The 238,006-nt window shown below is 60.0% G+C and overlaps 2 protein-coding genes and 1 long non-coding RNA gene across 11 annotated transcripts; 1 reads left to right on the top strand and 2 right to left on the bottom strand.

Moving 5' to 3' along the window:
- Window positions 1–11,466: 11,466 nt before the first annotated feature.
- ATG16L2 (autophagy related 16 like 2) lies at window positions 11,467–39,132 on the bottom strand. Of its 4 annotated transcripts, none has more exons than XM_090030887.1 (18): window positions 38,732–39,132; window positions 29,168–29,243; window positions 25,023–25,131; window positions 24,447–24,517; window positions 19,682–19,933; window positions 19,418–19,483; window positions 18,879–18,974; window positions 17,495–17,557; window positions 17,202–17,310; window positions 16,317–16,422; window positions 15,940–16,010; window positions 15,472–15,543; window positions 15,032–15,152; window positions 14,212–14,317; window positions 13,171–13,320; window positions 12,834–12,881; window positions 12,513–12,614; window positions 11,467–12,215 (listed from the first exon to the last, which is right to left on the bottom strand). In XM_090030887.1, exons 1-18 carry the CDS (start codon window positions 38,982–38,984, stop codon window positions 12,149–12,151), a joined length of 1,938 nt encoding a protein of 645 aa, XP_089887013.1. In that variant the 5' UTR covers window positions 38,985–39,132; the 3' UTR covers window positions 11,467–12,148. The 4 variants fall into 4 exon arrangements, with proteins under 4 accessions (XP_089887013.1, XP_089887012.1, XP_089887015.1 ...); XM_090030886.1 differs by having other exon boundaries at window positions 11,467–12,159; XM_090030889.1 differs by lacking the exon at window positions 38,732–39,132 and adding an exon at window positions 38,396–38,675 and having other exon boundaries at window positions 11,467–12,159.
- Window positions 39,133–61,323: 22,191 nt separating this feature from the next.
- PDE2A (phosphodiesterase 2A) lies at window positions 61,324–195,953 on the bottom strand. 6 transcript variants are annotated; one of them, XM_090030880.1, is made up of 31 exons: window positions 195,704–195,953; window positions 145,702–145,759; window positions 109,425–109,514; window positions 103,711–103,799; window positions 87,438–87,547; window positions 86,705–86,760; window positions 84,528–84,587; window positions 83,199–83,358; window positions 83,041–83,093; window positions 82,622–82,696; window positions 81,891–81,932; window positions 80,640–80,708; window positions 80,151–80,281; window positions 78,897–79,008; window positions 76,664–76,703; window positions 76,083–76,146; window positions 75,027–75,105; window positions 74,733–74,910; window positions 74,307–74,419; window positions 74,100–74,177; window positions 73,675–73,797; window positions 72,978–73,048; window positions 70,722–70,844; window positions 70,041–70,128; window positions 69,312–69,359; window positions 68,956–69,030; window positions 68,283–68,382; window positions 67,724–67,836; window positions 66,618–66,656; window positions 65,779–65,885; window positions 61,324–65,356 (listed from the first exon to the last, which is right to left on the bottom strand). In XM_090030880.1, the coding sequence occupies exons 1-31, from the start codon at window positions 195,769–195,771 to the stop codon at window positions 65,143–65,145; spliced, it is 2,826 nt and encodes a 941-aa protein (XP_089887006.1). In that variant the 5' UTR covers window positions 195,772–195,953; the 3' UTR covers window positions 61,324–65,142. The 6 variants fall into 6 exon arrangements, with proteins under 6 accessions (XP_089887006.1, XP_089887007.1, XP_089887008.1 ...); XM_090030881.1 differs by having other exon boundaries at window positions 195,713–195,953; XM_090030882.1 differs by lacking the exon at window positions 195,704–195,953 and having other exon boundaries at window positions 145,702–145,846.
- Window positions 101,967–108,198, top strand: LOC149875499 (uncharacterized). Its single transcript, XR_016439678.1, has 3 exons — window positions 101,967–102,143; window positions 102,803–102,980; window positions 108,069–108,198. It is a non-coding gene; the product is annotated as an uncharacterized LOC149875499 (long non-coding RNA).
- Window positions 195,954–238,006: the final 42,053 nt, after the last annotated feature.

Here is a 238,006-nt window from a genome sequence, read left to right as displayed (position 1 = left end):
TAGGAGGGCAGCAGGCCGCCTCAGCTGCCCGGATTTGCACCTGGCTGGGGGAGTGGAGCCCAGCTGGGTTTCACTTCCCTGTTCTCAGGCTCTCGCCGGCATGTCCCACGGCCGATTGCCCGTGGCCTGCACCACCCAACCCCACCGAGGCCCCGGGGGCTCATCCCCAGAGCCCCTTCCATGGGACAGCTCTGGCCCATGCACTAATAGAGCCTCTCACACTGGTCCTCCCTGCTCCTCGGGTCTCCTTCTGCAGACAATTGCCTGCGACAGACGCCCCGGGGAGGATGCACTCCTTTGGCCACTCCCCAGACCAGCACCATCCTTCCCCCACATCCAAGCAGAGGCACATGCATCACCTGCGCTGTGCAATGGGGAAAGCAGGAGACAGCCCCAGCCCCTGCATACAGGCTCCCAACTCACCAGGTCACGTGGACCCGTGAAGACATGTTGTGGGGGTGCTTAGGGTCACCTCTCCTCCTATGTGGGCTATTGACATTACGCCCTGAGCCATGCCTGGCTTCTCACAGTTATTTATACTGGTCCCTTTGCTCCGCTTATTAGCACGCAGCGTCAAAAAGGAAACTCTCTCCAAAAATAGACACCCCTCCCCACAGGGCAGATGTCCTCCATTCACTGCCCAATGCTCTCAGCTGCCGGCGGTGCGAAACCCTGGAGGGGACAGAAGTGCGTCGTAGCGGGTCAGATGGCTGCTCTGTGGGTCCCTGGTCCAGCTGCGCGTGGGGGCAAGGCAGCGGGCCCTGGTCTGAACCCGCTCCTACTGCATTTGCCCCGAGATCACGCCAAGCAGTGGCACGGCTGGCAAGAGCTCCAGGTTTTCATGAGGGTTTGAGCCCGTCAAACATGAGCTGCCCCGAGGGACCGTGATGCTTTGCACTGGACGGCACCGGTGCACGGAGGCACAGGCCCTGCGGCGAGGAGCCCCTGCCACGGCTGCATCTTCCCATGATGGAGAGAAAGGGGATGGAGGAGCTGGCACAGTCTGCAGGGGATGCCCCAGCAGGGCACGATCCCAAGCTAAGCCGACACCAGGCACCTCTCTGGTCAGGGTCTTAACCCCCCTCACCATCAGGAGGAGGATGATTCCTCTCCTCCTCCACCCCGAAACTAGGAACCTGCTCATAAACAGACACACGAACCCCTCAGTTGGGCCCTGCATCAAAGAGGGGCTGGGCAAGATGCAGGGATACTACAGTAAGATGGTCGAAGACGAGGAAGGAAATGGCAGATATCACAGGGAAGAGAAAGGACCACCACTGGAGAGCGCGACGGCAGCAACGATGATGACGACGGTGAACGAAAGGACCGGGGACACTGGTAGGAGACCGGAAGGGAGCGGCGAGGGGCAGGAAGGGGGGCACCGAGGCCGTCTTTTGCATGATTGTGATGGTAAAGGTGATGGCGATGGGCACGCGGGACTGCGGGTGGGCGCGTGTGACGCCATTATTGTGACGGGAAGGAGAACGGTGTGACTGTAAAGGTGTGTGTTGGACTGTCAAGTGAACCAGACCAGTCATGAGACAGGTTGATAGAGGTATAGATATCTATATCTATAGCTAGCTAGAATTATTATTTTATTTTTATTTTTTGCAAAAAAAAAAAAAAGTGATGGGGCAATTGCTCCGGGGCTTTCCCTCTAGTTTGAGCCTTCAGCCCTTTGGCCAGGGCCAAGTGAGACTAGGGGGCATCTGAACTCCAAAGTCTCTAGGTCCAGAGCTTGCGTGTAGGATGCCTACCATGGATTTGGGAGTACCTGAAGCCCCAGGTTGAAGAGTCTGGGAAGGAGGAGACTTGCTGGCAGTAGCACCACACAGACTGGAATGATTGAGCTCTGCTCAGTCAAAATTTGGCACTTAATTGGCTATATATATATCTATATATATAAAAGACACCTGCTAGATATCAGGACCCCTCCCTTGGTTCCCAGGGGTCCTAGTTTTGGGGTGCCACCCCCAGGCGAACAAGAGCTCCCCCAGCCGTTTGGGGTGGGGATCGGTCGGGCATTTCCCCGGCGAGCCGCGGCAGGGCAGGCGGCTGCAAGTCACTTGGGGGGAGAGCAGACCCTAGGCAAGGGGAGACACCTTTCTTTGGGCATGGAGTAAGACAGGGAGAGGGAGGCTCCCACAGGCCTTCTGCACCGCTCACCTGCTCGGGAGAGCTCAGCCTGGAGGTACGAGGGAGCCACGGCGTCCCCAAAGGGTGTCTTGCCCCAGGCCAGCCACCGCGGCGACTGTATGGACTTGGAGTAACTGGGGACAGGGCAGGAGGCAGAGAGATGAAGCAGCCTTGGGCAGACACTGGACTCCAGTGACTGGAGAGCTGTGAAGAGACCAGGACCTGGGAACATGCGGCAAAACCCTGCTAGCTTGGCAGGGGACCCCGAGAGGTGCCCGAGACAGGAGGCTAGCAGGGAAGGCCAGGGATGCAGGCAGATCACTGCCCATTTTCCAAGCCCTGATCCCCAAATGCTTTCTCCACAATGCAAAAGTCCACCCCGCCGGCTTTAGGAGGGCTGAACGCAGCCCTCAGGAAGACCATGCAGAAGGGTCCAAGCTCAGTCAAACCCGTGGCCGGGAGAAGCAAAGCACAGGAGAAGCGCGGACCGTCCCAGGAGGCAAAAACACCAGGCCCAAGGCGGGGGTGGACACACCAGATGGGACTGGGGGCCGTGAGCCTTAGAGCCACCCTCCCAGTGCCTCCCGGGCCCTTGCACAGCAAGCTGGGGCTGCCAGCTCTCTGGCACCTTAGATGACCGTGGGGGTGGTAGTCTAACCCTCTGCTTTGCTGGGACTCATCATGTCACCCCGGGTGCCTTCACTACACTGCAGCCTCTGCCCCCCCCTCAGCACCCCTGCCGCTGCCAGTGGGGACCAGTGCTGCACCCGGGGGGAATGGCTCTGCACCGGGCCATGAACACTGGCACATGCTAGCTGGGCGCTAATACCCCACAGCTCAGCTGATCCCCAAACCCAGGCCAAGGACAGGAGAGAGCAAGCCCTTTCCCCCTGCTCCTGTCCATCATCCTCATATCCTGTGCCCTTCGCTGCGAGTGGAGGGGAAGGGCTGAAGGCTGGCCCCCCGGGGTGGTGGGCAGAGACCATGAGTAGCCTCTCGTACACGGGCCATAGGGCTTTTTCATCAGCCTTGCAGGAGGAGGAAGAGGGGTTTATGGCAGCAGCAGGGGCAGCTGGGAAGCTCAGCCCTGGGGGTCTTGCATGCACAGAGCTCTCCTCTGTTTGCAGACAGGCCGAGGGGGTGGGGGTGGGGGGGAGCAGCTAGCCAGGTCTCCCAGGAGGGGCAGAGGCAGGGCCAGGCCCTGGGAGACTACAGCACATGCTGGCTGGGGTTATGTCACCAAGTGCAAGCCGTGCCTCATGCTCACACAGCCAGGCCACATCATGGGGCTGCATCGCCATTGCTACGCTGGTCTGGGGAAGCTGGTCAAGAGCTGGGGCCATTCAGAAGCAACCCACATGGTAGGGGTGGTGGGGGCAAGGAGCTGGCGAGAGTCATCTTTATACCAGAAAAAGGCTTTGCACGCAATTTGGAGCCACCAGTTTTCACACACACAAGGCAGCAGCATCAAAGCATCAGTGCCCTCCTCCTCCTCCTCACTCCCTGGGTCTGGAAATCCTACTGTCTGGCTTGTAACAGAGGCCAACTAACTCAAGCAGAGCCTGGCACTGGGCAGAGGAACAGTGGAGACGAAGGTGCCTCTACATCCACCATGGAGAGCCGGGCTGGAGCGCACAGGATGACGTTCAGTGCCGACAAATGCAAGGTGCTGCACCTTGGGGAGAAGAATAAAAAATGCAGACACAAGAGGGGTGACCCCAGGCTGGATGGCAGCACTGCAGGGAGGGATCTGGGCATCTTGGTAGATCACAGACCCAGTAGGAGGCTGCGGCATGTTGCAGCGGCACAAAAGGCAAAAGCAGTTTTGGGAGGCATCCGAGGCATCAGGTGCAAGGCACAGGAGGTGACAATGCCTCTCTACTTCGTTAGGCCACATCTAGAGCAGTTTTGAGTCCTGCATTTTAAAAAGGCCATGGAGAAGCTAGAGAGGGTCCAGAGGTGGGCGACAAAGATGACCAAGGGCTAGGAAGGCAAGTCAGAGAGGAGAGGCTGCAGGAGCCGAGCATGCGCCGCCTGCAGAAAAGGCGCTTAAGAGGGGACACGACAGCGGTCTTGAAATACAGAGAGCTGGCATAAGGAGGGAGACACCTGCTCTCTCTCGCTGCAGGAAGGAAGACAAGGACCAACGACTTGAAGCTGCACCAAAGCAGGTTCAGGCTGGAGCTCAGGAAAAAGCTTCTTCGCTGTCCGAGCGGGGAGACAGCGGGACGCACAGCAGGCACGGGACAGGGTGGGCCCTTCAAGGCGAGGTTGCGCACCCACGGGTGGGCGGCGATCTAGGCGTAGCGCCATGTCCATGTCCCGTTGCAGGGACTTCACAGACTTCTGGGCTTTGCTGGGTTTCACTGGGTGCTGGCTGCAGTCCAGGCTGGGATTTGCTAGGACTTAAACCCAGAGCGTCCTGGCTGGAGGGCCAGACTGATGCTACGTTTCGGGTCGGGAAGGAAGGAATTTCCGCCCCGCCCCAGTAACAGACTGGTGCAGACTGGAGGGGGCGGGAGGGCAGGGTTGCCTACCTCTGAAGTGGGGGCACAGCTTCTGCCTGGGGATCTCTCCAGCATCGATTGATACCTTTTGCAGCAGCAGGACGTCGCCCGCTGCAGTCCCCCTGCAGCAGTGGGGCGCGATGCCTGGTGCGGTGGCAGGGGCAACTGGGGTTTTGCTCAGAGGTTGGACAATGGGTTTGCCTGGGCTGATCCTGCCTCCGGCAGGGGTTGGGCTGGCTGCGATCTCTGCAGGTCCCTGCCAGCCCCACGTCTCCGTGATCCTATGACTCTATAGGACTCTACCCAGCACAAGAGGGGCCTGGCGCTTGAATCCTAGTCTGCATCATTACCAAGCTGGGAGGGTTTCTTCCTGCAGGAATAGCTCCAGCAGATAATACTTGCACACCCAGATGAGCAAGAACTTGGGGGGAAGAGATAGATAGATAGATAGATAGATCGATCAATCTTTTCCTGCATGGCCCCACTGTGCCCTTGCATTGCATATATAATACAGATATAAAGTGCAATGCAAATTTATGAAGAATGGCTGAATTGGAAAGCTGAAAATAACCCCCGGATTTGGCACATCTGGTCTTGGGGTTTTGGTTTGCGTGTGTGAACACGAGGGACGGACACAGGCGCGTCTTGGAGCCTGCGCTAATAGTGACGCTGGGCAGCGAGAAGCAGCGCTGCAGAGGGCAGTTCAGGCGGGGAGAGTCAGCAATAGCCCCGTGGGGCTGTAGACACTGCCTCTGTTATGGTGTTTGCTGGCCAGATGCCGCTCAAGGGAATAGGGAGCCTTTCACTGCCTACCGGGAAGACACCAGCGTGTCCAGGACAGCATCTCATCTCCGAGCCCCAGCAGGCTGCAGAGAGGGGAAAGCTTCCTGTCCTAACACACGGCTCTTACCCTGAAGGGACCCATCTCCATCAGTGTCCGGACTGGCACGTGAGAGCGCACCGACAGGCACATGAAGCCACATTGCCAACTCCTCAAAACATGCAAAATTCATGAGCGTGGCTTTAAATAAAAATCACAAGCCCAGACATAAAAGTGCTTCTCCTTTGCTTTCATGAGCCATCCGGGGGGCACACCCCTGCACGTCTGTGCCACCCTGCGAGCAAACAAACCGTGCATTTCTTCCCACCCCAAAGGGAGGAAAAAAACCCCACAACAACAACCCACCGATCCCCCACCCGAGCACACGCCCATGAGGAGCGCCCATGACGGCGAACCCCGGTGCTTTGATGGCGCCTGTCGAGGATGCGGCAACGCGGCCGAAAAACAGTCACAACAGGAAGCGGGTTCGAAATCTCAGCTCTTTTACCTTGGAAACTTCAACAGCTGCCTTTCTTATGAAAATCGTGGCAACCATGTCGTTCTCAAGGTAATTGTCTGTTCCCAGCACCTCGGCAGAGCCGATAAGAAAAAAAAAAAAGAAAAAAAGAAGAAAAAAAGTGAAGCTTGCCATTAGAAAGAAAGCCCGTCAGGCCTCCGAGCAAGGCACGCTAGCGTAGGTAGGTGTACGGGCAGGGAGCCCGAGACCTTGAATTGCTGCGGCTCCAAGCATCCGAGGGGGGCATCGCTTTTCTTTGCTGCGGCGATGGTGAAACAAAACAGCGCAAGACTGGAGATGACTCACTGCCAAGCGGGAGGGTGGGGGAAGGAAAGGAGACCAGTCCCTGGTGCGCCGTAGCCGCAGCAGGCGGGTAGCAGCGCGGGCCGTGGAGGGGGTGGCACGGGGAGAGGCCTGCAGCCACGGAGGACGGCGGCACGGCTGGGCAGGTGGGCCTGTGTTTTGAGCTCCCGGCTGCCCCCGGGGCGGTCCAGCACGCGCGGGGCCAGGTGCTGCAGCGATGCGCGAGGGGCAGAGGGTGGCATGATGCTGGTTGCAGGCCCCCCGCCGCAGCGCGCCGAGACCCCCAGGGCCACACGTCAGCGAGCGAGGGACAGGGAAGGGCACGCATCTTGACCTAGTGCATTGGCACGCGTGAGCTGAGACCCGTTTCGACTTGGGAGCAGCTGAGCTGCCCTCTGACCTGCAGCTTTGCTCGCTAACCCCACCTCCAGCAGCGCGCCGCCCCGTCCCCTCTGGGCACTGCTCATGGGCTTCATCCACACCGGGGCAGGGGAACATCTGGGCAGAGCCGGGGGGGTCTGCATCACACATCGGGAAGAGGGACGGAGGTGCTAGATGGGGCAGCAAACCAGCTGGCTCGACCACCCCAAACCCCTGCATGATGGAGATCTGAGCCCATCATGCATGGGGCGCCGAGGAGAGCCAGGTGTGATCAAAGCCTGGACCCAGGACCTCTCGCACCAAAACCCAGGCAGCCACTGCCCCCGCGGACCACAGCCAAGTCCACGGCACGTGGAAGATGCAGCTACCCCACACAGGGACTGGGGAAAGAGAAGAGGGATTGCGGTGTTAGCTCCCTTCCCCATGAAGGACTGGCCCAGAGTCGGACAGAAAGCAGGACAAATTTGCACCCGACAGACTAACTACATCAGATGACAGAGCGAGCACGAGCCAGCTCAAGTCGCTGGACGCCGTGAAAGGACACGCGCGGCTCTCCCAGTCCTACCGGCCAGGCCTAACCAAGGGTCAACACACCAGGCTAGCAGGGGAGAAGCCCCTGGGCGGTCCAAGGCCCCGCAGCCGGCCGCCAAGACGGGCGCGATTCCTAGCTTGCAAATGCAGTCACCAGGCCAGGGAGCAGAGGGAAAGCCCTGCTATTCGGCAGCTGTAGGTGCCGTCTCCTTGGGGAGCCCTGGAACAGGAGCAGGCCTCGGGCTTGTGCTTTAGGAAAGAGGGGCGAGGACGAGGGAGCCTGGCTCCCTCCCCGCCTGTACCCAGCCTCCCTCCAACAGCCACGAGCAGCTCAGCTACGAGCATTTCCACATCAGACCTAATGAAGCCATCGCGTCTCCTGGTGACGGTCACCAGCGCCAGCCCGTCTGGCCAAGCAGCAGCCGGCGCTGGGCCCAGCAAGCCAGACCGGCCTCCCCGCGGAGCGCTAACGGGTACCGCGGGCAGCTGGCACGGAGCAAGCGGCGCGGCTCTGTGCTCAGCGAAGGCAAAAGGCATCTCTGGGCTTGCATTGCCAGTGCCAGACCCCATCCTGGGCTTGCACTGCCTGTCCATGGCCAGTGCCAGACCCCATCCCGACCTAGGTGTCGGCGGCCTTTGCTGGAGGCTCCTGGAAGCACCAGCAAGGGGCAGGTGAGCAGCGGTGTTTTCCTGGACCACCCTGGGCCAGCTCTCCGGGGCACTGGGCACCTGCCCCCCATGCCCCCTGCCCTGGGGATCCATGCCTCCACCCCTGCCCTCCTCCTCAGGCCGCTTTACACCTCTCCCAGTGCAGAGGCGGCCCGGGTGCCGCGTCCTTCCCATCCCGCTCGGGGCAGAGGCCAGGTCCCAGAAGGGCCCCACTGACCTGGGCAAGAGATGGGCGGTTGCTTGTAGGATCCCCAAGGCCACGACCCAGGTGAAGACCCCGCCTCACCTGCCCCTGAAGGCAGAGACGTGGAAGCAGGCATTGGCGAGCCGTCCTGTGGCTGTTTTGTGGCCATTGCCACCCGGCTGCAGAAGGGCTCGGCCACGGGCTTGCCCAAGGGAGCTGGCGCCAGGGCCAGGCATCGAATCCACGGCTCCACGCACACTAGCGGCGGCCACAGGCTGTTCTGGTGCGGATGCATGGCACACACACGCACACAGGGAGGGCAAGGGGTGCTGTGCAGGCCAAACCCCGCAGCTTGCAACGCTGCGACCCCTTCCAGGCTCAGACGATGCTGCTCGAGTCCCATCCAGCCTGGAACGAAGGCCTCTCCCTGGCCTCACCACTGCAGGCTCCTTGCTGCCCAGCTCAGGGGGGAAGCTGCTACCAGCAGCAAAAAGAGAAATAAAGGCAAGAGCACATCTCCATTTTATACAGTGCTCACCCGGCCAGGTGTCCGCACGCCGGTTGCTCGTTAGGAGCAATCAAGGACATGGGGTAGAGGGGGCTTTCCCTGCCTGCCCTCAGGACAAGCCCAGGTGATGCCGCTAGAAGGCACCGGCACGTGTGGCCGAGTCGGTCGCTGGGTCCCAGGAGCAGGGCTGAGTCTGCTGGAGACCTTGCTAGGGCAGGGAAAGGCATTTCCTTCCTACCTACAGCTCCCAAGGGGCTGGTGCCGCCGAGACGGGACAGGCCACGGGGCTCCTGGTTCCCCTCTCCCTTCGGTGCCCGCGGGCGGCTGTAGCCAGGGCATCAAGCTGCGCTTGCTCTGAGCGTGGAGGGGGAAGGTGCTTTTGGTGGGGAGCTCTCCCACAGAGGCCTTTCTGCGCTGAGCCCCACGCCTGGCTTGGGCTGCCCTGCTGCGTGCCACGCGAGCGTGCTGAACCTGCACGTGCGCGTCTGAAGCTGCTGCCTGCTGCCCGCTTTCCCACGCTCGCGGCTAGAGCCCTTTATTTAGGATATGCCCTAGACGAACACTGCGCTCTTGCTCTGCCACCGGCCGGCTCGCGTGCTGAGGCTCCAAGGCCAAGGTGGCGTCCGGCCCGCGGTCGCACCCAGCAGCTGCGGGGAAGGGAGCGGACGCTGGAGAAGCGGAAGCAGGAGCTGCCTTGCACCTGCAGGGTCCTTTGGTGGTGGAGATGCAAGAGCCGCTGATTCCCAGCTGATGCCTGGGAATGGACCAGGCAGACGTCATGAGGAGCCTGCATCACCTCCAGGAGACAGGGAGAGGCGCCCAAATCCCCTGGGCTGTCTCGGAAATCCCAGAGTGGGTCTGTTAGGAGATGACGGCACCCAATCCACCGTCTCGGCTTCAGCCGCATCCTGGCGGCGATGACCCCCTCTGCAGCCATCGCGCCAGGTGCTTTAGCACCGCGCTGGGAGCCGGCTTCCCGTGGACCCCCGGGCCACGATCCCTCGTGTGTGGAGTTCAGGGCACCCGTGAATGCGACGCTTGTGGCTGACGCCCCCGAAATGGCTTCCCCTGCCCCTCCGCACTGAAAGGCCTCCAGCGCCGGGCAGCGGGGAGCAGATTTCATACCTGGGCCAGCTCACCTGGCTGCTCGCAGCCCTTGGCCCTCAAAGGATTCAGCGTCACGAGGGCATTTTGTAGCGCAGTCCTCCAACGCCTTCCCATCATCCCCCCGCACAGGACAGACGCGTTCTCCCATCCTTGCCTCCGAATCCCGGAGTGGTCCAACGCAAACCCCGCAGACACCCACATGCGTGCGAACATGCACGTATGCACGTGCGTGCAGGGCCACGCGGGGGCCATGCTCTTCCCTGGGCTCAGGACTGTGCACTGCCCACCCTTAGCTGTGGGATGAAGCTGCGTGGTTGTGGCACGGGGCTGCTTCCACCCCCCCAAAGGTTGCAGAAGGGCCTGGCTTGACTTGCCCTGCCTGCCTTGCTCAGCCAGCTCCCATGCGCACCGGTCCCAAGGCTCAGGCGGCATGAGAGGGGAACTGAGGCAACATCTGTCCACACCCACCTGGGGCAGCTGTTTTCTCCTGGCCGGCCAGCCCCTCCCAGGGGCAGGCAGAGCAGCTGCGTGTCCAGCTGTTGGGGAGTCCTCGACACCCCTTCTTGCCGCGTTGAGGGTGGGCCCCCGATCCCGAGGGTGGGCCCCCCGATCCCAGAAGCAGTTCAGTGATTAGCACGGGAGACAAGGCAGAGGGCGAGGGACACGCCCAGGGAAAAACAGTGCTCGCAGGTCGTGACTCAGTTTCCCTGCTCTCCACTCTGAGAGCCAAAGGGTTTTCTCTCAGGGAAATGGGCGCGACTACAGAAATCCAAGGCTGGACTGAGTCTGGAACTTGCCTCCACCACAAGGACGGATTCAGGGAAGCCCGAGTCCCAATAACCTGGCGTTTCATAGCATCAAAGAGAGAAAAGTAGGCCTGGAAGGGACCTCGAGAGGTCATCTGGTCCAGCCACAGTTTGGAGGAACTTGCTGCCTTGTCACTCCCTGGGTAAAACCAAAGCCTTGCAGGGGGTTTCACCCACCGGACACCAACACCGTGTGGGAACAGTGCCAAGGGGCACCCTCACTTCCCAGAGCTGCCCCCCACCCCGCCCTGAAGGAGCCACTGGGGCGCTGGATCAAGTCAGGCCATGAGCGGAGCAGAGGCTGATGGGCTGAGCCCCACCCCGCGATGCCAACACGGGCTCAACGACCATCTCTCCAAGGACCTCCCTGACCAGGGGCAATGGGGCTGCCGAGTGCAGACAGGCAGAGCAAGGCTGGGCATGCACACGCCGGGAGTCAGCATGCAATGCCAGCAGCTGGAAGAGGGGCAGGGAGGTCATGGCCAGGCCCAGCTCTCAGGGCCGTGGCTTTCCCAGCTCTGGGCACCTTCAAGGCCAAGCCAGAGCCTGCCTGGGAGCCTGGGCGGGAGAGGGCAAAAGCCCCAGGCATGGGCAGAGCAGGAGCTCAGGCTGCGTCACCCCACGGTACCTGCTGCCAGGCCAGGAAGGGACCGGGGAGCCAATGGCCACAACGCCCAGGCTGTAGATGGAGGTAGGGGTCTCAAATCTCCAGAGCAGCTGCAGCCCAAAGCATCCTCCCACGTGCAGCTGACTTGAGGCCACAGCAGGGGAAGGTGGTGCCCACCCGAGTCCTGGGTCGAGTGGGTCTGACCCTCTCTGTGCCCCTACCCCTTCCCTGGCCAACAGCCTCCTGGGCTCCTGCAGTGCCAACCAGCGCACAAAGCCTCAGAGCGAGCAGCACCACGACAATGCAGCTGCCTCTGGGGTGGGATGCGGCAGTGCAAAAAGCATTGTGGGAACGGCACGGCCTGGACGGAGACCGCAGAGGCATCCAGGCCATGTTTCCAAGCTGTATTGGTCAGTGGCAAGAACACAACAGTCCCCTGCGGGGGCACACTGAGGCACACGCGTGTGCAGGCTAGCACAGGGTCTGGATAGCAAGCGTCTGTGTCCACACATGGGGCTCCCAGACCAGTGCCAGGGGAGCTGCCCTGCCCTCCCCTGGGCCGGGGGTTTCGGGATCTCGGAGCCGGCTGGAGGTGGAAGTCGGAGGTCAGCAAGACTTCACATTGAGTCAAGTCCCAGCGCTCCCCTCAGGGCCAACTTGTCCCCTCCGTGCTAAGGGCTCAGTGCCAGCTGTGCCCTCTCCAGCCACCGCAGCGTGCCAGGAGCAGGAGGCAGAGCGGGTTTGGGCTCCGGGTCTGTCCTGCAGCCCCTCAGCTCCTGCCAAGCCCCCACCTGCCTCTAAGAGAAAGGTGCCTGCTTTGGGCAGACCGCATGGGCGCTGGGCATCGTGGGGGCTGGCGGGGCCGAGCAGCATGTGGGTGGCAGGTGCCCTAGCCCCGGCCTTTCAGTCTCTGTCTCTTTGCTGCATCTGCGGATTGGGCTGCAGCCAGGGAGCCGTCAGCTGCGCGCGGCGGGCGGTGGAGGGTGGGCTAGAGGCTATTTCCAGAGCACCACCTTCTTCCCCTGGCCCACGCTCACGACGTGCTGGCCTAAGAAGGACCAGGCCACAGCATTCACGGAGGCCCTGCGGAAAGCACAAAGGAGGGAGGTGCGGGAGGAGACTGCTGCCTCATGGGGAAACTGAGGCACAGGAGACGGAGGCATAACGCTATGGTGGCCTGGAGCAGGAATTAAGGGACCGTGCGGGTCTGTTCACCCCCAGCCAATACTGATCCCCGATGAGGCAGTGACGGCTGCTGCAGCGGCCCCAGGATGTGCAGCTCCCTGCACCACGCCCTGGTGGGCACAGCCCACGTGCTGCCCTGCACACTGCCCAGCAGCTAGGGCACCACTTGCCCCCCCACCCGGCTCCAGCCCACCCCAAAAGAACTCACCGGGGGTGCTACCCCCCCCCGGACAGCCCCTGCAGCCCCTCACCCATGCAACCCTGGCAGGCTTGTCACCAGCTTCCCGTTCTCCAGGCTCCACAAATAGAGGGCCCCGTCCGAGGAGCCCGCCAGGATGTAGTTCTTATCGGGGCTGGGGGAGAGAGAAGAGAGCGGGGAAGGGCAGATGGGGTAGAAGACACCTGACAGGGGCTGGCGGGGGTCACCCGGCTCCAGCACGGGGCTGGGCTGGTGGGGCCCGAGCGGCTGAGGCACAGCGGCACCCGGCACCTGCCCACCCCCCAGCAGCTGGGCACGGGGTCAAGGCAATGTCCCCCCCGCAGGACCATCGCACGCTGCCCCCGGGGCTCACCTGAATATCGCCTTCGTCCAGTCGGATCCGCACCTGAAGCCGTCAGCACTGTGAACACAGGGAGACCCAGGTGAAGGGGACGGGGCAGAGGTCTGACATTGTCTTGGGGACCCCCATGCAGGGCAGGAGGGGCCGGGGTGCAGGAGAAGGTGCCAGGAGAGCTCCCGGCTGCCGGCCTCCAGCACAGCCCAGCCTCAGCACCACGGCTGGGGGCAGCCCAACGCAGCCGGGACGGGAGGGACCAGGCCAGGGGCTGGCAGGGGAGCAGGAGCCCCCAGAGCCTGGCTTGCACGGGGGGAGGGACAGACCGCCTCTGCCCCCCCTGCAAGGCGCCCACCTGAAGACCTGCCGGACATTGTTCATCTTGAGGTCGATGACTTTGAGCGTGTTGTCGCGGGAGCAGCTCAGCAGGTGCATCTGGTCCTGGCTGATGTGCAGGGAGGTCACCTTCCCCTCCACCGGGATCACCTCGGTGCACCGTGGGCCCCTGGGGTGGCAAAAGGGAGGCGTTACGCAGAGGCAGCAGTGCAAAGCAGGTCCCAGCCTCCCTGCCCAGCCTTGGGCCTGGTGGTCTTACACGGAGCCACCTCCTAAGATCCACAAAGCCTCCTCGCTCTACACCCTCCCTCGGGTCCAGCCAGGAGCCGCGGTGCCCGATAGGAGCAAACGGCATGGACAGGGGCCAAGAAGCTGGACAGGAGCCAGCAGTGCGCCCTTGGTGCCAAGAAGGCGACCGGCATCCAGGGCTGCATCGGGAGGAGCGGTGCCAGCACATGGAGGCAGTGAGTCTTCCCCCTGTTCAGCACTGGGGAGGCCACATCTGGAGTCCCATGTCCAGCTGTGTGCCCCCACTACAGAGGGGATGTGGACACATTGGAGAGAGTCCAGAGGAGGGCAATGAAAATCGTTCGGGGGCTGGGGGGCATGACTGGTGAGGAGAGGCTGAGGGAAGTGGGCTGACTGAGTCTGCAGAAGAGAAGACTGAGGATTGAATAGGAGCCTTCACCTCCCTGCAGGGGGGCTGCAAAGAGGATGGGGCTGGGCTGGTCTCAGTGGGGGCAGATGACAGGACAAGGAGCAATGGGCTCAAGCTGCAGCAAGGGAAGTTGAGGTGAGGTATCAAGTATATTTTTTTCACTACAAGCATAGCAAAGTGCTGGAACGGGTTACCCAGAGAGGTTGTGGACTTTCCATCCTTGGAGGTGTTTAAGACCCTTCTAGACAAAGCTTTGGCTGGGATGATGCAGTTGGGGCTGATCCTGACACTGACTCCCTCTGCGGCCCATGAGCTGTCGCCGCACTGTGCCTCAGTTTCCCCAAGCGTTTCATTCAGCAAGGGGCCCAGCTATCCAGCCAGCCCTGGGTGGAGGGGAGTCACCTGCTGTCCCAGAAGCGGATCTTCTTGTCGTGGTGCCCGCTGACGATGATGTTCTCACAGCACACCACGTCGTTGCAGTAGGAGCACACGTCGATGGTGCGGCAGCCTGCAGGAGCAGTGCCGCTATGAGTGCCGTACTGGGCCGTACCGGTTTGGCTCGGCATGGCAGGGCCCTGGCAGAGGCCAGACACTTGCAGGGCATGCTCTTTACTCAGAGAGACTGCCTGGCACTCGTGTCTCCGGGGGTCTGACAGGGCTGCTGTGGCCACCTGCCTCTGCAGCAGCCTATTCCTTCCCCTACGACAGCCCCCATGGGGCATCGAACCACTGGGCTGGGCCAGGGGATGCCATGGGCAGCTCAGAGATCTGCTAGGGACGTACCGGACTGCCTGTGCATCCCTGTCTGGGATAGAGGGGTGAGGAGCCGGGTCATGTGGGGGCTGCTGTGATGCAGCACCAGGGTGACCGGAGCCATGTGCAGACCCCCCCCCCAACCAGATGTACTGGGGGACCACAGAAGGGGCATGGACAAAAGGGGGAAAACTGTGGTAGCACTGGCACTGCCATGCCACCATGGCACAGGCTTGCAAGTCTGGACACTGGTGCCACAGGCCCGGGCAAGGCACTTCCCTGCAGCGTGCCTCAGTTTCCCCAAGCAGGCAGTCACAGTGCCTGAGGGAGGAAGCCCTGGTACTGGGGCATGGCTGTCACTCCCTGAGCTGCGGGCACCCCGTGGACTGCCCTGTGGTGGATGGTGCTGGCAGCAGCCATGGTTGGTGACAGGCTGGCATGGGGGAGGTTGCGCAGCTGGCACACTTACAGGCCCCTTTGGCCAGGTCCCACTCCTTCACGGTCCGGTCTCGGCTGCCCGTCACCGCCTGGTAGCGCGTGCAGCGGAATTTGGCAGCCGTCACCTTGTCGGCATGGCCCGTCAGCGTCTCCTGCAAGCACAGCGCCCGGGGCTGGTCACGGGACCCCCCCTCCTATCACCCCAGAAAGCAACCCACCCTGCCCAAGACCTGCAGCCCTGCTGTCTGCACACAGCTTTGCGCACATTGAAACTCCCTGTCACTCCCCGCAGCCAATGCAGCACATGGTGGCTGGCACACGGCATGGCCCGTTGGGCACACATTCTCCCCGCCCGTTACCCCTCTCACTCCCTTCTGCTCCCCTAGAAGAGACAGGGATGAAGCAGTCCCTAGCCTAGCCCCTTGACCAGGCAGCCGCGGCTCAGCAAGACCTCCCCGAACGGGCACTCACTCTGGATTTGCAGTCCTCAATCTTCCACAGCTGCACTGCTTTGTTGTAGGACGCCGCCAGGATCTGGCAGCCCTGGAGGAGAAGGGTGAAGGGGTGAGCAGAGGGGTCCGTGGCGGAGCGTGCCAAGCCAGCGCTCTCTCGGCAGGGCCTAAGGTCCCCGAGCGAGGGGCTCCAGCTGTGTCTCACGGCTCAGCACCACTGGAAAGTCACGGCAGGCCTGGCCCCGGGACCACTGGCATTTCTGAGGGCTGCCCTTGCCATTGGCCGTCACGCAGATGCCAGGGGTGTCAGGTCGCTGCACCCTGCACGGGAGCCGGGGAAGGGAAGCAAGTGCCTGCCACGCTGAGCACCCCGGGCACAGCTGACTGCTGCCATCTGCCGTCCATGCTCAGCACACGCTCCCCCCGCACCAGGGCCACGCGGGCTGCAGGGGCCTGTGTGCTCCCCCCTGCCCGGCCCTGCACTCACCATGGGGTCGAACTCGATGCTGGTGATGCTGCCGTTGGCACCTTCCAGGGTCCGCACACTTTCCAGCTGCCCTGAGACCAGACAGACACTGCGGTGAGCCCCGCTCCACTCAGTGTCTCAGAGAAGCAGCAGGCCCCCAAAGGCAGGGGCAACTTCGTGCCTCGGTTTTACCTCTCTGAGGTTATGGAGGAGCGCTGCTGCCAGGAGAGGAGCTTCCCAGGGTTGGAAATTTTGGGAAGGGGGAAGATACCAGAGAAGCAGGGAGGCACCCAGCATGGAGCATGGCTCCAATTGGGAGGAGAAGTGAGCTTGCCAACACCCTCCGCTGACGCTTTAACCCTCTGGTGCCCCGCGGGGCCAGGCACGGGCCGGCTCACCTCCCACCACGTTCCAGAGCTTGATGAGCTTGTCGGTGCCCCCCGTGGCCAGCATGGTGGAGTTGGGGCAAAACTTGACGGCATTGACCTCTGAGAGGTGCGCTTCCTGTGGGGAGAGGGGGGAACGGGAGGATGAAAAATGCAGCAAGGGCGATGCTTCTGCACGGGGATTAGTGCGGTTGAGGCAAGGGGACCCATGAGTCTACCTCTGGGCACTGGCCCATAAATGGCCCTCACTCATGGCCCCTTTTTTGGCAGCCTCAGGTGGGATATCCCAGGCTTAGAGCCTCAGCGTGTGGCGGCTATTACCAAAAGTTCAGTAATGACAACCGAGATGGGGACTACTTGATGTGGGACACAGAGGGGACCCTGGCCTCAAAGCACTCGCTGCCTGAACGGGCAAGACAGGCAGCAGGAGTAGGATAAGCACAACACTCGTCGCTGGGGACATGCCCAGGGACACCAAGGTGAGCTGTGGCAGAGCCAGGCAGCAAAGCCACATCTCCTGAGTCCCCCGTCCAGTGCCACAAACACATGGCTTCCTTTCCTCTCCGTGCAACACCATGCCCTGCACACATCCTGCTGCTCCATGCACTGACAGTCCCCCCGTGCCCCTCCTAGAGCATGCATATGGGCATGGGCAGCACGGGTGGATGGAAAGAGGGGGCTGTGAGAGAAGTGGAGGGGAGGCTAGCCAGCTGTCCTGATCCATCAGCCGAGAGCCTGCGTGCTGCCCGGGCAGGCGGGAAACTCGCTGCTGGAGAGGGGCACAGAATCAGCCCCAGTTGGGAACATGCATCCGGGCAGGGGTTGGGGGCAAGGAAGAGGCTGCCCTGGGCCCGGCAGGGAAGGGGCTGGAGGTGCGGTGCTCTAGGGAGCTCTTACCTGGATGTCACTGATGCAGGATGGCAAGCAGGCCACGACCCAGGTGGGCACGTGGCAGTAGCTGGCCTCCAAGCGGCTGCTGACCGAGTTCCCGCGCTTTAGCCTGTAACTAAGGAGGGCAGGGCTGGCTGCCAGCACGAGCAGACCACCCCGCCAGGGGCACCAGGCTCCACACATTTAATAATGACAGATCACGCCCTGACGGAGGACAGTGGGGGGAGGGTGACAGAGGGGCCCCTCCGACCCGCCGCATCAGACAGGCCCCCGTGACACTAGACACACACTGGACTTACTCAAACAACCCCCTGAACACATCCACACAGCGGGCGATTGTCATGGAGGTGGCTGAGGATGATCTAAATTAGATGCCAAACAGAAAAGAAGGCAATGGATGAGAACGGTATGGATGGGAATGGGCGGGGGCGGCGGGAAGGACAGCGGAAAGGGTCCTTCCTGACCACCAGCGATGAATGCCGTGTCAAACAGAAGCCAGAGGGCAGGAGGTGTGACCAATGGGAGGGTAAGCATGAAACAGCAGCCAGCATTTGCACTAGTGATGGCACTTCCAGCCTCCAGACACACAACCCTGGTACCCACGGAGGCAGAGGGAAGCAAAGTGACTCCCCCAAGGCCACAGAGCAGGTCAGTGTCAGAATCAGAAGTCCTGAGTCTTGGTGCTGGGCGTTAATCACCCTCCTCCAGGAAGGGCCTGAGCCCCTGAGCAGGACACGCTGCTCGTGCCAAGTGCTGCCAATGCCATCCTCAGACAGAGCCTGGCAGCCAGAGGTTGCTTTGGGTTTGGCAAGATCCAGGCTGGTTTGGATTTGACTGAGGTTGACTAGCCCGTCTCTAGGCCACCAAGGTCAAACCATGGAAGCAGTGAGCAAGCACAGAGGACGGGATGGAATTGACTCACAGCCACCCCCGCGGCCTCACATGCCCCTGACTCAGCCAGGCAAGCCGGCGATGGAGAGGTCAATGCGGTCGCGGTCGTCTGGTTTCTAAAGGGACTGTGGAGTTTTCTCTACCACCTGCAAGCCCTCGAGCTGTGATCACCACCTAACTCATTTCCACACAAGCCCCTCAGAGCTGTGACTCCTTGCAGGCCCAGGACTCGTACAGCTTTCCCCCCAGCTTCCTCGCAGCTAGTCTGCAGTGGTCCTAGGTCCTCGTGGAGGAAAAGCCTGCAAGAGCCGGTATTGTGTGCAGCACGTGCGTGTGCACGGGCTCAATCCCCTGTAGTCTTCAAGTCTCGGAAGAGAAGCTGGAGACAGGCTTTTCTTTGTGGCTGCAGAGTACAGGACTCAAGCTGCAGCAGGGTAAACTGAGGCTGGAGATGAGGGGCGACTTTCTGACTCTGAGGCTGGGCAAGCACTGGAACAGGAGCTGGGGCATCTCCTTCCTTGCAAGGTTTCAAGACCTGGGATGGTTTAGCCAGGGCTGGGCCTGCCTTGAGCAGATGTGATCTCCCGAGGTCCCTTCCAGCCCAACTTTGCAATGATCCTATGACCCTAATCCCTCCTGTCCGGGGCTTATCCCATCTCCTCTGCTGCCCTGGGCAGCCTGTCCCCTTGCCTCTCTGCTCTACGAGGAGGGAAGTGTCTCCGGAGCTGTTATCCGACTCCGCTTTGCTGGAGTCCCCATCGCCTCACCTAGGAGCCGGCAGCACCTCCCTACCTAAATGGTCTCTTCCCTGGCTTCTCGCAGTCTTCCGGCTTGGTGAAATCCTGGCTGGGCCCCTTCCCCTTGGCTGGCTTCACCTCTTCTGGGCCACTGCAGGGAGAAGCAGGCAGCATGTTAGCCTAGGGCCAGGGCTTCTCTGATGGCTGGTTTGCAGAGCAGGCGAGCACCTCGAGAAAAGTACACCCCGAGAGCGGAGACCATCCCACCATGGGAGCTTCTTCCACCCATCTGGGCTCTTGTCGCCCTCCCAAATGTAGCCAGCAGCTACAAAGCAGCAGGGCCCAGAACAGGAGCTGGTTGCAGCTGCCAGGCACCACCCAGACACACCACCTGCACACGGGGAGCTGTGGCTCACCACTGACCTGGGCACGCCTGCCTTTGCTGAGTCTCACTGTCCTGGATCCAGGCAGCCATGCCCATCCCTGTCTCATGTGCCAGGGCCGCCCCGCCAGCTTGCCCCTTGCTCCATGCTCAGCACAGCAGCTTGACCACCCACCAGTGGTGCAAGGGGTCTGGGGCTCCCACTGACTCACATGTCAATGCTGGTGGTCTCATTTGTCACCTTCTTCAGCTGCCTGGACAGCTCGGCATGCTTTGCCCTGCAAGGGGAGGATGGGAAGTCACGGCGGTGTCCCCGAGTCCCAAACTGAGGATAGATAAGACCCTCGGCTTCCCATCTACACCGGGGATGCTGCTATTGCTGATGCTGGTGGAGCTGCACCCGCGCCATGGCCAGGACGGGAGCAAGGCTCCCTCCACTGAGCCCGGGGCAGTGAGGGATCTTGCCCGTGACCCACCGTTTGCTCCTCTCGTTCTGGTAGTTCTTGTACTCGGCGGCCTCGGCCTTCTTCCGCAGCAGGCTCTCGGTCAGCTCCTGGCTCCTCTCGACCTCCTTGCGCAGCTCGCGCTCCTGGCACCGGTAGCGGTCTCGCAGCCTGTCGTACTCCAGCTTCATGGCCGAGTTGCCCCGGCCCAGGCTCTTCATCTGCCCCCGCAGCTCCTGATGCTGATCCTCCAGCTTCGACACCTGGCCCTGCAGAGAGGCAAGCCTGGGAGGAGACACGGAGGGACAGCTTGATGGCATAGTTTCATAGATGTTAGGGTTGGAAGGGACCTCAGTAGATAATCAAGTCCGACCCCTTGCACAGGCAGGAAAGAGTGCTGGGTTCAGACACCCATCCAACCTCCTCTTGAAGACTCCCAGGCTAGGGGAGAGCACCACCTCCCTTGGGAGCCCATTCCAGACCTTGGCCACTCGAACTGTGAAGAAGTTCCTCCTAATGTCTGGTCTAAATCTGCTCTCTGCTAGCTTATGGCCATTATTTCTTGTGACCCCCAGGGGTGCCTTGGTGAGCAGAACCTCACCAATTCCCTTCTGCGCCCCCATGATGAATTTATCGGCAGCCACAAGGTCGCCTCTCACCCTTCTCTCGCGGAGGCTGAAGAGGTCCAGGTGCCCTAGTCTCTCCTCATAGGGCTTGGCCTGCAAGCCCTTATCCATACAAGTGGCCCTTCTCTGGATCCTCTCCAGGTTATCTGCATCCCTCTTGAAGTGCGGCGCCCAAAACTGGACGCAGTACTCCAGCTGTGGTCTGACCAGCGCCCAATAGAGGGGAAGTATCACCTCCCTGGTTCGGTTTGTCAGGCATCTGCTGATGCACAAGGAAGTGCCGTTAGCTTTGCTGATGACTTCGTCACACTGACGACTCGTGTTCATCCTGGAGTCCGCTGGGACTCCGAGATCCCTTTCCACTTCCGTGCTGCCGAGCAGGTCATTTCCTAGGCAGTAGCTGTGCTGGACATTTCTCCTCCCTAGATGCAGTGCTTTGCATTTCTCCTTGTTAAATCGCATCCTGTTGTTTTCTGCCCATTTGTCCAACCTGTCCAGGTCTGCCTGTAGTTGTTCCCTGCCCTCCGGTGTGTCCACTTCTCCCCAGAGTTTTGTATCATCCGCCAACTTGGACAGAGTACACTTCACTCCCTCGTCCAAGTCACTTCACTCCCTGTCCAACTCATTAAAGAGTATCAGTCCAAGGACCGAGCCCTGTGGGACCCCGCTGCCCGCGTCCTTCCAGGTCAACACCGACCCGTCCTCCACCACTCTCTGGGTACGACCTTCGAGCCAATTTGCCACCCACTGGACTGTGTAATCATTCAAGTCACAGCCTCTTAATTTGTTCACCAGTATGGGGTGGGATACTGTATTGAAGGCCTTCCTGAAGTCTACGTAAATGATGTCAACCCCTACTCCTGTGTCCAGGTATTTTATAACCTGGTCATAAAAAGAGACTAGATTAGTCAGGCATGATCTACCTGCTATGAACCCGTGCTGGTTTCCCCTCAGCATAAGTTTTCCTGCTGGGCGCTCCCATATGTGAGCCTTAATAATCTTTTCAAAGACTTTACCAAGGATGGAGGTGAGACTGACTGGCCTATAGTTACCTGGATCCTCCTTCCTCCCCTTCTTGAAAATAGGGACCACGCTGGCCCTTTTCCAGTCCTCCAGGACCTGGCCCGTGCGCCACGAGTGCTCAAATATTCTTGCCAGTGGCTGTGCAATGACATCAGCCAGCTCCGTCAGCGCCCTCAGATGGAGATCATCTGGGCCTGCCGACTTAAACACATCCAGTCCTTCCAAGTGACTCTGCACCATCTCAGGGTCAACGCTTGGTAGTCTGGTGCCCTACTGTTGTCTCTCTACAATCCCATTGTGAGACTTGTCTTGCCCCTTGTTTAGGAAGACTGAGGTAAAGAACTCATTGGGGAGTTCAGCCTTGTCCCCCCTGTCTGTCACCAATTGCTTTTGCCCGTTCAGTAGTGGTCCTATACCGCCCTGGGCCTTCCTTTTACTCCCTGTATAGCTGAAAAACAATTTTTTGTTATCCTTAACTTGGGGTGCCATCCTCAGCTCCATGGCAGCTTTGGCCTTTCTAAAGGCCTCCCTACAACTGCGAGCTGAGGAGGTATACTCCTCTTTAGTAATCTCTCCCTGTTTCCACTGCTTATATGCCCCTCTTTTTGTCCTTAGGCTGCTCTGGATTTCGCTGGGCAGCCAAGGAAGCCTCTTGGCACCTTTCCCCCGCATCAGGATCATCTCCCTCTGTGCCCAAAGGACCGCTTCCCTGAGGCACAGCCACTCTTCCTGGGCTCCCATCTCGCCAAATCTCCTACTCCACAGCGCATCGTTGACTAAACGCCTGAGCTCGCTGAAGTCAGCGCTTCCACCCTGCTAGTTACCTTTCCCACGCTGCGCCTTATGGTGAATTCTGTGACTCGGTGGTCACTGTCCCCCAGGTGACCACGCACCTGTACGTCCCTGCTGCAGAGCACTGAGGTGCCCCGCGCCTGAGCACAGGGACGGCTCGAGAGAGACCCCTGGCAGTGCGGAGGGGGAGGCGCAGCTGCCCGTCACCAGGGCAGCACAGGCAACCAGCGAAACCTGCTGACAGGAAGGGGCGGGGCTTAGCCCTTCTTAAGCCCAGGCAGGAAGCCAGGAGGGCAGTTCCCCTCTGGCAGCCAAGGAGGGGGGAGCTTGGCCAGTGCGGACAAGGATCGACTGCATGAGCATCCACTGGTTTGTTGCCATGGGCTGGAGTATTTTTCCTGGTGGGGATCAAATGTTTGACCGGACGGTTTAGTTTTACGTTATAGCCCAGGGGCTTTGTGTTTACTGTTTTACTGGAGGACCAGGTGAGGCTATTAGGGGTTGGAGGAGGCCTCATAGGGGCTCCACGGTAAATTTCATAGACATTCGGGCTGGAAGGGACCTCGCGAGATCATCAAGTCCAGCCTCCCGCCTAAAGGGCAGGAAGTCAGCTGGGGTCATAGGACCCCAGCAAGATAAGCATCCAATTTACTCTTGAAGGTGTTCAATGTAGGTGCTTGAACTACCTCCGCTGGCAGACTGTTCCAGACCTCGGGGGCTCTGACAGTAAAGAAATTCTTCCTTATGTCCAGCCTGAAACGGTTTTGCAGGAGTTTGTGACCGTTCGACCTCATCATCCCTCGGGGCGCTCTGGTGAACAAACGTTCCCCCAGATCCTGGTGGTCACCCCTGATAAACTTACAGGTGGCCATCAGATTACCCCTGAGCCTGCGCTTTTCCAGGCTAAAGAGTCCCGTGGCTCTCAGCCTGTCATCGTAAGGTCTGTTTTCCTGACCTCTGATCATGCGCGTGGCTCTCCTCTGGACTCTCTCAAGCTTCTCCACATCCTTTTTGAATTGTGGAGCCCAAAACTGGACGCAGTACTCCAGCTGCGGCCTCACCAAGGCCGAGTACAAGGGGAGTGGGAACCCCGGTGCCAGAAAGGGCACAACATTCACGGGTGCATCGACCCCAGCCCCAGTGCAGGTGAGATTGTGAGGGACGCCCCAGTGCGGGCGAGAGTCCGGCGCTGGAGAGGGCGCAGCATCTTGGGGGTGCATTGGCCCCATCCCTGGAGCGAGGGGGGGGCAGCAAGGAGCCCCAGGAGTGAAGGGGAGGGCCAAGACATAACAGGGCCCAGGTCCAACCAAATCAGCACCATCAGCGAGGCTTGGGCTGTGGTGTAGGGGAGAACAGGAGCCGCAGGTAGCACCCCGTCACTGGGGCACATAAAATGGGCAGCCTCCCGCTGATTACAACAATCTATTAATCGAATAAGATCAAGGCGTGGCAGGAGAGTAAGTAGGCAGTTGGCCCATTACAGGAGGGTGAAGCCACTCCCAGAAAGGCTCCGATAGCAATACTTGTCACAGTCCCCTACCATGTCATCCCCCATTGCCAATACCAGGTCCAGGAAGGCATTCCCCCTAGTGGGACTGTGTACCTCCGGCGTCAGGTGGAGGTCCTGCACACAGAATAGGAACCTGCGTGAACGGTGGGAATTTCCTGTCTGCATCTCCCAGCAGGTGTCAGGGTAGTTTAGGTCCCCCATGACTACCGTCTCCCTAGTCTTTATGGTCTCCGGACCATGTAGCCAGACAGTGTTCATGGCTGTTTAAGGGCCCAAGCAGGGTGGGAGATGGGTTCCCTTGGGTACATCACAAGATAGAAGTAGTGTCACACTGAAGGGCTACTTGCAGCTCCACCCATGGTCATGCATCCCCCACTGGTGCAGCCCATGGGGTGTTCAGCCCCTGTCCCCTTAGCCTTGGTTTAGGGATGTCAGAGCATCCAGCCTGGACCATCCTCTCCAGTTGCTCCCACGATCCCATTCTCCCTGAATGAGTCCAGTCCTTTCTGTGCCAGACTCCTCCTGCAGCAAGGAGTTCCACCAGTTAACATCGGGCTGCGTAAAAAAGCACTGACTTGGGTTTGCTTCGAACCTGCCTCCAGCAAATTCCAGCAAGTGCCCTCTCTATCACTCCCCAGCCTTCTCATCTCCAAGCCAAAGAGCCCAAGCCTTGTCGGTCTCTGCTGGGATGGCAGGATGATACCCCCTGATCATCAAGAGGTGGAACAGGACCCGCGCCCCCAGTAGATGAGGCTGTTTGCGTAACGGCAGGGGCGCGAGGATGACAGGGAGCACTGCAGGCAGCGGTGGTCACTCAGCGCCGTCCAGCGGGTCTGGCCACTCATACCTGGTTCTCTGCGCCTCCAGCTCGGTCTCCTTGGCCTTGAGGATCGTGTTCAGCTCGATGTGATGCGCCACCTGCAAAGCAGACAGAGGCCTCTCAGCTCGCCGACAGGCTCGCGGAGCTGCCAGGCGGGGAAATGTGCATGATGTACTGGGCCTGGTATGCTCTTTGAAACCTATTTCCCAGCCAACCTGATCTCCAAGCTATGGGCACCAGCTAGAAAGGCTGGGAAGGGCTTTGAGGGGCAAGGTTTTTTCCAGAGCCCTCTGCAAGGCAAGCTCGGCTCTTGTGTTAGCAGTGCTAGCAGCAGCACCTCTGTGTGCAAGGCACTGTACAAACACGAGGCAGACCCCAAACCGCTGACACACGGCCCTATGTTACAAACTTCTGCTATGGGGGGCTATGACTCCCTGCAACGGCCCAGCCAGACCCCTGTATGGACGCAGGGAGCTGGGGGAGCTCCAGGATCCCCCCTGGCAGAGCTACCCCTGTGCTGCAGCCCCCCGTCCTGAGCCACTGCCACTGCACTAGCTGCCTCCAGGGTGCAGCTGTGGTTTTAGCATCTTTTTTTAAACTCACAAAATCGCTTAAGTCTTTCAGCTTCATGATCTGCTGTTGGTACTTGATCTTGGTGGTCTGCAGCACTACCACGGGGTCCAGCACAGGGCTGGGGGGCTCCCAGGAGGACCTGCAAGCAAAGCAGAGGTTCAGAAATAGTTTCATAGTTTCTAGGGTCGGAAGGGACCTGAGTATATCATTTAGTCCGACCCCCTGCCATGGCAGGAAACAATACTGGGGTCAAACAACCCCAGCAAGATGTTCATCTAACCTCCTCTTAAAAACCCCCAGGGTAGGAGCCAGCACCCCTTCTCTTGGACGTTGGTTCCAGACCCTAGCCGCCCTGACCGTGACATCGCGCCTTCTGATATCTAGCCTAAACCTTCCCTCTGTCAGCTTGTGACCGTTATTCCTGGTCACTCCTGGCGGTGCTCGGGGGAACAGGGACTCCCCCAGTGCCTGCTGGTCCCCCCTGACTAGTTTGTAACAGGCCACTAGATCCCCCTCGGCCTTCTCTTGTGGAGGCTGAACAGGTTCAGGTCCCGTCGCCTCTCCTCGTAGGGCCTGCCCTGCTGCCCCCTGATCATGCGAGTGGCCTCCTCTGGACCCTCTCCATGTTGTCCACATCCCTCCTGAAGTGCAGTGCCCAGAACTGGACGCAGTACTCCAGCTGCGGCCTGACCAGTGCCACATAGAGGGGGAGGATCACCTCCCTGGACCTGCTCGAGATGCGTCTGTGGATGCAGGACAAGGTGCGGTTGGCCTTCCTGACCGCGTCCCCACACTGCCAGCCCATGTTCATCTTGGAGTCAACGATGACTCCAAGATCCTTTTCCGCCTCCGTGCTGACAAGAGGGGAGTTCCCCAACCTGTAGGTATGGTGGTGGTTGTTCCTCGCCAGGTGTGTCACTTTGCACTTGTCTGTGTTGTATCCCATCCTGTTCTCATCTGCCCACCCCTGTAACCTGTCTAGGTCTGATTGTAGCCTGTTGCTTCCTTCTAGCGTGCCCACATCCCCCCACATCTTAGTGTCATCAGCAAATTTGAGCAGGGTGCTATTTACCCCCCGTCCAAGTCACTGATGAAGATGTTGAACAGTGTGGGCCCGAGGACCGAGCCCTGGGGGATCCCACTGCCCACATCCTTCCAGGCTGAGAAGGACCCATCCACTACCACCCTCTGGGTGCAGCCCACCAGCCAGTTGGCGACCCATTTGACTGTGTGGGTGTCGACACCACAGCCCCCCAGTTTCTTAATGAGAACAGGGTGAGAGACAGTGTCAAAAGCCTTCCGGAAGTCCAGGAAGACGATGTCCACTCCTCCCCCTGCGGCTAAGGATTTGGTGACCTGGTTGTAGAAGGCCACTGGGTTGGTCTGACAGGACCTGCCACTGATGAACCCGTGCTGGTTGCCCCTAAGCATGCAGTCCCCCGCTGGCCCCTCCTGGATGTGTGCCAGCATAATTTTCTCGAACAGCTTGCCTAGGATGGAGGGAAGACTAACTGGCCTATAGTTTCCTGGGTCCTCCTTCCTCCCCTTTTTGAAGATTGGAACCATGTTGGCCCTCTTCCAGTCCTCTGAGCCCAGGAGACCATCGCCTCTGGGCCAAACCACAGGCAGCCAGTGACAGGGGGAGCCTCACCAAACTGTTCGCTCTGGGCATTTCCAAGGCAGGGCTGTAATGGCAGGGGCAGCTCTCAGAGCCTGAGCTCCCACAGCCCTGCAGCTTTTCTAGCACTAGACCACAATGCAGCACAAGCTCTGCCACCCTTAAAGCTAGGAGTCCCTCTCTGCTGCAAAAAGGACTTTAACTGCTCCAAAATCTACTGGCTTCCTTGGATTGCCTTGAAAGACTGGGACACGAAGCAGGAGGTACAGTCGCTGGAGTGGATTAATGGACCATTGAAAGGATGACCCCAGGGTGGCGGGACTGGCCACTTGTGGGGCCAAGGGATGCACCATGGACCAGGCAAAATCACCCTGGCACATGTTCTGCATTTTGCCCACCATGATCTAAGCACAGCAATGCCTGTGCACTACTGCAGGGATTTCCTGGGTTTCTGGGCTCTGCTGGTTCTTGCAAGGGGGGTTTTGCAGCCCAGGCTGAGGATGGGCACTGGGCTGTGCCGATGCTCTTGCTGGGACCACCTGGCTGCAGGAGCTTGCCCCCCCCACTCATATTCAGACTGATGCTACATTTGGGGTCAGGAAGGGGTTTTTCTCCATGCTTAGACTGGTACAGCCTAGAGGGGGGGGTTTGCCTTCCTCTGTAGTGGGGACATGGCTTCTCCCTGGCATCTTTCGAGCATATGCTAACGCCCTTTTACAGCAGCAGGACATTGGCAGCTGTGGTCCCCCCGCTTTCCCGGTGGCAGGTTCAAGTGCAATGTCTCATATTGTGTCATAGTTGATGGCAGTTTTCCTGGGAAGTTGCACAATGGATTTGCGTGGGATGGCTTAGACCAGGCTGGTCCTGCATCAGGCAGGACTGGATAAGGCATGACCTATGTCACCCTGTCTCTCACCCTGTCCTCATCAAAAAGCTGGGAGACTGTGGTGTCGATGCCCACACGGTCAAATGGGTCGCCAACTGGTTGGAGGGCCGCACCCAGAGGGTGGTGGTGGATGGGTCCTTCTCGACCTGGAAGGACGTGGGCAGTGGGGTTCCGCAGGGCTCAGTCCTCGGGCCTGCACTGTTCAACATCTTCATCAGTGACTTGGATGACGGGGTAGAAAGCACCCTGTTCAAGTTTGCTGATGACACTAAGATGTGGGGGGATGTGGGTGCACTAGAAGGGTGCAATAGGCTACAAGCTGACCTTGACAGGTTGCAACGGTGGGCGGATGAGAATAGGATGGGGTTTAACACTGATAAGTGCAAGGTGTTGCACATGGGGAGGAAGAACCGGCACCACACTTACAGGTTGGGGAACTCCCCTCTTGCCAGCACGGAGACGGAAAAGGATCTTGGAGTCGTCATTGACTCCACGATGAACATGGGCCGGCAGTGTGGGGAGGCAGTCAAGAAGGCCAACCGTACCCTGTCATGCATCCACAGATGCATCTCGAGCAGGGCCAGGGAGGTGATCCTCCCCCTCTATGCGGCACTGGTCAGGCCGCAGCTGGAGTACTGCGTCCAGTTCTGGGCGCCACACTTCAAGAGGGACGTGGACGATATGGAAAGAGTTCAGAGGAGGGCCACTCGTATGATCAAGGGTCAGCAGGGCAGGCCTTATGAGGAGAGGCTACGGGACCTGAACCTGTTTAGCCTCCACAAGAGAAGGCTAAGGGGGGACCTTGTGGCCTGCTACAAACTGGTCAGGGGGGATCAGCAGGTATTGGGGGAGTCCCTGTTCCCCCGTGCGCTGCCAGGAGTGACCAGGAATAACGGTCACAAGCTGGCGGAGGGTAAGTTTAGATTAGATATTAGGAGGCGCTACTTCACAGTCAGGGTGGCTAGGGCCTGGAACCAGCTTCCAGGGGAAGTGGTGCAGGCTCCTAGCCTGGGGATTTTTAAAAGGAAGTTAGATGAGCACCTTGCCGGGGTCATCTGACCCCGGTGCTCTTTCCTGCCAAGGCAGGGGGTCGGACTAGATGATCTACCTAGGTCCCTTCCGACTCTAGCTACTATGAAACTATGAAACTATGCAGGTCCCTTCCAGTCCCACTCCTCTACGATTGCTCTATGGTTTAGGGAGCTTGATCTTTGCCTACAGTAAATGCAGTAAAAGTATCCACTGGGCATACGTAGTGTTGCCGGGCTCCCATGCAGCGTGGCAAAGGGTGGCAGAATGAGGGTTTCCTGTGCATGAGGTGCCCGACACACGTGTGCAGGTGACTCTGGGGCAAGCATCGCAGCACGGCACACCCTGCCCAGGCCCCTGGCTCCGGGGACCGGGCAGCTCTTTCCGCTCTTACTCAGCTGGGAGCCGGGCGTGACTCAATGCATTTGTGTTGCCAGAGAAGAACAGGCTGATTATACAACCCTCCCCTCTGCCAGGCCAGGCACGGCCACGGCTAGTCAGAGCCAGCCGTGCCAGGGAAAAGGCTGCCTATTCTTCCCTGTCCCCTTCCCTGGAAAACAGCATCCCTATTCTGGAGGGCGGGAGCCTTCTCAGGCTGCCATATGTGCACAGGCCGGGGGAGCTTGGGCGCATCCTGCTTACCAAGGGCTGAGTCCCGTCCGGAGATCCAGAGCCTGGGCTTGCACCAGCAGGTTGGACTTTTCCAGCAGCTTGTTATCTGCAGGGAAAGATGCGGTCAGAAGAGGCTTGGAGGCATCTCATGCAAAAGGGGACACCGGGACCGGGACCGTTCAGCTGATCCCCTCTCTGAAGGTGGCATGGAGTGGGTTGCATTCAGTGTTACCCCCTTCTGCTCACAACTGACCAAAGCACACCACTATACACTGGTTTCTCCACCCGTACGGCAGGGCAACAAGCCTTGGGGTTCTCTAAACCCCAAGGGTTAAACCCACATCTGCAACCCACCATGAGGGGCCTGCCTGAGCCAGCAGTGAGGGTGACTGCTAGTGGGACGCATCCCTGCTGGACTTGGGAAGGAGGGTGCATGGGGCTCAGTGGGTGGGAAACTCCCGGACCAAAGCTGACTGGGTCTGTCTGACCGAGAGTGGTCTGTCCGATCAAGAAGAAGTGGTATTAAGAGGAGAAGTTACCAGCTGCTTTGCCTGCCAAATGCTTCCCAGGCTCTTCTCTAATAAATGATTTTCAACAGCAGTGGTTGCTTGGCCTAGGTGATGGGGTCTCTGTACCTGCCCGTGATCGGCTGTAACCATTAAGCACTGCAGGGACAGGCCCATGAGAGCACCTGGGGTGGTCTTGGTCCCATCCAAATGGCCATGACTGACCTCCGCAGGCAGCCAGGACCCCATGTACCCTGTGCAGATGCCCCATCCAGGCCCTCTGCCCCCAGCACACAAGCTGTGCCCTTTTCCCAGGGGTGGGGCTGTGGCAGTGCTGGAGGACACATGCAAGCAAGCCCCAGGGGAGATTTGAGGGTGAAGAGCAGCTTTCACAACCCCCAGTGTGAGCCTGCCGCACGGGGCCACCATAGAGCCAGGCTGGGAAAAATGCTCCGTCCCCTCACGCAGGCACTTCTTCGTGTCCTGAGCAGAGGGAAAGGGGAAGCCTGGCTGGCTCTGAGCCACGACCTGCCTGACAGGCTCCCCAGGGCAGAAGGGGTGAGGACCGGGCCAGAGGATGCTCCAGGAGAGGGCACGTTGCACCGGCTACCAGAGGATCTTGCAAAGAAAGCCTGGAGATCAGTGGCAGGAATGCACCTTGGCCTCCAAAAGCAGGGCGCACACAACAACCACCACAGCCGTGCTTAGCATCATTCATCAGCAGATCCACAAGCACCTTTGCAAGAGGGTCAGTGTTATCCAAGGCACGCATGATCAAGTGACATGACCAAGACCACAGAGAGTCAGTGGCAGAGCTAGAAACTGTTGCTGTGTTTCCTGAGCCCACCGCCCAGCATGGCATAGTGCAGCATTGCTGAAACGGCCCACAGGAGCAGCTGGATGGGATCGGGGGCATTCCCACCTCTCTGAAGTCTCAACTGGCGCATGGGAGACTGGAGCTGGGCCCCTCTCCTGCCCCCTCTGATGCTGCCAGGTGAGGGGGCAGGCTGGGCAGAGCGAGGCGGTGGCTGCTGTCTGTCTTCGGTGCCGGTATAAGGCCCTTGGGACAGGACCTGACACCTGCCAACCTTTCAGCTACCTCTCCCAGCAGACGGGGAGAATAAGGCAGAAGCCATACCAGCAGCGAGCGTAGGTCCCCAGCATTGGGGGGCTGCTCTAACCACTGGGCTATCCTCTCTCCTCTGCATCCCAGCAACCCCTGCTAGTAGAGGACTTATGAGTACACATATTAGAGCAGCCCCAAGGAGAAGACCTGGCCCCCGGATCGGAAAGCTATGGCTGGTCCCCCATGGAGGATGACTGAGGACGTGGCCTAGAGCCCATGGAGGAAACTGGACTGAACAGCCAATAGGCCGGAGCTGCTCTGTGCTTGGGTCCAGAGTTCAGGGAGACGCAGTGGCACCCGCCAACGAGCAGCCACAGCACCCTCGAGGCCCTGGCGCCACTGAGAGCACTTCTCTGTCTGTGCTAGTGCAGGGCTGGGGTCTGGGGCACCAGTGCTCCCCGGGACACCGACCCAGCTTCCCTCCACGGTGCCATGGTCCAGAGCAGCCTGCAGGGAGCTGCTGCTTCCCCTAACCCCTGCTCACCACCAGTTCCCTTTTCAGTGTTTACTCTCCTCTTCCCTATTGCTGCAAGCTCAGCCTGGCTGCCACCCAAATTTACTGGAAGGAGCATGACCAGGGAGGAAGGGCGGGACGGAGGGAGCTTGGCTGTTCCCTTGGTGCGGGCTGGGGGCTGACGGGCTGGGCAGCAGCTCTGCAGAAAAGGACCTGGGGGGACAAGGAACAAGAAACTGAATAGGAGCCAGCAGTGTGCCCTTGTTGGCTACTGGCATCCTGGGCTTCACTGGCAGGAGCAGTGCCAGCGACCGGGGGCAGTGATTCTTCCCCTCCATTCAGCACTGGGGAGGCCACATCTGGAGTCCTGTGTCCAGCTGTGGGCCCTCCACTACAGAAGGGATGTGGACACATTGGAGAGAGTCACTGTCACTGCATTATGCCACTGCTGGTGCCCATCCGCTGGAGCCATAGTGCAGACAGCACACCGATGCCCCTAGCATCGCATCACCTTCACCTGCTTGGGCAGCAAAACAGGCATCAATCCTGGAGGCACCTGCTCTTCCCCTGGTCTCCTTGAAGAAACCATGCCTTCGCCTCATTAGTGTGCTAGTTATCATGCCCCACACCAGAAGCAGCTGCATTTCTGTGGTGTTGCAAGTACAGAGAACTCGCAAGGTTTCCTCCAGGGGAAACTTCCCAATGCAAAAACAGGACTGCCTGCCAACGCAGTGCATCCCAAGCCCTCCCAACCCTCCTGGTACCTAAGGGAATAGACGGTGGTACCATGGAGGCACACAGCCCTGCCTGCCCTGTGGCTCCTGCCTGAGCTTGTAACCACTGCCGGGTTGTATCCACACACAATGTGGTTCTAGCAACCCCTTATCTTGCCCTCTGGCCCTTACCATGGTGTCCAGGCACCTTGAGATGCTAATATTGTGCTGCCCTGGTTGCTAGACATCTCTGCCCCTACCAAAGACACAGCCAGGGACATGATTTCATCTGCTGGTGGGCAAAGCTCAGAGCAGCCCCTCATGGAAGGCGCTGATCCACCTGCTGCTGATGCCACCCCCTGCTGAGGGTCCTTCGCAGTGCCCCCAGCCCCAGGCCACCCCTGGGAGCTGGTAGGTGCACGCGCACCAGCACATGGACCCAGGGTGATATTTTTTGTGCTGCTGGCTGCCACTCTGTTGCAGGCTGGTAGGATGGGACCAAGCAGGGCTGAGGATACATGGCCCTCCGGCCTGACACATCCACATCCAGAAACTTGGAGGTGGAGGTCAGTGATGCTCCCCACTCGGGATAGCTGACCCATGGGGGAAAGGGTTAAGCCTGGGCGCCATGCTTAGCAAGCACCTGCAGCTGGAGCCAGGTTTGCAGGGCAGGCCTCCCTCTCCCCAGCTGAGTTAGCTCCAGGACCAGGGGCCCAGAGCAGTGAAGACAGGCCTCCCTTACCCCGCAGCTATAGAAAACACTCCTTGCCTGCAGGGCAAGTGAAGGCTGGGCTGAACCTGATGATGAAGCTAATGAGCTAAAACAGTTGTAATCCAGTCTCCTCCCAGCTGTCACAGGGCTCTGACCCAATCCACTTACAGCCTAATTTCCCTTAAACCACAGGGATGCCAAAGCACATGCCAGGGGCCCACAACCCTACAAGACAGACCCCCCTTCCTTAAGCAGGATGCCGCCACCGCTGCTCACACAGGAAGGGTACAAGAGCACAGACCCCCTCCAGGCCTGTTCTCCCACGTCCTGACACTCACGCCGTTCATAGCATCCTATCGTCGTAGAAGGCAAGGCCTGGAAGGGACCTCAGGAGGTCATATCTAGTCCACACCCCTGCTCAGACAGGCGTCTCATCCCAATCAAGCCTTTGTCGACCCGGGTCTCAAAAATCTCCAAGGATAGAGACTCCACCACCTTTCCAGGGAGAAAGCTTTTCCTAATATCCAACCTCAGCTTTCCTTGCTGCAGCTTGAGCCTATTGCTCCTTGTCCTGTCACCTGCCCCCGCTGAGACCAGCCCAGCTCCGTCCTTTTGCAAACCCCTGCAGGGAGCTGAAGTCTGCTATTCAATCCCCCTCAGTCTTCTCTTCCCCGCACCAAATCAGCTCAGTTCCTGCAGCCTCTGCTGCTACGATGCAACTCCCCGTGAAGGCTGGCCCGGCTCTTGAGCCACCTGCCAACAGCTGTTGTTTCCGGACCCATGCACCCAGCCCGTTTCTCTTGGACCTATTTGAAAAGCTGCAGTCAAAACCCAGGTTTCTTTTTTTTTTTTTTTTTTTTTTTTAAATCTCTACAGAGCAGAGGTAGGGCACAAGGTCCTGGCCTCAGCCTCAGCTGGGGGGCCTGGGACGGGGTGGGCAGCCGTGCTCCGGAGTGGCTGGAGAGTTGTGGCAGAGCAGGAAGAAAGGGCAGCCTGACAAGATGACTCACTACGGCATCTTGTTGCACAAAGGCCCGCACACTGGGTTTATTTCTGGCTCAGTAAATAGGAGGAAGCGGCAAAACACCAAAACAAAAGGCTCTCAGCTCCCTGCCCCTTATGGACCTAGCCACTTCAATGCTTCGGGGATATGTGGATCCACGTGCTTGCAGCTCCTCTGAAACACAGGGGTGGTCACCCACCGGCAGCCTGGTCAGCAGCAAGCGGGGGGATCTACCCCGTACTCAGAGAAGAAATGGGGTGAGAACCCGGATCCACAAGAAGACCCCGCTTTCTAGAGCTCATGGCGAGCACCCTGCACAGGACACTTGCTGCCGCTGTCCCCGGAGCAGGGAGAGCTCAGAGACCGCTCAGGGGACTTGAGCTGGGGTCAGCACAGCCAGAGGTTTCCGATGCAAGACCCGGAGCCCCAAACCAGCCGCGCAGAGTTTCTGCCCCACTGCATGGTCGTGCGCACCAACCACGCATGTGAGCTCCCTGGTTGCCGCAGTGGCAAGAGGAACCAAGCTCAGCCTCCTGCAGTGGCCCGGGGAAGGATGTGGTGCCCAGCAGCAGGAGGGAGGGTATGGGAAAGGTCACTCCAGGTGGTAAAAGGGCCCCAAGGTGCAGAGATGGGGACTGCCACAATGGAGGGGACCTCCCACTACCCCATGGCTTCATCCGTACCCACCGCCCTTCTGCTGAGGGGTATCAGCAGCGTAACACTGATGTGGTTTTGTTTCCCCAGTGTTACTGCCTCGCGGTAATACTAGGACAATACTGCCCTGTACTGGAGAGCCGCCCCCCATCCCCAGCACCAATGTCCCTTGCCAGCCCCTCCACCAGTGTCCCCTCCCAGCAGCCTCATGCCCTGAAGCCCAGGCCAAGGGCCTTGTTCTTGCTGCACCAAAAGGGACCCATGGGGCAAAGGCAAATTACCCCCAGAGCTTACTGCAAACCTCCAGCCTCACAGTCCCCACCCATGCTGAACTGCATAGGACGAGTCTGCCCTGCGCGGGAGTGCCGGATACAGCTAGAATTAAAGATCCCAAAAGACGGCACCCCAGTGACGCCAAGATGTAAATATAACCTCATTATCCTGATGCCGCAACGAATGCAATTAGCTCGCTCTAGGTGGCAGAGAGAAAACGGGATTCCTGGCAAACCCGGAGGGAGACAGCGGGAACCCTGTCACCCTCCCATTTCTGCTAGGCTATCCAAGAGCTGTCTATATTCACCCTCGATGCATCTCCCAGGCCTGCCTGGCTTACTGCTACAATGTGCCTACCTCTGGGGTGGAACGGGCAGCTGTATCCTATGTAACTCCCCTGCCTCGCTGGGAAAGGCACCCTGCTGAGACGTGTGCGCAGTTACCGCGTTGCCCTCATGTTGGGATTGCTTTTACAGAATTACTAGCAAATAAATGAGAGGCTCTAGGAAGTGAGACATGTTGGCTTGATCAGCTGTAGTTGCAAGGGTGCCCTGCAGCATCTCTGATCAAAGAGAGCCGGTGCCTTTCAAGTGGCTGCTCGCGCTCTCTCTCGGGCCTGGGGAACGGCACATTTTGACATGGTAGGGGGATCAAAGAGCAGACGGCTGTGTGCACATCTACTAGGGGTTGTTCCTTGCATGCAAGTGTACAGAGGGGGATGGCATGGAGCCTCTCGCCTCTGTGCCAGCTGATCCCATGGAAGTCAAGTGGATGGTAGCTTTAAGCTGCCCCCATCAGCAGCTGGCTCCACGGCATGAGTTGGTGGTCTCTGCCCTGATCCTAAAGTGATCGCTGCATACAAAAGGGCCAGGGACTGAACAGAGCATGGGGCCCATCCTAGCCTCTCCTCCACCCATCAGGGAAGGCATATGCCAGCCCTATACCATCCCTATCCACACATGCCCTCGCCTCACCATCTCAGTCAAGCCCCTTGTGCTCTCTTCCTTGCTCCCCTGCTTCACGCACCCTTCAAAGGCCCCTTGCTGTCCTCCTTTGAACTGTTCCCTCTCCTCTGCCCTGGTGTCTAAATAAGCCGTGTCTACACGTGCATTTACACCAGCTCAAAGTTACTGCGCAGTAAGTGGGAATAGGCCAGCATCTACACATGCAGGTGTTAAAGCGCACTGTGTGTGGACTGACTCGGGACTAAAGTTAGTCCCGAGTCAGTCCACCCACACAGTGCTACTGCGCAGGAAGGTGTCTACATGTGCATCACTGGCGCAGTAACTCATCGGGTGTAAATTTGACACCTGCATCCTGCAACAAGCACTCAGAGGTGAGGGCGTCATGCAGGTACCAAATTTAACCCCAAGTCAGTCACCATCTTTACTGCGCGGTATGGGTGTGCATGTGTAGACGCACACCCGTACCGCACGGTAATTCTGTGCTGACAGTGAAGCAGCCACGGCTGCCAGCCGACCCACACCCCTTCATCGCTTGCACCTACTCCCCCTCTGCACCCCCCGTACCCAGATTCAGCCCTCAAGTTTTCTAGGGCCGGGTCCCACTTTCTGTCCTGGGCAACAAGCCCAGCAGGGGCCTGCTCCATGACAAAGGCTGCTCGGGGCTAACACAAGGAAGGGAGGAAGAGCAGCAGGTGCGCAGAGCCCTGTGTCGAAACAGATCTTGTAGTCCTCCAGGAGGTTTTCCAGCAGAACTCACCCCGTAACAAACCCCAGGGTTACATGGTTTAATACAAGCGCTCACGCAGACCGGCGAGGTTATGAATGGCGCATTAGTGACGCCATGAGCTGGCATGAAGAGCATCTAATTTTAGGGCAGGAACACAAAGCGTGCTACTCTGGGTCCCCGTTGCCACTGCAGCTGAAAGCGTGTTAGCAGCAAACACAGAAACATGCTCCGGGCTGTGCTTAACAAGGTTACACCAGAGAAATGAGCCTGCCTGTCTACACCGATCAGCAAGCTATTAATTGTCCCTGCCAGCAACAGCTTGGTAAGAACACGGTCCCAGCTGCTGTGCTTTTCACTCGAATATAACGTCCCCCGCCTTGAGCACTGAGGAGCGCGTCGCCCCAGACACTGCAGCCGCTCCCCGGTGCGTGCCCCGTCAAGTGCAAGGTGCCAGGCTGAAGATTTAGAGGTGCACAGATTGAGAAACTGTGACCAGAGGGATGTGGCTGCCACAATCATCCGTGGCATGTGTGCTCCTCAAGAGTGATGCGTGGCAAGACTGAAGCTTGTGAGAGTTTTTTTTGGCCATCCTCACAACGCTCCTGGGAGAGGGGCGCTGGAAAGGGGCGCAGGAGCAAACGGCTAGGCAGGACTGAGCAGAGACCCCCTGGATTCAATGGACCCTTTGAGGGGCAAAACCACCCGAGCCGGCACAGAGGAGTCTTTCCAAGGCAAGACAGTCAGGAGCCCAGGCTGGAGGTCCCGAAGCTGCGCATCCTCATAGGAAAGAAAAGCCCAGCACCACAGACAGAAGGACACGCTGTGCGATCGCAGGTGGCAGCAGGGACCAGTGCACTGCAAAGCAATAGGTAACAACACTCCTGCCCCTAAATCCTGGGTCGGTTCCAGAGATAAACCCAAGCAATACAGCGCAATAGGAAGACGGGTAAAAGGTGACTCTCCGAGGCTCATAACGCGGGCAGCAAAGTGCCACTAGAAGTGGAAGCGCGTTCCTGGAGGCCGATAATGGACCAAAGGTCAGCTCATGCACAGGTGTGCGTGGCTGCGTGTTTGCGCCGCCTGGAAGGATTTTCATTGCCTTTGGAGCACAGGGATCGCAGCAGCCAAATGGCTCAGCTAGTCCTGGACCCGCCAGGGTCAGCGTGCAGACCGAAACAGGCCACGCCACGCACCGGGAGCGACCTGCGGAAGCCACCAGCAGGGCCAGCCGATCCTGATTTAGAAAGACACAAGGATGAGGGACACGGCCCGCAAGACTTCCCGTGTGCCCACTGCAGATACCCGCGGGTTCGGCACAGCTGGTTTTGCGGGCGAAACAAGCTTCTGGAAGCGCATCCCAGGGCCCTGCCCAGAAAGGGCAGAAAGCAAAAGAGGAAGCAAGTGTTTGCTTGTCTCGTGCCAGAAACTCTGCAAGGAGAAAGGTTGCGTTCTCCAGCGCCCCTTCCTTCGGGCCGCTGACGCCAAACCTCACCTCGCTCGCGGACGGGTGGAGACCGCGAACGCCTTGGGTTTTCTTCACATGGAGCGTTTTGTTTTAGAGTTGGCGTGACACGAGACGAAGCCTCAGGAGAGTGGACGAATGGCTCTAAGGCACTTTGGGGGAAAGGTGACGCAAAAATAGACAGCCCTTTTCTTAAGTAAGAGGAATTTTCTTACTAGGAGGGTAGAAAAACACCAGGCCCCCAGAGAGGTGGTGCAGTCTCCAACCCCGGAGATTTTTAAGACCCAGGCAGAGAAAGCCATGGCTGGGATGATGCAGTCGGGCCGGTCCTGCCTGCGACTTCCTGACGTCCCTTCCCCCCCTCGTTGTCCCTGGTGCTGGGACGCTGCGCGGCGGGAAGGGGGATCTAGCCCGAGCCGCCTAACCCGGGTACGGCGCTGTGCCAGCCTTAGCCTGCCACCAAATCCAAGAGACGAATTCTTAAAAAAGGATACGGCCGGAGAGAAAGCCGGGCTGCGCGCAGGCCGCAAGCCGAGGCCCCGGCCCCGGGGGTCAGGCCCCGGCGGGCGGCGGTGTGAGGGCCCGGCCCCCCCGCAGGAACCCCGCGGCGGGCGGCGGCGGGAGCGCCCCGACAGCCCGGGCGCCGCGCCGGCACTCACTCACAGGCCTCCAGCAGGTCCGCGAAGCCGGCCCGCTGCCGCCGGTCGCGGAGCCGCAGCTGCCTCACGACGTGGCCCTTCCAGGCGCCGGGCGCGGGCTCCGCCATGGCCGCCGCGGGCGCCCCGTGACGTCAGCGCCGCCCGCGGCACCCCGCCGAGCCCCGAGCGCGCACGCGCACCCGGCGGCGCAGGCTCGGGTGCCTGCCGCGGCACCGGGGCGGGGGGCGCGAGCCCGGGCAGCAGCTCTGCAGAAACGGGCCGGGGCTGGGCTGGATGCGACCCCCTGAGCTCCCTCCCCGCCTCGTTTTCCGTGAGTCAGCGATCAAAGCCAGAGACACACCGTGGCAGCCTGGAGGGACCGCCACGGCTCGCCTGGCCCGCTCAGGCCCGGGCGTCCCGGCTCCGGGGCGGAGACGAGGGGCAGCGCGCGTGGCAGGTGCTGCCGGGACGCTCCCCGCGGGGGGAGAGTCTGTTCCGTGACGCCGGGTGAGCGGTGTGCCGCCACGCGCACGGGGGCCGCGTAGGTCCTCCCGGCCGACCCCCGCCGCGGCAGCAGAAAGCCTGGGCTCCGATGGCGCCGGCCAGGGAGGCATCCAGCCCGCTCTCAAAGCCCCCAGCCAGGAGCCAGCACCACCGCCCTCGGAAGCTGCCGCCAGGCCCAGCCGCCCTGCCCGGGAGGGCGTTCCTGCGGATGTCTCACCTAAACCTCCCCTCCAACAGCTTGCGGCCGCTATTACTCGTTAGGCCGGGGGTGCTCGGGAAACAAGGTCTCTCCCAAAGCCTGCTGGTCCCCCCAGTGAGTTTATAGACGGTCACCAGGTCCCCCTCGGCCTTCGCTTGTGGAGGCAGAACAGGTTCAGGTCCCGCAGTCTCTCAGTGTAGGGCCTGCCCTGCTGTCCCCGGATCACGCGGGTGGCCTCCTCTGGACCCTCCATGCTGTCCACGTCCCCCCTGAAGTGCGGCGCCCAGACCTGGACACAGTCCTCCAGCTGCAGCCTGACCACTGTCATATAGAGGGGGAGGATCACCTCCCTGGCCCTGCTCGAGATGCACCTGTGGATGCACGACAAGGTGCGGTTAGCCCTGCCAACCATGGCCTCGCACTGTCGGCCCATGTTCATCTTGGAGTCAGTAATGGCTCCCAGATCCCTTTCTGCCTCCGTGCTCTCAAGAAAGGAGTTTCCCATCCTATAAGTGTGCTGCTGGTTACTACTGCCCACGTGCAGCACCCTGCACTTGTCACTGTTGAAACGCATCCTGTTTTTGCTAGCCCACCCCTGTAGCCCATCCAGGTCTTGCTACAGTTTTTCCCTCCCTACTAGCGTGCTCACCTCACCCCAAATCCTGGTATCATCAGCAAATTTAAACAGGTTGCTTTTCACCCCGTCATCCAAATCGCTGATATAGAGATTGAACAGCACGGGCCCAAGGACCGAGCCCTGGGGGACTCCGCTGCCCACTTCTCCCCAGGTCAAATACGACCCATCCGCCACCACCCTCTGAGTGCGACCCTTCAGCCAATCTGCAAGCCATCTGACTGTGTAGGCATCAATGCCACAGTCGCCTAGTTTTTTAATGAGGATGGGATGGGAGACGGTGTCAAAGGCCTTGCTGAAGTCCAGAAAGACTACGTCCACGGCGACACCTGCATCCAATGCCTTTGTGACCTGATCATGAAAGGCAATCAGGTTGGTCTGACACAACCCACCCCTAATGAAACCGTGCTGGTTGCCCTTGAGCATCATCCCTGAAGCCGGCCCATCGCAGATGTGCTCCTTTCATGATCTTCTCAAAGAGTTTCCCTAGGATTGAGGTAAGACTGACGGGCCTATAGTTGCCCAGGTCCTCTCTCTTCCCCTTTTTTAAAGATGGGGACCACATTAGCTATCTTCCAATCATCCGGCACCTGGCCTGAGCACCACGAGTGCTCGTAAAGCCGTGCCAAGGGCCCTGCAATAACCCCTGCTAGCTCCCTCAACACCCTGGGGTGGAGAGCATCCGGACCCGCTGACTTGAACACGTCCAGCCCCCACAGAAGCTCTCTAACCCCGTCCTCCCCAACCTCAGGTCTGGAAGCATTCCCCTCGAGTCCGTCTTGCATCACGGTGGGGGAGTCCCGGTCCCTGCCCAAGAAAACGGAGGTGAAGAATTGGTTAAAGACGTCTGCTTTCTCCTCTGACACAACCACCAGATTGCCCAGAGGATCTTGCAGGGGCCCCACATTTCCCGGTGCTTTCTTCATCCTCCCTACATATTTGAAAAAGGACTTTTTATTATCTTTGATTTTGGATGCTAGTCCTAGCTCTGTGTCCGCCTTAGCTTTCCTGACAGCCCCCCTACAGGCCCGAGCAGAGGAGGTATACTCCTCTTTGGAGATAGCACACCCCTTCCACCGGGTGTACGCCGCCTTTTTGGCAATCAGGCATTCCCGGACACCCTTGGTGAGCCAGGGGGGCTTTCGGGCACTCCTGCCCCCCTTGCTTCTTGTTGGGATGGACTCCCCTGGGTCCTGAGTGTTGTTTCCTTAAGGAACGACCACTCACCCTGGACACTGAGCTCCCCTGCCCTCGGGAACCCCAGCGCCTCTCCCTCTAGTCTCCTCAACTCGTTGAAGTCGGCCCTCTTGAAGTCTAGGGCTACCGTCTTGCTGCAGGCCCTTGACACCCTGCGCTGGATGGTGAACTCCAGCAAGCGATGATCGCTATCCCCCAGGTGTTCAAGGACCTGGAGGCCCCTCACCAGTTATCGTGGCTACAAGGGTCTGGGTTGGACAGGGCGGATCCTGGCTTGGGCGGGGGTCTCAGTCGATGGCCTCTGGAGGTCCCTCCCAGCCCTGCTTGCCCGTGACGGCAACACAGAAAACACAGCCCCTGTTCAGGGGCGAAAGCTCAGGACGGCTCGTTGTCCGTCTGATGAACAGCCAGCCCCGCTCGGTGCAGCTTGGCCTTGGCAGGTAGAGACACCAGCCGTTTGCCACGCTCCCCTAGGTCTCTGTGTGGGACACATCTGCCAACCCCTGGATTTAGCCTGCTGTGCCCCATCTCATGCCAGCTCTGCCCTCTCTATATGGCTGCTCTGTGGCAGAAAGCCACCTTGGTTTCTCCCCAAAATCTCTGCCCTGTGACAATGTGAGTAATCTCTGTGCTGTGACCACTTGTTTAGGACGGGCCCAGCAGAGGAGACGCACCTTGCCCTCTCTCTTTAGGTGACCTGAGCTGGCTGCAGTCCTGAGGGAGGGGGAACCTGCTCCCTCTGCCTAGGGGACTGGCATCACCTACCTGGGGGAGGGGCATCTACCTGGTGGGCTGGAGTCTGCCCGGCAACTAGTGATGTATTTCAGATTGGTTGGCCGACAGCCAACCAGAGCTGGCCTCCACTGGACCAGGTGAATGAGGTCACAGGGGATATATAAGTTAGGACTGCCCAGGAGGAGGGGGCAGCAGCCATGCGGTGTGGAGAAGCCATGCGGGGGACTCAGAGGAGCTTGACCATCTGCTGGCTCTCTCCCCCATAACCCATGAACAAGGAACTGCCTGACTCTAGAGGGGATTTCACCGGCCTCTGGATGATGCTTGTGAGTAAGCTACTCAAGATCTGGGTAGATATCTAGCTGGCAGTAACTCAGATGCGTGATCAAAAGGCTACCTCAGCCCCACTGTTTGCTCTTTAGGATTTCTAGGATATTACTCAATCTTGTACCCTATTTTCATCCTACCCCTGTAACCAATAAAGTTCTTCTTTGTGACCGGTGTGGGAGACTTCTTGAAGGGTGGGTCTAAATTATGCCTAAGAGACCCCTTAGGTCTGCGGACTAAGGGAGACTTTGCTTTTTGCCCCTGGACTTGGGGAAGTGCCCCAAGTGCCTGTACCGGGTTGAGTACTTGTCGGACTATTAGGCCTGTGTTTCCCCGAGGACACAGGGCCGAGACAGTCCTTTCTCGGGGTGGTGGCAGCCACGTTACCCCCAGGCTAGCAAGTGTGCTCCAGGAAGGGGGTTGGCCGGACATGAGGCACTCCTATGGAGGCATTCAGAGCCTGGCAGGTGGCCGGGCACAGGGGGGTGGGCGGCTCAACGCAGGAGCGCCCCCTACTGGCCCGCCACATGCTCATTTCAAATGGTTTCGTTTGCCAGGTTTACGCACCTGCCCTTGCTCTCTCTGTCTCACGAGTGCGCTCTGACATCTTACATTTGTCCTCAAGGCTTTCAGTTGCTGTTTTCCTGCCCCCTTTAGCTCACTAGTGCAATTTTTTTTCTTTCTTTCTGAGTTATCCAGTGGTTAGGAGGCCCCTTTCTCCCATGCTGCTTTTCAGCACCATCACTTACTGTAGTTTAGCCTAATTAACAGCCTAGTGCAACCCAAACTCCTACATCGATAAGGCTGCAGGTGCTGCCTGCTGGGTAGGAGCCCCACTGAGACTCGTCCTGCTCAGGCCCAGGCAGGTGGGCTGGCCATCCGCAGGGGTTCAGCGGGGTCCCAAAGCACCTTTCCCAGCTGCTTTTTTTTATCCTTGAGAAGCTGGCACCTAGCGGGCATCAGGGCACCTTGCAGCTGGCTGGGTTTTGATCTTCCTAAGGGAAACATTGCTCCTGGCTTTCCGGGGTTGGCTCTTTTTATCACGGGAGAGTCGCTTTCATGGTGCTATCATTGCTCCGCATGAATGCCTGGTCTAAATGTACTGCATGATTAACCAGTTAATTGGGCAATCGTTACTTTGCACTTGTGGTTAGTCCGACTTTGCTGCCCTAAAAGGATTGCACAATTCACCTGTTAATTGTGTAGTATGTGTAATGTGTAACAGTGGCTGCAGTTACAACATCCCTATGCAGCTGTTGTTTCTGGGGGGTTTGTACCACCCTGTAAGCTCTGCTTATTGAGGTCTGCAGGCCAGGCCTGATAATTTTAGCCCTCTTATTAAATTAACATATTAGGAGCAACTAGGGTGCCTCGCTGGGCCAGCATACATGACCACCGAGCCCAGCACAGTGTATCTCACCAGGGCCAAGTACTTAGGCCTCCAGACCGATCTGTCCCCTGCCCCTTTCTACCGTCAGCTCCCAGCATTCAGCCCCTGAGACATCCTAATGTAGAGGTCGCACCCCTAAGCATCACATTGAATACCCCCCACCACGAAAACCCGGTGTTAACTTGTCTGGTCCCCTCCTGAACTCACTCAGCCTCACCAGCATCCTGTGGCAACAAGTTCCCCAAACTAATTACATTTTCACAACTTCCTTCTGCTGGTTGCACACCTGCATCCTAATCAATCCTGTGTGTTTCCCCTAGCTCTTCTGTTGTGCAAACAAGTACATAATAACCCCCCATTTACTGTCTCCGCTCCCTTCGTGCTTCTGCAGACTTCTGCCATATCCCCACATGCCTACATAGCCATTGAGCCTTGCACAGAAGCCTCTCCAACCTGGCTACTCTTCTCCGTACCTTTTCTCCCTCTACTATATCCTTTTGGAGGTCAGGGGATCAGAGTGGCACACGGCGTGGCCATCTTTTGAAGACACAGTTCTTACAAGGGTTCATCGCATGAACTGTTGCTTGAACTAGAGAGCTGCTGATAGCCCCCCTCCAGCTGGGCACCGGCTCTCACGCTTGCACATTGGTAGGGTTTAAAGCCAAAAGATGCCATCCACTCTGATTTCTTGGCTCTTGTTCTGCACTGAACTTGGGTTTAATTAAACCCGAACTTCCAGCCATCAAAATCACCTTCTTGGGCAGTGTATCCCGACAGCGAATTGCCCTCCCCGTGCCTTATTTTCCATTTGAAAAAAAATAATTTCAACTTCCAGCCACTGGCCTTTATTCTGCCTTTCTGCACAACATCAGAAACCTATTTCATCCCCAGTATTTTTTTTTCTTCTCAGGGATGGTACTTAGGCACCAAAATCAATTCTCCTGTTTTCTTTTGATCGGGGAAACACACTTTCTAATTCTCACGCAAAGGCATTTTCTCAAGCCCTTGAATAATGTTTGCAGCTCTTTTCTACTCTTGGTCCAACTTTTAAACATCCTTCCTAATATCCGAACTCAACTTCCCTTGCTGCACCTTGAGCCCATTGCTTCTTGTCCTGTCATCTGCCCCCACTGAGACCAGCCCAGCTCCATCCTCTTTGCAACCCCCTGCAGGGAGGTGACAGCTGCTATTCAATCCCCCTCGGTCTTCTCTTCTACAAACTAAATAAGACCAGTTCCCTCAGCCTCTCCTCGCCAGTCCTGTCCCCCCGTTAGGCCCTGAAACATTTTTATTGCCCTCTGCTAGACTTTCTCCAATGTGTCCCCATCCTTTGTGTATCGGGGGGCCCACAGCTGGACACAGGACTCCAGATGTGGCCTCATCGGTGCTGAATAGAGGGGAAGAATCACTTCCCCTGATCTGCTGGCACCGCTCCTACCAATGCAGCCCAGGATGCCGGTCGCCGTCTTGGCACCGAGGGCGCACTGCTGGTTCCTGTTCATCCCCTTGTCCCCTGTCCTCCCAGGCCCTTTTCTGCAGAGCTGCTGCCCAGCCCGTCACCTCCAACCTGCGCCGGTGCCTGGGATTGCTCCACCCGAAGTGCAGGACTTTTCACTTCTCCTCACTGGACCCATGAGATTTCTTTTGATCCAATCCTCCAATTTGTGGAGGTCTCTCTGAATCTTAGCTCCAACTCCTTCCCCAGAAGATATTAAATAAACAACTACGTTCCTGCTATCATAAAGCTGTTGTGTCTAAGTGATCAAATAGGCACAGCGGCTGAGTGTCCAACAGCAATATTAATTTGACTGCTTTGCAGATATGTTTTCTGCTCCTCTGTATTTTATGTTCCAGTTATTAATCACCGCAGTAGCCGAGGGCATGCCACAAAATCAATAGCAACAGCCACCTCTCCAGTGGGCGGCCAGGAATATCAGCGGACTGTAGTTCACTGGTTCAAGCGCATGGTTTAATCTTGCACTGGGTATACATGTGTGACTGCTGCCCTTCATCGAATAAGAATAAAAAATGTGATGGAGGGTGCTGGAGAGGAACAGGTAGAGCTCCAGGCAAACGAGCTAGAGATTTCATAGGAGGCTGAGCTGAGTCCTATCCCTCCTCTTGTTGTGAAGTTACCAGCGGCTGCCGTGTACAGCTCCTCAGCCACCGGGGCATCCTAGAAAGCCATCCATTTGTCACCCTGATTTTGCTCTCAGATGTGAGCAGAACCAATGGGCTAGATGTGCAATGCAGCTATTCTGGACATTTCAGTATTTTGCATTTCATCGGAAGCCCATTTCTTCAGCCCGGCATTTCATCTTGAATTGCGTGCGTGTGTCTTGAAAGCACCTGTCCCCTTTCCTGGCTTATGGTTCCTCCAGAAGTTCACCGACTCATTTCAGCTCAGTGAAACGGCTCTGCAACATGTGTTTTTAACCACCAAACAATTTCCTGCTTGCTTTTTTTGGCCTGGGATTTAGCAGGTGGGTGTCACATCATACCCTGTGCCTCCGCCCCATCTCCTTCTGTGGTTAGGAGGTGCCACCTTGTGTTGACAGCTCTGAGTCTGGGGAGGGAAGTGAAAGACTCAAATCCAGCTCGGGCACCCATGCTGCAAAGAGGAATTAGAGCCTTTTTGCTTTTCTTTTGCACCATCGGCAGTAGGGAGAAAGCTAAGTGGAAGTCAGGTCTACCAAGTGGATACGCCCTCCTTCAATGTTTCAAAGAGTCCCTGCCCCAAGCAGAGAGGTCCTATAAGGAGAAGAGAATTAAGAGCAAAGCAGTAGAGGGCCTTCAATCACATTGGAGACAGAGTTACACCTTAAAACATGGATTTTAAGTCACTTATGGGTCCCCATCAGCTCCTCCTTCCTGCTCGCAGAAGTAGCAACCAGGATCTCTTTCCAACCATGCACGATTCAGGGAGTCTTAGTCATGGGAAGCAAAAGTTGTCACGATGCTCTCAGGAGTCCTGCAATACGTGAGATTTCCCTTGCAGCCTCAGCTCTAGGAGTGATGTGATCACATAATGATCTCAGCTTTTCTTTATTTTTCCCCCCTGCTTGTCCTCGTGTTTGTGGGTTAAAGCCTGAGAGAGGCAATGGCATAGCCTAAAAAGGCCTCCCAACAACCTGCAGATGAACAGGAAGGCTCTTACTGTATTACTGGTTTTTAAACCTTGTGACTTTTGAGCAAGCATCAAATATGCACCATGCAAGCACCATGCATCAAATGTGAATCCCTGCTGCCCGGTCCACAGGCCACCCAAAACCGATTTGTTTGGGCTGGTCGAAGATAGCATCCATGTATGTAATATATTAAGGCAAGTTGTTTTAATGCAGGGATCTTGACCTGAATTATCCAGGGCTGGGGGAAAGGAACAGTGTCATCACCCCTATTTTAGAGATGAGGCCAAGAGAGAATTGTCTACAGTAGGAAAATGCATCAAGGTTCATTATCTTGATGGTACCAGCTACATGGAGGCAGATACCACCTAAAGAAAGGGCCACATTGAGATGGGCTGCACGAAAGAGGCTGCCCTCAATGCATTTTAGATCAAACCAGGGGTTTAGGGCCATGTTGCCACATCTGCCACTTAAATGTGGAGAAGGAGAGATGGAGGGTAGAATAGGAGGGTTGGAAGGGACCACAGGAGGTCACATCTAGTCCAAACCCAGGGGCGTGGCTGGACACGTGATTTTCAGGACTGAGGACTGATCCCAATCGCGTCATTCTTTTCCAAGGGAACAATGCAAAGGTGACCTGCAGGGTTCCCCTCGAGGGGTGCCAAGGGGCTCCCCCTCACCAGGGAGTTCAACCCTATGCCCCTGGAAGCCCAGCACATTTGCTGCCTTGCCCCACAGGTTCCCGACCCAGAGCTACCAGAGGGGACAAGGCTGAACTCCTCAACGAGTTCTTCGCCTCAGTGTTCCTCAGCGAGAGGCACGACAAGTCTCTCCCTGGGAGTGTAGGGAGGCAGCAGCAAGGCACCAGACTGCCATGCGTGGACCCTGAGGTGGTGCAGGGTCACGTGGAAGAACTGGATGCCTTTAAGTCGGCAGGCCCGGATGAGCTCCATCCGAGGGTACTGAAGGCACTGGCCGACATCATTGCAGAGCCACTGGCGGGAATATTTGAACGCTCGTGGCGCACGGGTCAAGTCCCGGAGGACTGGAAAAGGGCCAATGTGGTTCCCATTTTCAAGAAGGGGAGGAAGGAGGACCCGGGCAACTATAGGCCAGTTAGTCTCACCTCCATCCTTGGCAAAGTCTTTGAAAAAATTATCAAGGCTCACATTTGTGAGAGCCCGGCAGGGCAAGTTATGCTGAGGGGAAACCAGCATGGGTTCGTGGCAGGCAGATCGTGCCTGACCAATCTAGTCTCTTTTTATGACCAGGTTACAAAACGCCTCGACGCAGGAGGAGGGGTGGATGTCGTATACTTGGACTTCAGGAAGGCCTTTGATACGGTATCCCACCCCATACTGGTGAACAAGTTAAGGGGCTGTGACTTGGATGACTGCACAGTCCGGTGGGTGGAGAATTGGCTGGAGGGTCACAGCCAGAGAGTCGTGGTGGATGAGTCGGTTTCGACCTGGAAGGGTGTGGGCAGTGGGGTCCCGCAGGGCTCGGTCCTTGGACCGATACTCTTTAATGTCTTCATCAGCGACTTGGATGAGGGAGTGAAATGTACTCTGTCCAAGTTTGCAGATGACACTAAGCTATGGGGCGAAGTGGACACGCTGGAGGGCAGGGAGCAGCTGCAAGCAGACCTGGACAGGTTAGACAAGTGGGCAGAAAGCAACAGAATGCAGTTCAACAAGGAGAAATGCAAAGTGCTGCATCTAGGGAGGAAAAATGTCCAGCACACCTACAGCCTAGGAAATGACCTGCTGGGTGGCACGGAAGTGGAAAGGGATCTTGGAGTCCTAGTGGACTCCAAGATGAACATGAGTCGGCAGTGTGACGAAACCATCAGAAAAGCCAATGGCACTTTATCGTGCATCAGCAGATGCATGACAAATAGGTCCAAGGAGGTGATACTTCCCCTCTATCGGGTGCTGGTCAGACCGCAGCTGGAGTACTGCGTGCAATTCTGGGCGCCGCACTTCACGAAGGATGCGGATAACCTGGAGAGGGTCCAGAGAAGGGCCACTCATATGGTTAAGGGCCTGCAGGCCAAGCCCTACGAGGAGAGACTAGAGAAACTGGACCTTTTCAGCCTCCGCAAGAGAAGGTTGAGAGGCGACCTGGTGGCTGCCTATAAGTTCATCAGGGGGGCACAGAAGGGAATTGGTGAGTATTTATTCACCAAGGCCCCCCCGGGGGTTACAAGAAATAATGGCCGCAAGCTAGAAGAGAGCAGATTTAGATTGGATATTAGGAGGAACTTCTTCACAGTTCGAGTGGCCAAGGTCTGGAACGGGCTCCCAAGGGAGGTGGTGCTCTCCCCTACCCTGGGGGTGTTCAAGCGAAGGTTAGATGTGTATCTAGCTGGGGTAATGTAGGCCCAGCACTCTTTCCTGCTTATGCAGGGGGTCGGACTCGATCTATTGAGGTCCCTTCCGACCCTAGCATCTATGAATCTATGAATCTACCCTTGTTCTGATGAGGATTATGGTGAGCTACAAACCAGCCACAAAGTTGTTTTGCATTATATGTGGCTTTGTGGCTGGTTTGCATGCATTCAATGGTGCCATAAATTGGCCGACCATTTGGCATGTTGCTATTTCTATAACAACTGACGTATTAATTGTGCCACACATGTAACATCTGCCAGGAGCTTCGTGCATCCTCTGTGATGTTGGCCTTTGGTAGAGTAGCAGGCAATCAGCATGGCTGGAAAATCGCCTGCAGGCATCTTAACCTGTGCAAAGGACCATATCTGGCTTGAGTGACTTGCCCAAGGTCACATAGAGAGTCATTAGCAGAGCATGAGAGGGAACCCAGGAGTCCTGAATGCAAATCTGTTTCCACTCAACTACTTTTGTGCCAAGAAGCAATATTCCCACAGTCCTCCAAAGCCTCTGCCACAGATGCAGGGTCCAGTGCAGTGGCTGCTATTAACCCCTTCTGTGCCCTAGTCTATGCATTTCCAAGCTGCACATCTTTGCCACAGCACCGTTTGTCTTGCAATGGCCCAATCCTCAATAAAGACAGAAACACTCATTTGTCATTCCCAAAGCTGGCAGAAATCCCTAGCGTATTATAATCCAGATTCGTGTTGACAGATGTAACTGCAGGGATGGAGAGGGGATTAATGAAGCTGTTCTCTGGGCTCAGCTGCTCCCAAACGCCCTTTTCAATACTAATTTTTGTTACTTTTCCTCCTCCTAATGCTGCAGGATGTAATTTCATTTGCGGTGCAGATCAGTCATCTTCACAACAAGCCAAAAAAACTACCCGGGGAGAAAATATCTGCCGAGCGCGAACCAGAAGTGGGGTAGAACGGAGCAATTTTTCACGGGCAAAGGCAAAGCAATCATAATTTCTCCAGTCAATTACATTTACTTTGCAAAATAAACATCTGCTGAGCGTTGAATGGGAATGTTGTTAATAAAGAGGAAAGTCGTTTAGACGCATTGCCAGAGATAATAAGTCTCCAGGTGGCAGGCGGACACCGGGGACCCAGATTTCAGTTACATTTGGAAGTGGTCGTTTTTCATTCTTTGCTTTTTCTACCCGAGCTACTTTCCCCTTCATTTATCACAAAGAACAGCACGGGTCCATGCAACAGGTACGATTGATCAGAGGCCAAGTGGAAGGAAGATGGCAATTCATCTTGTTCTGGGAGGCCTGTTTCTGTGTTACCGTTGCCAGGGCGTAGCTGCATGGGGATGTTAAATTGGATTCCCTTTAATTAGCTGGCTGTAAAGTGCCATCTACCTACACGCAGCTTGGGTCTTTTTGAAGGGAATGATTTAGCGTCTCCTGCCCCGCGCTGCTTCACGCGGGGGTGACCTTGGTGGTTGCACCTTCCATTGCTGCAGGATCATCTGTAGCAGCTGTCATCTCTCTATTTAAAATCTGCTGGGCAGCCAGATGTGCCCCTTTTTTGAGACCGGGGAGCAGTGAAGTCCTATGAGCATTAGATTCCCTATGTCTGAAGAAGGGGCCTTGTGCCCAAAGGCTTGCAAAGAGATTTTTTTTACAACTACTTAGTCGGTCTGATAAAAGATATCACCTCTACCCAAAGACGCTTGCCTTCCTATGAGCCTTAGAGCGGCGGTGGTTCCCTCTGGGCCTCTGTGTGGCCTGTGGTAGGGTTTCTGTTCAGTCCCCTCTGCAGTGAGAATAAATGAAGAATACAGGGCACTGCAAGGCCTGGCCTCGGGGCCAGACAAAGCCAAGCACCTGAGGACAAGGGACCACAGCAGGATCATGCTCCCGCGACCTGCCCGAGCTATGAGGAACTGAACCCTATTTTTGACCCCCTCCATCGTCCTCAAGGAAGATGTAGTAGAAAACTTTCAGACAACATGGCAAGTGCCCCACTGATTTCTCTCTTGCCCCCTCCTTTTCCCAGATTGGACCAGCAGGAGATGGATCTGAGCTGCCAAGGTATGCATGACCCGAAAATCCCATGCAGACAGTTATACTGAAACTGCTGTGGATGACAGCTTGGCCAGCCTCTTGGAAATGCTGCTGGGGATTACTCTGCCTATCAGTATTATGGGCTGCATCACCGTACAACGGCACGGGAGGGTTTTGAGATTGTTTTCCAGGTACTGGCTGACTGCCCCCAGGCCGGGCAGCGAGGGACCCTCTCTTGGTCTATTGGGCAATTAGCACTGTCCCACCCCCTCCATCGTGCTCAACTTTCTGTGAGACATTACAATACCCTGGAGAAACACCCCTTCTTGTTGATCAAGTGTGATGTCTGGGGCGGTGGGAAGAGAAGAGACACATGAATCCCGTGGAAACCCTAGGACAGGTTGGGGATCCTATCTACCCAAAGCACTCAGTAACCTCCCATGCACTGCACGATCCTCTGAAGAGCCTCAAATACTCCTTGTCATCCTGAAGTGTTGCTGCCACCGCGGGCCATCCCAGGTCAGCATCACCGCCCTGCCCCAGCAGTCAGTGCTAGGCACTGACCTCTGGCCAACATGTATTAAATGCATCCAATATGGAAAATACCCTGAAGTCCAAACTGAAATAGCTTGTTACTATAAAACAAAGACAGGACTTGCAATAAAGGTATACCCTAGAGAGCAAAGCCACAGGGGACTTCTTGTGCTGTATCTTCAGACCCCCCATTTTGGAGGTGCACAACTCACTTATGCAATCCTACCAGTTTCTAGTAGAAGTGCCTGGGTTTTTCCTATGCTGCTTTAATGGGGTTTGACCCACGCTTAGTTTTAACTGTGATTTCCCCCAAAAAAGAAAGACTTTGACTCCTGCAATCAAAGCCTTTATTTTGAATGGCAGTGTGGGCCCCAATCTGGTATCACGTTAAAGTCAGAGGTGGGTTATGTTCTCTGGCCTGGCTTAGCATAAAGGGAGTGCATTGTGGACACCACTTAGCTCAAAGGCAAGGGAGGCCTCAAGACCCAGAGCTATATAGAGATGTGAACACTAACACAATACACATACTATTAAGCAAAGGAAAGATGCACGACTGGCATTAAAGACAGACCCCGTAGCAACCTGGTTGACTCAGCCCGGGAGTGACATTGCCCTGAGTGGGGCTGTACCAGGTCAATGCTCTGCAGAAGTAGCTGCTTGATTTCATCCTCCAGCAGTAGCCAAATTGCCCTGGCATGATGCCTGCAAAACTGTGGGCCCAAATCCACCCGCTTATGTGACTGCCAAGGCACGTGCATCCTCCTATTTGCTCTACTGATTGCTGCAAGGCCAAGGCTCACTGAATCATAGAGGATGAGAGTTGGGAAGAGACCTCAGGTGGTCACATCTAGTCTACCCCCCTGCTCAAAGCAGGACCAGCCCCAACTACATCATCCCAGCCAGGGCTTTGTCGAGCCGGGTCTAAAAAACCTCCAAGGATGGAGACTGCACCACCCCTCTGGGAAGCCTGTTCCAGCGCTTCACCGTCCTCCTAGTGAGAAAGTTTTTCCTAATATCCAACCTCAACTTCCCTTGCTGCAGCTTGAGCCCATTGCTCCTTGTCCTGTCATCGGCCCCCACTGAGAACAGCCCAGCTCCGTCCTCTTTGCAGCCCCCCTGCAGGGAGTTAAAGGCTGCTGTCAAATCCCCCCTCGGTCTTCTCTTCTGCAGTCCAGGTCCTTCAGCCGCTCCTCACATGGCATGTAGCCCAGCCCCTGAAACATTTTCATTGTCCTCCTCTGGACTCTCCACATCCTTTCTGTCATGGGGGCCCACAGCTGGACACAGGACTCCAGATGTGGCCTCTCCAGTGCTGCATAGAGGAGAAGAATCACTGCCCTTCATCTGCTGGCAACTCTCCTCTGATGCAGCCCAGGACGCCAGCCGCCTTCTTGGCACCAAGGGCGCACTGCTGGCTCCTGTTCAGCTTCTTGTCCCCAGTCCCCCCAGGTCCTTTTCTGCAGAGCTGCTGCTTAACCAGTAGGTCCCCAGCCTGCACCAGTGCAATAGCAGCACCACATAACAGCGTCCGTCACGGGGCCTGACAGTTCAGGCAGGAGTCTGTTACTTTGATCCCCAAAGGCGTGATGCCTGTAGGTCCCGGTAGACACTTCACACCACCATGAGAGAGCAGCTGTGGAGCTGAGCAATGGAAAGCTGCAGCGTGGGATATCTGCCCAGAATGCAAAGCCATGAAGCAGAGACTGCTACAGATACAAAAATCAGCAAGGAAAATCCCCTGAGCTGGCACAGTCGATGCAGGCGGGCACATGACAGTACTACAGAACTCATTCACTGCACTCGGACAAGGCGTTCCTGATTCCCATCCCCATGGGGACATGCCCCAAAGCCCAGCACCTCTGCACAGAGAAATGCAAAGGGGCAGAAGCAGGTTCTGTGATGCTGCAGCAAGCTCTGGAGACCGAAGTCTCGCAGGACACGGGCTGGTATTTTCACTTGCAGTCACTAGAGGGTAGAAGTGACCTGATTAACAGCACAGAGATGCTATTTCTGTTTTCTAGGTTGCAGCAGAGTATTAATGCCACTCCACCTGCCCGAACCAAGCCAGTGGACAAGTCTCTTACAGGTGGAAAAGCCCAGGCAAAAAGCTGTTCCTTCCCAAAGCTATCAGTTGCTGCAGGACAACACAGTTCAGGAGAATAATTTCATAGATTTCATAGACATTAGGGCTGGAAGGGACCTCAGAGGATCATTGAGTCCAGCCCCCCGCCCCAGGGGCAGGAAGTCAGCAGGGATCACAGGATCCCAGCAAGATAAGCATCCAAATGGGGCTTGAAGGCGTTCAAAGTGGGTGTTTGAACCGCCTCCGCCAGCCGTCTGTTCCAGACCTTGGGGGCTCGGACAGCGAAGAAGTTCTCTCTTATGTCCAGCCTGAATTGGTCCTGGTGGAGTTTGTGACCATTCGACCTAGTCATCCCTTGGGGCGCTCTGGTGAATGCACATTCCCCCAGGTCCTGGTGGTCACCCCTGATAAACTTATAGGTGGCCACCAGATCACCCCTGAGCCTGCGCTTTTCCAGGCTAAAGAGCCCCATGGCTCTCAGCCCGTCATCGTAAGATCTGTTTTCCTGACCTCTGATCATGCGCGTGGCTCTCCTCTGGACTCTCTCAAGCTTCTCCGCATCCTTTTTGAATTGTGGAGCCCAAAACTGGACGCAGTACTCCAGCTGCAGCCTCACCAAGGCCGAGTACAAGGGGAGAATGACGTCCCAGGATTTGCTCGAGAAGCATCTATGGATGCAAGCCAGCGTTTTGGTCACTTTACTAGCTGCAGCATCACATTGCAGGCTCATGTTCATCTTGTGGTCAATGATGACCCCCAAGTCTCTTTCTTCTGTAGCACTAGCCAGCGTAGCACTGCCGAGCCTAGAAGGATGCTGCAGGTTTTTCCTCCCAAGGTGGAGAACCTGGCATTTTTCGGTGTTAAACACCATCAGGTTCTCGTCCGCCCATTACTGAGCCTGTCCAGGTCAGCCTGGATCACCCGCCTGTCCTCAGGTGTGGATGCTTTGCCCCAGAGTTTGATGTTGTCAGTGAACTTGTCCAGTCCACTCCTGACTCCAATGTCCACATCATTGATGAAGATGTTGAACAGTGTAGACCCTAAGACAGAGCCTTGAGGGACCCCACTGGTCACAGCACATCAAGACGATTGGCTCCCATCAACCACCACCCTCTGGGTCCTACCACGGGGCCAACTCCCCAGCCAGCGGATCGTGGTGAGGTTGAGGCCACAGGTAGCCAGCTTAACCAAGAGGTGATCGTGGGATACCAGATCAATTCTTTTTTAAAGTCAAGATATACAACATCGATCTCTTCCCCCTTGTCCAGGAGATAGGTCACCTGGTCATAAAAGGAAATGAGATTGGTCAGGCAAGACCTACCGGCAACAAACCCATGCTGGGTATCCCTCAGGATATTGCCATCAGCCAGTCCATTAAGGATGGCCTCCTTGATAATCTTTTCCAAGACCTTCCCCAGGATTGAGGTCAGGCTGATGGGCCTGTACTTTGCTGGGTCTAATTTCCTCCCTTTCTTGAAGATCGGCACCACATTGGCCCTCTTGCAATCATCGGGCACTTCACCAGCGCGCCAGGAGCTCTTGAAGACCCGTGCCAGGGGCTGGGCTATGATGCTCGCCAGCTCCCCGAGTACCCTGGGTGTAACCCATCAGAGCCGGCTGACTTGGAGGTGTCCAGCCTGTCGAAGTGTTCCTTCACCAGTTCAGCTTCGGTGGAGGGCAGGGGTCTCCCCTTCAGAACCGCAAGGCTACAAAAGCCTGGAAATGCCTACGTCAAGTTTCCCATAAAGTTCAAGTTTCCCAACCTCCAGCCCGCACTGCAAAGTCTATTTGCTGCTCCAGGCTTTTTGCAAGGGAGAGGAAGGAGTAGATGGGTAGAGACGGGACACAGCTCTGGTTCTCACCATGTTGTGTGCCGGGACCTATAAAGGGTGCAAGGGTTGGGCAGTGGTCCATCTTGCCACTCAGAGGTTTGAGGGCCCAGAGCTTTGACTGCTTTCCCACTCCCATAGATTGGAATGAAAAATAGGGGCTGTTCACATGATTTTTAGCATTAAACAGTGAATTCAGTGTCACAAAGACCTTGACTGCCAGAGAGTCCTCTTACACGTTCTCAGCTATGGGCTGTACAGATGGCTCTTCCTCTCCGACATCATTAGCAAATGCAAAGATATGGCTCTTCCTCAAGTAACTGCTGGTAGCTTGGATTTCCTAAGAGGAGATCGATATAATGGAATAAGTTCGGAGCTGAGCAATGGGCTGTAAAATACTTAATCTCATCTCATTCAATTTGGGCACTGCTATAGTATGAAGATATTCATCCGTCATCATTACATCTGTAATAGGAAGCCAGCCTGGAGAACTGGCAAGAACTTCTTCAGCCAAGCAGAGCAAGGAGCAAAATCACGTTGTAGGGGCCGTCCTGTTTGCTTTCGAACAGGGCGTGATGGGATAATTGTTCTCTTGGTTTTCTTTCGCTCCCTTGAAAAGGGGAGATAAGTTACACCCATGATGTAAAAGCTCCTATCTGGATTGCGCTGCATGCCTCAGGGAGGCAGTGTTTTTCCCAAGGAAATTTGTAACCAAAATCATAGTTCAATCCAAACAGTGATAACTGAATATGGGATTTAATGCCATGCATCTGAAAACAACCCTTGGTCACAAGGCCTCAGCCACTATTTAATCAGGTTTTGGAGCATCACTCCTTGGCGCTGAAGGGTTTGGCTGTGTGTGTTCCCCGGATGCCCTCTGAACCCCCAGCATTTTCCTTCTCCTGTAGAAGTCACCCCCGTTCGGATCCTCACAGCCCAGCACAGATCTGCCAAAGCATCACCCGCTTTGGCATTCGTATTAAAGCAGTTGCAATGAGCATCGCCTCTATGTAATGGAAGCTTTTGCTGTGTTTCAATGAGGCTTTTTAACTGGCCTGTCGTCTATCGCTCACTGCCACACACAGCTGCTGGCTCTGCCCACGAGGACATTAGGGAGATTACATTTGGATGGAGCATTGCATTAATAGCCTGGGTCCAGTGTTTGTACAATGGAGTGCGCTTCCTCCGCTCCCCTCCCTCATACATCAGGAACAGCCCCATGACCCTTCTGTATATAAAGAGGGGGATTTTGTAGCCCCCTCCACTTTATGTAACATGGAAGTTAACCCCAGATAGTTTCTTATCCCTACCAGTGAAACTGGGAATAACTTGGCTATAACATTTTAAATGACTTAGTGTACGCCCCTTTCCTCCGGGAAACTGAAAACTGGTTCCGCTCCACATACTCAGGTACTGAAGATGCTTTTATAGAGTGATTTTATTTTATATGGGGAGCTATAAAAGTTTATGAAATGCCATACAAATGACAGAGGGACAAAGGCCTGGGTAGGGTGTGACTTTTCCAGGAAACTTTTGGGCACGGTTCCTTCTTATTGCCCAGAGCTTCCGGCTCAGACTGCAGGGACGTGAACCTCATTGGGTTTAAGACGGAGCTGTGTAAGTTCCTGAAGGGGATAATACACTGTGCAGGTGGTGGGATCCAGCCATGCTGATTGCCTGCTGGTGACCAGAGGTCAGCAGAACTAGAGATGCCCAACATCACAGAGGATGCATGAAGCCCCTGGCAGATGTTACATGTGTGGGGCAATTCATATTGTGCTATCAATAGCAACGTGCCAAAGGTCGGCCAATTTATGGCACCATTGAATGAATGCAAACCAGCCACAAAGCCACATATAATGCAAAACAACTTTTTGGCTGATTTGTAGCTCACCATAATCCTCATCAGAACAAGGGTAGCTCTGGGTCTGGATCCTGTGGGGCAAGGCAGCAAATGTGCTGGGCTTCCAGGGGCATAGGGTTGAACCTGGAGGTCACTTTTGCATTGTTCCCTTGGAAAAGAATGACACGACTGGGATCAGTCCCCAGTCCTGAAAAGCACATGTCCAGCCATGCCCTGGTGGTATCCTCAAGCAGGACATGCAATTCCTGGGATCAGGGTTCAGGGAAGTTGAGGTTGTATCATAGGAAAAAGTCTCTCATGAGGAGGATAGTGAAGCACTGGAGAAGGCTGCCCAGGGAGGTGGTGGAGTCTCCATTCTTGGAGGTTTTGAAGACTTGAGTAGACAAAGTTTTGCTTTGGGATGATGTAGTTGGGGCCGGTCCTGCTTTGAGCAGGGGGTTGGATGAGATGTGACCTCCTGAGGTCCCGTCCAACTCTCATTTTCTATCACCCTATGATCACCTTCCCCACCCATCCCAGTCTATCATCTTTCTGATTCAGATTACAAGCCCTCTGAGGTAAGGCCTCATTTTCTTATCTGCCTGCAATGCGGTATTCATGCCTATGTTGCCAGCTACGTAATTACACAGAGAAAACCACCTCCCCAACCATCCTTGCATTTGCACAGCCAAGCACTCGAGTCTTCAGAAGTGCCAGAATGAAGGTTGCCTGAGCTGTTGTGATTTCCCCCCTGCCAGGTACACACGCTTTACGATACAATCTTTAATTACATGATCCCATCCTATTTGTTTCCAAAGGTGCTGCTGCCTCTGTCAGTGCAAAGGAAGGCCGGAGCTTAATGAATGAGCAGCTCTTCAATATTACATTTTATCCTCATTGTTCACCGCAGCTCTAGGTCCTATTTACTGCCTACCATTCAAACCCTCTTCTCAAGACAGAATGATTAATTTCCTCCCAGACTGTTCTTTGGCTTGCACTGGGTCCTTTGCAAATGGTGATTCAATTGTTCTCATGTCGTCCCTGTGAGGGGCAGGGGGACTGCTATTGCTCTATGAAAGGGACTGAGGAAAAGCCAATCCACTTATTTCAGGTGCCCAGTTTGAGATGGCAAGGACCTGGCTTTTCAGTATCCTGTAGCCCTGAGAGTGCCGAGAGATTTGCGGGTCCCAACTCTAACTCGTGGCGCTTCATAGAAAGAACCATGAGTTATAGCAAGTCTCAGCCCAAAGCTCCCCACTCCCTTCTCCCTCTTCCCCTCCTACAGACAGCACTGGAGCTGGGGTGGAGCTGGGGTGGGGGTGGCTAGAAGAGAGAAGCTCCAAAGTGGCTCCAAAGTGGAGCTTGATTTCCCCCCTCCGAACCCAACAGCGAACATCTGTTTAGGCAGAGCGGCTGTTGTAACTCATGGCGCTTTCTGTGCAGTGCCAAGAGTTGGAGCCCTTCGACTCTCCAGGGGAGAGCTTGGGGGCCTGAACCATGACACTCACCTTTCCATTTCTGCAGCCTCCTGCCTCATTCTCTATCTATGCTCTGATTTCTGCATCCAGTAACATTTGGCTGTGATTAATGGGGGAGGGGGAGGAGGTCACATCGCTCGGGCCTCTGAAACACGTTCATCGCCATGTTATCCTGGCGGGGCCCAGCATCCAGGATGTCTCCTGCTGGTGCCCTCCAGGGGAAGGCAAACATCATTCTTAAGTTGCTGGTGGAGAGCTCTCCTCTCTGCCTTCCTCCGATGTGCATTTGGGGTGGGGGGAGCAGTGCAGAGAGTAGCAAAATGGAGGGTGGGAGGGAGGTGTGTGAAGGGACAGGGCAGGAACTCCCTTTTCAAGTCCTTGCCCCTCCTGGGGCTAGAGAAGGGACACATCTCTCTCCTTCCATATTTGGTGTGCAGGTAATACAAGAAGGGAAGGCCATATGGATGGCTCCATAAGACAGTCTCCCTGCTGCCCTGGTCATCCCAGGAGCCCTCTGCCCCAGCCCAGTTGAACATGCATGACCACAACTGCCTGCAACGTTCGTGGTGTCTCTCCAGCACTCATGCATCTGTCCAGCTGCCGGAAATGTTTTGCATAAGCCACCCTAGGACAGCGTTTGCCTTTGATCACAGCTGCAGCACTTCCTATTTTCTATGCCGAAGGCTGTAGTTCCCTGGTAGCTAGCCCAGCAGGCAACCCTGCAGCCCTCAGGACAGATGGCATTGGGTCTTCAGTGCACTGGGGTACCAGAGCAGAGACCCAAATGGCACCAGGGCCTGCAACCTTTGTGCAGGCACTGGGAGAGCCCCACAGTATGGGCATTAAAGAAGGTTTCTTTTGAGCTCAAGGGCTTTCTCTCCCTCTCTTGTGCAAGCTGCCACACACAAGACAGCTGTTGCTTTCCAGCCTGGCTGCATTGCAGTGCTGCTCACAAAGCAGTTTAGGGTGAAATGTGGTTGGACTTGCCAGTGTGTCTGTGCTATGGATGGATTCATGTAGGGGTGTTCATCTGCCTGTCCTAGAGATGCACATAGAGGTGTACATCTGTCTGTCCTAGAGGTGCACGTAGGGGTGCACATCTGTCTGTCCTAGAGGTGCACGTAGGGATGCTCATTTGCCTGTCCTAGAGGTACACGTAGGGGTGCACATCTGTCTGTCCTAGAGGTGCATGTAGGGATGCTCATTTGCCTGTCCTAGAGGTACACGTAGGGGTGCATGTCTCTGTCCTAGAGGTACATGTAGGGGTGAATGTCTCTGTCCTAGAGGTGCATGTAGGGGTGCACATCTGTCTGTGCTAGGCATAAAGAAGCAGAGCTGGAAGGGACTTAAAGAAGTCATGTCTAGTCCGAGTCCTGCCTGAAGCAGGATCAGCCCTGTCCAAACCAGCGCAGACAAATCCATAATCTAAATGATTTGTAAAACTACTGTCATCCCTGACACAGCACCAGCTATCACACTCCACCTGCCACAGGTAAACCAAGTGGACTGCGGCAGCTAAAGTCTTACTGCTGCAAAGGCTGTCAATAGCTGCTCGAGAGATCCCAGGTAGAGGCTGTGCCCCACTACAGGGGAAGGCAACCCTCCCACCCCCACCCAGTCTGTACCAATCTGACTGGGGGAACATAAATAGCTTCAGCACAAGCTGCTTCACACCATGCTTAAGGCTGAGGGGAGGGATAGACCTGACCCCTTCAACACTCCCAGGCCTCCCCAGGAGACCTGAAGGAGAACTGCCCTTCACGGCAGGGAGCACCTGTGCCACGCAGTCCAGCTCCTCTGCTTTGCACCAGCATGCACTGCTGGACTCGCTGCCCCGTGGCTGTCCCGCAGGCCCAGATTTAAGGAGAGGACCGCCGGCCGGGACGGTTTGGACAGGGTTAGCTCTGCCTGGAGCAGGAGGTTGGACGAGACGACTCCCTCGGGGCTCGGGCAGCCCTGCTGCTGCGTGGTTGTGCAGGGAGAAGTGCCATGCCGGTGGTTGCTAAGCTCCTAATGGACTAAATTGGTTTGCTGTAATTGATAGGCGTGCTGGAATCTGCTGTGTTATTTGCCACCGGAGAGGCCGACACATGCAAGTCCGGGAGCTGCCTTGGAAACAGGAATGAAGCCAAGGTTTGGGTCTCAGAGACCTGGTCAGTGGGGGTGTCTACACGAGATGCTTTCTGCGCATTAGCTTAAAAACGCTGGGTGTCACAGCACAAACCAGGCTAATAGCCAGCTGCGCAGTTTTATTAGACTAACGCAGAGGAAGCGTCGCTAAATAGCCACGTGCCGCTGCCACTGTGCGGGAACCCTAGGCACTGTGCATTTAGTTAGTGCTTTATTTACTAAATGCACGGTATCTACGGTGCGTTAATCAACATGTGACGTACAGGAGGCAGACTTTTCACCCCCCTGGCACTGAAGGCTGCCCTACAAATGTCCCAATGTACCTTGACGGAGCAGGAAAATTGTATCCGCCGCTCCCCACGCCTGGGTGCTCTTTTGAAGTATCCCATCTGGGGAATAAAACCTCCTCCTGCTTAGCAGCACATTAAAATAGGAGGGCCTGTGCCACCCCAGGCGAGCACCCAGACCACTCCCCTCAACCCCAACGCCCCCCTTCTTCCCATTCAAAACCAGCCAAGCCGCGAGCAGAGGGTTTGGTGTATGAAATTTATTAGGAAAAAAAAAAATTCCTCATTTGTTTCCCCTTCACGATTTCAGGGGGAACAAGGAAACCCCAGAACAACCGATGTCATCAGAAGAGAAGACAGGAAAGCTGGAAAAGAGTTCACACGCATCCACGCACGCTGGGCCACCGAACCCCTACGAACCAGCCGCGCTTTACAGTATCTACAGGTGGCTCTGCACAGAGGAGAGAGCCCGGGAGAGAAGTAACACACGCACACAGACACACCCACGTTAAAACCAGCAAGGGGTGGGGGGCGAAACACGGGGACGGGGCCACGGTTCAGAAACGCCCACGGCACAGCTTGGTTTCGCTTGCCTTCCCGAAGCCCCCGCGGGGCTGGTAGCATCTCTGGACCGTGGGCAAGACGGTGTCCGATGACCCCCTCCCCCCTCCACTCCTGTCCGCCCGGTCGAGCTGGTGGGGTGTCGGGGACAGGCTTTTGCAGCTTGCTGACATCTCTGGCTTTGATTTGAGGGAGGAAAGGGAGGGGGTAGGGAGGAGAGAGCCAGGCTGCAGGAAAAGCACGCTTGTGTGTGTGTGTGCAAGCTGGGAGCGCTTGAGTTTGCTACGGCTGGGTCTCGCTCTCCCTATTTTAGTACATCTCTCCAGGGGAGTTGCACTGGGGAGGGGGGTTTGACCCCACCAATCATTTTCTTTTCCACCATGTCACCCAGGACCAAGGCAGGACCCTGAGACCCCAGCCCCCAAGCATGACACACACAGCAAGCTTTGTTCTTCTTGCAGAGGGAGCTGGAGGACTGATAAATAATACCACGCGCACTTACACTGGCTATATTACACCATTGTGGTTAGAAACTAGTATAAGCTCTTCCAGGTAAAACAGAGCTGATCACAATCAGAGAAAGCTTTGTTATCAGGACAGGGCTTTTTGGCCTTCCGGGTCACGTCGCCGGTGGGGCGCCCTCCGCTTTCTTCGCCGGCCGGCCCTCAGCAAATATTTACAATTGCCCTCAGAAGGCTTTTGGTAGAGACAAAAAAGAGGCATTCTCACACACGAAGCTATTGAGGAGCTAGGCAGGGTCCTATGGAGTATTTCATACAAAGCATCTTCCTAAAGGCAACTGAGAATAGGTAAGGCAAATGACTACACGGTTGCAGTTAGTGTCTGATCTCCAGAGTCCCCCACTGCTCTCCACGCACATCGGAGCACGCGACAGATACTCAGAGAAACAGACAATATTTTTTTTCTCTTTAAAAAAAAAAGCCAAGAGGAAAACCTCTAGGTAGCCCGAGCCCGGGAGGAGTCACGTGGGAAGCCGGCGTTCGCTAGGTGCAGGCTGCAATGGGTCACTGAACAACCCACAGCCCTGCACGGACTCCGCTCAGGACGGCTCCGCTCCCAGGCTGGAGACAGAGCTCTGCCCGGCCTGCCCGGGAAACTACAGCCCTTTCTATCCAAGTCGAGGTTCAAGCCTTGCAGCCTTTCCTGGGACACGGGGGAGCAGAAACCGTTCGCAGACAGGGACGCTGAGGCACAAAGAGACTTCCAGTGACGTGCCCAAGGCCATGCAGCGTGCCAGTGGCAGTGCCAGCAAAAGCATCCCCACCTCAGGCCGCCTGCCGGCGAACCCCTTCTCCTGGCCCAAAGCACGGCACCGGGATGCAAACCTGCGGTATGGGGTGCAGGAAGCCGAGGCCCAATGCTACCTGAAAGGCCCCTCTGCCCAGTACGTTTGGGACTGAGCCTTCCCCATGTCTCTGCACTGGAAATTCAAGCCGTGTTGGGCTACCCAAACATGCCAGCTCCTAGCTATCCCCCTGCCCCGGCCTCTCGGATGCTGATTTCTGCAGCGGGCTACACCTGGCTCAGCAGCACGCTCCCCGGGGCTGCATCCGGATCCCCCAGACAAAAATATATGGATGTTTAGCTTCGTATTAGCCCTCGCGGCCCGGGTCCCGCTCTCCCTGCCGCCCGGCGGAGCGGCTCACATCCGCGGATGCGTCAAATGTCTTTGGTTGCTATCGGCCCTTGTTCCCAGAGGCAGGATTTCCATGGATCACGGGAGCCACGTTCACAAGCCGTGAGCAGGTGAACGCGGGCGGGATTGTCACAACGCCAGGCCGGGCTCAAAAGGCTTACGGCTGCTTTGATCGGACGTGGGGGAACCGTACGGTGGGCTAACGCCAGGCCTTAAGCCTCCGAAGCTGGGTTGCAATGGGACTCAGTAATGCCCTGCTGTGCACGGGGCAGAGGAGCAGCAGAAGGTCAATGCCTCTATTCCTGGCTTCCTTGCAATGGTCTGAAACCCGGGAAACGCTCTTTGGAGCCACGTCTACCTCCGCTTTGCAGTGCGGGCGGGGTGACACGAGGCAAGCAGCTTCTGCTAAAGGCAAGGGCCCGTGAGCTGCTCTGCTTTGTGAGGATGGGATGTGGCCTGCTGGGCATCGGACAGACCAGCAGCCAAGGGATGCCCTGGTCTGAGCGAGTTCACGGCCGGCGCATCGCGGGGGCACCCACTTTGGGGAGCTGCTTGGGCTGGATTCCCAAGTAAAGGAGCCGAGAGAAAGCTGGGTGAAAGCAGGGGAGCAGCTCTCTGCGCTGAATTGCTTTGCTTTCATGGCAAGGTCCCTGTCCCACCCCCTTCTCTCTGCTCTTCCCTTTCCGCCGAGATTTCCTCCTCTCTGCCTCCCGCCCCCTCCCCTGGGGAGCAGCCGAAGCTCCCCGAAACTGCCTCTCAAGGTAGCACCAACCCCTCCGACCTGAGTTCAAAGAGCAGGGGAACGGGACTGGAAACGGTGACTTCAGCCCTTTAAAAGCTCCGCTCTCCCCCAGGGACCGGCCCCTGGGGAGGACACGCGATTTCCCTGCCGCAGGAGAAGACATAAAGGGCCCGGTGGAGTGTACGGCTCCAGGAGCCCGTAGGCCATGAGTGGGGTGTACGCGCCGGAGCTGCAGGACTTGGCCATCACGGAGCAGGATGCTGCTGGCAGGGGAACGGCAGCCGCAGGAGCGGGGCAGAGCTCGAAGACGCCCTTTGCACGGGGAACCCGAAGCCGAAGCCTAACCCTAACCCCACCTCCCCACGAGGGGTGCATCTGTGGAGCAGGAGCATGTGATGGCTGTCAGGACTCCTGCTCCTCCTCTCCTGGGTGCAGCTGTGCCCTTGGCCGCCTGCCTCCGGGTGCTCCGGCTAGGGGGGCTCCCCAAAGCCGGCAGGAGGAGTTTGGGGCTCCGGAGGCTCAGCGAACAGGACCTAGCTTTGGGGCGACCCTACGAGCTCTGCCCCTCCCAGGCCTCCGCGCCGCCGTCCTCCAAGCGGGCTGTAGGAAGATGGCTATGGCAGGGAGCTCCCCTCTTGCACCCTCAAAAGCCCCAGCCCGAACCCCTGCCAAACCCACGGACGTGGCCCGCGCTTCCCTAGCCCCCCGTGTCCCTTGACGGTGTGAAGCCGCGTCTGGAAACCCCGTGCTCAGAGCAGCCTCAAGCCCACCGAAAGCCCCTCGCCGCTCGCACGTGACATACCGGGCTCGCGGAGCCGTCCCCAGCGCGGCGCGGGAGGTAGGGCTTGATTCAATATACAGCGAAAGGAGTCCAAAGAACAGCCACCCAGAATACAAAAGAGAGCAAGTGGGTGAGAGACCTGAATAGTAACCCCTGATGTGAGTCGGCCCCCCGGGGGGTGAAGCCTGGCGCTCGGGCGCCCGCCGTGTCGAGACCTCCCGGTATAAATAAGAGCCACGAATCCACCTCCCGGGGCCAGGGAAGGAAGGGCTCAGGCGTCGCATGGTTTGGCCCCCCGCCGCCCTGCCCCTCCGTGCACGGGGTGGCCCTCATTCGGCCCCCTCCCCGTCCAGGCAGCCGTTCATCCTGCCGCTGTCCTCGCCCAGGCCCTGCAGGTCGTACTCCTCGTCCAGGAAGTCCAGCGAGTTGTTGCTGGGCAGCCCCCGGATGGTGAACTTGTGAGACACCTTGGTCCACTGCTCCCGGTTGCTGGCTACCCTCTCGTACAGCTCGGTGGCCCTCGGGAACAGGTCTCGGAGCAGCCTGCGGGGCAAGGGGAGGGGCTGGGCTCGGTGATCTTCCGAGGTCCCTTCCAGCCCTAATGGCTATGAAATCTATGAACCACGGGCCCTTTGGGGGGTCTCGGCTACTTCCCTCCACCCCCGCGAGCCCTGTAGAGTTGTGCCCTTGCACCACGGGATGTTAACCCGCGGAGCCCCTTGCTCCGGGGGAAGCCGTATTGTGAGGAGAGCTAATGGGAGAGGCCGTCTGCCCGGTGCAGGATGGTCCCTACTATGTTACTGTCCCATCTAGGGCTTCCCCAGGCAGGGACAGAGCTGGGATGCTCTGGTGTGGATGCCGCAAGCCTCTGACTATGAGCAGGCCAGGCAGTGGGCACACATCTGCCGGGCCATACCCTGGGCCATCTGTGCACTCTGGGTGGGATTCCCGCACCCCGGACTCACTTGTAGATGGGCATGGCTATGTGCTCCATGAAGCTGATCTGCAGCTCAGGGATGTAGGCCTTCTCCCGGTCCATCATCTCCATGGGGCGGTTGCCCATGGCTTTCTCCTGCAGGGAACCAGGGGTGGGAGCAGTGAGTTCCTCCCGCCCCGTCGCCCTCCCCTCTCCTCCTCGCCGTACCGGGACCGCAAGTGCCAGGCTGTCTCCACACCGCCCGCTGAGCACTGGTGACTGGCGCCACGTCAGCCTGGCCTGGCTGTGAGCAACGTCCCCGGGCGACTGCACTCTGCCAAAGGGCAGACCCCATGGGATGGTCTAGGACAGGGGTAGGCAACCCCCAGCATGGGTGCCAGCGTGTGGCACGCGAAGGCATTTTGCTCGGCACGTGCACCATGGGGCAGACGCCAGGGAAGAGGCCAGGGCTGCACTGGCACAACAAGGATCGGGCCCCTTGCAGCTCCCTTGCCGTCTGCTCCTGGCACGCCAACATCTTACAACCTGAGCTTGCAGGTGTTTTTGGCACTCTTTCCAAAAAACGTTACCGACCCCTGCACTAGGATGCTGCCCCGGCCAGCCGTGGCTATTGCAGGAGGCACGGTGGGAAGGCGCTGGAGGACTGCCAGCCCTCCACCCCTCTCCCCTACGTCCCTGCAGGCCGAGCTGGTGGACGCCAGCTCAAGGGCGACAGATGGAGGGTGCAGCTCCCTGGCCCCAGCGTGGACTTTGGAGGCCCAGGAAGGGAGTCAGCGTCTGAACTCTCCCCCACTGCCTGGTTCGGGGGCAAGGAGGTGGAAGCTGGACAGGGGCATGCAGGCTGCCCCGGCGGGTTTCCTCACGCACCAGATCTCCCTGCGAGAAGAACTCCTTGTAGATCAGCTCCTGCAAAGGAAAGGCCATTGCTTCTTTGAGCTGCGGGAAGGCACCCACAGCCCAGCTCACTGGAGCCCTAGACACCCAGGCCAAACCCCCTTCCACTTCCCCTCGTGGTTAGGTAGGCACAGGGGGTGCAGCGCTGCCCTGCTGATTCCTGCTCCACCCAAAGTTTCCAACCTACAGCCTGGGAGGAGCAGCGCATTTCTATTGACTTCACAGCTCATTGTCTGCTTCTTGCTAATCTCTCTCCCCTCTGCAGGTGTGAATGGCCCGCTGTCCTTTCTCAGGGCCTGTGCAAACTATCTTTTCTTCTGCTATCTTGCCGTCCCTTCCCCAGTCCCCTCCTCTGTTTCTCACCCCTGCAGGATGTTTTTAGCTCTAACTAAAAACCTCAACTTCGCTGCAATCAGATTAACTCAAGGTGTAGAAATGACTGCCAATGAGGCGCTATCAAGATGCTCCAGAAAGCTAGATTTTGTTTTGTGAATCTGAATCAGATTTCATGCATTTAGTGCACTACCTATAATGAATAGGGGACTGATGACACACTATCCTTTTGATTATTTTGACTCTTCTTTGCCTAGTTTGTGGGGTTTTTAAGTAAATATATACTCTAGCAAATTAGTGCATATTCCAGTAGTTATATATATTTTTGCTTTGCTCTTCAACTGAATGATATAGTGTTAATACAATTGAATATATTGTGTAAAAGTGAATAAGATGCCTCTTCTAGTAAAGCCTCTTCTAGTTTCTCTTTAACTGGGATGGTTTGGAAATGGGATGATCTGGGAGAAAAATGGGATGATACGCCATACCATCTGCACCCCCTTTCGACATCCTAGCTCCACCCATGGATAGGCACTTGCCTCCCGACATGAACCCAGAGCTCTCGACCACCACTGAAATGAATGGCCCCGGGAATCAGAGGGGACGTGATGAAGAAGCTCAGGAGGGCAGAGGCCGCATTTCCTGGACCTCACAGGGAATGTGCTCTGGGGTTTCTGGGCAGCACGGTCCAAACTGGAGCTGGCGAGGGTGGAGCCAGGCACGGGGTGCGCCCCGCGGGTACTCACCGCAATCTTTCTGGTGGTCTTCCAGCCTTTGGTCTGGTCTGAGAGGTCACAGGAGGTCATGAGGAGGCAGAGCAGCAGGCGGTGGTGCTGCTTGTTCTTTGGGTCGTAGCCCACTTCAAAGGGGAAGGGAAGAAGGTGAGGGGGCTGGTGCTGGCCCTACCAAGCTCCGGCACCAAGTCCTGCAGCCCGGACGTGCTCTTACTGTCCCCCTGCACCCCAAGCCTGCCTCCCATCAGGTGCACACATTCAGGGTCACAGGGGAAGAGGCACTAGGGTCCCCAGGGCTCCCAAATCTAGGGGACTGAATGACATGCTGAGGCAGACCTAGGTGCAATCCCCACCCCAGTCATCAGGGATCATAGAAATCTCTCCCTGCAAATCACACCGGAGTCCTCCAACGCCTGCCGCGGCTGCCTCAGCACCGAATCGCAGACCCGCAGCCCTGCGGCCCAGGAGCGTTGGTCTGCGATGGGTCCAGTGTGGCAAACTCTTTGTGGGAAAAACACCACGAAACAAAGCAAATGCTCCCAGCAGGCCTGCTGCTCCCCAGATGCATTACCTTCCGCCATCTTCTGGAGGTCCTTGAAGATCCTCAAGTGGTGAGCGAGGTCCGTGGCCAGGATAATGTCCCTCATCAAATCCAGCATCCGCTGGTAATCCTGCGTGGGCAATCGCACGCTGGGTTATTGCAGCGTGGCTCTGGGATGCCACCGCTCAGGACAGACCACGAGGTCAGCCAAGGGCATCGGATGCAGCCAGGGGAGGGGGCGAGCAGACCAGGAGGCTCGTGCGGACGGGGTTGGCAGGGTGGGGACAGGCATGGGATGGTCGACTGGACTCAAATGGGGCTTGTACCCTCCGCTGCTTCAAAAGCAATGGTGCTGAGCCAGCAACGTGCCCATAGCTCTCCCCATCAGGCTCAGGGCTGTAAGCAGCATCAGAGGGAATAAGGGCAGCCTGTTCCTGGGGCCCCCAAGCTGGGGCTGCTCAAGGAGAAGATGCCTTCAGCTCCAAGAGGGACCCAGGCCAGCTTATGCCTCTGGGGCAGGGGGCACAGTACAGAGGGCAAGTGTCAGATCCCACCGCACCCACACACCTAGGGCTGGCATAGCAAGTGGAGCCATGCTGGCTGAGCACTGGGGGCAGCTCGCTGCCCAGCCCAGCACATTCCCAATGCCCTGGTCCCTGGGGTGCTGGACAGAGAGCTGGGAAGCTGCACCCCCACAACTCACCTTGCGTGAGAAGTGGTCGAAGATGTTGCAGCCGTGAGTGTTGAGGATGGCGATGGCCTGCGCAAAGTGGTGCCGCTGCCGAGAGAAGCGTGCAGGGGAAGGGGCGTCAGCGACAGGGCTGGTGGCCCCACGCACAGCGACCAGATGGGACCTGCCCTGTGCTGTCCCCTTGCCCCCATGGTTCATGCCTGGGTCCTGCTGCTGCACAGCAGGGCTCCAGGGAAGGGCAGGGGCTGGGAACGGGCACCCTGATGTCCCCAGTGTGCTTGCAAAGGGGCAAGGGAGGCAGGTGCCGTGCTCTTGGGCACGAGCTGGGAAGCGCTGCGGGAGGAGGCGGGGGGATGAAAACGTGTTACCTCCATGACGGAGCCCTCGGAGCTGTACAGCGCGGCCAGCACGGACTTCTGAAAGACAGAGGAGCCAACGCGGTGAGGCTGGTCACATGCACGCGTTTGCCCCTCCTTACCTGGCCATGCAGCTCAAGCCAAAGACCCCGGGGAGGCGAGGCAGCAGCAGGCTGGGCAGCCCTCTGGCAGCTCGGCCAGCCTGCCGCAGCCCCGCCAGCCCTGGGTGTGTGGGACCAGCAACTCGTTCCCACCCAGGCCTTGCAGCGGCTATGTAGCTCTTAGAGGAGCAGTGACCGAAAAGCCCCAGATGTCCCAGCATGAGCAGGGTCCAGCACCATCTGTCATGGCTGGGGTGCTAGGGGCAGGCACAGCCCCTGAGCAAGGGGTCCAGCTGCCCTGGCCCTCACTCCCGCCTGCCCCCCTGGCCCGTGGCGAATTCGTCCCCGCAGCCACAGTGCTCCAGCCCTCCCTGCTCGTGGCTGGGCTGGGGACCACAGTATGAGCAGCAAGTGGGATGGAAATGTCACAGATGGTCAAGGCAGAGGTGAGACCAAGGCCTGAGATGGTCACAGGTCCTGGAGGGGGAAGAGGCTGTCCACTCCTCCTCCCCCCATTCCCTTGCCCCTTCTCTGAGCTGGGTCATTTCCAGCTGGGTCATTTCGGATCGGATCCCCGCCCCAGCCCCTGGGAGCCCGAGACCTAGGAGCCCCCTTGCACCGCAGCGATCTCCCCCCCTACCGAAGCCACTTGGAAGGAGTTGTTGGTGCCTCTGTGGTCCAGGTCGTGACACATGCAGGAGATGAACAAGGCAAAGATCTCGATGTCCCTGCCGGGAGAGGACAGGCAGGACAAGCACTAAGCTATGGAAGCGAAGGGACGGGGGGCCACGGCCAGACTGGACTGGCTCCAAAACAAGCTTCCTCCCTCCCCATAGCTGCTTGCCCAGCCCTGTTGCTGCAGAAGGCAGTGGGAACAGTGCCATCACCCTGGGCTTGATCCTAGCCATGCAAAAGATGGATGCAGGGGCCAGGACAACCCCCAGCGCAGGCATCAGTGGTACGATGCATCGGGACAGGAAGGGAAGTGCCCCAATGGAGACATCATCACCAGCTCTGACCCTCAGACTTGCAACCGAAGCCCTGGCTCTTCCACGAAGCTATGGGGTGAGGACCACGAGCACACATGGGGGGCACAGAGCCTCCCAGTGCCAGTCTGGGGAGCTGCTGGGGTAGTGACCGGAGAGAAAAGTGCCACCTACAGACCCCTGGGCATGGTGGAAGGGGTGTGGGTGCACCTGGGGAGCTCGCCCATCAAGCATTGTCTCAGCAGCATGGGGACAGGGGCTGCAGGGGGTGTGGGTGCAGCACAAGGCAGGGGGAAGCTGGCTGTGGCATGGGCTGGCAGCCTCTCTCCACCTACTCCAGGTAGTTGACCAGCTCCAGGTTCTTGTAGAGGAGGTAACAGAAGTGGGAGACGGAGAAGGCGTGCATCCAGTTGTGGTAGGGGGGGTCCCGGTAGCCCTTCTTCACCATCAGGCAGAACCTGGCCGGGAGCAGAGCACAGGCATTGGGATCGTAGGGTCAGAGAGGAGCAGGGCTGGAAGGGAGCTGCGGAGCCTAGTCCACCCCCTGCTCGAGGCAGGGTCAGCCCTCTCCCAGACAAACGCAGCGTCCAACCTCTGAGCAAAACCACATCATCCCTGAGACGGCACCAGGCTTCACACCTGAACCTGGGGAGATGGACACGGGGCACGGCCGCCAACATCCAGCTGGTGCATAGGTTGTTCCTATGTGGTTTAGAGACCCCAGGCAGCTGCCGTGCTCCTGCCAGCCTGTATCAAACCGAGCAGGGGGAAGTTCCTTCCTGACCCCAAATGCAGCATCGGTCTGACCCTAAGCAGAGGGACAAGACCCTCTGGCCAGGACTCTCTGGGTCTGGTCCCAGCGGGAGCCATCCTGGGCGGCAGCAGCACCCAGCACCTCTGGGGGAGCCTTCAAAACCCCCTGATGCATGGAGCACAAAGGGGCGGGGGGACCCAGCAAAGCCCAGAAGCCCGGGAAACCCCCCGTGCAGAGCACAGGCCTCGCTGCACCTAGATCACCCCCAACCAGGGGCTGTCCAGCCTCCTCTTGGACATCCCAGTGATGGAGAGCCCACCCCGTCCCTGGTCCCTGTTCCCTGGGCAACTATTCAGCTTTGAGCTGCCCCTGGCTTGGACCCCCCTCTCCTCCCAGACCCCACTGGACCTGTCAGCACCCGCGCTCTGCAGCTGCTGCCAAGGGAAAGCAGGGGTTCGGCTGGCTGCAGCCAAGCACGCGTGCTTGCTTGTGTGCTGACAGGGCTGTGTGCGCTGCCTGCCCCATCCGCGTGCATAGTCTTGGCACACGTGCCCCCCTGAGCCTGCCCCGCCTGTCTTGGCATGCGTGAGTGTGCCCGGGCAGAGTGGGAGGCAGTGCCCATACAAGGGGCACCTTCCTTTCGACACCTCTGCACAAGCCATGCCCTCTCCAGCCTAGGCCTTGCAAACGGGGCTTGGCCGGGGGTCTTTCCACGGTTCCTCTCCCTTGCAGCCTCCAGCGTTTAGGGTGCAGGAAGCTCAGATGCCCCTCACTCCCCTGCTCAGTAGCGACGGATGCCCCTTTCCTCCAAGCCTGTGTCCAGTCCCTTGAGGCTCTCCCCCCTCCTGGTGTCAACGTGTCCCACCCTTGAATGACACGCTGGGTGAAACGCAACTTCACGCTGCTCGTTTTCAACTTGCTGCCAGCTCCTGCCGTGTGGTGACCCCCCGTTCTTGTCTGGGGAGAGTCACTCATAAACCCCCAGTGACTCTCCCTTCGCCGTTCAGTGTTGGGCAAACCCTTCTCACATCCCCCTTCAAATGTGTCCTGGCCTCTTCAGTCTCCGCTCCTAGGGAAGCCCCTCCACGCCGCTCATCCTCCTCGCTGCCCTTCTCTGCACCTCCTCTAGCTCCTCCGTCTCCTTTTGGAGGAGCGGGGACCAGACCTGGGCGTCGTATTCCAGGTGCGGATGCACCATGGATTAATAAAGGGACATCATGACACTTTCCATGTTGCTCGCAGTTACCTTCTTAATCATCCCCGGCATGTTGATGAGGGCAGCAAAAATGGTTGAGGGGCTGGGGGACATGAGTGATGAGGACAGGTTGAGGGAAATGGGCTGACTGAGTCTGCAGAAAAGAAGACCGAGGGGATTGAATCGCAGCCTTCACCTCCCTGCAAGGGGGCTGCACAGAGGATGGAGCTGGGCTGGTCTCGGTGGGGGCAGATGACAGGACACAGAGCAATGGGCTCAAGCTGCAGCAAGGGAAGCTGAGGCTGGATATTAGGGAATATTTTCTCACTAGGAGGGTGGTGAAGCTGGAATGGGCTACCCAGAGAGGTGGTGGGATCTCCATCTCTGGAGTTTTTTAAGGCCCAGCTAGACAAAGCCTTGGCTGGGGTGATGTAGTTGAGGTTTTGAGCAGGAGGCTGGACTAGATGTGACCTCCTGGGGTGCCTTCCAACCTTCATTTTCTATGACTATGATGTTGTTTGCCTTCCTGATGGCCACTGAGCATGAAGCTGATGTGTTTAGTGAACTTCAGAGGCTCATAAGAAGAAGCGGATGCATGCCCCCACCCCCCCGCAGTCCCGCGCTGTGCAGACACAAGCCCACCTGGCCAACGTCGGGCGATCCATCTTGTAGTTGTTGATGAAGTTCATGTCCTGCAGCATGCTCAGGATGGCCTGTGGAGTGAGGTAGGGGAGAGCTGGATGAGGGGCTTGGGCTGGCAGAGGCTGCAGATGCAGTCTAGCCCCTCATGCCAGGCTCTGTGCCCGGGACCCGAAGACAGAACAACTCTGGGTAGGAAGAGAGGTGCAGGGCACAGGCAGGTACTCGCACAGCCACTAGACTGAGCTGGGAAATGACCCGGGGGTGACCAGCAGGCAGACATGCAGTATGCTGGGGCATGGCAAGCACCAGGCAGCTGCATCTGAGGGCTAGGCACGGGGGGCAAGGGACCCTGACCACCTTTGGCAAATGCTCCCCTTGCATGGATGCAGACCACTGCAGTCTTACCAGGGGAAAGGCCCCAGTTCCCCCTGATCCTACCAGGGACAGTGTTTACAGAGGGGTTTGTGCTGCCTGTCTGCTGCTGATTTCACCCCGGCGCAATGCTGGTGACCTGGGTGGGTGCTGTGCCTGCCCATGCCCACGGAGACATCAAGTAGGAACAAAGAAACCCAGGTAAAGCAGGGACTAGACCCCTGGACTCTCAACCCTTTAAGCCCCGGTTTTCTCCCGGCTTTGCTCTCAGCTACGGTGGATACGGCTTGGTCCCCAGGGCCCTAGACCTGCTCCCAGCACCCACCATGGATGTGTCATCCTCAGGCAGAGAGCGCGGCGTGTAGGTAAAGTCGGCGAAGCTGGAATCGATGTGTAGGACGGGCCGGATCCCTTCGCTCAGCAGCTTGGTGTATTCGTCGTCTGAGACCTGCAAGAGGAGATGGGGAACAGGCCTTTCGTGATGGGCCGAGATAACTCCCCCGCAGAGATGTGACCTTGCTCCTCCCTGAAATGCAGCTGCTTCTGGGGTGCAGCAGCAGAGCAACACCACTGCAGGCAATGCACTGGAGGCCGATTGCTCAGGAGCTGTTGAGACGGCTGGCTGGAGGCTGATGGAAACCCACGGGCTGCTGCAGCGTTGTAGGGAGACTCAGCCAGATCTGTGCTCCACCCCAGAGCTGGCTGCCTCTGCCGCCCCCCCGCCCCCGGCAGCCTGCTCACCCCCCTCACCTTCATGTGGTACATCATCATCTCGTTGGCCAGGTGGCTCCGGTACTGCGCCTCGTTGACCTTCTTATACAGCAGGGACTGTGGCGAGGAGGAGGAGAGGGTGGTTAGTGGTTTTTGGGGGGCAGATACCTGGCAAAAGGAGACGCAGCACCCAGCTGGGCACCAGCACGAGGCAGAGACAGGCCACGGGGCAGCCCTGGCACTTACGTGGGCAATGCTGATGCCACAGTAGATGGAGAAGGCCGTGGCCAGGTCCTCGTCAAACTTGCTGAACCAGGGGCCGTTGATTTTGTTGACCAGCTCGGCCACCCCAATGACCTCTGGAAGAGCCAGGAGCACACAGCACGCACGGTTAGCAGAGTGGCATGCTACAGCTATCCCGTGGCACCAGGAGGCCTGTGCTCAAGGGGCCCTGATGGCCTGGGTTGGGACCCCATGCTCTGTATAACCAGTTCCTTGCCAGCACAGGGCTGGACAGGGTGCAGCTGAGGCTGGGGAGGTGGGATGCAGGCCCTTTACCCACCCTGGGGACCCCTCATACCCTCCACCCCCTGCACCCTGGAGACACGGCGGGGTCTGTGCAGCCCTGCACGGAGGAGACGGGGGCTGGGGCCGGGCCGAGCAGGGCCTCACCCTGGCTCTCGTTCTTGATGGGGAAGCAGAGGATGTTCCTGGTCCGGAAGCCGGTGCTGTCGTCCACGCCCCGGTAGAAGAGCGGATGGGAATAGGCGTCCTTGATGTTGAGGATCTTCCCCGTGGTGGCCACGTGCCCCGCGATGCCCTGGTCCGCAGGGATCCGGATCTCGTAGCTCTGGGGGTGTTGGCAGAGGGGGATTGCTTGGAGGGTCTTCAGTGCCGCCCCCCCACCCATGCCTGCCCGAGCACCCGCCGACCCTGCCTACCCTCACCCTCATCCAGCTGGCCTACCTCGTCGTCCACTACACCACCGTCAAACACCTTGGCCACCAGCTCCTGGTTGCCTCTGTCCAGCAGGAACACGGAGCATCTGCCGGGGACAAGAGGCCACGTGGAGGCTCAGGCAGAGCCATCCGAAGCCCGGGGAAGAGAAGCCGAGACTGCCCCGACGCAGAATCCATCCCATCCTCTCTCATCCCCCTGCCCCTCCTCACTCCAGATGCAACCACGGGGAGCAATCGGAGTGGAAACAGGTCCCCTTAACTCTGCCCCTCGCTGGCAAAGACCGGGCACAGTCATAACAAGTGCGGACCTTTTTACTGATCCTGAAGCTACTTGCAGGGAGCTGCATTTACATTGCAAAGCAGGACCTGTAGAAGGGGCGAGAGACTGGAAAACCTGAGAAGAGCCAGGGCCGCTGAGGGGCGTGCCGGATGTGTAAAGCATGCTATGGTCAAGGCACCCAAGCGGGGAGAAGGAGGCGTAGCTCGCCAATAAAACCCCAGGTAATGATGAGGTCCGGGGGATCTCTTCCGCACCTGCCCAAAAGATCTACAGACCCCCCAGAAAGACCATCCGAATACCTGGCTGCAAGGAGACACTCTGCCTCCAGGATCATGCAAGGTCTATGCAAGCCTTTGTGATGTCTTTTTGGCACGTTTGGTTGTGTTTTAAGTTGGACGCAGTTGCGTGTTGTGCGTTATTGAGGAGTGTCGTAAGTCTAGTAACACCCCAGAGCGGGGCATCGCTTTAATGCTGCCCCTTCAACACTTCACCTCCTTGGGGGGCATCACCTTAAGTCTGCCCCTTGAGAAGACACTGCCTCTGAGAGGGGGGGCATCACCTTAACTCTGCCCAGGGCCACGTCACACCGTTTCTTTCGTCCCAGCGCCTCATGCTGTTTCTCAGTCACTATGATGCTGTGTTAGGGGACTTCCTCTCCAGGATAGGACCCCCGTGTGCACTACCCATGTCCCAGCCTCTGGGACAGGCTCAACCCTACCCAGCTCATGGTTCACATACGGGCTGGTCTGACCGTGGCCCTGTCCCGCACGTGGCCAGACTCACATTTCGGCGTTGCTGAGGTTTCGGGCCTCGGTGATGATCTCCTGGAGCAGCACCGACACATCATCTGTGGGGGACAAGGTGCACCGTGAGGATGGGGCGTGGTGGGGGGGGTCCCAGCAGTGCGGCTCTGGGCAGCCCACGGAGGCTGCAAGGCCAGCCCAAGGTGGCAACAAGTTGGGACTGGCATGAGCTCCCTGGTGTGGGGGTCTGCCCCGCTGGGTGCTCTGGGTCTGGCGGGCAGGCTTCCTGGTGCTTAGATCAACCCTTAGGAGGTGCAGCTGAGAAGTTCCCCACCCTGGTGCTGGCATCTGCCAGGGCATTATTTGGGCAAGCTGCTGCCTCAGTTTCCCCATTGCTGTGCTTGCCACTCCCCAACCCTCCAAGCATGCGAGGGCAGAGGGAAATGCATGCAGGGAGTCGGGAGCAGAGGCCAGACCCTGCCCTCAGTGAAGCAGGGGAGACCCCTCGGACCCCCACCCAACAGCTTCCTCCTGCAGCCCCTGCACATGGCCCAGGGACAGCCAAGGGAGGCGGGTCGGCTTCCTTCTAGGTCTGGCGGAGGGCAGGGGGAAGCCACTTACCCAAGTGGGTGAACAGGTTCTTGGCCACTTGCAGCAGAGCCTGGAGGGGAGAAGAAGCCATTCAGAGTCCTGCTCGTTGCTGGAGTTAATTAATCGTGTCTGGTCTCGTGGGCCTAGGACCAGCCCGAGCCCCACTCCCTTCTCCTGCCCCCAATGGCAATCCACCATGTTTCCAGCAGGGACGGGGGCAGGAGCTTGTGGTGCCGCGTGGCGGCAGGGCCCCCACACCTGGGAATGGATCCAAGGCCCATGCTAGATGTAGCATAAATTACACAATTCACTGGTGAACTGTGCATTAAATTTAGACCTGCCGCACATGCCGAGTAAGACCAGCCACACGTGCAAAGTAAGGATCACACAGTGACACGGTGAATCGTGCGATAAATTTAAACCGGCCACATGTGCCAAGTAATTATTGCACAATAAACTGGTGAATCGCGCAATAAATTTAAACCGGCCACACGTCCCAAGTAAGACCGGCCACATGGGCAAAATAAGGATCGTACAATGAGCTGGTGATGCAATAAATTTCAATTAGACATGGGGGCCAAGTAAGACCGCCACATGTGCAAAAGAAGGATCGTGAAACAAATTTAAACTGACCACATATGCCAAATAACGATCACACAATAAGCTCCTGAATTGTTCAACACATGTAAACTGACCACACATGCAAAGTAACGATCACACAATGAACTGGTGAATCGCGCAATAAATTTAAACTGGTCCCATGTGCAAAGTAATTATCACACGGCACACGCAAAGAGCCAGCAAGCCCTCCACCAGGGTCTTCTGGCTTCCAGGCCAGGGCACTGTCCTCTCGACCGCCCTACTCCTCCTAGGATGGGGGTGACTGATCACAGGGCATTGAGGGGGTCAGGGGAAACTGGGGGTGGAGGGTACTCTAGGGGAAAGGGGGCAGGAAGCAGTGGAGATGTCTGTAGGGAAACTGAGGCTGCCTTGGTGTCCTCCTGGGGTCAGTGATCCTCTGCTGGGATCAAACTGCAAGCTGTGTGCTGTGCCTGGACCACCCCTGGGAAAGTCATGTCCAGCCCCTGGCAGTTGTCAGCAGCTGCCCAGCGCTCCCTGTTTGGGGAATCCTGCCCAGCCGGCTAAATGCTGCCCGGAGACGAGGAGGCTGGACCCCACTTGGCCACGAGAGGGCACCCCGTGCCCGTGGCTGGAGGGCAGTGCTGCTCCCGGGAGCGTGGTCGTGGCTGTTGTGTGAGGCGCAAGTCAGTGAATCCCCTTCCCAGCGCAGTGATGGGCACCGCAGCCCAGCCAGTGCCAGCCCGGAAACTGGGGGTGGGAACAGAGGCGGGGCAGGAGGCAGCCTCTGGGGGCAAGGCGGGGCTGGAGGCTGGCAGGTGCGAAGCCGCGGGCATGCAGGGTGGCCCAGGCATGAAACAGCATATTGCAGGGCACGCACACGAGCGTGCCGAGCTGTGTGTGAGAGTGTGCATGGCTGGACACCTGTGTGAATGAAGGGTGATTGTGTGAGCAAGTCAGGGCGTGTGTGAAAGCACGCACCTGTGAGTGAGCCAAGGGTGAGTGTGCAACTGTGTTGGGCTGCATGTGCAAGCGTGGATGGCTGTCTAGGCATGTAAGTGAGCGAATGGCATGGGCAAGCATGTTGGGCTGCGTGTGCGAGTGTGCACAGCTGGATACGTGTAAATAAGCAAACGGTGGATGTGCAAGGGCTGTACTGTGTGGGCGAGTGTGCATGGCTGTCTGGACACATGGGAGTGAATGGTGAGCATGCAAGTGTGTTGGGCTGCGTGTGCAAATGCGCATGGCTGTCTGGGCACCCCTAGGGCTAAGGGCAGGTCCCACACGGCACCGGGGCATGGAAGGGTAGCGAACGGCTGCAGGCCCCTCAGACCCAAGGGCATAAGGAACCACGTGGCATCATCCCAGCGCTTCAACGGGCTGGCATAAGACAGCCGCGACTGAGGGCGGACGGTGGCAGGGCCCTCACGCGGGTTTGGAAGGGGACGCTGGTTCAAGGCATCCTGCTTTAGCAGCTGGCTCACAGAGTGGATAAAAGCCAACTACTGCTGCTCAGCAGGGGAGCTCCTCCCTTGCCTTTACAGAGCCACAGACACGGGGCTGCGCCCCGGCTGGCCGTCCTGCTGGCCGGGGGCTATGCCCTGCACACGCAGGAAGTGCCCGGCTCGGCCCCTTCCCCTCCAGAGACCCCTGCCCTGCCCTGCCCCTCCGGCTGGGCCCTCACCTGACACTCGCACTTGAGCTTCTGCTCCTTCTGGAAGGCCAGCGTGCTGGTCAGGACCGTGGACGTGTAGCAGAAGCAGTGCTGGATCTTGTGCTCATCAGCCTCTGTGTAGCTACGGGGGCAAGGGGGCACGGTCATGTAAGGGGCCAGTGATGCGCCCACCTCTGGGGTGGATCCAGCTGCCATACCCCACTCCGCGCTTACCTCCTCCCCCAGGCTGCTGCCTGGGCCCTCCTCTCCTCCAGCACAGGCCTGGGGCAAGTAGAGAGCCTGTGGCTGCCAAGGACATTGGGGGCCAGGGCACTGAGCTGGGAGCCAGGACACCTGGGTTTTATTCCCAACCGAGTGAAATGCCCACGGTCCTTCAAGCAGGGGACAAGCCTGCCCGAGAGCTTTGGGAACCCGCACTATACTGCTCCCTGCTCCCTGTACATGGCTGGACCTGGTGGCTTCACAGGCCCAAGGGGGTGCCAGCCCCATCTGCAGCCGGCTAAGAGGACAGGACTAGTGGGAGACTCCAGTGGGGGCAAGACAGGACCTCGCCCCGGGCTGGGCCTGGTGGGGCGTGGGCCACGCAGGGTATCACCAGGCCCCTCATAAGCTGTGTGTGTAAGCATGCATGGTTGTCTAGACATGTGTGAGTGAATGGCATGTGCAAGCATGCTGGGCTGCATGTGCGAGCATGCACAGCTGTATATGTGTGAGTAAGCAAACAGTGGATGCATGGTTGTCTGGACACGTGGGAGTGAATGTAAGCGTGTTGGGCTGTGTGTGCAAGCGTGCATGGCTGTCTAGACATGTGTACGTGAGAGAATGGCATACGCAAGCATGTTGGGCTGAATGTGTGAGTGTGCACAGCTGGAGGAAGCAAATGGTGGACGTGCAAGTGCTGTGCTGTATGTGTGAGTGTGCATGGCTGTCTGGACATGTGGGACTGAATAGTGAGTGTGCAAATATGGTTGCCTGTGTGTGGAAGCGTGAATGGCTGTTTGGGCACCCCCAGGGCTGAGGGCAGGTCCCACAGGGCACCAGGGCACGGAAGGTAGCAAAAGGCTGCAGGCCTCTCAGACCCAAGGGCACAAGGAACCACATGGCATCGTCCCAGAGCCTCAAGGCCCGGCGAGCTGAGGCACCTGGTTTGGGACAGGGAGCCACGGCCAAGCTCGAGCTCCCTGGCTGGGTCTCCGAGGATGGCCGGGATGCAGGATGACCCCACAGGGACCCTGCCCCCCGTTTCCCTTGCCCCCCACTCACCTCTCCCCACCGAGCTTGTTGAAGGCGCACGCCAAGGCCACCACCTGCGCAGTGGCTCTGCTGATGACGGGGACACAGAGCATGGAGGTCACCTCGAAGCCCAGCATGTTGCCCAGCTGCTTGTGCTCCTCCTGCCAAGAGAGGGTGGGATGAGGAGGGGTGAGCTGAGTATCTCCCCCACGTGACCCCTGCTCTCAGCAAACACAGGCGCTGGGAGAGTGGGCTGGCCAGGGGATACCGGCTCCCAGTCCCTGCTGGGCAGCTGGCCTGCACAGAAACCCCTGGCCAACCTCTTCCCCCCGCCTCAGTTTCCCCAGCAATGAAACAGCTGCAAGAGCAACGCTGCTGGAGGTATCTCTACCGTGCAGGTACTGCCCCCCTTGCCAGAGCCCTGCTCAGGTGGGCACCTGGGCCAGCCCGAGCCCTTCTGCATGGCACAGAGGAGGAAGCAGCAGGCAGCAGAGGCCGGGTGCAAGGCCCATCACGTACCACGCTGATGTCCTGCAGGGTGATGGACTTCTTCTCCTCCACGACCTTCCCCAGATGCCCGACCGTCAGCTGCAGACAAAGCGCGTAGATGGGGTGGGCTCCGCGGGCAGCGGTGCCACGGGGGCCAGGGAGATGCTGCTCTGCCCCCAGCCCAGCTCCCGCAGCTCTGCGCCCAGTGGTGGCCTCAGGCTGGGCTCTCCAAGCACACGCGGTGCCTCGGGAGAGCCCCAGCCCACACCTACGTGAGCACAATCACAGCTGGCTCCTGGCACCCTGCGACACCGGTGACGTGGTGCCTAGACGCCTCCAGCCCAGGGTCCCCAGCCATCTCCTCCAGGCCTCCCCAGGCACATAGCCCGTGCCCTGTGGCACAGAGCCCTAGCATGCTAGGCTGGCTGCATCCCTAGCACTAGGACCATGGCAGCTTGCGGCACGTTGGATTAGCAAAGCTGCTAAATGAACTGCCCGCGCCACTGGAGCGTGGAGATGCCAGGAGCCGGCGATGGGTGTGCACGCGGGTGCAGTAACGGCCCTATCACCGCCCCGCGGACAAACACACTTATGCCTCTGAGCGAGGAGAGGTGTGAGCATGTGGGGATTAGGCATGGGACATAAACCAGAGCAGGCTGCTCCTCCGGCTCCATCAGCAGCGCTTCACTGCGGCCCGTTGGGACTGTGCCTCTTACCTCTCTCGTGGAGGTAGCTCATGGATGGGGCTGGTTGTCCAGCCACCGGGCCCCGGGGGAGCCGCTCGACCCTGATGCAGGGGTAAGCATCGCTTTGGTTTTGACGGACTGAGGCTGGTCAGGCCGGTCCAGCCACGAAGCAAGGCCGATTCCAGTCCAGTTTTGCTTGTGCTCCTTCCCGTGGGCCAGGGGACCGCACCAGAGAGCAGCCCATGCAGCCGCGGTCACGGGAAAGCTCCCGTCTTCCCACCAGCCGGTGCCAGAGCAGCCGGACCGGGGCAGCTGGCAACCACGGCTCAGGACGGCGGAGGGAGAAGCGGGGCTTGGGCATGGCATCTCCAGCTCTCCATGCAAGACGGGTCTAAGCTATCCCTGATTCAGTGGCTCTAGCACGGTGCTGCTGCCCTGCCGGACACACGGTGCTTCACGCCCTTCAGGGTACGTGAGCATGTCTCCATCCTTGGCTGGTTTATGCCATATGGCTCCAAGGCTCAGACCGGACCCGACTCCAGGCTGGTGCCCGTTCCCTGCCATCCACCCCCTGGGCAGCAAGGCTGGTACTTACGGGGAAGCTGATCTCCTCCTCCAGCACTTTATCACCCACCACCTGGAGGAAGTAAGGCCAGGAGTCAGGGACAGCTCGGCTTTGGGGCAAGCAAGCGTGGCTAATGCAGCCTCTGGAGTCAATGCCAGGGCAGGACGTTGCTCCAGAGATGCCTCTGCCCCTCCACAGCGTCCCTGGCACCCAGGGGAGCAGGTCCTGGCCTCTCCAGTCTTTCCAGGCAGCACCCAGAGGGCAACCCCCTTGAAGGGCTGACACAAGCTGTGCCCAGGACCACGATCGACCGTCTGAGCCAGGCCCGGGGTGCGAAACTGCCCAGCACCCGGGGGCGGATGGGCGTTCAGTCCCGTGGCAGCTGGGGTCATCATGCTGGGGCCTCAGCAGGCAGCCCCGGACCAGGAGCTTAGGGTTTCAGGGGACGGGATGGCCTGTGGCAGCGCTCACAGGGGAAGTGACTTGCCCGGGGTCCTGTGGGGCATCGGTGGCAGGGAGCCCAAGATGGTGCCCTCCCCGCAAGGCAGCGCTGCCGCTGGGGCCACTCTGGGCTGGGCAGTCCCCAGAGGGTCCTGTGAGGTGCTGAGCACCCTCCATCCCCACGGCTGCACTCGATCCCCCGGCCCCAGCCGGAAGGGGAGCTGGAGGGGCTGCAAGGGGCAGGACAGGTCACAGGTGGGACCCTCCGGCCTTCCCCACTGGGGGTGCTGGGAGCATGTGGCCAGCGCCGTCCCGCTCACCTGGCAGAAGAGCTGGTGATTGTCCTCGGAGACCAGCAAGAGGCAGCAGCAAGGCGACTGGGTCTCCTGCTTCAGCTGGGGGGAGAGGGGAGCACAGGTGAGGGGCAGGCCCCACCTGGGGACACTCACCTGCCGCTGGCTCAGGGCTCCTGGTGCTTCGGCTGCATCCAGGCACACGCAGGGGGAGGAGAGGCATGCAGCCGGGGCGGGGAAACTGAGGCACGGCTCAGCGAGTGGCTGCGTGACTCGGCCAAGGTTACAGGGCAGGCAGTGGCAGAGCTGGGAACCCGGGGGCCCTGCCCCGGGCTAATAAGGCATAGCCCTGACAGAGGGGAAGGGCACCAGGACGCCTGGGTCCTGAGTCCGGCTCGGCGGAGCACCGGGGAGGCCGGGGCAAGCGGGAAAGGCGCGGCACTCACATAGTTGAGGACTTTAAGCTGGAGCGAGGCGGCGTCCAGGTCGTACAGCTCCCCTGCATGGGCACGGAGAGGCCACATGAGCCTGGCGGGTGCCTCCGAGCCTGTGTGCCCCCCAGGCACGCACAGCTGGAGGATGCCACGGGCAGCGCCCCCCTTACCACACAGCTGGAGGATCTTGCGGTCCAAGTCATTGTAGTCGCCGCTGGTGGCCCTCTCGGTTTTAGCCAGCGAGTTCTGGGAGGAGCTGGTAGACAGGCTGACCTGGGGCCAGGGCTGCAGCTTCTGGAGGGCCTGGATGCGCCGGTACGCCACCAGCACCTGCCAGGACAGCCCGGGGCAGGGGTCAGTGGGGAGCGGGTCCCTCCCCTCCACCCAGCAGCTCCCATGAGAAAGGGCTCCGAGGCCCCCGCCACGGCGGGACCACCCAGCACGGCCGCGTGGCCTGCCCAGGCCCCTGAACCAGGCTGGAGGCAAGGGGTCTGCACAGAAACCCCCCCGCCCACGCGCTGGGGTGAGGGGCTTCCTTCCCGGAGCCGGGGCACACGGGACGGGGCACGGGGACTTGGTCTGCAGGGCTGCAAATGGCTGTCCCGTTTATCCCGGGACAACCCATTTTATCCCGAGACAAAGCAGCATCATGCAGATGCCCAGATCCACTGTCCCAAGATCAACATGTGACGATTTTGTTGTTGTTTGTCCCGGGATAACCCGTCTTATTCCAAGACAAAGCGGCATTGTACAGAAGTCCGCATCCATTGTCCTGGGATACATCTCGGATGTTTATGTGTCTGTCTTGCTTGTCCCTGGGATAAACCATTTTTATCCTGGGACACAGCGGCATCATACAGGCGCCTGTGTTCATTGCCCCAAATCCCTAAAATCCTAAATTCATTTCCCGGAGAAGCTTGATCCTGGGTCATCACAAAGTGCATCCGATCGGTTATCCGGGGATGGCAGGACAGCAGCTGTGGATGGCTAAGCCCTGCTTAGAGAGTGGCGCGTGTCTACACCAATCCTGGGCGATTTCTGTTCCAGGACAAATGCAGGTATGACTTGTCCCGGGACAAATGCAACGTCCGTTCCTAGGTGGCCAGAGCGGGTGGGCCGAGCCCCGCCAGCAGGACGCAGTGGCTCCCCAGGCTGTGTGCCATGGGGGTCTGGGTGCTCTTTTCAGCTTGGCACCCATCACCACGGGCGCTCACACTGGCCAGGGCGCAGGGCAGCTATTTCCAGAGCCGCAAATAGGGTTGGGGCTGCGGCGGGCCAGGGGAGCCCAACCTGGCACACAGACCCCCTCCACGGCTGGACATGCACGGACCCCGCCTTGCACATGCACGCTCAAGGGCCCCGTGTGCACAGCCGAGTGGCTTGCACTTGGACCCACCCAGCCCCCCTGCGTGCACCGGGCATCCGCCACCCAGGGCAGGGGGCTGGGGCCAAGGGACTGAGGCGGGTGGTGCCCCCGAACCGGTGCCGTGGATTCTCACGTGCTTCTCCAGGGTGCGCAGGCTCTGCTGGTCTGGCTCGCTCAGCTGCCCGCAGCGCACCTGGGGGCGAGAGACAGAGTGGAGGGGGTGGTCGCAGCCCCTTGCTGCCCTGCCAGCCGTGGCACGTCCAGGTCTGGGGCTGGCTCCCGTCCGGCTCCCCCAGGCTGGTAACTTCAAGGAGGTTGGATCAGCCGTGGTTGCTTGGACCAACCCAGCTTATGGCCCTCACCTCTGCCAGCTGCCGGTGGGGCTGGGGGTGACGCGCCCTCCAGTACAGACTGGCCAGGCAGGGAAACTGAGGCATTGAACAGGTTTGAGGTTTCCCCTAGCCTCTCCCTGTGCATCTGTGGGCGAACTGACTCCAGCAGGGCCAGGTCCTGAAGCCAGCTGCTCTCATGGGCCCTGGCACCTCTGGCCCCCACTGGAACCAGCTGGAGCCTGGAGGAGGCTTCGAGCTGCCCCAGTGCAGAGCTGGGGTCCTTCAGCCCCACGGGGAAGGGCTGGGCAGTGCCGAGCATCAGGGTCCCAGGGTGATGCCAGGCTCGGGTGGAAGGGAGGGAGCCCTGGGATGGTCCTGGGGGGACCGCGAGGAATGCATACCCCAGGATTTTGCAAAAGATGGGTGCAGATGATGAGATGCATCATCCCATATAGCACAACACACATTTTTTTCTCCAGTTATAAAGAAACTAGAAGCTTGATTCATAAACCAGGGGCTGAGGGCTGGATTATTCAGTTGAGAATCGGAGCAAAAACCAACATAAATGCATTCCTTTGCTATTTCATCTGCCCTGGAAAAAAAAAAAACCCACAACACGCTAGGCCAAAAATAATCAAAAGCTGCTGTTTCATGTGTCCTGCGGCCGTTTGAATGAAATGGACCTCTCTTTTCCAGATTCATACAGCACAACCTATCCTTCCTGAGCATCTGGACAGTGCATGCAGTGCTTCACTGGAAGTGATCCCCACGCCTGAGTTAATGTTCATCTGTGTTAACATCCTTGCACCTGAGTTACTGCATGTCAGTGTATCACCTTTGTGCACGCCAGCAAGCATCATGTCACCTGGATGACGCAGATGTGGCAGTGCATGTCTCAGTGGAGCACATGTGGGTCAGCATGTCTCACCAGTGAGTGTGTGCTGCCGCACGTCCCACCAATGTGTGCATATCAGTGCATGTCTCACCTGTGCACGCGGGATAGTGCACATCTCACCAGTGTTCATATTTCACTGTGTGTCTCACTAATGCGTGCGAATCAGTGCATAGCTCACCGGAGCACGCGTCAATGAATGTCTCATCAACGCACATATCTACATGTCCTGCCAATGTGCGTGTGTCAGTGCACATCTCACCAGTGCACCCGTGTTGGTGCATGTCTCCCCAGTGCATGTGGGGCACTGCATGTCTCACCAGAGCGTGTGAGTCAATGAACACCTTATCAATGCAGTCAGCATGTCCCACCAATGTGTGTCAGTGCATATCTCACCAGTGCACGCGTGATGGTGCATGTCCCACCAGTGTGCATATGTCACGGAGTGTCTAACTAGTGTGTGCAAGTTGGTGCATGTCTCACCAAAGTAAGCGTGTCAGTGAATGTCTCACCAGAGCGCATGCTGGCGTGTCTCACAGGTGTATACGTGTCGGTGTGTGTCTCACCATTGCACGTGTCCGTGCAGCTACATCACCTTGGTGCTCACACAGGGCCGTGCACCCATGCAGGTGAGCCCAGCCCCCGTGCACATGCTGGCAGCCTGCCTGGACCAGCGTGGTCCCCAGCGACCGGGGCTGGGCGCAGCCAGGAAAGGTCAGCGCCTGCTAATCATTATAATTCCCTTTTAATAAGCACCAGAGAAAATCTCACGGCTCCGCTTGCTCCTTAATCTGTTTAAGCTCTCACCGCCCCCCATGCCCCGTACTCTGCTCCAGCGGCAGAGAGATCATGTTGCTGTGGCCACCCCTGGTCCATGGTATCCAGGTGCCCACGTGGCACCATGATACCTGCCATGTCCTGGGGGGGCAGCCACCAGCCATGTCCCTCTTGCCCAGAAAGGGACCGCTGACTCAGGACCCGTCAGCACTAGGGTGCAAGCCCCCTCTCGGCGACTGCCTGGTGCGGCCCACCCCTTCTCGCCCTACCCGTGGCTTCCCCCGTGTCCCGGCAGCCCCAGTCACTCACCAGGATGACGCACACCACGCCCCCATGGTCCTTGTCCACCAGTGGGATGATCAGCACTGCAAGGCAAGACAGCAAAGTCAGCCGTGCCCTGGAGCGAGCACGGTCGCGGGGGGCAGGAACGGGCCGCGTACAGATGTGAGGCGGGGGTGGGGGTGCTGCAGGCTTGGGAGCGTGCGGGGAGGCACCTCGGACACGTCTCTGTTCATCCAGCCGTCCAGCCATCGCACGCGCCCACGCTACCTGCCCTGCCAGCCCAGCCTGTGGTCGAGCCATCTGTCCCATGATCACTGTATCTGCGTGCACATCCGTCCCCTGCCCTTCTATATAGCCACCTGCCCATCCGTCCGTCCATCCATCTGTCCTCCTGCACGGCCACTTATCTATCCATCCACCCGTCCATCTGTCCACCCATCCTTTGGTATAGCCACTTGCCCATTTGTCCATCTATCCATCTACACATCCATCCATCCTTCTGCACAGCCACGCATCTATCCATCCGGCTGTCCGTCTACCCTTCTGCATACCCACGCATCCATCTATCCAGCTATATAGTCGTCCATCCATCCATCCTTCGGCAGTCATCCATCCCTCCCTCCCGCCATCCGTTCTCCTGCACAGCCACCTCCCCATCCATGCACGCATGCACACTCTATCTGTCCAGCTGCACACACCCATCTGCACCCTCACACCACCCAACGCCCCTGGCATTTCCACCCCTCGCCGCTGGCCCTACCTTGCTTATCTGGAGATAGCGGTGCCACCAGGCCATCCATCGGCTTGCCCTGGAGCTCGGCCAGGGGCAGCCCGCTGCACTCCACCCGCTTCTGCTTGAGCACGGCATCTCTGGGCGGACAAAAGCAGAGGACACGGTGCTGAGCCACAGCCGCGGGACAGCCCTCCTGGAGGGATGAGGGCAGCCCCCCGCAGCTGGGGCAGCCGGGTGGGCACGAGCTGTAGCCACAGACGCCGCTTTTGCTGAAGGCAGGGGCAGCTTGGTGTCCTAACATGCGAGGAGCCACACGCACCCCCCCGCGAGGCACGCAGCGCCTGAACCGGAGCTGGGGGTATCGCTTGCAACCGAGGCTAGGAAGGGACACTCGGTGTCCCCCCAGCCGTGGGAATGAAGCAGGGCTGGGGCATGAGGAAGGCAGGTCCCAGGCACAAGCCGCAGACAGAGCCAGGACCCCGTGTGCTTGGAGCTGTACAAAGCCTCTGCCCCGTGGAGCCTGGAGCACACATGCGCATGACCGTGGCTGCATAGGCCCCAGGTCTGGAGCTGCTGTGGGAGCCGTGAAGGCCCAGGGCAGTGTGTGTGCGTGCAGCACAGGGGCCCCAGGCCTGGCCAGAGGCTCCAGGCACTGCTGTCTGTCAGCCCCTGGCACCCTCCCCAAGCCAGCAATTATCCCATGCCCAACGGACCCGATGGAGACACGCACGGCACTGCCCACCGAGCCTCGGGCTCCCTCCTTCCATCCACCACCACCCTGCTCCCAGTATTTATTACGCTGGGTGCCACCATCAGGCCTACAGGCCCCCCACGGAGAGCTCGGCTGCCCCTTGCGCTCGGAGCTGTACACGCCCCATGAAAGTCTGCTGCCTGAGAGAGCTCACGGGCCCGCCAAGGAAATGAGAGCCGGTGGCCACAGCACTGTGCAGGAGACGCCTGCTCGGTTCCCAGTGCTGCCACCGACCTTCCCTTCCCTGCGGCGTGCCTCAGTTTCCCTGTCGTCTGTCTGGTCTCCGGGGCAGGGATGTGCATGGACAGTGCCTGGCGCGGCAGGGATGTCCCGCGGGGCTCGTACAAAGCCACTCGTCGTTCATCCGCTCCGACTGCTCCTACGTTGCCCCGGTTGTGGTTCGTGAGCCGGGGTGCTCTGCTCGGTGTCCCCCGGGGGAGCGCTCGTTTTGAACCTCTGACCTGCATGGCCACACCCTGTTTTCTGTTGTCCCCCGTAATTTACTGGTGTTTTTAAGGCGCTGGTCGCCCGACCCAGTGGCGGCCCCTACCCTTCGCGGTTTTTAGGCTTTTAAACCTTTTACGCTTTTTAAGCTTTTTAAGCCTTTTAACAACAACCGCGACAACATCGGCAGCGCCGAGCACCTGACGAATTCCCATCCACTCATCGTACCGATGTCCTCATGCGCTGGGCGACCCTCGCTCAAGACAAGCAGCAGCGACAGCGACGACCGGCGGGACCCACCCCTTCGGGGGTGTTTTTAATATCGGCCCCCTTCCCGCACCCCGCCAGAGGGGTGCGGGGCGCACGTTCTGCCACCGGCCGCCGGCCGCAGGCGGCCCAAAGAGACTGGCGGTTTATACCGTGCGACTGTGAGGCAGCAAATAGTCCCCTGTTGTGCCGTGCGGCTGCGGCACCTGTTCCACCCCAGAGGTGGCTGCATTTTGGGGTGCGGCTCTCCAGTCCGCGGTGGGCTGACAACAGCTTTCTCCGTCCCCAGCACCCGCACGCCCCGCTGCCGCCCAACGGCCCTGCTCTCCGCCGCCAGCCGGGCCGTGATCGGCTTTCTCCGCCAGCATTGTTCAGCCCCCTTTCGCTGCGTGCCCCGCCGGCTCGTGGGAGGGGGAATACACGGCTGCGCTCCGTAAAGCTAGTGGGATCCAGCAGGCGAGGGTGCTGCGTTTCCACTCGAGTTCCCCGCAACCAGCCCCCGCCCTGCCACGCGATCCCAGATCCTTTGCTGCCTTTCACTGCTTGAAGCCCTGACTCGGGGGGAGGCTTCCAAGCTCCGATTCTGGGGAAGCACCTTGCAGCGTTTCACGACTGATGCAGGACCAGCTGGGAGATTCCTCCACTGAGGCTGGCAGGAAACACGGCTGCTGCGTGCATGGAGGAAAACAGGCATGGCATCTGCATGCTCCGAGGGAGGCTGGTGGGGGGAATCGGGCAGCCCGTCCTGCAGAGCTGTGCCGGGTCATGGCCTTCCCATCCGGCCCCGGGACCAGAGCAGACCCCTCCATGGATTTCCAAGCAGGGATACGGGAGTGAGCCCCAGCTCAGCCAGAGGGGCCCTGGCACTGCTCCGGCCAGGACTGGAGCCCGGGTCATTCACAGCCATGGGACGCCTCGGCTTGAGGGCAACTCTGCCCGGGGCTCAGCTGCTGGCAATCTCTCTCTCTCTTTTTTGCAACTGGCTCCCACATGCAACGACCTTCCCTGGCTAACGAGGGGCTGAAACTGGCCCGCACATGCCAATCCGTTCAGCTCAGAGACCCGGCGGCTGTCACAGCAGCTGCCCCTGCCAGTGATGGGGCACCGCTCCAGCATTGGACCCGGCTGCCCACAGCCGTTTCAGTAGGGACCTGAAGGCCAAATGCCCATCCCTGATGCTTCCTGTGCTTGGGCACTTGTCACACCAACAAGGCCGGTGCCAGGGTGGGCATAGTGGGGGGCACTGCTAAGCTCTGCTGGTGTTTGCAGCAGCTGGTGAAGCCAATGCAGTGCACAGTGCTGTTGCCCCCTGCCAGCCCAGCCAGGATTTCAGGGCACTGGGATCCTGCCATCATGGGCCGGCACAGGGCCCAGGTCGGGCTCCCGTGCTGCCCCGAGCCCCTCCCTGCTGCTCTGTGCATCCCGGTGCAGCACTGCATCCCTGGCAGAGAGGCTTGGCAGAGGGGCTAAGGGACATGGCCAAGGCCCTGCAGCAGGGACCTGGACGGTGTGCCCTAACCACGCCCTTCCTTGCCCTTTCCCAACCTGCCCTCTGGGAACAACCTTGCCCAAACCAGCCCGGACAAACCCACTGTCCAACCTCTGAGCAAAACCGCAGTCGCCCCTGGCATCGCACCCGACCCTGCCGCAGGGAAAGCCGGGGCACCGCGGTCGCCAACAACCTGCTGCTGCAAAGGTTGCTCATATAACTCCAGAGATGCCCGGTAGCCCTGAGCAGACACTCGCGTCTCCATCCTGATCCCGGAGCCCTGCAGCGAGGGGAGGAGAGCTGCCGCCAGCCCGGCGGAGATTTATAACCATCCAGAGGAGCTGGGAGAGGGCTGGCCGGGAGGCGGAAGGCCAGTCGGCCTGTCTCTCGCTGAGGGCTGCGCCGTTGTGTGGGCCTGAGCCAAGCAATCAAGCAGCAGAGCGACCAGGCTGGCCGCTGGGACCGCCGCGTCCTCGTGGCTCCCGGCCTGGGCTCAAGCTGTAGCGGGGAGGCAAGGAAGTGCCCAAAGAGGCTGCACAAGGTCCGGGGCTGGGGGGGAGCTCGATGGAGTTGCCCATCCCTGGGGGCAGCTGCGGCAAATGTGGAGCGCCCAGCCCAGCTCCCAGCTGAACCCGGGAAGCCGGGAAACCCGGGTGTATTTATGGCATCACTGCCCCCACCCCAGGTTCAGGGGCCTGGCAGGGGCAGGGCAAGTCGGCGCAGCAATGCAGGGTGCCTCCAGATCCCCACTTGCAGACGGCAAAGGACACGGTCCCCAACCCCTCCCTGCGTACTCAGCTCGCCCCTGCGGAGCCTGGCCCTTTAAATGGAGGGGGGCTGCTACAGCCGGGCGGATCTAGGATTTAGGGGTGCACGTGATGAGCTGCATCATTGCAAACAGCACAATGCACATTTTTCCCTAATTAAAGAGAAGCCAGAAGTTTCACGAATAACGCAGGGCCTAGCACTTTGTTACTGGTTTAAGACGGAAGCAGGAGCTGACAAAACGCGAGCCGAATGCTCATCAATTTGCTAGATATCCTACGTTTAAAACCCACAGCAAGGGAGGCAAAAACTGGTCACAACAGGCAACAGATAATCGTGTCATTAGTGCTGCAGGCATTGGATTTCCACTTGCATCCCTTACTCAGATCTGTAAAACAAAATGTAGCCTTGAGCATCTTCGACTCCTAGACCCCTGGGGCTGGCAGGGACCTGCCGAGGTCACGCCTAGTCCAGCCCCTGCTGCAGGCAGGATCAGCCCTGGCCAAACCAGCCCCGACAAACCCGTTGTCCCACCTCTGAGCAACACGACACAGGCGCCCCTGGCACAGCACCAGGCATCGCACCCCACCCTGCCCCAGGGAAAGCGGGGGGACCACGGTCACCATCGTCCTGCCGCTGCAAAAGTTGTTCATCTCCACTCCGGAGATCCCAGGCACAGCCCCTTGCATTCCTTGTGTGTGCATATGTATCCGTGGGTGCGCATATGGGTGGATGTGCTTGCACGTGTCTCTGCTGTACAGATGAAGGCAAAACCCACAGCCCAAGTCTGTACCCATCTGACCATGGAGGAAAATCCCTTTCTGACCCCAAATGCAGCATCGGTCTGACTCTGAGCAGAGGGGCAGGACCCTCTAGCCAGGACCCTCCAGCCTTAAGACTCAGCAGGAGCAGTGGCCCAGTCCCCACCCCAGCCTGGGCTGCAGCCAGCACCCAGCACCTCTGGGGGAGTTGAAAACCCCCTGACACATGGAGCAGCAGGAGGGGGAAATAGTCCTTCCCGGCCCCACATAGCGACAGCAAAGCCCAGAGGCCTGGGATACACCAGCCACCCTCTGCTCTGCCAGCAGGACTCCCCCCATCACACCCTGCACTGGGCATCCCACTGCCCACCTGCTTCCCTGCCGTGCACTTACCCCAGCTGCTTTATTTTGATCCACTCAGGGGCTGTCATGCGGAGGACTTTTGGCCCGCCATGACCCTCCGGCGCTTTGCCCAAGCCTTGGGCATTACAGCCCCTCCTGTCTTAGCCACTTCTTTATGCCCATCGTCTCCCTCCTCCACGATCCCGCAGCACATGGGCACTGCACAGCAATACCGTGGGCACCCCCTGCCTGGAGCCCCGAAATCCCGTGGCACCCTGCGCTAGCTCCCGTCTCCAAAGAGATGCTGTGCGCTGCTAAACAGTTGCTGGGCTCCGCACCAGAGGTGGCTGCATTTCTGTCCCTTGACACGAGCTTCCTTAGAGGCAGTGAATACGGGGAATGCGGGCTGCCCTAAGCGGACAGAGACGGATCTAAGCACAGAGGCCTCGAGCGCCGGTGCGTAGCCCCGAAGGAGCTCGGTTCTGCTCCGCTGAAGCCAGGAGGAGGTGGCGGCGTTGCAAGGAGCAGCCCACGATTACACAAAGCCACCAGCCCAGCTGGGGAGAGAACCCAGCTGTCCTGATGCTGAGCCCCAGACCTGCCCCAGAAGTGAAGCCATGCAAACCCAGCTCTGTACGTGCCATTTGCTAACCTGGTTTCTAATGCTGGGAACAAGCCTCCTGCTGGATTCCAGCTCAGGAGATAAACCTTCCCGCGTGGTGGGCAGCTCCATCGGCCGACCAGATGTGTTTCCGGCGACGCTAACAGCTGGATGCCGAAGGGACGTGAAAGCCAATCCATATTAGTCTGTTAACTGCCTGCATGGACAAAGCCTTCGCACGGCATTTCCTGGATTTATTTGAAAGGCAGGGACAAAACCAGCAAGAATCCAGCTCAAATTGGTCCCGACACATGCTAGCTCGGGGAGCCCGTGCCTGTTTCTGCAGCTGTCCACTCACATCTCTCCTCTTTTCACAATTCTCCCCTTGGAGGATAAAGACTCACACAAACCCGTAAGACTGACTCTGATCACCCAAACAGGCAGGGGGGTCACCCCACACTGCAAGTGCTCTGTGAATATTTGCAGAAGCAGGGCTTCAACCGATGTCTAGGTATGGGAGGAGGCAGAAACGTAAAACTCATTGAATCACAGAAAATCAGGGTGGAAGGGAGCTCAGGAGGTCCCATCCAGTCCACCCCCTGCTCCAAGCAGGACCAGCCCCAACTACATCATCCCAGCCAAGGGCTTTTTCTACCCGGGTCTTCAAACCCTCCAAGGATGGAGACTCTACCACCTCTCAGGGAAGCCTGTGCCAGTGCTTCACCACCCTCCTAGTGAGAGAGTTTTTCCTAATATCCAACCTCAACTTCCCTTGCTGCAACCTGAGCCCATTGCTCCTCCTGTCGTCTGCCCCCACTGAGACCAGCCCAGCCCCATCCTCTTTGCAACCCCCTGCGGGGAGGTGACGGCTGCTATTCAATCCCCCTCAGGCTTCTCTTCTGCAGACTCAATCAGCCCAGCTCCCTCAGCTTCTCCTCCCCAGTCCTGTTCCCCAGCCCCACAATTATTTTCATTGCCCTTCACTGGACTCTCTCCAATGTGTCCACATCCTTTCTGTAGTGGGGGGCCCACAGCTGGACATAGGACTCCAGATGTGGCCTCATCGGTGCTGAATAGAGGGGAAGAATTGCTTCCCTCCATCGCCGGCACCGCTCCTGCCGATGCAGCCCAGGATGCCGGTCGCCTTCTTGGCACCAAGGGCGCACTGCCGGCTCCTGTCCAGCTTCTTGTCCCCTGTCCCCCCAGGCCCTTTTCTGCAGAGCTGCTGCCCACCCGGTCACCTCCAGCCTGCGCCGGTGCGTGGGGTTGCTCCCTCCAAAGTGCAGGACTTTGCACTTGTCTTTGTTGAACCTCATGAGATTTCTTTTGGCCCAATCCTCCAACATGTCAAGGTCTCTCTGAATCCTACCCCTACCCTCCAGATCCTCTACACCCCCAGCTTGGTGTCATCTGCAAACTTGCCAAGGGTGCACTACATCCCATCGAGCAGCTTCAGACCAGCAATTGTGTTTTAATACAATGTATATTTAAAAGCCTTTTTAATGAAACTTTTGGGCCCTGAGAAAAACCCTTCCAGCTGTGATGCTTTAACAATTCATTGGTGCTGTATGGGTTTTTATTATTATTATTATTATTTACAAACCCTTTTTCCCCCGGGGGACTGCTTGAAAAAGGATTTCTCTGGTCTGGAAGAAGATTTGCCACTTTTTTTGGAAACCACGAACATTTTTGTAAAATGGAACTTTCTGTTCAACGCCTGGGCAATGACTAAATGCTGAGATTCCCCCAAAAATGAGTGGCGGAGGCGGCGAAGAAAGGGAAACAACAGACATGCTGCTCTTGGACCAATTGTGTTGTCCCATCAAGCGCTCAGATCCACCCGAAGAGTTCAGACACCATGAAAGCGTGGCCAATGTCCCTGGCTCTTATTTTATTTCCATGACGCCTCTCTCCTTCCAGCTATGGTCAGCTGCAAGTTGTCCCCACGTGCCAGACCCATCGGGAATCACGGCCCACTTCCCAAACCACAAGAAACTGATACAGACCCTGTTCCTGGGTTCGCTGGTGCAACAATGATGATCCGTGCTACAGCACCACGCAGGCGCCCGCCACAGACCACTGTGCTCTCAGCTAGGGAAACTGAGGCACAGGGGGGCAAGGGAACTGGGGGATGGGGACTGGGCTGTGCCAATGCATCCTGCTGGCACCAGCTCAGGAGGGTCCTGGCTGGAGGGTCTTGCCCCTCCGCTCAGGGACAGACTGGCACTGTATTTGGGGGTCAGGCTGGTACGGACCAGGGGGGTGTGCCTTCCTCTAAAGCAGGGGCACAGCCTCTGCCTGGGATCTCCTGAGCATCTGTGATCAATCTTTGCAGGACGCTGGCCCCTGCGGTCCCCCCTGCTTTCCCCGCGGCAGGGCAGGGCGCGATGCCTGGTGCTGCGCCGGGGTGACTGCACTTGTGCTAAAAGGTTGGACAGTGGGTTTGTCTGGGCAAGGATGGTCCTGCCTCAGGCCGAACTAGACGTGACTCCTGGAGGTCCCTGCCAGCCCGACTCCTCTGCGACTGATTCGAAGCCCCTCTCTGTCTTCGGTCCCGTCTCATCTGCTTTATGGATGCAATCGCAAGAGGAGCCGAGCGCGCGGCGAGAGGCCTCGGCGGTGAGTGAATCATGCGACGGCCTCTGGCATCGACTGTGCTGTCAGCCCCCCGGCCACCGACCAGCACACCCCTCGCCCAGCCCCGCAGGCCCCCACGTGTCCTGGGCCCCCGCATGCATGCGGCTCACGTGAATACCAGCGAGACAAATACCAGCAGGCGGGCGGTCGGCACTCTCCTCCCCGTGAACTCTCATCTCCTCTAACTGGCAAAATAAATTAGATTGGGTGTTTTAATTTGCTGTCGTTCTAGCAGGGGTTGTCTGGCTCGGGGCTTTGCTGCCTGCCTCCTGGGTTTGTTTTTTTTAATAATCCTTCACTTATCGTTCCTGCCTGGGGATGGAGAAGGGTCTTGCAGGAAGAAATACGGTGCAGCCGCCCAGGGGGAAGTCGCGCTGATGGGAGAGGTGGGGGAGAAGGATGACGCTGGCCTTACGATCGCTTTTGTGGATGCTTAGACACCCCAGGTGTGTTGGGTGCTGGGTGTTCATGCAGGATGAGAAGCCTCCTGGCCCGAGCGGCTTACAAACTAAGCACCCCATATGGGCAAAGCCCCCGGGAAACTGAGTCACGGACTGAGGGCTGGGCCCATTTCACAGGGAGTGTGTGGCAGAGCTGGGTCATTAAAAGTCTCTGCCAGTGCAGGGGCATCCTCAGGGGACAGAAAAGCGCCGAGGCAGGTTGGCTTATCCCCGGGGCCAAGTGACACCACGGGATCCGGAGCTGGACCCAGAGCGGGGGGCGCTGAGGACCCCTGCCAGGCTGCTGAGTGAGGACCACCCGCAAGAAACCACCCAGACAGGACTAAACCCCTGTCCTCTCCCTGACCGGGGCATCTGACTGGGTTGGGCTTGGGTTTGAGTCCCCTTTCGGCCGCAGAGGGGTCAACTCTACGTCGCCCGCCGCGCAGCACAGAGCCCACGGTGCCAAGCAGGAGCTGGGCAGGGTTCGTGGGCTTCGCCTGCGCAGCCGTGCCGCCCGGGGACGAGGGCACGCGGCCGTGCAGGGGGCCTGGGCTCTGGGCCCTGCTCTGGGGACCCTGCCCACGCCCCCGGGGTGGGAGCTGCAGGCCTGGCCCCCTCCCGTTGAGGGGGACCCTGACCCTTGGTCTCCCTTCGTGCAAACCCCTGCCCGAGACAGGATCAGCCCTGCCCAAAGCATCCGGTGTCCAACCTCACGGCAAAACTACAGTCACCCCCGGCGCAGCGCCAGGCACCGCGCCCGAGCGTGCCGCAGGAAGCGCAGGGGTGCCACGGCTGCCAACGTCCTGCTGCTGCAAAGGCTGTGAATATACGCTCCCGGGGCCGCACGCAGGGGCCGTGCCCTCGCCGCAGAGGACGAGTGGTACCCGCGCGGGCCGAGCGGCGCGAGTCCATCTGCCACCCGGCGCCCTGGGCCGGCAGGGGACAGTCACGGCCCACGAGCCCCGGTCCCCAAGGGCTGGGCCGGAGGCTGAGCTGCTCTCTGGATTGCAGACGCCTCTTCTGCCCCGGCTGTTTGCCAAGGGGGAGCTTGTTGGCACTTACGGGTGTTTTATGGCTTGTTGGCACCTCCGCCTGCCTGTGCTCTTTACAGCTCCCTGCCTTTTACGGCTGTTTGCCCAAGGGCCCGTCAACACAGAGCCCGGCGCGTGCAGCAACACCCAGCTCAAACAAGGGGCCACGTCAGCACAGACGCACGGGCAAGGGGTGCAGTCGGCAGGGCCCCCGTGCAGGCCCCGGCGCCCCCGACTGCAGCAAGGACGAGTCTGAGCTGGCTTGACGCTAGTCTTTAAATAGGGTGCAGGAGACCCCCACAGATAACGACGCCGTGACCTTAATTCTCCCCCAAATAACTGACCGCACGGCGTGGCCCACTCATTGCAAGCTGAGAAGGGGGCTCCGGAGCTGAGAAAACGCAGGAAAGCTGCATCTACGCACACAGGAGCGGACGAGCTCTGCTAACTCTAATCCTCTGAAAGGCCCAGGCCAGTTTATCCCCGGGGTTCAGCCCTCACAAAAGCAGAGCTTGGCAGGAATTTAAATCAGTGGAAATCTCACCGGGCTCCTGGCTGCCTTGACAGGTGCCTAAAGCCCTTTGGCGAGACTGTCCACCTTCTCACCCCCATACCTGCAGAAAGCCCTTCCCCCCTCAGTTAAAAAAACATAATTAGGTTGAAATGCAAAACCCGGCATGATGAACTTCTTTTGTAGCCGCTGCATTTAAGGTCCTTTGATCTCGCAACCATTTTAAAAAGCCTTTATTTTTCTTTTCTGTTTTTTTTTTGCTACGTTTCTCAATTGGATCCCAATTGCCACCCCGCCGGGAGCCCAGAAGGAAAAAAAAGCCCAACCATCTTAAACACCTCCTGGTAAATAAGAAATGAGTCACTAGCCATTTCCTACCAGCAGCAGCAATAAAAATTAAGGACGTGAGTGACTGTGCGGAGAGCGACGGGAGAGCATAAATAAAGGTGTGGGCCCCCAGCCTGCCCTGCGGGGCAGCCAGGGCTTGCACGCGGTGGCATGGAAAGGGATGCCCATGACTGCAAAGCTGCCTGCTCGGTGCTGCCTTTGCTGAGGGCGCGGAGAGGCCTCAAAAGGAGCGATTTCAACCAGACCGCTCCCCACTCTCTTGCTGACTGAAAGCAAAAGAGCCTGGCGTCACAATTTCAAATGACCCCCCCTGCTCTAGCCACACAGGGCCAAGCGCTCCCCTGTGCAGGGAAGTGGTGAGGATTAGCCCACGACTTGTGTCCTCGCATCCCTAGGCCTCCTGTGCCCCTCCGGCAAGGTGCTGTTTCTCCGTGCCTCAGTTTCCCTTTGTCAGCATAGGCGCTGTCTCCTGCACGGGGTCCGCGCAGCCCGGAGAGGTGTCCTTCCTGCTTTACACCCCTGGTCCTGCCCACGGGGCGGACGTGAATGGCAGTGCACGGATGCCCCACTCCCGTGCAGAGGAGCACACATCCCCCCTCTGGGGCCTGGAAGAAGCCTTTGGCACACGGGACCGAGAGCGGCTCGATGAGCACAGAGCACAAAGCGTGGGAAGAGCTGGGAGTCCTGCATCGCAGCCCCTACGGGACAGCCAGAAGAAGCTTTCTCCTCCTCCTGTCCCCTCCGCAAGCCTCCCCCAGCTCCTTACTGCTCTGCTAGCCAGTGGTGCGGCTCTGCTTGATCCTCCTGCTGCAGAGCCCGGTCCTCTCCATCGTCCACCCGCAGAGCTGCAAGCGCCGCATGCGGGGGCAGGCGCGGGCACATTCGAGGCATCATGATGCCTAGTGCATCCCTGCCCAATGGTTCTCCAACTTCTTCTTCACCACCTCCGAGGAGGGAGAGTCCACAGCTCCAGTGGGATGGGATTTCCTGGCTTCTGGGCTTTGCTGGTCGCCTCCACCCCAGCTTTCTGCTTCACATGTCAGGGTGTTTTTAAGCCTCAGAGGCGCTGGGTGCTGCTGCAGCCCAGCTGGGGATGGGAGCACCCAATGCTCCTGCTGGGGCCAAACCTGGAGGGTCCTGGCTAGAGGGTCTTGCCCCTCCGCTCAGGGTCTGACTGATGCTGCATTTGGGGTCAGGAAGGGATTTTCTCTCCTGGTCAGACCGGTACAGCCTGGGGAGGGGGTTTGCTTTCCTCTGTAGCAGGGGCATGGCCTCTTTCTGGGATCCCACAAGTGCCTATTGACAACATTTCATAGCAGCAGGACATCGGTGGCCACAATCCCCCTGGCTTCCCTGCGGCAGGGTGGGGGGTGGTGGCTGGGGCTGTGTCAGGGGTGACTAGTTTTGCTTAAGAGCTTGGACATTGGGTTTGTCTGGGATGCTTTGCACGGGGCTGACCCTGCCTCCGTCAGGGGTTTAGATTAGATGTGACCTCTGCACGGGCATATCTACACGAGACACTAAAAGAGCAGTGGACTAATTCTACTGCGCATTAGTGTGTCATGGCAAAGGCTGTGCTAATGCGCTAGGGCACAGCAGAAGTAGTCTACTGCACAGTAGCTCACTTAAAAGACGTGCGCCAGCGCTACTGTGCAGGAGCGCCGATTGCTGCACATTAAGTTAGAAACGGTTATAACAGGTACTAAACTTAATGCACCGTCACTATGGTGCATTAATGCACATGTAGACGTGCCCCAGGTCCCTTCGGGCCCTGCTGCTCTGAGTCTACGATGCTATTGCACATCCTCACTACTCTAACAGGGAAGGTTTTCCTGGCAGCCAGTCGAAACATCCTTGGCTGCAAGTTCAAGTCCATCCTGCAATTCAAGACCATTGCTCCTAGTTGTATGAGCGCAGGGACTAGCCTATCTCCACGCTCCCTACAATGGCCCTTCAGGTACTTGAAGGCTGTTATCAAATCCCCCCTCACCCAGCTCTTCTCCAGGTTAAATAACTGGAGTGCTTTCAGCCTTTCCTCATCAGTCTCGTCGCCCAGACCTCTAATCATTTTTGCTGCTCCGAGCTGAACTCTTTTCAATCTTCTTGACGTGCGGGGCACAAAACTGGACACGGGGCCCCAGGGCAGGTCTCTCCGGTGCCGAGTAAAGCAGCAGAATCACTTCCCTTGCACGGCACGTGACACTCCTGCTAACACGGCCCCGGAGGATGTTGGCTTTTTTGGGCTCGTGCTCAGCTTAGGATCCACCGTAACCCCCAGCCCTGCCGGTCACTCCCCGATTTGTATTGGTGCAGATGGCTATTTGGTCTCAAGCGTGGCCCCTCTGCAGGCCAGAAGAAGTGGAAAATCCCTAGGTGCAGCGGCGGGCCTTGGAGGAGCCACGCTCCTGCCCACGTGCACTTCCCTCCCCTGGCCTCAGCCAGCTGACAGGCCAAACAGACAAGGGCCGGATTTAAATGCAGTCCCTAAGCTCCCTGCTGGATGCTGCCGCTGCGTCCCTTCGTCAGAGGGTGGAGGGACATGGGGTTGGGGGACAGAATTAGTCTGTGCTGAAAGTCCTGGGCTGGGGTTTGGAGTCAACAGTTCCCGTGCCACTGCCTCCTTGAATGGCCCCGGGCAAGTCACTTGAACTCTCTGGGGAAATTGAGGCCCGAGCAGTGAGCTGGAGGTCGTTTTTGGCCTGAGAGGGAGATGTCCATTTGCAATGCAGCTGAGAGGCCGCTGGGGATTGCCTGCACTCCCGAGATGGGGAGAGTGTGTCTGTCCTTTAACCCCGGGGAGGGGAAGAAGGGCCATGCTGGGAGCCCAGGGTTCAATGCCAGGGGAGAACGCTAGCCACTGCAGCATGCTTAGGGGGACGTCCCTGCCCGGTGACCCCCGCCCTGGACTGAGACCTTGCAGCCATGGAGAGGTGTGTGTCCCCATGACCCTCAGAGCTGTATCGCCTGGTGTCCCGCACCCCTGGCAGAGTCCCCCGCGATGAGCAGGCCTGGGGGGAGACGCCAGACAAACCACAGTCCAGCCCCAAGTCCTCAGTGGTGGATCAGGAGGAAGAAGATGTCAGGATCTCATCCCAGCAGGCTCTCCCTTGCCGCTGGGCCCCGGTCTCTGCCTCGTCCAGACCGTGCGCTGGCTGCATCCATGCACCAGCTTCCTCGCCTTCAGCGAAGACACTCTGCCACAGGAAGCACCCCCAAAAGCCCGGCGATGATGGACCAGAGGTGATGGAGACAGGACGAGTGCCGCCAGCAGTCTCCAGCCGCGAACCTGCATGCAGGTGGCAGTAACCCGCTGGTCGCCTTGCACCTGGGCTGAGCACTCCAGTGGCACCGCAGCCTCACCAAGCAGCAGCCCGTTTCGAGGTAAAGCATCTTGCTTTCGGAGCGGAGTCGGGGTCCCAGAGCTGGCGTCCTGGCGGTGGGGGGGGCTGCAACTTCGCAGCAATTAACCTTTGCTTCCCGAGACAGAGGAAAAGCGGTCCACGGAGGAGACACAGAGCTGCGCCCACGCCCCCGAGGCAGCAGCATGCCGCGGAGGCTGGATGCCCATCGCGCCCATTTTACAGATGGGGAAACTGAGGCACAGATGAGCCGCCCCAGGGCGCACTGTCAGGTGGTGGCAGCGAGGGAGTCTCTCAGTTTCAAGCCAGGGCTTCAATGCAGGACAGGCCAAGGGGAGGGGCAGACGTCTGCTCCTTTTGGGGAGACGGCAATAGATGCAGCCGGTGCTTCCCCTTCCGGCAGGGCCGCTCAGGCAGCAGGCACTGAAAGAGCTCTGTTGTGCTATTAGTGGCTCCCAGCTCCTTGATATTAGCCGGGGGCGGGGGGGCCCCGGCCACCCATCGGGGCCACGGGGTGCTAGGCGCTGCGCACACGCTAGGACTTAGCAGCACCGGCTCAGAGCCTGCAGCCCGGGAGGGCTCAGCGCTGGGGTGCGGGGGTGGTTTATTCTGGAAGTCCCTCCACCTGCAGCCGCCTCTCTCCAGCTGCGTATCCCAGCACCCGGCAAGCTTAATGCCACTACCCTTCCTGCGCCCAAGAGGAGGCAGGTTCAGACACAGCCCCCGGGAGCTATAAACCCCCCCGCCCCGGCTTTTATGAGCCTGCTGACAAATCCAGGGAGCAGATGTTCCCAGACGGAGATGGATGCTGCAGCAGCGCCGGGGCGAGGCGCCGGGCTTGGGCAACTGAGTCATTTCATTCCCACCTCCTGGTCTCGCTCAGCTGATTGCTTGCTGCCCCTTCTCCCCCAGCGTCATAGAGCCTCTACTGCTGCTGGCAAACGGGGAGTCTCCTTCATCATGCTCTAGCATGGTCTCGTGAGGGTGAGGGTGCGGTGCTGAGCTGTGAGCTCCCGGGATTTCCATTTATCTCTTCCACCCTCTTCTTTCTTCTTTAGCTCTTCCCCACCGAGGGCATCTTTTCCTGCTTTGACCCCACGGTCCCAAAAGTGGGAGGTGGACGACAGCAATTTTCTCTCCCAGCGGCTGCCCGCAGGCCTCGAAAAATAAAAACCTCCTTCCCTGGCCAGGCAAAACTGAACACCTTATCCCCCCAGTGCAACCCTGAGCCATCCATTGCGATCGTGTCTGGAAATGAGAATGGCTCCGGGACGGATCCGTAGCTGGAGGGAGAGGCAGCACCAAGGGGAAACGCCATCGTGGCCTCCAAATGGATCAGCCCCCATTCCACCCCAGAGGTGGTTGCCTTCTAGTGGCAATTGTATAAACGGGGCCAAATGCATCTCCCTCCCTGCGGCCAACTCGCTGCAGGACCTGCAAAGTCACTTGCCCTCGGCCTCAGTTTTCCCCGTATGTAAAATGGGGAGAATGGATCGCCTCAGAGACTGAGTGGTGTTCAGACACCAGGGCAACGGGCAATGAACTCCACAGGATGCAGCGGTAGGAGGATGTCCGGGGTCAGCTGGGGCAGGGGCTGTGGATTAGCAAGCAGCTGCGAGGCTGAAATGCCTGCTTCCTTCCAGGAGCGGGGCAGGCCTGACTGCAGGGGCTTGCCCAGCTGCTCCCCCAGCCCAGGACGCAGCGGCAGAGCGGGGAATTGCACCGACGCGAGCCCAGACAGCATGCCCCCGAGCCGCATCAGCCCCACGAGCATGAGGCCACCAAGGTATCTCCTCCTGAGACCCCTCCAGGCTATGCCAGGTCAGTATTTGCTGCCGGCGGTACGAGGCTTATGACACACAGCAGAGTAGTGTCCCACCCTGACAATCAGGACGAGCCAGGCTCCAGACGCAGGAGATCCCCGTCCCGTGCGATGCACAGAACAGGCTGAGAGTGGGGGCTTATTAGGAAAAAATATCTGCCCACCTCTCCGCTGCCCCCCACCCCGAAAGAAAGCCAGAGCAGCAGCTGAATGCGCTTTCCAAGTTCACCTCCGGGGTTTCGATTCGCCCTGGGAAACTCATTCCCCAGGAAAATAATAAGCTGCTGCTAAGCAGGGACACCAGAGCCAGGCTGCACTAACCCGGACCAAGGGGCAGCCCCGGGTCGGTCCCCAGGACCTGGGCGACGGTCCGTGCCTCGTGCGAGACGCAGCGCAAGCTCCTGGCGTGCACTGCTGCCCCGCGCTGCAGCCGGGGAGCCCCAGAGAGCCAGGGTCGCGTCCCGCCGGAGCAGAGGCTCTCCGGCCCGAGCCAGCCCTCGGCCCCGCGCCTCCCGCCCAGCTACGTGGTCGGAGTCGCCCGTCGTCACCTTGCTTTGGCGCACGGGCAGCAGCTTCTTCCACTGCTGCCCGGAGAGCTCGTGGCACAGAGGATGCTTCGGCCAGCCCTGGCAGAGGGTCAGGACCACAACCCCTCCGCTCCTGGAGGGCACGTCTCGGAGGCGGGGTAGGGGCAGGAGACCCTCCCGGGACCCGTCTGAAGATGCTTACCTGAGCTTTCCCTCGGGAGGCAGCTCATGGTGGGGGTCATCGCAGATCAGCCGGGCTTCCCCATCCAGCAGGTAGATGTACACATGCTCCTGCAGGGAGAAAGCACCTCTTGGTCACTGCGGGCACAGGCGGGAAGGATGAAGGCTGGCCCGGGATGCCAGCGGTGTGCGGCAACGGCAGGGCCTCCCTCTCTCCCTACGTACGCGTCAACGCCTGGACCGGACCCCCGCCGAGGCTGAGGGGCTGGTGCCTGCAGAGCCTGCGGGAGGCTGCAGGACCGGCCGGGGACTCGGAGACCCGCGGGAATCGGGCCCCTTGCAGAGGTCTCAGCCCCGCCGTAAGGTCCCGGCCCTCCTGGCTCTCCAAGGGCCACGAGTCTCCACCGCTCGCGGCCAGCTACCACTCCCTCCGTCTCCAGCCCAGCCATCCCTGGAGCAGGACTGCAGCGCTTCCAAGCCTCCGGGGCCGACTCTGATGGCCTCCGCAGCCTGGCACCGCTGGTGGCAGCAGGGGTACAAAGCCCAAGCTTAGGGACGCCCACCCACGCTCGGGGTGCTTTCAGACACAGGGACATGGGGACCTTCGACTCCCACCGCCGGCCAGGAGAGCGTGTGCGGAGGCGCTGCGCGTGGAGCTGCACACCAGTGCCCTCGAAGCGCCTGCTGAACCGCCGGGGCCGTGCTTCGCTGGCTCGCGGGAAGGAAGCCAAGCCCCCGTGCTGCAAGAGCGCCATCTCCATACGAAAGCCCACCCGGCGGCCAGACCAGAGAGCAGCCAGCCCTCGGACTGGAAGCAGGGGAAGCTCCAGCAGGGTCCGTCATCTGGGAGAGCGGATTAAAGCCGCCAGCTCCTGTAAGGGCCTGGCCGCGGCGTGCCGGGACTGGTGCACGCAGCTGCAGGGCTGCGCTTCGAGCCCCTGCGACGACATCCAGGCAAAGAGCCCATCTCGTTGCACCTCGGCCGCTCCCAGCCGGACGCGCCGCGGCCTTCACGGCTTGGCGACCGGCGGGTTGGGGGCCGTCGCAGGCCAAGGGCTCGGTGCGTGCTGGCTGCCAGCTCGGGAGCAGGGCCCGGGGGTGGGAGGCTGGTTGAACCGGGTGGGGGGAGAGCCCGGAGCAGGGGCCCACCGCGCACCCGTAACCCGCACGCAGCACCTGGCTCGTCGAGGCTGCCTGGGCGCGGAGCCAGCCGCGGCCGCGCCGCCGTTTATCTCCCGGCTTGATTGATTCGGGGGCTGACATGAGCTTCCGCCCAATTTCACGCTCAATCAAGCTCATTATGGAAAAGGCCGCCGGCTCCCCGAGGAGCCGGCCCAGCAGTGACCGGAGCCACAGAGGCGCGGGCCTGGCAGGGACCTCCAGAAGTCAGCGGCCCGAAGCAGGATCGGCCCTCTCCATGCACGGCCCCCCGAGATACGCCTCCCCCAGGCAGGAGAGGCAGCCGGGCGCACCACAGAGACCCCAGAGCTTGGCGCCTCCTCCCGCGTGGGCCCCGCAGCCACCCCGACGTGACCGGCCCCAACAGCAGCCGTTCCAGCCGGAGGAATCGCTGCCTTTGCCGCTCCGTGCCTCAGTTTCCCCACGTCAAGGAGAGGCGCCGCACTGCTGTTTCCACTTGCTCAGGTCCCTGCCCAACCCTGACACCCCCCAACCCAATGCTGGTGCCAGGCTGCTTCAAGAGCCCAGGCTCCCATGACCAGGACAGGGAGAGACTCCCTTCCCTGTGAGGTAGTACAGGGCCTAGGACACGTAGGTGAGCAGCTGCAAGTGTATCTAGCAGGGGGCGGGGGTGCAGTGCTGCCCCCGGCTCCTTCCCACCCCCTTGTTACTGCATCGGTCCCTTACGGAGAGAAGGGAGCACACGATTTGGGGCACCGGAGATGAAACCGGGGCAGTCCCCTACTCGGCCTCTGCTCCACCTTGGTGCCTGCTCGGCTGGGATCCCAGGTCAGGCTGGGGCATGAGGGTCTGCAAAAGGGCCGGGCACCAGCCTCAGCAGAACGGCACTGAAGACCCCCATGCCTTTGCCCAGGGCTGCATCAGGCCCCCGGCGGAGCTGAAACCCATTAGATGTCCCGGGAGAGACGGGCCAGGGCTTCCCAGTGGCAGCAGGTGCCTGCTGTTCCTGCCTCCGGCGCTGTGGGAGAAGCGGGAGCTGGCTGCAGGGCATTGAACCCCACCGTCCCAGCGGGGAGAGGCCAAGAGAGGGTCTTGCTGCCACCCCCGCCCCGCCGGGAGCAGGCACAAGAGCCGGGATCGTTGCATAACGCGGTTTGATCCGGACGGCTTCGTCGTGCGTCAGCCCCGCGCCGATGGAAGGCGGTTGTGCAACGCCCAGCTCGCACCAGCTGCCTTCCCCAGAGCCGGCCCGGCTACGGAGACCCAGGCCAGGCGGGACCGGAACGACCTTCTCTGCAGGTCGAGGCCAAGCGGGAAACACATTTCCCGTCTTGCAAAATGTTCCTGGGCTCGGTCCAAGGCAGGACGATGCTTCCTGCAGCAGAGAGACAGCCTGAGGCTACAGCAGCATGGGGGAGGAGGGGCAGAGGCGTGCTGGGGCGGGGGGCGCTGGGCCCAGGCATTGCCCTGCCTATCTCCCGGGTTGTTAAATTGCTTGAAAGAGGGCAGGGTAACAGCAAAGGCGCGCATCCTGCTGGGCGCCTGCTGCTGTCCTGGGGTAAAGGAAGCAAAAAGCAGAGAGCAGTGATAAGGACCCCCTAGGGCAGCCTCCCCCGCTGAGCTCAAATGCCCCCTTGTCTTGCCCTTCCAGGCACAGCGAGGCCTGGCCTCTCCCCCAGAAGGCAGCCAACAGCCCGGGTGAAATGCGGTGCCGAGGCTGGGCACCCACGTCCAGGGAGCGGGGCTCCGACCAGATTCACCCCTGCTCATACACCCCAGGACCACGCTGGCTGCAGCGTCATACCGGGAGCCCCGGATCTGCCGTGATTTAGAGAGACGTCGTCGAACTGGAGGATTGGACCCAGTGCAAAGTCCTGCACTGCGGAGGGAGCGATCCCCTGCGCCGATGCAGGCGGGGGGTGACGGGCTGGGCAGCAGCTCTGCAGAAAAGGACCGGGGGGGGACAGGGGCCCAGAAGCTGAACAGGAGCCAGCCGCGTGCCCTCGGTGCCTTGCTGTTTTGAATCACCCCAGTGTGTTGTCTGCCTTTTTGACGGCTGCTGAGCACTGAGCTGCTGATTGTAGCAAACCAGGCCTCCCAGCCTGCTGTCCCGTGTGGTAACAGCGGACGTGGAGCCCACCGTGGTGTAGGCTGCGTTTGGACCACGTGCATCACTTTATGTGCATCTCCGTTCTCTACACCACGCTCAGGAAGAAGATCCTGCCAGCCCAGCCCCCAGGGCCCCCAGGGCAGCGGGATGAGCTGCCGAGGGACGGGGGATCTCCTCCCCCGGGCTGCAGGCAGAGGCAGCATGGTTTGGGGCTGGGGTGAGGTAGGAGCAGCGCGGCTGGGTCTGGGCAGGGGTTGAAGGGGTGCCCCCCCCCCGTCTCCGCCAGCTCTGCTGCTCTGTCATCCCTGGCGCTGCGCACCCGGAGCCAGGGCGCTGCCTCCCTCCTGCCACGTGGAAAACAGCCTCACTGGCTCTCCCCAGAAGCCTGGCAAAGGTCTTTGCCCTGTGGGCATGCTGCATCGCCCTCTGCTTGCCGCAAACCCCCTAGGGCCGCCCACAAACGGCTTGTCCTGTGAGGGACAGGCTCCAGCCGGCAGCCCCGAGCAGGGACCTGGCATGCAAACCCAACCTTAGGGAGCCCCATTCTTTGGTGTCAGCACCTCCCGCCCTTTGTCTGAGGCCACGACAAGAGGCAAGGCTCACGAGACCCATTTCACAGATGTGGAAACTGAGGCACAGAGTGCTGTGGTGAGTCCCCGGGGGGCCCCAGAGACAAACCCAGGCCCAGCATGGGCTTCGCTGATTTACAGGGCAATGCTCTGTCCAGGGGGGAGGGTGCCCTTGCCCTTACAGCTCTGGGAGCGCATGGGGTCATTGCACTGCCATGGAGAGTGACACCAGGAGCCACCAGCGGCCCCAAGGTCCGGTTTAAAAAAATAAATAAATCACTCACTCGCTGCAACAGAGCAATCGCCATGGGGCAGGGACGGCCCAGGGGAGCCGGCGGGTACTGCCTCAACCGGGGTCTTCTCTGCCTCTTCAGCAAGAAAGCCAGGGGAGGGATGCAGCGATGCAGTTGCACCCGCTTCGATACCTGCTCTACCCATAGTTTTATAACCAGCTGCCTGGCAGGGACAGCAGCCTTCCTAGGCAGGAGCAGCCAGGGAGTCATTTGACTTCATGGCTCGTTATAAATCGCCCTGATTCCTTCTGAACTCTTCACTCCACAGGTGCTAAGCTCCCGCTCTCCTTTTCAATGGCCTTGACGATCCACTAATCCAGCTATTCTGCCGCCCAGGGTCCCCCGATGTTCTGCTCCACTTCTCCTGCAATTACCTGCTGCTGGAAACGTAGTTCCCATTTCACAGCCCCGCGGCCTGTTTTTCACTCCAGCGAACAGCATTAACTCAAGCTTGCAAATAACTTTCTGCGAAGCATGTGGGTGCGTTGCCAAGATGCTCCAAAAGGCCTGAGTTTGTTTTATGAATCTCCAAAGGGGGAGAGGCCCGTGTCATTCCAGCGACTGAAGGACTAATGAAGCAGTCTCTTCTGATTATGCTTTGCCTAATTTGCGTGTGTGTTTTTCTAATAAATCATTAATGCACCTTCCAAAAAAATTTTCACGGAGTAATAACATAGCTCTAGCCCTAGGCCCTGCAATCTCAGTACAGCGTCTGGTTTGCTTTTCACTGGAGAGGCGTGCGTTGTGTTAGATGCGAGCTGCGCCCTCCTTTTCAAAATCCTAGATCCACTCATGTGCTCCCAGGCTAGGAACAGCCCTGCTGGGGGGTGGGTGCATGGGGGGGCTGCAGCCAGGGGGGCTCCCCAGGACACGCGCTCTCTGAGGATGAAACACTTACTACCACCCCAAGCATAGGGCAAGGCCTGCTTTCACAGTGCAGGGGGCTATATATTATAAAGCGTTTCAAGCCCTCGTGGTCTCCCTCCATACATATGTACAGCACCGAGCACGGTGACTCCTGAGAGCTTGGTTGAAGCTGCAACACTGCAGCGATAGCCGTGATGGAGCCGTCGGTGCACAGGCCTAATGGCACCCAGGGAGCTGTGGTGCACTTGGGTTTGGCTCTTCAGGTCTGCAACTGGACCCAAGACTGTCCAGGCCAGGGCAGCCATCAGCTGATTGTCGGTCCTGCATATGGAGCTGGGCACCTGGCTTACCACTTACCACGCGTCGGTGCAGGGAAGCTTGGGATCCCTGACCACCCAAATCACACGTGCCGCCAGAGTAAGACATGACGGTTGGGACCAGGGATCAGATCCCACAGTGCCATTAAATGAACCCATGCCATGGCTCAAAGCAATCGAGTGACTTGCTTAAGGCTGCCAAGGGAGTCAGTGGCAGAGAGCTGCTTCACTCTACGTGTCCAGCCCCCACACGCTGCTGGAGCAGGAGTCTGATGTGCTCCGTGCAGCGCCTAAAGCCTCTGTGCAGCCCTTTGCTGAGCACGCTGCAGCCAGGAGGTTGGAAACCCCGTTGGCTGTGCTTCCTTTGCAATTAGGAGGTTGGAAACCCCATTCGCCCAGCCACAGCACCCTTCCCCACCCCCGAGCCTGGCCCTACGTACCACTTTGGGCAGGACGGAGGTGATAGCATCCTTGATGGCTTCCCGCAGGCAGGCGGCATCGATCACAGCCCCCAAACTCAGCAAGGCATCCTGGAAGGGGGAAGAGAAAGGCAGGGTGTTAATGGCAGCGCCAAGGCTCCAGCTCACTGGCCCCGAGCCGTCAGCATGCGCCGTGCAGGTACCGCAGGGGTAGCCACGGCCGAACCCAGCGCCGCCAGACAGGGGCAGGGGCCCGGCAAGGCCACAGTTTATTCTTCACGCCTGCCCGGCTCCTCCCGGCAGGAAAACTTCTGCGACTCTAGCGCCAGCATGTTTTATACTCAAGATCACGTCCCCAGCCTGCCTCAGTTTTCCTGTGCTGGGAAAGCCCATGGGGATGACCCGGCAAGGACATACACTAAGTTTTTGGGAGTGGATACACACAGGGGGAATTAGGTGCTAGATGCTGAGCCAATGCATCCTAGGGAACACGTGGGGGGCCCTGCTTCTACCTGAATTACTGGGGAAAGGCTGGGCAACGCCATTCCCTCTCCAGGAGAAGCTGCCAATGACTGGAGAAGGGCACACAGCCAGCAAGAGACAGCCCCAGGCCTGGGGAGACCATCACCCCTGCTAGGCCAGGGGAAACTGAGGCCCAACGGGGCTAAGCAGCCTGCCCACAGTCATGCAAAGAGCCGGGATGCTGGTATAGCCCATGGGACGGCTGGAGGGCGCGGGCACATGGCGTGGTTACTGCAGAATAACTCGGCCCCGATGCCACCCCGGGGGTAAGTTTGATGCCCTCCCTCCTGACATTACTGAGGCCTGCCAGCTCCTCGCACCCCCCTTGAGTATCTGGCAGCGAGGAAGGGATGCCTCCCCTGGGCACCTCATGCCCCGGGCATCCAGCTGAGCTCAGCCCAGCAGCAGCGTTATTGCAAGCCCCCGGGAAGAGGGAGGGATGCAAGGGTGAGCCCTGGAGGCTCCTCCGCTCTCCTCCCCTGCCAGCCAGACCAGGGTCCGAGTCCCAGCCATGCACAACACCTGCCGCCCGCTCTGCGTCAGCAGTGCCACCCTGCCGTAGCACCTTGGCGATGCACTTTTGAAGCAGGGTCGGCTGGGGGTTGGCGGCCAGGGAGCAGGGGGTCCCGACCAGCAAGGCTCTCACAGCGCCCGCAAGGGGTGCTGCCGGGGGACCCCAGATGCTTCGTGCCCCTGCCCCGGGAGTGTAACTAGACCGGATGGAGGTGGCATGAGGATCTGGCAGAGCTCCCGGGCTCCCCCACCCCGAACGGGCAGCCAGCAGCAGAGGAGCGGCACCAGGCTCGTGTCACGCACGGCGGAGGGTCTCTGCTCGCACGTGTGTCAAACCCGCACCCCAGGGCCATGCGTCACCTTCCTCCTCCTAGCACACCTGGAGCGGCTCCACCGTGGCCTCGGATTGGTGGGAGGCCGGCGTGGCCTTTGCGGTGACTGGCCTGATGTCGGACATCCTCTGCCGGGATTGGTGGAATGGACTCCAATACTTTGGAGGAGAGAAGGGATTTTTCAGGCTAAGTGGATCCCCTCTGCTGCGATTGGACAGCTGCCGCTGCCCACCCCCGAGCTGTGATTGATTGGACGGAAGGGTTTCAGTGCGGGAAACCAGCCAAGGGTTCAAATTGCTGGTGCAACTTCTGCGATTGGCTGACCCCTGCCACGTCTGCCACCTGCATCGGTGGGACGCCGGCATCTCCTCTGATCCAACGCCAGCCGCTGCTCTGATGGGCGAGACGACAGCGTCCTGTGCTCCGGCGGGCGGGCTCCCAGTACGCCCCCGGCTGCGGGCGGTGGGATGGCCTCCGGACCCTATCCGACGAGGTTTCCTGCATCAGCTCACTCCAGACAACTTGTTTCCAGACTCTGGAGCCGTCTTTCTCCCTCTTCCGCTGCAGCAGGCCCAGCCTCTGGGCCCATGCACGCCAGACCCCCAAGGGCCACACCATTAACCTCGAGACGGCGGGTCCCCGCACACCCCACACCTCTCTCCGAGAAGCCTGTACCCAGCGCACAGACCCCTTCGTGCAATGCTGAGCTCGCGAGATCGCATCAGGCTCGCGGTTCCCGGGGCCGGGGCCCTGGTGCAGGCAGACGAGCCCCTGGGCTCATCCAGCCGGTGCACAGCGCTGCATGCAAGGGAAAGGGACTCCTGACCCCGCGCTCACTGGGTATTGCCCCGACGCGGCGGTCGCCGAGGACATCGCCCTCTTCCCCTGGCAGGAAATCGATGGGCTTCAAGCAGAGCCGGGAACTCTGCCCTGTGCGCTTGACTCACAACCCTCTTCAAAAAGGGAAGCCTGAGCCGACTCCCACAGCTTCTTCTGCCCATATGGCAACGGGCCCCGCTTCCCCGTCACACCAGCAGCCTCATGGTCTGGCACAAGGAGGATCACCATTCGCATCCAGCAGTGGATGGGCTATGACACGCAGCTTCCAGTTCATCGCGGCGTTCCCGCTCGGCACCGCCGCGGCCCCTGCCCCCGGCGAGGCAGGCTCCAGCCGGCCGCGGGCGCTGCCATCTCCCGGGCGCCCCGTGCTGCCGGCAGAGCGCCAGAGGGGCCGCGTGTCCGGCCCGCTCGCAGCCCCGCGGGCGCTGACCCGCGTCCGACGTATTTATTCTTCGCCGGGCTGTCAGTTCTTTTGCATTCGTAAAAGATGACCTGAGCCTGGGGAGCAAAAGCAGCCGGGGAATTTTAAACGCGACGGGGAACGGCGGCACAGCTCCAGCTTCGAGACTGCGGGGCGTGCGGGAGCAGGAGAGGCCCCGGGGGGGCTCAGAGCGGGGCAGGGAGGGCCCCGTTGCCTCGGCCGGCAGCGTACAGCGCCTGGGACGGCGGAGCTGGAGGAAGCATCAAGCTGGGACACCTGGGAATTGGAGCCCAGCCTGCTGCACCTCTGCCGGTAGCGGGGCCGCACGCGGCTCTTGAGTGATTCACGCGGATTTGGAAATCGTTGGGCTGATTTGATTTGGGACACGGAAAATTTTCCTTCAAAATAAATTCATTCGTTCATTAAAAACCCTTCTCTGCTGGGCCAGCCCAGGGTGCAGAGATGGGGGCTCATCACTCATCTGTAAGGGGCATTAAAGGTCAGCCCGGCGGAGGATGCCGCTGTCTGAGAAGGGCACTAGGGCTCAAGCGGGGGTGGAGATGGCAAGGCACCACCTGCCGAAGCAAAGCTCTGCTCCAGGCCCAGGGGTGGGGGAGCATCGGCCCCGTTCAGGTCTGGTGCCGATTCTCTCATTAACCGTGCCAGGTGGTAGCATGGGCAGGAGGACACGAGCGGGCAGATGGGGAGGGCTCCCAGCCCCGTGCTCCCACCTCGCAAGCCTGGGACAAGCAGACCCAGGGGAAGGAGGAGGAAGGTGCTTGCCCCGAAGTGGCAGGACCAGAGGCTGGCAGGCAGTGCACCTCTGGCTCTGCGACACTCGGTGGCTTCTCAGTCCACCCTAGGGCAGCCCCGCGCTGCCTGTACCCACAGCAGGAGCCCGGCACAGCCCCTGCAGCAGAGCACGACTCCTGGGGATGGCGTCTGTGCCCACCCCTCCTTCTTCCCCCACGCCTACGCCAGTCAGTGGCCGGGTCCAGTACCCCCAGTGCCCACCCGAGGCTGGGCATGTGTCCAGCCACCCTCCTGCCTGAAGTTGTCAGCCACGTGGATCGCTCCCCACTCCGAAGGGCTTCCAGGCAGGGATGAGACTGCAGCCCCCCATGCCGCCCCCATCCCCGGGACCTGCCCCGTGGGGGTCCCAGCAGCAGCTGTGCCTTGGCTGCCTGTTCCCAGCCAGCTGGCACGGGGCACGGGGCACAGACCGGGGTCATAGGTGGCAACATCTCATACAGCTCCTCACTGACCAGGGAAGGGAGGGGCACTTACCCTCCTCGGGCAGAGGGAAACTGAGGCACAGAGAGGAAACACCGCAGGCGGCACGCCGCGGCACAGCCAGGGACCAGAGCGAAGGTGCATCCTTGGGGGAACGGCGCTTTGCCACGCGGCCCATCCAGCACAGATAGCAATGCCCTCTGCACATACACACCCGGGGGGGGTGGGGGGTGGCATCAAAGGGCCCTGCATCCTCCCAAGGACAAACTCCAACCCCAGCCCCCGCCCGGGAGGCTGCAGATGCCTCGTGGCTTTGAAGGGGGTCACCTCTGGCCGCCCCCGAGCTGAGCTGGAGGAGGGGAGAGGGGCGCTTGGAGGTGGTCCCAAGGCAAGTGCTGCAGTGCGGGGAGCGCTCTGCCTCTGAGGACACGACGGCTCCATCTATTTTAAGCCGGTTTGTATTCCTTTTTTCAGGATCAGAGCCAACTGGGGAGCCTTGAAGCCGTCCCGGGCAGAGGCAGGGGCGGAGATGCAGGCCGGCCCCGTCGGCCGGGGGAACGAGGCAGAGCTTCCAGCGCGCCCGCGAGGCGCTCCTAGAGAAGAAGCAAGACCCACGTCGCTGGGGCAGCCACCGACGCTGCCGTGCACCTCGCAACCTCTCCGTCCACCCCCCACCGCAGCTTCCTTCCTGCCATCTCCAGTGCCTGGCTCCCACTGGGATCTCCCTTTGGTGCCATGCCTCAGTTTCCCCATCTGTAAGACGGGGCGCTGAGACCGCTCCATCTCACTGGAAGTGCATCTGCCCCTACGGCACTCAGAGTGACGGCACAGGGGGGCTATGTCGCTGAGAGCAATGCAGCCATCTCTACGGCTGTCTCTGGAGGAGGGACGGGACTCGTCAAGCTGGCCCTGCATCTTTGCACTCAGAGTACAGCCGGCGCATCCAGGCAGCGGAGCAGAACAGGCAGTCAAAGTGTCACCCGGAGTGGCGCCCGGCAGTGACGGCGGCTTTGCAACGTGCTGTGGGCTGCAGGGATGCAATATAAGCTCCAGCTCCAGGCTGGGTCCTGATGCTGAGACGCTGCAGAGGGGGGGAAGCTACAGTGCTCTGGGGTTAGGAGAAACATCTGCAACCCCGAATCATGGAATAAAAGTGGGGTGGGGGGGCACCTTGCAGCAAGGTGTGTTGGCGAGGGGGAGCCACAGCACAAAACCCTGTTTCTCAAGCTGAGACCACCACACGGGAGAGACAGCCAGCTGGGAGAGATGGGACCTAGCAGCCCTGGTGTTCGAGGGCACCCTGATCCAGCCCAGCACGGGCGCAGGAGGGCCCCATCCGCAGTGACGCTGAGCACACAGCACCGAGGGGATCCTAGAGAAATGGGGCTGCCGAGGTCACGTCTAGTCCCACCCCTGTCTGAGGCAGCACCAGCCCTGTCCGAACCAGCCTGGACAGACCCAGCGTCTAAACGCGTAGCAAAACTGCAGTCACCCCGACATAGCCCCCGGCGTCGCACCCGACCCTGCCGCAGGGAAGGCCGGGGGACCGTGGCCGCCAACGTCCTGCTGCTGCAAAGGTTGCTCATAGATGCTCAGGACATCCCAGGCAGAGCTGAGCCCCCACTGCAGAGGAAGGCAACCCCTCCCAGTCCATACCAGTCGGGAAAATCCCTTCCTGACTCCAAATGTGGCATCAGTCAGACCCTGAGTGGAGGGGCAAGGACCCTTTGCAGTTGGTCCCAGCAGGAGCATTGTCCCCATCCCCAGCCTGGGCTGCAGGCAGCACCTCTGGGGGAGGCTTACCCCCCCCCCCCGACATATAGCAGAAAGGGGTAGAGCAAAGGTATGGTCCCAGCCCCATGCGACAACCAGCAAAGCTCAAGGAAACCCACGTAACAGAGCCCAGGCATCGCTACGCCTCAATCACCCCCACCACTGACTGTCCACACTCTCCTCGATCCCCTGGAGTGATGGATCGTCCACCCCGTCCCCGGGCGTCCGTCCCACTGCCGCCCTGCTCTGACAGTGAAGAAGCGTTTCCTGAGACCCAATATAAACCTACCCCGCTGCAGCTTCAAGCCGCGTCCAATTCTCTGCAGCAAGACCGTGCACGAGCTTGCAAAGATGCTGCTCGCACCAAAACCCACCGGGTTTGTGTTGCGTCAGACAAGCGGCAGTGGGTCCCCTCCGTTAGCCCCGAGCACCGGCTGCAGATGCCCACCCTCCCTCCCCAAGGAGCCGGCTGCCCTGTCCCCTCGCTATAATCACCTAACACCAAGGCCTGGCAGGGGCTGAGCTCTGACCCATGCCCTGGGAGGAGATGGCATGCTCCAGCTAGCCATTGCAAGGCTGGGTACAAGCCCCCATCTCCACCGGAGCTGCTACACGCCACTGCAGACACCCGAGCCTAAGGGTGTCCCTGGGCAGGGGCACGCAGGGCGGCTGCCCCAGCCCAGGGCAGAGGTGAGCGCTTCTGGGCTGACGAAGGAAGACCCGCGCCGATGGGCACACCGTGCCCGGAAAATACCCGAGGGGTACGCAAGGAAGGGACCGACCACCGGTAGCTCAGCCACGATTCCCGCAGGGGTTAATGCGGAGTGAGCCTGGCCCGGGCCCAGGACAGCCCCGTGGATCCCAGCCAGAGAGCGTCAAGGCAGTGCACCTCGCAGCCGCTGGCTGCTGTCTGCTCTTGCTTGACAGCTTGCGGAGATGTAGAGGAGCACGGGGCTGTTACCCGGGTGCCTGGGGAAACAGCAATAAAGAGCAGGAGGGGAAGAATCCAAGGGGCAATAAATCATCCCCAGCAGATAAACGCGGGGTGGGGCAGGGCCAGCCGAGGGGGTTTCATACAGCAGCTTTCACTTTTTTAAAGACATTTTTGCATGCCCCAGGTCAAATCAGCCAAAATCTGAGAGTCATTCAGGGGCCATACGCGGCCCTGCTACCGGCAAGTATCCTCCACCCCAGCCTGGGGCTTCAGGTACTTCCAAATCCTTCGGAGCTGCAAAGAGCACGAGGCTGGGAAAGCAGCTGCTGGGCAGGAGAGGCTGCAGCATGGCCCATTAGCTTTCCAGGGCCTGTTAGCAAGGGGCGGAGGTATTGCCCTGAGCTGCCACGTGCACGCATGCATGCGTGCGGTCTCACTTCACACGGAGCCACTTCCATGGGAGAACAGCCGGAGAAGAAGGGGAGCACTGGCCCCCGCGCCAGGAGCAGCCAGCTGTTGTGGGGGCCAAGCATGTCCCCCTGGGCAGGGCACATCTGCCCCGCATTTGGAGCAAGGGCGGGGCAGCACGGGATTGCCACACACACAGGGACGTCGGAGCCAGCGCCAGCCACGCGGGGAAAGACGCTGCCCGAACTCCGGGAACCTGCCAGCTGCAGCTGAGCCTCTGGGGCACTTGGGGCCAGACCAGACCAGTCTTTGTGGACCTAGAGCAGCAGGAAAAGGCGCCGGTGCCGGTCCCAGAGACCGGCCAGCGCGGGGACAGCGTGCCATGGAGAGACTAAGGAAATGGCCCAGGGCTGTAGCGGGAGTCAGTGGCAGAGCCTGCTCTCAAAACTGGGCCCTGCTGGTTTGGGATCGCGGCGGCTTCTTTCTCTGCCACCGCTGCCCTGGCCCTGGGTCCATCCCGTGTCATGCAGCCATGCCACGTCCCCATGCAGCCACAGTGACACAGGTGCACGCCCGCCGGGCACAGCACTCTGACATGGCAGGATGCGGTGTGAGGGGGCAGACGTCCCGGCCTGTCTCACAACAGGGGGGCGTGGGTGACGGTTCACGTGCCGTGGCCCCGCAATGGGGGGTGACACCAGGACGACGTGGAGCCAGGGATACACCATTCCTGGCCCGCCTCAGTGACGGGGCGGGGGGTGACACTGACACGATGATGCTGCGACATGGGTACAACGTTCCTGTCCTGTCCCACGACGGTGTCACCTGGGGGAAAGGGGCACTGAGCACACCGATTCTGGCCTGTCTCCCCGCAGCAAGACGCAGGACGACACTCGGCACTGCGACGCCAGGGCAGTGTCCCTGGCCGGCGGGCACTGCCATGGGCTACATTACTGGGCAAGACACCCCATGCCTTCCCCTCCCAACCATCACTGCATACCCAGGTGCCTGCACTCTTGCCCTCAGCACTGCCCACTCCTCCTCTGCCTAGCCCGGGTTGCAGTGACCCAGCACAGGGGCTGGCAGCCCCCCAGCTCTGCAAAAGGCGGCATAGGGGGGCCTTATGCAAGAAGCTGCTTGCAGAGGGCACCCGTGCGGCTGGCCCCATGCCTGCCAGGGCATCGGGTATTCATGACAGCAGGAGGGTGGTACCATGCGGGAAGAGGCAGGCGCACTGCCATGGGGTGCCCGGCCCCCTGCCCACACGGCTGAATTGCTGCAATCAAATCTGAGCAGCACAGTCAAGAGACTGGGGGCTGGCAGGGACCTGCCGAGGTCACGCCTCGTCCAACCCCTGCCTGAGCCAGGATCAGCCCTGGCCAAACCAGCCCAGACACGTCCCTGGTAAAACGACCATCCACCCTGAGGCAGCACCAGCCCTCACACCCGACCCTCCAGCTGCAGGCACTGGCAAGCCTCGGAGCCCTTTTAATGCCATCTCCCTGCTGCTGGCGCGGGGAGGAAGGGGGCTTCGGTCTCTGCAGCCGCGGGGGTACAGCATGCACCGGGTGGGTTTGGCCACGCGGGGACACGGCAGTATGCGGTGGCCCCGACACCTGGGTCTGGAGAGGGGTTCCCCAGCGCTGGCACGTGCACACCCAACGTCACCGAGCCCCGAGGCAGCACGGGTGACAACGGCCCCTGCACAACACCCGCCCGCGGGGCGGCACTGGTGGCGGGGGCCCTTCCAGGTGGCGTGGGCTGAAGGCATTGGCGCTGGCTGTTATTCCGACAGGGCTGTATCTCCAGCCGCTTACAAACACTGGAGACACATGCACTGTAGAATACAGCCAGGCCTGTCGGCGCCGCGCCGGGCTCCTCCGATGGGTGCCGTGCCCACCCTGCTGCCCGCCCCTGCACAGCGACGCGTCCCCCAACCCCGGCGACACCGAGGGGATGCCCGAGCTCCCCTCTCCAGCTGGGTCCCACAGGCCTGCCCCGACGGAGCCCCTCCGGTCCCCTCCAGCAGCTGACCCATGCCGTCTGGGCACCCCTCGCCAAGCCCAGCTCAAAAGCAAGGGGCAGGGTTTGGTGCGAGTTGGGCCTATCTGCCCCCATGACCTTGGGGCCAAGGAGCCTGGTGTCCGTCCCGCTGTGGTCAGGGCTGCCCCCCACATTGGCACGACAGGCACAGCAGAATGAGGCCACGGCAGCCGGCTTGGTGCTGGGACACGTGGGCTCCCGGTGGTGACCTCCGCGTCTGGCACGAGCAATGCAGCTCCTGACGGGGACCAGGGCAGCAGGAAGAGGTGCTCTGCCACTAACTCAGTCTGCCCCCCCCCGGTCACATCACTTAGCTCACGCCTGCCTCAGTTTCCCCATTGGCAGCGCCCGCTCCGTGTGCTTCGGGCTGGCGCAGGAGTGGCACCTGCTCGCAAAATCCATTCCCACTCCAGGCAGGATCGTTTCAGCAGGATGGGAATGGGCGGGGGGGGGGGCCCAAATCCTGCCCTGGCTCTGCTTTGGCCCCTGCATTTCTTCTCCCAACCCCAGTTACACTAGAGCCCTGGCGATCTCCGCAGCTGATGCCTCCTTGCTCTGTTGGCAACGCAACGATGCTGATGGCTGGCGCTGATTGGGGGCCGGCGGGAGCGGGCACTTCCTTTAATAACGGCCTATCTGATTTATCCCATGCAGCCGGCATGCAGAGCGGCACGGCACGGCGCGGCGTGGCAGTGCTGCCGGCCCCTGCCCCTGCCCGAATACAACAGTGCAGACAAGACGACTGATGCTCCTGCTCTTGCTGGAGAAACGATAAGCAGCCGGGGGGTGGGGGAGGGTTGTTAGGAAGCGTGTAGCCCGGCTGCACCGCGGGAGGGAACCAGGCCTCCTCTGCAGCCTTTCAGCGTGGAGACAAGCCAGGCAGGCCCCGGGACCCCCAAGAGGCATCACCCTGGTTTTCGCCAGAGACAGCCCCCTGCCCTGCAGAGCTGGCAGCCTGGCGCCACTCCAGCGTACACAGACAAGCCAGCCTGGGTGCGATCCCAGTAGCGGGGGCACAGGCATCACCCTGCTATAGCTGGGGAGACCCAGAGGCTACTGGATGCCAAGTGATGTGACCAAGGTCGCATGGTGGGTCAGTGGCAGAGCAAGGAATTGGCACCCTGCAGGCGGTCTCTCCTGCCTTCCAGCCCTCCTCCCCCCCCAGCATCAGCTCCGCTCCATCTCTTGGAGGCAATGTCAGACGGGTTTGCGCCAGGGGCTGCTCATCAGAGCCGTCATCATCCATCAGCTCGCTGTCCCGGGAGCGTCCCCGCCGGAGCAGAGAGCACGGGCGTGATGAGCAGCGGCAGTTACTCACGGCCCATCGCTCCCCCCACCCCCAATTCCCTCCCCCTCTCCCCGCACCCAGATTACAGAGGAGACTGCTGGCGGTTCACTTCATCAGTCCTTGACATCAAACCATCTAATCAGCCGTCATCAGCCCGGCTCCTCCATCAAGAGAACAGCAGCGCCAGACCCGAAAGGACAAATGCATGAATCATGCTGGGGGCAGGCGGACAGGGGAGCGGGGGGGCGATGGAAGATGGGGGTGGGCAGCCCCACGCCAGAGTTGTGGGGCAGGGGCACACCGGGCCCATCCTCCAGCTCTCGCAGCCCAGCCCCTCCCACCCCTGCCACTGCCCCTCAGTCCAGGCCTGCCACAGGGCTGGCGATGCCCCCGCCCACCCCTCCCGGGCACCTTTCCAAGGGCAGCATGTCCTTGCTGCGGAGGCCTCGCATCACGCAGCCCCCAGGACTCGTCCCCCACAGCCCTGTATGCCTCAAGCCTCCCTTCTCCCTGCAGCTCCATCCTTGGACATGGTTCAGGGGCTCGGGCACATGGTGAGGAGCGGCTGGGGGAGCTGGGCTGCTCTAGTCTGCAGAAGCGACGACCGAGGGGGATTGCATCGCAGCCTTCAACACCCTGCAGGGGGGCCGCAAAGAGCCAGGCGCGCAGAAGCTGCTCGGTCGGACCCTGCCTCCGAGGCCACATGGCCTCTCCGGGGCAGGACTGGGCTAGGCAAACCTGGGGCTGGCGATCGCGCCGCAGCTGATGGAGGGGAGCGGTGGCACGTGCACAGCCCAGCCCACGCGGGTGCTGCCTGGGGTCCACGCTAGCCATGGGCAGGGCCCCGGTGGTGCCGTGCAGGGTGCCTGCTGGCCACGCTGTGCAGGGCCCCGGCGCAGGCAGGGATGCTGCTGCACTGGGCACCAGTCATTTCAACCCAGAGCCTCTCATCTTGTGCTTGTAGGCCCTGAGGAGGACCTCCCTGCCTCGCAGTATAGGGCTTAGGACACACCTGGTAGGATTTGACTCTACCCCTTCCACGCAACTGCTCGGGAGAAGCAGAGGAAGTTCCCCATGCCCAGTCCTCCTACCTGCAGCCTTTCCTGATCCCAGAGATGGGGACGCACCGGTCAGTATTGACAGCCCACACCCGGGCATGGGGAAGCTCCCTGTTCCCGTCCTCAAAGCCCCCCAGGAGAGCAGAGCCATGCACCTTGCCGGAGGCCTTGCCCCTGCACCTGCTCTGCCCAGAGCCGGCACCCACGGCACCCAGGGGGCTGGGTCCCCGCAGCTGCACGGTCACAGGTTGCCCTGCACACGGGGGTGCAGCAAGTGCCCACGACAGCCCGAGCCCGCGGGCACGGCAGCCCCAGGTCATGCAGCAGGGCCCGGGCAGCTCCGGGAGCAGCCGCCAGCTCCAGGCTCATGCTTCCAGAGAGCTTGCTCCATGCTCCTCGCCCCCTGCCCAGGGGGAAGCAGGTGCCGCAGCCCCCCAGGCTGGAGAGGGGGGACCCCAGCTGGGCCAGGCTGCTCGGGTTTCTGTTGCCGGGCTGTGATGGCGGTTCCTTAGCAACGCCGATGGCATCCGCAGGGGAGCCATGCGTGGGATGTCGACTATTCCCCCTCCCGCCAGGGCGGCGCAGGGGCTTGCCTTGCCAGCTGGCACCGGGAGCTGCCTGCACACCCCCTACCCCACTGGGCGAGAGGCCGGGGGAGCGAGAGGGGCTGCAGGCTCCAGCACCCACTCCGCAGCCCCAGACAGCTGGCAGGGGTGGGGGACACGCGACAGCCACCCCGCAGCCCCAGCCCATGCATTTCTGGCTCCTCCAGAGAGTGGGGCGCAGGGCGGAGGTGCTGAGCTGCGCCTTCAGCCAGCCGGGGTCCATGCCCCGCTCTGCCACTGCCTCTGCGGGTGACCCTGGGCAACTCCCTTTGCCCCCAGACTCAGCCGCTTTGTTTGCACAGTGGGGCCGATGCTCCTTGCTGATCCAGGGCAGCAAGGTTTTGGTCTCACCTGCAGCCCCCCGGTTTAAAAAAAAAAAAAAATCACAGCATCCAAGCATTGCTGAGAGCTGACTCGAAGCCACAGACGGCTTGCAAGACCCCCTTCCCTGCCCCCCCCAGCCCCAAGCCCGGGGTCTCCTCAGTCCCCATCACTCCTCAGGTCAGCCCTTTCCAAGGCTTGAGACGAGCTTCCCGCTGTGCAAGGAAGGGGGAGACAGTTCTGCACCGACTCTCCACGTGGCATCATTACCGCTCCTCCCAACGAGCCCTTCATGGAGCCGGTGAGCCCGTCTCCCTGGCCTGCTTCTTAGCAGCACTGATGCATCGCCCACCCCCTTCTCTGCCGGTGGCATTGGCACGGGGGCATCACCCACCTGTCAGACTGAGGCCAGGCTAGCGGGACAGACGCAGGACCCCTCCTACCGGTAGCACAGGACCAGCATCCACCAGTCGCAGCCCAGCTAATCCCGCACGGACGGATGGGGATTAGGGGGTGCTGAGACCTTCCCGCAGAGTAACTGGGCCCAGCTGCCAGGGGATGCAGGGGGGGCTCCAGGAGCGCTGCTCCGGGCATGGCACGTCCTGGGCGCCAAGCCCCAAGAGTTATTCCCAGCAGCTCTTTTTGGCCCCTAAGGATGTCCCGCAGCTCAGTGGCCCGCTACAGTCCCTGAGCAGAGGGGCAAGGCCCTCTGGGTTAAGCACCGGCACAGCCCGGTCCCCATCCCCAGCCTGGGCTGCAGCAGCACCCAGCGCCTCTGGGGGAGGCCTAAAACCCCCCTGGCACACAGAGCTGCAAAGGGGGGGAGGAGGGGAAACCAGCAAAGCCCCCCCTTGCCCAGGCAGTCCTTGCAAGATCCCAATGCACGTGGCCAAGCCACCAGCGCTGAAGGAGGGTCTCCACACCAGTTCGGCAGCGGAGGCCATAGGTCACATAGCTGCGCGGCTCCGCTTGCACCGGGGTGTGGGAAGGGAGTGGGGATCCCTCTGCATTCAGGCCGAGAAGGAAGCATTTCAGAGCTCTCTGCGCAAGGGAGTCGCAGCCCAGGCCTGGGGCTGCCCAGACCCCCTGCCTCCGGGGCGAGCCGCAAGTCTGGTTCCTTCCCCCAGAAGCCAAACACCGACGCTCAGCACAGGATCCCCCCGGAGCCAGTCCCCAACGGGCACGGAGGTGGCAGGGCAGGGGCTGAGCCACCCTGGGCTCCTTTTGCTGCAAGGCTGCAGAGCACCACGGGAAGGATGAGACCCAAAGGACGCTAGCTGCCTGCAGGCTGCTCACCTCCACGAGTGGGGTCCCAAGCCCCCCGAAAGCAAGAGGAGACTCCCCCAGGTTTGAAGGGGCCCCAGACACAAAGGCTCATAGGAAAGTCAGGCTGGAAGGGACCTTGCAAGGTCACATCTAGTCCAGCCCCCCGCTCAAGGCAGGGACAGCCCCGACTCAACCACCCTGGCCACACGTCCGTCCAATCTGCTTCCGAAAGCTCCCGAGGATGGAGATGCCGGACCACCCTCAAAGTCCTCATCTCCAGCCTCAGTTTCCCCTATCACAGCTTGAAGCCATTGCTCCTAGTCCGGTCCCCTGCCGCCACAGAGAAAAGCCCGCATTCATCCTCTCTGTCAACGCCCTTCAGGGATTTGGAGATTGTTTTCAAATCCTGCCCTAGGTTTCCCTTCCCCAGGCTAAATAGCTGGAGTGCTTTCAGCCTCGCCTCATCGCTCGCGTCTCCCAGGCCCGGACCGCTCTTGCTGCCCTGCACCGGGCGCTTTCCAGGCTCCCCGCATCTCGTGTGGGGCCGAAAACCGAACACAGGACGCCAGGGGAGGCCTCTCCAGTGCTACACAGAGCAGAATAATCGCTGCCGCGGATTTGCAAGTGGCACTGCTGTGGGAGCCCCCCAGGACGCGGCTGGGTTTTCCTGCAACAGGACCCCTGTGGACTCATTCAGCTCACGGCCCCCAGGTCCCTCTTGGCAGCCCAGCCGGCCCCTCCCCAGCCTGTCCTGGTGCATGCTGTCAGCCCTTCCCCAGCGCAGGGCTTCGCCTTTATTGAATCTCACCTCCTTGGCATGAGGCGAGACCAGGCCTTGTGGCAAGCGGGGACTAAAGAAACCAGTCGATGCCCCTACCCATCCGGGTGCCTTGCCCCCCAGGGCAGCTCGTTAGGGCCGCCCTAGGAGCACTCGAGCGCCCACCCCCGTGCCTCCAAAGCTGCCTCAGCCCCCCGCGGGCCGCAAGCGCCCCCCTTCCTTGGGCCAGGGGCACTCCTGCCGGCCCCGCCAGGATCCAGCACCGGCGGGGGAGCAGCCAGCCCCACTTCACACGCCGTGCGCCCGCAGCAGACTTGCCAATCCTGCCTGCGCCGCGGGGCAGCGCCGGCCGCCAGCTGCCTCCGGGCGCTCGCAGCGCGGCTCCCTGCCACGCGTGCTTGCAGGAGATGGTGCTGCGCCCGAGCTGCGCACCCAGGGGTGGCTCAGCCCCAGACGTGGCACGCTTGGGCCCAGAGATGCGGCCCGGCGGGGAAAGCACCAAGGCCGGGAGTGCTGGGTGCCGGAGCCGGAGCGGGACCACGCCGCTCTCTGCAGCGAGTCCGCGGGCGCCGCGGGCGCGGGGCCGTGAGTAATGCCTGGCACCGAGTCAGTTCCTGCGGGGTCCCCGCCGCCCCCATTCCGGCTCGTTGGCGGCCAGCTCGTTATGGCTGCGCCCAAGCCTGCTGGCATCCCGGATGCACCCGCTTGTCACCAGCCTAATTGGAGCACGGGAGCCAGGGGGAGGCCATGGGGGCAGCTCCGCCGCCCGGGGATGCGTCACTCGCGTTCGGGGCCAAGTACCGCTGCCCTGTATACAGGTCCTAGCCCCGTGCAAAGGGCTGTGTGCAACCAACCCTTTGCACGCCCTGTGCACAGCCAACCCTTTGCATGCCCAGCTGCCTGGCCCCAGCCTTTCGCGGGCCCGCTGCTCTGCTGCCGTCCAAAGCAGCTGCAAGTGCTTGCATGGGAAAGTCTGCACTGGCCCCTTGGCCCCTACGACAGCACCCTCAGCCTCGCCGAGCCCTGCAGCCCTCGGTTCCCTGCCCCAGGCTCCTCTACCTTCATGCCTCGGTGAGATCAGGATGCGGCCCTCCCACCTGGGAGCTCCTGGATGGGAGGGGAAGGCAGGGGGTGAATGCAGCTGAAAGCAGCCCCATGGAGCGAGCGGGGGGGCTCAAGGCCTGTGCTCCCAGGGTCCAGGCAAGGTGTAACCAGCTCCTCCTTTGCCCAAGCAGCCCCCACTCCCACGGACGCCAGACCTCTCCAGTCCCCCTCCAGGCACCGCTTTTTAAAGGCCCTGCAGCAGATGAAATTCCTCCCTCCCTCCCCTTTCCTGCTCAAAGGCACCCCGCTGTCTCCCCCTTCCTCCGTCTGACTTTCCGCGCTGTCCCCAGCGCAAGGAAGCACCGGACCCCTTCTCGCCCGTGCGGGGACACGGGCTGCAACACCGGCTGCTGTACGTGCCGTCCCACGGGCACGGGGAACATTTGCAACGCCCGCTGACTTTGCAAAAGCCCACGTGGCATCTCCTAAACGTTTCACGCTGCAGCCCCGGCGGGAGGCATGACCTTATCCGCCTCCCCGCAGCACAGCCGTCTGCACTCGGATGCCGGTAGAAAGGTATCGGAGTGGCGCTGTCCTCCGTGCACACAACCGCGCATCAAATACTGCTGCCCGGTGCCGGGCCAAGACTCGCTCTGCCAAGTGTCTTGGCGCTTCCCGGCTCCCCGCCGCTCTCACCGCCCAGCTTTTCCTTGGGTTTTCTTGCAGCGTGATGCAGCTGCACGAAAGAGGAATGCCATTTGGAGCGACATGAGGAGCATCAGGTGCGAGATGCGGGAGGCGATCGTGCCTCTCTGCTGGGGCTGGGTAGGCCTCGTCTGGAGACGGCGCCGTTGTGGGCGCCACAGTTTAGAAAAGGATATGGAGGAGTAATGAAAATGATCAGGGGCTTGGAAGGGAAGTTGCGCGAGGAGAGGATGAAGGAGCTGGGCATGTTCAGCTTGAGGAAAAGGCCCCCAGTTTGGGGTCGGGAAGGGATTTTCCCTCCCAGTAAAACACATACAGACTTGGGGAGGGAGGGGGGCATTGCCTCCCTCTGTAGCATCTCTTTAACTAAGGAAAAATGTGCATTGTGCTATTTGCAATGATGCCGCTGGTCATGTGCACCCCCCTTTTCTAAATCCTAGATCCGCCCAGCCGTAGCAGCCCCCCTCCCTTTAAAGGGCCAGGCTCCAGAGGGACGAGCTGAGTAGACCGGGAGGGGTTGGGGGCCGTGTCCTTTGCCGTCTGCAAGTGGGGATCTGGAGGCACCCTGCATTGCTGCGCCGACTTGCCCTGCCCCTGAACCCGGGGTGGGGGCAGTGATGCCATAAATGCACCCGGGTTTCCCGGCTTCCCAGGTTCAGCAGGGAGCTGAGTCGGGTGCTCCACATCTGCTGCAGCTGCCCCCAGGGATGGGCAATGCCTGGTCTCCCTGCTTCTGGAGAGAGCGGCCCCTGCCTGGCTGGAGCCTTTGCAGAGCATCTCGGACCAAGACATGCTCAAGCCTGTGCCAACACAGGGCCAAGCAGGGGGCCCGGAGCCCTCCCCCAGGGGCCATGGCTCTCCCAGCCCTGGGCAGCGCTCTCCTTTGAGAAGGGGGTAAGAGGCCGGGCTGGTGGGATCTGCCAGCTTAGCGGAGGGACCCCTCCCAGATCAAATGCCAGCTTGCATCTCCATCTGTCCGTGCCCATGGCAGCACCTGACATGGCTCGGGGATGCTAACGTAGCCACCGGCACAGATGTGCCCCAGCGGAAACTAAGACGCTCATCGCAAGCCTGGGTAAGAGGTGAGAAACACGTGGCTTGAGCATCTATTAACGGCCTTTGCGGCAGCAGGATGTTGGCCGCTGCGGTCTCCCCGCTTTCCCCATGGCAGGGTCGGGGGGGATGCCTGGCGCCGTGTCGGGGGTGGCGGTAGTTTTGCTAAGAGGTTGGACCATGGTTTGGACAGGGAAGCTCCTGCTTCAGGCTGCATCCCTGGTGAGGATGGGAGGATGCACGGGTGACGGGGAGAGAGCAGCCCAGCGGCTCCAGCTCCACTTCGTGAGATGCCCAGCCGGCCCTCTCCTACCCCACAGGGCTTCTGGGATGGCAGAGTCCTCCAGTCCTAATAACCGCAGGGCAGCAGGGAACAAACCAGTGCCCACTTCCCCAAGGGGCCAGGACCCCTTGGTTGCTGCTCCAGGGGGGCGTGGATGTGGGTGCAGGGGCCACGCAGGAGCAGGGAGCCGGGCACCAAGCTTGGCCTCATCTCCATGTCCAGCTGCCCGCATTACTGCTCACGACAGCCTCACGTGGCGTCTTCTGCACCCTCCATCCAACCCGCCTTTGTCACGGGGCTCTTGGCCAGGCCGGTGTGGGTCTCTGCCCCCGCCTAGTCCCCCCAAACCCACTCAAAGGCTATCACTTTCTGGCAGCACGCAGAAGCAAACCTCCTCGGTTCCCCACCTGGCCCTGCCTGCTGTCTGCTCCCGGCACCGTACCCGCTGGCAATCTGCTGCTCTGCTGTCTGCTCCCTGCATGCATCCTGTCCCGTGGGCCACACACACCAGCTGCCCGTGCCGCTTGGGGCTCGTGTGCCAGAGGCTGCCCACCCCTGCTGTCACCTGTGCAAGGCACTCGGTGGCCGAGGCCTGCTCCTGCCACCTCTGAAGGGTCGCCCCCATCACTCAGTGCCCGGTGGATGGCAGAGAGGGGAGGCTGGACACGGCGACCACGTGTATAACACCTTCCTTAGCACCCAGCTGCAGCACGCCGGCTCCCCGGGGACTGTTGTCCCTCCTGCTACACCCTTCCCAAGTGCAGCTTGGGGATTTACACCAGAAGGCCGGCTGCTACTGTCTACTCTTACTCTGGGATAAAAGCCCCTTGTCCCAAATAGGGCGAAATGCTCCCGAAAGGGAGCAAAATGATTCAGGAGATGGGGGGAGGGGTGCTTCACGGATGAGCAAAAAAAGCGGCATGGGGGGGGCAATCGGGAGTGGCTACCTCATGCACATCTGGTCACAACCCGAGCGGTATTTTAGTGGCTGTCGCACAGCTGTTTCAGACTGTGGCTTGATGCAGCTTGGAAGAAACACTGCAAGAGCAGTAATCATGGTGCATCCGCCTTCCTTGTGTCTGTCAGGATGAATCCAGGTTCAGAGAATCAGAGAAAACGAGGGCTGGAAGGGACTTCAGGAGGTCACATCTAGTCCAACCCCCTGCTCAAAACAGGATGTGTCGCCAACGGGCGGGAGGGCCGCACCCAGAGAGCGGTGGTGGACGGGTCATGTTCAACCTGGAGGGACGTGGGCAGTGGGGTCCCCCAGGGCTCGGTCCTCGGCCCCGCACTGTTCAACATCTTCATCAGTGACTTGGACGAGGGGGTAAAAAGCACCTGTTCAAATTTGCTGATGACACTAAGATGTGGGGGAATGTGGGCACACTAGAAGGGAGGAATAGGCTACAATCGGACCTAGACAGGTTACAGGGGTGGGGGGATGAGAATAGGATGGGATTCAACACCGACAAGTGCAAGGTGCTGCACCTGGGGAGGAAGAGCCAGCACCATACCTACAAGCTGGGGACTCCCTTCTCGTCAGGGCAGAGGCAGAAAAGGATCTGGGGGTCATCATTGACTCCAGGATGAACACGGGCCGGCAGTGTGGGGACGCGGTCAGGAAGGCCAGCCGCACCTTGTTGTGCATCCACAGATGCATCTCGAGCAGGTCCAGGGAGGTGATCCTCCCCCTCTATGAGGAGTACTGCGTCCAGTTCTGGGCGCCGCACTGCAGGAGGGACGTGGACAGCATGGAGAGGGTCCAGAGGAGGCCACTCGCATGGTCGGGGGCAGCAGGGCAGGCCCTACGAGGAGAGGCGATGGGACCTGAACCTGTTCAGCCTCCACAGGAGAAGGCTGAGGGGGATCTAGCAGCCTGTTACAAACTAGTCAGGGGGGACCAGCAGGCACTGGGGGAGTCCCTGTTCCCCCGAGCACCGCCAGGAGTGACCAGGAATAGCGGTCACAAGCTGGCAGAGGGGAGATTCAGACCAGACGTCAGGAGGCGCGACTTCACGGTCAGGGCGGCTAGGGTCTGGACCCAGCTTCCAAGAGAAGTGGTGCTGCTCCTACCCTGGGGGGGCTTTAAGAGGAGGCTGGACGAACACCTCGCTGGGGTCATTTGACCCCAGTACTCTTTCCTGCCATGGCAGGAGGTGAGACGAGATGATCTACTCAGATCCCTTCCAACCCTACTAACTATGAAACTTCAATCCCTCCTGCCCTTTAATCCAGATGACCGTCCTTGGGCAGACAGGACCAAATCAGGGCGATGACACAGGAGGAGGCAGGAAGGCTGCTGGAGGGGTGGGATGGAGCCGCACGCCCTAGGGCAGAGATGTGAGCTGGGCTGGCACGCACGCAGAGGATTGGCAGCGAGGACTAGGCGTCTGTGGCCGCCTGCCAAGAGCCAGCCGGGGCAGGGATGGACTTCCCTTCCTGCAGCTGCACCCGGCGGGCAGCTGTCAGCGCAGACCGACCCAGGCCCATGCGCCATGTGCATATGGGGGCCTTCCCTTGTGGGCATTGCCTTGCAGCACAGAGCCCGTGGCAGCCCCAGGGAGCAGAGCACATGGTGTCCAGGAGCATCCCCCTCCGCCAGGGGCTCTGGACGCCCTCCCTGCCCTCCTGTCCACGTGCCCTGCCTCGCTGCACGCTCTGCCAGTCGTTAGGCACCAAAGGCAAACAGGTGTTAACAAAAAGCAAGGGCAGGGCCCTTGCAGGGGTCACTTCTCATCCTGCCCCCGGCCTGAGGCAGGATCGGGACCCCTTGCACGCACCATGCCCCTGCTGGAAGCCTGTCGGGCATGGGGCCAAGGACCAGCTCATTGCTAGGAGCCTCTGTCCACGGGAGCCGTGCCAGGGAGGGGCAGTCCGGGCCTTCCTTCCAGGTCTGCAGGGCACTGCCCGGAAAGCCCAGCGCCAGGGAGCCCGGGCCAGGCTCTGCAAGGGGAGGAAGGGCAGCACGGGAGAAGCGACAGGCGCTCGCGAGCAGCAGACGGTGCAGATGCTGGGGATCGGCGGGGGGCATCGCTGCAGAACCGGGCCCAGGGGCTGAGACGGACGTCAGAGGACGTTGCCACAAGCCCCGGTGCAGCTGCAGGCTAAGCGTGCGGGGGCAGCAGGGGGGCTGGGCAGCTGGGTCCTGCCCCAGCCCTTCCCCGTGGCCTCTCGGCACCCCGGGGCCCAGCCGCCAGCCCCTGCTCCGGCTGGCAGGAAGGGGGGCAATGGGACAGAAACCCCCGGCCCCCGCGGGGGGAGCCTGAAATAGGCTGAGCCCCAGCGACAGGCTGCGAGCAACACGCCGCCGCGCGCCGGGCTGAGCTCCATCTGGAGCGCGGTTAAAAATACCAGCAGGAGATGATTCATATCCCCCCCCCCCCCCCCGCCCCGGACGCCTTCCCCAGCACCAGCTCCGCGCCCTGCGGCCGGGGGCGCCGCGAGAGGGGCCGTGCCTGCACCCCCCGACCAGCTGGGCAGCACGGGCATCCCGGCCTGGAAGGGGGCAGGGGGTCCGCCCCGGAGGGCGAGAGGCCAGCTGGGAGCTTGGGACCGCTGCCCTGGCCCCTTCGCCGGCTCCCTGCCGCGCACCACCTCCCACGAGGTGATGGGTCTGCCCCAAAGCATGCTGGGAAAATCCAGGGTGCTATCCCATAGTGCCTCGCTCCCCCCCCCCCCCCCGTGCTTTCCCTCAGCAGCCATTCGTGCATTTATTTGGGTACCATCTCCATGACAATACCCGCCTCTCGCTGGCCCCTTCCTAGGAGGCTCTGACCCAACGCCCTGAGACGCGCGATCCCAGCCCTCCCCGTGCCTCAGTTTCCCACCCGTGCGATGCCGACGCCGGCGCCGTGCAGCTGCGGGGATCGGGCCCTTCAAGACGGGCGGCCTCGGCTGCTGCCAGGTCAACAGCCCGCCTAAGTAAAGGACGTCATGAAAACCTTCCCAACCCCACGGGGTGCAGGGCACGCCCAGACGCCGGCTGCTGCATCGCACGGGGCAGCGCCCGTCCCGTGGGCAGCCGGGGCCGCTTTGGCGAGCCGCAGCCACGCGCAGACTCCGAGCAGCGCCCGCACGCGCCCGCGTCCACACCGTGAATAGGGCACCCGGGTCTGGCCCCTGCAGCTGTGGGAGGAGATGGAAGAGCTAGAAAAGGCGCAGAAAAGGGCAGCAAGGATGATTCATGCAATGTGGGGGGCTGGAGGACAGACTGAAAAGGCCAGGCCGGTCAGTCTACAAAAGAGATGCTTGATGCGGGGCGTGAGACGGGTTTGCACAGCGCTAAAGGGCAAAGAGAAAGGCGATAGGGATTTATGACTGACTCTCCCCAGACAAGAGCTGAGGATCATGACAAGAAGCAAGCAGGCAGCGAGACTATAACTAACGAAAAGAACGGCGTTTCCCCCAGCGCCCGACCTCCAAGCTAACCGCAGTCACCCCGGCACAGCCCCAGGCATCGCACCCCACCCTGCCGCGGGGAAAGCCGGGAGATCGCGGTCACCAGCGGCCTGCGGCTGCAACGGTTGGTCACATGCGGGGACCCCAGGCAGAGGCCGGGCCCCTGCTGCAGAGGAAGGACCCGCCCAGGCCGTAGCAGCGTGCAAATTCCTCCCTGGCCCCCAAAACGGGGAGCGAGCTGACCCTGAGCAGAGGGGCAAGACCCTCCAGCCAGGACCACACGGGGCTGAGCCCCAGCAGGAGCCCTGGCACAGCCCAGTCACCCACCCCGGCTCAACCGGGGCAGCTTGCAGACCGTGGTCCCAGCTCCGCCGTGCCAGCGCTGGGGGCAGGCAGCGCCATGGGCCCTGCCCCACGCCTCGCCCTGCCCTCCCGCTGCGTCAGGAGAGGAAACGGAGGAAGGAACCGCAGCTTCCTGCCGCGCTGGCGGGGGACCCACACCCGCCAGGCACCCCGCGAAGCAGGGCCCAAGCTGCGGGCACGCGAGGCCAGCCGGCGGCCGGTCAGAGCTTCCAGCCTGGAGACCGCAGTCCCTGGAGCGACCGGGAGGCCATCCCTCATTAAGAAGGGAATCAAGGCTCAAACTGAGCCGGGCCAATGTGCTTGGTCCTAGCTGTCCTGAACCACAGGCGAGTGCTCTGCTGCCCGTTACGCCGTTGCTCGTACCCCGAAAGAGCCCTGTTCGGGCTGTGCACGGCGCTGTACATAAAGAAGCCTCAGCACAGTCCGTCCACCCAAGAGCTGCCAAGGTCAGTGAGGCAGGTGCCTCCACGAGGGCAGACGCTCCAATGCCCGAGCTGCCGCACGCCTGCCCCCTCCTCTCGTGCTCCGGCCCTACAAGGGACCCACGGTCACGGCCACTTCCTGTTGATGTGCTGCTGTCGGGCAGGACAGGCGGTGCGGTGGCCACCAGCCACCCCCTTCAAGGATTTCCCGTGGCCCAAAACGTCAGGCGCTCCTTGGAACAACACGGGCCTGCCCGCCAGCTGCTAACGAACTGCTGATAAGGGAGAAGAGCAGGCGGGCGCGCTCCCAAAACACCCGGGCTTGGCAGCAGGAAGGGGAGGAAGTTGTTACTGGAGGGGTAAACAAAGGGCCGGAGGGGCAGACAAGTGCCTTGTCAAACAGTCGTGCGCACGTGCTCACACGTGCACGCATGCCTACGGCCACTCCTGTGCACGCATGCGCGTGCATGTGCACCCTCGCACATACACACATGCACACACGTGTTCAGTCGCATGTGCGCACGTGCACAGGCATGCACACATATGCTTGTATGCACATGTGCGCGCGCATGTGCAGGCACACACACGCACATGTCTGTGCACCCTCGTGCACACACACGCGCACGCACACGTGTACACAGTCACATGTGCGCACGTGCACAGGCATGCACACACACGCATGCATGCACATGTGCGTGCATGATCACATGCACACACAGGCACACACTCACCGGCATGCACGTGCATGTGCACCTCAGAACAACCCCCAGGACCAGGCCTGCCTCGGGATGCCGGGGCCAGCCATGCGGTAGCCATGCGGTAGCCGCCTGCTTGCCCCCATATGACCACGGAGCCTGGCCTGGTATCGCGGCACCCCACCACGCGTGAGGCCACGGTGCAACAAGGCGGCTGATCAGGGTGCGCCGACATGCTACGGCCCAGACAAAGGGGAGGTGGGCAGGAGCCGTCTGAGCTGCCGGGCACGACCCGGCTCCCCGCGGGGCCTCGGGCAGCACCGATCCGGGCTCGGGGGAAGCCTCTTCCCTGTCGGAGTGGTGGGACAGATGCCAGGGAAGGGTGGGCTCTCCAGCAGCAGCAGCAGGAGCTGGCAGCTGTGGTCCCCCCGCTTTCCCCGTGGCAGCCGGGTGCGATGCCCGGCGCTGCGCCAGGGATGACTGCAGTTTTGCTCAGAGGTTGGGTAATGGCATCGCCAGGCTGGTTTGGAAAGGGCTGATCCTGCAGGGGTGGGGCCAGATGTGACCTCGGCAGGTCCTTCCAAAGCCTGTGGACTGGACGTGCCCATTGCAACACATGGACAGGGAGCATCTGCTGGTTGCCACAACGGGGCAGCCGCGGGTGACTGACGGGGGCAGGCTGGATGCCTCCAAAAATAGCCAGCTACCCAGCCCCAGTCAGACACGGCCGCAGCCTGCCCGGGCACTTATTTCTGGCCATCGAGATTACGGCGGAGCAGGAGGCGGGCGGTGGATGCACGGCATGCTCAGCTGTCCGCCTGCCCGGCGGGGGGACAGGGCAGGGCTGCGCTCAGCGGGGGGCAGGGGCTGTGATACCCCGCGCTGAAGCCGCACGGCGGGGGCAGGGAAGCTGCCCGGCCCCGATGGGAAGAGCGACTCAAGAGAAAGGGCTGTGTGCCTGCAGCAGCCAGCGCTGACATGCCCAGGCAGGAAACAGGCCCAGGGCTAGGGGTAGGGGTAGGGGTGTTCATGCTGGCTCCAAAGCAGCTGCCCCAGGGGGGAATTCGGCCCCTGGATTCATGCCAAGAGCCCCAAGCCCATCATTACACACCCACCCACCTAGGGCACTTGGCACCCAAGGGTAGGGGATGCTCCTCACAGTGCCTGGCTGGGTGATGTGCCTAAGCCCGTAAGATGCCATCAGTGGCAGAGACAGAAGCAGCTCCCACATCGCTGCCAACCTCAGCGAGACGGGCCAGACAGCATCAACGCAGGGGACAGGGGCAGACTGAGGGACACACAGGGAAGGCGTCAGCCTGCAGCGGCGCTGGGTCAAGGTTTCTCTGCCCGGGGAAAGGGCTTTGCAGTGCAGACCCGGATGCTTGCAAAGAGCCTGGGAAAAGCCTTGGGATGTGCGGGAGGGAGCTGGGGGCTCTCTCCCATGGGGACAGTGCTTGTATTCACAGACCAGGATGGCTAGCAGCCCTGGAGATTCGGCCCCCTTTGCCCATCAGCAAGCCCGACTGCGACGTGCCCAGAAAGACCCCGTCCAGGCCGACGGCCCTACCAAGCATCCCGGCCAGCTCTCGGCCCAGCTCTGGATCAAGCCAGGCACAGCGGGACAGGGCAGTTACCCGAGGGCACCCCGCAGTGCCCCTCTGGATGGGTGCATGCTGGGCATGGGGTCCCCTAAGTGCTCCCTTGCCCGCTTGGAGGGCCTCTGCTCGGACCGGAGGGGTGCAGGGAGCAGGTCAACAAGGATGCAGCAGACAACAGAGCACGGGGGTGGTGATCAGGAGCTGGTGCCACGGCTGCCAGGAGTGGCTGCATGGCTCACTACACTCAGAAAAGGGGACAAGCGTCTAGCCACGCACACATCCCTGTGCCGCGCACCCACCTCTGGGGTGGAACACAGCCAGGGACCCACTGCCATGGCCGGCCGGGCCCGAACCCGGCATCCAAGGGGGCTCCAGCTACTATAAGGCCGGGCAGAGGAGCCGCGGGTCTGCGCTCGTGATGGAGGAAGAGCTCCAGAGCGCGGCAGCAGGGCACGGTGTTCCTGGAAGGCTTTCCCGGGAAGGGCACTCGCCTTCCTGTCGCCTGGCCCAGGCCCACTCAGGCTCTGGGGGATTTTAATGAGCTTCCTAGATATCTTCTCCCCTGGACGGGGACAGGGAGGGGACGCTGGCCCAGCACCAGAAGGCAGCCACCTCTGGGGCTGAGTGCAAGGAAAGGAGCCAAGATGATGGCAGGAACAGCTTGGCAAGCAAGGAAATACCATGGTCATCTCCATGCCCAGCCCTGCACCAACTGGGTCCCCCCTAGAGAAGGGGGTTCCTGCCCTGGCATCCCCCTGGCACGTCATAAACCATGCTCAGTCCAGCCCTGCAGGAGGGGAAAGCGGGCAGCCCCCGTCCAGGGGCCAGCTGTAGGGCAGGCTACTTGCAAGAGACTCCCCACCCACCGCAACCCCCCCGGAGACGGCACCTGGAGCAGTTTCCAGAGAGAAGCGGGCACGGGAGATTCAACCTCAGTCAACAGGGGAGCGGGAAGGTCCAGGGGAGCAGAGGCCATGCTAGGAAACGTGGCCTTGCCCCGTGGCTCAGGTGGCATGAGCAGAACTGGGGTCACCCCTGGCATCGGGGTGCTTTGCCTGCATCGCCGAGGATGGGGAAACTGAGGCACGGAGCGGAGCTGGCGCAAGGGTGCGGGACCACAGCTCCCGGGGCAGCTTCCCTCACCCCCTCCCAGCCGCCAGCCACACAGGGAGGAAGAGGAGGGTGAATGGGGAGTGGGGAGCAGCCATCGGCAACCTGAAAATCGAATATTAATTTGCCTTGATTATGAATAATAATTAGCAAGCTGCTGGCGCCGCGGCTGCTGGCGCCTGTTGCTAGGATCTCCATCTGCTCGGGGACGCAGGCAGAGAAGATGTCCAGGGCTCGCTTTTCACAGACGGCTGCTGACAAAGCCGCAGAGCCGCAGGGGGATGGTGCTGGGGGCCCAGGCTCCATCCCTGCCCCGCTTCCCTCCGTAAAACCCGGCTCGTCTCCCTCCATCCGGGCCCGGGACGGGGTCGAGTTCCCACGCGGCAGTCACCCTCCATGCCCAGGACTAGCTGGGCTCTTTACGTCTCTCCTCCCTGTCTCGATCCCATGCAGCAATTATCCTCCGAGCAGAGCCAGGCACCCTGCTCAGAGCCAGCGCCGGCTCGCTGCCACGGCAGCCCGGGCTCTGGGTGCCCAAGGGGATGTCAGACGGGATGGGGCTGCCTTGCTGTCCTGCATGTAGCACAGGGCCTGGCAAAGCTGCGGTCTGCGCCCATCTCAATCCAGAGCAACACACAGGGAGACCCCGGGGGAAGGACATGTACGTGCAGAGGGGGTCGCTGGCGGGAAAGAGCCTGCGTGCCCGGGTGCTTTGCAAGCGGAGCATGAGGGAGCAACACACAGATGCCAAGTGCACGGGAGGCGATGGGCCCACGGGCAGCTCTGCGTGCTGCATTTTAAGGACAAGGAGAAATGGGAGCTGGGGCGGGGGCGAGGGACGAAGCTGGTACGGGGGCAGGAGTGCGGAGCAGGCCCCGGGGCGCAGCAGACGAGGAACGAACCTGGAGGCTGCAGATGGTAGAAGCGGCTGCCTTTTGGCCAGAAGCGGCTGCCTTTTGGCCCAGCAGCAAACACCTCTGCTCTCACCCGGCCCGCAACTAACCCCGGATCTCTCTGTCGCAGGATGCGACGGATGCCAAGAACTTGGAGAGAGACAAGAGGCTTCAAGGGATAATTAGCAAAGCAACCGCTGCACGCAGCCGGCTAACTATGCAACCACATCGCCCTGCCAGACCCAACCCGGCCGGGGGTTACGGGCAGGGGCACCATGCCAGGTTCTTCCCACATAAAGCCCCCAGCTTACCCATGTGCCCCTTCCCCTCCTTCCTATGGCAGTACTGATACCCGAGGCGTCCCACCCCAGAAGCAGCTGCATCGTGAGCGGCGGGTCCTACAGGACCATAAAGAAGGTCCCCTTGCCATTCCCCTTCCTCTGCAACAGCCCTGCGAGGCCTGGAGAATAGAGCAGTGTTTCACAGTTAATTTTTCCAGGGCCCAGCTCCCGGCGGGGGGGTTAATGGCCGTGATTATTAGCAGCGCTCGGTGAAAATTACAGGAATATGAGAAATTGCTCAGCCGAAGCCGACGCTGCATGCAGGGATGGTGGGAGAGGAGGAATGAGTTAACCCTGTCCTTCCTGCACCTGCACCCATCCACGGGACGGCTCTCTCGGGGTCCTGCCTCCCAGGCTCTCCTTGCCCCTGTGGGCAGAGCCCCCGGCCCGAACTTGGCCGAGCCCTGGCATCTCACCAGCGACACCCATGGGAGCTGGGCTGGGCCCGGGCATTGCTGCCCCTGGATCACCCGTGGCTGAGGTGGGTGCTCTTCCCTGTAAGGAAGAGGCCTGGAGCTGAGCCGGGGGGCTCTGGGCTGCTGGGGGTCCCCCCCTCAGTTCAGCTGAAATGCTGAGCCCGGGGCTCCGGGTTCGGTAGGAAGAGTTGGCTCAGTGCTCGGTGCAGCAGGCTCCCCCCCCAGAAGCAGCTGCATTTTGCTGCAAGGCTGCAAGCTCTGCAAGGTTGAATGTCCTACAAAGAGCCTGGTGCAGGTGCTGGGGTCCGGGCCAGACGCCAGGAGAAAGCAAGGTCTCATGGTTTGAGCCCACAAGCTGTGAAGTCCTGAGTCCTGGCCTTAGCTCTGCCAGCAATTGAGCCTGTGACCTTGGGCAAGACGCTTCTCCCTCACTTAGGACAGCAGCCCAAGATACTGCCAGAGACAGGGGCCAGAAGATGCGCAAGCAAACGCCCAGCTCCTGCCCTGGCATCCCCCTGGCACGTCATAAACCATGCTCAGTCCAGCCCTGCAAGGTCTGCTCTCACAGCCCAGACTGCAGTGTGAAACAGAGGCACAGCAGGGCTAAGTAACTGCACCAACGCCGCCCTGCAAGGCAGTAGCAGAGTTTGGCCCAAGCCCAACTCCTCATGCAATGCAGGGCACTGAGGGGCAAGAATCTGCTGAGGAGCTGAAGGAGCCACACCCAGGGTCACAGGCCAGACACCCCTTCGTGGCAGGAAGCGAGAGCGTGGTCAGCCCGGCGCGGGGCCAGGGTCAGGTCACAGGCTGCACGCTTCCTCTCCTCGGGCAGGCGGGGATGGGCCAGGACAGGGGGCGACGGGCCTGCAGGCACGTCCGGACACAACAGGCTGGTGAGACACACGGGGCTGGGCGGTGCGCGCTCTGCACACCAGCAGGAGGGACATGCACCTGGAGATGCGTGCACACACGCGCGCACGTGCACAGGCGTGTGGCTCCAGCTGTGCGGACCATGCTTGCACACACCCAGGACACCCCAGGAGCCTCAAGCGGGCGACAAACACCTGGGGATGGATGCCCCTGAGGCCAGCCTCCATGCCAGCCCCAGCTCCCCTGGCCTGTTTCCCACTGCCGCGTCCACTGCTCCCTGCCTGCTTCACTCGCTCCTTCCCTAGGCCCCTCCCCACTCCCACCCCATCTCCATCAGGGCCTGCAACGCCCTCCTGGAGCCTGCCCAGACACGACACGGGGGTACCAGCCTGGCATTCAGCATGAATCCGGAGCAGATGACAAAGCAGCAGCTGGGCAAACCCAGCCCTCTTGGCAGTCCTTGCAAACCACCAAGGCAGGGGTCCCTGTACCCATGCTACAGACAGGGAAGCTGAGGCTCGAAGGGCACCAAAGACTCTTGCCCGCAGCAGATCACATGCTGGGATCATGCCTCTCAGCCCTTGCAGCTGCATGTTGCTGCCGGTTCCTGGCTGCTGTGTCCACGTAGGTCCAGGCAGCTCATAACGTACTGACTCCGGATTGGCACCTGATTAAGGGCTAGGTCCTTGTCCCAAGAGCCAGGCTGCCCCGGCCCACCCCCTACACCCTGCCCGCCCCGGGGGCCACGGCCTGCCCCGCACACAGCCCCCTCCCAAGGGCAGCCCCGTGCCTGGCGGGTCGGTGCCAGCACCTACGTGCGACATGTCTCAGCGGCGCGAGAAGAAAGGCCCCGTCTCCGGCGCGGGGGAATTTCGCAGGCTCTCCGAGCATCCCAGGCCGCAGGGGCTGGAAGCAGGGATCCCTGGGACTGGGGCTTGACCCCACTGCCTCACCCCTTCCCTCTCCCTCGGCCCTAGCAGCTCCTTGTGCCACGGGGGTCTCCCCATGGCTCCCTTCCTCAGTTTCCCCACTGACGTGGAAGCAGCTCATTCAGGCTGCAGGAAAGGAATGGGGGGGGGGGGGTCGGGCAGAGCAGGACTGCTGGGTGCTCGTGCCTCGGACAAGGGCTCAGCTTCCCCCCTTGCACAGCCTGGGCTCCTGGAAGACGCTGCGAGCTCAGCCCTTTCCAAGGGGCTCTGGGGGTCCAGCCCAGCACCCCCGGGCTCTCAACCCTGCCTGCAAACAGCCTGGCGGAAAGCACCGCAAACCCATGCTTGGCAGCCCCTGGAGATCAAGACCCCGGCGTGCACGGCGCTGCATAAACCACCCCCTGCCTGGCCGGGCCCAAGAAGGACAGCAGCTGCCTCTGGACAAAGTGGGGACACTGAAGCAGGGAGCGGAGAACTGGGTCCAGGCCCCCCGCACCCCAGGCCATTCACCCCGGCTGGGCGGATGGGGGCCCTGCGGCCGGCGGGGGGTGGGGGAGGAAGCCGGGCGTGCCTGCTGCGCTGCCTCTGTCCCGCGTCCAAGCGCGGCATTGTGTGCGGCCGCGGTCCCCGGCCCTTTCCTCCCCTTTATTACCCTGCTAATGTGTTTGTGTCACCGGGAGGAAACGATGCTGACGCGGAGACAAACGACTGCCTGGGAAGTCCGTGCCCGCCGCCCTGGACGCTCCAGGCTCTGCGCAAAATACAGCCTGGCGAGAAGGCTCCAGGCCGGCCCCAGGGGGAAAGTGAGGCAGGGGGTGGGGGCGGTGTGCCACCCGCAAGGCACGGGCGGGGCTGGCAGGGAGGGCCTTGCTGCAGCATAGCAGAGCACAGCGCGGCCCAGTCCCGCGGCGCTGGCCTGCCTCCGACGGGCACCCGGCCGTGCAAGGCAGGTGTCCACCCCAGTGCAAGGATCTGAGCCCCCGGCTCCTCTGACAGCAGCGATGCAGACGCGGGCTCCTCCAAGCCAGTGGCACGTGGGTCTCTGGCTGGATCGGGGCCGCGTGCAGCGGCAGGGCAGAATCAGGCCCCCGGCTGGGTTGGGGGTAGATCCCGTTCCACCGTTCCTCGGAGGGTGGGAAGCACTGGCTGGGGGAGTCAGCACGTCTCCAGAAATATGTAGCAGAAGGGACAGAGAAGGGCAGCCAACATGAGGGGCTAGAAAGGCTGGGACTCTTCAGTATGGAGAAGAGGAGGCGACGGGGGACAGCACAGAGGTCTATACGGTCACGAAGGGTACGGCGCGAGTGAACAGAGCCCTGCTGCTCGCCAAGTCCCAGAATACTAAAAGGTTCAAAACGAACAGGAAAAAGGACCTTTTTTTTTTTTATGAGACATGCCGTTAACTCATGGAACTCACTGCCACAGGACAGGGTGAAGGCGGATAGCTGAGCCAGGATCAGCAAGGGACCGGATACATTCACGGGGGGTCGATCTGCTCGTGGCTATTGAACAGAAGCGTTGGGCATCTCTAACCGAACAGGCGGTGGGTGTCAGGGAGGGTGGTGCATAGGGGACGGACCCCTCTGGGGAGGCTCGCCCTGCAAAACACCCACGCCTGCCACTATTGGAGGCACAACACCAAGTTAGACGGACCCGGTGTGACTCAGTCTGGCACTGCTGATGTCCTCGCTGGGATTCAGGACACCTGAGTTGTGCTCCCAGCTCGGCCCCTGCCCGCAGGGCAAGACCTGGGGCAGACCTCGGACCCCCACTAGGTGCCTCAGTTTCCCTTCTCCGCCTGCTCAAGCCTCCCCCAGGGGTGCACTGGGTGCAGCAAGAAATGGGTGCAGCGTGCCAGCCGGGTGCAGCGTGCCAGTTGGGGAGACCCCAGGGAGAAAAGCTGGGCAACCAGAGCTGTGAAGCAGGGTGGGCGCGTGCCCACGGATAACTTCCCTTGCCTGCCCACCCACGGGGCACTGCCGTCCTGAACCCCAGAAGAGGGTCTCTATGTCCCAGAGAGACAGACCCCGCCATCCTGATCCCACCCACAGTCCTATGGGGGGCCCAGCCCCCTTGCTCCGACCTCCCAAGCCCGAGAGGTCCGATTCACAGCCCGCTGCTCGCTCAGCCAGGGATGCACCTCTCCCCCCAGGGATGCAACTCGGAAAAGACCCCGTGAGACCACCCCCTCCCACACACCCCTCCACACCGACGTGCAAGCGCCGCATCCCGAAGACAAATGGCTCTTCTGCGATGCATCCCAGGCAGAGCCGCTAATTACCGAGGCGGCTGCGCCTCGCTAATGCAATTAGATCTGTTAAGGAAACACAGTTGTAAAACACCGGGGAAGGGAGCCGGGGGCCGGGCATGTTAACACGGGTCGGTGTCAGTTCCTGCAGGGACCCATGGGGACGGCGGTCTCGCTGCTGGGGGTGCAGGGCTCAGCCCCAATCTCTACTAGGCCACGAGCCACAAGGCTTCGCCTTACTAGCCCCGAAGACCCTGCGGCTAACGCCCCACCTCCCCCGCCAGCCTGCCCTCGGTCTCAGCCTGAAAACCATCTGCTGGAAACCGATTCAGGCAGCCCTTGGGGGTGGAAATGGCATTCAGGACACCTGGGTTCCTTACTGCGGCTCGGAGGAAGCCAGGAGACAGAGCCCATTGCGCTCCTAAAAGCAAAGAGAAGCAGCTCCTGGACAGGCCGTCACCCAGAGGAAGCAGGGGGGCTTCAGGGCATGCTTTGCACCAGCACCTGGGATCTGAGCATGCCCGGGACCCCCGGGTGCCCGCCCCAGGGACTGGCAAGGAGGCAGAAGTCAGAGGATAAGGAGCGAGGGCAGGGACGACAGCACATGTGCGCAGCCCTGGCACCGCAGATGAGACCAGCAGAGCCTGCGCGGAGCCTCTGGGAGCTGCCCCCTCCAGCCCCAGCCCCTCGGGATCCTCACGCGCCGTCCAGCCCCAGGCGCGGCGGGGGCCTCCACGCCACCTGGGCACCCGCAGCAGACAGGCATGCAGCTCTGCCTTCGCCGCGCCAGCCCTGCGCGTCCCGATTAGATTAGGGCCTGTCTGCCCGGCCTGCTAACACATATCAATTAGGCTGTGATGCATGGGGGTGTCAGCCGGTAATTGCATCGGGGCTCGGCCCAGCCGGGCGGGGAGGAAGAAGGATGACGGGGCCGCAGCTGGCGGGCAGCGCAGCCGGGGCGCGGGCCGAGCTGGGCTCCAAACGGGGACTGCACGCGGGCTGGGCCGCGGGGAGCCACGCTGGGGGCACGGGGACGTGCCCCCCTTCCAGAGGCCGGGGCACCTGAGCTACTTGCTGCCCTGACTGATGCCAGAGACAACTGGGGCAAGGAGCTTGGCGCGTGTCCGGCGCCCAGGGGAAAGTGGTGCCTGGCAGCGGTGCAGAGTTTGAGATGAGGGACCTTTCTCTGCTACTGACCTGCTACGTGACCTCGGGCATGGCGCAGCTAAGCCCAGCCTCAGCTCGGAGGCCGGCACGAGCTGCTGGGCAGCTGCAGACGCAGGTGATGGGGCACGTTCGGCACCGAGCCCCCTGGGGTCTAGATCTGGGGCCCTGGCCCTGCCTGCAGCTCACGGCGCCCCACGTGCAGCCTCTTCCCTTGCTGTCCTGCAACCGGCCGCATCCCACGTCGCAGCCAAAGCAGGTGCCCGGGGCATACGCTACGGGACTCAAGCGCGGTGGCAGCCCTTTGCAAGCCCCTGGACTCAGCTGGGGGCAGATGCCGGAGCAGCCTGCACGGGAATCGCTTGCTCCCGCTCCCAGCTGCACCCATCCTTCCCTCGGCAGGCCTGGCTCAGCTCCCGCCGGGTTTTCCTTCCCCTCTCCTTGCACAGCAAAGGGGAGGAAAAGAATAGGTCAAGGGGCTCCTGCTAGCTGCAGCCACCCAGAGGGGAGGGGGACAGAGGCGTTGCCTCTCATCTCCTGTCCTCCCCGGCTCGGTCCTGCCCGAGAGTCCAGAAGCAGAGAGAGCCAGAGCAGACCCAGGCTGGCAGGTCCCACTAGCCCCACGGGGTCCCCAGCAGACTTCATGGATGTCCCACTTCGGTGCCTCAGTTTCCCTGCCTGCAGCTGAGGTCTCGGGCCTCCCTCCTGCATGCGTTCAGGCTCTGCCCCTGTACAGCGCCCGGCACGGCAGGCTCCTAGACCTCAGGGTAAGGCTCCCACAGGGCTGAGCTGGGGTGGGGAACCACGTGACATCACTTGCTTGAGCAATGCGGGGGTCCGCGCGAGTGATGCCAAGGCCACATCATGTCTCAAAGCCTCTGACGGGGGCGAGCGCGATGCACTGGGGACCACGACGTGGCGGGGATGGGACCGGCGGGGTCCTACCTCCTGTCCCCGGAGCAGCAGCAAAGAGGCAGCCCTACTGCACGCCCCAGGGGCTCGGGGAGCTCTGCCCCTTGCAAACACCGTGCCCACCCCATACCAAGAGCCCCCTGGCTTCTCTTCCCAGCCCCGAGAGCCAGCTCACGGCCGATGGGGACCTGGCGTCATGCACAGCTGGGCAGCAGCTGTCCTGCGCCCCTGCTGCGCGCTCCCCGAGCCCCCACCCCAGCAGCTGGCAGGAATCGGCACCAGCCCCCTGCTCTCCCCGGGGATTTGAAGCAGCCGAGGATTTGGCCCAGTGGCTCCCGGAAAGCCCCGCGGGCACGACGTGGCAAGGGACGTGCGACCCGGGACAGGGAGGGACGCTGCACACCCCAGGCAGGGCTGGGACACGGGGGGACGGGAGGGGGGCAGGGGCGAGAGCCGAGGAGGAGAAGCGCAGCAGGGAGGAGCATGAGGAGGGGAGAGGGGAGAGGGCCGGGGGCTCAGGGACAGCAGCGATCCCGAGAGAAAGGGGCTCGTGCTCACGCTGTCCTGGAGGCCGCCCATCTTGCCAGCCCATCCCCGGCGGCGAGCTGCAGGAATCCCCGGCCGGCCGCGCCGGCCCTGCGAGAGGCAGAGCGCCGGCCTGCCCATTTCCTCCGGGCCCGGATGGACAGACGGACGGGCGGCCAGGCCGACCCCAGTGCTGGGAGCAGCCGGGGTGGGGTGCTGGCGTGGCACGCGAGGCCAGGGCCGGCGGGGGGAGGTCACAGGACCAAAGTTGAGAGAGGCTAAGGGACTTGCCCAAGGTCACGCAAGACACAGGTGGCAAAGCAGAGACTCGAACCCGCGTGTCCCAAAGCTCTGATCGCTGCCCTTGGCACCAGACATCCTTCCTCCGTCCTGCCTCTCCCGGAGGGCCCGGGCTGCCATCCCCTAGCTGCCCGCAGCGCCGGTTCTGTCCCAGGGCCAGCAGAGAAGGTGACAGCAGGCACTTACCCTTGGACTCGCCCCGCCGCCCCCGCCGCCAGCTCCCCACACCCCTGCTAGAGCAATGCACATGCAACAGCTCCCGGACCACATCCACCAGGATGTAGCTGGTGCGTGCGTGCGTGCGTATAATAAATGCAGTGTGTGTGTGTATTCATGTATAATACAAACCCTGTGCATGTGCGTGTGTGCATGTGTAATACAGACGCTGTGTGTGTGAGCCATCACGTATAATACAGGCAGTGTGCGCGCGCATGTGTAATACAGGCGCTGTGCATGTGTGTGTGCATGTGTAATACAGACGCTGTGTGTGTATGCCATCACGTATAATACAGGCAGTGTGTGCGCGCATGTGTAATACAGACGCTGTGCATGTGTGTGCGTGCATGTGTAATACAGACGCTGTGCATGTGTGTGTGCACGCATGTGTAATACAGACGCTGTGTGTGTATGCCATCACGTATAATACAGGCAGTGTGTGCGCGCATGTGTAATACAGACGCTGTGCATGTGTGTGCGTGCATGTGTAATACAGATGCTGTGCATGTGTGTGTGCACACATGTGTAATACAGACGCTGTGTGTGTATGCCATCACGTATAATACAGGCAGTGTGTGCGTGCATGTGTAATACAGACGCTGTGCTTGTGTGTGCGTGCACGTGTAATACAGACGCTGTGTGTGTGTGTGCACGCATGTGTAATACAGACGCTGTGTGTGTATGCCATCACGTATAATACAGGCAGTGTGTGCGCGCATGTGTAATACAGACGCTGTGCATGTGTGTGCGTGCATGTGTAATACAGACGCTGTGTGTGTGTGTGCACGCATGTGTAATACAGACGCTGTGTGTGTGTGCCATCACGTATAATACAGGCAGTGTGCGTGCATGTGTAATACAGGCACTGTGCGTGCACATGCAATACTGTAGAGGCAGTGTGTGCACGTGCATGTGTGTGCATGTACAATACAGACACCGTGCGAGTGTGTGCGTGCATTCACGTGTGAGCAGCCCCTGTGCGTGCGCACTCGTGTGTGATACAGGCGCCACGCGCTCTCCGCGAGACGGCTGCTTTCCAGCCCCCGCGCAGCATCCCCGGCACCCCCCGACGGCGGGCAGGAGTCTGCCCCGCACCCCGGAGCCTCTCCGGCCGGGTCGCGCCGCCCCCGCCCCCGCCCCCGCCCCCGCGCGCCGGGGGGGGGGTCCGACCCCGCGCCGGGCCTGGCACCGCCCGAGCCCCCGCAGAAAGCAGGTCTGTCCCGCCCGAGCCCGCGCGGCACCGGCAGCGCTGGGCGGGGGCCGGGCCTGCCGGGGCTGTGCAGGGGGCCGGCGACATCCGAGCCCGGGGGCCAGGCCCGCCAGGGTCGCGGCGTGCCCGGGCGGGGTGCCAGGGGCGCTCCCCACAGCCGGGCACCTCAGCCCGCCGGCGCTCCCGGGCCGGGCTAGCTCGCCCAGCCCGCCCGAAGTTACTTGGCAGCCGGCTCGGGGCCGGGCGGCGCGGGGGGGGCGGCTCCTACCTGTAGCGCCTCGCAGCCGCGGCCGTCGTCCGCCGGGAGGAAGACCTGCTGGCCCCGCCTGAAAAATTGAACGGCCGCGATGAGCAGGTGGTGCAGGACGAGCACCATGGTGCCGCCGCCGCCGCCGCCGCCGCCGCCGCGCCCGGCCCCGCGCCGCCGCGCCCGGCCGCGCCCCGCCCCCGCCGCGCCCGCCCGCCCGCACCTGCCGGCACCCCCGGGGGGAGCGGGGAAACTGAGGCACGGAGGCAGCCCCCCCCCCCGCCCAACGCGGAGCCGGGCTCTGGCGCCGCCAGGCACGAGTGGGTGAGAGGGGAGCGGGGAGACGGGGGCGCGCAGACCCCCCCCGGCCCCCGCGCGCTGCCCTCCAGCCCCCGCAGCACCCCGCATGCGCCTCAGCTCTGCCTCAGTTTCCCCGTCTGGAGCCCGCCCTTTGCTGGCCCTCGCTACGCGGGTGGTGCCGAGCCTGCCGCCCCCCCGTGCCCGGGAGCGGGCCGTCATGCCCCCGTGGGCGGGCCCCAGCACCCGCAGCGGGGCCGCCCTACCCTCCCGCGCCACGGCACGGCCTGCCCTGCTCTGCCCCCCACCCACGGGCACGGCACGCCGGCCGGCCCGGCTCCCCGCGTGCCGCGGCAGCTGTTCCCCGCACGCAGCGGGGGCCCTGCACGCCAGCCCCGCGGCAGGCGGGAGCCCGGGGCGCAGCGGAGGGCAGGGTTGGGCCGCGGGACCCTGGCGGGGCGTCCGCCGGCCCCCGGGCGCGTGGGACGAGGCGGGGGGCGAGGACTTGCTCCGTGTGAGCCCCGGGGCAGCGCCCACAAGCGTGTTGCAGGCTCGTTGAACAGCCAGGTCGGCAGGCCCTGCCCCCCCCGCCGAAACACGGGCGGCATCCCCACCCGAACACCCTGCACACGGGCTTGTCTGCGCCAGGCTGGGAACTGCCCCTTCAGGCCACAGGGCCCATTGCCCAGAGAGTCTGCCCCGGGCAAAGCGGGGCTGGCAGCGCCCTGCTGCAGGGGGGGTTCAAATTCACTCGAGAGACCCTCGGCTGCAGGGCAGGCCTCCCCCTGCCTGGCTCTCCAAGCTCCATCATCCCCTCCCGCCGCCCCGATGGACTTGCACTTGACCAGCCCTAACACGGGCGGTGGGAAAGAATGACGGGGCGCTGTGCCCATTTTACATCTGGGGAAACTGAGGCACGCACCCAGCAACTAGGGGCTGGGGGTGCCAGCTGAGGCACCCACCCAGAGGCCTCCCACATGCCCCCAGCTCTGTCCGTGCAGCCCGGCGCCCCGCTGCCCCTCCCCGGATACTGCTACGCGGGGCACAAGGAAAGCCTGCCCGACGGCAGCCTCCGGACCGGCCTCCCCCCACCCCTGCTGGCCCAGGCCAAGGGCCGGAGCCCGCCGGCCGCGGCGAGGGGCGTGCTGCGGGAGACCCTCCGCCGACGAGAGCAGGGCCCGGCCCCTCGGCGGGCCCCAGGGCCCGGGCTCCCACCCCCGAGCGAAGGCGGGCCGGGCCGGGCCGGGACAGGGACGTGCCCCCGGGCCGAGCAGGGTGGCGCCGGCCCAGGGCCGTGGCCCATGCCCAGTGCCCCCCGCAGCCGGTCCCGGGACGCGCCCGGGCCACCCGACTGCCCTCCTCCGGGAAGCCAGCGAATGTCACCCTCCTCTTCTGCCCTACGAGGGCCGGGGCCGGGGCCGGGGCCGGGGGGGGCCTCCCTGGGGACCAGGAGAGGCCTGGGGGAGCGGAGCCCGCCGCCTGCACCGAGCCCTCCCGCCTGGCCCGCGTGTGCGCGGAGAGCGGTGCTGCCCCCGCGTGGGCAGAGCCCACAGGCACCGTCCCCCGCGAGCCCCCGGCTCGGCCCTGCCAGGCCTGGGCGGTGGGCCGCGGCCGCCCCGGCCTCCCGGGTGCGGCGAGACCGGGCTGGAGCGGGGTCCTGCCGGCGGCGGCGTGTTTGCAACCCACTCCCCTGCACGCAGGCACACGCCTGCCGCTTCCCGGCGCCGCCGCTCCACGCAGCCCCCGCGGGGGAGTCACGGGTGACTGTCCTGCCGGCCTTTGCCCAGGGGCTGGCCACGGAGCGAGGTCGGCGGCTCCGCTCCCGGGAGCCGGCCGTGCCAGGCGGACGCCAAGGGGATGCTTCGCTTGGAGGAGATCAAGGCACCTTGCTGGCTGCAGGGTGGGAGAGGGGCAGCTGGGCCCTGGGGCAGTGAAGAAGGATGAGTCCAGTCCTGGCTCGCTGCAAACTCCCTGTGTGAGCTGATAGCTCTGTGCCTCAGTTTCCCTGGCTATAAAATGGGTAGAATGGCTCCTTCGCTCCTCTATTACCAGCATGGAGGCCCTGAACCATGGGCTGCTATAAGGCAGGCCCCTCCCTTGCCCCAAATACCTGTCCTGCTCCCATTAGGTGCATTCGCCGTGCAACAGACATTGCCCGCATGTTGGGCTTGTTGCTACAGTGAAGAGATGGGCACGGCAGCAATGGCAGCCAGTGGGGGGGGGCAGTATTGAGAGGGGCCCCCAATGCCAGCACTGCCCCTGGGGGCCAGTCACCCCTCTTCTGTGGGGTGCAATCCCTCCTCCCCCAACCCGGGCTCCCGCAGCTGTGTGCCCGTCCACGGCAGCTTGGGAGCTGATGGACACTGACCCCGCCACGCAACTGGGGTGATGGGATCGGTGTCCCCAGCTCTCCCGCTCTGCGCTCGCAGACAAGGGCAGCACAAGGCCGGGGCAGCCGCACACAAAGGCAGCTCCTGATGTTGGAAAGCTAGAATTGCCCTCGGGCAGGGGGAGGCGGGGGGCAGTAATTTTACCCCTGCTGGGGTACAGCTGCATGATGCATTTGCAACTTTGCAAAATGCTGCGTCCCCCAGCTTCGCCCATTGCTGGCACCAAGTCTCCTATGCCGCATCGGCTTACCTCCGGAAACATGTCTAGCCCCGGGTGGTAAAGCAGCCAACAGCCCCTCACTCCTGCCTCTCCTGTCCCCCGTAACACTGCTCTGAGGGAAGTTCACAGCCTCAGAAGCCAGCAGTAACCACCAGAAGAGGTGCTGGGAGCACAAGGCATGGCTGGGCAAGGGAATGGAGCAAGCCCGGAGCTGGGGAGGGGGCTGCAGGCCCCACAGAAGAAATACAGAGGTGGGGAGAGACCCAGCCCGAGCAGTTCCTTTGTTCAGTACTATAATGGCTGGGTATTTTTAGTCCCCTGCAGCAACAGCCGCCTTCACAGCCGGCGCCTACACGAGGGAAGAAGGCCCCGTTGTGATGGTTACAGGCTTAATGCACTGGAGGCGTGAAGGAAAGGGGACAGGGGGATTATTATTAATTAGCGTGAGTGGCGGCTGCGCATGGGGCCGGACCCAGCCTGCGAGGGGCTGGCAGGCACTGCTGGAGTGGGGCAGGCCCCACGCGGGGAGCGGGGCAAGGGAAGGGTGCCAGGTCTGCTGCGCACGGCAGTGTCGGAGGCGCGGAGGAGGGCTCCAGCAGCGCCAGGGCCGGATGAGAGAAACCGCTCACCGGGGCAGGATTCGTCCCCCAGCCCAAGTCTCCCTGGCCAAGATACAGGGGCAAGGAGTCCCTAAAGAGATCAGCAAGGCGCGTGGGTGCAGGGGTCCCTCCATGGCTGTGGCTCTGGCAGGCGAGGTAGCCCATGGCCATGGAGTGGACTGCAGGGCACGTGCACCTGGGGCCAGGGGGAGATGTCCATCGATCTCCGAAGGAGACACGGGGCAACAGCTGCCGTGGGTCCCCGTGAGCCTAGCGCCGGGCACAGCAGGCCCCCAGCTCCACGCCCCGTGGCCCTTCATAGGTACATAGACAACGAGGGCCGGAGGGGACCTCAGGAGGCCCCATCTAGTCCAACCCCTGCTCAGAGCAGGACCATCCCCAGCCACATCACCCGGGCCTTCAAAACCTCCAAGGATGGAGACGCCACCACCCCTCTGGGGCGTCTGTCCTAGCGCTTCAGCACCTGCCTAGCGAGAAGGTTTTTCCTAATACCCAGCCTCAACTTCCCTTGCTGCAGCTTGAGCCCATTGCTCCTTGTCCTGTCATCTGCCCCCACTGGGAACAGCCCAGCTCCATCCTCTTTGCAACCCCCCGCAGGGAGGTGACGGCTGCTATTCAATCCCCCTCGGTCTTCTCTTGTGCAGACTAAATCAGCCCGGCTCCCTCAGCCTCTCCTCACCAGTGACGTCCCCCAGCCCCCAACCATTTTTATTGCCCTCCGTTAGACCCTCTCCAATTTCCCCACATCCTTTGTGAAGTGGGGGGGTCCACAGCTGGACACAGGACTCCAGATGTGGCCTCACCAATGCCAAATAAAGGGGGAAAACACTGCCCTCCATCTGCCGGCACCGCTCCCACCGATGCAGCCCAGGATGCCGTTCGCCTTCTTGGCAGCAAGGGCGCACTGCTGGCTCCTGTCCAGCTTCTTGTCCACAGCTCAGGGAACAACAACTATCCATGCCAGCCCCAGTGCTGGCACAGCCCTCCAAAGGCCCAACCCCTGGCATTCACGACCCCGCTATCCCGTGCCCACCGGAGACGACCCCCAGCAGCAAGGCGGGGGGACAGGTAGTGCCGCGCATCACCCCAGCAGCGCTCCGGAGGGGACGGAGAGACAGGGGGCCGAGCCCCCTCAGGCACAGGGCTTTGGGCACGGAGGGGCTGTTTACTGCAGTGACCAGCTGTGCGGAGGACTCAGGGCTGAGCCAAGCTGCTCCTGCTCCCCCTGCAAGGAGGCGAAGGCAGCTGGGCCCACCCCCCTTCCCCAGCCCTGCAAGGCAAGCTCAGCCCTCTCTTGCAGGAGGGGGTGCAGCCTGGCCCCAGGCCTCCTCCCCGCAAGGGATCCTGGCTCAGGGCGTTGATGAGCCCACCCCATAACGAACAGGGGCCTCAGCTGGCACGTGTGGCTGGGGGCTCCCAAGGGCACCCAGCAGCTTAAGAGACCCTGAAAGGAGATGTGGCCCAGTCCTGGGGGGAGGCACCCAGGCAGGGCCAGGCAGAGGCGGCGCTGGGTGAGGGTCAGAGAGGTCTCACGGCCCCTGCCTTGGCATTAGGAAGGGCCCCATGCTGCTGCCTGCAAGGCAGAAGAGCAGCCCAGCTAGGCAGGAGTAGTAGGCTGTTATCTCCCAAGCACTACAGCGGGGGTTGAAGATTGGGGGAGACACACGGGGTAGCTGTATGCGAACCTCTGCCACCCCCGGGGAGGCCTGCAGGCCAGCGGGCAGCCTGTCACTACTGCAGGTGCCCTCTTCTTCGTCCTCAGAGTCCCTGGCCCACTTTGCCCTGCCGCGGAGAGCAAGGGACGCCTGCCTGTTCCCTGCAAACCGAAGCAGGGATTTTCCTTTCCACCTCTTCACCCTGCAATGCCCCCTGCAACCTGCCAGTCACACTCCACCCCAGAGCTAGCTGCCTCCTAGGATAGGACGGATCCCGTTGGCGAGGGGCCACGGTGCGACTACGGGGCGGTGGGTAATGACAGGGCTGCGGCCGCGTCCCGCCGCGGCAGCGAGAACCACTGCAGGGCTAAATCACTGGTTGTCAGCGGCAGCCCTGGGGGGAAATTGCAGGGCGCGGCAGCCTGGAGCTGCTCCTGTGGGAGCTGCTAGCGGCAGATGGATGGATCCTGCCCAGCACAGGTGCCCTGGGGGCTTCTTCACACCCACCAAGAGAGCAGGGAGAGCACAGGGATAAGCATCCCTTTCCCAAAAAGAAGCAGCGGGAGCGGTTTGGACATGCCAGGCATGAGCTTGGAGGAGCAAAGCCTTCCTCAGCCCCGGCGCGGGGCTTGCCCCAAATGCTGGGTGCATGCAGCCCCATCTGCCCCTCTCCAGGGGCATTACAGCAGCCTCTGATTTAACCGCTGGTGTCCTGGAGGGCACCATGACCCCTGCTGTATCCTGTGCCAGGAGCTGGGCCACCTCACCCCGCTGCACAACAGCTGCTCAGGGCCCCTTGACAGGATCCCTGGGCCCGGGACAGCTGCTGCGCCCATGAGGGCTTGGGCAGCGCTTCCGCCTGACCCTCCCAGCCAAGGTAGAGAGGAAGGATGGAGCAAAAACCATAGAAAATCCTACCGCAGCAGGGCTGGCAGGGACCTGCAGAGGTCACATCTAGTCCAACCCCTGCCCTAAGTGTGCGGGCAAAACCCTCTGGCCAGGACCCTGTGGGGTTGGTCCCAGCAGGAGCGTTGGCACAGCCCCGTCCCCACCCCAGCCTGGGCTGCAGCAGCACCCAGCGCCTCTGGGGGAGGCCTGAACTCCCCCACCCCCCGATGCATAGAGCAGCACGGTGGGGGTCACGGACAGCCAGCGAAGCCCAGAAGCCTGGAAAACTCCCCTAGTAGCACCGACATTGCTGCACCGACCAGGGGCTGTCCACCCTCTCCTTGAACCCCTCCAGTGCTGGGGTCTCCCCTCTTCGCCAAGCTCCTGTCACGCTGCCTCCCTGCTCTGGCAGCGAAGGAGGTTTTTTCCAGAGACCTGAAGTTACTTTGCTGCAACTTCAAGCCAGCGGTCCTCATCCTGCTTTGGGAAGGGGAAGGACAGTGCCAGACGCCCGGGGAACCCAAGAGGATGCTGTGCTGGGGCAGCTCACCATTGCCACCCCCCTGCCCACCGCTCAGCTCCAAAACACCTGGCAGCAGAGTCCTGTCTGCGAAAGACACCCCCAGCTCCATCATTTCAAGGGCCAGGAGAGCTCCGGCGGCTGCCACCAGGCCAGGTCAGCAGCCCAGACGCTGACAAGTTCAACTCGCCTTTCAGGCCAGCGTTTCCCCTCGAAGTAGCTACGAGAACACCGGTCTGCCTTTCTCTTCGCCCCCAATCCCCTCCCATCTAGACAGCCGAGCCAGCGCTACCGTGGCCAGCTGGATACCTCCAGACGTTGCCCCGCCAAGCAATGCCATGCCCCCTTCGCAGCATCGGAGCACGCTCCAGCTGCTCCTGGCGCTCAGGGAGGCACGGCCCAGCCTGGCACGCAGGCCGGCTCACCTGGCAGCGGCCGGAGACACACGGGACATGGCCCAGCAATTACCAAGCCTGGCAGCGTGTCTACAAATCATGTCCCATCAGTGAAGCCTCATTAGATCTGAGCCCCATGGTGGGAGAGAACAAGGCTCTGCTTCCAGCCCCACGCTGAGGCCAGCCGCCCCCAGTCCTGGATGCACGCACCTGAGCAGTTGCTCTGATGCCCTCCCCGTAGCCAGCTGCCCTAGGGGGCTGTTGGCTGAGGTCTAGTGATATTGGACAGGCTGTCTCCTCCGTGGGGCTGCAGCAGTGAGATCAGGCTGGTCTCAGGCCAGGGCTGTCGGGAGGGGGCTGCGAGCTCCACTGCAAGGGCCTGACTTTTCCAAGCTCTCCTGTTCCCCCCAACCCGGCGTGCTTCGAGGGCAGACACCCCGCTGCCCCAGAGCACTTCTGCACGCCCAGCTGCGGGGGGGCGCTCTGCGCCCGGCGCCGCGTGAGGCTTGTGCAGACTTTCTGTTGTGTCTTCACGTGGGCAACGGTGTGCGCCGGTCCTTTGTCTGGTGGGTAAATGTCTGCGCCCAAAAAGTGCTCCTTAGAGACCCGGCTGCTCTGGTCCAGGCCGCGGCTGGGACTTCAGGGCCACCACTTGAAGGCTATCACCAAGTGTAGGTAACAACACACACACACATACCCACTCGCACATCCACACACACCCATCAACACTCACACATGCACCTCGCACCCTCCCATGCACACCCACTCGCACACATCCACTCACACCCCCCACCCACACTCCCACACACACCCCTACACCTACTCGCACACACCCCCCACACCCCACTCACACCCCACACCCACTCGCATAGTCACTCATACACCCACACCCCCACACACAAACCTGCATCCACTCACTCACCCACCCACGCCCACTCACCCCCCCACACCTCCCCTCCCCCCACACACGCATACACATCCACTCACACCACAGAACAGGGCTTAGCACTAGATACAAGTGGCAATAAGGTAGGTAGTGGGTATGGGGTGCCCGGAGGTGTTGATAGACTGAGTACGCCAGGCCAAGTACCGTATTCTTCTCTCGCCTGCAACATGCCACCGCCCCCGGAAGAGATGCACCATTTTGTGTGTGTGCGCGTGCGTGTGTGTGTGTGTGTGTGTGTGTAAGGGGGTGGGGAGGGTCTACAGCCAGCAGCCAGAGAGCTCCATCCCCAGCAGAAGCCACAATTACCGTATTTCCTCACTTATAACACGCACTCCTATTTTTCCAGCAGCTGAACTGGAGGATGTTATGCCAGACAACCTGGTCGCTGGAGACGCAGGGATGAAGTGCTCTGGGTCGGGGTGCTCGTCTGAGCTGAGGCCTCCTGTCTGACCACGGCACAGGCACCTGCTGCTGTTGAGGGAAGGCGCTGGCCGCCGACGCTGCCGTGAACACTGTGGGCAGGCGCGAGCGTTGTTAACGAGTTCCTTAATTGCCAGTTTCTAGGAGGCCTGTCGAGAGCAGCCTTGCTGTGCGGGAGTCCTTCAGGGTCAGCTCGAGCTGGCTGGAAGCGGCACAGAGGGGAAAACGAGACAGCAGCACATGGACGTAATTAGACACGACCGGGGAAAGAGCCGGGCAGGCCGAAACAGCGGCGAGTCGGGTTTGACGGCAGGAGGCGGCGGGTCCGGTAGACAAGACACGACACTAGGACCTGGGGAGCCCAAGCTCTGGTCTTAGCTCTGCCACAAACACATCGCAGGACCGCATCGATGACCCCCTCTCCCCCCGCCACACACACACACACTCCAGCCTCAGTTTCCCCATCTGTAAAGCTGGGGGTGCCCCACTGCAGTACAGAAGCCTCTGCAACACCCCGGGTGACCCCACAGTTTCCCTCAGTGCCTCAGTTTCCCTCCAGTTCGGCAATCACACAAGGCATTAACTCCTTCCTTGCCAAGGTGGGGCTTCCCAAAGGACTTGGGACTATTTGTCTCTGCAGGAGGACTATTTGCCCAAAGGACTTGGGAGCGTGCGAGGAGCTGAACACTCCTCGCTCCCCCACAAATCAGCCACTTAGTCCCAGAACTGAGCCGCGATGTGACAAGGGACAAGGAGCGGGGTCAAACCATCACAGGCCTTCTCCCCAGGCAGGCCGAGAGCTTCTAGGCAGGCGGCAGAGGCCCGGGGGATCCCAGAGTCGTCGGCAGTGGTTTGCATCTGGCTATGAATCACGCCTAGATCTGGACCAGGGTCACGGGTAGCGGTGGAGGACAGAGACTAGGTTGAGGATATTGCAAGGCGAGAATGGTATTTGAACCTGGCAGGGGTGTGGTGGGGTGCGTGCATGTTGGGGACACAGCAATACTTGGCCCGACTATGGAAGGGAAATCCCGGTTTCAAGAAAGGCCTTCGTCGCCCCAGGTAATCGCCGCAAGGCCAGGCCCTCATGCCTGACAGCTCCCAAACTGCTCCACTGGAAAGGCAGAAGTGTCTTCCCTTGACCCTGAAATGCAGCTGCTTCTGGGGTGGAGTGCAGCATCACATCACCCCTGCAGGACAGCCTGGGGCAGGAGAAGACCCCTGCGTCAAGTGGAAACCGGAGGGGAAAGCCGAGCACGGGAGGATTGCGTTACAGGACCCGCGGGATGCCAGGGCTCAGGTTTCTGCTCTCAGGCACCAGGAAGCCTGGACCAACTGAGCTGCACGCAGGCCTTTGCCCTTCAGATCATTACTAGGTGTCCCCCTCCCCCCGGCTGCCCAGGAGCCCAGCGCCTCCAAAACACCCACGAGCAGGTGGTGGGGCAGCGCCGTGGGAGCAGATGGGAGGGGACGGAGAAGCGTCTGCGTGCCTGCCTGGGCATCTCTCCTGTGATGCGGGGGGGCACGGCTCTGCTTAATCCATCCACCCCCACCCCCACCCAGCACTCCAGCATAGCAAGCCCCCCAGCTCCACCGGCGCCCCCCAGCCCCAGCCCCAGCCCCAGCCCCAGCCCCTACCAGGTCGGGAGCAGGGAAATGTCAGCCCGGCGGCAAAGGTCCCAGAAACCCCCGCTGCTTAGCTACAGGCAGCTGGGAAGGGGAGCCTGGCGCTGGTGAGCGCGCGGGGTTTCGGGCGTGGAGCAAGGCAGCTGGCATCTCTTGCTCGCGGGCAGCAAACGCCCTGCTCCCAGCCCCTCGCCCGCGCTGGCCTCTCGCCGAGAAATGCCCGGCTGCTTTTGCGGGCAGTCTCTTTGCAGGGCTGGGGAACCAGAGAGGGAACCTCCCCCGCCCTCGGTGGACTGTGTGGGGGGCCGGGGGCCGGGGGAAGAGTTTTACCCGAGTGAATGTTTCCCCGAGCTGTTTGTTGGCCGGTTGAGTTAAATAGGAGGTAACGCGGGGCCAGGCGTATTTGCAGCAAGCCGCCTATTTGCAGTCCGTTCCCTGTTTCACCTGCCAGGGTTTCATCTGCCACTTGTTATACTTGAACTCTCCAGAGTTTTCTAAGGGGGAAAAAAGTCCTGAATTGTAAGTGTAAAGTAAGCCCCAAAAAAGCCCTTTAAAAAAAAAAAGAAGCAAATACCATTTTCCTGGCTGCCGTTATCCATTAGTAAGAAACAAGTAGGGCTGCTAGGCCGATTACCATATGTTTCCATGTACAACATCCGCCTTTTCCCCAAAAATCAGCTGCCAGTGTATGATAAGAGCAGATTCGGCCACTCACTTGGTGAAAGCAAAAGTCAAATCTGCAGCGATCTGCAGGAAGCGGAGCAGGGAAGGTGAGCTCCTTTGCTGCTGCTACTCAGTAAGAAAACATCGCATCCCAGAGCCGTGGGGCTGGCAGGGACTTGCAGAGGTCAAGTCTAGTCCAAGGCCTGCCTGAGGCAGGATCAGCCCTGTCCAAACCAGCCCGGACAAACCTGTTGTCCAGCTTCGGAGCAAAACTGCAGTCACCCCTGGCCCAGCACCGGGCATCACACCCCACCCTGCCGCAGGGAAAGCCGGGGGACCGCGGCCGCCAACATCCTGCTTCTATTAAAGGTTGTCAATATATGTTCACGCCCCCCCCACACACCCTTAGTCCGTACTAATCTGACCTTTCTGACCCAAAACATGATGGTCGGTTGGACCCTGAGTAGAGGGGCAAGACCCTCTGGCCAGGACCCTGCAGGATTGGTGCCAGCAGGAGCACTGGCACAGCCCAGTCCCCGTCCCCAGCCTGGGCTGCAGCAGCACCCAGCGCCTCTGGGGGAGGCTTGAACCCCCTCTGACAAAGGGGGGTGCAAAATTCCCTCCTAGCCCCATGGGGGCAACCAGTAAAGCCCCAAAGCCTGATAGTAGCACACAGGCATCGCCGCACCTAGATCAACCCTGACCGGGGACTGTCCAGCCTCTCCCCGAACCCCTCCAGCAATGGAGAGCCCGCCCTGTCCCCGGGCGCCCGTCCCACTGCCTCCCTGCTCCGGCCGGTGCTTTACTGCAAAGAAGGATCTTGTTTTCCTGCATTCTTCCTTTCAGAAACAAGGCACGTATGCTATGCCGGGGGGTTACAGGTGAGAAACAACAGTGTGGTTTTTCTCCGGTGACTCATCTGTAATCCTGAAAAAAAATGCGGCTTGCAGCTGGAGCATGGGGCACTCAGACCATCTGCACTTTGCAAATCACCCGGGCGCACAGACAACCCCGCGCCGTCACCAGCAAAAATCTAATGAGACTGGCTGGGAAAGCACGAGAAGCCCTGGGCTCGTGTCTCTCCTCTGGGGCTCTCTGCAGCCCTCCTTGAAAGCCCCTTGCAGCTAGGAGCGAGGCTGCTTCTGACTTCAGGCCCTGGGGGTGTACTCATCAGGGCCACTGCCAGCCTGCCCCCAGGTCTCTGTGCTTCCCTGGTGATGTGTCCTGGCTCTCTCTCTGTCGCTCCGGCTGCTCAGAAGTGAATCCCCTTTCTAGGCACGTGTTTGGGGGCGGTGGAGTGGGTCCACTTCGAGCTACCGCCTTCCTCCCTTGCTATGAGGTGAGCTGTCAGGGCCCATCGGAGGATGCCAGGGGGGCACCAAGGGGCCCTGACTCTCCGCTCTCCTGCAGGAGATCTGGTTCAAGGAGAGTAACCACATCCCCAGCCCCTGCCCTTCTGCAGGCAGCTCCTGCCAGGTCCTTCTGCCTCTCCTGTGGCTGCCAGATCGCTCCTCCGCTGTGGCGGCTGCAGCGTGTGCCTGTGCCCAGTGCTGTGGGGTGGCTTGGACAGGGCTGACCCTGCCTCAGGCACAGGGTTGGACCAGATGTGACCTCTGGAGCCCCTTTCCAGCCCTGCTGCTCTAGGATGTCTGGGTCTTCTCTCTCTACTATCCCGGTGAGCCGCGCCGGCTGCTAACTGCCCAGTGCCAAGCAGCTGCCATAACATGGCACTCAGCGCCCAGCGCAGTGCTGGCACTTGAAGAGGGTCCCTGGGAGTGCTGAGGGTGGGAGAACTGCCCGCCTGCTCCCTCTGCAGCCCGTGCATGCCCAGAGCTGCCCGCGGGGACCCTGCCGGCGAGGTGCCGTCCCTCTGGGGTGCCGTGTGCACGGAGCTGCAGCTATAAAGCAATAAAAAATCCCCTTGCTGGAGCTGGCTGGTCCAGCACGGGGGTCAGAAAAGGCTTTTCCCACTCAGAGCCCTCCAGCTTCTCCTGGTCCCTGACTCCAGTTCGTGGCCTGGCTGAAGCCAGACCCCTGCTCCATGCCCAGCGTTCACAGGGATCGTATACCCTGACGGGCCGAGGAAATGGGGGGCCCAGTCTGGAGGAGGCTCCCAGCTAGCAACCCCAGTCACGTGGCAGGGGTCCGAGTGGGGGGCCGTTTTGCTCAGCTGCTGGCTGCACTCTCTCTGTGGCTCCAGCCAGCCAGAGCAGCCAGCCCCGGCCTCCTGTGATCATTTAATAACCATTTAATTGAGTATTTGCTGCAGCGGGGCTCACGATGCTATCCGCATCTGGCTTGGACCCTCCTGCCGGTTCCTCTCCTGACCTGGATCCACCTCTGGCCCTGACCACGGCCCTGTCTCAGCCCTCGGCTTGCCATCCAAGACTGCGTCTGACCCCCAGCTTTGACCTTGACTTTCACTCCGGGAAGCCCCTGACCTAGCATGATGCCCCTAGACTGACCACCTATCTATCCCCTGGTCAACTTGAAAGGCAATTTCCATGATTCGACCCCCCCCACCCTGTTTTGTTCCTATGCAGTGTAAACCCCCCGAAATACAGTAGGTTGTACTGAAATAAAACCGGGAGGAAAAAGGCTAATCATCAAGGCTAATCAAAGCCTTTCATTCCAACAACGGCGGCGCATTTGCTTTCAATTCCAAATGTCAGGGGCTTTTTTTTTTTTTTTGGGGGTGGGGGGGAGGGAGGGTGCATTTCCTAAACTAACAGGGATGGCATTTTGAAAAGAAAAGTCATTTCCAAGGGGAAAATTACTGCCAAAAAAAATGTAGAACTGGGCCACTTCAGCTCGAAGAGGAAGTGAACCCAAGCCCAGGGGCGACAGGCTGTCACTCGCAAATGGCTCCCATGTGTCAGGAGCTGCATTTTGGCCCCTGGAAAGGACAGGGGTGAAGAATTCTGCCCCGTTCCCCCCCCCACACCCTGGCAAGGCAGCTGTAACCCGCCTGTGTCCCGTGCTTCGGCTCTGGAGAGAAAATGCACACAAGTCACGACGGAAATAACAACGGGAATCAAAGAGCCACCCCATGCCCTTGGCATCCGCGGGGCGGGGGGAAGGAGGGGAGGGATAATAGGCCTCCAAAAAGTTATTCAAGAGTGCTAATTCAGGATGGAAATAAGCAGCTAATCGCTTGCTGCCATCTAAATTGTCCCCTGCTCGGAGGCTTTGGTCCGGCCGGGAGCTGAGGGAACAGACTCGCCGCACAGACAAGGATGAGGAGATGCATTAAAGCGTCTTTGCCCAGGAGATAAGGCGAGACTGGGCTGAGGCCTGGGAAGGAGGCAGGCGCCGGGCGGAGGGGAATCTCTCCTCTGCTCTTGCAGGGTTTTAGCAGAAGTGAGATGCGGGGGGTGAACTGGAGCTGGCTGGGGGGCGGTCTCCTCTGAGCACCGAAGCATGGGTCAGCCTGGCTGGGAAACAGCTGGTAGAGGGTAGTGTTACGGCCCCCACCGGGGAACTCCAGCGAGACCAGGGTGGTCTTGTGTCAGTGCCAGAGCTGCCCCTGAGAAGAGGCGGGGGCTGCCAACTCAACACACAAGGCAGGGGCAAGAGCCAGGATGAGACTGCCCGCCGTCCAGGCAGGGAGCAGGCAGGCTGAGTGAGAGGACCAGGGCCAGGCAGGGAAGCAGTGGCACAAGGTCATGCTTGGCCCACAAGCACGGTCTCTTCTCTGCATGCTCCCAGCCCCTTGCAGCACTTCTTCCATCTGGGTGTCGCTCTGTCAGCACCGGGCGTGGTGGGTCCTGGGGGCCCGAGAGGCTTAAACCCCCCCGGACACATGCAGCAATAGTGGGAAGGGGGCAAGCAGCAAAGCCCAGAAGCCTGGAAATGCCCATAGTAGAGCACAGGCATCGATCATCCCCAACCAGTCTCCTTGAACCCCCCCAGCCATGGGGAGTCGACCCCCTCCCTGGTGCCTATCCCACTGCCTCCCCGCTCTGGCAGAGACGAAGTCTGTCCTGAGATTCAACCTAAGGTCCAGCCGCTGTGGCCAGGGACCCCAGCCAGCCACCCTCCCTCGGCCGGTCTGCAGCGCGTGGAGCCCCCGTCTTTCAGGGCTGGGGGATGGTGCAGGGACTTACCGGCACCTGGACTTCTCTGAGCCTAATGGGAAATGTTTGCCCAAGAGCAACGGCATCAGTGCCTGCATTAGCACACCGCCCGGGACCTTCCCCGCCGCAAAGGCCAGCACGGGGGTGACAGAGTCTCTTCGCGCCCTCCCTCGAGCCTTGCACCCAGGGGGGCAGAGGCACTGGGGTGAACAGGTCCCTCGCTCACCCCTCGCTGAGGCCGAGCAGTGTGATCAGGGGGTCTTGCTGAGACTGAAGTCAGGGGATTTATCCCCCAGGTGAGGCCGGGGGATGTGAACTAAGGAGCCCTGGCTTTGAGGCCCCGCTCCGGTCCCCAGCCTGCCGCATCACCCGCCGGCTGCCCCAAGCCCCCTGCGAAAGGGGCCGTGCTGCCAGCTCTCCCCAGCTGCAGCCGGCCCATCCTGCCGGGTCCCTGCCAGCTCAAGCGAAGAGCTGCCCTCGCTGCGCCCTCCGGCTCCGGCTGAACAAAGCAGCCGCTGATTGCAGCGCGGCTCGGGGAGACGCGTGCCCCGTGCCAGGCAGCGGGGACTGCAGCTGGCGCTGGAGAGGGCTCGCGTGGCTCCGGATCATCACGGGGTCCGGGCAGCGGCCCGAGGACCTGCCTCCTCCGCAGCATCTCAGTGAGCTTTGCAGCCCCACGATGCCCTTGACAGCGAGGCTGGGCCTGGCCGAGGCTGGCGTGAGTCCGGGTGGGGCAGGAAGTGTTTGGGGGCTCCAGCCAGGACCGGGGGGGCAGTGCTGTATCTTGTAGGGCGGGAGCCAGCCCGGGATCTCTGTCCCAGCCCTGCTCTTCTCCGCCCTGGCAGCTGAGCTCAGGCAAAGGATGGGCAAGGACGGGGGTCTAACCTGGCGCCCAGCCCAGAGCCCCCGCTGCTCCCCGCCCCTGCAGGGACACCCCTGGCCCCTTCATCTGCCACTAATTGGCTCCCTCGAGGGCAGACTCAGCGAGGTGTCTGAAGCCGCTGGCCCGCGGGGGCTTGTCAGGGCAGATCAAAGCCACGCGGCGCCTGCTTGCTGCATAAACAAGGCTTCGCCTCCGCACGGTCCAGGATTGGTCTAGGCAGGGGAGGCCGGGCGGCTGACCTCGGCGGCCTTCGGGCTTTGTACAGTCCTAGGCTCACGGAGACACGACAGAAGTCACATCTAGTCCAAGCCCGGCCTTCGCCCTGTCCAAACCAGCCCAGACAGACCCACTACCCGACCTCTGAGCAAAACCCCCGTCACCCCTGCCCCAGCACCAGGCAGCACACCCCAGCCGGGGGGCCGCGATGTCCTGCTGTTATGAAATGTCCATATACACTCAAGAGGTCCTAGGCGCAGGCCGTGTCCCTGCTACAGAGAAAGACAACCCCCCACCACACCAATTGGACCGGGGGGTAAATTCCTTCCTAACCCCAAATGCAGCATCCGTCTGACCCTCTGGGCTGGTCTCAGCAGGAGCATTGGCATAGCCCAGTCCCCATCCCCAGCCTGGGCTGCATCCAGCACCTCTAGGGGCGGCTTAAAAACCTCCTTACATGTAGCAGAAAGTGGTGCCGGGTGGGGGGCACCAGCAAAGCCTAGCAGGAGCATTGGCAGAGCCCACCCTACACAAAGTTACGGACCTCCAACCCACCCCGCTCAGCCTTTTTCTTTCCCGGCAGAAGAGTCTCAGCCTTGTCAGTCACGGCTTGTGCAGCGCTGGTCCAGCTCCCGCATCATCCCTGCTGCAGATGGGCAAGGAATGGGTTAAAAGGGAAGAGCAATCAGCTGCGCTGGACAGGCTGGCTCTGGACAAGGCTAATGAGAGCACAATGCATTTAATTCCCAGCAGAAAACCTTGCAAATGCCAGTGCACGCAGCTCTGAGCTGCATGCTACAAGAGGAGCCTGCAGGTGCCGGGCAGGGGACGTGAAGGCTGCCTGGGAGGGCAGGCGACATGCCCGTAGCAGGGCGCTGGGCTCAATCACGGATGGATCTGGGACTTTGAAAAGCGGGGCACATCTCCACATACAGCACGACTCGTTTTCCTCCAGCTGAATAGCAGCTGTACTCATATGCTAAGAGGCAAGAGCTATATTATTCAATGTAAGAAGAAAGCCAAAAAATATAACTACTGGCATGCACATTAATTTGCAAGAGTATATATTAAGATTTTTTAAAAACCCACCGAGGCAAAAAAGAGTCAAAATAGGCAAAAAGACATTGTGTCATTAGCCCTGTATTCATGGTAGGTAAATGCACGCCTCTTATTCAGAGTCACAAAACAAAATCTCCCCTTCTTGAGTGTCTTTGCAATGCTGCACTCAGTCATGTCTGCACTTGAGTTGATATGGCCAGACCTGAGTTAAAAGTGTTTGGCTTGAGCTAAAAACAGCCGGCAGGGCTGTGAAATAGAAGAGAGGCGGCCTCGGGGCTGGCGAGCAGGCTGCAACACTGCAGAAGAAAGGGTAGTTTGAACAGTGGAACAGCAGGACCATTAGAAAAGGACAGAGGGTCATTAACACCTGCAGAGTGGAGAGAGATTAGCAGGAAGCAGGGAAATAATCACGAATCATGAAGTCAATTGACTCTCAGCTCTGTCAATAGAAATACGCTGCTCCTCTCAGGCGGCTGGTTTTAAAGTTCAGCTGGACTAGGAATCAAAGCAGGGTGCAATTGCACCACTGCTTCCCTCGCCCCCGGGCCCACCCCCAGGGCAATGGGCCAGGGCGTGCTTTCCCATCCCATGCACCGGGGTTGACACCTCGGCGAAGGCCAGCCCGTGCATCCGCCCCTGAGCTGCACGCGGCGCCACTGAGAGGCCTGCCTTGCCCGAGCTGGTGCAAGGGGCGCCCAGGTGTCCGGCCCCGGGCAGCAGCACCCTGGCACACGGCGGGCTCCGCGCTCCGGGCTGCCGCCCCGCAGAAACTCCCTTGTTTCCAAGCCCCCGGCTGCAGCTTTTTATTTTTAACTCGCAAGCCAGCGCGGACTGGATGAGTGAACTCTTGTTACCGTGGCACTGGCCAATGAATAAGTCATGAAGCCCTAACGAGATCTCTATGGCGACAGCTTGCAAATGAGGAGCCTGGAGGGGAGGCACTTGCTGGGGGTCCTCTGTGTCCAGGCAGGGGCTGGGGAGCTGGGCTGCCTCGGGGGGCAAGGGGCAGGCAGGCCTGCCTGAGAGCAGATGAGTGCCCGCACCTCTGCTCGCCACGTCCTCCACCGCCTTGCTGCCCGGCGGCTCTTGCTGCGTCTTCACCAGAAGTTTTTCCCCATGCTAAAAAGCAGCGGGGACCGGAGAGAGGCGGGCAGCGGGCTCTGACGGCCCAGGGGTGGCCTCGCGCAGGGGGTCGCGGGTGGCAGGCCAAAGGGGCGTCCCAGCAGCGAGCCGGGCAAGCAGACCGCAGCACTCGCCTTCCCGAGGCCTCTGGGCAAGCCCGTCTCTTGTTTCGGGAGAGAAAACTGAGACCCGGGAGCCTGGATCTGCTCCAGTCTCCTTGGGCGACCTCTGAGCAAAATCTTGGCCCCAGGGTTGTGCTCACCCCGTGCTCCCCCAGCCCGCCCTGCGCGCCCGCCCTGTCTGCATGTGCAAGACCCCTGGAAAGCGGGGGGGCGTCCTGATCTCTGCCTCACACCACATCCCTAGGCAGGAATGAAACACCTCTGCACCCAGGGGGAACCCCCCAATGTCGATGGCTTTGCTGCAGGGTGTTGGGAAGGGGGAGCATTGGCCTGCTGCTCCGGCCGTCCCGGGTTCAAATCAGGCTACCCACTTCCCCTGCAGCCCCTTTGGGCAAGATCAGTCAAAGGATGGAGAGTTTCCCCCGAGAAGGGATGCATGGCAATGCTGGGTCGCTTCCCTGGGAAATCCCACAGGAGCAAGAGCTCAGCCAGAGTCAGGAGTGGCCTGGACGCGTGCATGGGAACAGAGATGTGCAGCGCTATCAAAACTGGTTTGTCAAGGCTGTCTCGGGGGGGCTGAACTATCTCTGGAAGGACTCTCCTTGCTCCCCAGTTTGGACCGGCTATGGTGGGGCAGCGATCTCCAAAGCAGGCAGTGCAGCCAGGGGCATGACGGGGGACTAGGGAGCCTGGAAAAGCACTCTCCACACTGCTGAAAGTGGCCCCAGGAAGGCACGGCTGGTGCAGGGGTGTGCAGGGATGCTGGATGTGCAGGGAAAGGCAGACCCAGGCTGGTCTGGTAGTGAGTCTGCCCTAAACACAGGCTCAGCTGCTTTGTTTCAACAGTAATACAGCGAAGGGGCTGGGGTCAGCACCAGCCGGCACAATGTTAGACTCGAGGCCCCCTCGGACAGTGCCAGCACTAAGGTTTCACCTGTTTGCTTGAGCTCTGGACACGTGCTGGGGCAATTCTTCTGTTGCCAAACCCTGGGAGAGACCCCGTCAGGGCAGAGTGGTTTGGACGCTCTGGATTCCTGTTTGAAATCTCTCTGTCTCTTGTCAAGTATGGGTAGGTGTTTGCACACCCGGCAGTGCGACGATTGTGCAGTGCGCTACAGCACCCTGCCAAGGACTTCCTGGCACCCCGGGGGCTGCAGTAGCCGAGATGGGGATCAGTGGCCTAATGCCTTCCCAGTGCCCCCCTGTCATCGTGCCAGCTGTGCTGTGGGTACCCAGAGCAGCTGTGTAATTATAGCCTCCTACGGCAGCAAGGCTGGAAGGGACCTGGGAAATCCCCGTAGCAGATCATAGGCATGCATACACATAGATCATCCCTGATCAATGCTTGTCTACCCTGCTCTTGAACCCCGCCAGCAATGGAGAGCCCACCCCTTCCCCTGGCATCTATCCCACGGCCTCCCGGCTCTGGCAGTGAAGACGCTTCCCTGAGATCCAACCTAAACCTGCTTTGCTGCAACTTCAAGCCACTGGTCCACGTCCTCCTCTCTGCAGCAAGAGAGAAAAGCTGCTTTCCTTCTTCTTTATGGGAGCCCTTCAGGTAAAGACCTCCCACGTCTTGCACCTGATGCTTCTAGTGATGCTGCCCCAAAACCGCATGTGCCTTTTGTGCGGCCTCATCTTCCCTACAGCAAACTGCTCCCCTGGCAGCAGATGGCAGACCAGCCCTTTGCCAGGGGAAATCACCCCAGACCATGTGGCAGAGGTGCCGTGCGTGTGCAGCCTGTGTGCGCCCCTGCCCCGGCATGTGTCTCACCACCCGCCACGCATGCAAAGCGCTGCTTTGTGCCGGCAGGGGAGCTGGGCAGCAGCCGCTCTCCTGGAAGACGGAGGATAATCGATGGGTATTGCCGCCAGGCTGGAGATGCCTGGTTTCATTAGCAGCTGCAGGGAGCAGGAGAGCAGCTGTCCAGCTGTGCCGGGCACGTGGGGCCAGGCAGGATGGGGGCAGGGGAGCAGATCCACCAGCATCTGTCCCTGCCCATCCCAGGCTGTCTGCCCAAGTCGCTCTCATGTGCCACTGCAGCGATCCCAGGTGGCAGCTCATGGCATGTGGGCACAGGGGACCGACCTCTGCTTTCGCTGCAGGGAAGCCGGTAGCGGAGGCAGACCCATGCCAGGGGCTAGGACCGCCCCACCAGCACCCTGCCAGGCCCAGCGTGTGCAGCTGATCCTCAGTGATAACGGGGAGCTAAAGCAGCTCCTTGCTCCCCAAAGCAGCCAGGCCTTGCAAACAGGTGAACAGCAGAGCAGGGGCTCCCAGGGTAACCCCATCCTCTGTGTCCTGGTCTTGCTGAGCCACATGCTCATGCTCCGTGCCAGGATTCATCCTGCTTCGATTGCTAACGAGTGGTGGGTGCTGCCCTCCAGCAGCAGGCGAGCCGGGGGCACCCTGTCTGCCCACGTGGCATTGCAGCCTGGCATGGGGGAGCTACGAGTGCTGCACGCCCGTTTGCTCCAAGCTGCCTGCGCCCTCTGCCCCCCAACAGAGCCAGCTGCTCTGTAGGATGGAAATCAAGGGCTCACTGGCCACTCTCCTCCTGCAAGAAGTCTCAGGCATATTTCGGTTGGATCCCAGGAATAGACACTGGGAAAGGGGGGGACTCTCCATTACTGGCGGGGTTCAAGGAAAGGCTGGGCATCCACTGGGGGGGATGATTTCATAGCAGCAACACACTGGCAGCAGCGGTCCCCCCACTTCCCCTGTAGCGTGGGGTGCGATGCCTGGGGCTGTGTCGGGGGTGCCTGTGTCGTGTTGCTCGGAGGCTGGACACTGGGCTGGTCCGGGAAGGTTTGGACAGTGCTGATCCTGCCTCGGGCAGGGGTTGGACTAGACGTGACCTCAGCAGCTCCCTGCCAGCCCCACGGCTCCGTGAGTCTAGGACTCTCTGAGGCTAAACTTGGGCCCTATGATGCAACGGGGTCTCCAGACCTAGCAGGAGTCCTCTACGCTCTCTGCCGCTTGCTTGCATGACCCAGGGCAGGCACTTCCCCTCCTTCCTCACCGTCTGGTCCAGGCTTGCACTCAAACCGGTGCCATCATGCTGGGTGCATCCTCAGGAGGTCCTATCTAAGCAGCCTCAAGTGCATCATCCCAGCTAAGGCTTTGTCTACCCGGGTCTTCAAAACCTCCAAGGATGGAGATGCCACCACCCGTCTCCAGTGCTACCCACTTGCTCACATCCTGCTCCAGCACTCAGACTGGTGCCAGCTCATGCCAGGGGCTGTTTGAATTGAGGCCGGACAAGGCACTGGGAGCTCTGCGCTGGGCAGAGGATGGACGAGAGGGGGCCCAGGAAGTTTCTCCCAGCTCTGAGACCTGTATTTGATCACACCGTGACCCACTTCAGCTTGACTCCCCCCATCAGCTCCCCTTTGCTGCACACACGTGCGTGCGTCGCGCACATGCATGCACACACTTGCACCCTGTGCTCTGATTCTCTCATCCAATCCTCTCTTGGCCTTTCCCTGTCCAGCTGGGGGGTCCCCACCAGCACCCTGTCTCCTTTGCCTTCAGGGGACACACACTTCCTCAGCAGACCCCAGGAAGAGGCCGTGCCCCGGCTACAGAGGAAAGCAAACTCCGTCCCCCTCCAGTCTGCACCAGTCTGGCCGGGGAGGAAAATCCCTTCCTGACCCCACATGCAGCACTGGTCTGACCCTGAGCAGAGGGGCAAGACCCTCCAGCCAGGACCCTCCGGGGTTGGTCCCAGCAGGAGCAGAAGTCTTCGATCCCAGCCTGGGCTGCAGCACCCAGGGCAGAAACGGGGGAATCAGCAAAGCCCAGGAGCCTGGGAAATCCCGGGAGCAGAACATAGGACTTGCTCCGTCTAGATCCCAACCTGTCCCTAATATCCACTGTCCCCTCAGCCCCCACTCCCTGCTCCACCCATAACCCCAGCAGCTCCCTGCCTGGCAGCCAGCCGGAGCAGTCCGTCCCCAGGCAGCGAACCCCAGCAATGCCTTTCCTGCGCTGCAAACCATCCTGATCCAGCAACGCCGAGAGCCCCTTCCCCCCTGCCCTGCTGGCAAAGCTGTATCCGGCACGGGGGAGGTGAGCCCGGCCCCCCTGCGCCTCCCGCTCCCACCGAAGGGTTAATGTCAGGTAAGGTACAGCCTGTGCAATCTAAAAATATGCTGTGACTTTTCAGTATTTGCTCTAATGAGTCATTCCTTTTAAGTCATTTATTGCTAGTTACATAATTGCTTTAATATCCAGCCCTGCAAAACGGAACCTTTGTAAAAAAAAAATTTAAAAAAAAAAAAAAAAAAAGCCCCAATAATAATAAAAGGGCATTTAGCAAATTCTACATTAAAATAATAATTACCCATTTTCCCAGCTCTTATTGGCATAAGTGATTATTCCCGTTTAAAGCAGCTCTGTCTGCGGCACTGACTAATGCGAGAGGGCCTCGCCTCTGATGCAGCAGGGTGCTGTGATTTGGTAGCCGGATCTCCTGTCTGGGATGGTGTATGCTGACTGCAGCCAAGGCCAAGAAGGAAACTGCTCCCCGGTGTTTATACTTTCACCCCCTTGTCAGCTAGCAGCTGGCCTGGCCTGGCAGGCTGGATCCCGGGGGTGGGAGAAATCCCATGCAGAGTCTACCTACAGGTAGATCCAGCTAGCAAATCGCAGCACCCTGCTGCCAGGAGCCTCTTGCATTAGGTCCAAGAGTTTTAATGTAGCCTGTTCCTTTCATCCTCTCTGTCCCAGATCCCTGTCCCTGTTGCAGACCTGGGACAGAGGTGTTGCAAACAGCACACCAGCAACACCCGCTTCCGTAAGTCTCAGCCCAGATGCCAAAGCTTGGGGCGTAGGCAGCATCTTTGTCCCAAGAGCTGATGATGCCAGTTGGAAAGGCTGTAAAACCCTTGTGATGCATGCACCAGCTCTCCCAAAGCATTGCCATCAGCAGCACATGGCCGCAGCATTTCATGAAATCATAGAAAATGAGGGTTGGAAGGGACCTCAGGAGTCCACATCTAGTCCAAGCAGGACCAGCGCCGACTACATCATCCCAGCCAAGGCTTTGTCTACCCAGGTCTTCAAACCCTCCACCATCTCTCTCTACTACTACCCACTTGCTCGCACCCTGCTGTGCTGTTGACTCAAGTAGATTTCCAGGGCCTGTCTTTAGATGCACCAGTCCTGCCTGATCCGAGCATGCATGAGACGCAGCAGTAATAATCGCAGGTCCTTTCGCTCCATGACCCCGGGAGTAACACACTGCGCTGCCTTCCACGGGCTGCTCTTTGGCATTGCCACCAGGCCGCGTTTCCCGTGCTGGCCGTGCCTGAGATTGCTCACTTGCTACCTGTCTGGAGGCCAGCTTGGCCGCATCGTAAATCCTCCCGCGTGATAGCAGAGGGAGCCATAATTTGCCTGCACTTCCTGTCTTAAAGTGCCGTGCGGTATTGGTGGGGACTGACAGCTGACCCGTTCCACCCCAGAAGCGTGCGCACTTCAGTGGAGATCCTTGTGCTTTCAGAGGAACAGCGTATCGCAGCTGCACCGAACGCCCCGGGGGGGAAGCCGTGCCCTTGCTCTGAGTTCTGCTGGGGGTCCCAAGCCTGAAGGCCCCCAGCACACAACCAGGTGTCCAAGCAGACCTCCAGCAGCTACCCCACAATACACTGCTCCTGACTCCTGGACCTTATGCTCCTTCCTGGCTGTACTGGATCCTAGAAGGGCTTTGCTAGAGGACGGGGTCGTGCCTGCCTGAGGCTCCCGGAGAAGCAAAGAGGATGCAGTGATGAAGCCTGGAGCTCTCCAGTGCCCGCCTGGCACGGACCCCTGCAGCATCCTGCCCTGCACAGGCACTAATAGTGCCAGTCTGAACCTCCCCTGAGCCCATGGCCACGCAAACTGGACCTGGTGCCTGCTCGGGAAGTCTCTTCCACCTTCACTGCCTGCTGCTCTTGGATGCCTCGACTTAGGTTGCCAAGGGGGCTCCCTGGGGACCGCCTTGGCAAAGTCACCCGTGCCTCAGTTTCCCTCATCTGTACAGTCGGGAGAACAGCATTGCCCTGCCACCTGGGGAGACAGTGAGGTCAAGCCACATTCGGCTGCTGCTGTGGCGGAGTCTACACGAGGGTCGTAGATGGAAAGCATGTGCCTTACGTGCTGCTAACGGGAGAATCAGGGGATGTAGTTAGCCATATTAGTCTGAAGCCAAGAAGTCAGGGTAAATCTGCACCTTGTGGACTAACCAGAGCATGCATATATACATATAGCACAAGCTTTCATGTGCCAAAGCTCGCTTCATCATAGAAATCATAGAAAAATGAGGGGTCCCAGCCCCCCGCTCCAAGCAGGATCAGCCCCAAGTACATCATCCCAGGCAAGGCTTTGCCAGAGTCCATTGCTTTGCTATCCATATGACAGCAACGCCGTATGGATATCCATTGACATATCCATTGCTTTTGCCAGCCAAGGCTTCGCCTAGCTAGATCCGTTGCATTGCTATCCATCCTATGATCCTACTAAGTCCATACCATCAAACGTCGTCCTTTGCCTATCAGATGCTGAACTGCCACGAGCACCCAGCGGTAGAAGGCTGTTGCCACACAGCTGAACCACTCAACTCCCTCCACGAGACGGGAGCGAGGCCCAGACCTGCCGGCCTTGCGTCGGCTCCTGCAGCTGCAGCCCGTTGGCTTTGCGCAGCGGTGCTGGGAGCTGCAGAAGCAGAAGGCGCCAGCGTGAGTATGCAGAGCAGGAATTGCTCTGCCGCCTGCTTTATTTGTGTGGAAATGTAATTATGTTAATTAAAGCTTAGCTGTAATTACAGCACTTAGTGGCCCGCAAGTGCACATGCTCCGGTGACTTACGGCAATCGGGAAACAAGCACTCGCTGCGTCCCCTCTGTTGCAGCAGCAGAGGCCTGAGCCCGCGGTGCTGAGTCGGGAAGGGACTCCTCTTTGCCAGAGGACCGATGCCTTTCACAGGGGCAGGGCTGGGTGGTTATGGGACCCTATTTCTGGATGCCCAGAGTGGCCTACTGATATCAGCACAGCCGGCACACCTGGCGGGATTTCTTCCATCCCTCCGCACACAGGAGAAGAGCTTATTACTCTTATTGCAACAGGTGACAAGGAAGGGGGCCAGGTCCTGGCAATATTCACCCCCTGGTTTCTGGAGCTGCGCCAACGCCACGGCTCCAGCAGCCACACCAAGGCTGCAGTTTAACCCTTCACCAGCCGCACGTGGCCCACGGGCCGCCAGTTGGTCAGCCCTGCTTTAAGGTCCCCATAGGGGAGAGTTGGCTACATCAGCCATCAGGGGGTCACGAGGGGCCATTTGGAAGGATATTGGGAAGAAAGGCAAAGAACGGGACGAAGGACTGAGCTGGAAAGGGGCTCAGAGCAAGCCAAGTCAGACTTGGCAAAGGGCAACAGGGTCTTCAGCCACGTCAATCCCATCTCCATCCCCGGGGGATTTTAGGAGCAGAAACCCTTGACCAGACTGGCTCAGACCAGGCTGCTCTTGCCTCGAGAGCCCTGCCAGCTCTGCTTTGCCAGGCATACGAGAGCAAGGGAAGAAGAAGCGGAGCTGCTACGCGGTGAGGAAAGGTCACCTAGGTGAGGCCCAAATCCCAACAAATCCTTCACTTCAATTTTCAATTAGGCAGATGATGTTGAACATGTCAGCCGAGGCAGCAGGGCTAATGGGAAATGGAAATGACCTTCACCAAGGGGGAAGCACAACACCAAGAGCTTAATGCCTGCGAGCCTGGGGGTCTGGCTAATCTCCACCCTGGAAAGCAGAAGGAGCTGGCACATGAAATCATGGAGCCAGTTGCAAGGATGGTTAATGTAGTTGTGGAGCCAGCGGCGGTGCCACGTGAACGGGGAACGAGCAAAGTCGCCACTGTCTTCAAGAAGCAGGGAAGCAGTGGTCGGGCGGCTGAGGCTGCCCTACGAAGCTTTAGAACAAATGTTGAATGACAGGATAATTAAAGATATGGAGATAAATGGAAAACGGGAGAGTGCCACGTGGGTATACCAGAGGTAGGTACTGCCAGACTCCCCCGATAGCTCACTTTGATAAGCTAACTCGTTTTCGAGACAAAGGAAATGCATTAGGTGGAATCTAGCTGGATTTGAGTGCAGCCTTCGCTGGAGTTTAGTTTGCGTAGAGAAGATGGGGATTCGCAAAAGAAACCAGCAGGAAGGGAGAAGGCAACGGGTTATATGAAAAGAGGAGTTTTGCGCTGGAGTTTTTTGGTGGAGAGCCTCAAGGACTGGCCTTGGGGCTTGTCTTGGTTAGTACGTTCACTAAGGCCCCCGGCACAAAATGTAGGAGAGAGCTAATGAAGGTTTCTGACGCCACAGAAGATACAAATACAGGCACAAATTGGCAATAGAAAGGAAGATCAGAATATCACACAGGAAGAAGTGGGTGACCTTTAGGCCTGGAGTGATGGGCAAAGGATGGCATTTATAGGCTTAGTACTATGGATAGCAGTGGGCTTACGGCCTAATCACCAACAACTCCTGCCATCACCTGCAGAGATGTACAGTGGGGAGAGACTGAGGGTGAGGACTGGGTATATTCATCAGTCACAAAACAACGATCGGTTGGAAATGAGATCCTGGCTTGCACAAGGTAAATGCAACCCTAGGGTGTCCCGGTCGAAGATAAGGATGGAGTAATGCAACCGTGCCAGGGGCTTTGACTGCCGGGGGGAGCGCTAACTCCACCATCCATGCTCGAAAGGCAAGCTCAGGTCGGAGCAGGAGTGGGGAAGGGCCACGAGGAGACGAGACTACCAGAACTTGGCCTGATCAGCCAAGCCAGGTGCTGAGGGGCTCCGACTGCTGCCGGTACCCCTCCGGGGGAAGTGAGATGCAGAAGCAAAGGGACAAGAAGAGTAGCACAGCAAGAAATGGGTATCAAGAGGCCAAGCTGCCAGCCAGAAGTGCTGTCTCACCAGCATGTCTCCCCGTGAAGATGAACAGGGCCCCAAAACCTCGGTGGTGGTCAGATGGAGCTCGCGCGTCTCAGGGACACGCTGCTCGGTGTGGAAGGGCCCGGGCGCGACGGGCCAGGCCAGCTGGCTCTTCTTTTACTGTTTCCCCCCTTGTTCTTCGGTCCTTTGCACAGCAGGTGAGGGGCTCTGGGGATGGGGTCCCCCAGCGACCCCCCCCCGGGAGGATGCCCTCATCTCGCGGGAGGAAGATCACGGCTCCTGCCACTGGAGGGGGTGTCTCGCAGCGCGGGGCACAGGTGCCAGGGCCCCGGACTCGAGAGCTGCGATGAACTTGGATGTCGCAGGGAAGGGTTTTCTGCAAGCCGGCGCCCACGGAGGATTCGACCAGTGCGGGGCGACCGTGTTGGCAGGCGTGCCCCGGGGTGATCCCTCTGCACCCCCCGAGGGCCACTCCCATCCCCTTCCCCTGCCCAGTCTGCTGTTCTGCTTTCTGCTCCCTCCCGATTTGCTGCTTTGCTTTCTGCTCCCAGCCCAGGCTCCCTGCCTGGCTTGCTGCTCTGCTTTCTGCTCCCTGCCTGACGTGCTACTTTGCTTTCATTTCCCAGCCCTGTCATCCCTCCCTGGCCTGCTGCTCTGCTTTCTGCTCCCAGCCCTGTGCTCCCTGCCCAATGTGCTGCTCGGCTTTCAGCTCCCTGCTCAGTGATCCCCAGCCGAGCTTCTGTTTTCCTTTCTGTTCCCAGCCCTACGTTCCCTGTCTGATCTCCTGCCCTGCTTTCTGCTCCCAGCTCCCAGCTCTCTGCCCGATCTGCTGCTCTGCTTTCTACATCCTGCCCTGCCTATCACTTCCCACCCCATGCCCCACGTGCCGCCCGCAGCAGCTGCCCGTGACACTTGGGGCACGCCTATTGAGCTTTTTTCCTTTTCATTCAAATTTCTCCATGAGCCATTTTTAGAAAAAGCATTTGGTTTTGAAAGGTGCGTCTTCTATTTGAAGGAATGTGGCATTTAGGACGCCTACGGCAGAGTCAGAAGCTCACTCCAGAGGCCACTGCAACAGCAGGGCCCAAATTAAACCAGCCCAGGTAGAGAGGGGAGCAAAGAGCCGGCAACGGGGAAAATCTAATAGAGGTTTGGCCATTGCAAATCGATCGGACGTGGAAGAGACGCAGGTTCGGCAGTGACAGACACGGCATAAAAGCCCCGCATGATGGATGTGAAGAGTGTCGGGCATTGAATAGATCTGCACTTTAGTGCTGCTATTGACACAGTCCTGCACGCTAGTCTCATCAGGGAGCTGGCGCGATGGGGGCCGGCTACAATTACCAGGAGGAGGATCCGTACTCGCTGAGTAACCGCAAGCACAGAGTAGCCATTAACAAATCAATGGCAGACAGGCAGAGAGGTTGGAGCGAGGTTTCACATGCGCAGGATCCGGTGCTGTCTGCCCTCCTGATGGATGACCGGATGGACACCACCCAGCTCGAGGATGACCCAGGGCCGGAAGAGCTTGGCCTTAAATGCAAAGAGGTCTTGCTGCATCGACAGCAACAGGAAGGAAATTCAACAAACAACCGATGCCATCGGATGCACAAATGCAGACGTGGGGAATCACCGGTGGGGCAGCCCCGGGTCTCTGGGGCATCACCATCGCAGCGCGAGTCAGCAATGCAACGATTTTTTTTTTTTTAAGGAATTTTTTTTTTGAGTCCTGAGTCAGATCGATTCCAAATTAATGGAAATCGTTCAAGAACCACATGTGGCCCTGATACCAGCAAGTATCCTCCACCCCCACCTGGGGCTTCAGACGTTTCCAAATCCTTTGGCGGGCATCCTGTGTGCCAGCCCAAGCCCGGAGGCTTGGGGTCTGGATGCCCCTGAGTTTTACTTGCACTCAGCTATACGGCCGCAAGTTAGGGCGAAGTCTCCCCTTTCCATCAAGTCGGTGTGTAGCTGATATCTTCCCATTGGAAGTCAGCAGGGAAAGCTAAGTATAAGGCTCTCATAAGGAGTCGTGTCTGCAAGCAGGCCACGCAGTGCCGCTTTAATTGCATTACCTCCGTCGGGATGCTTCCCCTGCCACCATCGTGGTCATGGCATTTCCCCTGCCAGGTAAAAAAGCCGGCACCATTTGCATGAAGAGCAGTATAAGACAAGGGCAAGGATAGCCCCTCTCTGCTCGGTGCGGGTCACCGTGTGCACTTTTGCACCCGGGCTTTGGAGAGGGATGTAGGGAAACCCAGAGGCGACTGAGGAAGATGCTGACGGGGCGGGATGGCAGCTCGAGCAGGGAAGGCTGAGAGACCCAGGTGCTTAGTCTGGAGAAGGGGAGATTAAGGGGGATCTTCTTACGGCAGCTTTCAAAGAGCTGAAAGCCTGCTGGAAAGCAGAAGGGAAGGCAAATGGAAAGCAGAGGATGGGCTGACGCGGCAGCCGGGCCGAGGGAGAGCAGGGAAGAGCGGCCCAATGGTCAGAGCAGCAGGACAGTGGGATCAGCTGCCCGGGGACAAGGGCTGGGCTTCGCAGCGGCTGGAGGGCAGGGGCCTGCTACAGAAAGCAGGGCGACGGTGGTTGCCAACACACTGGTGCCATCGCAGCTGCTTCACCCAGTGCCACCAGCCCCACGGTCTGCATCCGGCCCTGACCGTGGGGTCAGCTCAACACCCCAGAGAGATGGCAAGCAGATGGACAGGTCCCCCCTCCCCAGATGGAGCAAAGCGTCACCCTCGGATGAAGCAGAGGACCTCTGCTCTCCTGGCAACACGGGGGGGGGGGGTGTTAACATGCATACGGGAAGCAAAGCCGCCTCGTGCCTGCCGGGGAGCTCTGCCCTGCTCCATCCCACCCCGAGCGGGGCGAAAACATCACCTGTTTACTGGAACGACCAGGCCCAAAGCCAAGCAGCAAAAGGCATGTGGTCATGGGTGGGGTGTCCGGCTGTCTTGGGCTGCCGAGAGAAAGCCTTTGCTTTTGGGGCATCCTGGAGCAGGATGCTCGGGAGGGAAGAGTTTGGCAGGGAAGAGCATGCTCAGAGGGGAAACCGAGGCACAAGAGGTTGGCATCAGGGCACCGGGGACTATGTGATGAGCCTAGCAAGCCTGGAGGGCTGCGAGGCCCTGCACCCACAACCGAACCGGCCCCTTCCTCCCTGCACCCTCTGTCCTCTCCAGAGCATCTGCCCTGAGTCCCACGCGACAGGGACAGGAGTGCTCACCCGCGCACAGGAGGACAAGGCACAAGAGGCAGATGTGGGCCAGCTGTGGGCAGCTGGAGGGCAATAACGCGCCCAAGAACGAGGCGCAAGGACCCTGCCCCCCGGGAGGGCTCCACTGAAGCCGGCGGCTTCCTGCCAGCAGGATCCGGACCTGCAGCCTCTGACTCCCGCACTGAGCAAAATCCCCGCCTCGTACCCCACAATGCACGGCCTGGATCTTCCCCCCCCCCATACTCGGACAGTTTCCCTGGAGGCCCAGCAACCGCCGAGGGAGCTGAGAAACTGGGTCAGACACCCCAGAGGAGACCTGGACCGTCTGCTCCACCCCAAAGCAGCCACAGACCTAGGAGATGGGGCCAAGACTCCCAGCTCCCTGTGGAAGCAAGCAGGTGAGTTTGCTGTATGGGTTTGTACAGCGCCTTGCACCCCAGAGCACACGGCAGGCCCCTGGCATGCTGCCACGATGCAAGGGACAGCTGCGCCTTGCCCTCCTTCCCCTCACAGCAGAGAAAGTCAGATGCAAGCCAGGGCCTTCGCCACCCGCGTCTCCCATCCACGCGCCACGCTCCCCACGAGGCCCACTTAGCTTGCGGCAGCAGGTGACGGGTTTGGCGCCCGAGCCAGCCCATCCCAGCCTGCCACGCTGCAGCTGCTCTACTTTGCGATGGCACTTCAGGGACCAAATCCAGGTCACCCCGGAGGGGCTGCCCTTGCCGCGGGTGCTGCCCTACTTCTGGGGGAGCAGGGAGGAAGGACTTCACCCTCTCCGGAGCGACCAAATGCCCGCCAAGGAGGCAAGAGGGATGTGTCTGGGATGCCTTTGCTAGGCGCACTGACCTCTGCTCCCTTCCCTGCACCTCCACAGCTGGCAGGGGAGCCAGTAGTAGGCTGCTATCCTGCAGGCTGGTAGAGAGAAACATGCAAACCAGCTAACGCGCTCCCGAAATGGCGCGCTTCCTTCTGCAAGGCCCCGAGCGCAGCAGACAGCAAAACCCACCCGCTCAGCGAGCTCGCTGCCAAGTTCAGCCTGAGCTCTGGTCGTGGGCCATCGCGGCTCCGTATAGCTTTCCCCAGAAGGCTGCTTCGAAGGGAAGGAGCAGGGCATGGGGAATGAAGCCGCATGCGTGTGTGTGTACACACCCGCGTGTGTGCAAGTGAAAGCTCATTACTTTGGATTCCTTTTAACGAGGCACAGCTAAATAAATTAATAAAGACCACAGCAAAGAGGGGTGCGGGGGCACGGAGAAAGGCATAAAAGAGGTGGCTCTTTGCACTGGGAAGGGGGGGAAGAAAAAGAAGCAAGCCCCACACAGCCGGCAGGAATAATGAAGGGCTCGTCAAGGGATAATGCACACACATGATTATCTTTAATTCTCCCTGCTGCGTGCATTGTGGTTTAATAAATACAACATTAACCATTTTGCCAGCTCATCTTTCAATTAGCAGATTTGTTCTCTAACAAGGGGAAGAGAAGCAAGTGGCATTTGGTTATCTGCTTTTTCTTCATCTTCCTTGGGGGGGAGGGTTCCTCCTTTTTTCTTTCCCCGTCCCCCTCCCCGCTCTTTCATTACTCAGCCACCGTGTACCAAGGAGCGCTGGCTTCCTGCACATCTGTTTCTCGCAGGTCTCCAGCCCCAGCAGCGGGTTAACGCTCGCGCTAGCTTACAGCACCCGGGATAATTTATGGGTCAAGGGAGGGGAAATGAAGCCTTTGTAGATGCCATCAGAGCAGCACATGGCTTCGGCGTCAGCGGATACGATCAGGCCGGGGGTGGACAGACGGGGTTGCCCCACAGCTTCTGGGCCTGTCAAATTTCCTGTTCCCGCTGGAAGTGGAGCCACGTAGCAGTGATTTGGCCCCCTATTAAATGGGATAAGTGATGGCAGTGCTTAGTGCAGGAGCGCACAGACAGGTGAGCAGTGACCCCAGAGCCGCTGAATGGCACCGAGTCCCTCCTGCCCCCGTCTGTGCCCGGCAGGAGGGTGGCTGCATCTGTCTGAAGCAGCGACGCAGGCTCCGGCGTGGACGTAGAGGATGTTCTGGCCCAAATTGGGTGTTTCACGCTCCCCAGGCTGATCCCTTCTCTCTCCTGTCCTTCATGCCTCTGCTCTGCCTGCAGCAAGGACCTGCCCATGCCCCGGGTCCTGACCTGCCCATGCCCCAGCATCCTGGCTGGACCCTTCAGGTCTTACCATACAATGAAGGTCACCCTCAGGTGCCGCGTCCACCCCAGAAGTGGCTGCATCCCTGCAGCAATGGCGTCAGCGCTTTGGGACCTCTCAACGGGACAGGCGCTGTATGACTATTCGTACGAGCAGAGCCGAGCCTGGCCTTCTGCAGGCCGGAGAAAGGACACAGCCTCGTGCATCTAAGGACTGATACACAGACACTAAAGGCACCATCCAGCCGTCTGCAGCCTGGGGTTCTCCATGCATGAAGTCACCTTCCCTTGGGGAAGGGCAGGAAGGGGGCAGCAGCTCCAGCCCCAGAGACAGCCCCTGGCTTCAGAGCACCCTACATCTATGCTGGAGGCTGGGGGAAGGACCAGGCTGGAGCAGGAAGCAGCAGAGGAGCACAGGCAGGGTAGAAAGAAGCTGAGGGGGTCTAAGCATCAGGGCCTGGAGGTTTTGAGTCAGCAGCCCCATGGGAGCAGGGGGGGCACGGGTTTAATATGGAGAGGAGGGGTGCCTTGCATGCAGGGCATGGGTGCAGTGACCCAGTGCCTTTCCAGCCTCTCTGACTACAGCTTCTGCAGGCACACGCATGCAAGCACACAGTCACATGTGCGCACCCAGTCACACATGCATGCATGCACAGTCACACGCCGTCACATACACACATATGCACGTACCCAGTCACAATCATAAACCCAGTCACAGTCACGCATGCACGCATGCAGTTACCCACTCATGTGTGCACACATATGCATGCAGTCACACACACAGGCTCCATCACACACCCATGCATGCACACACCCCATTGCACACAGTCACACATGCTTGCACGCGCACAGTCACACATGCATGCATGCACAGTCACACTGTGCACAGGCATGCACACAGTCACACACAGGCATGTGCATGCACACAGCCACACACAGTCACACACATGCGTGCTCAGTCACGTGAATGAATGCACACATGGACATGCACACCTACACAGTCACACATGCATGCGCACACACGTGCAATCTCAGGCACACATGCATGTGCACATGCCACCCAGCAAACATCCCTGCTGCCCTCCGGTGCCCTCTGCTCTGTCCTCAAGGCAGAAATATAACTGCTCCTATGCAGCAAACTGGGGCAAGCGCCTGCAGGCTATCAGTAGCCACGGGGCAATGTGCCCACCCTCTCATGGATCAAGGCTCTGCAGAGACGCCTCAGGAGTCCCTAGTGGCACATCCCAGCACGGGACCCTCAAAGCCACTCCAGCCCCGTGCCCTAGGGCCAAACTGGGCCCCCAGCTCCAGCTCAGACAGCAACAGACACGCACACATCACAGAGCAAGCATCCCAGCAGTCCCGTGGCAGCACGTGTGTGTCTGTGTGCATGCGCACACGCACTCACACACCTGTGTGCATGTGTATGTGCGTGCATTCCTCGCATATAATACGCCTTCTACCTACACTACAATCTCCTTCCAAGCCTACTTCTAGACACGGAGCTATTGTTCCTTTCAGTGCTGCGATAAAAGCATGCCACCTTCCCGCACGCTATATGGGCTGCTTTAAAACCCGGCCTAGGCTACAAACACGGCAGGTTTCTTGCAGGCAGGTCGGGGCTTGTGGTAAACCCCTTGGCACCCGGGGAGATGGCAGCTGTCTCCTGCCCTGAGCTGCAGCCGCAAGAGCCCGCTGCCTGGACAGAGCCAGGGAGCTTCCCCTCCCAGCCCATCCTCCCACCGCAGCAGTGATCCTCAGCCGGGGGCCGTGAGATTTGGCGGTGCCTTGAGATCCTTTCAGGGTGCCACAGGGCGCTTACACAATACCAGCCCCGATAGGTGTGCAAACGTGGGTGGGACACAATGCCAGCCCCGACAGGTGTGCAAATGTGCAATGCCAGCCCCAGACGCAGCCTGAAGGAGCGTGGAGGGAGCAGCCCTGAGGGGAGCTGGAGACAGGAGAGCGAGTGCTGGAGCTGAGCGCCCTTGGAAAGGCACCTGGCTCTGCAAGCAGACCCGGCCTCCACCTGACCCCTCTTGTGCTCCGGGGAGCAGGACCTTGCACCTGCACCGCTGGTTTCCTTCCCTGCTGGGAGCAACCTGCAGGGCCCAGCCCCTGCCCCGCCCCTCAGGTCCAGAAGGGAAACCAATAGCAATAGACCCATTTCACAGCCCGTCCAAGAGAAGCATCCCTCCTATACCAAGTCATCCCTTTTCACTGGCTACCCTGCCCCATCCGCCCACCCTCTGGGGTAGAAGACGCCATCAGAGGAGGATGGAGGGCTCAGTCCATCAGCCCCGTAGCAAGCCTCTACTTCCCACCCCCAGGAGCTGAGCCCCTTGTCCTCATAGCCTCAGGCACAGGGGACATGGGGGTATTATCAGGGGAGGGGCATGGACTCTGCTGGCTAAGCCCAAGGCTGTCCGATTGGGTCGGGCCAGGAGGCACTGCCTGCAGGAGCTGGGCCAGAGTGGAAATGGGGAGTGGGGGGACCTTGCTAGGGGACATAGTGGGGAGCAGGGGGCTGGGGATGCCCTCACACTGGGACTGGCCCATAGCGGAGAGGGTCTTCAGTGGTGCTTTGGCACGGGGGCTGCAGCGATGGGCTCGCTGAGTGAAGCCGCGTGCACGGCAGGGTGGCGAGGACGTGTGTACAGGGTACAGGCCGGGCGTGGGGAGAAGCGTGCAAGGAGCAGGCACGAGGAGGCGCGGCGTGCCTCTTAATATATGCACAGAGATGCAAATTTATGTAGAACACGAGCTGGCTTCTGTTGGGAAATGTGGGCCAGGAGCAGAAGCTGAGGCACAGGGAGGGAAGGCGGCTGGCTGCAAGCGCTGAGCCGAGCCAGGGAAGGAGCCCGAGAGGCCGTGGCTGCACAGCCTGTGCTGCAACCCCATGCAGGGACGAGGACCAGTGCCGGCCTGGGCCGTGGCGGCAACGACCCCTGCGCAGAGCTCCCCTGCCAGCCCTGCCTGCCGAGAAAGGGGAGATTTTGAAATGCTTTGAAACGGAAGAAGGAAGAGAGGAGCTCGGCAAATAGCAAGACAACCTTGCCGAAGGGTGCCTGCTCGATAAGGTCGCAGCCCCGCGTGTCAGCGGCTCTGTAATGTCACAGCAACGGCCGAACGATGAAGTGGGAGCGCGGTGGCGCGCTGACCTTCCCCGTGGCACACGGGGAGCACTTCACAGGGGAGGGCAGATGGATGTGGGGTGCTGGCAAGGGCCCGGCAGAGCTCGTATCCAGTCCAGCCCCCTGCTCGAGGCAGAATCAGGACCAGCCCAGGCACGTGTGTGTCCGAGCTCACGCGTGACCGCCAGTGCCCAAAACACCTGAAATGCCCTGAGGTCCCCTTGGTACAGCAGGGAGATGGGGACCCTGCCAATGTCCGGCCACTGCAAGGACAGGAAGGAGATGGCTAAAAGTATGCCCAGACAGTCCCACAGACCTTCACACCCCCTTCCTCCTCCAGCCCCTGGAGCAGGACAGGGCCTCACAGATGCACGTGCACACACCCACACGTCTGCACACACACACCCAGCAGTGTCGCACAACAGCCAGCTCCCCTTTCGCTCTCGGCAGAGTCAGGCCATTATAGGGCAGGGGGAGGCGAGTGTCTGCCTAGCGCGGGTAGGAAGCTACCCATCCGGGGGTGCCAGGACACCTGAGAGGGGGCTCAGAAGGCAATGGCTTCTCTCTGCCACTGACTCCCTGTATGCCCTTGGTCCAGTCACACTTGGCCTTAGCTGTCAACAGGGTGATATACTCCTTCTGTCTGCCTTGCCCCTCTAGACTGGATCCTCTTCTCTTCGCCATTCAATGCACTCCACGGGTGTCCACCAGCTGGTCTCACTGCATGTACGCGTGTGCGAGTGCATGCACCTACATGTGTGCGTGCACAGCACCAGCACAGCAGGCCTGGAGCTCAGCCGTCCCTCTCGGTGCCCCTGCAGCACAGCAGGAACAGACGGCGCTGCAGCTGCTGACTCTGCGCACCCGTCCTGACCCCGCCACGCGGCTCCTTCCCGCTGCTCCAATGAGCAGCCTTCGTTTCCCAGATGTGAAGCCGGCGCATCAAAAGTGTCAAAGCCAGGCGCAGAGTGAGGGTGCAGGGAGCACGTGCCGGATGACTGCCCTTGGGTGACACCCCTTCGCCGAGCGAGATGAGGTGGCTGCTGGGCACGGCGGGGAGCTGAACTTGAGGACCCTACAGCCCACTACCCTGAGTCCCTACAGACCAAGGACACTCAGGGAACCAGTGGCAGAGACGCCGGTGCATCCTGAGCCCCCTCTCAGGTGTCCTGCCAGGCCCAGCCCATGGGAGTGGACCAGACCAGCAGCTCTACGAAGCCCGGAAAGTCAAAGCCCTGTCAAAGGATCGCCCTCGATGCGCAGAGCTGTCTCTCCTGAGACCACCAGTGCTTTCCATTAGCGTGCCCTGATGCTAACGTAGGCCCAGCCGCTTGCAGCGTGCAGCCATCTTGTTCTCCGAGGGCGTGCAGCACGGTACGGAGAGGACTGGCACGTGCGTTGCTCTCTCCAGGGGGGCTTTGCTCCTATCCGCCCTTATGTTCCTCCCTCTGCAGACCTCAAAGCATGTGGTTGCTTGCTGCACACACAAGAGGAAGGCAGCCATGGAGCTGCTTCCCAGACCAGCACGGATGGGGAAAGGGGGCAGTATGTCCCCCCGTAATGCCTGCCCAGGACCTCTCCGTGAAACAGAAAGCACCACCTAGGCAGTCCCCGGACCAGGCACGGGAGATGCAAGCATGAGTCACTTGCCCAGCGTGACACCTCTGCTTGCAAAGCAGCTGGCACTCGGTACAGAGCTGCGTGCATCATGCGTGAAAGGAAACAGCTGCAATGCCCTTGCTGAGCGCGCTGGCCCATTGCAATACAGAATGGGCAACTCATGTAGGGTGCAAGAACTTCTCCCCCACCTTGCTTTGCTTTTCCCAGGTCCCTAGCCCAGGGGCTGCCCAAGAGAAAGCCTGTTCTTATCCCACCCCTTCGTCGATGACAGCACCGAGGGGCCCATTGCTATCCCAACACGAAAGCCTCCATCAAGTCAAAGCTCACAGGGGTCCGCAGAGACCCCCGGGTTGCTCTGAACACCCTGCATTCACACTCAAGGGACCCCCATCCCCGTCTGGGGCCAATCCTTATCTCCACTTGTTCCCTTGGAGAGGTTGCACACCTGCACTTCGGGGCTAGTGATCCCTGCCTCATTAGCAAGGTCCTGCTTTGTACAACATCCTGTTTGCTTATGCCCCTCTTGGGCTGGGCAGCTTTTTGATCATTCAAGTGCTTTTATCATTTTCTTTCTTGGCAGGTTATCCTTAGGAAGTCAGGCTGGAAGGGACTCCCATAGGTCATCTAACCCAGTCCACAGGGGCAGCTAGCTCACGCAGCCACTTTTCTCCCAGGCTGCTTTTCAGCACCTGAGCTTACCAGAGCACCATGTCTTTGGGGTCACCCTTAGACCCAGAGCAGCTTTGACCCCATGCACAGGGAGTGACAGTCTGTCCCCGCCACAGCTCGCTGCTGCTCTCCCCAGTGCACGCTCCTAGCTGCAGGGATTCCCAGGTCTCCCCCTGTACCCCGCTGCTAGGGAGCTTGGGGACTCTACCTGCATGCAAATCTCTGCTTCAGGAGCTGCTGCTTTTGCTTCCCTACGTGCTGCCAAGCAGGAAAGGATGCACCCCCAGCATGGGGTGGTACCCAGTGAAGCTCACTGCTGCAGGACATGTGAGCCAGGCTTCAGACTAAGCACCTCACAGGACTGCAGCCTCGAACCCAGGACCTCATGCTTCCCAGAGCAGCAGCTCACCCAGACCCAAACCCTCCTCCGTGGGCATGAGAGGCTCGGCCCTCTCCTTGCTATCTGCAACACCTGCCCAAAAACTTTCCTTAGTTAAGACTGGGAGCAGCCAGGTAACTACTTCAGGGCTCTTTTCGGCCTTGCTCAGCCCTTGACTTCGGCCGTGGCTCTGCATCACCCCATCCTCATCACCCTTGATGGCCTCCAAGCCAGCCTAAACTGGCATGAGGAATTTCATCCTATTCCTCTGGGCAAACCCACCCAGCAGCTGCATCTGGGCACTGAATCCCCTTCCCCCAGGCAGGGCAGGGGGACACGACTCTGCTGCCTCCCATGATGCGATGCACCACCTGGGCACGAGGGCGCTTGGGGGTGAAAGTGTCCTGAAAGCAACAGGCCTCCGTGCCAGGCCCTTGGTCACCAAACTAGGATACCGAAATGAGAACAAAGGATACCTAAATGAGAATATTGTTGGGATGGGGAGGCCAGAGGGGACTGCCAGGGGATCCCTCCTTCCTAGCACGGCGCCTTGGCTTCATAGCAGCCTGGCACCACAGCAGCAAGCTTTAATTAAACTCCCCTGCCCAACCCCCTGCGAGGCCCACGCTCATCCTTATTACTGAGATAAGCCTCCAGGCTGGTCAGACTATTAATTAGGAATCGTATTTTTATGGACTTAGCGATTTTTCTGGTTAGCAAATTGCTCCCTCACTGATCGTCACTGGCTTTGCCGCTCTTTGTTCGCCAGGAGTCTGTGCACGAAGCGTCGGTAGAAATGGTTTCCAGGGGGGTCTGGGGAGATCTCGGAGACACTTGCTGATGGCTCCGGGTAGGCAGAGGGTCACCCGAGTCGGACGGCATTGCTTCCTGCCCGAAGCATCAAACCGAGCAAGCAAAGGACCGTTTCTGCTGCAACTTCCAGATCTTTTGGGACCCAACATGGTTGGGGACCTGCAATATTGCAACAGGCTCAGCACCGGGCCTCTGACGGGGATTTTCATAGATTTCATAGACATTCGGGCTGGAAGGGACCTCGGGAGATCATCGAGTCCAGCCCCCTGCCCAAAGGGCAGGAAGTCAGCTGGGGTCAGAGGATCCCAGCAAGATAAGCATCCAATTTGCTCTTGAAGGTGTTCAATGTAGGTGCTTGAACCACCTCCGACAGCAGGCTGTTCCAGACCTTGGGGGCTCGGACAGGAAAGAAATTCTTCCTTATGTCCAGCCTGAATTGGTCCTGGTGGAGTTTGTGACCGTTCGACCTCGTCATCCCTTGGGGCGCTCTGGTGAACAAACGTTCCCCCAGATCCTGGTGGTCACCCCTGATAAACTTCTAGGTGGCCATCAGATCACCCCTAAGCCTGCGCTTTTCCAGGCTAAAGAGTCCCATGGCTCTCAGCCTGTCATCGTAAGATCTGTTTTCCTGACTTCTGATCATGCGCGTGGCTCTCCTCTGCACTCTCTCAAGCTTCTCCACATCCTTTTTGAATTGTGGAGCCCAAAACTGGACGCAGTACTCCAGCTGCGGCCTCACCAAGGCCGAGTACAAGGGGAGAATGACGTCCCGGGATTTGCTCGAGAAGCATCTGTGGATGCACGCCAGCGTTTTGGTCGCTTTACTAGCCGCAGCATCGCATTGCAGGCTCATGTTCATCTTGTGGTCAGTGATGACCCCCAAGTCTCTTTCTTCCGTAGTGCTAGCCAGGTTGTGGCTATGGGGATGGTATGGAAGTCATGGGGGCACCTGAGGGGCACCCAGCATAGAGCCCTGCAGAGGGGAGAGACATTAAAGGGCCTCAGCAGCATGAGAGCAGCCCAGCCCGGGGCTGGGAGCCTGGGGGCAGGGATGCAAGGCAGCAGCTTTGCCAGGGCTAGGGCAAGGGGACCAAGCAGCTCAAGGTGTTTGAGAGCATGGCCAGGGGCCCAAGCAGACCAAGATGGGCAAGACCAGGGTCAGGAACCTGAAGACCTGAGAAGGGCAGGACGGGACTGAAGTCCAGAACCTGAAGTACAAGGCCACGGACCTGGGCTGATGGTTGCTCAGCACTCGGCCACTCGTGTCCTCTTGCCCGTGGTTCTCAGCTTCTGTTAGACTCCTCTGTTAGACTCAAAGGCCCCTCAGAAAAGGCCGGCTCTGAGCTTTCACGGGAGTTTTTTTTGGCTACAGAAACATCCTAGGAGCAAGTTTTCTGTTGCAAAGAGCTTAAGCAAGGCCGCAGCACGGCAGAAGGGGTTCGACATTGTGGATTCCTCCTGAGTCTATCTTGTGAACCATGTATAGGTGTTTGCACACCTACGGGTGTTAAAATTGTGTGGCATCACCCTTCGAAGGATCTGCTAGCGTGCCAGGGGACCACGGCACCCCGGTTGAGAATCACTGCGCAAGTCTCCCTTGACGGATGAAACTGAGGCACGGACTTCCCTGAGATACGAGACTCAAACCCAGGGCCCCTCAGTCCCTGGTCTCTGCCCTAACTACTAAATGAATGGGTTTAGTGCCCCTCTGCCATGGGGTAGGAGGGTGGAGGGGGGGGGGCTTTCACGTGCTGGCTTTTCATCTAAGGCTCTTCTTACTGTAACTTGTTTCTCTCTACCACGCAGGTCGGTCCTGGCACGGAGGCGTCTCAAAGAGTACGCAGCCCTGGTGCCATCGTCTCTGGCCGACCACCGATGTCTGGCAGCCTCTGAACCCTGCTGCTGTGCGCTCCCCGCAACTCCATCTCCTGCCCGGCTCTCTGCATCGCCCCCCCTACCCCTGCAACATCTTCATCCCTTCCCTCCGGCACCTCGCCTGTCTCTGCACATGCCATTCAAATGCAGCACCCCATTGCCAGGCCCAGCCTGACGTCTCCCCGCCAGCCCTGCCCAAGGTTTCTTGCTCCCTGAGGTTCATGCCATCCCTGGCTGCACAGATGAACCACCCCTCCACACCCCCCCAAAATGCCCCGTCTCTCTGCACCTCTGGACACAGGCGAGGAAGGGGCGCTCCCTGAGTCATGCCAGGCATGCACCCCTACCCTGCACCGGTGACCCTGGGTGGGGTCCCCTCCGGCTAGTTCATCCCTTGCTCTGCCAGCTCCCCAGGCCATCAACAGCTCATGGGAGAGGCAGACCTGCTCCTGCATCCAGCCTTGCCCAGCGGGGTCTGCCTGCTACTGGACACAGACCCCGGGTCTATCCCAGATGCCAGCCCCGTGGCTTCCTCCCCCAGCCCGAGAATTGGGGCATTGCATTTCTGCACACTCCAGGCTGAGCACAGCCCGTTTTCCTGGGGCAGCCTGCGGGCCTGGCATTAATTAGTGCCACTGGTAATGAAGTGGGACCTGCAGCTCCACGCTGGCGGCCCAGCCTGGCTCAGCTCCTCTGCACGGCCGGCATGGGGGAGGGTGGAGGAGGGCTGGCGAGAAGGGGGGCCGGGGGAAGGAAATGCTGCTAGCACAATCCGAGAAGACAATGGGTGCTAATGATCCCGGAGAGATGGTGTAATGAATGCACCGGAGCCTGAGGAAGCGGAGGCCGGGATAATTGGGACCTGATTAGTGCAGCGCCTCCGTGGCCTGGTTCAATCCAGGATCCGCCTGGAGCGGCCACAGCCCCGCTGATCCTGCCCGCTTTCCCGCCGGTGCAGGGGAGTCAGACGTGGGGCCGGCCGGCCGGGTGCAGGCCACAGAGCCGCGTTGTCCAGTGGTCAGGGATGGTGTGAGCCGGGGCAGGGCCAGTCACCGAAAACCGGGGCACTGAGTCACACAGGGATGCATGCTACATTCACCCCCGGGTCCTGCGGTCCGGATCCAGCCCATGGGGCGTCTGCCAGCCAGGTCCCCACACACTGGGGGGATACTCCGGGCTGCCCTCAGCCCGTCCAAGCCATGTGAACTGCCCTGCTTTGTCCATAGCCCGGCCTGGCAGCCCCTTCTGCGTCCTCACCCTGCAGCCGGGGACCCTGACATCTCCCGCAGACTCGCACCGTGACCTGCCAGTACTCGCGGGGGAGAAGTGTGGAGGGTGGGCGTGAAGAGGAGCTAAGCGCCCTCAGGAGGTCCTCAGGGTGTTGTAGCATCGGATCTGAGAATGCAGCCTGCCGCGGCTGTGACGAGGCTGCAGTCCGCACCCCGCTGGCCCAGCACGGGCCCCCGCTCTGCCAAGCCAGGCTCAGCTGCTGCCACCAAGCTGGCACCTCGCAGGTGGTGACTGGGCCCAGATAAGACCTAACGCTGCGAGCTGTGCTAATGAAGTGACCTGTCAGCACCAGCTGCAGTGAGGAGCCGAAAGCCTTTGCTCCTGTCCACACCTCCCAGCATGCCAAATGCACCTCGCATGCTGCAGTTTCCTATTTAAAGGACTCCCGCACGCTCCTGGATGTACCCCCTTGCTCAAGATGCAACTATTGGGCTCTCTATAGATGTCGATATACCACCCCACACCCCTGACTATTTGGGGCACTTGGGAGACTCCTTCCCGGGGTAATAGGATGCACGCCAGGCAGTGCACGGAGCTGTACAATGCTGCCATCAGGCAGACGAGTGCTCCTGGCCCCGATTTACAGGAGGCACAGAGCCACTTGCTCGGAGTCTGGGGGTGCAGGGCTGGGAGCTGGATCCCAGGCCACCTCACTCATCCGAGCCCAGGAGCGGCGCCAGCATTGTGCCAGCTGGCAAATGTTGGCCGTCTTTCTCCCCATCACTCCAAGCAATGCAGGCAAGACGTGCCCACGGTGGCTCTGATCATGGTAGCGGAGGCTCAGAAGCAGCTGGGAAGATGCACCCTTTACCCCAAATCCCAGGTCAGTATGATCCCTGGGGCAGCCCGCCTGTGAAACCAGGTTCTCCTAGCACCAAACCCACCACCCTGGCCAGCAGCTGTCCCGTCCCGAGCATCCTCAAATCCACCCCCGAAGCTCTGCATGCATCTCTGGCCTGAGCCCTTCCCCGTGCTCTTGTGCCTGCTGCGACAGCCCCATGACTAGCCCGTGCCCGCAGCCCGCTGGCAGCCGGTGGCCTTCCCTGGCTTTCCTCCTCCTGACCCTCACGCCTGGGCCAAGAGCAAGCAAAGACACCACGGACGTGGCCAGCTCCAGGCGCCCTCCGCTCCCGATAACCGTCAACGAGGGCTTGAAAGAAGCCGACACCTAGGAGCGGAGGCATGGCTCGGGGTGCAGGGAATTAGGTCAGAACGACAGCAGGCAGCGGAGACATGCGCTGGGGCCGCGGCTCACGGTACAAGCAGCCTGAGCGCTTGGGGACGGAAAGCCCAGCTGCAGACAGCCGTGCCTTTCACCTGCTTCAAAGGGAGGAGAGGCTCGTCCCCAGGGGCATGCGTCAGCTGCTCCGATGGCACCGTGACAGCTGTCTGCCCCTGTCCCGGGATAAGTGAGCTAAAGTGCTCTAACTCCACACAGGATCCAGATGAGGCCTGGCCAGCGCTGAGCGGAGCGGCACGATCGCCGCCTGCGTCTTGCTCCTGCTGTTGCTACTGATGCCTCCCAAACCTGCCTTTGCCTTTTGTGCATCCGCATAGACTCCTGTGTGATCCACCCAGACTCCCAGATCTCCTCCCCGCCGGGCTGCCATCCAGCCTGGGCTCACCCAAGGGGTGTTTTGGCTTTTTCTCCGCCCCTTGCATTTGTCTGCGCTGAGCTTCCTCCTGCTAGCTCCAGCCCAGCTGTCCGACCTGTCAAGGCCCTTCTGAATCGCTCTCCCATCCTCTGACGCGTTCGCAATCCCTCCCGGTTTCATCTCATCCGCAAACTTGCTCAGGAAGCTTCCCATGCCCGCATCCAAATTGTTAAACGCATTCATCAGCACCAGGCCTAGGACAGACCCCCGTGCAGGACGCCACTCGAAACTTCCTGCCAACCCGACACGGGTCCCTTAATAATTACCCTTTGCTTGCGGGTATTGGGCCGGCTGTCTGTGCATCTAACAGCAGTTCTGTCTGGCCCATATTGCCCCACTTTATTGATGAGAAGGTTGTACAGGACCTTGTCAAAAGCCTTGCTGAAGTCCAGATATACGGTATCCAGAGCGTTCCCTTCATCCACCCCGGGAGTTACTTTTTCAAAGATTTCGTTTGACACAACTTGCTAGTAAATCCAGGCTGGCTGCTTGCGATCCACCTTCCGGCCTTTCCCGATGGGGAGATCTGTGAGAAGGGAGTGCCAGGAGGTGCTCTGGACTGTGCACTGGGTTGGAAATCAGGAGATCTGGGCGTTCCCGGTGCCTCTGCTACTGCCTGCCTGCATGACCTTGTCCCTGTCCCCCGCACGTCCGCCCCCCGCTCCCCGTGATGGCGACACCGGCCTCCTTTGCAAAGCGCCGCAGGAGTCGATGACTAAAACGCGTGACCTCGGAGCCCGGTATCCGCAGCTCGCAGCTGCCCCTCGCGCGGGGAACGGAGCCGCGGAAGGAAAGGCCGCTCTGCATACGGCCTGTCGCTTAAAGCAGCACTGGGAAGGGGGGAAAAAAATCCCTTCAGCAGCCTCAGCCTGTCAAGCGTTCCTTATAAATAGCTCCTCAGTGTCTTCTGAGTCACCCAGCCGAAACGTGCAAGCTAATAACGAACTGTTAAGAGCCTGGCTGGCTCGGGGTGCGGATAGCAGGCAGCTGAGCTCTTCCCTGCTGAATCATCACTTTGGGCCGGGGGGAGGAAGTGGGGCCCGGTATCTGTTCCAGTTGGGGCTGGGTGCAGCCTGCCACATGGCGGGTCCGTGTGCCGCCCCCCGCCCCCCAGGACCGTGAACCCCATACCACGCGGCAGGGAAGGCGCGTGCATTGGAGTACTGCTTTCTGGACCTCTCCTGGCCAGGGGAAACCGAGGCACGGAGCAAAGTGCTTCACCGAGGGCCATGCGTCAAGGTAGGGTCCAAGCCAGAGCGACGTCCCGCTGCTCCCAAAGCTGCTTCTGGTTGCAGGGCTCTCTGCAACAGCGGTGCATGGCCCAAGACATGGGAGCGCTGAGCCTCCCCTGCCTCTCCCCAGCTGCATTAGCCACCAGAGCCCCCGCCCTCACCCCAGCACTGCACAGCCCCATCCATTAAGCAGCAAGGCTGGGGAGTCCCAGGACAGCCTGCTGCAGGGCTACCCCCGTTCCTGGCTTCGGCCCAGCGCAGCTCTCAGCAGGCCACGTGGGAGCCGGAAAAGAGCGAGGCGAAGCCAAGCAAGAGCGAGGGAGGGAGCCCAGGAGAGATGCAGAGTTTGCGGGAAGCAGGTCTGCGCTTCCCGGGAAAGCTGTGCTCTGCCGGGCAGGCGGCCCCGGCCCTGCACGTAGAGATGAGCTCCCAGCAGAGTCCTGGGCTGTCCGTGCTCCTCCTTTAGCTGCCAGCAGTAGTAGGCTGTTATCCCCACCCAGCCCAGGCTGCTCTATGCTGGGAGAGGGGACAGCCTGGGTCCTTCCACCAGCTGAGCCCAGGACAGGCTCCTTTATGGCTGTGCCGGCAAAGTTAGTGTGCGCGTGCGGGGAGCCTGTAGCGGGGACCGTCCCCATTGCCTGCATCTGTGCCAGCATCTGGGTGGCAGCCGGCAGGCGCGAGGGGATCGATTCCTCCCTGCGAGGCTGCCTTCCTCTGATTATCCCCATGATTTGCAAGCTGCCAGGCAGGAGCTGCACCGGCGATGCATGGGAGCTCACCGCAGGAGACACCCAGACCTGGCAGGAACCAGCGCTGGGAAGCCGGGCGCTTTCCCTTTGCAGTGGGAGCTGTGCTCATGCTTCGCCCCACGGTGGGGGTGGGACAATGCAGCCCTTACAGCCCCCCTGGGGCTGCTCCAGCTCGTGCCAAGAGCCAGCCAGTGCCTCTGCAGCCTGGGGCGGGCACTCATGAGCGCTGGAGCTTGGGGCTAGCTGAGAAGCTGTTCCCGGCTGGACAAATGCCATCTTTCTGGTGCTCTAAATAGCACAGAGTCATAACAACAGGGCAGGCCCAGACAGCCTCACGGCAGGCGGGGGCCTCTGCCAAGGGAAAGGGTCTCCCGGTTCATGCAGCACGGCGAGCAGTTCGGGCTAGCCTGGGGGGTTGGCTCCGAGCCCCGGGCCAGGTGGGCACCAAGCAGGCACTGGATGGGCAAGGTCCCATGCCTCCCTGCTAAGCTGGGTAGGGCCATCAGACTGGCACTGTCAGCAGCTTGCCCAGCCTTGATTTTCCCTGGGCTGGAGGACTGGCTGGATAGCAATGCCCCAGCACCGGTGTGGGAGACAGAGGAAAAGCCGTGGCAGAGTAGATCCCGGGAGGGCTCCAGACCCCCCCACTGGCCTCGGCATGTTTGCACAGGACTATCACACCTCCAAGCACACCAACACCCAGGCACAGGCAGCACCGGGGTAGGGGAAACTAATCCCAGCTCTGCCACTGACTGTTTATATGACCCCGGTCATGTCACGTTGCCTTCTCTCTCTCTCTGCCTGTTTCCTCCCCTGGACAACACACAAGCAGCCTCGCTGGGGTGCGATGGGCTCAGCTGATTGCATGGCACTCTAACTATCCCAGGTGTTGCTGATTTGAACTCACAGATCGGCGGCTTGTCTGCACAAGGTGCTCCCCGGGCTGGGTTTGTCTACAGTGCCTTGATTCAAGAGGCCTCTCTAGAGCACCCCAATGAGCTACGTGGGTTTCTACCATAGCTCTGGACACTGGGGGTCTAATGCGGCTTTGCTGGTCCAGGGCTGGACGGCATCATCCAGCTGAGTCCCACGGGAAGCAGAGGCAGCAATTGCCTGCACTGTCTGGGCATGAATCTCACAGTTGGGCCTTGCTCTCCTAAGGGGAGGGAGGGCATGGGAGAGAGTTGAGCTCTACTCTGCCACTGTCTTCCCAGGTGACCTTGGTCAAGTCACTTATCCACCAGGGCCTCTGTTTCCCCGCACAGAGGCATGAATGCACCATGGTGTGCGGAGAACTCAGAGGTTTTCCTGACAGAGATGGGTGGGACAGTTCAAACCACAGCCTGAGCTAGGCCCCCAAGCCATCAGTAGCACCTGCCACCGACTCCAGGGCATCTAGCTCAGGCACCCCCGACTGAGCTGTCCTCCTTGTGCTGAAGTTTCAGGGTCTGCTCCAGCCCCGGGTGCAAGTTGGGCTCAGGAAGGCGACCTCAGCATGTTCCCCGCTGTGGGAGATACCCCCAACCCCTGGCACGGCCCCACGGGAAGCTTTGCATCACAACGAGCCTTGGGTCTGAAAGCACTGGCCAGCGCCCAGGCTGCAGGCAGGGACAGGGGGCTGCTCTTCCTGGGTGAGGGTCAATGTAGGGGGTGTGCCACAATGCAGCCCTCCACCAAAGGCAGCATGAACATGGGGACAGAAGCAGAGAACAGGAGGCTTCACCTGGCTTCTGCCACTGCCTTGCTGCATGGCCTTGGGCAACTCATCTCATGCCTCTTCCTGTCAGCACTGATGCTGTTAAGCTGCTGGGGCCCCTGGTCCTGCTCTCTGAGCCTGGAGAGCACAGAGGCCAGCCAGGCAGGGCTGGTTCATCTTCCACAGCCAGGAAGGATGCCATGCCCTGGCTGCACCTGCCCACAGGGCCTATGCCAGGACCCACTGCTTTGCCACGATGATGGCTATATCTTCAAAGGCAGGCACAATCACTCGGAGCTGATTTGCCCCATGGTAAATTTGCTCTGGGGTCAAGAACAGATGCATGGCCGGAGGGGAGCTATCGCAGCACCTGGCCGCAAGGTGGTGGGAGGAGAGGCTGGGTCCCCTCCTAAGCCGGGAGCTGGAAGAAGCTCTCTCCCGAGCACGTCAAGGCTGAAAGGCCCCCAAGGACGAAGCCTGGGGCTTGCAGGGGGTGGGAGGGAACGCTAAGGGGGCTGGGATGGGACTATAGCACGTGCTTGGTGGTGCCCCTTGCTCGTGCCCGGGAATACTCCAGAAGCAAGAAGAGTCCCGGGCAGCGGACTGCACACCAGCCAGGCCCCTCCATCCCCTCCGCACCAGGGCAGCTCGCCAAGGGGGCCTCCCTCCCCACACGGTGCCAGGAAGCCCATGAGCAGCCAGTGATGCCCCCGTGGTCCTGGAGGGAGGTGAGCCGGGCCCTGTGGGGCATGCACGGCTGGCCTCTGCCATGCTAGCACCTTCCAGCCTCTCCCACAGCGGTGCAGTTGTCTGCTTCCCCACCCTGCCCTCCACCAGCCTAGCCTGCCCTGCCTGGCACACGCGGCCCCAGAGCTGGCTGCCCCAGCCAAGGGACCACCTGCAGAGCCAGAGCAGGTGGCGAGAGGGCCAAGGTGCTGAGCACACACCTCCTCATATCCCCATGGCCATGGCATGCACACCTCCCCCAGAGCCTGGCTTTCAGCTGTGCTTCCAGTGCCCCCCTCCTACATACACGCTCATACACACGCACACACACAGAGCTTGGTTACCGAGGCTTGCAACCCTAGTGAGAGGCACTGCCAGTGCATGTGCGTGCACACATGTGTGCATGTGTGCACAAAGCAAGTGTGGATCAAGGCAGCAGGGGAGCAAAGAAACCCACCAGTGCGATAAGAGGGAGGTGGGCGAAGGCGCAGCGTGGATGGCGTGGACTGGCCTCTGGCTCGCGGTTTGGAAAGGCAGCACGGTGGGGGCAGGATAGACCCAACACGTGTGGGACCGATCCACAGCTGGCTAGCTGATAGGTCTCGGACGGGAGCCAGAGGGGGGAGCGGGGCCCACCCGTGCTACCCACCGTGTCCCTATGCAAAGGGAAACCTTTGGGAGCAGCGGCGACGCTGCCAGGGATAGTCCCAGAGCGCCCAGGACCCTGCGGGGAGCTGGGCCCAACCCACACAGAGCAGGGATGTCTCTAGAGACAGGGCCCCTGGAAATGGGGAGCTACCCGCAAGCTCCCCGGGGTGCGGGGGGCATTCGCTGAGGCATGGGTTGGGGAGCCACCCTCGTACACAGCCCCGCTGGGATGCTGGACACGGGCAGGGGAGGAAGGGCTGCCAGCGCCGGGCTCCGGGCACCCAAGGGCGAGAGCCCACAACAGGTGCCCAACAATGCCCCTACTCAGCCCAGCCCCGCGTGACCATGCCAGGCAGGCGCTGCCTTCCCCCGGCAGATCCCGGCGCATCCAGCAGCTGCACGCGACCCCCGCCGCCCCCGTCTGAGCGTGACCCCCAGTTGTGCGGCCACGCACGGACCCGGGCGCCTCTGATCCCGGCGGAGCTCCCCGTTGCCATGGCACGGTGCACAGTGCGGCTCCTGTGCCCTCCCCGTGTGCACACACATGCACACGCGCGAGCCCCCCCTGTGCCGAGCCCCCACGCCACCCACGTCTGCCCGTGCGCCCCGTGCCACCCCGAGCCCGGGCTCGGTGCCAGGACGGGACCTTTCCCGCCCGCCTTCGGGACTGGCAAGCAACCAGAGGCAGCTGCAGGCCGCCGCGCCCCGACCTGTTGCCTGAAGCGGGGCATGGCGGGCGGGGGCCCCTCCTGCCCTGATGCTGCAGCCCCGGGCGGGTGCATCAGTCAAGCTCCCCCATTGTTTCTGCATATGGGGACCTGGCAGCCGGCAGGAAAGGCCCCACAGCTGCGTGGCGAGGCGGCCGGGCCCCCACCCACCCCAGTGCCCACCTCTCCCGCCCCGCCGCGCTCCCGGCTCAGGGGCCCGGAGAACTTTTTGCCCACGCGCGCCCCACACCCCTCCACGCGCCCCTCTCGCCGGCTGCTCCCACCGCTCTTCCCACGCTCCCCCTGCCATCCGCCCGGCTCCCCCCGCCGCCACCCCTGCCAACTCCAGCCCCGCGCCCCGCTGTCCCGGGGGGCTCGGGGCACTCACATGTCAGACCTGGCCGGCTGGTAGGGCTGGCTCCGGCAGAGGATGGAGTGTCCGCAAGCCTGGCCCATCTCTCCTCATCCTTTTCCCCAGCCCTGCCAGGAGGAGCCGCAGGCTGGGGAAGCCGCTGCAGAGGCCCCGGCGAGCTGTCGCTGTCCCGGGGTCCGGAGATGCTCCTCGCCTAGCTCTCAAGGATAATGGAGCTGCGAGGAGCCGCCTGCCTCTCCCCGGGCTCGGGGAGACTGTTGGATGCCCGATGCTGTAACGGATCCTAATGCAGCCTGCTGAAGCATGCGGGAAGGATGGGGGGGAGCCAGCGAGCATGTGTCTGTGTGTGTGTGTGGTTGTGTGTGTGCGTGTGTGCGAGCACCAGTGAGCCAGAGAGGAGCCCTCATGGGCCAACCCGCTCAGCACCCCCGCGCCTGATGCTGCTTCAGCTGCAAAGGGCAGGGGCCGGGGGCAAGCGGGGGCGGGGAAGGGGCAGGAGGAGGGCAGTGGGGTGCTCCCCCCCGCTGGTGCAGGGGCAGCTGGGGGGATTGCCCTGGGGCTCTGGCAGGATACTCCAGGGCTGCATGCGCCAAACCAGGAGAGGGGACTGGGTCCTGTTATGGCCCCAGGTGGCACACACATGCGTGCAACCGTGGGCACCCCCGTGCCCACGCGCATGTGCACGCACATGTATACAGCCAGCGCATGTGTGCGTGTGCAAGGTTCATGGGTAGGGGTGCGTGCATGTGTGTGCGTGTGTACCCACGTGCATGCGCCAGCATAGCGATGCACACATACGCATCCATATACACATGCACACATAGGTGCCCCGCGCGGGTGAGATCCGCTGTGGGCATCACCCAGCTCCACCCCCCACCTAACTCCAGAGCTACGCTGCTTTACGCTAGTGGAGTGCTTGGCCCGCAGGCTGCCCACGCACCCTGCCTGGCCTGCTGCATGCGCCAGCTCCTGCTCCCGTCTCCCTTCACCCTTTCTTTCCCCACGTGCTCCCCACTCACCCTTTGCTCCTCTCCCACCCATCCCTGCTCCTTGCTCTCCTAGCTGCTCTGGCCCCAGGCCCCACCGGCGGCTGGCACTGCCAGGAAGCGGCAAGCCAGTCGATACGGGTGCCGCTCACTGGCTGCTGAAACTGCTCCAGCTATTATTAGCCGAGTGCACGTTTGTAATTGAATTCGTGCGGTGCCGTACGCTGGGCTGCCTTGTTCCCGGCTGCGGCAAGCCATCCCTGCCAGGCCCTCAGGGCTGGGGGCACTCGCCTGGCACCAGCGCACGCGGTGGCAGGTCTGGCAGGTCTCCTGCCAGCAGCTTAAAACCCCCTGGGCCAGATATCCCCATCCCTGATGCATCCCCGATGGTTTCCAAGGGTGCATGGAGATGCCCCCAGTTTGCCCCAGGCCTCCTGCCCCACTCGCTGGCTCACAGACCTGCTGTGGACCAGGTCAGACTGTGCGTCCACCTTGCTTACAGGGAAAGCAAACTGGGTCTGACCAGGGATTTTTATCCCTCTGTTCCTCTTGCAGCCTCCAGCCTTGAGGGCCTGTCCTACCCATGTACTGCACGTGGGTCTGCACAGCCCCGGGCGTGGGGGGCCCTGCCCCGCCCACCTCAGGGCCCAGCAGCATGCAGGTGGGATAATCTCATGCCAGCATCTTGCCTTTGCTGCCTGCGGGGCCTGGGGACAGCCTTGATCCTGGCCCCATTCACTGCTGCTATGTGAGTGAGGACTCAGAGGTCCCTTTGCCCGGCTCAGCCAGCCAGCGCTGCTCAAGAGAGTGGCATAAGGGGCTAAAGGGGCTAATCCTGACTGGGAGGAGGTGCTGCTCTGATGCTGGGAGATGGGGGAGATGTAGCATACTACCCCCTGCCATGTTCCCAACCTTCAAGCCACGGACACCCCTGCAAGCCACCAGCCCCGTCTGGGGGCACTGATCCCACTCAGTGAGGGGCAGGCAGGGGGTGGCACTGGCTTCTGGCCACTGAGGAGCTGCCCATCTTGGGACATGGCAACCCCAGTGGGGCCAACCCTGCTATCCAAGCTGCCCACCTCATGTGCCCCCAGTCCCAAGCAGTGCAGTGCTGGCATCCCCATGGTGCAGGGAATCGTGCATTGCCACTTATCCATCCATCCATCCATCCATCCATCCATCTATAGAGCCACCTGTCTGTCCATCCATCTATCTGCCTAGCCACCTGTCCACCCTTGCATTCATCCATCCATCCATTCATCTGCACGGTCACCTATCCATCCATCCATCCATCCCTCCATCCATCCACAGTCCAATTAACCTCTCCAGCCACATCTGTGCTGCACAATTACTTGGGGAAGATCAGCACCCAGGTCTGAATGAGACCCCCCACCCCGTGGGTCTGGTTTGGGTGTGACCCATCCCATTGCCAAGCTGTGCCAGGCATCACGGTGTCTTCACTGCGCACGTGCGCCTAGGGGCTGGTCCACTGGTCCTTGGCTCTCTCCCCATTTTGTAGGGTCAATTGAAAGACAACTTGTCAGCTTTTGGGGGAATTATGGGAAGGCTTTGGAGGACAGCCAGTGTTTCAGGGATCTAGGCTGCCTGCTCACTGCAAAGCAGGTGGGATCCAGGCCCAATTTACATTACAGGCTCCTCTTCACCCTGCATCACGGTAAACCAGCCTGGGCTTAAAGCACATCCGTGCCCCTTTCCTGTGGGCAGTAGGGGGTCAAAGCTAAGAGCCAGACAAGAGCCAGGGCTCAGCGTACAAGCTCCAGATCCATCACACGCGCTGGGTGCTCGCTCGGCGTGCATCCGCCTGAACCCTCCAGCAGGCAGCCGCTCCCGTGACTCACGCCAGACTGCGCCTGTCGCAGCTTAAACCAGCTGCCACTCGGGCTCTGGCAAAGCTGGCAATGCTGTTGTGTGCAACGGTTGTGCCTTTGGCAGCCTGGCACAGAATGATCACACCACAGCCGATACAACGGCCTCGTAGGACAAAATCATCCTTCCGTCCCTGGGGATCGGGTGCATCCTGATGGTTTTTCCCCCAGTGTTTTTCCCAGAGCTGCAGGGGGGCAGGATGCCTGGATGCCATTGCTGGATGCCATTGCTCTGCAGCTCTTAGTGGGTGAAAAAGAGAGCTACCGTGGTACAGAGCGGAGACACCATGTGCTCAACCCAAACCGACTGGCCACACCAGGTGCTATTATGTGGCCTCCCGAAGGTGGGGAGATGGAGCAAAGTTGCAGCCTGGGATAAAAATTTGCCCTAAATGAGTGGTTTTGCATTGTTTTAGACTCCAGGCTCTCACATTAGATGCCAACCCCCTTGTTAGACTCTAAATCCCCTCGTTAGACCCTCTTGGTAGACCCCAGACTCCTTCATTAGACTCCAGACCCCCTCATTAAAACCCCTCATTAGACTCCAAACCCCCTTGTTAGACTCCATACCCCCTCATTAGACTTCATCCCCCTTTCCCAGAGAATCCCAGCTCTTTGCTTTCGCTTGTTCCTTGACTATAAAAAAATGAGTGTGATTCTTCAGTGGTGAAGCATGCATTGAACAGCAGCCTTCAACTCCCTGCAGGGGGTTGCAAAGGGGATGGAGCTGGACTGGTCTCAGTAGGGGCAGATGACAGGACAAGGAGCAATGGGCTCAAGCTGCAGCAAGGGAAGTTGAGGTTAGATATCAGGAAAAAACTTCTCACTAGGAGGGTGGTGAAGCACTGGAACAGGTTACCTAAAGATGTTGTAGACTCTCCATCCTTGGAGGTTTTGAAGCCCTGGGTAGACAAAGCCTTGGCTGGGATGAACTAGTTGGGGCTGGGCCTGCTTTGAGCAGGGGGTTGGACTAGATGTGACCTCCTGAGGTCCCCCCCAACCCTCATTTTCTATGAGTCTAGAATTCAGCAAGTCCATGGCAGCACAGAAGGGTTTGCAACCTCTGGATTTATCTTTGCAGTCCCTGGGTTTGTCTAGCATTTGCACCCCTAACCATGCTCATATTGTGCAATCCTCTTAAAAGGACCTCACAGCAACGCCCGGTTGAGAACCACGGCTCTAGGTAGCGGCTTTCCCACGATGTGAAGTTGCTGCAGGGCCACGTGCTCCATCAGCTCTACTCCTATGTCTCTGGGAAAAGCTGTTTGCTACACAGTAAATGGAGGGTGAGTCCTCCCCCCAGCTCATCATCACCTGTTATGCTTATGGTTTCTCTTCTCCTTAACAGCTGGAGCCCTACAAAGCCAGAACAAAAGGGTCCCAGCTCCAGGTTCCCAACAGACGACAGATCGATACAGGCAAGGAAACAGTGTCCAAGGAAACAGGCTGTCGATATTGCCAGGCTCAGGCTCCACGTTGCTGCAGTTGCTGTGTCCTGCGGAGAATCAAATCCTTTATTTAATTGCCCAGCAGCACCTGTGGCTGGGAAGCAGCGGTTCCCTAAACACAAACCAGATCCCCATGGTGTTTGGTGCTGGCCTCTTGTGAGAGCTCGCCCCCGGGGCAGGGATTGTCGGGTCGTCTAGCTCAGGGACTCTCAGAGGGAGGTGACCGGGAGTCATCAGCACCCACCAAAAGTGTCCTTCTCCTTTGACTTCTAACAAATCCACAGTTTCTAAGCCCAAACAGGACAACAACATCATCCAGCCAAGGACTGGACACAAAATCCCAGCCGATAGCCCCTTTGCATCCTGGAAAGGCAACCGGCCCGGACCCCCATGTCTCATGCACAGAGCTTGGGCCAGTGATGCAGAGAGTGCATGGGGACCCGGTCAGCAAGGATCTGTATTCAGAGGCGCGTGGTGTGCTGTGCGCCCAGAGCTGCAGCAGCTCTCGTTCAGACCTACAGAAAACCCACCAGTTGTTACACGACAGACACCGCAAACTGGAGAGTCCCCCAGTGAGCGGCTCCAGGGAACAGACCCGTGCCTCATTTCTCATTAGAAACCACCCGCCTTCAGCTCCAAGCCACTGGATGCACCATCTCTGCCAAATTAACCTGAGAGCACCCAGTATTGCCTCCTTCAATAGGTTTTCTTCGGTCACCATTTGCTAAATGAAACCAGTTGAGCCCCCGGAAGTGTCCCCCTCCAGGCCTTTGATATTCAGCCAATCCTGCTATCTGCAGTCACTCAAGTCTTGAAGATGAAACCTGTCAAGGGAACTTTTTAGCCCCTTCTACTGGGGCATATTTTGAAAATGGTCCCTTTAAAACAGGGGTGGACAAAATACAGCCCGGGGGCCAGATCCAGCCCTCTAGGCCATTCTATCTGGTCTGCGGGGCCCCTAAACAATGTAGAAAATTAATATTTATTTGCTCCTGGCTGGCTGTCAAAGATGACAGGAGCCAGGAGCAGTAGTACCCAGGTGAAGCTGGCAGCAGGACCCAGCAGCAAGGCCTGCCCAGCCCCCCTCCTCCCCCCCCAGCAACCCAAAACCCCTGCCTAGCCCCTGGGCTTGTGGGGCTGTTCCTGCTTCCCTGCATCAGAGAGGGAAATACAGCCCTTGGCAGCTTGCCAAAACTTGGTAAGCAGTCCTCCACCTGAAATAATTGCCTGCCCCTGCTTTAAAATATCCAGCAACCCAGATGCCAGCAGCCTAACTGCCCGGAAAACACCTGTTCTGGTGTCGGAGAGCTCGCTTAACACTCAGGTCTTGCGTACACGGGAATGTTTTAAATGAAGCATGTTTCTGGAGAGTTTCATGGGAATAGCTCTGCCTATGAATGCATCTCCGGAGTCGGTTTATTCCACAGTAAACCTTGGGAACCATGTCCACCAGGCTCAGTGCCCCGCATACCTGCCCTGCTATCAGAAACCAATGCATCCAGTGCTCATGGGAGGCTTTTCCCCCTTGCCATGACCTCTGAGGGTTTTAGGGAGCTGCTTTCTGCAGCGCCGTTGGAGCAATTTTAATCCTTGTCTCCAGCAATGCGCTGCTCTTCTCATGAGAGGGGATGGATCTGTCTCCTGGCCCTAGCAAGAGCGGAGGCCAGTCTTCATTTATTCCCCCTTCAGGCTCCGACTCTGCTCTGTCTTTGGCCGCTCTTACAAAGCTTTTCCAATCGGTTCCGTGATAAACTGGGCCGGTGCCTCTCACGCTGAAGCTCTGCTAATTAAGAAGCCACCAGAGGCAGATGCCCCATTATACAAATTTCCTCGCTTTCGGTGGCAGTTTCAGATGGTGTTGTGTATTTGATCAGGAGAGAGAAAGGCAACAGTTGCTTTAAACAAACTCCCCTCATGTTTGCAATCGGTTTCCAGGTTTCTGCTCCCATTATGAACGCACACCCGCGCTGCTCTGCATGTGTGTTGTGCTGGAGAGACTCAAGCAGGGATGTCTGATGTGTGCTCCTGAATGTATCTGTGCAGTTAGTTTGGCCTGCGTGCAAGAGGTGGACCAAGGGTGGATGCAAGGGGTGTTTGCCTCCATAAGAGAGATTCCAGATTTCCCCCCATGAAAGTGCTGCGTGGGGGATTAGATGGAGGTAGCGGTGAGTAGAGAGAACAAGCTCTTTGTTCTCCCCAGCTGCAGGCGCATGCAGTCAGGAGGAGAAGACCCTTTGCAGCCACAGATCCCTTCATTGTTGCAAGGGGCAGTAGTTTCCTTTTCTGCAGGTACATCTACATGTGCATTTACTGTGCATTAAATTTGCTGCGCAATAAGCAGGAATAGGCCAGCACCTACATGTACTGACATTAAAGCTCATTAACACTATGTGTGGTCTGACTTGGGACTAAAGTTAGTCTCAAGTCAGTTCACACACACAGGGTCACTGCACAGTAAGGCGTCTACATGTGTGTTACTACACAGTAACTAATCAGGCGTAAATTTGCTCCTTGCACCATGCAGGTATCAAATTTACACCCAAGATGCAAGTCACCATAGGTACTGCACAGTATGGGCATGCACATGTAGACATGCGCCTGTAATTTTTGGTTACTGTGCAGTAATTTAGGTTACTGCACAGTAAATGTGTAGATGTGCCCTGTAGGAGCATTTCCTGGTTCTGGTACCCCATGTCCATAGCAAAAAGCCTGCTCCCCCCTCTTCAATCCATGAAACACTAAGCCCCTGCAGGATGTGGGCACAGGTCTGGGCACCATTGTACCCCAGTAGGCTGCTGAGTGGCTCTCGCCGCTGACTGGGAAGCAGCCTGGGAGTAGCCCGGCTCTGTCCTGTGCTGAGGTCTCTGTGCCAATGCGGCCAGCTCCAAAACACAATGGCTGACAAAGGTAGCCAGGCTAACCAGCCACCCCTGAGCAGGTTATGAGTGGTCACTAGTGCCCATCTATCAATGCCGCATGCTGGAAGCCGTCACAGATTGGGCCCAGATCAAAGTCTCATCCACCATCAATTCCACCCTTCGGCATCCCTCCACGGCAGCCTTGGTGAGTCCAGAGATGACGATGGAGATAAAATCATAGAAAAGGAGGGTGGGAAGAGGTCAAACATAGCCCAACCCTCTGCTCAAAGCAGAATCAGCCTCAGCTACATCATCCCAGCCAAACGTACCAGATCCACATGTTCGGCTGCAGACATGACAGGTAGTTCTGGGAAGAAGGAGCAGATCCTGGCCACATCAGATCACAGCTCTTTCCCTTGGTCTCGCTCATCTATCCACCTTCCTAGTAAAGCAAGTTTGCTTGAAACACTCAATGCCTCGTCCATCGTGGCGCCATCAGGGGCCACTCAGTGCTCGAGTATCCCAGGTAGCGTTGATATTGCTAGCAACTAGTCACCGGTATGGGGCTCAGGACATGCAACAGAGCAGCTCCGAGGGCACCCACCCAAGGACGCTGAGAGCCCAAAAGCACCAGCCAACTCTCTGCGGTCCAGCTGGAGATCCACCGTAACCCCGTGCTTACCAGAGCCTGCTTTTGAGGTGAGCGGTGCCCACCCTGGAGGGGGAGATCCCCCTGGGAGGCCGTGCAGCAGTCGGGGTCTCTGCACAGCAGCAATTCATAGTTTCTAGGGTCAGACGGGACCTGAGTAGATCATCTAGTCCGACCAATTCAGCCTGCTCTGTGCTGGTCTCTGCAGCAGGGGCACAGCCCATGCATCTCTCCGGTGCATTTTAACACCCATTGCCGTGAGCAGATAGCCGACCCCCTGCTTTACCTGTGCCAGGTTGGGGGCTCTGTGAGTCTCTGAGCAACGAGCCTTCGTATTTAGTGCAACAGGATTGACTCAATACAAGGATTGATAAATACAGGTCCTTGTCTAGATTAGACTGCGGTGGTTTGAAGGGGCCCGATCCTGCCTCAGGCAGGGGGTTGGACTAGATGCCACGACCCTTGCCAGCCTCGCTGCCGTATGCATCTATGGGTGAAGCTGGAGCAGCCACAGCAGCCTTTCCGCCCCGGAGACTGTCCTTTTCTGGGTAACAAGCTGAGCAGCATTTGTCAGCAGGGCATTTTCTGTCACCAAAAAAAAACCTTCCACCCATGAAATGGGGCCAAAGGGGAATAGCTGCAAGAACCATCCAGCTGCAACAGCCTTTTCCAGGGGATTTTTTTTTTCTTTGCTGACAACGGGGGAGGAGAAGAAACAAATCAAAGCATCAGGGCCTTGCCTAAAAGGGAAACTTAGCAAGGAGAAAAAAACATGATAGAAACCGCTGTTCTCTTTTGTTGCAGCCTCTCCTGGGAATAGAAATGTTGCCTGGTTGTCTCAGGCATGAAAGCGCCCGAGCTTTGTGCACTTAGTACAGGAGTTCATCTCAGAAGGCAGGCAGGGATGAGCAGGGAGCAGCCAGAGGATGGGGTGGGTGAGGGCACAAGTGCCAGGCACTGACTACCCCTGAATGATGGCAGGGGGCTGGGGGCGAGGCGGGGAGTGGGGTCAGCAGGGCCCATGCCCTGCTTCCCTCCGTGGAGGTGGCAGGGGATTATGCAGCCCACTTTGGCATCCAGTTCTGTGACCACTGGGTGTGCCTGTGCCGTGGCAGGTCAGACTGGTGGGGCCCTGAAATACCCAACAAGAACGATGTGAAATGTAGCATGAATACAAGGCAGTCGAGGGGAAAGAGACTTAACGGTGGGGGTCTGCTACAGACCTCCCGGCCACGGGGAAGAGCTCGACCAGGAATTCTTGGGTCAGCTCGCAGAGGTAGTGAAGGCTCAGGATGTGGTAGGCACGGGGGACCTGAGCTTCCCGGACATCTGCTGGGAAGAGCAGTCAGCCAGGTCTGACCGCTCACGTAGGGCCCTACCCAGAATGCGGGACCTCCATCTACCCCAGGAGGTGCACGGCCCCACCGGGGAGACGCCTTGTTGGACCTGGTGCTGGCCATGGGAGACGACCTGGTGCGGGGGCTGCGGGCGCTCGACCCCCTGGGCGACAGCGATCATCGCCTGCTGGGAGTCACCATCCAGCGCAGGGTGGCAAAGGCCTGCAGCAAGGCAGCGGCCCTGGATTTCAGGAGGGCAGACTTCACCGAGCTAAGGAGGATAGTTGGAGAAGCGCTGAGGTCCTGGAGGGGAGGGGAGCCGGGTGTCCAAGGAGAGTGGTCGCTCCTTAAGGAGACGATGCTCCAAGCCCAAAGGAAGGTAACCCCAACACGGATCAAAGGGAGCAGGAGGGCACACAAGCCCCCACGGCTCACCAAAAGCATCCGGGAATGTCCCCTAGCTAAAAGGGAGGCGCACACCCGATGGCAGGGAGGGGCCATCACCAGGGAGGATTATATTGCAGTTGCTCGGGGGTGCAGGGGGGATCAGGGAGGCCAAGGTGGGGATGGGACTGGGACTAGCTTCCTGGATCAAGGACAACAAGAAGTCCTTCTTTAAATACACAGGGGGCAAAAAGCAGGTACCAGGTAACGTGGGGCCCCTGCAGGACACGCTAGGAAATCTGGTCGTCGCACCAGATGACAAGCCCAACATATTTAACGATTTCTTTGCCTCCATTTTCCTGAGCAGGGACAGGATCAGCCCCCCACCGGCCCCCCTCAGGCCCCGGGGAGGCGCACCCAGGCCCAGGGTCAGGGCGGATCTCGTCAGGGAGCGTCTGGAGGGACGGGATGTATTTAAATCGGCTGATCCGGACGATCTCCACCCCCGAGCGCTGAGGGAATCGGCTGAGGTCGTTGCGGGACCCCGGCACGGCTGTACGAGCACTCGTGGGGCTCTGGTGTGGGGCCAGAGGACTGGAAGAGGGCCAGTGTGGTTCCCATCTTCAAAAAGGGGAGGAAGGAGGACCCGGGAACTATAGGCCAGTCAGTTTTACCTCAGCCCTGGGCAAGCTGTTTGAGAGAGTTATCCTGGCGCATGTCCACGAGGGGCGAGTGGGGGGAGATCATGCTTAGGGGCAACCAACACGGGTTCATCAGCAGCAGGTCCTGTCAGACCAACCCGGCGGCCTGCTACGACCAGGTCACCAAATCCTTAGACGCAGGGGGAGCAGTGGACATCGTCTTCCTGGACTTGCGGAGGCCTTCGACACTGTCTCTCACCCTGTTCTCATCAAGAAACTGGGGGCTGTGGTGTCGACCCCCACACAGTCAGATGTGTCGCCAACGGGCGGGGGGCCGCACCCAGAGAGCGGTGGTGGTCGGGTCGTGTTCGACCTGGAGGGAGGTGGGCAGTGGGGTCCCCCAGGGCTCGGTCCTCGGGCCCGCACTGTTCAACATCTTCATCAGTGACTTGGACGAGGGGGTAAAAAGCACCTGTTCAAATTTGCTGATGACACTAAGATGTGGGGGGACGTGGGCACGCTAGAAGGGAGGAATAGGCTGCAGTCGGATCTAGCCAGGTTACAGGGGTGGGCGGATGAGAACAGGATGGGATTCAACACCGACAAGTGCAAGGTGCTGCACCTGGGGAGGAACAACCGGCACCATACCTACAGGCTGGGAACTCCCTTCTTGTCAGGGCAGAGGCAGAAAAGGATCTGGGGGTCATCATTGACTCCAAGATGAACATGGGCCGGCAGTGTGGGGACGCGGTCAGGAAGGCCAACCGCACCTTGTCCTGCATCCACAGATGCATCTCGAGCAGGTCCAGGGAGGTGATCCTCCCCCTCTATGCGGCACTGGTCAGGCCGCAGCTGGAGGACTGCGTCCGGCTCTGGGCGCCGCACTGCAGGAGGGATGTGGACAGCATGGAGAGGGGCCAGAGGAGGCCACTCGCATGGTCAGGGGCCAAAAGGGCAGGCCCTACGAGGAGAGGCGACGGGACCTGAACCTGTTCAGCCTCCACAAGAGAAGGCTGAGAGCCACGGGACTCTTTAGCCTGGAAAAGCGCAGGCTCAGGGGTGATCTGATGGCCACCTATAAGCTTATCAGGGGTGACCACCAGGATCTGGGGGAACATCTGTTCACCAGAGCGCTCCAAGGGATGACGAGGTCAAACGGTCACAAACTCCTGCAAGACCGTTTCAGGCTGGACATAAGGAAGAATTTCTTTCCTGTCCGAGCCCCCGAGGTCTGGAACAGTCTGCCAGCGGAGGTGGTTCAAGCGCCTACATTGAACACCTTCAAGAGTAAATTGGATGCTTATCTTGCTGGGATCCTATGACCCCAGCTGACTTCCTGCCCTTTGGGCAGGGGGCTGGACTCGATGATCTCCCGAGGTCCCGTCCAGCCCTGATGTCTATGAAATCTATGAAATCTATGAAATCTAGTGGCCTATTACAAACTAGTCAGGGGGGATCAGCAGGCATTGGGGCAGTCCCTGTTCCCCCGAGCACCGCCAGGAGTGACCAGGAATAACGGTCACAAGCTGGCAGAAGGTGGATCCAGACTAGACATCAGGAGGCACGACTTCCCGGTCAGGGCGGCTGGATCTGGAGCCAGCTCCCAAGAGAAGTGGTGCTGGCCCCTACGCTGGGGGGCTTTAAGAGGAGGCTGGATGAACACCTTGCTGGGGTCGTTTGACCCCGGTACTCTTTCCTGCCAGGGCAGGGGGTCGGACTAGATGATCTGCTCAGGTCCCTTCTGACCCAACCAACTATGAAACTATGCGTAGATCCAACCTGCTCTCTGGTGAGGGACACCCACAGCTCCCGCAATGCTTTGGGTTTAGGAAGGGATTTTTTTTTTTAATTAAAATATATCTATATGTATAGATATTCCCACGCTCCCTTGACATAGGGGCCGTGCCGTAGGAGGCAGTCAAGGGTCTCATTCACGCCTTGGCAGCTTCCCCTGGGGCAGCCGGGTCTAGACTCTCATCTTGCTCCATGCATCCGCGCCTTCCCCGGGAGCGCGCCGGGAGCTGTGTGCCAGGTCAAGTCTCTGTGGTCTTTTCTTAGGTCTTTGTGGAAGATCTGGTCCCAGACAGCCTGGCAGTCGCCGTCAGGGAGCGGGTCCACGGTAGCAACGCCGCCTTTGTGAGTGCCCCATGCCCCGACATAGAGAGATGGCGTGCATGCCACAGACTCAACCTCTGCTTCACTTTGGCCGCCTTCTTCTCCCAGGCCCTCTTTCCACTCAGCATGGGGTGAAACTCCACCTCGAGGATCCTGACCCCCTCACGGGGGACTGAGACCCCCAGGGCCTCCGCATCCCTGAGCTCGCCCAAGGCCAGGCAGATGCTTTAGCTCACGTTGAGTTTGGCCCCTGCTGCCGCGTGTGCCACCGCACACGTATTCTGGCACAAGACATTCAGGTTGTCCATGTAGGCCCGGACCTTTGTCTTTTCCCTGATCCTCCGGGAACCAGGACTCCGTGCGTCCCGGGGTCCTACCCGATGTGCTGGGCCAGGGGCTCAATGGTGCAGATGAAAAGGATCGGGGAGAGCGGACAGCCCTGGCAGCCCCCCGACTCTCTCGCGATCCGCGCTCTCAAGAACCCGTTGACCAGCACCACGCTGCTAACATCCACGTAGCGCGTCCTTATCCACCCGGGGAAGGTCGGAGGGGCACCCATTCGCTTCCACGTCTCGAAGAGAAACTGGTGCACCTATCATAGGCCTTTTCCAGGTGCAAGTTCGGCACTGCTCGCTTCTGCCGTCTGTCCCTTTCCAGCTGGAGAGAAGCAGGGCATCACGTCCCGGTATCACGCGCGACGAGTCCTCGTGGATGAAGGCACCTAGGACAGCTTTAAATCGCTCAGCCGGGACTTTGGCCAGCAAGGAAGGGCAGTCCAGCGATTGGGGCACTCAGCCGGGATTTAGGAGAGGCAGGTTCAGCCTGCCTGGGGGCCCTCAAGTGAGTCGCTTCGACCCAGCGCCGCAGAGAGGCCTCACTCCTGCTGAAACAAAAGGAGATGATACAATTGGGGCACCTCTGTCTTTGCCTCTCTGCATCCCAGGTTCCCATCTGTGAAATGGGCACGGAGGTGTTTGGAGAGGAAGTGCTGTACTTTCTTGCAAACAACATGCACCTTACTCCCCCGCACCGCCCATCAACCCCCCCAAAACTGGGGTACATGTATTTCTGCTGGGGGTTGGAAATACCCTGGTTTGATTCCCACTTCACGGTGCAGCAGCAGGCACTGGCATCCCGGCAGCTGAGAGAGTCAGCCCACTGTCCTGTTCATTGCTCTGCACTCTTCAGGTGTTAATGATTGCCTCTCCTTTGTAATGGCCTTGAGGTTCCACTAATTGAGCCAGTGCTAGCCTTTCTTAGGGGTTTCACTGTCTGCTACCTGCTCTGGGTCTCTCTACTTCACAGCCTCTATAGCTCAGCCCTTTAGCTCATCTCAGAATCATATTCATCTACCGGGCTTCAGCAGCAAGCAGGGATTCAGCTTGAGTTAGTCTACAAAGGGAGGGTGAGTCAGCTGACGGTTAGGCTCTGGCCTTGCTCTGTGCAACCATAACTTCATTCGGCTTTGCAGAAATCAGGTGCATATCATATTTCGGGGGGCGGGGGGGGGCATTATATGAGAAAATATGGTATATCCGAGCAATGGAGACAGGCGCAGATACTTGATAGATGAGGACAGAGCAAGCTGCTCAAACGGACTCATTCATGCATCTATCCCCAGGCTGCCTCGGTCAGTCAAGGCAGCCTCTCAGCCCCATCAGCTGGATGAGGCCTGCAACACGAGGCAGATGGCATGATTTTCCCATGGCACTAATGCCCATAGCAGAGGCTGGACTTGAACTTGGTGCTCTCAGGTGTAGGCGCTGGTGAGAACCAGCCTGGCCCGGGCTGGGGAAGCATCCAGGATCCAGAGCAGCCGCAGGGAGCCAGGATCACATCAAGTGGCCGGTGTTTGTGCTCTGAAGCCCAGGGGTCCCCCGCCCCTCTGCCTCCACCCCCCGCCCCAGGATCTAATTAACACATCAGGGAGCTGGAGACACAAGAGCCTTGCTGCTTGGCAGCCCTGGGAGGAAGCTGCTAATGAAAAGATGCTCGAGCCAGATAGTCAGGAGGAAATTAAACCCAAATCAAGAGCTGCTCACTGACTCCGAGGATGCGCGCCCGCCGGGGAGGGTGGGCTGCTGCGGATAGGCCCCCGCACTCCCTGCTCCCCGAGGTTTGCTCTCAGCACAGGCGTGATGAGGGTGAGACCTCGGCTGCCGCAAGGCCTTGCTGCCTCCCCCAGCAGCAGCAATCAGAGCACGAGCTCGGCAGGATAGTGGCTGCGTTTGCTGCCGCCTGCCCCTTGGTACCCATCCAGCCGCCCAGGGCCTGGGTTGCATGCGCCCCAGCTCCCAAACCACTTTCATTGCCCTCCGCTGGACTCTCTCCAATGTGTTTACTTCCTTTCTGTAGTGGGGGCCCAAAAACTGCACACAGGCCTCACCAGTGCCGAATAGCAGGGAAGAATCACTGTGCTTGATCTACTGGCAACGCTCCTACCAATGCAGCCCAGGATGCCGGTCGCCTTCTTGGCAACTTGCTGGCTCATACTCGTCTTCATGTCCACTGTCACCCCCAGGTCCTTTTCTGCAGAGCCGCTGCCCAGTCAGTTGGCCCCCAGCCTGCACCAGTGCATGGGCTTGCCCCGTCCAAAGTTCAGGACTTTGCACTTGTCCTTGTTGAACCTCTTTTGGCCCAATCCTCCAATATGTCAAGGTCTTCAAGGGGAGCTGAGTGCAGAGGTGTCCCAAGAGAGGCTCTCGGGCCCCTCTGGTCACACCAGGAGGAATTAGGCAGCCCAGCCTGCATCTGGGGGGCTGAGAAAGGGACACAGGGATGGGGCAGGAAGGTCTCCAGGAAGTGAATATGGCACCAAGGAGGGTGGTGGCACTCACAGGACTGGGCGGTCTGCCCCGGATGCAGTGAGAGAAGTTATAATTTAAAAGGGCTCCCTAACTGGAGACTGAAGGAGATGGGAAATGGGAGATGCCTCCCCAGTTAAGGGAAGAAGTCAGAGCCAGACAAAGGGTCTGCAGAGGTTGCCCACGGCTCCGCAGTAAAGTCTGTCTAGTTCTGCTTCTTCCTTGTACACCTGCATTTGTTGAACCTGATGATCACTACACCAGGAAGCAGGGATGCAGGGAATGGAGTGGGGGTCCTGGTGGAAACCAGATGAGCATAAGGTCCCAGTGCTTGGCCATGGCAGGGAGAGGGAGCGTGTGACCCTGGGGGGCAGCCGGGCAGGGCAGAAAGGGGGCATTGTCCCTGCCCACATGAGAACATGTCTGGCCCTGGGATCTCCTCCTTGCACAGAAAGTGAGGAAATGGCTGTAGGAGGGCTGGCAGGGACCTTATCCTGAGAGGTGACGGGAGCCTGGTCTATGTAGATGACCCCAGAGCTGGTGAAGGGGGCACGCGGTGAGACCCTGCATGTATCTGCAGTGGAGACAGGACAGGAAGGGGCCTCTCAGGCAGACAGGAGGGTGCATTATCCGAGCAGGCGAGATCCAAAGGCCAGCAGCAGAAGAGGGACATGTGCCAGCTAGAAGCAAGTGCTGCACACGTGGGGACAGGGGCTTATGAGTGGGGACGGCTCCCTTGGGCTGTGCTGACTTCTGAACGGAGCTGAGCCTGGAAAACAAGCCAGGACGCAGGGCCACTATGTCTTGGGACTTGGCCTCAACCCCGGAGTCACATGAAGCTGTTTGTTGTGAACCCGGGAGGTGGCAGAGCTGTAGCTGCTGTTCCAGGCTGATCAGAGACCCCGGGAGACAGGAACAAAATGCGAGGACCTGTGCTCTGCAGGAAACCGGACCTGACGATTGCTGTCGCCCCTTCCGTGCTTCAAATCTGTGCCTCTCCTGGGAACCCAGCAGGTCAGTGGAGGCTGCGGGTCTGCACAGCATGGTGCTGACCAGGCTTGCATCACTGCTCACCCCACCCAGCACCCTCACTGTGACACCCTATGCCACATTCAAATTAAAACCAGATAGAAACCAGCTATAAAGTTGTTGCCCATTTCCAAGCACTAACTCGGTAGCTGCTTGGCTTTTTCTATAGCTGGACGGACACTTTTATAGCATGATCGTTACTGTGCATGGGTGGTCGGTCTACATTTATTGCACGATTCATCTATGAAGTGCATAAATTATGTAATGTGTGGCAGGGACCTGGTATACGCCATCCTACACGTGGCCAGCAGCACCCAGCTGCAATGGCATGAGGCACAGCTTGCTGGTCCAGAACCATCCAGGGCCTGTTGTGGACAAAGCAATGTGTTTGGCAGAGCCCCGGCAGGGTGACTGGCTGTTGGTAGGTGCACAAAGTGTCTTCCAGCTTCACCCCCTTCTAACAGCATCGCGCCCCAACTGCATTTATCTTGTGGCCCCGCTGCCTGCCAGGAGGGACCAAGGGATCAGGCTGAGCAAATCTCGGCCTCTCTGCCAGCCTCGGTCCACTGTTCCAGCAGCACGTAGCTGCCAGCTGGTAGAAAACCATGTGGCTTCCTGGCCACATGCGTCACTGCCCAAACCTGGGCTCCCACATGCTCAGGCCTCTGTGGCTCCGGCATCTTTGTAGGTAGGCAGACGTCCCCCGGGGTTGAGTAAAGCAGGGGTGGGGGGTCAGCCAGGGGCCCGCGAGCAAGCTGGTGGCTCCTGCTTGGAGTGGGAGTTGTGCCTGCGAGGTGACTACAAGACCAAGCCGCCCCTACACATACACACACATTTCTCTGGCACCAAGGGAAGAAGCTTAATTAACCAGGAACATTTTCCATCTGCAGTATCCCAGCCACCACTCCCAGCTCCTCCAAGACACATGGCCGGAAAGCAGCCATCACCCACCTTCCTTGAGCTCAGGCTGGGAAGCTGCTGAGCATTTCACCCCAGGACTTGTCACCGATTGCTGCCTGACACGTGCGATGGAGCCACGTGCTCTGCAGCCTGGGCCGGAGGCCACGTCTCAGACCCTGCACCTGCATAGGAGAGAGGCATCTGCTTGGGATCGCTGGCCCCCTGCCCAGCCTGCCAGCAAACCGGCTTGGTCCACGGGGAGGTGAAGGACCGCATCCAGAGCTGATGCCCACCTGCCCTGCTGCACCAGTTTGGGATGGGGCCAGTAGATGCAGAGGTGCTTGTGCTCCCGTGGCTTGCCGTGGCAGGCAGGAACATGCAGGAGATGGGGCTGGACCCAGTGGGGTGGCCCATCTTGCCCAGCTTACAGCAGCTGTCTGCTCCTTGCACCCAGATGGCCCCAGGTGCAGCTGGTCCTGCAGGGGCTGGGCGTTCCCAGCCTGGATGCCTCTGGGTTGGAGGCCCACGGCCCCGTGCTGCTATCACAGGGCTGGTAGGGGAGTCCAGTCCAACCCCTGCCCAGAGTCCCAAGGCAGGGGATTCCCTGTCGCGGGGCCACTCGTCCTACTACCCTGCGGCCTCCGCTGCCAGGAGGATCTTTTATATCCCAGGCCCTGCTCTCACCCAGCCCATCACCCCGGGGCCTAGCTTGTGCTGCAGGGGGCACCACCGGTCTCCTGTGCTTTCCAGCAGCCTCTGACCCCTGCTTCCATCTCCTGTCCTCCAAACCAGCCCTACTTGGCTTTCTGCGCCGTTCCTCCTATAGCCACACTGCTATAGCTTCTCCACTTGTGAGCTAACCCCACTCCTGTCGCACGTACCAGCCCATAGCCTGGGGGCTGTGGGGCATGAGATCTGTCCACCTGGCCCGACAGCAAGTGAAGGCTACAGGTTGAATGGACTTTGGGTATCTGGTGGCATTCACTCTCTATCCCCTTCGCTTGTCTCAGCTATTTAGGCTTAAGGCCCTGAGTCATCGTGGAATGCAGGCACCTAAAGCCTATGGGTGCCAGTGGGATTTAGGCACTTCACTAGGACTCAGGCACGACGCAGGCAGGGACAGACAGCCCAGGAGCACCAATGTGACCGTACAGCCTGTGGGAGCCCGAGCGGACAGATGAGCAGCTATTCTGAGGTGGCTGCTCACAGTAAGCACTGGGGGAGCAGGAAATCACCTGTCACATGTGATTCTGGGGGTGTATGTGCATATGCATGTGCCTGTGTGTGCAAGAGTGTGTGCCTATGTGTCTGTGTATGTGCATGTGTTCATGTGGCTGTGTGCCCGTGTGTGTGCCCATGTGTGCCTGTATGTATGCATGTGCCTGTGTGCATACATGTGTGTGACCACATATGCGTGTGTGCCTGTGTGCATGTGTGTGACTGTGTCTGTATGCAAGTGTGTCTGTGTGCATGTATGTATGTGCATGTGAATGTGTGTGTGCCTGTGTCTGCATGCCTGTGGGCATAGGTATGTGTTCCTGTGTATGCCTGTATGTGTGCATGTGTCTGTGTGCATACATGTGTGTGCCTGTATGCATGTGTGCTCTTGTGTGCATATGTGGGTGTATGTCTGTGTGCATTTGTGTATCTGTGTGTGCATGCCTCTGTGTGCATGCGTGTGCCTGTGTACATACAAGAGTGTGTGCCTGTGTGTCCAGATGTGTGCATGTGTGCTTGTATGTATGCATGCGTGCGTGCCTGTGTTCGTGTGTGTGTGCCCATGTGTGTGTGTCTGTATGCTTGTATGTGTGTGTGCGCATGTTCTCCATTGCATAGGACATGCCTGTGAAAGACCCCGATTGTGCAAGCCAGGCCTGCTCTGGGGCCATCCGGCCTCCTGCTAATCGATGTTCTGCAGATTAAATTGGGCTCCCTCATTAGCGAGCTGGCATATTCCTCAGTGTCTCCCGCTGGGGACTCTGCCGAGATATGTCGCGGAGGGAAGGCGACTGGGAAGTGACCTGATTTCACTATCCCCCGCAAACCGGCTGCTCTCTGGTGCCCAAACAGTGGGGTATCAGCACCTGCCGGCGGCCACGGGGCCAAGGAACAGCCTGTGGGGCTCTGGCTGGGGCCGCAGCCTCTGCGAAGCACCACGCGGCCCCGTTGGAGTCCAGTGCAGCCCCTGAGATGACTGCTGTCACGGGGGCTCCAGTTCAGGGCTTCCCACCGCCGGCGCTTGGCTCCGGCAGGGAAGAGGTTAATGAGGGCATGGGTAAAGTGCACATCTGTGTGTGTGGTACATACACACTGCACAGGGACACCGGGAGCTGAGACAGGTGTGTGTGTGTCACTGCAAAAGAATACCATGAGCTTCAAGGTGGTGTGTGATATATGCACTCCACACAGGATTGGCATGAGTTGCGTGTGTGTGCGTGTGCGCCATGAGCTGAGGGGCTGCGTGTTACATGCACACTACATAGGACTGCCATGAGCTCTGTGTGCGTGTGCGTGTGTGTGTGTGTGTGTGTGACACTTTGCAAAAGAATACTATGAGCTTCAAGGTGGTGTGTGTTATATGCACTCCACACAGGATTGACATAAGTGGTGTGTGTGTGTGTATCTATGTGTGCGTGCCATGAGCTGAGGGCTGGTGTGTGTGTTACATGTATACCACATAGGACTGCCGTAAGCTCTGTGTGTATGAACGCCATAAGCTGGGGGTCAATGTGTGTGTGTCACATGCATACCACATAGGAGTGCCATGAGCTCTGTATGTGTATGTGTGTGTGCGCCACCCTGCAAAAGAATGCCACAGCTTTAAGGTGGTGTGTGTTATATTCACTCCACACAAATGAGTTGTGTGTGTGTGTGCGCGCACACCATGAGCTGAGGGCTGGCATGTGTGTCACATGCACACCACATAAGACTCCCCTGAGCTCTGCGTGTATGCACACCGTGAGCTGAAGGGGTCGTGTGTGTGTTACATGCACACCACATAGGACTGCCATGAGTGTTGTGGGTGTGACTGTGCGCACACACACACAAGGAGTTAGTTAGGGTACTTCTGGAGAGGCTGGACGTGTTCAAGTCCGCTGGTCCGGACGATCTTCACCCTAGGGTTCTACAGGAACTGGCCGAGGTCATTGCGGGACCCCTGGCGCGGCTCTATGAGCGCTCGTGGTGCTCTGGCGAGGTGCCGGAGGACTGGAAGAGGGCCAATGTGGTCCCTATCTTCAAAAAGGGAAAAAAAGAGGACCCGGGAAATTACAGGCCAGTTAGTCTGACCTCAATCCCGGGTAAGCTCTTTGAAAAAATTATCCTGGCACACATCCAGGAGGGCCTTGCGGGGGAATGCATGCTCAGGGGCAACCAACATGGGTTCATCAGTGGCAGGTCTTGTCAGACCAACCTGGTGGCCTTTTACGATCAGGTCACCAAATCATTAGACGCAGGGGTTGCTGTGGATGTAGTCTTTCTGGACTTCCGGAAGGCTTTCGACACTGTCTCTCACCCTGTCCTCATCAAAAAGCTGGGAGACTGTGGTGTCGATGCCCACACGGTCAAATGGGTCGCTAACTGGCTGGAGGGCCGCACCCAGAGGGTGGTGGTGGATGGGTTCTTCTCGACCTGGAAGGACGTGGGCAGTGGGGTCCCCCAGGGCTCGGTCCTCGGGCCCGCACTGTTCAACATCTTCATCAGTGACTTGGATGACGGGGTAGAAAGCGCCCTGTTCAAGTTTGCTGATGACACTAAGATGTGGGGGGATGTGGGTGCACTAGAAGGGTGCAATAGGCTACAAGCTGACCTTGACAGGTTGCAACGGTGGGCGGATGAGAATAGGATGGGGTTTAACACTGATAAGTGCAAGGTGTTGCACATGGGGAGGAAGAACCGGCACCACACTTACAGGTTGGGGAACTCCCCTCTTGCCAGCACGGAGACGGAAAAGGATCTTGGAGTCGTCATTGACTCCACGATGAACATGGGCCGGCAGTGTGGGGAGGCAGTCAAGAAGGCCAACCGTACCCTGTCATGCATCCACAGATGCATCTCGAGCAGGTCCAGGGAAGTGACCCTCCCCCTCTATGCGGCACTGGTCAGGCCGCAGCTGGAGTACTGCGTCCAGTTCTGGGCGCCACACTTCAAGAGGGACGTGGACAATATGGAAAGAGTCCAGAGGAGGCCACTCGCATGGTCCGGGGCAGCAGGGCAGGCCTTATGAGGAGAGGCTACGGGACCTGAACCTGTTTAGCCTCCACAAGAGAAGGTTAAGGGGGGACCTTGTGGCCTGCTACAAACTGGTCGGGGGGATCAGCAGGTATTGGGGGAGTCCCTGTTCCCCCGTGCGCTGCCAGGAGTGACCAGGAATAACGGTCACAAGCTGGCGGAGGGTAGGTTTAGATTAGATATTAGGAGGCGCTACTTCACAGTCAGGGCGGCTAGGGCCTGGAACCGGCTTCCAGGGGAAGTGGTGCAGGCTCCTAGCCTGGGGATTTTTAAAAGGAAGTTAGATGAGCACCTTGCCGGGGTCATCTGACCCCGGTGCTCTTTCCTGCCAAGGCAGGGGGTCGGACTAGATGATCTACCTAGGTCCCTTCCGGCTCTAGCTACTATGAAACTATGAAACCCACATCTGCTGTGGGGGTCAGACCCATGGCCCTGATGGCAGCTTTGCTAACCACCCCGGGAGCATTTCTCAAAGCTCCCTGCCCTGGATGCATGTGAAGATTCCCCTTGCTTAAAAAGGGAAATCCAAGCTCTCGTGGGTGTGGAGACCATCTAACGGCTTCCCAGGAGTGAACAAATTCACTAAATCCAGGCACACGCTGAAGGAGAAGAACTAACAACAACGCACTTTCTTGTGGAGCAGCCTGCAACCTCTGCTTTCCCTTGGTCTCCCTCCCGACCTAGCTGCATAACTGAGGGACGGTGTCCCAATGTCAGTCTCCTTAGTTAGGGATCATCTTTAAATTGCAGCTTCTAGCACTATGCCCCCTGCTTCCCCAGGAGCTGGAGGAGGCGGACAAGCCGTGCCTCACTCTTTCTCTGGCTCAGGGCTTGGCAGGAGTGAGGCAGCCCCTGCCCCGGACTCCTGCAGGGCACAGACGGGTGCAGGGGAGGCAGGCGACCGTGCAGCGGGGCAGAGGTCACCTGCACCAGAGGCCTGGAGAAGCGGAGGGGCTGTTGCTGGGAGCTTTGCACCCAGTATCAGACCCTCTCACCCTGCTACACCTGTGCACCACCCCCGGATGCGGTGCATAACCCAGGCATGAGTGCAGAGGACCAAGGCTACAGCAGAAAGGAGCTAGGGTTTTACGGCCAGCCCAGAAACCGGCTCAGGACCCGCTGGCCAAAGGAGGGCCAAGGCTGGGGGGACAACCCAGGACAGCAATCATGAAGTCACTGCACACCCCAGTCTCTCCCCTGGCTTGTCTTTGGCGCCGCACACAGCTCCACGCCCTGCATGGGGAACCAGCTCGGCCTCCGGAGACCCGTGCCATTAGCAAGCCCAGGAAGACCCCCATCCCAAGCCCCGGAGCCAGACACAGGGGCTGCGACGGCAGCAGCCGGGCCGAGGAGCTTCTCTCCGCTCCTCCTAGTGCTAGGAGCTGCGGTCCCTTATGCGCACGTGGGGCCGGGGTGGCTGGCAGGGATCGATGCCAGGCGCTCGGGATGCGGGGAGGGATGCGTGGGGTGCTGCCAACTGCAGAGCAGAGGCTGGCTGGTGTTTCCCAGGCACTGCCACGCAGAGCAGGGAAGGAGGGGTTGTTCCCCACCTTTCCTACTGTACCGGTGTCAGGGCTTTCTTGCTCCATCCCCGGCAGGCCACGGCTCTGCTTTCTCCTTCCCCACCCCGGGGCTCAGCAGCGGCACAGACACAACCTGGCCATGAAACCCCAGGCTCTTTTCCCAGCAGCGCCAGCCCAAGCTGAGGGATGCCAGCGGCCCCTTCATTGCATCAAGCCTCTTCTTAAAGACCCCCAGGGTAGGAGCCTGGCTTCTCCCCGCCATGTGTCAACAGCCCCGTACTGTTCATCCGAACAGGCCACAAATGCAAGGACGTTTGCAAGGTGGGAGGGGGTCCTTTGGCACTTTTTCCATCCCCATTCACGCCGGCGTTTGCAACCCCCCCGCTGCCTTCAGCCGCGTTGTTTTTGTGCCGCTCAGAAGGAAAGCCGGTGCCCCGACGCTTCGACCCACCCGCTCCCCAGCCTCACAGGTGCCCAATTCAACCTGACCCCCGTGAGAACCACCGAAGCAGCAAACCATTAAGAGGAAAACTAAAGGCTTTTTCTTTTCGTGGCACGTTTTTAAAGAGGGGGGTGGAAAACCCGGGAAGAGCGCCTTGTCTGTGCAAAAAAAAAAAAATACAAAAAACCCACCCAATCCTTCCTTTATGTCATTTGAAAAGTAGCCAAATGGCATCCAGCAAAGATATTCAGATGAGGACCATGCCCCGGCCTCAGCGCTCATTAGAAGAGCGGTGTCTCGTTAGACCCCAGCCAGGAGGTGCCTTTGAATCAAAGGCCTTTGAACGGCGAGCGCGGGGCTCAAACCTGCCAGCTTTGAGAAGTCCCAAATAGCGGCAGTGCGTTGCCGTGACGACGGCCTGGTCCTTCCAAAGTGACAAAGGCAAAGAGATGGGCTGAGCGGCTGAGAGCTGCCGAGGGGGTTTAGACACCTGCCCCACATCCGTGGGAGTCCTGTGCCCGGCAGCCGCCGGCCCCCACTTGGCACAGCCGCCTTGTCTCGGAAAGGGGCCGAAACAATTCTAGCCGCGGGGAGTCGTGTTTGGGACTACATTAATTAGGGGCCTTTTTAAAAAAAATATTTTTTCCCTGCAAGAAAAGGTCCGGTTGGGTGCAAGGCGCTCCGGGGTCAGGCAGTCAAGGGGAAGGAAACGTTTGGAGGGCTGTTGGCATTTTTGGAGAGAAGAGCTAAAAAGTCCCAGGAGACGTTTCGAGGCTAATTTTGAGGTTGTTTTTCATGGGAAGTAAACAGCACTCCTCCTCCCGCCTTCCCGCGCATGTACGTGCATGCATGCACCCCCCCCACATGCATGCACAAACATGCAATCACTCTTCACTCGCACACATACACAATCATCTCTCTCTTCCTCACACATACACACACACATATGCATGCACAAACATGCAATCACTCCTCACTCACACACGTACACAGTCATCTCTCTCTTTCTCACACACACTCATTCCTCACCTACACACACACACATGCATGCACAAACATGCAATCACTCTTCACTCACACACATACACAATCATCTCTCTCTTCCTCACACATACACACACACATATGCATGCACAAACATGCAATCACTCCTCACTCACACACGTACACACAGTCATCTCGCTCTCTCTCTTACACACACACACACACACACACACACACACACTCACCCCTGACATAACACCAGCCATCACACCGGACACTGCCACAGGTAAAGCAGAGGGACCGTGGCCAGCACCAGCTGCTGAAAAAATAATTACTAGATGCTCGGGAGATCCAAGGGAAAGGGCCATGCCCCCAGCTACAGAGGCAGACAACCCCCCCACCCCAGTCCTACCAGCCTGACCATGAGAGAAATCCCTTCCTGACCCCAAACACAGTGTTGGTCTGACCCTGGGCAGAGGGACAAGACCTTCTAGCCAGGACACTCTGGGGTTGGTCCCAGCAGGAGCGTTGGTCCAGCCGGTCCCCATCCCCAGCCTGGGCTGCAGCAGCACCCAGCGCCTCTGGGGGAGGCTTAAAACCCCCTGACACATGGAGAACAGGAGGGGGAAAAATTCCTTCCCAGCCCCATGTGGCGACCGGCAACGCCCAGAAGCCTGGGAAGCACGAGACGGCCTCCGCTCTGCCCTGCAGCCTGGGACAGCCAGCGCAGCTCCACACGTCTGGCAGGAATAGGAACGAACCCTAGCATCACAGGGCGCTTGTACGTGTGATGGAAATTGCCCTGTTTTTGTGACTTAGCAGAGATTGGGGGGGGGGGGCTGGAAGAAACCTGGCGAGGTCGCATCTAGTCCAACCCCTGCCTGAGGCAACATCAGCCCTGTCCAAACTAGCCCGGACAAACCCAGTCTCTGAGCAAAACCACACAAATCACCCCTGACAGCACAGGGCATCACACCCTACCCTGCCTCAGGGAAAGCAAGGGGATTGCAGATGCCAACCTGGTGCAAATGTTGTTAATAGATGCTGGAGAGACCCCAGGCAGAGGCCGTGCCCTGGTACAGAGGGAGGCAAAACCCGCCAGCCCCTACCAATCTGACCAGCAGGGAAATCCCTTCCTGACCTCAAAGGCAGCGTCGGTCTGAGCTTGAGCAGAGGAGAAAGCCCCCCTAGCTATGACCCTTTGGGACTGGGCCCAGCAGGAGCATGGGCACAGTGCGGTCCCCAGCCTGGCACCAGCGCCTCTGGGGAAACCCCCCTGGCATATGTAGCGGCAAGTGGGGTGGGGGGCAACCGAGAAGCCTGGGGGAAAAAAAACCATAGCTAAACACAGACATCGCTACACCTACATTATCTCAGATCAGGGGGTGTCCAGCCTCTCCTTGAGCCCCTCCAGGCATGGAGACTCCATCCCAGCCCTGGTGCCTATAGCACTGCTGCCACGTGCATCAACGCATCCTCACCTGCACACCTCAGATGATCAACCGATCCCTGGGATCAGTGACTGAGAGGTAAGCAGCAGGGAAGCCAACAAGGGAGCAGCCCGGGTCCCAGGCGAAGCACAGATGTGGATTCGACCCCTCCGCTATTCGACCCCTCTGCCAGGGCACGCAGAAGAGATGGGCTTGAGCCGGGCCCCCCGTGGTAGCAAGGGCCAGAGCAGCCCTGCACCCGGGCCCCTGCTGCTCTGCTGTTTGTCCTCCTCATTTTGCATCCTAATAGAAATCATGCTGAGAGCTGCCTCCAGCTGCCAGGAGCTCAGCAGGGCTCCCACTGCAGCGCCTGGTGCCTCGGGGTGGGGAATCGGGAGCTCGGACGCTGAGGTGCACGGTGCAGCTATCCAGCTTCTGCAGCTGCGGCCGGCTGCCTCCGCTTGCCCAGCTCAGGCTGCAAGAAGGGGCCAGGTGGGCTGGGTGCAGAGGGCCCCGGGGTGCAGGGTGCACGTCTGATGCCCCTCAGGAACAGCCATGCAGGGCAGACAAGGGACTGGGGCTGTTGTCAGAGCTTTCTCCCAGAGGCAAGGGACTGCCAGGCTTTGCCGCCAGGGGAGAAGCCAAGCAGAGAGGGCAGAGCCCTGCTTGGACGTTCCCTGGGTCCCACGGCTGGCCACGGTCTCTGGAGGCAACGGCACATCCCTGATGACTGACCCAGTGCTGCTTGGCTTCGCAGACACCAGGCCAAGCCACGAGGTGGGCCTACAGCAGACACCAGAGCCACAGGGCACGGGCGGGCAGCGCCAACGCAGCGCGTGGGCATCCCTGCAGCGTGCCGTGCCCCTGGAGCTTGCTCATGCCACCCAGCTGGGCTCCCTGCCTTGTCCCCTCACTGGCCTATGAGGCCTGCAGCAGGCCAAGCTTGGCTCTGCCACCGATACATGGCCTAGCCTTGGGCACCTCACTTTCCCTGGCCGTGCCTCAGTTTCCCTGGGGTAACGGCCTGTCCCACACCTCCACGTCGGGGCAGGAGCCCCAGCCCCCCTCATTAAGCCTGGTGCCGGTGCCTGTTATGAAACGCTTGCCGCGTGTGGGGCTCTTGGCGTCCTCACTCCCCTCTCTGCGCCAGGTTGCGGTTGCCGAGGTCTCGCAGGTAGCCATGGAAACCTCTCGGCAGGATGCGGCGCAGATAAATAGCCCATCTGAAGTGCTGCTTTTACAAGGGCTGGGTTTTTATTTTTCCCTTAAATCCTGATGACATCCCCCAGCGCGGGGAGGCCTGGAACAAGTTGTGTAACGAGGAGCCGCTCTGCGCGCCGGGGGAGAGGGACAAAGGGGGAGGCAGCACGGTGGCAAGGGCTGTGCTGCGTGGGATCTGGAGGCTCCAAAAGTGCGCGCGTGTGTGTGGGTGTGTGTGGGTGGGTGTGCGCACAGAGCTGTGCACTTGTATGGGTGTCTCTGGGGGCTGTGCCTGTGCGCGTGCGTGCACAGACTTTTGTGCACATGCGTGTCTGTCTCGGGGGGGGTGCCCACGTGTGTGTGTGTGTGTGTGAGTGTGCCTAGCACTTTGTGTGTGTATGTGTGGGTGCACAGAAGTTTGGGCGTGTGTATGTGTCTCTGGGGAAGGTGTGAGCGCACAGACCTTTGTGCATGTATGTGCACACAGAACTTTGCACATGGACACGTCTCTCTGGAGGGCTGTGTGTATGTGTGTGTGTGTGTGCACAGATTTTTATGCATGTATGTGCGTGAGTGTGCACAGAACTTTGCATGTGTGTGCATGTATCTCTTGGGGGAAGGAGTGCCTGTGCCTGTGTGTGCAGAACTTTGTACAGGTGTGTGAGTGTGCATGTGTGTCTCTGAGGGAGGAGGGTATGCCCGTGTGGGAGTGTGTCAGTGTGTGCATGCATGCACAAAACGTTGTGCATATATGCGTGCCTCTGAGTGAGGAGGGTGCCTGTGTGCATGTACAGAGGTTAGTGCATGTGTGTCTCTGAGTGGGATGTGCTCATGTGAGTGTGTGTACGCACAAGCAAAGCTTTGCACGTGTTTGTGCAATGGGAACCCGCAGGCCTTTCCAGTCTGGGGTGGGGGTCTTGGATCCCTCTCTGCTGCTGGTGAGATGCCGGCACCACGGGGGAAGCAGGGGGCTGGCCCATAGGGAGCTCAGTCGTGGGTGTCGGTGGGGTTAGCAACAGTGCCGTGCAGCACCCCGTTCTCTGTATCTGAACAAATGAGGATCCCGTTGCGCTTGGCGCTGCACAAACACATAAAGCCACAAACTGCCTCTTGCTTCTCTGCTCGTTGCAGCACCCACAGCATCTCTCTCCCTCCTGCTGAGCGTTTGTGCACAATTTCCCCCCTCCCCCCAATGCACACACATGCTTTGGCATTGCCTACAAAGCTGGACCTGCGTGGAAGTGGCACCAAAGAGATCTGTGAAGCAGCGGACTGAGTGGGCCGAGAATGGATCAGATCGTGCTCCTGGCCCCGTGGCCACACCCATGCACCAGGAGGTCCCCCCTGACCCCCTGCAACGTGCTATGCATGGAGCAGGACTCCCATGGGTGTGCCTATGGGGGCAGATGCACCACGGAGCCACCCCAGGGCCTCTGCTGTGCCTTGAGCCCTACCCCAGTGCAATCTGTGGCCCTTCAAAATCTCCCCAAGCTGCCCTAGGGGTAAGAGGCATGGCATCCGGGACATGTGTGTCTGCAGCTGGGGTCCATTTACCCCGGGGCAACAGCTCACCAGCTCTCCCACCCCCGAGCAGCAAGGCCCTGCAACAGCATAAAGGACAGGCCGCGTCCTCCGGGTGCTCTGTCTGCTCCGCTGTAGAAGCCCAGGCAAGCCACCCCGGCGCAAACGGGCTGTGTGCCCACACCGTAGAGAAGTCTTGGGGCCGAAGTGACAGCTGAGCAGTCCTTCCCACCCAGGGTGTCCTGCGTGCCCTGCTACCATCCACCCCTTGCGCTCCCCGGGACTTCGAGCGGGCATCTCTCCCTTTGCTCCCAGCCGTGTCGGCAGGAGCAGGGGTCGAGGCGTTTGGGACACCGGGTTCATGCCCCCGGGGTGCTCCCAGGTGCGCTGGGACCTGCCCCCCTGCTCTGAACGAGACCAAGGCCGTGGGGAGACACAGGAGGTGACTGCCAGAAACAAGAGGCTTCCCAGGCGGCATCTCTGCAGCCTCGTTTCCACGTGTGAGCTGATCCGCTCCTACGGAGAGGTTCCTCCGGCCCCTATCAGCCCCCAGCCAGCTGGAGCCCCGGCGCGTGCGGGCAGACACCCGGCCCAGGGCCCCTCTCTCCTGCGCGCGGCGTGGGCGTGCTGGCTCCCCGGGCACCAGCGGACGAGAGCCCCCGGTTTGCAGCCGCCGCCTCTCCGCTGTTGTTTTTCCTCCCAGCGCTTTGCGAATTAAGGAATCAAAATCGAGACAGTTACGAGGCGTTTCTGAGAGCCCTCGGAGGCGTCGGCGCCGCTGTCAGGCGCCGGAAAACAGGTGTCTGGCAAAGCCCCTGGATAATGCGCTGCGCTCGAGAGCTGTCGGGGAAGGGGGACATGATTTACGTGGCGAGGTTCGGCACCGCCCTCCCTTCCCTCCGCTTTCCCGTGGCTTATTGATCGCCTTTCCCTGCCACCCCCCCGGCACTGGGATTAAAGCAATGGGAGGTGGGGGACCAGTTCTTGCAGGAGGAGGTGATGTGCCTTGAAACCACGCTTCTTTAGGTGTTGTGCCTTGAAAACACTGCAGCTGCCATCTCTGCAGGGAGATGAGGACCCTATGCTGGCCTGCTCATGAACTCCAGGATATGGTGGTCCTGGCAGTCCTAGAGCACATCTAGTCCCATCCCCACCCGAGGCAGGATCAGCCCGGGCACATCCGTGTCCAGCGACGGAGGTCCTGCCAGCCCTGGCGAGCCTGGTCCACAGCCAGCAGGCTTGGCCTCACAGCCAACTTCAGTCTTGCAAACTCCACTGAGGTGCCCTTGCCCTGGCCCCAGAGGTGAGGGAGACCCTGCAGCTAAATTGCAAAAAAGGGGCAATTTTCGTCCTGCGTACAAGCACCCTATAACAGCATTTTATGCAGGGAAAGGGCCCTGTCATCTCTCTCCTTGGCCTGCTCTTCATCTGCACTTTGGAGAAACCTCGTTTGGATTGCCTCTGGGTCATGGTTTGGCCACGCCATGCTTCCCAAGCAGTGCCCGGCGCGGATCCCAGCGCACCAGCTCAGGCCTGGCCAGCACTGGGCACAGCCCATTGACTGTCTGCTGTGTCTGGCATCCAACACCCCCTCGATACGGCCCACAAGGAGGCTGGCCCTTTTGGGCCCTGTGTCCCATTGCTGCCTCTTACTTTCTGATCCACTCCGGCCCCTGCCCCAATCCTTTTCTGCTCCCCTGCTGCCGAGGCAGACACCCCTCAGCTTGCAGCGGCACGTTTCACGGCCCCTTTCTGATGTGCGGCACCTTGCACGTGCCTGTTCATTGCCTCTCACTGGTTTTCAAACACCGTTCCCACAGGTCACTGTCTCCACTGCCAGCTTCGACCTCGTTCTCCCGCCGGTGCTTGCTACCTGGCATCTGCCCTGGAGATCCGCTATGGGGCTCACCACTCCCCCGTCCAGATCATTCGAGGCAACCTGGGTCCAGGAACTCCCCTTCCCATTTGGCCTGTGCCCCGTTGAGGACTGGTCCTAGGGAAAAAAATGGGTTTCCAAGTAAAGTCAAAGATGGCATTTTCTCACATGCAGCATGCAGTTTCCCCCTCCCACCCCCAAAATCAGATGCTGGGAATTGGGGGTGGACGGGTGCATTAGAAGCAAGGAAATATTGTAACGGCAGTTTCTGTAGCATAAGCCTCTATGGGGAGAAGGCAGAAGGAAATGGGTATGTCCATGGGGGGGTAATGTGATGAGAACGCGGCCCCCCTAACTGCTGCTGCTCAGTGACTTACTGCTACTTGGCAGCATCTCCAAGTATCTTCCCTCCATCCTGCCTTTCACAAACGAGACACGTATCTCATTTTGGGGGGGGTTGGACGTGAGAACATATGGTAGATAAAAACCATCTGATTCCTACTGGAAATGTCAACGTCTCGTCAAAAAGCAGGTTCCCAAAATGGCTCTCTCCTGCCTAGTCCTCTATTACGGGCCCAGGGCCCCACCTCGCCTGCCTCTCCCCGACCCGGGATGCCCATGATGCGCTGGCCCAGCCAGAGGGACACTGCAGTGCATGGGGGCAGATACGGGCCAGCTGGGCAGCCAGGGTCATACAGAAAAATGCGAGCATCTCAGCCCGACGGCTCCTGGGAGGCACCAGAGCAGCACCCCCACACCGCGTTCCCAGGCTGGGGCAGAAACCCTTTGAGTCCCACGTTGGGTTGGAAAGTCCCCATTTGTGCACAGGGAAGTATACTTATTTTCCAACCCCCTCCACCCCTTGACGGCATATATGGCCCCATCCCAAGGGGGGACTTTCCAATGGTGCATTTCTTGCCCGCGGCCTTGGAAAGCTGCCCAGGCGTTTGAGCCACAAAACCTGGCACCACGGCTGAGCCTGGAGAAAGGAGGTGTGGGGAAAGCACCAGCCTCCAACGATCTGCAAAACAAGCCCTGAGCAACAAATAATACAACTGTCTGGTGCAGCATTTGAACCTGGGACCTTGCCACCAAGACCCCAGCAACCATACAGCAGAGGCAGCCACATGCCCAGCATCCTTTGGCAGCAGGGATGGGCTTGCCGCGGCGCTGCAAAGCGATGCTGGTGTCAAGAGCCAGGCAGGAAGATTCAACTCAACCGTCCTTCTCCGTTATTGTTCCTTGCGTCCGCTTGTCAGGACAAAGCCTTTTATTAGTCTTTCCGAGAGCTCTTCTCCTCGCCGGGCGGCGCGTTCATCCCCAGATCTCAGCCGTGCTCCTGTGCACGGCCTCTAAATCCTGTTAATAGCTCTGCCGCTCTCCACAGGCGCCACTTAATATACACTGCCGCTCAACCGGCTCCCCAGGAACGAAGACATTGATGTCGAGCTGTCTGGGTGTTTCCCGAGTGCCGCGGGTTCATCAGCCCGGCACGCCTCAGAGCAGGCAGGCTGGCCTCCGGGGAAAACCGCCGGGTCCCAGAACCTGAGATGACTCACAGCATCTCTCAGGACCCGCTGCCCACGGGCGAAGACAGAGAGCTCGAGGCCAAATCAATGCCAATAACTAGATCAGGAGCTGGCGACTTTTTAGAGCAGGGGGCTGGTGCTTGGACACCCCCCCACCCCCACCCCTCTGTAGCACCCGGTTTCCCATACCCCTTCTAAAGCAGCCTCCGTGTACCAAGCACCGATGGGAAGCATGGTCTTTGCCAGCTAGTTTGGTGGGGAGCGGGGCACAGGGCGGCAGCCCCTCGAGGAGGCTGTTGCACACACCTGGCTCCCTCGCTCCCTGCCCCTGCAGGCTGGATCCAAATATCATGGGCCGGATCCAAGCTCTTTGCAGGACAGATCCGGCGTACGGCCCCAGGTTGCCACCCACTGAACTAGGGGAGCATCTTAACGCTGACTGGCTGCGGCTTCACACGTCTCCGCTCTGCCAGCACGATCTGATTCCTGGTGACCGTCTCACTGGGGGGGGACCAGCAGGGTTTGGGAGAGACCTCGTTTCCCCGAGTCCCCCTGGCATGACAAGGAATAACGGCCACAAGTTGTTGGAGAGGAGGTTTAGATTAGACATCCGTAAGAATGACTTCCCGGGCAGGGCGGCTGGATCTGGAGCCAACTTCCAAGGGAAGTGGTGCTGGCTCCTACCCTGGGGGGCTTTAAGAAGAGGCTGGATGCCTACCTGGCTGGACTCATTTGAGCCCAGTTTTTCTCCCGCCCAGGCGGGGGGTCGGACTTGCAGATCTACAGGGTCCCTCTGACCCGACGTCTATGATTCTATGACCTCATGGCTCATTGTTTTCTACTCCTTCGAGGTTAACGATCATGTCTTCTTTCAATGGTTTTGATGTTCTGCTAGTCAAATTTACCTTTCTTCAGGCAGTTTGCTGTCTGCTACCTGCTCCTGGACTTTCCCTTCCTACTTCACAGCCTGGAGGCTCTTTAGCTCTTTTCAGCAGCAGCTAGGGTTTCAGCTTTAGTTAAGCAGGAAAGGAAAGGGTCAACTGAAGATTAGGCTCTGTCCCTGTTCTATGCAGCCATCACTCTAGAAAATCTTATTTTCTTCATTTGACCCTGAAAACCGAAGAGTTTGACATGCCAGGAGGTGCTGTAAGTGGGAGAATATGATCTTCTCAGGCCAGCTGTAGCCCAGGCACTGGGGTAATGAAGCTACGGCAGGCCAGGTCCCAGTCCAAGAGTCAGCAGCCAGGGTCCAGGTGGGCATGGAGTTGCTAGGTGTCCGGAGCTGAGCTAGTCTGCCTCTAGCACTGGAGTGTTATAGGGGCGGTGATCCTACCACCAAGATGTGATGCAGGCACAGCAGGGACCCTAGCACAAGCCTCAGCAAGGGCCTGAGAACATACCAGGGCAATCGTGACCCCGTCAGGACAGAGCCCAGTGACTCAGGGATGTCATGTCATGCCTCCAGGCCTCAGCTCTGCCTCTACCAAAGGAGGAGAGTGAGGCTTCCTGCCTACAGAGAGGCTACAGGGCAGGGCCTGTATCACATTGGGTCTACGTACAGCCTCTTGCACCCTGGGGCTTTGCTGGTGCTGCAAGAGCCAGCCATGCACACCACCAACCCTGCCCACCGCCCGCTTCACTGACACTGTCCTTAGCCAAGAAATGGGACAGCCGGTTGCGTAGCCGCTCCCTACTCCAGAGTAAATTTTCTCTGGAGTAAACTGCAAGGTATCGTGTATGTGCCTCAAAGTCCTCAGCCCGGTGCCTGTGAGTGGAGGATGTAAAGAGCACTGGGACCAGTGAATACAGGCATATAGGAGTGCGAAGAACGAAACAATAAACTTTATTGTGGAACAGCAGGCAACCTTGGCAGACCCTTTGCCTGCCTCTCTCATACTAACCTGACTCAGGGACTGTCTGCCAATTCCTAGCCTCTGCAGACTTCCACACAAGGGAGCGTCTGCAAATGATAGCGTGTCTCATGGCAGAGGAGAGCTGCTCCCAGCCAGGCGGGTGCCCGGGGAGGCAGGGTAGCGGCGGGCACGTTGCTGCCCACAGGCCTGCAGCGGAGCACGCGGCCCCGCACCGAGCACAGCCGCTCCCGACGCTCCCGCACGGGCCGAGGCGCACCCGGCCGCCCAGAGCCGAGAGCTAACGGAGTCGGATCTGTGCCTTGCGAGCCGGGAGCATCCGTAAATGAGGAGCCTGGAGACCGCCTCAGGCGTGGGTCGGAGCCGGCAAGGGGATGAGAGAAAGGTCCTGCTGCTGCAGCTGCCCGAGAGACTCCGTCTCAGCCGGGCTGTTGGAGCCGTTTATACCACGCCTGGCACCGCGGGGGCTGAGGACGGCAAAGCCACGAGAAGCAGCAGCCGCCGGCACATCAAAAGCCCGAGGAGTTTCCTCCTCGCAGCAAGCCCTGCTCTTTCTTCCTTTCTTCCTTCCTCCGCCTTGGAGCCCAGCCCGCAGCCCCCACCCGCGACAGGGCTCGTCGGAAGAGCAGCCCAACCTGCCGGAGCTTCCCTGCAGCTGGTAACTGGCCCCTGGGTGCATCGGGAGTCGCCCGGCTCCTCTCATCGGGGTCGCTCCGTGGAGGCAGCGGCAGGTAGCTGGGCACAAGAGCCAGGATCGGGGCCCCCCGGCCCCTGGAGCTGTAGCCAGCGAAGCCAAGCTGGGGAATGCACGCAGCCCACATGTCCTCGCCCGGCTCGCTTGGGAAAGGCAGAAGGGAGAGCAGGTCTTCCCTTGAAACCCCCGGGCGGCGGCAGCGGGCGCCGAGAGCCCGCGGCCCGCTCCGGCTGTTCAGGCCTGTGCTTCCAAACCTCCTGTTACCGTATTTCCTTGCTTATAACACATACCCCCACCAATTTGCAGCTACTGACTTGGGGGGTGGGAATCTGAGCATGTGCTTTAGGAGCAACATGGCCCGTGTCCGCAGGGGGAGGTTGGAGCAGAGGACCCCTGTCCACACCTGTCTGGGGCGCCCTTCCAGGACCAGCCTGATGGAGTCCAGGACGCCCCACCGGCAGCTTCGCAGGGGACAGCAGCCTGGGCGAGCACAGGGGAGGGGGGGGTTGGCTCACCAGGAGCTGGGCTCCCCGGGGAGTTGTTAGCTCGGGCGCAGCGGCTCCATCAAACCCGGCGAGGTGGCATTTGGGAATTTGCCTTGAAAGGGAGAGATGCCATTCGTCTTCCTGATGGATGGGCAGCCGGGGCCTTTGCAGACAGCCCGAACTTCGGCAGTGGCAGCTGGTTTTAAGCAACGCTTGTTCTGCCCATCATCCCGGCATAGGGCGGGGGGAGGAGAGACACGTCAGCCCCACCCTGGCGCTAGCCGGCTGGCGGAGACGGGTCTGCGGGGCTGTACGCTGCACCCGCCGCCCGGGTGCCTAGGGCACAGCCTTCCACCCCCGGGAGCTTGCGGGATGGGCTGGGGCACTGGAGAGCCATGGAGATCTCTGCCACCGGGCAACCCCTGGCCTTGGGCATGTTGCTTTGCTGCCGGTCGGGGTCTCCAGACCCCCAGCCGCTCCGGGTGGGCGCTCACACACAGCCAGGCCCCCGAAGGGGCTCAGCCTGCCCCTCCCTGACGAAGCTCAGCTTCTTGGGAATAGGTGCCAGGCTGTGGCGCACACATGCAGCCCCTTCTTCTGCGGCGGTGGCATGGGGGTTTCTGCTCTCCTCTGTAGCAGAATTGGGATTGCTCCAGTACCTAGTAATAACTTTTTACAGTAGCAAGATGCCGGTGGCCACGGTCCCCCTGCACTCCCTGCGGCAGGGTCGGGTGTGATGCCTGGTGCTGCATCGGGGTGACCGTCGTTTTGCTCAGAGGTTGGACACTGGGCTGGGCTGGGCTGGTTTGGACGGGGCTGGTGAGGTTGGACTGGACATGACCTCCCCAGGTCCCTTCCAGCCCTGCCCTCCTGTGAGCTGAGGGGTGCCCAGGAAGCCCCCAAACCCCGCTTGCACCATCCCCCGTGACCGACCACCACAACAGGGGCAGGGGGCTGCGTATCCCGCCCAGGGCTGCGCTGGCCAGGGCGGGCGTGGGGCGCCTCGCCCCCCCCCCACCGTGGCAATGCGGAGCTGTCACTCCGGCCCCCTCCCCAGCGCCGCATTCACCTGCCACTTCTTTGGGAAGGAAGAAAGACAGCGTGTGGGCGGCTAATGGAAGGGGAGAAAGAAAGGGGGAGGGGAGAGAGGAAGGGGGGCCGGGGGAAGGCTCCTGCCGGTGCGTCTTAATGGGCTCCGCTTCGCTTCGCTTCGCCTTCTGCTCTGAAAAGCTTCCAAGGAGATTTTCTTTCCTGCAATCAGGGAGCGCCAGCCCCAGCTCCACTGCTGCAATGGGGTCTGCAGTGAGGTCTCAGCCCCCGCCTCGTGCTGCGCCTGGAGACGGGGGCCCCGGTGCCGCCCCCCCCGGCTCAGAACCAGCCGCCCCCGCGCTGCCGTGGCCGCTGCCGTGCTCCCCGGGACAGCAGCGGTCGGTCTCCAAGGCCTCTCCCGCCCGCTGAGGAGAGGCTAGGTGCTCTCTGCGGCCCCGTGCCGCCCTGCATGCCCAGCTCTTGCTGTTTCACCTTGGGCAAGTCCCTTCCCGGTGCTTCCCCTCCCCTCCGCACCCCGCCGCCTACTCAGGCCGTGCAGCGCCTAGCACAGCAGGGCTTTGCAGCTGCTTGGGGCCTGCAGCGCTGTATCATTCATGCACCCCCCAGCCTCAGTGGGTAGACGTCTGGTCATGGCCTGCCAGCTCAGCTCCCTGGGGTTGGGGGGTCTCTGCGTTCTGCATGGGTGCAGCGCCCAGCGCGGCAGGGGCCCACGCGGCTCCCAGGGTACCAGGACATGGGAGTAAATCAGCATCCTCGTGGCTTGCACCCACTGCGGGGCTGGTGCAGGTCGCCAGTGACACCTAGTGACAAAGACTCATGGCAGCAGTCGTGTCCCTGGGCCGGGGGCTCGACGCTGCGCCCCACCGAGGCCGCCGGGGCCTGGCCGAGGCTTCGGGGTCAGGCTGATCTGCCACGGCCTGAGGACGCAGTGCTGGCCCAAGCACCGCCACATTATGGACTATGTCTAGGATGGGTGACATCAGGGGACCCCTGCGTTACTGCCCCTTGCCAGATGGGATAGGAGCCATGTGTCCTGGCCCCTGTGCTGCTATGCACCCTGCTTGCCAGGGGCTACTCTGCTCCTGCCAGGTCCATTTGGCCCCTGGTAGCAGTTAGGCATCTGCCATAAGGCTCAGAGCTTGCAGGTTGGGGGGTGGAGGGGGTCAGCCTATGGGGAAACTGAGGCAAGGAGCTGGTGGGCCTAGAGTCAGCCCCGTGCCCTCTTGGCGGGGCCGCGCGGTGCTCGATGGCAGTGTCACGGGGCTGCTGCTGAGATAACGCCTGGTTTCCCATCTGCCGGAGCAGGAGCTGCTCCTCTGCTGCAGCAGGCACCACCCTGCGGCAAAGGGAGCAGCAGCTTGGCCCGGGGGGGGTCTGTTCTCGCCCCCGGGCCAAGTGGGGTAGCGGCCACCATCTGCACGGCCTCCTTCTCCACGCGTCCAGCATCTCTCGCCGCCCCAGGACCTGGCATCCGGCATCCAGCAATGCCCCGGTGCCCCACCCGCGGCAGCAGGGGCTAGTGGGTAGAGCACAGAGCAAGGACCCTGGCTGCCTACCCTTGCGTGCAGGCCTCCGGGACTCTGTGTGACCATGAATGCTTTCAGGCAGGGGGCTAGAGAGATGTACAGCACCTAGCACAGAGGGTCGCTACCAGCTGCCCCGCTTCTCCCTCCAGGGTAGCCTCTGCGCCGTGTTTCCGGACCTGAGGGCTGGGCGTGATGCAGACAAACCCTGCCTGCGCCGGGGATCCGGGGGCAGACAGCTTGCCAGGGCCAGGTGCCCTCTCCGCTGCGAAATGCAGCAACCGACTGGCAGGCACCGTGGGGGTAATGATCACCTGCTTCAAGGCAGGCTCCACGGCGGGGGGCAGCATGCGATGATGAGGAATGGCGCACAGGAGCCTGTGCTCGGGGGTCTGTGGGATCCAGGAAGGGGGGGCGAAGCTGGGCACCCAGTGAGGGGCTGAGCTGGTGGTACAGGCTGCACCCAGCTACCCCCACGGCCTTGAGGTGGTGCCGGTCTCCCCGCCGGGACAGATCAGCCCCCACAAGTTGCCCATGCACCTGGCAAGAGGAAGGGCCCAATCCTGCCCTGCCTGGAGCAGCATCACACACGTGGGGAAACTGAGGCACGGGGCAGGGAACCGATGCATCCAAGACCACAGGGACAGACAAGACTGGTGCTAAGCTTGAGGCTGAGTTGCCTTCTGCCCTCCCCAGTGTGTCTCCCCATCCTCGCCGCTGTGAGCATCCGCAGAGCTGGCAGCAGGGGCCTGCCGAGCGCTGCCCTGGTGCCCCCCGACGGGGCTGGGGGAGGACGCCGCCGCTCACAGCCAGAGCCAGAGGAGCACCGTGATGCAGCAGGCCTCGGACAGGACGTCTCCCTGGCATTTGCTCAGCCGGAGCGCCGGCAGCGTGGCATTTACCTAGCGCCGGGCAGCCAGAGGGGTCCTCTCGGGGGCTCTTCAACACGAGGCATGAGCCATGCCCTGGGACGGGGGCCACGCTCCTAGCCTTGTCTGCAGGATGAGGTGCTCGCAGGGGTCTGCAAGTGCCCCAGGGTGAATGTCTGCATGCAGCAGGGGGGCATCTCTGCCTGCCAATGGCCCCGGAGACAGTCACACAATGCTTCTTCTTGCAGCGGACCAGCACATGCCCTCTTTCCCAACCCTGGACGCTTTATAAGGCTCCATCTCCACCCAGGGGGGCCAAAGGAGATTAAATGCAGGGGCTTTGTTCTCTGGCAGTGCCAGGCCGGGCTGGACAAGATCCCACCATGCAAGATGCAATGCAAGCACAGCAAAGCCCTTGACTCTGCGAGCTGACACTGGAGTAGACCAGAGGCAGAGGCTGGGTGACTCACCCAAGGTTATGTGGCAAGTCAGTGGCAGAGGTGGGAGCGCAGTACCCAGGCATCCGGGTTGTCCGTCCCACTGAAGTGCTCTCCTGTCTGGGGTATGAGGTGCATGGAGGTGCAAGAGGCAGGAGATGACCTGCCTCTGCTCAGCACCAGTCAGGCCTCATCTGGATACGGCCTGTCATTCTGGGCTCCACGGTTTAAAAAAGGAGATGGAGACGCTAGAGAGGGTCCAGTGGCGGGCAACAAAGATGAACGGGGCTGGGAAGGCGAGTCATAGAGGAGAGGATGAAGGAGCTGGGCATGTTCAGCTTGCAGAAAAGGAGCTTTAGAGGAGGGACACGAGAGCAGTCTTCGAATACATGGAGGGGGAGACACCTTTTCTCTCACAAAGCAATGGCTTGAAGTTGCAGCAAAGCAGGTTTAGGTTGGATCTCAGGAAAACTTCTTCAGGGAGGCAGTGGGACTGATGTCTAGGGAAGGGGAGCGATTCTCCATCACTGGAGGGGCTCAAGGGGAGGTTGCACAGCTGCTGGTTGGGGATGATCTAGGTGCAGCAACGTGCTATTTCGGAGGTCTGTACTTTCCTCTGCGCGGCCTTTGTCTGGGATCCCTCCCTCCAGCGCCTATGAACAACCTTCTCAGCAGCTGGATGTTGGCTATTGCAGCCCCCCCGTTTTCCCTGTGGCCAGTTTGGGTGCAAAGTCCAGTGCTGCATCGGGGTAACTGTCATTTCAGGGATGGGTTTGACAAGGACTCGCGGAGGATGGTTTGGACAAGGACGACCCTGCCTCAGGTTCCCCCTGCCCCTCCACGATTCTGCGGCTGCAGACTTGGCCGGCCGTGCTCCAGCCCCGCTATCCAGATGACCAGCAACAGCTGCTGCACCGGTGTTTCTAGCCACCGCCTCTGCACCTGACATCTCCTCACCTCCGGCTCCGGCAGCGATGCCTGCTTCCCAGGCTGCTCACCTTTACAGGGGCCCTATAAATAGCAGCATGGAAAGGGCAGCGAGGAATGTGTCAGCTTGCAGCAGGCCCAGAGAAACCCAGTTCCTGAGGGCGGTCTGGGGAGAGGAGGTGGTCTGGCTCCTTTGCAAGCCCTGGTCCTCCCGGGGCCAGAAAACGGCCGGGTCCTCACCCGGCTTCCAGCTACAATGCACCGGGGGAAATGCAATTGGTGACGCAGCGCCGGAGCTGGGCATGCCCTGCTGGCTGCGGGAGCTGGCGTCTGGGCTCCAGCCTGGCCTGGGTGGGACGAAGAGGTCGGTATTGCTCCGGGGGATGTTACTGCCTGCTTAGTGACGAATGAAGATTCAAGCAGCTGCCACAAGTGTATGGCGGGGATGCAAACCAGGGTGTCTGGGTGCCCGGTGCGAGGTGTGGTGGGGGAGTACAGGCAGCACAGCGGAGGGTGTCTGGTGTTTGCCAGGCATCTGGGCTTTGCTGGGCACCACGTGGGGCTGGGAAGGGAAATTTTCCCCCTTCTGCTGCTACCGCTCTCGGGGTTTTTCACCTTCTTCAGCAGTGCTAGGTGCTGGCTGCACCCCCTGCTTGCCCTGGGGCAGGTTCACGTGTGATGCCTGCTGCTGTCAGGGGTTGGACAACGGGTTTGTCTGGGATTTCCCAGGGCTTGATGTTCCCTCTGGAGTGGACGAGGTTCAGCAACCAGTCCTAGCACCTGCACCGCTCTCTGTGCCATGGGGGACTCTCGCCACTCTCACTGCCCCAGGGGGACAGGGCAGCAAATGGCTCAGCAGCTGCGGCTTCCTCCCAGGCGAGCTCTCCTTCACCATCCATCCCCAGGGGGTGCTGGGACAGGCTCCTCATTCCCCCACTGCTGGCACTGCAGAGCCAGGCCCCAGGGGCAAACCAAGCATCAGTATGTGCCAAGGGAGACGGGGCAGGAGAGGGCAAGCAAAGCCCAGAGCAGACCCTGCAGGGGCCTGATAACGCGGAGCAACAGCCACAAACCCCTGCCGAGGCTTTGTCTACCCTCTGCAGCCAGCACGTGACTGCAGGGGATTGGCCCAAAACCAGATCACAAAGTGGCAGAACGGGATTGGTTGAAAGCAGAAGTAGGTGGCTGGGTGAGATTGGCTAAAAATCACAGAGGCCGGCACCTGCAGCCCCCAGGGGTGGGTCTTCTGGCCCCTTCGTGGCTTGCATGCCCAGTGTGTAACTTCCAGCGGCTCCTCACTTGCTCCCGCTACTGCTGGGACCTCAGGAGGTCACATCTCATCCCGGTTTCTGTCTCACCCCAGCCCCTGAGGATGGAAGGGGCCCATGCTTGAGGTCCAGGCCAGCCCAAGGTTTTCACAAGGGCTGTGTGAACAATTAGCAGCAACCAAGCAGATGCTAATGAGCCAGGAGCTCAATTGACTCTGTCGGGGCTGCTTGAATAGAAATGCCACTGCTGCTGTTCTGGGCAGAAAATCAGCTTCTGTGACACCCCAACTTTGGATGGCTAAAGAGTGTGGCATGCAAGAAAATGGATGATATGATATATGATATGATATATGAAAGAGACTGGACTTACATGCCACACACCTTAGCCATCCAAAATTAGGGTGTCCTAATCACGGAAGCTGATTTTCTGCCTAGAATAGCAGTGGCATTTCTATTCAGGCAGCCCTGAAGGAGTCAATCGAGCTCCTAGCTCATTAGCATCTGCTTGGCTCCCACGAACTGTTATTCACTCCATGAGTGTTAATGATCCTCTATCCTTTTTAATGGTCTTGATGTTCCCCTAATGGAGCTATCCTTTCTTCAGACTTTGCACAGTAGCTGCTCCCAGTCTCTCTTCTCCTATGTCACAGCCCCTCAGACTGCTTATAGCCTTCAGAAAATCCTAGATCCGCCCACGGAGCCCGGTATTCAGCAGCCGCAATTTCAGCTTTTGGCAAAGCAGCTAAAAGCTGCTGACAGTTCAGCTGAGAAAGGGTTTTCACTGTCATTTTTTGCTTGAACAAGACAGGGAGGGGGAGTGAAATGAAAATCCGGCTCTGTTTCTGCTCTATCAGGCTACAAAACCATAGAGAATGAGGGCTGGCAGAAAGCTCAGGAGGTCACATCTAGTCCAGGCCCCTGCTCAAAGCAGGCCCAGCCCCAACTGCATCATCCCAGCCAAGGCTTTGTCTACCCGGGTCTTCAAAACCTCCAAGGACAGAGACTGCAGCACCTCTCTAGGGCAGTGGTCTCCAAACTTTTTTGATCGTGCACCCCTATCAGTAAAAAATGTTTGAGCAGGCACCCCCAAAATTTGTATATTTATTTATTTGACATATGGACTGAATGAGGGCGCCAGGGTCAATCTGTATATTAAATATTAGTAAATCTTAATTTATTTATTTTTTAAATAAAAAATAAATATAAAAAGAAGTTCTAGTATTTTCTTCCCACATCCCAATGGATCGTCTTGCGCATCCCCTGGGGAGCGCGCACCCCACTTTGGAGACCACTGCTCTAGGTGACCTGTTCCAGTGCTTCACCACCCTCCTAGGGAGAAAGTTTTCCCTAATATCCAACCTCAACTTGCTTTGCTGCAACTTGAGCCCATTGCTCCTTCTCTGTCATCTGCCCCCACTGAGA

Source organism: Crocodylus siamensis, chromosome 1, assembly GCF_052110815.1.
Source record: "Crocodylus siamensis isolate JL-2025a chromosome 1, ASM5211081v1, whole genome shotgun sequence".
NCBI lineage: Eukaryota > Metazoa > Chordata > Crocodylia > Crocodylidae > Crocodylus > Crocodylus siamensis.
Note: the sequence above shows the minus strand (reverse complement) of the source record. Positions and strands in the feature narration are given on the sequence as shown.

What these genes read in the sequence shown, in the direction of transcription:
- ATG16L2 (XM_090030886.1), bottom strand. Translation starts at nt 38,984, where the DNA reads ATGCCTCCCTGGCCGGCGCCATCGGAGCCCAGGCTTTCTGCTGCCGCG. An exon ending in TGAAAGACTTAAGCGATTTT is followed by an intron (nt 24,518 to 25,022) that starts GTGAGTTTAAAA and finishes TCTGCTTTGCAG; the next exon opens with GTGGCGCATCACATCGAGCT. An exon ending in GGACCTGGCCAAAGGGGCCT is followed by an intron (nt 14,318 to 15,031) that starts GTAAGTGTGCCA and finishes CTGCTCCTGCAG; the next exon opens with GCTGCCGCACCATCGACGTG.
- PDE2A (XM_090030879.1), bottom strand. Translation starts at nt 108,010, where the DNA reads ATGACTCCCTGGCTGCTCCTGCCTAGGAAGGCTGCTGTCCCTGCCAGG. An exon ending in GAACCTGTTCACCCACTTGG is followed by an intron (nt 76,147 to 76,663) that starts GTAAGTGGCTTC and finishes TGTCCCCCACAG; the next exon opens with ATGATGTGTCGGTGCTGCTC. An exon ending in GTGGTGTAGTGGACGACGAG is followed by an intron (nt 74,911 to 75,026) that starts GTAGGCCAGCTG and finishes CAACACCCCCAG; the next exon opens with AGCTACGAGATCCGGATCCC.